This window comes from Ovis aries, chromosome 15 (genome assembly GCF_016772045.2).
Source record: "Ovis aries strain OAR_USU_Benz2616 breed Rambouillet chromosome 15, ARS-UI_Ramb_v3.0, whole genome shotgun sequence".
Taxonomy (NCBI): Eukaryota; Metazoa; Chordata; class Mammalia; order Artiodactyla; family Bovidae; genus Ovis; species Ovis aries.
In genome coordinates, this window is record NC_056068.1 from 79,200,296 (window position 1) to 79,473,922 (window position 273,627).

At 54.0% G+C, this 273,627-nt stretch overlaps 10 protein-coding genes, 2 long non-coding RNA genes and 1 other non-coding gene across 20 annotated transcripts; 4 read left to right on the forward strand and 9 right to left on the reverse strand.

The window, feature by feature from the left end:
* The first annotated feature begins 7,558 nt into the window (after positions 1-7,558).
* Positions 7,559-25,301, forward strand: LRRC55 (leucine rich repeat containing 55). Of its 2 annotated transcripts, none has more exons than XM_027979775.3 (3): positions 7,559-7,891; positions 9,068-10,567; positions 15,823-25,301. In XM_027979775.3, the coding sequence occupies exons 2-3, from the start codon at positions 9,868-9,870 to the stop codon at positions 16,056-16,058; spliced, it is 936 nt and encodes a 311-aa protein (XP_027835576.1). In that variant the 5' UTR covers positions 7,559-7,891; positions 9,068-9,867; the 3' UTR covers positions 16,059-25,301. The 2 variants fall into 2 exon arrangements, with proteins under 2 accessions (XP_027835576.1, XP_027835577.1); XM_027979776.3 differs by lacking the exon at positions 7,559-7,891 and adding an exon at positions 8,082-8,285.
* LOC132657840 (uncharacterized) lies at positions 21,667-39,657 on the reverse strand. The gene is made up of 2 exons (XR_009596557.1): positions 39,421-39,657; positions 21,667-27,453 (listed from the first exon to the last, which is right to left on the reverse strand). It is a non-coding gene; the product is annotated as an uncharacterized LOC132657840 (long non-coding RNA).
* Positions 39,658-73,281: 33,624 nt separating this feature from the next.
* APLNR (apelin receptor) lies at positions 73,282-76,906 on the reverse strand. The gene has a single exon (XM_027979777.2). The coding sequence runs from the start codon at positions 76,695-76,697 to the stop codon at positions 75,501-75,503; it is 1,197 nt and encodes a 398-aa protein (XP_027835578.1). The 5' UTR covers positions 76,698-76,906; the 3' UTR covers positions 73,282-75,500.
* A 23,938-nt stretch (positions 76,907-100,844) lies between these two features.
* On the forward strand, positions 100,845-128,325 carry LOC121816726 (uncharacterized). 3 transcript variants are annotated; one of them, XR_009596562.1, is made up of 4 exons: positions 100,845-104,486; positions 105,616-105,720; positions 106,179-106,357; positions 107,612-128,325. It is a non-coding gene; the product is annotated as an uncharacterized LOC121816726 (long non-coding RNA). The 3 variants fall into 3 exon arrangements; XR_009596561.1 differs by having other exon boundaries at positions 105,616-106,357; XR_009596560.1 differs by having other exon boundaries at positions 105,616-128,325.
* A 3,791-nt stretch (positions 128,326-132,116) lies between these two features.
* TNKS1BP1 (tankyrase 1 binding protein 1) lies at positions 132,117-156,898 on the reverse strand. Of its 4 annotated transcripts, none has more exons than XM_042233547.2 (13): positions 156,752-156,898; positions 154,754-155,101; positions 153,660-153,767; positions 152,002-152,632; positions 150,415-150,484; positions 144,662-146,293; positions 140,395-142,490; positions 134,714-135,056; positions 134,387-134,537; positions 134,160-134,287; positions 133,398-133,552; positions 133,169-133,241; positions 132,117-132,526 (listed from the first exon to the last, which is right to left on the reverse strand). In XM_042233547.2, exons 3-12 carry the CDS (start codon positions 153,751-153,753, stop codon positions 133,181-133,183), a joined length of 5,361 nt encoding a protein of 1,786 aa, XP_042089481.1. In that variant the 5' UTR covers positions 153,754-153,767; positions 154,754-155,101; positions 156,752-156,898; the 3' UTR covers positions 132,117-132,526; positions 133,169-133,180. The 4 variants fall into 4 exon arrangements, with proteins under 4 accessions (XP_042089481.1, XP_042089483.1, XP_027835579.2 ...); XM_042233549.1 differs by lacking the exons at positions 154,754-155,101; positions 156,752-156,898 and adding an exon at positions 154,114-154,208 and having other exon boundaries at positions 144,662-145,626; positions 145,798-146,293; XM_027979778.3 differs by lacking the exon at positions 154,754-155,101.
* LOC121816625 (collagen alpha-1(I) chain-like) lies at positions 155,129-157,340 on the forward strand. The gene is made up of 3 exons (XM_042232633.1): positions 155,129-155,172; positions 155,506-155,728; positions 156,105-157,340. The coding sequence occupies exons 1-3, from the start codon at positions 155,129-155,131 to the stop codon at positions 157,338-157,340; spliced, it is 1,503 nt and encodes a 500-aa protein (XP_042088567.1).
* A 715-nt stretch (positions 157,341-158,055) lies between these two features.
* Positions 158,056-167,884, reverse strand: SSRP1 (structure specific recognition protein 1). Its single transcript, XM_015101164.3, has 17 exons — positions 167,741-167,884; positions 167,187-167,309; positions 166,580-166,765; positions 165,840-165,945; positions 165,374-165,564; positions 165,058-165,288; positions 164,830-164,933; positions 164,607-164,735; positions 164,178-164,399; positions 163,130-163,202; positions 162,614-162,752; positions 162,477-162,522; positions 160,493-160,622; positions 159,912-160,082; positions 159,675-159,763; positions 158,802-158,988; positions 158,056-158,550 (listed from the first exon to the last, which is right to left on the reverse strand). Exons 2-17 carry the CDS (start codon positions 167,238-167,240, stop codon positions 158,479-158,481), a joined length of 2,130 nt encoding a protein of 709 aa, XP_014956650.2. The 5' UTR covers positions 167,241-167,309; positions 167,741-167,884; the 3' UTR covers positions 158,056-158,478.
* A 1,702-nt stretch (positions 167,885-169,586) lies between these two features.
* On the forward strand, positions 169,587-206,818 carry P2RX3 (purinergic receptor P2X 3). Its single transcript, XM_015101165.4, has 12 exons — positions 169,587-169,889; positions 178,616-178,751; positions 179,524-179,595; positions 179,753-179,816; positions 180,715-180,808; positions 181,032-181,109; positions 181,888-182,029; positions 182,743-182,879; positions 202,542-202,635; positions 202,854-202,919; positions 203,468-203,545; positions 203,892-206,818. The coding sequence occupies exons 1-12, from the start codon at positions 169,771-169,773 to the stop codon at positions 204,003-204,005; spliced, it is 1,194 nt and encodes a 397-aa protein (XP_014956651.2). The 5' UTR covers positions 169,587-169,770; the 3' UTR covers positions 204,006-206,818.
* Positions 206,819-214,098: 7,280 nt separating this feature from the next.
* On the reverse strand, positions 214,099-218,135 carry LOC101119933 (proteoglycan 3-like). Of its 2 annotated transcripts, none has more exons than XM_027979081.3 (6): positions 218,103-218,135; positions 217,603-217,736; positions 216,872-217,167; positions 216,274-216,393; positions 215,014-215,125; positions 214,099-214,260 (listed from the first exon to the last, which is right to left on the reverse strand). In XM_027979081.3, the coding sequence occupies exons 2-6, from the start codon at positions 217,661-217,663 to the stop codon at positions 214,202-214,204; spliced, it is 648 nt and encodes a 215-aa protein (XP_027834882.1). In that variant the 5' UTR covers positions 217,664-217,736; positions 218,103-218,135; the 3' UTR covers positions 214,099-214,201. The 2 variants fall into 2 exon arrangements, with proteins under 2 accessions (XP_027834882.1, XP_060256171.1); XM_060400188.1 differs by having other exon boundaries at positions 217,952-218,135.
* Positions 218,136-229,074: 10,939 nt separating this feature from the next.
* LOC114118334 (proteoglycan 3-like) lies at positions 229,075-233,100 on the reverse strand. Its single transcript, XM_027979082.2, has 6 exons — positions 233,066-233,100; positions 232,565-232,698; positions 231,839-232,128; positions 231,233-231,364; positions 229,990-230,101; positions 229,075-229,240 (listed from the first exon to the last, which is right to left on the reverse strand). The coding sequence occupies exons 2-6, from the start codon at positions 232,623-232,625 to the stop codon at positions 229,182-229,184; spliced, it is 654 nt and encodes a 217-aa protein (XP_027834883.1). The 5' UTR covers positions 232,626-232,698; positions 233,066-233,100; the 3' UTR covers positions 229,075-229,181.
* An 8,293-nt stretch (positions 233,101-241,393) lies between these two features.
* On the reverse strand, positions 241,394-247,279 carry LOC101105274 (proteoglycan 3-like). Its single transcript, XM_027979083.3, has 5 exons — positions 247,121-247,279; positions 246,386-246,684; positions 243,599-243,730; positions 242,322-242,433; positions 241,394-241,567 (listed from the first exon to the last, which is right to left on the reverse strand). Exons 1-5 carry the CDS (start codon positions 247,179-247,181, stop codon positions 241,509-241,511), a joined length of 663 nt encoding a protein of 220 aa, XP_027834884.1. The 5' UTR covers positions 247,182-247,279; the 3' UTR covers positions 241,394-241,508.
* Positions 244,421-244,492, reverse strand: TRNAR-ACG (transfer RNA arginine (anticodon ACG)). Its single transcript has one exon. It is a non-coding gene; the product is annotated as a tRNA-Arg (tRNA).
* An 8,778-nt stretch (positions 247,280-256,057) lies between the features above and the next one.
* On the reverse strand, positions 256,058-263,439 carry LOC101105022 (proteoglycan 3-like). Its single transcript, XM_027979084.3, has 5 exons — positions 263,286-263,439; positions 262,554-262,852; positions 258,250-258,381; positions 256,977-257,088; positions 256,058-256,225 (listed from the first exon to the last, which is right to left on the reverse strand). Exons 1-5 carry the CDS (start codon positions 263,344-263,346, stop codon positions 256,167-256,169), a joined length of 663 nt encoding a protein of 220 aa, XP_027834885.1. The 5' UTR covers positions 263,347-263,439; the 3' UTR covers positions 256,058-256,166.
* Positions 263,440-273,627: the final 10,188 nt, after the last annotated feature.

Consider the following 273,627-nt stretch of genomic DNA (forward strand, 5'->3'; position numbering starts at 1 on the left):
TAGTAGTTCAGTTCAGTCGTTCAGTCATTTCTGACTCTCTGCGACCCCATGGACCGCAGCACGCCAGGCCTCCCTGTCCATCACCAACTCCCAGAGTCCACCCAAACCCATGTCCATTAAGTCGGTGATGCCATCCAACCATCTCATCCTCTGTCATCCCCTTCTCCTCCTGCCCTCAATCTTTCCCAGCATCAGGATCTTTTCCAATGAATCAGCTCTTGGCATCAGGTGCCCAAAGTATTGGAGTTTCAGCTTCAACATCAGTCCTTCCAATGAACACCCGGGATTGATCTCCTTTAGGATGGACTGGTTGGATCTCCTTGCAGTCCAAGGGACTCTCAAGAGTCTTCTCCAACACCACAATTCAAAACCATCAATTCTTTGGCACTCAGCCTTCTTTAGAGTCCAACCCTCACATCCATACATGACTACTAGAAAAACCATAGCCTTGACTGGACGGACCTTTGTTGGCAAAGCAATGTCTCTGCCTTTTAGTATGCGTTCTAGGTTGGTCATAACTTTCCTTCCAAGGAGTAAGTGTCTTTTAATTTCATGGCTACAGTCACCATCTGCAGTGATTTTGGAGCCCCCCAAAATAAAGTCAGCCATTGTTTCCACGGTTTCTCCATCTATTTGCCATGAAGTGATGGGACCAGATGCCATGATCTTATTTCTCTGAGTGTTGAGGTTTAAGCCAACTTAGTAGTAATAATTCAGGTTTGTTGAAAGCTGACTGTGTGTCAGGCACTACGAACCATTTAACGTAGGTCATTTAATTCTTACAATAATTCTGGGTCCAGTTTATGGCTATTATTACTCCACAGCCCTTGATGTAACCACCATGTTACACAGCCTCCACCCGCGTGATATTAATTACATGTAAAGTAATAGTGCCTCCAGGTTGAAGCAAGAGATTTTAAAGAGTGAGGCAGAGAAGGCATTCAATCCATTTTATATAGTGTGACTAATAGTAGTGGTAAAGGCTAAAACATGGAGGTCTTAGAAAGAACCAAAAAATAAAATAATAAAATTGCCAGACCAAAGAGACCAGCAGTTTCCTAAGCCAGGTTCCACATATATCACCTCTCTCAAATCTCTTGGCAGCCTCTTTCAAAGCTTCGGGTACAAACTAAAATCAAGGCCATTTTAGAGATAAGCGAATGGAGCACCAGGAGGATGAGTAAGCAGCCTAAGGGCGCACAGCCAACGAGCTGGTGGAGTCGCTGCGAGTTAACTGTTGCTCTGCTTCATTCAATTAGCACAATTCTGCATGCTTCCCAAGCGTCAGTATTACCCATCAGGGTACCGCAATTAATCCTGTTCTCCATGGCATTTCCTTCCTATTAATATGATGTTTGCTTGGCACCTCCTGTTGCTGGGCACTCATATTTTCTCCACGTTTCATTATCATAAATATCCCTGCTATGAATTTTTTGCATGAAGTAATTTCTTCCTAATTGCTGGATCAAAGAGACCAGCAATTTCCTAAGCAGATCTGAGCCAATGCCCAGGGCCTTCAGGAAGAGTCCAAGTACCTGCCCCCCCCCCACCCCACCATACTAAACTCAGTGAATGTTGCAGATTTATTTATTGATACTCATGGAACATATTAGCACAAAAGGGGGATTGTTCTTCACGCATTGAAGTGCTAGCCAAACGATTCCTTTTTCCACACGATGTTTGTATTAGTCTTCTGTGCTGATAACAATGGATTAAAATCCTGGCACAGCACACCTGGGTCCTGTACCCTGGGTATCTCACACAGCTGAAGTCAGGATGTTGGCCAGCTACGCTGTCATCGAGACCTGTGGGTCATCTTCTAAACTCATGGGCAGAAGGCAGGTCCTTCCTGCTGCAGAAGCAAGGTCCCCATTCTCTTGCTGGCAGTTGTCCAGGAATCAGTCTCAGCAACCAGAGAGCTCTTAGGTCCTTTCCCCCATTCTTAGAGCTAGCAGCGGAGAGTATTCTTCAAATACCCATTCTGGAAGAGCCCAGGCCCTTTTAAGGGTTCCCCTGGCTAGGTAACGCCATCTTAAATAATTTTCCTTTTAATTAACACAAAATCAACTGACAATTGGGCTCATCACAGGAACTATATCTTATCATAGTCACAGATTCTGCTGAAACTCAAGGGACGGGGTGACCTGCGTACACAGGGTGGGGGGTGTGGGGGGTGGCAGGGATGTAGGAATCTCCAGGGCTATATTAGTTACCTCTGGCTGCTGAAACAAATTACCACAAACTTAGTGGCTTAAAACAACATATGTTTCTCATCTTTCTGGTCTGGAGGTCACAAGCCTGAAATGGGTCAGCAGGGCTGCAGGCCATCTGGAGGCTCTGGGAGAACGGCCGTCTCCCTGCTTTTTCTAGCTTTTGGAGTCAGCCTGCATCCCTTGACTAACTGCCCCTTCCTCCATCTGCAGAGCCAGCAGGTACCATCTTCCAGCTCTGCATCCATCATCACATCTCCTTTTCTGACCCTGCTGCTTCTGTCTTAAGTAACACTGGACCTCCCTGGGGAATCCAAGCTCATCTTCTCATCTCAAGATTATTAATTTAATTGCATCCCTAAAGTCCCTTTTGCCATTTAAGGTAGCATATTCACAGGCGTCAGAGATTAGACTAACTATGGGAGTTGTTATTCTACTTACCATAAGGATCATCCTCCAGTCTTGCCTACCACAATGCTTTAGGGGTGGTTTTGTTTTTATTTAGATATAATTAATATAAACATTTTCTTTTCTGAATTTGCGTTAGAGATCTGTGTGTGATATCAGTTTGTAAGACTTCTATTTGTAACCTTTCTTAGTATAGTTTGTGTGAAAAATATACATGTATATATTGCATGGATTATTTCCATTTTTAAAAAATTTTTGGCCACACTGCAAAGCATGTGGGATCTTAGTTCCCCAATCAGGGATCAAACCTGCGCCCCTGCGTTGGAAGTGTGGAGTCTTAACCACTGGACCAGCAGGGAAGTCCCACATGGGTTACTTCGTATCACTTATCTAAAGCCTGCTTTTCACTGAGTGTCTTTCCTTTCTCTCTGATTTTTAAGATTTTTTTTTTTTTTTTTTTTTTGCTCAGTGAAACCCTGTCATCTCTCAATATTGTATATTTGACAAAAGCCGTCTTGCCACTGACATTCTCCATTTCCTCAACACACAGAAAGATATCTTCTCTCCAGATCCGGGAGAAATGTGCTTCTCTGTTCTCATCCTGTGTGTATATTTTTACTATTTCTCAGTTGCAGTTTGGACCATTTGGAATTTTTTCAGAGTATAAAAGTGAAATATGATGCTGAAAAATCTCAATAACATTTCTTACTCTGGGACTCCTTTCAACAGTGTGGTTTTGTTTCACATTTTTATTTTCTGTATTCTAACAGTGAGAGGCACTTACTCAAAGCATAGTCATTCCCATGGTCATTTCCCGAAGCACAAGAACTGAGTGATACCACTGAGTGATTTTCAGCTCACAATATATTTTTTAACTTTTTTTTTTCAGTTAGGTAAATCCACCACCGTTACTTTTAAGCACTTCCCAGCATCATTGTCTTCATTAACATCGTCTGTGCGTTCCCGCCCCTTTTTCTCCCACATGGTTTTCACGACCAGTTCACCGGATTCTCCCAAATGTTTCATTAAATTATTATAATGCAGAAAGCAGAGTCACCTTTCTTATCGTTACGCTTTCTCAGCAACTGGAGAGATTAGCTTTCTATTTCTTCCTGTGTTGCCATTCTACTGACGTTTCACAGTTTTCCCTGAGCAGAATTCTTCTGTGGTAGATTAAATTTGTTCTCAAGCGTTTGAAGGTTTTCTATCATTATTACAACAAACTTAACATGAATGTCAAGCAATCATAATAGTAATAAAAATAATTGTTCAGTTCACTTATATCTATACCTCAGATTAATTTCTGTGTGTTTGTCCAGTAGAGTAAATCTTCCATATTCATGATGGAACCATCATGGAATCAATAAATTGCAAGAGACCCTGAACGGCCATGATATGTAATAATGTATCATTTTACTGGGGTTCAAAGTTGAGTCCCTCCCACTGCAAGGCTGCTGTGTAGAGAAACTCATTCTGCTAAGGGGAGCAGCCAGCCACCCAGCATTAGAGCAATGCTGGGTATTATACATCTTTCACTCTCCCCCTTTCCCTTGTTGAGTCACTGTGAATATTTTCGCATTAAAAGCTCTGAAAAATCTCAACAAATAAATTTGCTTCATTTTGTTTAATCCAATGTTTCTCAAACGTATCTGAGAACAAGCATTTTTCTCATAGTGTACAGTGTACCATGAAACACCAGTTTGGGAAACAGTGGTTTAATACTTAGAGAATGACTATGGTTTTAAAAAAATCATTTAAAAGATAATTATCCCCATTAAACTTCACTTTTACAGAAGACATAGGCAAGGATGTTTCTGAGTTGGGATTTTCCCAAAGGTCTGGAGGCTTATCTTGCACAAGAATACATTCAAAGCACCAGCAAACGTGATTTTTCTCCTTTCTTCACTTCCCATTTCTGCGTCACTTGTTTTCCTCGCTGCATAACTAGTTCACCAGTCTTACACTCTGCAGTTTGTTTTATTTTGCTTTATTTATTCATTACACAAACACATCTGTATGCTTACTGTATACTGCTCTAAGTGCTTTGCTAATAACCATCCATGGAACCTAAAACAACCTCGTGAAATAGGTCCCGTTCCAATTATTCCTCGTTTACAACTCAGAAAGCTATAGTTTCAAATGGTGACAAGCCTTCTTGCCTAGATCCTATCTTTTAAGGAAACTGTCACAAATATTTTCTTTCAGTCATGTTATTGGTTCTACTATAAACATAAACATACTATGTAAAGGAAGAAAACCTTTTTTGTTTTTAATATGCCTTTGCTGCTGCTGCTGCTAAGTCACTTCAGTCGTGTCCAACTCTGTGCGACCCCGTAGACAGCAGCCCACCAGGCTCCCCTGCCCCTGGGATTCTCCAGGCAAGAACACTGGAGTGTTGCCATTTCCTTCTCCAATGCATGAAAGTGGAAAGTGAAAGTGAAGTCGCTCAGTCATGTCTGACTCTTAGCGACCCCATGGACTGCAGCCTACCAGGCTCCTCCGTCCATGGGATTTTCCAGGCAAGAGTACTGGAGTGGGGTGCCATTGCCTTCTCCAATATGTCTTTAGTCAACATGAAATATTGAAAGACACTGATCACCTTTCTTAGCTTCCATTGAGACAATTATGTTTTCTACCCTTTTTCAACGTTAATAAGGTATTCTGCTCCTTTGCTTTACTTGTTTATACTGGGCCACTTGTTTCCACACGTTGTGTTTCATGCACTAAGGTAAAGATTTAATTTCTAAGTTCATAAGTGAACTGAATGAAAACTCCCTTCTTTGGGGAGGGAAGGTGATGCAAATTGTATTTTCCTCAGCCAACTTAGTGTGTAAACACCAGTGCAGTGGGGACTCTGCTGCTCTGCACTGGACACTGCAGAACGCAGAAGGTTCCAGGTGAGCATAATATGAGAAAGGGCAGTGAAAAGGGAAGGAGGCCATCTAGGGCCACATAGGAAAAGAGTCATGTCCGATACATGCAATGGAGTATTAGCCATGAAAAGGAATGGATTTGAGGCAGTTGAAGCAAGGTGGGTGAACCTAGAGCCTGTCATACAGAGCGAAGTAAGTCAGAAAGAGAAAAACAAAATACGGTATATTGATGCGTATGCTTGGAATCTAGAGAACTGATGACCTATTTACAGAGAAGAAACGGGGATGCAGACACAGAGGACGGACTTGTGGACACAGGGGCTAAGGGGTGGGCGGGACTAGTTGAGAAAGCGTCATTGACATTCATGCCGTCATGTGTAAAACTGATGCCGAGCAGGAAGCTGCTGCATAACACAGAGAGCCCAGCCTGGCCCAGCGTGATGACCGCCAAGGGTGAAGTGAGGGCGGGAGACCTCAAAGGGCGGGAGTATGTGTATAATTAGGACTGATTCGCACTGTTGTATGGCAGAGCCCAACACACGAATTGCCTTGCCGGCAATTATCCTCCAATTGGAAAAAAGGCTCATGCTAGAAAAGATGGTGATTTTGAGAACTTTGTAAATCTATCCAACTTGATACCTGTTTTCTACTATTCCATTTCAGTTTCCCCTACAGATCTAAGAAATTACTGAAATAGAAGAAGCCTCAGATCAACTGAGTGGACAGACAGGGCTGGCAATAGCTCTGTCTTTATTTATTTTTTAGTTAGCCCTTAGAAGGGCAGAACATACATTTATCTTACCAGTGGCTATCTGCCCACTGTGTAATCAAGTGCCCAGCAGACAGTGGTTGTTCTTAGTCACTCAGTCATGTCCAACTCTTTTCGACCCCATGAACTGTAGCCCACCAGGCTCCTCTGTCCATGGGATTCTCCAGGCAAGAATACTGGAGTGGGTTGCCATTCCCTTCTCCAGGGGCTCTTCCCCACCAAGGGACCAAACCCGGCTCTCCTGCATTGCAGGCGGACTCTTTACCAGCTGAGCCCCCAGGGAAGCAGCCCACAGCGAGTGCCCAATAACTAATAACTAGAAGAAGAGATGAGGCGGCTCTTTGACCAAACCAACCAGCCAAACTTTTCTTTTAAATTCAGGGCAGCTGGAGACTTGCTCCATGGGTCAACAAGAAAAGAAGTGTTGCAAAGTCTTGACCCTCTTCTGAAGTCGGTCTGGGGTGGGAGAGAGCAGGAAGCTTGGAGCGATGCAAAGGGGACAACAGAGCCTCTGGGCCTGGACAAAGAGCAAGAGCCGCAAGGCTTTCCTGGCAACTGTCAGGCCCCGAGAGACAGGTCTGTCTCTACAACCCCAGGTACACTGCACCTGGAAAGGAGAGTCAGCCCTTTGCATCCCAGAGGCTCTCGAAGCTCGTGAGGTCAGGACTGAGGGACAGTTAGGCAACCAGAAAAGTTCCCACCGCCTACAATTATCCCTGACAAGCTCTGATCCTGTCTAGTCACCTGGTACCTAGTGACCAAAATACCTTCAGACCCAGGGAAACATGCTGTATATGGACTGAATAGATACAGCCCATCAAGGGAGCAAGCTGGTCTCACGCACTTCTCTCTTTTGTCCCGTCTTCATTCCGGTCTTTATTGCCTCCCCTGGTTTGTCCCCCACCCCCCACTCTCCTTTCTCTATTCCGAGCTCTTACTCCTTTCCCATTAGGGTCTAATGCCCTTAAGCTTCCCTTCCTCTGCCTCGGATTGCAGACCACGTCTTTGCCCCTGCCCAGGCTCTCCCTGGTCCTCTCGCCCTCTCATCTCCCCGCCTGAGCGTCTGCCCCCCGGAACCCTTCGTCCCCTTCATCGCATCACTAGGAGCCGCGGGTGTGGATTCCGCGATGCCTCCTTCCCTGCTCTGTCGCCTCGGTGGGGTCCATCGCCAGCTCTCCTGTTGCTCAGAGATGTGGAGGCTGTTGCTAAGAGACCGTGAAACGTCAGTACCTGGCCCTCGAGGAAAAAAAAAAAAAGGAGCGAAAAAGGGAGCAGGGAGGGAAGAGAGAGAGGGAGGCGGGAGGGAAGGACCTGGCGGCAGCCACCAGCCCCAGCAGCCTCGGCTCCCCCGAGTTTCGGTGAGAAGCACCCGAATTCCGTGAACTTTCTTCAAGCCGCCCGCCTCTCTCGGTTGCCCTTTGAGTAAAGAAAGAGGAGCAGCAGGGGTACCCCAGCGCTGGAAACCCCGGAGGATGCCGCCCCAGGATCCTGGAGCCAGCGAGGAGGAGACGCCGGGGGAGGGGAGCAGCCCGGGAGGCAGTCTATCCTACTGAAGCCGCGCGCGGGGAGGCCAGGATGAGGCAGGGGCGCCCGGGTCCGCCGCAGGCGGATGGCTGTGTCCTCGGACCCGAGTAAGTGGGCTCCCGCGGGGTGTGGGGTGCAGGGGAGCTGGGGCTCCGAAAGAAGCGGTCTGGTTACGGGGAGCGGGGTGATCTCCCAGTGGGTGGGATGGAGGGTGCAAGCGTGAGACGAGAGCAGCGCCGGGCGGAGGCTGAGGGGAGGGCACGTGAGGACGGCGGGCGGGCAGGACGGGCCCGGGCCAGGGGCCGGGGCCGGGAGCCGGGGCAGGGCTGCCGGGCGTGTCCGCGCTCGGCCTCCCGCCTGCCCGGTGCGGGTGTGGGCGCCCGCTGGGGGCCGAGGGCGGAGCGGGGAGTCCGTGGGAAAGGGAGCTGGGTTAGGGGTGCACCGGGGTGCAAGATAGTGGCGGCTCTGCAGGAGCGCGTGCAGGAGGAGGAAACTGAGGAGGTGCGAGCGCGGCCACGGCGAAACATGCGGCAGGCCCAGGAGAAGAACGCTCGTGTGCGTGTGCGTGTGTGAGTGTGTGTGTGAGTGTGACTGTGTGTGAGCGTGTGTCTGTGTATGAGTGTGTGTGTGAGTGTCTGTGTGTGTGAGTGTGACTGTGTGTCTGTGTGAGCGTGTGTCTGTGTGTGTATGTGACTGTGTGTGTGTGTCTGTGTATGGTGTGTCTGTGTGTGAGTGTGTCTGTGTGTGTCTGTGTAGGAGTGTGTGTCTGTGTGTGTCAGTGTATGTGTGTGTGACTGTGTATGTCTGTGTGTCTGTGTGTGTCTGTTTCTGTGTGTGTGTCTGTGTGCCTGTGTGTGTTTGTGTGCCTGTGTGTGTGTCTGTGTGTGTCTGCGTGTGTCTGTGTGTGTGTGTGTGCGTGTGAGAGAGAGAGATGTGAGTGCTGAGTGTGGAAAGGGGGTGCAAACAGCCCGAGTGTGTGCATTTTTCTTAGAGAGTTGTTCAAAGGTGGGACATTTGCTGCTGATGGGGGCGGGGCCGGGAGACGCAGCAAACGCGAGGCGCGCAGCCCAGGGCCCTGGGCGGGGAGGGGGCCGCAGGCCCGGTGGGAAGGCAGCGGGCGACCCCGGTGTGACGGTGGGGCGAGGTGCCCACCGCGCAGAGGCGGGACGCGGAGAACAAGGAGACGGGGGTGGGAGGCAGCGGGAAGCCGGGACAGAGGACGGAGAACCGCGGGGGGGCGGGGGGGGCACGGCCGGCCCCCTGAGTGCTTTCCTTGTCGGCAGAGGGGCGTCTGTCCTCGCCCGCTGAACGCTGAGCCCGCCGGACCGTCTGGGACCGTCGCCTGAGCCCCGCTAGTCCTCCGCCTCCGGACGCGGGGCTCCTCCCGCCACAGCAGCCCACAGCCCAGCTCGCCTGGGTCCTCCCCTCTCCAGGGTCCTCAGGAGACACTGAGCCCGCGGACTGAGGCGGCGGAGGCCCCTGGAGACCCTCTTCGCCCCGGGATCCCTCCCCAAGACGGCCACCCCTCGACCCTCCCAGACTCGAGCCCCCTGGGCCCCCGGGAGAAACGGCCTCTGAGACCCCGAGGGCAGGAGACACAGCAGCAGCCCTGGCCGCGTCGTCGGCCCAGACCTGGGACTGGGCTTCGGCGTCCCAGGACTTGTCAGGCCCCTCGGGAGGCACCCCTGTTGTCCCCCACGCCCCTCCCAGCTCTCAGACACGGTCCACGGCGGGGGGCACCCAACAGTCATGGGCGAGAAGGACCCCAAAGGCCGCCAGGGGCCCTTCCCCGACGCGCGGGCAGCTGGTCCCTCCACATCCCTGTGTCCTCCCTTTCTCGAGCTCTGATCATCTGTTCCAACGCTGGGGGACCTCCGCTGGGTGGCGAGCCCCCCTAGTCTCCAAAGGGACCTCCAGTGGCGCTCACCCAGGGAGCCCTCCGGTGCCCAGAGGCCCCTGGGAGAGGCTTAAGCCATGACCCCCAGTGCCCCCGAGCCCCACTTCCCAGGGCTCCGGCGCCTGAGGGAGCAGCTGCCCTTCTGAGCGGCTGACTCTTGATTCCACCGCCAGAGCCCCAGTCCCGATGGGCTCCGTTCAGCACCACTGCTGCCCACAGCCGAAGATGGGCGATGCCTCGGCCCACCAGCCCTGGCCTAGGCCCCCGCGGCCCGCCCTGCTGCTGGTGCCCCTCCTTGTGGCGGCCGGGGTGATGCCCTCGGACGGCGGCGCCAGCTGCCCGGTGCTCTGCACGTGCCATAACCAGGCGGTGGACTGCAGCGGCCAGCGGCTCTTCTCCGTGCCCCCGGAGCTGCCCGTGGACACGCGCAACCTCAGCCTGGCGCACAACCGCATCGCCGCCGTGCCGCCCGGCTACCTGACGTGCTACCGGGAGCTCCGCGTGCTCAGCCTACGCAACAACTCCCTGGTGGAGCTGCCCGCGGGCCTCTTCCTCCACGCCAAGCGCCTGGCACACCTGGACCTGAGCTACAACAACCTCAGCCACGTGCCCGCCGGCATGTTCCAGGCCGCGCATGGCCTCCTGCGCATCGACCTCAGCCACAACCCGGGGCTGCGCCGGGTGCACCCGCGCGCCTTCCAGGGCCTGGCGCAGCTGCGGGACCTCGACCTCAGCTTCGGGGGCCTGGCCTTCCTCAGCCTCGAGGCCCTCGAAGGCCTGCCCGGGCTGGTGACCCTGCAGATCGGCGGCAACCCCTGGGTGTGCGGCTGCACCATGGAGCCCCTGCTCAAGTGGCTGCGGAATCGCATCCAGCGTTGCACCGCAGGTAAGGCGGCGGTGGGGGGGTGGGGGGGGGGGGGGCGGTGCAGGGGCGGGGAGCTGCCCACGGAGAGCAAAGGCTCCGCGGGAGAGGGAGGGGCTGGAGACCCCGCCTAGGGAGGATCAGGACCTGGGCTGGCCTCCTCCGCACTGTCGAGGATGCCCAAGTCTCTGCTGTGCGTGCCCGATGCCGGGGAACCTGCTTAATAAAACAGACCTCGCCCTCACCCACCCCCGTGGTACTGATGACCTACAGCGACAGACAGACAGACAGAAAGTCAGAGCAGCTCATTAGTAACTGACAGTGTTGATGGAGCATCCACCATGATCCCCACACTGGGAGGGTGTTACCTCCTGGGACCCCACTCTTGTTAGCCCCATTTTACAGGTGAAGAAACTGAGATTTAGAACAATGAAAAGACTTGGCCAGAGACGCTTTTGTGAAAAGTGGCAGAGCCGTGGAGAAAACCCAGGTTTATGTGATTGGGAAGCTCTGTGCTACTCTACCAGACTGCTCTTTAAGTATGCCGGCTACTAGAAGAAACAGAAGTGGCTCACCCTATTTATTTTAGTACTTACTATCCGCCAGGCCCTATTCTAAGTATATTATGTTTTAACTCATCCCCTGGTGGCTCAGACAGTAAAGAATCCGCCTGCAGTGCTGGAGACTCAAGTTCGATCCCTGGGTCAGGAAGAGCCCCTGGAGAAGGGAATAGTTACCCACACTCCCGTATTCTGGCCTGGAGAATCCTATAGACAGAGGGAGCCTGGTGGGCTACTATCCATGGGGCTGCAAAGAGTCAGACACGACTGAGCAACTAACACCTCATACCCAGCTCATCACATCCTCACAAGAACCCTGATGAGACACACGCACAAAGGAACCAAGGCTCAGAGAGGTTCGGAAACTTGCCCAAGGTCCCACAGCTGTTAAGGGTGGAGTCAGGATTCAAACCCTGGCCATCTGGCCGTCTATCCTGATGAGGCAGGTTCTAGGCTAACAGGAAGGGTCGGGGCTTGAGTTCCGGGCCGGCCGAAGGGCCTCTGCGAATTCTGCCAGGTCTGGGCTTGGAGTGGAGGGCTCAGGTCTGAGAAGAGACCCTGTTCCGCGGCAGTTTACGAGCCAGCCTCTATGGGGAGTGGACCGGGGCCTGCAGGAGCCTGAACCACACCGGTCGGCTGGTGGAGCCCTGATACCACCCTATCCCTGTCACTAGCAGAATGGCAGCCCCAGCCCGGGGTTGGTGGGGCGCCCCTAGGGGCTCTCCCAGAAACTGGGCGCGGAGCGTATTCAGAAAGAGCGAGGCTGAATGAGGTGGGGGCGGGGAGAAGGACCGGGTGGGGAGCCCAGGATCGAACCAGTTTGGGTGGCGGGAGGGCTGTGGTCCGGGTTCTCGTGCTCCCGCGGAGCTGCGGGAGGAAGTCCTCTGGGACCAGCTGGGGGCCGGGGCGGGGTGATGGTGGGGGGAGGCGGCCGGCGCCGGCCTGGAGCCGCCCCCTCCTAACCCAGCCTCTGCAGGCTGCGCCTCCTTCCTCTCTCGCACACGCTCTAAGGACAGAAAGGTCCTGCTGGGTTCCTCCTCACGGAGGGGCTCCCTGTTTCCTGGGGGCCCCGAGGTCTCCGCTGCCTTTCGGGGAAGCGCAGGGCCCCAGCGAGGGGCAGAGGGGTCGGGAAGCCTCGTGTCTATACAAACGGGGAACCGCGCTCCAGGGAGGCCACGTGGCTGGCCACAGGCCGCAGCCAGAAACGCCCCCTCCGTGTTCAGCGGAACACGCTTTTCCGGTATCTCTAGGATAATCTCTTGGGGGCAAAGAACTTGCTCCTGTAGGGAGGACGAGGTGGTCCTCTTCACTTGGTGTTTTTCTGCTTCCTCCTCCCCTCTTCTTGATGGGATTCCTATTACTGTCCCTCCATTTTGGACAAATCCCCACACACTGGGCTGTAGGACCCCCTTGGGATATAAATCAGGTTCAAGGCTGGTCCCTGAATTAACCAGAGGGCTTTGTCAGCCCGCAGGCTCCTGTGCTGCCCTCTTGAGGGCTCTGCCAATCGCCCTCAGGGTTCCCACACCCCCCAGCCTCACGATGGACCGCCACCACCCCACTCATGCCTGCAGGAGACTTTGGGGTTCAGCATCTTCCGGTTCCAAGACGATGATGTCTTGATGGTCAACACCAGGGACCATCTTGTCCTCCGCGGGGTCTGGGCTACTGTGCACACAGCCTACAGGGGCGCCTGAGCCCTGGGGCTGGGGGGAGGTTCATCTTCTTCTGAACCTGACTTTCCCTTTCTAAGAATCCACTTCTCAGAATCACGTTCATCCGCTTCTCAAGGGAGCCGATTTCAGTCCAGCATTTTATTCTTTTCCTTCAACAACTGCAGAATGAATTCACAGCATTTATGTACCGAATAGCTTTAAAAGCTCCTTCGCATTGACTCTCTTAGACATTAAGCTTCAGTGATCCACTTCTTACATATCACCCCTCTTCATAAGAGCCAGAAAGGCAAAAAGACTTGCCCAGGTGAGCGTTCGATTGGTATCTATCCCCTGAGCAAGGAATACCTGGCTTCAAGGCAAAACTGCTACCCACCTGCCACTCTCCCTTCCGAGGCAGAGTAATGTGGAACCACTCACAGCCACGTGCAAATGTGTGATGGATGTTGTTGCTCAGTCACTAAGTCGTGTCTGACTCTTTTACGACCCCAGGGACTATAGCCTTCCAGGCTCCTCTGTCCATGGGATTCCCCAGGCAAGAAGACTGGAGTGGGTTGCCATTTCCTTCTCCAGGGGATCTTCCTGACCCAGGGATGGAACCATCAAGGAAGCCCAAGGAGAGAGAAAGAGGGGATTTGAATCCAGGCTGGTAATTTCATACTCAACCCTACACTCTTGTGTATCTGGAAGAGTCACATGGGGTCATAAAAAGACACCCGGCTGTGGACTGCACAGTCATTCATTCTCCGATTCAATGAACAAAGGTTGTTTGCGCATTCACTTGGACAGGCCCCTGCTCTAATGCTAAGGGTACTACAGGGACTAGTCCTTACATTCAAAGGGAGCAAACGTAACAAACTGGGCGATGGTGATCAGTTCAGTTCAGTTCAGTCACTCAGTCATGTCCGACTCTTTGTGACCCCATGAATCACAGCACGCCAGGCCTCCCTGTCCATCACCATCTCCAGGAGTTCACTCAGACTCACATCTATCGAGGCAGTGATGCCATCCAGCCGTCTTATCCTCGGTCGTCCCCTTCTCCTCCTGCCCCCAATCCCTCCCAGCATCAGAGTCTTTTCCAATGAGTCAACTCTTTGCATGAGGTGGCCAAAGTATTGGAGTTTCAGCTTTAGCATCATTCCTTCCAAAAGAAATCCCAGGGCTGATCTCCTTCAGAATGGACTGGTTGGATCTCCTTGCAGTCCAAGGGACTCTCAAGAGTCTTCTCCAACACCACAGGTCAAAAGCGTCAATTCTTTGGCGCTCAGCTTTCTTCACGGTCCAACTCTCACACCCATACATGACTACTGGAAAACCATAGCCTTGACTAGACGGACCTTAGTCGGCAAAGTAATGTCTCTGCTTTTGAATATGCTATCTAGGTTGGTCATAACTTTTCTTCCAAGGAGTAAGCCTCTTTTAATTTCATGGCTGCAGTCACCATCTGCAGTGATTTTGGAGCCCAAAAAAATAAAGTCTGACACCATTTCCACTGTTTCCCCATCTATTTCCCATGAAGTGATGGGACCGGATGCCATGATCTTCGTTTTTTGAATGTTGAGCTTTAAGCCAACTTTTTCACTCTCTTCTTTCACTTTCATCAAGAGGCTTTTTAGTTCCTCTTCACTTTCTGCCATAAGGGTGGTGTCATCTGCATATCTGAGGTTATTGATATTTCTCCTGGCAATCTTGATTCCAGCTTGTGCTTCTTCCAGCCCAGTGTTTCTCATGATATACTCTGCATATAAGTTAATTAAGCAGGGTGACAATATACAGCCTTGACGCACTCCTTTTCCTATTTGGAACCAGTCCGTTGTTCCATGTCCAGTTCTAACTGTTGCTTCCTGACCCACATACAGGCTTCGTACATTGGAAAAAATAAAAATAATAAGCAGAGCAGCTAAGATAGAGGATGCTCAGAGGAAGGTGAAGCGGGGTTGCTACTTTATATAGAATCATCAAGGAAGCCCTCACAGAAAAGCTGATATTTGAGCAAAGTCCCAGAGGAAGTGAGGGACAGAGCTATGCAGAGATCGGGACAGGAAGAACCCCCTCCCGAGGGGACGAGGGGACGAATGCAAAGCCTCCTCATGCTGTAAGGGGCGAGCTCGGGTGAAGGCAGAAGTGAGCTTGGATGGAGCAGAGCAAACCAGGAGGAGAGGAGAAGGGACGGGGCAGGTCCTTGTGGGGGGAAGAGGCCGGGGAGGGTTTCAAGCAGACAGTGACCTGGCAGGCTTCACTCGTGTTTTTCTTTCCTTTATATTGACGTATACTTGATGTACAATACTACGCACATTAGGAGACCCGGGTTCCATCCCTGGGCTGGGAAGATCCCCCTGGAGAAGGGAACGGTTTCTCCACGCCTCTTTTCTTGCCTGGGTGAAAATCTCATGAGCAGAGAAACCTGGTGGGCTACAGTCCATGGGGTTGCAAAGAGTCGGACACGACTGAGCGACTGACACTTTCTCAAGCTAACTACCCCTCCCCACCCCGTGCACCCCCAGGGCCACCATCAATTCATTCTCTAAGTCTGTGAGTCTGTTTCTGTTTTGTAAGTTCGTTTGTGAGTTGTTTTTTCATTTTTAAGGTTCTGCGATGTCATATAATATTTCTCTTTCTCTGTTTAACTTAGACTTCCCTCGGGTTGACAGTCTCTAGGTAGGGCTTCACGTTTAAAAGGACCATCTCAGCGTGGAGATGGTTGAAGGGCGGAAGCCTGGAGACCAGTTGGGAGGTTATTGTGAGAGGCGGATAATGTTGAAATCCCCTCAAAACCTCAGATCTGCCTCTAGCAGGGACTACTGGACTCGAGGCAAATTACTAACATCTCCAAGCAGTCATCGCCACCTCTATAGAGATATTCAGTAGGTCCAAAAATCCTTGCCCTGAGGGTTATTGAGGGCGCTAAAGAAGGTGAGTGAAACTTGAGGCAGCAGAAGTAACTCAGTAAAATCCCAGCTCCGCCTGGACAGGGTTGGGGGCTCTCCCCTCCCGCCCTCCCTTCCAGGGCCTCAACCCCCGCCCCGCCCCTGTCTCTGTGTTGCAGACTCTCAGCTGGCTGAGTGCCGAGGGCCCCCAGAAGTCGAGGGCGCCCCCCTCTTCTCGCTCACGGAGGAGAGCTTCAAGGCCTGCCACCTGACCCTGACCCTGGACGATTACCTCTTCATCGCCTTTGTGGGTTTCGTGGTTTCCATCGCATCTGTGGCCACCAACTTCCTCCTGGGCATCACTGCCAACTGCTGCCACCGCTGGAGCAAGGCCAGCGAAGAGGAGGAGATCTGATGCGGATGCCCGGCGCCCCTCCACGCCGCCCACCACCGCTCCACACCGCCCCCCGCCACGGCTGGCTGGCCGCCGGACACCTTCCCCAGCCACCCGCTGCGGCTCCTGGTCACCTCCGTCGCGGCTCAGGCAGGGTCACGAAGCCATGTTTGTGTGAACGTCTCGGGGGAGCCAGGCGCTGCGCTAGGAACAGGAGCTGCCAGCTGGATCGGCCAGGGCTCCACCCTGGCCCCCGAGGCCGTGACCTCCAACAGAGGAGCGAGAAGCCGAAACTTCCCTTCAAGGCGTTTCGGCAGCACATCGAGTGACGGAGGCCCGGAGGACAGGTCGTCTACTGTCGAGAAAATCCGAGGGCATTACGAGAACGGAGGCGATGTGTGAAGTGCCTCATCAGAAGGAACACCTGCTTTGTCCGTAGACAGAGGGCAGACACCGGCCGGCGACACGCGTGGCGTGTGGACAGTGACAGCGATCAGACAGAGCAGGACAGGACCAGAACTTTCCCCCCGACGCTCTTGGCCACCAGGTGAGACCCCCTCCCGCTGACCGCCCTTGCCCCATCCTACACGGCCAGCTGTCACCCGTGCCCAGCTGTCACCCGCAGACAGCAGGTCCAGGCAGTGACCCCCTGCAGCCCCCCTCCCCACCCCCACCTGCTGCCTGGCACTGGAGCGTGGGGTTCTGAAGGGGAGGCAGGAATCCTGGCGCCCTAGGACTCTTCACCTGTGACTCTCCCTGTGCCCACACCGAGGGGTCCCTCGGGCAGCCCTGCAGCGTGACCCCGGGGCCTGATGGAGACGGCCGCCACAGTCGTGACCGCAGGAGGGTTCGATCCTCCTTCGAAGCCACAGGCCCATTTCAGCAAGAGGATGAGAGAGCTGCTCACTGCCCAGCACCTGCCGGAGTCAGGCACAGTGAAGGGCTCTCTCTAGAGACAATTCCCATTCACGCACACAACAGTCTGCTGAGGTAAGCATCATCGTGCCCATTTTACAGATGAAGAAACCAAGGTTCAGACAGGTTAACTCATATGCTACTTAACAAGCAAAATAAAACCCTAATAAAACTCCATCACAATGTCCTCTAACCTTCTCTAAGTTCAAATTCCGATTGGATGAAGCTCCCAGAAAGGACCCAGCACTCTCCTGGGGCATTTGTAAGTCTGTTAACTCATTGATTACAATTCTCCCAGCAACACTGCCTAGTGAGTGTTATTATTCCCATTTTATAGAAGATTCAGTTGGAGCGGGTTGAGTCTCTTACCCCAGGTTACTCTAGAAGGAAGGGGCTAGGCAGCTCCACTCAGGGCGCCCTCTCTAACCGGTCAGTCAAAAATCAAGAGATCACGTGCAAAGCACAGTTAGCAACTCATCTTCCTCGTCGTCTGTCTCTTCATGGTCGGTCTCATCGTCGTGATCATGAGCTTTCCCATATTTGTTCAGCGCGGGACAGTTTGTGAAGGGCTTTGGTATCATTCTCCTTGACTTTTCACGACCCTGGGTGGGAGGCAAACCACACACATCCTTGCACCTATTTTATAGATGGAAAAATACACTCCAGAGCAGGTACGACTTGTCTGCGTGGCAGGGTGGCAACTCGACTCCATCTCGGTCCGCTTTCCAGGGCTTTCCTGGATGCTTGAGGAAGAAAGGGCCTGAGGCAGCTCGGCACTGCCAGCCGTCAAGGTCCCTGGTCGATGGGCTAAATAAAGGGCAGTGACATCCTGCCGGTTAGAGGTACTCGCATCAGGTCAAATCATAGAAGACACCTGACTTGCAAAGTGTCAACAACATGTCAGAGCTGGCGGCCGTGGTGGCGGTCGTGCAAAAGACAAGACCTCTGGGAAACGGGAGAGAAAGCTGTGTTCCCCCATCCTGCCTGCGCCTTACTGTCTGTGTTGCAAGAGATACAGAGGCAACAGGAAGCAGTCCCCTCTGCAGGATAGGGGTCCCCTCTAGGACCCAGTCCCATAAGCTGGCAAGATGGGCAGAGACGAGATTAAATCGGGGACTTTCTACCGTGCCCTCGGCTCCAGTAAACTCGCCTCACCCATCCTCCTGGCAGGGTGCAAATGGAGGAGAATGAGCTCGTCAACCAAGAGTGCCCGACACTTCGCTGGAGCTGGGGTGCCTGACCCTTGTCTCTTCTGTGTCTCACGTACGACATCTAGGCCAGAGCTCTGCTCCTTGACTATGGGAGCAAGACCGCCCCCACCCTCTTCCACTGTGTCCAGGGGCCGGCAGACCAAGGTCGCTCTCTGCGAGTCCAGCCAACAACAAAAAGAGTATTTGGGAAAGAACTGTTAGAAGTAACAGTCCTACCACAGTTAAACCTCCCACAGAGGGGCACCATATACATCTATCAAAATGTCTTAGAGACTCTGGTTTGCTGAAATATAGTTAACATATTTTAAGACAGGATTTTTTTTTTTTTTTTTTTTTTTTTTGCCTAGGACTAGACCAAACAAGCCAACCCTTGAGATCAAACGTTCTCTCTAATAATACTCTTTAGTCCCCATTGACGGCAAACCTTTCTGAGTAGGATACAGGCTTTTAAAGAATAGATGCTTCTCCAGCTACTAAAAGGTCCCCAGTTAATAAATCGCAATGTAAAATGCAGTTAACTTCCCTATGGCCGTGAAATTCCCTGCTTCTCCCTTGCCCCTCACCACCATCGTCTTGAACAGGCTCTCAAAGCCAGCCTCTAGAGGAAGCTTCTGGAAATTATCTAGCTGCCCTGGTTGGCATCGTTCCCACAGCCCTGCTGCCCAAGGACCCACGATGTGGCTCCCCCAAGGCCTCACTCGGTTTTGTCCAGGCTGGTTAACGTGTGAGCCTTGGGGTATCTCTGAGTCGGTGTGTCTGTGCGTGGGGTTCCGTGGTTGCTGGTGTCTCCTGATACGGCTCCCGTCTCTCTGGAGCCTGAGTTCAGTTCTCTGACTGGTCTACTCAGCAGCCTGTTTACTGTACAGCTTACTACATACAGTAAGATGGAATCCCTTCAGGCTAGGGGTAGGAATAGCCGCTCAGAAAACACAGGAGAGGTGAGCATGTAACTGAGGCAGCCTACTGACATCCTGCCTGCCTCCCTACCCCTCAGAGAGCTGTCCTTATCACAGAAGATAAGGGCATGCCGAGCCTGAGGATAGCAAAGCTTAGCTACCCAACAGGGCTACGACGGTCAAGGTCCGGGCCAAGAAAATTGTTCTTTAGAAAAGACACCACTTCTGTGCACACCCAATGAAAAACCCTCATCTGTATCTCCATCCCCACAGGGATTCCCAGGAAACCCTTGTCGATGAAGGTCCCCTAGGCTGCTAGGGGCTTCCCAGGGGCTCAGTGGTAAAGAATCCGCCTGCCAATGCAGGAGACACAGGTTTGATCCCTGCGTGGGGACGATCCCCTGGAGATTGAAATGGCAACCCACTCCAGTCTCCTTGCCTGAGAAATCCCATAGACAGAGGAGCCTGGTGAGCTGCAGCCCAGGGGGTCGCACACAACTGAGTGACTGAGCACAGCGCACGTTGCTATAGTTGACCGGCTCCTTTTGAGCAACTTGGTGTATGGACTGTGAACAGACCAAGACAGCTGCCTCTCCGTCGGGGAGACCTAGGGCCCTGTTTTCCCTAGAGATGTCTTTGCTTGTATCACTCTGACATCGGTTCCAGCTCTGAAAGGGTACCAGGAGACATGCTTGTCCATTCCTCCAAAGAACATCTTCCTGGAGAAGCTCATCTGCTCTCCCCAGCTCCAGAAGGAGGCAGCAGGGGATGGGAAGAGGCAGGCTGCAAGGTCCCTTGCCGAGCACCCGCGAGTTTGCCGCAGCACACCGGCTGGAGAGTTCTGGACCCAGGGAGCTCTCTCGACAGCAGAGGGCTATGGTCTGGGGGCGGGAGGGTTAGGGCGGGGCGGGGAGTGGGACGATGCCACCTTTGTATGGAGATGATTTTATAACCATGCACTTTTGTAACTGGGAAGAATTTTTCATACACATACATTAATAATAAAGAGTGTATAGTTTAACAAATTTTCTAAAGAGTCGTGGAGAGGAGGAAGGGGGAGGGAGGCAGGCAGGGAAAGAGGGAGAGAAAAAGGAGAAGGAATCAAGCGAATGTGCCAAAATATACACACCAAGGGTCCATGGGGAGGGAGTGGATGGAATAATTAGGAGAGGTGCCAGCCACGGAGGTTCCGTGTGGGAGTAGATGGAACCTCACAGAAGCATATTTCTCCCAGGCAGAGAAGCATACACTTGCGTCTGTATGCCCACACCCACTACGTGTAGGCATATTTTGGTGCCTGGAATTATACAAAGAGGAGAGCATATGTCTTATATGTGTTGGTGTTTGCAGCTTGGGTCATCTGCAAAGCATGCCAAGGCAAGTGGGTGCGCCTGTCTAGTTAGCATCACTAAGGAGGGTGTGCTTGGGAGATGGTCCATGCCAGCCACGTGGACATGATGATGCCAGCTCAGATGCACGAGTAAACCAGGCATCTACACGCACAGCATAGCGGGTGGATGAGGCCCTCACTGGTGCAGCCTCAATCCCTGTTCTCATAGGTTAATGTATTTTCTTTTTTAAGGAAGGGGTTGGGGACTTCCTTGGTGGCTCAGATGGTAAAGAATCTGCCTGCAATGGAGGAGACCTGGGTTTGATCCCTGGGTCAGGAAGATCTCCTGGAGAAGGGAATGGCAACCCACTCCAGTATTCTTGCCTGGAGAATCCCATGAACAGAGGAGCCCTATGGGCTACAGTCCATGGGGTCGCAAAGAGTCAGACATGACTGAGCGACTAACACTTCCACTTGGTCCAATGGTTAAGAATCTGCCTTGTAATGCAGGAGACACAGGTTCAATCCCTGGTCCAGGAACTAAGATCCCAGATGCCTCAGGGCCACTAAACTCACATGCCACAACAAAGACCCAGCACAGCCAAAATAAATCATTAAAAATTTAAAAAGGAGAGATTTTTAAACCTACTGTGTCTTGCAAGTCTTGCCTACACATCATTAGGAATGAGGTGGTTGGACAGTGTACCTTGGGAACAGAGACAGGAAAAGAAGGAGCAAAATCGACTTCTATAGGTACGAAGGCAGCCGTGGCTATCCCGGTGCTCTAGGGAGGAAGTGGCTCTAGGCCAGAAGTGGTTCTTTCCACCAGTGCACATCCTAATCTCCCTCTGGTCCTCCCACCCCAGTTGCCCCAGAGTACAGACAAACATTCCACGCGCAGCATGAAGCCACTGAAGGGAAGGCACTGACTCAGCACTCAGATGGAAAGAACAGACGCGGCCCCAACCAGTGTTTCCAGGAGTCTTCTCGAGAAGGGCAGTGTCTTTCTCTTAAAGTAAGGACTGAAGGACTTCCCTGGCAGTTCCGTGGTTAAGACTCTGCGCTTCCAACGCGGGGAGTGCAGGTTCGATCCCTGACTGGGGAGCTAAGATATCACAAGCCGTGTGGCATGGCCAAAAAAAAAGGACTTAAAAGACACTGTATTGAACAAGTGCAAGATCAAGACTCAGGGCCGTGAAATGAGCTGATATCTCAGAAGGCGAGACCTTGTCTGTCTCACTCAGTGCTCTCTATCCCTAGCGCCTTGCAATTTAGAATGATGGTAGTGATGAAACATTTATTGAGTTTGGTATACGGCCAGATCCTATGCTGAGCACAACACTTGCATTAATGGGCTTAATTCTCACCACAACCCGAGACAGGTCTTCATTATACCCATTTCCTGATGAGGAAACTGAGGCCCAGACAGATTACACAGCGAGTAAGTAGCAGTTCCCGGTTTAGTTTAGACCCTCAATAATGTTCATATCTGGGCACTCCCTGACTTCAGGGGACAAGAACAATACACGGCATTGAGAAAATCCACTCTCACTCAGAAGTCAGCTTTTAGTTACAAAGACCCTCTGTAAATACTCGGTGCAAAAAACAATTGGAAGGCGGTGAAACCAATGCGTATCCTGTATGTTTCATTCTGCACAAGTTAGATTACTTCATTGGTCAAGGCAGGCTCATTGTGATCACAGGTGATCCCAAAACCTTGGTATGTGTTTCCTGGGCTCTCTCACATCATAAAGGCTTATATCCTGCTCACGTCACACACCAACGCGTGTCAAAGGCTCTGCTCCACGTGGTTGTTCAAGGACCTTGAGGCCAAAGAGCCCTCCACTGACTTCTCTGCAGTGTGGAGGCCTCAAGGGTTGTGGGGGCAAAACTGTAGGCACCGTCGGTAAGTTCACGTCCTGTTTGCCGGCGGGCAGAACGCAGTGCCTTGGCTCCGTTTAACTTCGAGGGGCTACTATTCACTGTGTAAATAGTCATAAAGCCAAAGAAGCAGTTTGGTAAACAGCACCAGTCTCTAACACCACCTGCCCCACCGATCAGCAAATACCAGCTTCAGTCTTCCCTTCACACTTACCTGTCCAGCCCAAAGCTCAAGATGGCCAGTGGCGTGCGAGTTCCCTGCTGGCCCAGTGGTTAGGATTCCAGGCTTTCACTGCCTTGGCCCAGGTTCAATCCCCGGCTGGGGCCGGGGACTGAGATGCCGCAAACTCCGGGGCACAGCCAAAAAAAGAGGGAAAAAAAATACGCTTGTGATGCAGTATGCTCTGAGCGGGCTCCTTGTGGTCCAGTGATGTATGAGCTAAAAAGGAAACTCGGCACCCTCTACTCACCACACACGCCCAGTACACAGTCGTGGCCCAGGAACAGAGCAACAGCAAACAAATCCCTTGCTTGGAAAGAAGTTCCCTCAGTCGTGTCTGACGTTTTCCTATGCCATGAACTGTAGCCTGCCCGTGGGATTCTCCAGGCAAGGACGCTGGAGTGGACAGACATTCTCTTCTCTATTTCGGGGACCTTCCCGACCCAGGAAACGAACCCGGGTCTCCTGCGCTGCAGGTGGATGCTTTACCATCCGAGCCACCAGGGAAGCCTTTGACAAGAAAGGGTGAAAATTCAAACACACAGCAATCGTGGCCCACAGCAGGTCTGGACTCCCAAGGGGAGAGCGTTACGAGGGCCTCAGGTCACGCTCCTTCATGCAACCTTGATTCTACTTTCTGGTTGGAACTCCTCTCTGGGTTGCCCTCTGCAGCCTCTGACCCTTCCCTCTTGGACGGGCTCCCTTTTCCATTATCCATCCTGGCCGTGCCTAAAGTGGATTTTGGGGAGCCTGGACGATTTAGGGGTTGCCATCTTCTGCTTCCTGCTGGTGCAAGGATGCTGGCCTGAAACTTGCTTTAGGTCTCAATATTCAACAGCTTTTTAAATCCAGGTTCACGGTTTCTTAGTAATTCACCTTCCTGAAAAAGCTGACAGACTTTTGTTCTATATGCTTCTGAAAAGAGCAGGATCCTACAGTCCCAGCCATTCAATCCTAAAGGAGATCAGTCCTGGGTGTTCACTGGAAGGACTGATGCTGAAGCTGAAACTCCAGTACTTTGGCCACCTGATGCTAAGAGCTGACTCATTGGAAAAGACCCTGATGCTGGGAAAGACTGAGGGCAGGAGGAGAAGGGGATGACAGAGGAGGAGATGGCTGGATGGCATCACCGACTCGATGGACGTGGGTTTGGGTAAACTCCGGGAGTTGGTGATGGACAGGAAGGGCTGGCGTGTTGCGGTTCATGGGGTCGCAAAGAGTCAGACACAACTGAGCAACTGAACTGAACTGAACTGAACTGAACAGTCCTTCCCCGAGACACACACACCGAGCCCCTGCCATGTACTCTGCCTGCCTTTGGTCCGTGGAAATCTGTAGCCAAAGAATAGGTTTAATCAGCAAAGTGAGAAAAACGCAGAGACAAAGGGACACTGTCAAGGAGGCCAAATAAAAACCGCACAGTCGTTAAGCATAGTCAAGGCCTGCTAGCTCTTTCTCAAGGGCTATATACAACACTCTGAGCCGTGTCCTACGAACTGCCTCATAGATACGGAAACTCCCACCAGGTGGAGAAGCGAACTGCAAGATGACCAGGCTGTAGGCTTGACGTGAGCTGCCACAGTTCCAAGAACTGGCCTCAAGAAATGGAAACAAACTGACCTTGGAACTGAAGCTTAACGACCCCTAAAGGAATCCATGGCAGGAACTAACACAGTACTGTAAAGCAGAGATCCTCCAACTGAAACTAAATAAAAGTTTTTAAAATAACCAGGATGACGCTGGTCAGACCGCTGATGACCAGTTTCAAGATGACCCTCAGAGCTGACTGTGCTGTTTCGGCATGCGGCCCCTCCCTCAGCCTACAGAAGCTCCTGCCCCTCATTGTCAGTGGGGGCGATCGGCCTTTGGAGGGGAGTCCACCCTTCCCCGCAGTTTGCTGGCATCCAAAATAGAGCGAACTTTCCTTCCCACCAACCTGGCCTCTTTATCAGCTCTTGAGCAGCTGGACCCCACTTTCGATTACACTTCCCCAAAGCTTCCTGTTTCAGCACACACACAAAGTTCTTTCCTCAGAAGCGTTTTTAAGCCTAGCCTATTTCTTGCTTTCTTTTCCCAGGTGTCTCCTCTCTTAACGGCAACCTTGCAATTATCTGAAACAAGAGATGAGAAGTCACATTCGTTTTCGTATTTGTTTCCACTTGGCTAAGTTATCTTCACCGAAAACTTTTAAAGGCCCTTTCTGGTTTTATCTCTTATGATGTAGATCCAGAAACAGTCGAATGTTTTAATGCTCCAATTATTTTGATTTCTTCTCTGTTCCTTTTCATTGCTGCTTTCAAACTGCTCTGAAATTAATTAAATCATTAGAAAAACGGATTAGGATCAATAGGGGCTGAGATGGAAAGTGTGTGAAGCAGTTGAACAGTAATGCAACACGAGCTTTGTGAAGGAAATGAACCTCCTCGTGGAAAACGATCACTGTGATGAAAGGCAAAGACACGGGACACAGAGCCCCAAGCTACAGAGTTAGTGCGCGGCATTCAGGGTTCAGAATGATCTCCACTGGAAACCACCGCCGCAGGGACCGGCTCGCCAGTAGAAGGATGAGAGAGATTGATGAGAAAGAGTCACTGCTCATGGATGGTGATTAAGAAGCTATCTGGGAGCAAATGGGAATTTGCTGTATGACTCAGGGAACTCAAACCCGGCTCAGGGACAGCCTAGTGGGGTGGGAGGGGGGACATGGGTCAGCGTGTGGCTGATTCATGCTGATGCTTGGTAGAAAACAACACAGCATTGCAAAGCAATTATCCTTCTGTTAAAAAATAAACAATATTAAAAAAAGAAAAAGGAGACTATCTGAGGAGAAAATATTGGCTGTATTGTGTCACGGGTCATTCCCTCAACCCACTCACCATGGAGGGCAGAGATGATAGAGAAAGACACCCCTGTGAGAGGCTTATGAGACGAGAATATTATTGTGTTCCCCCCAGCTTCACACATGGCTCATGGAACGATTTGGAAGAACATCACCAGGAGCTCTAGAAAATCTAAGGTAGCTGATTTTTTTTTTTTATAAAATGGAAGATTCTTCTTCTGTAGCTGAGCCGGGATTCAAAAGAGATTCCTATCCCTGTAATGAAAGGCCAAAGCTATGGGAACTTTCCTGGCAGTTAGTCCCGGCGGTTAGGAGCCCACACTTCTACAGCAGGGGCCGCGGGTCTGACCTCTGGTCAGGAAGCTGAGACACCACCTGCCATGCTGCGCAGTCAAACAGAACAAGCCAAAGCTATGGAGACGGCTCATATAAGAAGTTAGAGTCCCTATGAAGGAGCAGCTTCTGCCTTCACTCATGCAAAATGCCGCATAACAGGCACGTGTCAAGGGCTGGGTACGTGACGGTGAGAAGGTAAAGTCGCTGCCCCAGTCGCTTTCTTTCTCTGTAGGAGGGGGACTTGGTGGGGACAGGAGATGGAGGTTAGACCAAACCACAAGCAGTAAATAGTTCCAGACGGTGAGGAGTGCTGCACAGAACACCCAGCCGGAAGAGGGCCAGAGGGGCAGGCTGAAGAGGGACTCACAGATCCGGTGGGTCTACACGAAGGGCAAGGGCCATGGGAGGCCACTGCAGGGTTCTGAGCAAAGGAATGGACGACATTTCTCAAGGCCAGGTCAAACGCTGCATGGAAAGTGTTCCAAAGGTGGGGAAGCGTGCACGCTGGGAACTCAGAGAGGGGGCTTCTGTGTAGTTCAGACAGAAGGTGTTTGAAAGAGGCACCAGAGTTGATGGTGAGTACGGAGACAAATTGAGGCTGTGGTCTGGAGGCACGGTCAGTGGGACCTGCTGCTGCGTTAGATGTAACGAAAGAGAACCAGAGAGGAAGGGGGGATGACCCTTTGCCTTTGCAGCCATAACCGTATTGCGTGCCTGCTGTCACTCCACTCGTGTCCGACTCTTTGAACCCTATGGGCCATAGCCTGCAGGCGCCTCTGTCCACGGGATTCTCTGGGCAAGGATACTGGAGTGGGTTGCCATGCCCTCCTCCAGCGGATCTTTCCCACCCAGGGATCGAAGCCGCATCTCTTGCGTAAATCTTCTGTATCAGCAGCGGGTTCTTTACCACTAGTGCCACCTGGGAGGCCCTGTAGCAAGGCTTAGCCAGACCCAAGGAGCAGAAAGGCTGCCTTCGTTCTGTGAGAGAAGAAAAGAGTCCCAGCAGACAGCTAACCGTTCATACGTTAGAAGAGAGAAAGGAAGCAAATATGCAAACAGATTCACAATGTCAGGAAATGGCTCACATCTGAAAACCAAGAGACAAGGGCAGAAAAATATGAACGCACATTACACACCTACAGTTTCAAATACCCCGTATCGCCCTGAGCATCCCAGTGGGCCCTAAACAGAGCCTTGGAGCTTCAGGCACCAAAGCCCAGATAATCAGCCACACCTTCAGGGGACAGATAGACTTTCATCCACAGTGACATGCTGGAGGCCGAGCGTCGACCCAGGATGGTTCCCTGGAAGGAGAGCCAGAGACGCCCCCTGCTGCAGACAAAGCGCCAAATTCAGGAAACGACTTACGAGGGAGAGGAGCCCAAATGCGTCGGAAATGGGAATGCTGCACGGGACCACATGATTTTTAATGGGAATGCTGCACGGGACCACGTGATTTTTAATGGGAACGGACAGCTTGTACTCATGTTAGCCAAGGAGTGAAAGACGATGATGACGAAGCTGGGCCTCTCAGGGTGATGCGCCTCCGCGGACGTTCCTAACCACTGCCGACTCGGTACGTTTACGCTGTACCACACGCCACACCAAGCGCTTTACCCGCCTGTGTCATCGCTGTCTCACGGAGACGGAGCCACTCTTGAGAAACGCAGAGCGTGATGAAGAGCACAGACTCGGGAGCCTGGAATCAAATCCCAGCGCCGTCCCTTACCAGCCGGGTGAACTTGGGCAAGTGACATCCTCTCCTCGTGTCTGAAGTTCCCTGTTGATCTGAAAGACAATGGGAGCCACTCCATAGGGTCCCTGAGAGGGTGAGAGGTGGGATATGTGCAGTGCTTAGCACAGGGCCTGCACAGAGTGATACTCAATCAGTGACGACGCCTGTGAACTACGTTATGGTTCCTGATCAGTCACTAAGTCGTGTCCGACTCTTTGCGACCCCATGGACCGCAGCACGCCGGGCTCCTCTGTCCTTCACTATCTCCTGGAGTTGGCTCAGATTCACGTCCACGGGGTTGGTGATGCCATCCCACCATCTCATCCTCTGCTACCCACTTCTCCTTTTGCCTTCAACCTTTCCCAGCATCAGGGTCTTCTCCAGTAAGTCAGCTCTTCACATCCGGTGGCCAAAATGTTGCAGCTTCAGCCACAGTCCTTCCAGTGAACAATCAGGGTTGACTTCCTTTAGGATGGACCAGTTTGATATTCTTGCAGTCCATGAAAGGGCTGAACTATTAGCTTGCCACTCACAGGGAAAGAACTGGACACTGAGAGATGTGTAAGTCACTTATCTAACATCACACAGAAGAAACGGGACAAAGCCAGGGTTTTAATCCGCATCTGGCCTCCAGACTCAGTGCGCTTAACCACTGTCCTATACCAGACAATTCACGCTGGCCAGCTGTGACAGCTTGTCTCCAAACAGGAGACCCAGTGAACCACACCTTGGAGCGGTCCACCCCCACAGGGAGTCTGTGCCTGTCCTGTGACATCATTTAGCCAGAGGAAGGTAGCAGAAGTGATGCCAGTTCCAGACCCTTAAGAGGGTCTGGCAGCTTCTGCCTTCACGCTCCTGGGAGCCCTGAGCTCCCGTGAACTGTCTGATCCACAACAAGACAACTGTCCAGTGAAGCCATGTTGGGGACAAGGCGCTGACCCATTAGACTGAGTCAGCTCTAATGCTTTGTAGCCACTCTCAGCAAACCAGAACTTAACCCTGAAATGCCTCAAGGTTAAGAAATCAAAACCTAAGGACCGTCAATCGCAACCAACTAGGTTTTCTCAAATATGGCAACTGCTTAAGCTTTAACCAACCAAATAATTTCCCTGCTTTCTTTCCACATCCTCTCTACAGAAGTCTTGGCTGTAGTTTCAGTGGGTGGAGTACCCCTAACCACTTCTGGTTAGGAAGTATGGCACTGCCTGATTCGAATGGATTTTTTGCTCAAATACACTCAGAAGTTTTAATATGCCTCAGTTTATCTTTTAACACAAGTAACTTTTTAAGCCTCTATGTTTGGGACTATTTGTTATACAATAAAGGGCTTCCTCAAAGGCTCAGCGGTAAAGAATCTGCCTGTGATGCAGAAAACGTAGGAGACGCGGGTTCAGTCCCTGGGTCAGGAAGATCCCCCAGAGGAGTTAATGGCAACCCACTCTAGCATTCTCGCCTGAAAAGTCCCATGGACAGAGGCACTTGGAAAGCTCAGTCCAAAGAGGCACAAAGAGTTGGGTACAGCTGAGAGAGTGAGCCAGTGAGTCACACAGTAATGTAGACCTGAAACACCAGTCCAGGAGGAAAAGCCTTACTGGGGAAAAACATGTCAGCAAAACAATGCTGAGACCCAGAGTGACCACCGCATCCGGAAGCAAGATACGGAAAGGGTAAGGGCCCACGGCGCAGGATCTAAGCAAGCAAAGCTCAAGCCCGGCCACCGCCACGACTAACTAACTACACAAGTTACTCAATAGTGCCCGGACCCATTCCCTCCTCTGTATAATACGTATATCTCACAGTGTGGTAGTAGCGACTCGATATAAGCCCTATTAATGACGCTAGAATAGTGTCTGACATAGTTAAGAAAAAGCCACCAAAAATTAGCAACTGCTATTTTTATTATTTAAAAAAAAGAGCATAATTATTCTAGATGCCAGTAAATTGACCAATGCGAGGCACAGATGGATCCCTCAGTTCTCGTCTCTAACTTTCCCAAGAATAGCACCACTTTGTATCATTGTGCTTTGGAAAATGCCAGTGCACAATATTTTAAGAGTTTGACAAGGACAACAAAAATAAATAAACAAGAGAAGCTTACGACCCATCTCAGTGGCCTCGAAGAGTGTGGACATCCAAGCTATTACTGCAAATAAGATTGTTAGAGAAACTTACAATGGCAACATGTTTGGTTTTTTTTTTCCAGCTGAAAAGTAATTTACAATTCGGACACAAGGTGGTATGTGACTGCTTCCACGCAAAGAAGTTTAAAACCTATCCCCCTTCATCAGAGCAGAATAATACTTAGCTTTCAGAAAAAACACAGCAAGCAGAGGAACCACAGAGGCAGAGTAGGGTGCATTGCACAATCACCATTTGATGAGCAAGAAAAGGGAGCTGCTGAGTCCTTCTCAGAAATGCAGGCAGCGTCTCCCTCTGCATAGCCCGGGAGCTCACCTCGGTGCTCTGTGAGGACCCAGATGGGTGGGGTTGGGGGCGGGGATGTCCTCGAGGGAAGGGATGTGTGTATACCTAAAGCCAATTCACTTCATTGTACAGCAGAAACTAACATGACCCTGTAAAGCAATTATACTCAATAAAAATACAATTTTTTAAATTAAAAATCCAATTACTGAGTCTAGCATCTCTGAAAACACGTAAAGGAAAAAAAAAAAAGAAAGAAAAGTGATTTGATGAGTCGCTTAGTCATGTCCGACTCTCTCTGACCTCGTGGACTGTAGTCCCCTGGGCTCCTCTGTGGAACTGAATTCTCCAGGCAAGAATACTGGAGTGGGTGGCCTTGCCCGCCTCCAGGGGATCTTCCCGACCCACGGATCAAACCCACTCACTGGCAGGCAAGTTTTTTACCACTAGCACCACCTGGGAAGCCTAAAAGCAAATGTTAAATCAATGGAAAAGCCTGTAAAGTGAGAATGAGACATTCCAAAAGACATCAGACTTCAGGGGACAAGAGCCACTTGGAACACTCAGAAGACATCCGTCTGGACAGAAGAGGACCCACTAAGTCCTCACCTTGAGATCTTGAATATTGGAAAGGGACAAAAAGAAATAAGCCAGAATTGTTATTTATCTTTCAACAAAAGTAATTTAATACCAGCACAGACTTGAGGACTATCACCAGACCTTTGGCGAGCTGGAGCGGGTCACTGATGCTTGAACCTGTTCGACGTCCTACATCGCTTCATCAGAGATGTTTCTGTTGTTTACACTAAGTCATGTGCGACTCCTTTTCGACCCCACAGACCGGAGCCCGCCAGGCTCCTGTGTCTGTGGGATTCTCCAGACAGGAACACTGGAGTGGGTTGCCATTTCCTGCTTTGGCAGGCAGATTCTTTACCACTGAGCCACCAGGGAAACCCTCAGAGACGTTTACCTTGCTTTGGTACAGACCCTCTCCCTCCATCATTTTTGATATGTGGATTTCTGGATCACACGAACCTTTTCTCATGACTAGAGTCTTGAGATTCTGCAGCCCAGAGTTGGTAAAACCAAGCATATAGCCCATTCTCTAAATCCCTCCTTAAGAAACATATTGATTTCTGTCTGAAAGTGCTACAGGTTCCTCAAGAAGCCTGGTAATTATAGCAGGCAGCTGTGGTGAAGTGGAAGAAACCCCGGGGCTGTAATTCAAGAGTCTTATTCACTCAACAAACACTTGCTGAGGCCCCGGGGTAAGCAAGGCCGCGTTAGGTACAAGATAGAATATACAAGTGGTGCTCAAGCGTATCCAGCTCTTTGCACCCCCACAGACTGTAGCCCACTAAGCTCCTGGCCATGGAATTTTCCAGGCGAGAATATTGGAGTTGGTTGCCATTTCCTACTCCTGGAGATCTTCTTGACTCAGGGATCGAACCCTTGTCTCTTGCACCTCCTGCACTGATAGGCAGACTCTTTACCACTAGTGCCAACTGGGAAGCCCCCACAAAAAGAAGGACTGAAGACCGAAGGCACCAGGAGCTCAGCTTTCAATGTCACCACCACGCCTAGCACAGGACTGGCGTCTAACAGCTCTCCAACAGATGTGTGTTGAACCACATTAATCTTGCCACTAATCAATTTCCCTCTTCAGGCTTCAGATACCACCTCTCTTTATTTTTTTTTTTTCAGTGACTTAGAGCCACACTTCTCAAACTTTAATGGGCAAACCCATTCCCCGGGGACCTTGCTAAGGCTCAGACTCTATCAGCAGGCGTGGCAGAACCTAGGAGCCGCCTTTCTAGCAAGCCTCCTACACCCTTGGTCCAAGGACCACACTTCGAGTAGCAAGGAGTGAGATGATCTCTCGGGGAGAGATTCTGGCTACCACTCTACCCTTTTGAAGTGTGGAAAACAGTAGAGACTCTAAGTGTGGAAGGAAGTGGAAGAGGAGCAAAGTGAGCTGGGCGTGGTGCTGGGCTGGATCCAGGTTTGTGGAAGCTTCTCCCCGAAGCCGGCAGGAAAGGCCCACTCTTTTGTTGCAGTGCACAAACAAAGCTTTCAGGGTCTGTAAAAAGCATCAGGAATCATCTTGCTGGCTCGGAAGGCTCTATCTCTTAATGATTCTTCCTGTTTTTCTCAGCCTGATCCAAGAGAATAAGAAAACAACCCCAGTGAAGGTCAGCAGAGGTCAGGGAGGTCCCTGGAGAGGCTGCTTTCAGCCCACACGTGGGGAGAGAAGGCAGCTGGAGGCCCTACCTCAGCCCTGCCGGTTTCTAGCCTGACTCCTTGCTAACCCAGCCCCATGCCAGAGTGTCAGGAGGACAGGGGACTCGGGATGGGGAGCCCTGCTCCAAGTCAGCGCCGCTCAAAGCCACACTCATTACAACTGCTGGGTATGCCAGTGGGCCAGACGCCCCAGAGGACACAGCATCAAGAGAGTCAGGGCCTGCTAGGAGCGCGTGTCTGTAAGGGCAGGAAGGTATCCGCAGAAGACAGACTGCAACGCAGAATGTCACCAAGGACACGCCAAAGAGACCCACAGGTGGTACAGAGATTTAAAGAGCTGCGACCCCAATTGCAAATATGCAGCCTCCTTTTCTCAAAAAAAAGAGAGAGAGAGAATCCCAGCATTTTGGCCCATGCACAAACATTTCCGGAATGATCACTTACATCTGGACTCAGCACAGTGTTTGATAACATCTGTCAGGCCCTGTCACAACATTCAATTTTAAACACCAAGGTCCCATTCTGCTCCGTGTTACGTGGCAGCCTGGATGGGAGGAGAGTCTGGGGGAGAATTTGCATTTCACTTGAAATTTAAAGAAATGTGAGAGGTGTTGCCTTAAAGGCATCAAGGGAAATATCATGAAGGGGGCATTTGAAACTTGAAGGTGGGTATGGGAATCCTCAAGACAGAAATGAGAATATTCCAAATCAGGGGAAAATAGGAGAGAGGGTACAAAGGGGGATTTTAACGCACGTTCAGGGTGGAATCCAGCGTGACTAGAGCTCATGGGAAAACTGGCTGGTCAAGAGAGGCTGAAAGCCAAAGGAGGGTTCTCATCACTAAGGCCTAAGTCTCTCTTTCCCCTCATAGAGTCTGATAGAAGCCCACGTACACACACAGTTACCCGGCCAACTTTTAGGACTCTGCCTGTAAAACATGATACTACATGCATACGTGCAATGGAATATTACTTAGCCATAGAAACGAACACACGAGTCATTTCTAATGAGGTGGGTGGTCCTAGAGCCTGTCGGGCAGAGTGGGGTCAGCCAGAAAGAGGAAAACAAATATTGCGCATTAACGCATATATGTGGGACCCAGAAAGGTGGTTCGGAAGACCCTGTTTGCAGGGCAAGCAACGGGGACGCAGAGGGAACAGACGTGCGGGTGCTGTGAGGGAAGGAGAAGGTGGGATGAATCGCAAGAGCAGCGTGGAAACATGCACACCGCCATGTGTAAAACACAGCCTGTGGGATTTGCTGTGAGACACAGGGAGCTCAAACCCTTGCTCCCTGACAACCTAGAGGGCTGGGATGGGCTGGGAGGGGGGAGGGAGGTTCAGGAGGGAGGGGACGTGTGTATACCTACGGCCCATTCATGCTGACGAATGCTTCTGCCATAGCAGAAGCCAGTCTGATACTGTAAAGCAATTATCCTCCCGTTAAAAAGAAACTTCTGAAAAATGGCACCACAGTGATCCCCAGCAATTCATTGGTCCAACCATTTTTAACTGAACCCTTAACATATGTGGAGCGGCCATAGCTCAGTTGGTAAAGAATCTGCCTGCAATGCAGGAGACCCCAGTTCGATTCCTGGGTCAGCGAGATTCCCTAGAGAAGGGATAGGCTACCCACTCCAGTATTCTGGCCTGGAGAATCCCGTGAACTGTATAGCCCACTGGGTCACAAACAGTCAGACAGTACTGAGCGACTTTCAGTTTCACTTAATATATGTGAAGCACCTTCCCAGGGACTAGAAATGCCACAGAGGGATAAACCAGACACATCCCGGAGAGCTGGGCAGACGACCGGTAGCACGCGGTGGGAGGAGGAACACGGGACTGAAATCAGAGTCATCTCGGCCGCAGACCCTAGCTGTGCGTTAAGCATGAACCATTTCCCATCTCTGGGCCTTGGCGTCCACCTCCCTGCTGGGGGAGATTGTACTTATCGCCCAGGATTGTTGTGGAAACGAACCTTCGGGAAGGAACGCCCCGTTGCGTTGGCACGCTGCAGGCATTCATTACCGGTTTGTTCTGTCTTGGGTCCCGCAGAGAGGCGCTGATTTCCAGGGCCTCACTCCGCCCCGGCAGTTCGGAGACTCTGCGGCTCCTGTCACTGTGCCCAGCCCCAGGGCCCTGGCATGTCCCAGCGAGGGGGACTCTTCCCCAGCCCTGGGCAAGTTCTCCGCTCCCCCCTCCACCCCCGCCGCCCACCGCGAGGGTGGCCTGAGACGAGGCCGGTGGTTCAGGCAGCCATTAATCAGGATGCCTCCGCAGCCGCTCCAGGCGCCGGCAGGCCGCCCAGCTGCCCTGTGGGCATCCTCGCTGCTCCACCGACCCGTTGCCATGGCAGTAACCCCCAGAGACAGCCAGGACTGGCCAGAGCTGAAGAAGAAGGTTCTGTTCCTCTGATTCAATCTGCCTCGATTTCAGTTGATGTCAGGGTCCCAGAGTGAGAAATCACAGCAGAATTTAAATTGATTGAACACTCCTTTTCAACCCTGAACCATCTATTAAGCGCTTTCTACCCCTGATCTCATTCCATACTCACGATGACACTGTGAAGTGGGGATTCCCAGCCCCACTTAGCAAAACCGCAACCTGGGGTTCAGAGAGGTGAACACCGATGTCACACAGGTGATCAGTGAAGCCAGGACACAGCTGTGCCCCCCTGCACCCCCAGCCCAGGGTTGCATGATTCCAGAGCCTCTCCGAGCTTCCCCAGAGCCAGGGCCATCGTCCCCCTGGCCTGAACGTTCCTGCAGCTCAAGGAGGCAGCTGCAGAGAACAGAGCCCCCGGGTCCTTCTGGGACCCCAAGGAGTTCTCAGACACAAAGTCAGATGACTCTGACCACACACTACTCAGGCAGCTGCCCGAAAACATGTTCGGGGATTTCCTAATGCAAGCCCAATTTCAAACAGCCTACTTTTCAAAAAAAAAAAAAAATTGAAAATTCCAGCATTTTGGCCTCCACACCAACACGTCTCCAGAATGGTCTCTTACATCTGGACTCAGCACAGTATTGGATAATATCTGTCAGACCCTGTCACAACATTCGATTCTAAATGCCAAGGTTCAGCCCTGCTCAGTGTCGTGGGCAGCCCGGATCGGAGGGGAGTCTGGGGAAGAGTGGATACATGCATGTGTCCGGCTGAGTCCCTTTGCTGCCCCCCTGAAACTCAGCATTATCCATCAGCTGCGCGTGCTGTGCTTGGTAAGTCAGTTCAGTCGTGTCCAACTCTTTGTGACCCTACGGACTGTAGCCCGCCAGGCTCCCCTGCCCACGGGATTCTCCAGACAAGAATTCTGGAGTGGGTTGCCATGCCCTCCTCCAGGGGATCTTCGCAACCCAGAGATGGAACCTGCATCTCTTAAGTCTCCTGCATTGGCAGGTGGGTTCTTTCCCACTAGCGCCACCTGGGAAGCCCATCAATCAGCTAGCCTCCAATACAAAATAAAAAAAGGAAAAAATAAAAAATAATTTAAAAGAACAACAAAAAAAAACACACCAAGGTCCTTATATTCAGGCACAAGGGGAACACCTATCACTTTCTGGTTTCAGCTGCCGGGCTCTGCCCCACTGGAGGCGCACATCTGGTGTACCTGGGGATTCAGGCTTCTCCCTAAGCTCAGATGCTGGAAAACTCACTGAAAGAACAGGGTGGCTCTCCCTCCCTGCCACCTGCCCTCTCCCGCATGCCTGCTGACCTACTAGTCCCAACACTGGGAACCCATGACGTGGGGAAGTCCAGCCGGTCTCGGTGGCCCTGGACATCTGGATCCTCTACCCCCAGGCCATGGCTGAGAAGGGAGCCAGCCAGGCAAGGGGGCTGGGATAGCGGCTGGAGGGACTTCTGCCAAGCGGTCGACCTCCTGAACAAACACTTGTCCCGCTCTCTAGGGGTCAGCAGAGCTGTGTTTATGTATGCCTAGACCAGTCCGTTAATTAACTAACTCCCCGGGTGGTCTCTGGCCCCTAAAGCCTTCACCCCTTGGGGCTTGGGTTTCCTTATCTATAAAATCTCAGAATTAGATGAGTTGATTTTTTTTTTTTTGCTTTTAATTATTATTGGAGCAGAGTTGCTTTACACTGTTGCATTAGTCTCTGCTGAACAGCAAAGTGAAGGTATACATACCTCCCCACTCTCTTGGATTTCCTTCCCATTTAGGGCAACACGGAACACCGAGTAGGGTTCTCGGTGCTGCACAAAAGGTTCTCACTAGTGGCCTGTTCTATACAAGCATCAGTGGTGTATGTGTGTGGATCCCAGCCTCCCAATTCATCTCACTGCCCGCTTTCCTTCTCGGTGTCCACACGCTCGCTCTCTATGCCTGTGTCTCTTTCTCTGCTTTGTAAATGGATGAGTTGATCTCCAAGGCTGCTTCTTGCTCTGGTGATTTCTGATGCCAGGATCTACCTTGAAAGAGCAGGAGAGACAATGCTGGCTCCACTCCACGGACCTGGGCAATGCCTTCCACCCCCCGCCTCTGAGCCTGGGGTTCCTCAAGCTGACATGAACTCTCCCTCATGGCCTGCGTGCATTCCAGCAAATTCCAGAGCCGACACCTGCTCACCACCACCTCCACCAACCACCACCTCCACCAGTCAGGCCTCCCTGATCTGCTGCAATAACCTCTGAGCAGAGGGGTCCAGCCACAGCAGGCGCCTCCTCCACCCGCCAGGTCTCCCCCAGGCCTCCAGGGCAATGTCACTACAGAACTCCCTGGTGCTCCAGGGCTTAGGACCCCACGCTCTCAGAGCTGAGGGCCTGGGTTCAATCCCTGCTTGGAGAACTAAGACTCCACAGGCTGCACGGTGCAGCAAGGAAAAAAGAGAGAGAGGGGGTGATGTTTCTTTTCAAAACACAAACCCTCTGCTATTAGCATCCCGCTGATAAGCCTCCCCACTGCTCTTCGGATAAAGAAGAAAACCCCGGCCAACCCTTCAGCATCCTGTCACTCAACCTCCCCTTCTCCCCCCCAGGCACCAGCCACCTGGCCTCCTTTCTGTTCCCTAATGGACAAAGCTCCCTAACCCCGGAGGCTTTGTTCCCGCCAGGCCTTTGTCTAGAATCTGATCTGCGCCCGCTCTAACTCACCCCATCCTTCAATGAGTACATTCCTCCTCTCCCTTTAGGTCTCACCTCCACGCAGCCCCACTCAGGAGTCCACCCAGGAATGTGCCAGGCTCACTCAGAGGGCCTGCTCAGACTCCCCCACGAGACCACACCCCTCCCTGCACAGCATTCGATGATGAGACTATCTGTCTTCTCCCCACCTGCCCTGCAGTCTCCCTCGATAAGGATTCTCACTGGGGCAGACAGAGCTGGGAGTTCTACCCTTAGGCAGCCCCTGGGGTGGGAGGCAGAGGGGTGCCATCCCCTCCAGCAATCCCTGGCAGAGACCAGGCTCAGCCAGCTCTGATCTAAATCTCTGGGGATCCCAGAAAGACATCCTCCTGACTGCTGGAAAACTCTCCCCAAGGCCAGCTCGCGACCTCAAGTCTGCTGTGGGCTAGGCTCAGAGTTCGTGCCAGCAGAGGGTGCAAAGGCGTTCCCACCAGAGACCTCCACTGCTGGCGGCCTTCCCAGCGGTGGGCCTGTTCTGAGCAGCAGCCAGCATCTGGGAGGGAGCCGGAGCTGGTGTTATAAAGGCAAGATGACCGGTGGATTCCTGGCTCTCTAGAAATGTCTTCAGTCCCTTCCCCGCTCCCCACCTCCTTCTACCAACTGACTCACATGAATCATTCAAATGTGAGTGATCCTCCTCCTCCTCCAGGAAGCCTTCCTCGGTTGAACTAATGACCTCGTGTCTGTACCTGTGTTCCCCCCACCCCAGCCCCAGCATCCCTCTGGCATGGTACTCAGAATACTACACAGAAAGTAAGTGTCTCCCCACCTGGCTGAAGGCTGCCTGAAAGAAGTGACCTCACCAGACCCAGTGCCCAGAACCCAGCGACTTCTTAGAAAAACGGTCATTGTATCAATGAGGAAAATGCATCTCTGAGAGGAAGAGTGACGTGCCCCCAAGGCCACATGACATGTCATTCACCAGCAGAGCCAAGCATCCAACCCAGGTCTCTAACCACAAGCTGTCACCCTCTTTCCCTGCTGCCTCCCTGTCTTCCTGCGAATGGCCAGTGTTCATGACTCTGGGGACCGAGGACACGCCAAAGACTCGGGAGGAGAGCATCCTGAAGGCAGGATCCCTGGGGTGTCCCCAGGGGAGACAGTCTCCACTCAGGACTGAAGTTCGTGGAGAATCCAGCCTCAGATCCAGCAAAGCCATGGGCACGTGGCAGCAAACCATCCCTCCTCTGCAAGCAGAAAAGCCGTCCTCCAGGACAGTCTGGGGTCCTCCCTCCAGCCCCTGTCCTGGAGCAGATGCTTTCTAAGAACCAGCCAGGATTTACCAAGCCTGCTGTCTCACTCCATCAGGCACCGCCAGATCTTAAGCTTCCTGAGGGCGGGGACACCTATGCTACCTTTGGATCGTAGAATACATTATCTGCAAGGGCCTCTCAGATTCACCTGGCTGCATCTATTTACATATACATCTGAAAAGTGGGGTCCAAAGGGGTAAAGCCACACTCCCCGGTCACTGGGCAAAGGCCTGACAAAGCTGGGGTCTGAGCCGCCCCCCAACCGTGTCCCACACGGATCCCCACTGCACAGGACTCCAGTTCCACAAGCAGCATCCTTGAATCTCCTCCAGGCCTGAGAGCAGAGCTGGTCCCTGTGAAGTGTGAAAATGAAGTGGAAAGTCGCTCACTTGTGTCTGACTCTTTGCGACCCCACGAACTTCAGCCTGCCAGGCTCCTCTGTCCATGGAATTCTCCAGGCAAGATTCCTTGAGTGGGTAACCTCTCCCTTCTTCAGGGGGTCTTCCCGACCCAGGAATCGAACTGGGGTCTCCTGCGTTGCAGGCAGATGCTTTACCAGCTGGGCCGCAGAGTTTGTTCATTGACGGGCGGGGTCCCGCCAAGACTCACACCGCAAATCCGATCGCGTCACTTTCCCTGCTTAAAAGGCTTTGGTGGTTTCCTGCTACCCTGCGGACACGTCCCTCCTTCTTGCTGTGGCCGCCCTCGAAGCCCCAGGCCCCTGCTTTCTCTCCTGCCGCAGACCACGGTTGGCAGAGCGCCCGTCCGTCCTGGCTGAGCCCTCCTCAGCGGCCCTCACAAGCTCAGGGCGACTCCCGCCTCCTTGCCAACCAACCCCTGCGGGTCCTTCAGCCCCTTCCGGTCTTCCTCCCCCCCAAAGCCTTCCCTCGGGCTCTCACAACCCCAGCCCACCCCCAGGCGCCCTGAACTCCATTGTGATCAGAACTCTACTGTGATCACTACCCATGCTCACCATCTCAACACTCCATCCGACCCCCGGGCGCCCTGAACTCCGTTTTGATCGCTACACGTGCTCGTCATCTCAACGCTCCATCAGGCGCGCCGGGACCATATCTGTGTCCATCCTCCCCGTATTTCTGTCTCCACAGGCAGGCTTTGTCCTCAGCACTCACAAGGCTGCCCTGAATATCGGTGCTTTGACTGGCAGGTGGGGACCCCTCCCCTCCGCCCAGCCGTTTCCCTGGCTAGTGGTCGCTGACCGCAGGGCTGCGGCAGCTGAGGTCGAGGCACTAGGGAGGGGTGGGGGGCGGGAAGGGCTCCCAGGGAAAGTGCTCAGAGTCTCACCCGGGGTGGTGGGGGCACCCCAGGGGAGCGCCCCTCCGGGAGCGCTGCTGTTCCCGCATCCGCCCGCTACCGGCCAGGATGCGTGGGGAAGGGGAAGTGCTCCTCTCCCTCTGACCCCCGGGGGCTGCTTCCTGAGCTTCCTTCAGGCTCGGGGAGCGACGGGCAGACGCGGGCAGTGGGGCTGCCACACGCTGCCGCCCCCAGACACACATCCTGCCGCTCCCGGCAGGATGTTATTGCAGAGTCCTGCGCCGTGATTGCCAGGAGATGGGCTTTCCTGAGCTCGTTAAGGGACGGCGCTCCTTTCTCGGGGCCAGCCCCCCTTTTCCTGTGGCCCCCGCGGAAGCAGAGAGGGAAAGGGGCCCTGGGGCAGCTCCTTGTGGACTGAGGCTGAAGACCACGATCCCTGAGGGCAGCGGGCCCCATCCCAGCGGCTCTGGGCACCAGGCAGTGCTTGGCACCGACCACCACTGTCTCGTTCAACCCTCAAAATAATCCCGGAAGATAGATGTCACCACTACCCTCGGTTTTACAGTTGGTGACCTGGGGCTCCTGAGAGGTTAACTGACGGGCTCCAGGGCACATGGCAAGAAGGAGATAGGCCAGGGATCCAGGGCTGCCTGACTCCGGCTCCCAGCCTCCCACACCACCCCCTTCGCTGCCATCCAGCCCACGACTGGGTTTTCAGCCCGTGTGAGTGAGGAGCGGCAGGGAGCGGAAGGCAGAGGCCTCCCCAGGACCAGCATTTCCCTCGAGAGAGTCCAGGGGTCCCAGCATCTCTCCTCATCTCTGAGAAAGAACTAGAGCTCACTTGGAGGTAACGAGACAGCTCCCATCTTGTTAGCCAGATTCAAGCCCCTCACCACCGAGGACGAGGTAGAAGAGGGTGAAGGCAGTCAGAAACTCAGCGGTGACAGTGGTCTCTCCTGGGTGACACTTTCTGGAAAGAGCAGCAACGTGGCAGCCGGGACAGACTGTGGCTTGGTCTGTGTCCTGCTGATTCTGCTACGAACTGAGTGATCCCAGGGTCCTGCACCTTCCGGGGCCTTCTTTTCCTGACCTGGGGAGTAGGATAACTCTCCCCACTGGCACCCACTCCAGTATTCCCGCCTGGAAAATCCCATGGACTTAGGAGCCTGCTGGGCCACAGTCCATGGGGTCGTAAAGAGTTGGACAGGACTGAGGGGCTGAACGAAAACAGCCCCCCACCACCCAGGGTGTCATAAAAATACAGGGATTCCATGGGCATAGAAGTACCTTGTAAACTGAAGCACAGAGCTCTGTTTCTGTTAAGTGGGTGTTCTTTCCTTCTTTCTGTCTCTGTAAGAACCCAGAGTAACAACTCTGGGGCTCGAAACTGGGTTCAAACCTCAGTCCTGCTGGTTTTGAGTTTTATGACCAGAGATGAGTGTTGTAAGGACTCTACGCCTCTGTCCCCAGCACACACACACACACCCCCGCACCCCCCCCCAACCTATTTTTTGATGTGGACCATTTTTAAAGTCTTTATTGAGTTTGTTACAACACTGCTTTGGGTTTTCGGCCACGGGCGTGTAGGATCTTAGCGCCCTCACCGGGGACCAAACCCACACCCCCTTCGTTGGAAGGCGACGTCTTAACCATTGGACCACAGGGAAGTCCTGAAGCCACTATTTCTAGGCAGAAAAAGAAGAGAGAGAGAACAGTAATACCTGCCTCGTAGATTTGTAGGGAAGATGCGACACGCGGACGTCCGAACACTGAGCACAGTGCCTGAGCTCGAGCTCCCGCTGAGCGGCAGCTGCTGCTTTATGGAGAATGATGATGATTATTTCTGCTCTTGCTTCTCTTATTCTGCTGAAGTCGCAGTCTAGCGACACAGTGCCCGGAGGAAAGGAGGTGGCCGGGTCCCCCGGTCAACAGCAAGGAGACCTGCTGAGTCCCCACCGCCAGCCACACAGAGCCACAGAAGATGAAGGGACAGAACCAGACGGACACAGACGGACAGAGGGAGAGCGAGAGGAGCACAGCAGATCCGCGTGGAATGGAGACGCGACGGGAAGAGCAAGCTGGCCCACATGGCCCTCCTGCTCTGAGTCTATGGGATGCTAGTCTGAAGGCGGTGGCACCATCCAGGGTGTTGTGCTGCACTGGGTCATTGGGAGATGCTGGGAGGTAGGGACTGCCACGATTCCCAGTTTGCACAGCTGGAAGTTGACTTTGAGAGGTTCAGTGACTTGTCCAAGGTCACATAGCGAATGGCATGATTCAAACCCCCAAATGACTGCCAAGCCCACTTGCTCTAACTCCCAGAGGGGAGTCTAGGAGCCACCGTTCAGCAGCTGAGCGACGTTCTTCCTATATCTTGTCCACATTGGTTTCTCCCAAACCAGCACGACCGTAAGATTCACCTGACATGCTGTGCTTTTCCACACAGACCCCTGAGACCTGTGAGTCTAGATCCCAAGGAAGTTTCCTGGATATCTGTTCTAAAAAAAAAAAAAAGTCATCCCCTGGCAGTCTAGTGGTTAGAACTCCACACTTCAACTAACGAGGGTCCAGGTTCAGTCCCTGGTCAGGGAACTAAGATCCTGCAAGTGGTGAAGTAGAGCCCCCCTCAAAAAAATATTTTTTTAAGTAAAAATAGATAAACTTTAAAAGTCAATGCCATGGTATAAAAATTGGTAAGGGGATTGTTTGAAAGAAAAACAAATTCACACGATTCTTATAACGAGGTACGTTTGGAGGTCAGAGGACCAGGGCTGTCTACCCACGAGAATCCCTTGGAGAACTTTTGAAAACGATCTCGATGTCAAGCCCGATTCTAGACGACTGACTCTCAGTCTTAGGGGGGGCCAGGCATCACGATATTTGTAAGTTCCCAGGCGATTCTAAGGGGCAGCCAGAGTGGGGAACCCTAACTCTGGGCCAGTGCCATCCCAAAGAACTTTCTGGAATGTTGGCAGTGTCTTGTCTCTGCGTTGTCCAGTCTAATAGGGCTTCACCATGTGTGACCGTTAGGAACTTGAAATATGCCTGGTGTGGCTAAAGAGCCAAAATATTAATTCTATTTCATTGTCAATGATGTCCATTTACATTTGAGTCGCCACGTGCAGATAGTGGCTGCCTGGCTGGGCGTACGGCTCTAGACCTGGGCGGGCCCACTGACCTCTGGGTGACAAGGAAAGACTGCAGAATGGGAATAAGAAGGGTCCTCTCCACTTCCGGAAAGGAGGCAGGGGTCCTCCCCGAGACATCGCTTGGGAAGTCAAAATGCTTCTCATGGGGTCCAAGACAGTGCTAGGGGTCTGTCCCGCCGGGTAACTTTCCCACCTCAGCCCCTGGCTTGGCTCCCCTGCAGGAGGAAAAGAGCCACCTCCAGGCTTCTAAGGAGAGCCCTTGAAGTTGCAGGAAGAGCCAGGGGCTGGGCCGAGGAGGTCAGCTTCTATTTTAAAGAACCTTTTCCTCTCTGGAATTGGCTTCATCCTCCAACGGCGAGGATGGGGCAAAGGCTACGACTGACATTGTGTTGCTGAACGTGAAACGGCTTCTGAGGTCACCTGGCAGCTGGTGGGCACGTCCTGACAGCCGGCTCTTAATCACAGTCCCCCCAGCCCCTGGGGGTGGAAGGAGGGGGCGGGTGGGGAGACGTCCAGCTGTCCGCGATCACCAGGTGACCTTCCAGCCCCCTGCCTCCACACCCGCTTCCCCGCGCCCTGCGCTCGTGGGTGTGTGTGAGCTCAGTGGACACCCAGACGGGCAGGCAACGTGAACCCCAGGCGACAACACAGGAAGCTCGGCGGGGCTTCTTTCTTGCCCGTGATGAGCTCACTCCTGGATGACGAGCTGTGATTTCCAAATGTTTTCGTACAGTCAACCTATCGGTTCTCTCTCCCCTGGGAGCAGTCAGCGGGTCTTGCCAGGGGTCAGCTTACTCCGGCTCCATCAGGAGGATGGGACCTCCAGACCTCAGTCTGGGGTCGAGGAGGTTAGATGTGGGACAGTGGAGGAAGAAGCTGGGTCCGGGCAGTTCACCTGTATTTTTTTTTAAGAGCTGTGCCATCTTATTTGGTTAGTTATTAGTAAGCCAGCCTAAAAATGGTGAGAAGATGCAGAATCTACATTCAAGTCTGGACTGCTTTTTTCCTGATTATTATTTTTTAATTGGGGTATGATTGCTCCAGAAGGCAGTTCACCTTTAAAATGGGGACGTTAATATCCACGTCCTGAAATGATTGGAAAAACAAAGCCAGGAGATGATTTGTAATTAAAAGTGACCAGCAGAGAGCAGGTGCCCAAGTATCGTTAGTGGGAGCTTCCCTAACCCCTAGGCTGCCCAGGTGGCTCAGCGATAAAGAACCCACCTGCCAGTGCAGGAGATGCGGGTTCAATCCCTGGTCCCAGAAGATTCCCTGGAGAAGAAAATGGCAACCTACTCCAGCATTCTTGCCTGGAAAATGCCATGTACAGAGGAGCCTGGCAGGCTACAGTCCATGGGGTCCTAAACACAAAAATCCCTAAGCCTTATTCCTTAGGATTTCTTTTACTTTTTCTTTTTTTTTTTTTTTTGGGGGGGGGGGTGGCATGCCACAAGGCTTCCAGGATCTTAGTTCCCTGACGAGGGATTGAACCTGGGCCCTGGCCATTAAAGCCCTGAGTCCTAACCACTGGACCACCAGGGAACTCCCAGGATTTCTTTATCTTCACCCTACCCTTTCCCGTTAGAGAAGGAGACCCCGGGTTCAATTCCTGGGCTGGAATGATCCAGTGGAGAAGGGATAGGCTACCCACTCCGGTATTCTTGGGCTTCCCTTGTGGCTCAGCTAGCAAAGAACCCACCCGCGTGCGGGAGACCTGGGTTCGACCCCTGGGTCAAGAAGATCCCCTGGAGAAGGGAAAAGCTACCCACTCCAGTATTCTGGCCTGGAGAACTCCAGGGACTGTGTAATCTGTGGGGTTGCAAAGAGTCAGACATGACTGAGCGACTTTCACTACACTTTCCCTAAATTTCCTCTTAATAATTGCAGTGCCCTAGGCTGTGACTTCTAAACCCTGCAGATTTTTTATCCTAAGAAAATTCCCCGAATACCCTGACAAGGCCCAAGTCCCAGTGGGCCACACATGGTAGGGTTCCCCACCAGGACTCAGCCAGCCCTCCCAGCACTAGCTCCTCTTCAGATCTTTAGCTCAGCGTAATGAACACTTGCTGGGTTCCCCCAGGATGGTGGCTGAGCATCTGTGCACAGACCAGGGTGCGACGCCAGCCCCCAAATTAGCAAGACACACATCTCCAAGGCTCCTCCAAGCCGTGTCCTGACCAGTAGTACTTATGAGCTTCGGGACAACCCTCTGGAAAAAAAAAGTGAAAACTGTTATTATAATCCCTGTTTTCCAGATGAGGAAACTGAGGTGCAGAGAGTTGAAATGTCTTACTCAAGTTCCCAGATGGTAGCTGCAGAGCCAACCCTCAAACTCAAATTGGTTTTTACTTCAAATGATATTTTGCATGCCAAGCACTAACAACAAGAACTGAAATAATGATTGGTATTGCGTGTTCAGTCAAGTCTGACTCTTTGGGCCCCACGGACTGCAGCCCACCAGACTCCTCTGTCTATGAAATTTTCCAGGCAAGAATACCGTAGGGGCTTGCCATTTCCTACTCCAGGGGATCTTCTCCACCCAGAGGTCGAACCCGTGTCTCTTGAGCCTCCTGCATTGCAGGCGAGATCTTTACCACTGAGCCACGTGGGAAGCCCATTGCTTAGTATTACTGTTATCTGAAGGCCATGCCTTTCCAGCACCAGGGAAAGAGCTGGGTTTTAAAAACAAACAGGCTGTGATTAAGCACCGATTGGGGTGTCCAGAGAAACCAGATATTAACATGCATTTGCAAGTCAAGAAATTCTACTTGAGTTTGAAGACCTTGGTAAGGATGCGGGCTGTGGAAGCTTCGTAAAGAAGGCCGGACTTGAGTTGAGCAGGAAGAAAGGGCTGGTCTTGTATGGGGAGAGGGGAGAATCAGGGCTTTCTAGGAGGGGAGCTCCATCTGCACAAAGGCTCCAGAATGTGCACACGTTTTGTCAGTGGGAAGCTCATCTCAGGGGCCAGGCCCTGGAGATGCAGAAATCAGTAAGATAAGATGGCGGCCCTGAAGGCAGATGCAGGAGCCGGGCCAGCACTTGCTCTGCAGGCCTGGGCGGGGAAATCGAGGAAATCAGACAGCTCTCGCATAGTCAGATGGGGAAGGAGCCTTGAATGGTTCAGTTCGGTTCAGTTCAGTTCAGAAGCAGCACAAAGGCTAACAGAATTCTGCCAAGAGAGCACACTGGCCATAGCAGACACTCTCTTCCAAGAACACAAGAGAAGACTACACATGGACGTCACCAGATGGCCAGGACTAAAACCAGACTGATTATATTCTTTGCAGCCAAAGATGGAGACGCTGTATACAGTCAGCAAGAACAAGACTGGGAGCTGACTGTGGCTCGGATCATGAGCTCCTTACTGCCAATTTCAGACGTGAATGGTGGCCCGGGAATTTTGTGTTGACCCCGTGGATAGCAGGGTGAGAGGTGTCCCCCCAGTCTCTGAGCTGCACTCAGGCCCTTTCCGCTTTCTCCCCAGGCCTCAGGGCTCCTGGAAGCCACAGACAAAGACAATAAATCGTCCCTCCGACAGCCTCCCCTACCCCCCTTTCTCCTTCCCCTTTGTCTGGAGGGGACACCTCCCACCCCCAGGGGCCCCCTCCCCTGACCCTCCCCCACCAAACCCCTTCGTTGCCATGGACACCAAAGCAGCCAGAGGTCCCTCCCGCAAAAGCTCGGTTTGTGCCACCATTTGGGAAGGAGGAGATGGTGTGAAAGTGAGAAAAGAGCTTGCAAACGCCTTCCCGTCTGCAGCCAGGCCAGCACTGCAGTTTGGGAGGAAGCAGGAACTTTCTGATTTCAGCTTCAAAGGCGCTGTGCTGGGTTAAGTCCAGCCCCGTCAGGCAGCTCGAAAGGAACACCCGCAGATGCGCACACATACCACAGGCACGCATATACACACGCGGTACATATGCTCACACATGCCCACACACAATACACATACACACACTACATGCACTCATATACACACGTGGTACATACGCTCACATACACATGCACACACTACATGCACGCATGTACACACACAGTACACACACACAATGCATATACTCACACACAACACACACTACATGCACTCATATATACACGCAGTGCACACACACACACAATGCATATACTCACATATACAATACATGCACTCATTCACACACAGTACATATGCTCACGCACACACACAATACACATACACACACCACATACACTCATATACACACACAGTACACACACACACACAATGCATATACTCACACACAATACACACTACATGCACTCATACACACACAGTACATATGCTCACACACACACTACATACACTCATATACACACACAAGGCACACACACGCGCAATGCATATACTCACACACAACACACACTACATGCACTCATACACACACAGCACATATACTCACACACATGCTACATACACTCATATACACACGCAGTACACACACACACACAATGCATATACTCACACACAGTACATACACACACACTACATGCACTCATATACACACACAGCACATATGCTCACATACACACGCACAACACATATTCACATACACACGCACAATACTTATATTCACATACACAGACACTCAATACACGTACTCACAGGCACATACACAATACATACACTCATATACACACAGCACACATACGCACACACACACACAATGCATATACTTACAGACGATACATACTCACATACACAATACATACACTCATACACACGCAGTACATATGCTCACACACACACTACATACACTCATATACACATGCAGTACATATGCTCACATACACACACACAACACATATACTCACATACACGCGCACAATACTTATACCTACGCACACAGACACTCAGTACACATACACACACCACATACACTCATATACACACACAGTACACACGCACACACACACACTGCATATACACACAATGCATATACTCACACACAATGCATACACTCACATACACACAATACTTATACTAACACACACATACAGCAATACATGTACTCACATACACATAACATGTTAACACCTATACAAATTCTGAACTACTCACACACACATGCTCATGAGCCCACCTTCCCAAGGCAGGTGGGCTGAGTCCACTAAGAAAATAAGCCTCCGGGAGGATGATCCTGCCCTTAGAACAACAGTCCATTCCCAGCAGGAAAAACCCTCTGGCGACCCCCAGAGCTGCCAGGCCCCCAGGAGCTCCCAGGCCCCAGTGCCTCATCCCTCGAGCGCCCGGCCCAAGGACTCAGGTTGGAAAGCTGCTTCTGAGCCTTTCTGAAGGCCTGATGATAGCAGAGCTCCAGACGCTGCAGGTTGGGAGACTGGCACTACTGTGGGCTTTCCCACGGGGCCCCAAAGAAGCCATCAATTCTGTTCCCAAGGACGAAGGACAGTGGCAAGAGATAAATGAGGGCAGAGGACAAACACGCCGCTCCCCACTTTGCTCAGCCCCTACCTTAGATTCACACCCTGGGAGCGCGCTCAGCCTGGAGAGGAGTCCTCGAGAATGGAAGAATGGAGAATGGGAGCCGCAGCCCCGCCTTCTGGGACAGATCACAACAGCCCGAAGGGGTTCTCATGGGCCCTTCCAAGGCAGTCCACAATTTGGTAGGCAGTTTGGTCGTTTCAGATTAACTTTTGGTAAATGAGGTAATCTAGCGGTCAGCTCCCACTCAGCACAGTGGGAACTCTGCTTGGGAGTCCAAATATTTCTGAGCACAAGTGGGTTGTTGATGGATAAATGCCCAAACCTCTTCCCCAGTGGCTCAGTGGTAAAGAATTCATCTGCAATGCAGGTTCGATTCAGGAGACACAGATTCGATCCCTGGGTCGGGAAGATCCCCTGGAGAAGGGAACAGCAGCCCACTCCAGTATTCTCCCCTGGAGAATCCCATGGAAGGAGGAGCCTGGTGGGCTACAGTCCCTGGGGTCACAAAGAGCCGGACGTGACTCAGCATGAGCATCAGAGTCTCTCTGAGTTCACTCCTCACCTCTAGCTTGTATTGGTTTGCCACCCTCCAGAGGGGAAAAAAACAGGGAGCCCCCTTTCCCTCTGCCTAGGTACACAGAATGGCAGGCAAATCGGGTCCTCCCTCCATCTAAATTATCTGTCCAACACGCGGAGGGTAACTTTGGCATCATGGGCCCTAGAAGAGGGTTCCAAAGCTTCCGCGTTCCTAACCTGACTCTCTGGTTCACTCTGTTGTTCTGGAAGGGTTAACTCTACACTTTATCCGAAAAATGGGCGTAATAATGCAGCACCCTCCCCCAAGACAGTGGCAATGATGACCAGAGAACAGACGGTAAAATGCCCGGCTCAAGAGGCTTCAGCACACATCACTTCTTTTCTCTGTGCTGGAGACGCATGAGAAGTAGTGACTGATCTCTCTCGCCGTCTTTCTTAACCTCCAGGAGGTGATAGATCACATGTTTTAGTTGCTAAGTCGCATCCGACTCTGCGACCCCATGGAATGTAGCCCGCCAGGCTCCTCTGTCCATGAGATTCTCCAGGCAAGTTCATTGGAGTGTGTTGCCATTTCCTCCTCCAGGGGATCTCCTTGACCCAGGGATTGACCCCCCCCACCCCCGCTCCTGCATTGGCAGATAGGTTCTTCGCCACTGAGCCGCCACAGAAGCCGATAGACCTTAAGGCACATTAATGCCTTATTCTAAGCCAGATCCTCTTTACTCGTGAAGCTTGGTTGTGAACGAATCCATTTTCAATGCCTAATGTGTGATCTCTGCCTCAAGACCCCAGCAAAGATGTAAACAGAGGGAAAAAAATTTCATCATCACTTAGGTAAAAATAATGTACTGAACAATTTGACGTCCATGTACCAAGCCTTGCAGAAGACAAGAGCGTCAGTAGAACAGTGTCTGCCAACCAGCTGCAGTGAATTGTGGTCGAGCCCCAGACTCTAGCTGCCCAGGCTGAAATCCCAGCTACGTCTTACTGGCTCTCATCTCATGCTTGGCAGGTGATTTCCTCCTTCTGAGCCCAGCTTTCTCATCTGGAGAATGGGGCTGATCACGATAGCACCTGTGTCTCCCAGGAGTCCACGTGGTAAAGCCCATGAAACGCTCTAGCTCAGGAAATGTCTTGCTTAGGAAGTGATCAGTTACCTTCAGCTGCTGAGGCTTACTGGGCTTCCTAGGGGGCTCAGTGGCAAAGAATCTGCCTGCCAATGCAGGAGACGTGGGGTCGGTCCCTGGGTTGGGAAGATCTCCTGGAGGAGGAAAGAGCACCCCACTCCAGCATTCTTGCCTGGGAAACCCCATGGACGGAGGAGCCCGGTGGGCTACAGTCCACGGGGTCACAAAGAATCAGACCTGGCAACTAAACAGCAGCAGCAGAGGCTATTGCTATTTATTATTATTACTACTATCTGTCTGTCCAATTCTGAAATAATTAAATCACAAATAGCACAGAAGATGGGTGAGGGGAGGTAGAAAGAGTCCAGCTGACCCTGGGAATTCCCTTCCCCTGGGATTTCCCTTCCCTCTGGAGTCTTTGTTATGTAAAGCCACATGGAGAGATGGGACCCATGGATGCCTTTTTACTCAATGACTTCAAGAGGTACTCAAGGTCACAAACAAAAGAGCACCAAGGAGCCCCTTAAGGCTAACAGTTTCACTGGGGTCCACCCACTCAGCTCAGTTCCCTGGCAGCCAATTCCTTTTTCTGGAAAGTTCTTTTTTTTTAATCCCCTTGCTTCTCCCGGTGCCTTCCCCTCCGCCCCACCACCTTCCTCCTCCTGGGGAAGCAGGAGTTCCTGAGGGCCACAGAGAAGGTCAGAGGTCTCCACCGGCCTGGCCAGGTGCCACGGGGCCGTTTCCTGCCAGGAGACTTCTGTGAGCGGCTGTCCACCCCAGGGAAACCCAAATAAAGTCACCTCCCCACCCGAGAGCATTTTGCCCTTTAAGGGAAGGCTGTGTTTGGAGCCCAAAACATATTTACAGCTTTCTGAAGATCTCATCCAACCTTTTACGGATACAGTAAGCATCAAAGAGGCCCACCCAGGCCCATCTGCTACTGCTTTCAAGGGCAGACCTGGCCTGGATCCTGAATAATTACCAAGTCACTCAACGCTGCCTCTGATAATCCCTCTGTCTCCTTTCTTCCCTCTTTTCAGATCCTGATCCCTCTCCCGCCCCCTCCCCCAGAGTTTTCTCTTGCATGGCCAAGCAGCCTTATGATTTAATCCCATCTGTCTTTTCAAAGATAAGACTGAGGGTAATTATTCAGAATAAGCATCTAATTTATATACATATATGTAAACATATACATATAGCTGAATCACTTTGCTATAGACCTGAAACTAACACATTATAAACCAACTGTAGTTCAAGAAACGTTTTCTTAAGTGACCATCTGCTGCTGCTGCTGCTGCTGCTCAGTTGCTTCAATCGTGTCCAACTCTTCGCGACCTCATGGGTGGTAGCCCGCCAGGCTCCTCTGTCCATGGGGACTCTCCAGGCAAGAAGACTGGAGTGGGTTGCCATGCCCTCCTCCAGGGGACCCTCCCAACCCAGGGATGGACCCCACAGCTCTTATGCCTCCTGCATTGGCTGGCAAAATGACCATGTAATGTGGCTTAATAAATTTCCACTCCAGGAAAGGAAACTTGAAGAGAACTACCGTGCCTTTGTGTGCCCAGAATTTTGTTTTATCCTCACAACGATTGTGAGTAGGTACAATAGCCATCCTGACTGGGGCTCAGGAGCCATCTGTAACTTGCCGGAGGCCCTGCTGGTAAGGACAGAGCTCGTACTGTAAGTCCCGGCTCTGTGAGTCGTCACCACGGCACAGTGGACTGAAAAGCACAGGGTTCCTGGCATTACTGAGAGACTGATGGAATCCACAGGGAGAGGCCAGCGTTTGAGGAAGCTATCACACTCTGTAACTGCTCTCAAAACTTCCTCCTCCTGGGACCAGATCCACGCCTGCCCAGGATCAAGGTGGCAGGCAGGGTGCCCTCACTCTAGGACACCCTTGATGACAAGTTAGCCACATTTCAGCTTCCCTGTCCAGAAGGGCCCGACGCACCTGAATTCCTAGAGATTGGGGAAATGAAAGTCGAGAGATTTGGAGATACTGGTAAATATCTGCCCTTCCTTTAGATAAACAGGTGGCTAGAGATGGTTGTAAACATATGCAGAGCAAGATAAAGACACACGTGCACACAGACAGAGCTTCACATCGCAAGTTTTCACGTCAGTTAAAAACAATCCAGCCGGACCCGAGAGAGGGCCCGGTGAGACCAGCTTGGATCTCACGGTTAGGCAAACCCGGCTCTGAATCCTGCGTGGCCATATCCTGACCTCGAGGTTATACGACCTCGAGGAGATTGCCTGACACTTCTGCACTTCAGCTATGTCTTCTGCAAAATGGAGAAGATAAGTATCTGTCTCTATGGAGTTATTAAAAGGATCTGGGGTTGTTGATGGAAATTCCAACATTGCGTGGAGGTTGGTAAAGGGTCAATGAACAGTATTATCCTACATAGTGTTATTTGAAACAGTAATGGTGTGAAGAATCTCTCCAAGACATCCAGCTGTAGAGATCCCCAGGCTGAATGCAGGCCAAGACACAGTCCCCTCCTTCCGTCCTTATCTCTCAAAGCAGAGATATGGAGATTCCAAAGTCCCAGGCAGTTCTAAATACAACACCGAGTGTTTTCACCAGCCTAAACAGCGGCTGTCCGGCCTTTCAGGAATAGCCCTCTGCCTCAAAGCCCTTCTTGGACCACCCACACTTACGGGAGAAGGTTCAGACTCCCAGCGTGACTCACAGAGCTCTCCACTGCCCCTGCGACCTCACCTCCAGCCCCCTCTCCCACTCACATACCTCCAACCGGGCCGTCAGCCCACCATTCCCCAGACACAGTACCCCAGGGCTCTTATCATGCTGCTCACTGAAGCTTCTCCCCTGTCCTCCTCCTGAAGAGCCCCTTCTCATCATGAGACGCCCAGCCAGAATCCATCAAGCAGAATTTTTTTGTTTAACTTTTATTGGAGTGTAGTTAAATGAATCAGTTATACATGTTCATATACCCACTTTCTGTTAGACCTTTCCCTTACAGGTCATTACAGAGGACTGAGTAGGGTTCCCTGCGCAGCACGGCAGGCTCTTCTTCATTATCTGTTTATATATGAAAATGAATGAAGTCACTCAGTCGTGTCCGACTCTTTGCAACCCCATGGACTGTAGCCTACCAGGCTTGTCTGTCCATAGGATTTTCCAGGCAATAGTACTGGAGTGGATTGCCATTTGCTTCTCCAGGGGATCTTCCCAACCCAGGGCTTGAACCCAGGTCTCCCACATTGTAGACAGACGCTTCACCGTCTGAGCCACTGCTTAGCCGTGTTTTATATGTAGTCCTGGGCATCAGTCAGTTCCAACCTCTCAGTTGATTCCTCCCCTCCCCTGTCCCCCTTGGTAGCCATAAATTTGCTTTCTACACCTGTGACTTTACTTCTGTTTTGCAAATAGGTTAATTTGCACCATTTTTTAGATTTCATATGGAAGCCGTATCACATATTTGCCTTTCTCGACCCGACTCGCTTCCCTCAGTGTGACGACCTCTAGGTTCATCTGTCACTGCAAATTATTTTGTGAATGTATGGCTGGGTGATATTCCATTGTATACATGCTCCCCAGTGTTAATTGCGGCACTAGTTACAATAGCCAGAACGTATTTCCACTGACAGAAATATGGATAAAGGAGGTAAGATACTTGCATACATCAGGCAGAACTAACCACCACCTCCTAAAAGGAGAGAAAGAGAAGCGAGGGAGGGTTGGAGGAAGCTAGGCTCGCTGAGTACTGACCGTGTTCCAGGCATCAGCTGCTGTACCTACTTTCACTGCTCACTCCTTCAGGTCACCATAGGAGCTAAGTCCTATTATCCCCACTTTGCAGATGAGAACACTAGTTCTTATAGTCCCAGGTTTGAAAGACCCCAGGGTCCTTTTCCTTGACTCCCTGCAGCCCAACACAGGAAAGCGTGGTCTGCCTCTGACACTGGACTGCAGTTCCTCTAAATAATCTGTGTCTTATTCACGTCTGAGACCTGCCAGTCCCCTCAGCTCAGGCTTAAGCCCCAGTTTCTGGCACCTAGTAAGCCCTCAGTAAACGCTTCTCATAGAAACCCTGCTCAGCAAGCACAGGGAGCTGCAGGTTATCTTTCTGTTTATTACAGACACTTGAGAGGCAAGACTCTGGGTCACTAACGAACGGTATTTCCACATAGAACATCCCAGCTCCTTCTATGGACGCTGGTCTGCCAGCAGAAGGGGTTGACCTTGGCAACCACGGTCTAGAAAAAAGTGACTTCCCACTTCTCCATTAATGACATTCTTTTTAATGGAAATTCCAGATTTTTAGCGCCAAACATCTGGCAATGCTGTGATCTCCAAGCTTGCGATCACACTCTGGGCCACTGGACCAGGAAGGACAATGGCCTGTCACCACCATACACCAAGGGGGCAGCTTTCCCAAATCCCAGCAGAGAGGTCAAAGAAACCTACAGCCTGGGAGGCAACCTGTACCACATCCACGCGCTCACCATTTTTTGGAACAAACTCCCCATGTTTGGGGATCTTCCCGCCATCTGAGTACCATCTCCTGAGTTAGAAGCTGGAACCCACTTTCCCTGAGTTCCTTTGCAGCCCTCCAGGAGCCACCCGGAGTCTGTTTTCTACCTGAGGAGGAGGAGCAGCAGAAAACCACCAAGGTCTCAGAGTCAGCGGTAGTCTAGACCCCAGCAGAGCTTCATGGTAGAAGCAGTGAGGTTCCTACCAGAATCAGATAATTCGAACATGGTTCCTTCCCGAAGCGGAATTCCCAGAGATTCTATGAAATGCCTCATGTTCTTTACTTTTTTTTTTAATTGGAGTATAATTGCTTTACAATGTCGTATTAGTTTCTGCTGTGCAATGAAGTGAGTCAGCTATATTTATACGTACATCTCCTCCCTCTTGGACCTCCCTCCCTTCCCCCTTTCCCATCCCATCTCTCTGAAAAGTGAAAATGAAAGTTGCTCAGTCGTATTCAACTCTTTGTGACCCCATAGACTATAGTCCATGAAATTCTCCAGGCCAGAATCATGGACTATAGTCCATGGAATTCTCCAGGCCAGAATACTGGAGTGAGTAGCCTTTCCCTTCTCCAGGGGATCTTCCCAACCCAGGGATCAAACCCAGGGATCAAACCCAGGTCTCCCTCCTTGCAGGCGGATTCTTTATCAGCTGAGCCACAAGGGAAGCCCAAGAATATTGGAGTGGGTAGCCTATCCCTTCTCCAGCGAATCTTCCTGACCCAGGAATCGAACGAGGGTCTCCTGCATTGCAGGCGGATTCCTTACCAACAGCTATCAGGACCCCTCTCGGTCATCGCAGAGCACCGAGTGAGCTCGCCGTGTGGCGCAGCAGCTTCCCAGCAGTTACCTGCTGCGGCCATCCTCAAGCCGTCCCACCCCCGCCTTCCCGCTCTGGGTCACGTGTCTTTTTCTACAACTGCGTCTCTATTCCTGCCCTGGAGATCGATCCGTCTGTACCATTTTTCTAGATTCCGTATATACACATTAATACTTGATACTTGTTTTTCTTTCTGACTTACTCCACTCTGTATGACTGCGTAAATAGGTGGGGAACACTCTGCGTTCCGCACCTAAGATGCTGAAGGATGCAAACCTCACACCCACCCACCGTGCAGAACAGAACCTGCTCAGACGGAACATCGACTGAGGCCGTCACCCCCACGGGGCACAGGCTTGAAACACGCAAAATAAACACGTGTTGGACCAAAACATAGAGAAGCCGTGTTTCCAGTCTGCCTCTGTCTCTCAGATCCAACACCAGAGAAGGAAAAGGACAGGTCCCACTCCGCGCATTAAACAAGATTCTCCAGCGCAGTGGGCTGTGCTTGTGACTCAGAGGCTGGCTCTGAATATCCCCGTTCTGACAGAATTTCCAGAAATGGTTGGAACAATGGCAGCATCACTAGAAAGAAGTCTGTCACCTCCCACGGAAGCGACTTTGAGGGACAACGCGTTTCTGAATTTGCAATTTTGAAGCGTTTGCTCCAGCTCTCACCTCCATCATGGGGTGTGGCAGAAAGCGCAGAGAATCAGAATCGAGTTTCTTTCCAATTCGGCCACAAACCACCTCTGTGTTTCTTCGCCTTCCCTGGGCCTCAGTTCCCCTGTCTGTGAAGCTGGACGGTTGCTCTTTGCTCCCCATTGTCCCTTTCGGGACACTGATTCTGCAAAATGCCGATTCTTTTGGTGCAAAACTTATTGAACCAAGGTAACAGAGCACGGCTGTCCAGCGTGGGCAGGTAGCACGCGTCCTGCAGTGAGACCCAGCCCCACTCCCCAAGCTGCGTGTTCCAGAGCGAGGCTGCTTTCTCCAGAAAAGGGACGTTTTCCCCTGATTTGCACATCCTATGGGCCCCACTTCTGGTTATTTCAGACTTCCTAGATGGTGCTGGTGGTCCAGAATCCTTCTGCCAAGACCCAAGAGACGGGGTTAGATGTTCGGGTCGGGAAGATCTCCCTGGAGTAGGAAGTGGCAACCCGCTCCAGCATCCTTGCCTGGAAAATTCCATGGACAGAGGAGCCTGGCGGGCTACCCTCCACGGGGCCGCAAAGAGTCAGACACGACTGAGCGGCTGAGCATGAACGTGGGGTTATTTCACCTCCGTGCCCTGCTCGCTGGGGCCATCATGCCCTCCTCTTAGTCACCACCCTGCCTCGCTGCAGACTTAGCTCCTGGTTGCAGCCCCATGCATGGCCCTCCCGCACAATAATCCCAAGAGCGTCCGCATCCACACACGTAACCCATCCAGCAGCATAGCCTCTCTGTTCTTTGATGTCCAGCAGCACAACAGTCTTTTTCTCCCCTCTCCTCAGCCACCCACTCAGCAGTCACATCGCAGACCATTCCCAGAAGTCTCTCTTCGAAATCCTGCTCTCTGACTCCCCTTCCCATCCTCCCAACGCGCTTGCTGCCATAAACCACCTCCACTTCCACATCCCTGGCTTCTGATCCTGACCACTAGCCCGCTCATCCAACCACAAGGTCACCAGCCTGCAACTACCTCCAGTCTTTGCTTCCTTCCTTACGTAAATTATCACCGCAGTCCTTCTCTGTAACGACGCTTCTGCAGACAGCCCCGACACCCTGGCATGCCTCTCGCCTGTCACAGCCACCTTGCAAAATTTCAGCACTTACCGGGCACCTTCTCGGCACCCAACAGCCACAGCAGCTAAAGGCTGCCGGCGAAAAATCACGAACCTGCAAAGTGACTTCACTTTAAATTCACCAACACAGATCGCAAAGCAGAGAATCGGCGCCTTAGGCTCCCCTAGGAAACTTGCTTTCTCCTTGTCCACGGTAGTAGTTCAGGCCTTCAAAGCTTGATATGCACCCTTTGCTCAGCTGACGCCGTCATCTTATAATTCACGTCGAAACTTAGTGTCACCAAGGAGTCCAAACCGGAGTTCTCTGACACCCTAGAGGGGTGGGGTGGGGAGGGAGGGTCGAGAGGGAGATGGGAACGCATCATTCCTATGGCTGACTCATGTTGATGTCTGGCGGAAACCAATACAACATTGTAAAACAATCATCCTTCAATTAAAAATAGATAAATTTAAAGAAAAAGAAATGAAGGGTCAGAAGACCAGGACACCCTCATCTTCCCACTGGAGTTCTCTGACAGCCTAGAGGGGTGGGGTGGGGAGGGAGGGTCGAGAGTGGGACGGGAACGCATCATTCCTATGGCTGACTCATGTTGATGTCTGGCAGAAACCAATACAATACTGTAAAACAATCATCCTTCAATTAAAAATAGATAAATTTAAAGAAAAAGAAACGAAGGGTCAGAAGACCAGGACACCCTCATCTTCGCTAAAGCCTAGCGACCTGCTGGCTCCGAATCTCCTCCCCTCCTCCTTCCTTCCCAATGTGCTGAGCCCCATTCTCTCTTCTTATCAGGCTGGTCCCTCGTGACGTGTTCCAGCTCTAATCCTCTCTCAACCTCTCGAAGACTCTTCTCCTCCAACCATCCCCTCTCTTTGGAAGCATCGTTCACTCAGTCTTAGGTTGGTTCAGGTTTGCTCAAGTTTGCTCAGACCACTTCTAACACAAAAACAAGCTCCTGAATCGCTGATTGTTGGAAGGCGTGCTCTCCATCCATCATCCTTCTCTAGCGATTGCGGATTTCTTTGCTCACTTTCCCAACACAGCTTTTGAAAAGAGTTGCTTCTGTGGGCATTCTCTCACGCCCTGCCTCCCATCTGCCCTTCAACTCTCTGTCTTCTCCCCAACACAGTCCACTCTGACTGGTCCGGGTCACCAAACCCAGGGGACGATCCCCAGCTCTCTTCCCTGATCTCTCAGGAGCCTGCTTTGCGGTGTTTTATCTGAGCGTGGCAACGATGGAAGGCGAGCGGGGTCACTCTAGTCGCACAGGCGGGCTTCTCGTCGTGATGGCCTCTCTAGTTTGGGATCACGGACACTAGGGCACTGGGGCTTCGATAGTTTCAGCACCTGGGCTCAGGAGTCGCAGTTCTCAGGTTCTCGAGCTCAGGCTCAGTAGCTGTGGCACGTGGGTTTAGTCGCTCCAAGGCATGTGGAGTCTTCCCGGACTAGGGATTGAACCTGTATCTCCTGCATTGGCAGGAAAATCCTTCACCACTGACATCTTCACTTGCATATCTTATTGACATCTCAGGCATGAAATGGGGCTTCCCTGGTGGCTCAGAGGATAAAGCGTCTGCCTGCAATGCGGGAGACCAGGGTTCAATCCCTGAGTCGGGAAGATCCCCTGGAGAAGGAAATGGCAACCCACTCCAATACTCTTGCCTAGAAAATCCCATGGATGGAGGAGCCTGGTGGGCTACAGTCCATGGGGTCGCACAGAGTCGGACACGACTGAGCGACTTCACTTTCACTTCCAGGCATGAAATAGTGAAAACAGAACTCTCTCCCTCCCTGTCTCTCTCTGTCCCTCCCTCCATCCCTTCACCCCACCTGCTTCTCCATCAAGCCTTCAGAAGTCTTACTCTACCTCCAAACCTTGCCTCGCTTCTCATTCGCTACGGACGCCACAATCAGCAACCCGCCGTCTGCTCCCATCTCGGCCTCTGGAGTCGCCTGGTAGCTGGTCTTTCTTTTTCTCCTGCTTCCCTCCAATTTATTCTCAACAAAGCAGCATGAGTGAGTGAAGCGAGAGTTGCTCAGTTGTGTCCGACTCTCTGCCACCCCATGGACTATACCGTCCGTGGAATTCTGCAGGCCAGACTACTGGAGTGGGTAGCCTTTCCCTTCTCCAGGGGATCTTCCCAACCCAGGGATCGAACCAGGGTCTCCTGCATTGCAGGCGGATTCTTTACCAGCTGAGCTATGAAGGAAGCTATGAGGGAAGCAGCCTGAGGGATGATTCCAAATGCAAATTGGATCATATCAGTTTTTTGGTGTCTTCTCATTGCATTTGGAATAGTCACACTCCTGCTGTGGCCTTCTAGGTCCTGCATGAACCTGGGCCCTGTTTGTCTCTCCGGCTTTCTCTCATGCCGCACTCTCTCTGGCTTCCTGCTCGCCAGCCTTCCAGATGCCCTGACAGTGGCTCTGAGCCCACCGAGATCTCTCCTGCTCTGAGGTCTCTGCGTTTGCTCTTCCCCTGCTCCCGGACCTCTCAGCCAGCCCTGGGCACAGTCAGCGCATTTTCAGATGTCAGTTACCAAGTGAAAGGTCATCTTCCAATAAGACCTTCCCTGACCACCTTGTCTGAAACTGTCTTCAACATTATTACGATTTTCTAGCTGAAATGTTACTTGCTTCACAGCATTTTCTGTGATCTGCCGTTCACGTGCTTGTTTATATAACTGTTGATCATCGACCTACCCCCACCGAAAGGATAACTTCCATCCAAAAGGACTGTGTCTACTTCGTCCTGCCCTACAATCCCAGTGCCTGGCAAAGTGATCGGTGTACTGTAAATGTTTAATAAGTATTTGTTGCGTGAATGAATGAGTGAGTGAATCTTCACGGTTTGTCTTCAGCCTAATCTTTCTCCCTTTATCTCATACTCCTTGCATTCATCCTCTACATGCAAGTCTTATGGGGAAGGGGCTTCCCTGGTGGCTCAGACAGTAAAGCATCTGCCTGCAGTGCAGGAGACCTGGGTTCAGTCCCCGGGTTGGGAAGACCCCCTGGAGAAGGAAATGGCAACCCACTCCAGTATCCTTGCCTGGAAGATTCCATGGACGGAGGAACCTGGTGGGCTACAGTCCCTGGGGTCGAAAAAAGTTGGACACGACTGAGCAGCTTCACATGCAAGTTGCCAGACCTGTGTCTGAAACTTCTCAACCCTTCCCCTTCTCCTGCCTTTGCTCACACTGTTCCCTCCATCTGGATACCTTCCTGCCACCCCCAGTTCACATTCAAGTTGTCAGAATCCTAGCCACCCTTCAAGGTCCACTTTCAACTCTGATGCCTGAGATTCCACAATTAGCAATTCTTAGAATCCTAGTGGGTGAGTTCTTAGACATAGTGGTTCAAAATTGCATTTGCTGGGCTTCCCTGGTGGCTTAGCGGTGAGGAATTCCCCTGCCAATGCAGGAGGTATGAATTTGATCCCTTGATGGGGAAGATTCCACACACCAGCAGGCAACTGAGCCCTTGAACCACAACTACGGAGCCTGTGCTCTCGAGCCCGGGAACGGCAGTTGAGCCCACCGGCCTCAGCTACTGAAGCCCCCAGGCCCTAGAGTCTGTGCTCCGCAACCAGAGAAGCTGCCACAGTCAGAAGCCGCGCACCACATCTAGAGGGCAGCCCCCGCTCACAACCGCTAGAGACAAGCCCTTGCAGCAACAGAGACCCAGCACAGCCAAAAGGAAACAAACAAATAAGCAGGCAAGTTTGCATTTGCTTCTCCAGCTCTGCAGGGCCCTGCACTGAGGGGGAGCCTGGGGTCCAGGCCCATAATAAAGACAAAACGTCAGCCCTGCCTGGGAATTGGATGGCTTCCCTGATGTTACAGGTGTGGAAATCGATGTTCAGGCAGGTGGGGTGGCTTTCCAGGGGACACACTTCATTGGAGGTGGTGCTGAGAACTCTGGTCTCTGGACCACCAGTGTGGAATTATACCAGACCACTTCACCTACTCCCAGACAGAGAAACGGAGGCTCACACAGACTTGAAAGACTCTTGAGACTGTGAATTTTAAACTTAAAAAATTTATATGCAGTATTATTATTTTAAACCTTTCTCTTCCAATGAACCTCTGACCAGATTTTCCATGTAAACTTCTGTCGAAAGCTTCTACTTTTATTTTGGTGTTTCCCCCAACCAAGATAAAAATATTTTAAAAACAAGATGAAGGATTACCATCAGCCACAGTCCCGGGCTTCCCAGGCTGCGCTAGTGGTATAGAACCCCCCTGCCAACGCAGGCGACATAAGAGATGAGGGTTCGATCCCTGGGTCGGGAAGATCCCCTGGAGAAGGAAATGGCAACCCACTCCAGTGTTCTGGCCTGGAGGCTCCCATGGACGGACGAGCCTGGCAGAGGAGTCCATGAGGTCACGAAAGCGCCAACCATGACTGAAGCAGCCTAGTGCACGCACAGTCCTGGAGCTGAACTCCAACTTCCTCTTTATGCTCTCTTTGAAAAGGAAAGATCTTCCAAGCTCTCTGTAGTGGAAAGTTCATCAAGTTGCTTTTCTTTGTAATAAAAGAAGTAAACAGGGAGAATGTTGCTGCTGATGCTGCTAAGTCGATCAGTCGCGTCCGACTCTGTGCGACCCCATAGACGGCAGCCCACCAGGCTCCACTGTCCCTGGGATTCTCCAGGAAAGAACAGTGGAGTGGGTTTCCATTTCCTTCTCCAATGCATGAAAATGAAGAGTGAAAGCGAAGTCGCTCAGTCGTGGCCGGCTCTTAGCGACCCCATGGACTGTAGCCTACCAGGCTCCCCCATCCATGGGATTTTCCAGGGGAGAGTACTGGAGTGGGTGCCATTGCCTTCTCTGCAGGGAGGATGGGAGAAAATTAAAACCTATTTGCCACACAATGAACCCGTGCCCCTAAAATTCATATGTTAGAATCTAATCCCCATGATGATGGTGTTTGGAGGTGGGGCCTTTGAAGTGATTAGTGCCTGAGGATGGAGCCCTCAACAGTAGGATTCAGTTCGGCTCAGTCGCTCAGTCGTGTTCGACTCTTTGCGACCCCACGGACTGCAGCACACCAGGTCTCCCTGTCCATCACCAGCTCCCGGAGTTTACCCAAACTAATTTCCATTGAGTCGGTGATGCCATCAAACCATCTCACCCTCTGTCGTCCCCTTCTCCTCCCACCTTCAATCTTTCCCAGCATCAGGATCTTTCTTTTCCAATGAGTCAGTTCTTTGCATCAGGTGGCCAAAGGACTGGAGTTTCAGCTTCGGCATCAGTCCTTCCAATGAACACCCAGGACTGATCTCCTTTAGGATGAACTGGTTGGATCTCCTTGCAGTCCGAGGGGTTCTCAGGAGTCTTCTCCAACATCATAGTTCAAAAGCATCAATTCTTCAGTGCTCAGCTTTCTTTATAGTCCAACTCTCACATCCATACACGACTACTGGAAAAACCATAGCTTTGACTAGACAGATCCTTGTTGGTGAAGTAATGTCTCTCTACGTTTGAATATGCTATCTTGGTTGGTCATAACTTTTCTTCCAAGGAGTAAGCGTCTTTTAATCTCATGGCTGCAATCACCATCTGCAGTGATTTTGGAACCCAAAAAAATAAAGCCTGACACTGTTTCCCCATCTATTTGCCATGAAGTGATGGAACCGGATGCCATGATCTTAGTTTTCTGAATGTTGAGCTTTAAGCCAACTTTTTCTCCTCTTTCACTTTCATCAAGAGACTCTAGTTCTTCTTCACTTTATGGCATAAGTGTGATATCATCTGCATATCTGAGGTTATTGATATTTCTCCCAGCAATCTTGATTCCAGCTTGTGCTTCTTCCAGCCCAGAATTTCTCATGATGTACTTACTCTGCATGTAAGTTAAATAAGCAGGGTGACAATATACAGCCTTGACAGACTCCTTTCCCTATTTGGAACCAGTCTGTTGTTCTTTGTTCTAGCTGTTCCTTCTTGACCTGCATACAGACTTCTCAGGGGGCAAGTCAGGTGGTCTGTTATTCCCAACTGTTTAAAAAATTTTTACAGTTTATTGTGATCCACACAGCCAAAGACTTTGGCATAGTCAATAAAGCAGAAGTAGATGTTTTTCTGGAACTCTCTTACTTTTTTGATGATCCAACGGATGTTGGCAATTTGATCTCTGGTTCCTCTGCCTTTTCTAAATCCAGCTTGAACATCTGGAAGTTCACAGTTCATGTACTGTTGAACCCTGGCTTGGATTCAACTAAATCTATTCATGGGATTTGTTCCCTTATAAAAGAGACCACAAAGAACTCACTTGACCTTCCACCATAGGAGGTAACAGAGAGAAGACAGCTGTTAGTGAGGAAGTGGGTCCTCACCAGACCCTGAGTCTTCCAGGGCCGTGATTTTGGACTTCCCAACCTCCAGAACTGTGAGAAATCAATGTTTGTTGTTTATAAGCCACCCAGATTATTATATTTTTGTTACGCTAGCCCTAACTCTGGGAGTTGGTGATGGACAGGGAGGCCTGGCGTGCTGCAGTTCATGGGGTCGCAAAGAGTCAGACATGACTGACCAACTGAACTGAACTGAATGGACTAAAACACTATTGATTACCTCTTACACGCCAGAGACTGTGCAAAGCTCTTGCAAACATTTCTTAATGGGACCTTTAAAGAAGTCCCATGGGGTAATTGCTTTATTATCCCATTTTACAGATGGGAAAACAGTCCATTGGTAAGTATTGCATCCCAGATCTTTGCTCCTCTGAGTGTATCCCTTGGACTAACAGCAGGCACCATTGCCAGAGGTCTTTTAGAAACAAGAGTCTCAAGTCACACCCTAGACCTGCTGAATCAGAGCCTGTATTTTAACAACATACCCCACTGCACACTACATCTTAAGAAACACTGGTCTTGATGACAGAAACAAGAGAAAAATTGGGATCCAGGCGAGACCTACCTGTGCTCCAAACAGCGTGGACAACTGGTGCCCATGTTTTTCCTCCTCGCCGCACGGAAGCCTGCGGCTCACTGTCCACCTCGGCTGGACTGAGCTGGGGGGAAGGGAGCTGCAGTTTGGGCTTGCTAATGCAGGAAAAAAAAAAAAAAAACAAGAATGGATGGCAGAGACACAAGCACCGTGGGTTTGAAGAAAGCAGATTAAGTCCTCAGCGGCACAGTCGGACATGCTGACTCAACATTCGAGCGCCTGTCTGCTTTGACACTCATCTGTTGGTGGGTCCTTAGGTTGCTTCCATATCTTGGCTATTGGAGATAATGCTGCGATCAGCACTCAGGTGCAGGTATCTTTTTGAACTAACGTTTTGGGGTTTTTTTCGAATCTATACCCAGGAGTGGAATTGCTGGGTCACGGGGTAGTTCTGCTTTTAATTTGTTGAGAAAACTCCATACTGGTTTCCACAGTCGCGGTACCAATTTACATTCCCACCAAATACTGTATGAAAGTGAAAGGCGCTTAGTCGTGTCCGAGTCTTTGTGCCCCCGTGGACTATAGAGTCCACAGGATTCTCTAGGCCAGAAGACTGGAGTGGGCAGCCTTTTCCTCCTCTGGGGAATCTCCCCAACCCAGAGATCAGACCCAAGTCTCCCACACTGCAGGCGGACTCTTTACCAGCTGAGCCAGCAGGGAAGCCCGCACTGTATGAGGTTCCCTTTTCTCCGCTCCCTCACCAGCACCGGCCATCTGTGCTCTTTCTGATGATGGCCGTTCTGACAGGTGTGAGGGGATATCTCATCGTGGCTTTGATCTTGATTTCCCTGATGATTAATGAAACTGTGCATCTTCTCATGTGCCCATAGGCCACCTGAATTTCCTCTTTGGAGAAATATCTATTGAGTTCTTCTGCCCATTTTTAAATAATGTTGTCTTTTTTTTTTTTTTTGGATGTTGAGTTGTATGAGCTGTTTACAAATGTTGGATATTAACTCCTTATCGGTCACGTCATTCGCAAGCATCTCTCATTCAGTAGATTGTCTTTTCGTTTAGTCAGTGGTTTCCTTTGTTGTGAAAAAGCTTTTAAGTTTAATTAGGTTCCATTTGTTTGTTTTTACTTTTGTTTCCTCTGCTTTAGGAGCCAGGTCCAAAAAAGTATTCCTCTGGTTTATGTCAAAGAGCGTCCTGCCTATGTTTTCCTCGGGAAGTTTTGCAGTATTTGGTCTTACATTCAGATCTTTAATCCATTCTGAGTTTATTTTTATATAAGGTGTTAGACAATATTCCGATTTCATTTTTTACATGTAGCTGTTGGTTTTCCCAGCACGACTTATCGAAAGAACTGTCTTTTCTCCGTTGTGTATTCTTGGCTCCTTTGTCATAGATGAATTGACCGTAAGTGTGGGGGTTCATTTCTGGGTGTTCTACCCTGTTTCATCAATCTACACATCTGTTTTTGTGCCAATACCACACTCCTTTGATTATTGTGTCTCTGCGATATAGCCTGAAGTCTGGGAGCAAGATTCCTCCGGCTATGTTCTTTCGCAAGATTGTTTTGGCTATTTGGGATCTTTTGTGTTTCCATATAAACTTTTAAGTTATTTGTTCTAGTTCAGTGGAAAATGCCACTGGTAATTTGATAGGGATTGCACTGAGTCTGTAGGTTGCCTTGGGCAGTGTGCTCATTTTAACAATATGAACTTTTCCAGTCCAAGAACCCGGCGCATCCTTCCACCTGTTTGCGTCATTTTCAGCTCCTTTCATCAGAGTCTTACGGTTTTCAGAGTACAGGTCTTCTTCCTCCTTCTGAAGGTTCATTCTTTTTGAGTACTTTTAAGTACTGTATTCTTTTTGATGTCATAATAAACAGGATTGCTTCCTTCGTTTCTCTTTCTGATAGTTCATTGTTAGTGTATAGAAATACAACAGATTTCTGTATATTAAGTTTATATCCTGCAGCTTTACTGAATTCTTTGATGAACACTAGCAGCTTTTTGATGCATCTTCAGGATTTTCTATGTAGGGCATCTTCAGACAGTGGCATGTGTACTTCCTCCTTTCCAATTTGCATCCCTTTTATTTCTTTGTCTTCTCTGATTGCTGTAGCTAGGGCTTCCAAAACTACATTGAATAAAAGTAGTCAGAGTGGGCATCTTTGTCTTGTTCCCTATCTTAAAGGCAATTCCTTCAGCTTGCCACCATTGAGAATGATGTTAGTAGTGGGGTTTTCATATATGCCCTTTATTATGTTGATATATATTTCCTCTAAGCCCATTTTCTGGGAAGTTTTTTTATCATAAATAGATGTTTTATTTTATCAAAAGTTTGTCCTGCATCTATTGAGATGATCATATGATTTTTATTTGTCAATGTGTTAATGATGCATCGCATTGATTGATTTGTGGATAATGAAAAATATTTGCATCCCTGGGATAAATCCTACTTGGTTATAATGTATAATTGTGTGTGTGTGTGTGTGTGTGTGTGCACGCGCGCACGCAGGATCCTTTTAATATATTGTCGGATTCAGTTTGCTAATATTCTGTTGAGGATTTTTGCATCCATGTTCCTCCATGATATTGGCTTATAACTTTCTTTTTGCATGCTATCTTTGTCTGGTTTGGGTATCAGAGTGATGCTGGCCTCATAGAATGAATTCAGAAGTACTCCTCCTCTGCAACTTTTTGGAATAGTTTGAGAAGGATAGGGGTTAATACTTCTCTAAATGTTGGGTGGCCATCCTTTGTCTGAAGGCAAGGGTTGCCTCCACGCTCTTCAGTCCTGGCACCTTGGGAAGACAACCCCCAAACCCTGGGTCACTGTGGTCCCTGCTGCCAAAGTCGTTTCGCTGCCAAAGTCGTTTCTCTGCCAAAGAGAACAGACCCAACCCATCAACAGTGAAGCCTGGGTCTCTCTGTTGTCATCAGAGGCCATTTCATCCACATCATACAGGAAGACCTCTTGAATTTATGGACATATTCCAAACACAGAAAAAGATTGCCAAATCATCTTGGATGCCCTTAAACCTGGCCCAGATTTTCTCAGGGTCTGGAAGAGAAGTTTTCCCTGATGAGTCTTTTTATAAAGGGGGAAGTCCAAGATTTCTTTTTTCTATTCAGTTGGTACAGCCCCCCACCATCAGGAGAGTGGATGTGCTCACACGGATTCCCAGCAACTGTTTGACTCAGTGCCGGCTTCAGCTGGCTCACCGATAACTTCCCCCGGAAGCCAAGCAGGCTTCCACAGCCTCACCGGCCAAGGCTACTCAAAGGCATGACTTCCACACAAACACTGATATGGGTCCCTGCAAAGCTCTAATCTCAGCAGCTTTGCTGACAAGGTTGTCAGAAGCGGCCCCCAGGACCTGGCCCACCCAGCCCTGTACTCCGGCTCTGTGGTCCCTAAGCAGCGGCTTGAAGAGGACCCAGTTGGTTTAACGGAGTTGCTAGTTAGTGATCTCTGTGCTCATCAGTCCCTGGGCATCTCCTCTGGCACCGGCCTTTGCTTCATCTTTCTGGGCTCTTTAAAAGGCAAGCAGTGCATTTGCTTTAAACAAACAAACAAAAAAAAATCTGTTTTCCTCAGTTTCATCCTGCACTTTCTTTATCCAGCTGTTTAACCATTTAAGCAAACACCCTCTGAGCACTCGCCACGTTGCAAGTCCTGGGAACACAAAGATGTGTAAACACAACCCCTGTGTTGGGGGAGGTGTCCTCCGAGCAGAGGAGACAGGTAAGTACCCAGAGCTGTCACAGTACAGCCAGAGCAGGGCCCTCCGAGAAGCAGGGCTCCAGTGCTCAACAGGCATCCCGCGGGGGAGCAGGGGGCTGGCTGAGTAAGGCGGCTCAAGCAGATTTGGGGGAGCTGCTTCTGATTATCCTCTGTCCACGAAGGAAGCAGCCTCAAGGAGGCAAGAGACACGCCACGTAGCTAAATAAGAAAGTAGAGAGCAACACGGGGTAAGATGCCCGTTGGACACAAATATGCCTTTGGCTGATGTCCCCGGGTTTCCAGCTGAATAAGAAAGTGAGTCCTGGATGAGCTTGGAGGTGGGATGGAAGGGCCGACATGGAGACCCGCCGGCGCTGGAGGGGGACTTGCTGTTTGAGCCCGAGAACAGCCCTCTCTGTGGTCACTCCGAGGTGCGCGCCAGAGGATGGGCATTTGCCCACACAGCACCCTGTGCCTCCCCTGCAATGACACTCACCACGCTTTCTTGCTCACTGCTAAGCTCCAAAAGAGCTGGGATCACTCGTATGCTTTTTATTGCTCTAGCCTTATCTTCCAGCATGTGCCTGCTACATGGAAATAAAAATAGATTTGTTTTAAAAAGCACATGGAACAAAGCACCAGCCCTGTACTCCCCAACACTGTCAGGGGCCTCGAACATAAAGCCTGAGAAACCGCCACAGCCAAGAGGAGCTTCAAGAGACACGAAGACAGAACGCAGCGAAGCATAGCGCTGCTGACAGCAACCAGGACATGGAGGACCTGGGTGCCCGCCAGCAGACGCATGGAGAAGGAATTGCGGCGGATCAACACAACGGAGTATTACTCCGCCATGAAAAAGGGGACGGAACTGAGTCCGTCCGAGTGAGGTGAATGAAGCTAGAGTCTGTCATACAGAGTGAAGTAAGTCAGGAAGAGAAGAGCCCGTATCATAGATTAATGCACACGTGCGCAATCTAGAAAAATAATGCTGATGAGCCTACTTGGAAGAGAGGCACAGACATGGAGTGGACAGGTGGGTACAGCAGGGGAAGGAGGAGGTGGGATAAACCGAGGGCAGCGCTGATACACACACCACCGTGTGCAGAGCAGAGCTGGTGGGGGGCTGCAGAGCAGAGCTGGTGGGGGGCTGCCGCGCTGCACAGGGGCTCAGCGCGAGGCTCTGTGACCACCCAGAGGGGTGCGGCGGGGGTGGGAGGGGGTCCACGAGGGAGGGGACGTGTCACTCATGCAGCTGACACGCCTTGTCACACAGCAAAAGCCAACACCACATTGCAAAGCAATTACCCTCCAAACTAAAAATTTGTAAAACGCAGTGAGGTATCCTGGATGGTATCGATGACAGTAGGTAAAAGGTAAGGAAGCCTGAATAAGGGGTGGACCTAATTAATTATTATTGTGCTAATATTGGCTCATGAATTGTGACCAGTGTGTTGCGTTAATACAAGCTGTCAATAATACAGGAAACGGGATCTGGAATATATGGGAACTGTCTGTACTAGCTGAGCAACTTTTCTGTAAATCTAAAACTCTTCTAAAATAAAAAGTTAACAAAAATATGGATAATGATCCTCAAGTACCTTTGTGCCCCAGCCTGCCCAGTAGCCCTTCTCCGTTGTTCTGACTCTCTCCACTTGCTGTCACCGTCCCCAAAAAAGACCTCTCTTTGCTAAGCCTGGAGCCATGGAACGTGCTCTTTGCCTGGAAGTGAGAAGCCTGGGTTCCTTTGCCATCATCCCACCGCATGACTTTGTGTAAACACTTTGCCTTCCATGGGCCTTAGTTTACCCATCTATTCAATGGGTGGGTAAGACTAGAAAGGCCTTTCAAGTTTCTCCATGATGACAAGGATGGCGTCTCGTTCACCTCAGTATCCCCAGCTTCTAAGACAGCCCCAGGCACACGGCAGACACTGAATAAAAGTTTGCTGAATAAATAACTCAGTAAACACTGCTTGAAATTCTACTAATGCAAACTTCTAAAGTCAGCCCAACATCTCCAATCTGTTTCCTTTTGGACTTAACTTTAAACTCCCTTTGTGTCTTTCTACAATTGCTAATTGTCACTTTATAAACATGTGAGCAGCAACTTGAAAGAGGTCAGGACCCGCAGGCTTTGAACTCCCTGGAGCTCAGACACAGCGGTCCCAGCTGAGATGGTGGGGACTTTGCTTCCAAATTGTGTCGCACCGCACCACCCAGCTTCTAGGGCTGGCCTTTCCAGGGGATCCAGCAACCCCTTCTCAGCCTCTTTCTCCGACAAGCCCAGAGTTGGAGGGCTCAGCACTCCCAGCCCCTGTGTAGGAGACCCCGGCAGACCTCTCAGAAGAAGGCAGCTCAGGCCCAGGGAGGGGAGAAGCGAGCAGTCACCAAAAGCAGAGAAATCTCTGACTCTGCAAAGTGGTCTAGAGACCTGGGTCTTAGTCCCAGGGCCCAGTCTGCTCCTCAGACACACGCAGAGATCTGGGCAAGCTTTTCTCTCTCTCTGGCTCCCCTGCCAGAGCTGGGCTGGGGGTGGGCGCTAACCAGGCTGAGAGCCCTTTCTGGTTGCTGATGGCATGGGCTGCACGCTCTCCTCCCTCTCTTATCTCTGAGTTTTCCTCTGCATAGAGAATGCTCCCTGCTCACCACCCAGCCTCTGCCCTTCAGAGAGCAGCCTCCTGGCAGGAACTCTGTCTCCAGTCCGTCACTCACTGTCCCTGCCAGCCCCGCAGAACACTTTGCACACTCCCCCCCTCAGAACTCCGCTCTAACTGCTCAACTAACGGTCTGTCTGCACCGCCAGGAGCCCCCAAGGGCCTGTTCTCCATCTGACCCCGGGCCCAGCCCGCTGCCTGGGGCATCAGCAATAAATAAGGGCTCAAGGGGTGAGCAGATGCGTGAGCCAATGGGCAAAGAAACGTTTGAACACACAAAACCACCTTATCACTCCGGAGTTCATCTCGCGCCTCCCGAGAGGGGGTGAGGCTGTGGCAGCATCTGCAAGACAATAGCAAACAAGGCCAGCGCCCTGCGGGCTCCCCTGTGGGTCTCAGGAGAGGGTGGATGGGGCGCAGACCCCTGCTCCAGCCCCCGCCCCGGCTCTGCTCCCGGCTGCCCCTCCCTCTGTCCCTGCTCTCCCCCCCCACCCCCGCCCCCGCGCACTCTCTCTCTCTCTCTCTGTCTCTCTGTATCTCTCTGTCTGTCTCTCTGTCTCTCTCCCTCTCCCTCTGTCTCTGCGTCGCTCCCTGTCTCTCCCTCTCTCTCTCCCCCATCTCTGTCTCTCTATCTCTCTCTCCCCCTCTCCCTCTCTCGCCCTCTCTCCCGGTCTCTGTCCCTCTCTGTCTCCCTCTGTCTCTCTCTCTCTCTGTCTCTCTCCCTGTCTCTCCCTGTCTCTCTCTCCCCCTACCGTCTCTCTATCTCTCTGTCTCTCCCTCTCTCTGTCTCTCTCCCTGACTTTCCCTCTCTCTCTCCCTCTCTCTGTCTCTCCCTGTCTCTCTGTCTCTCTCTCCCCCCTCTCTGTCTCTGTCTCTCTCTGTGTGTCTCTCTATGTCTCTGTCTCTGTCTCCCTCTCTCTCTGTCTCTCCCTCTCTCTGTCTCTCCCTCTCTCTGTCTCTCCCTCTCTCTGTCTCTCCCTCTCTCTGTCTCTCTCCCCCTCGTCTCTGTCTCTGTCTCCCTTTCTGTCTCTCTATCTCTCTGTGTCTCTATGTGTGTGTCTCTCTCCCCCCTCCCTCTCTCTCTGTCTCTCCCTCTCTCTGTCTCTCTCTCTCCCCCCTCTGTCTCTGTCTCTCTCTGTGTTTCTCTCCCTTTCTCTGTCTCTATCTCTCTCTCTCCCTCTCTGTCTCTCCCTCTCTCTGTCTCTCTCCCCCGTCTCTGTCTCTCTCTCTGTCTCTCCCTTTCTCTCTGCCTCTCTATCTCTCTCTGTCTCTATGTGTGTGTCTCTCTCCCCCCCTCTGTCTCTCTCTCCCCCCTCCCAGTCTCTGTCTCTGTCTCCCTCTCTCTCTGTCTCTCCCTCTCTCTGTCTCTCTCTCCCCCCTCCCAGTCTCTGTCTCTCTGTCTCTGTCTCCCTCTCTCTCTGTCTCTCTCTCTGTCTCTCCCTCTCTCTGTCTCTCCCCCGTCTCTGTCTCTCTCTCTGTCTCTCCCTTTCTCTCTGCCTCTCTATCTCTCTCTGTCTCTATGTGTGTGTCTCTCTCCCCCCCTCTGTCTCTCTCTCCCCCCTCCCAGTCTCTGTCTCTGTCTCTGTCTCCCTCTCTCTCTGTCTCTCCCTCTCTCTGTCTCTCTCTCTCTCTCTGTCTCTATGTGTGTGTCTCTCTCCCCCCTCCCTCTCTCTCTGTGTCTCTCTCCCCCCTCCCAGTCTCTGTCTCCCTTTCTGTCTCTCCCTCTCTCTGTCTCTCCCTCTCTCTGTCTCTCTATCTCTCTCTGTCTCTGTGTGTCTCTCTCTCCCCCCTCCCAGTCTCTGTCTCTCTGTCTCTGTCTCCCTCTCTCTCTGTCTCTCACGCATTTCCCTCCATTCCCCCCCCAGCCCCAGCCCCCTTCATCGAGGGCTCCCCAGGACTCTCAGGTGCCTTAGGATGGGATCTCACTTCCACCCCAGCCCCTGGCCCTGATTCATTTGACTTTGGGCATCTTCACCCTGTCGTCAGCAAAGGGAGGCGGCGAGGAGGCTGGCAGAGGGCCGGCGAGGAGGCTGGCAGAGGGCCACAGGGCCCCAGGAAAGAATGGGGGAAGCGCTCCTCTCGGGCTGCTGGGGTGAGTGCTTCGGGGTCATCGCTGACAGTATTAGCACCAGGGGTCTTTGTGCAAGATGGTGACCCCCTCTGGATGAAATACGTCCCCCGGGGATCATTTCTGCTCTTTCCTCCCAAATCAGTGGCCGCCCAGAGCCTGCTCCCCCGGCTCTCTCTAGCTTCATGCCCTCTAGTGTGGCAGAATCTGTCTGGGTGGACAATTCCCCAACTTCCTGACCACCCTCAGAAACCGTCTGAGGGGCTTTTTGTCACCGTGACCACCTGGGATGACTCCAGGAGCTTCTGACTCCGTCGGTCTGGGGTGACCCTCTGGAATGGTTATTTACGGAACTGGGTAGGTTGACTCTGCGTGGAGGCCAGGCCTTTGAACTTCTGGTCCAGACTGAACGAGCGCTCCCGTGACTAGGGATGCGTGAGGGAGTCAGTAGGGACGGTGAAGGAACGCAGGGACAGACGAATGCATGGCCTGCAGTCCACCCTGCGGGAAGGAGGGTTGGCGTGCCCCCCAGGCCTGCGCTCTGGACTCCAGCACGTGTGCCCACGTGCTCCACGCTTCCCAGGCCCGGAAGCTCAGCTGCTCCCGCCTCTCTGTTTTCTTGGTCTTCCCTGACCTCACCCCGTGACCCCAGTTTCCCATTTGACCCCTTTCTGCCCCCTTTCCTCCCACGGCTCCCCTCAGCCTACTCAGCCCCACTCCCAACCTAACATTTGCCTCCTGGGGGTCCTTTCCTCATTCCGAGGCACCCATGTGAGAAAAAGCTTCAGACACAGTAGTTACACATACATACACACACACACACACACACACACACACGGAAAGATTTATTTTTCATGAGCCGCAGTGACTAACAGGGTCAAAAAATAGCACAGACATTCCAAAGAAGGGGCGAGAAGAGCAGCGGCTGCCTCCTCCACCGTCTGTCCAAGACCACCGATGGGGCCTCAGAGGAGCCCCCTCCCCCCTTCTGGAAGCTTCCTCCAGCCTTGCCTGGATGCTCTGGGGACAGCCCTAGGCTGAGAACGTGAGTCTGTGAAGACCTTGGCTTGAGATGGAAGGAGTGAGCTGAGAGAAGCCCCTTCCGTCCATCCCGCACTCTGCCTCTGGAGCTGGCTCCATCCCAGCCAAGGTCAGCACGTCCACTGACATCAAGCTGGCTTCTTCCTGCCCCCGCGGCTCCTGTCTTGTCCTTTACGTTCCGTGTCCTCCAAGAACAAAAGCCGGAATGCACAGGCCGCGCCCTGGGTGCACAAAGCCCCCACCAGCATCTCCATCCTCCAGCGGTGCAGCGGTCATGTTTGCCCCAGTGCCCATCCCCAGCCCCCCAGCCCAGCAGGAGTAGCCACAGGGCTCCCATCCTGATGGGAAGGTCAGGAAAACCCACCCAGTGCTTTTAACCCCAGGCACCGCCCCTCACCCCCACCAGGAAGAGGGCCACTGACCCTGAAAAAACAAAGGGTGATGAAGAAAATGCTTATAAATTCAAAACAAGGTTGGCAGGCGTGGGAAAGGAGTCAAGGGAACCTCTGAAGCTCTCTCCCATCTCCCTCTTGGAACCAGGGACTGCGGCAGAGGGACCCAGGGTCCAGGACTTCTTTGAGCGTTGCACGCTAGCTGCCTTGAGGAGGGATTCCCTACAGGGAGCCTGGGTGCACACTCACACTTCTCTCTTATTAATGTGCGGACCAGCCGTCAGAGCCCCCCAAGCCAGTGGGGGTGGACTCATTCTAAACTGCCTCCTATGTCCCTTCTTCCCTCAAGGATATTGTGTGAAGAGCAGAGATGCGCAGAGCAGGGGCTGTTCATCCAAGGGACAAGGGCCCCAGGCGCCCAGCCCATCCTTGTCAACACACATGCACACACAGAAAGCAGGTGTCCCCCCATCAAAGGGACCCTTGGCACCCGCTCAGGCCAGCACCCAAGAAGAATGTCCTGGGGATGTCGGATGGGATGCAGAGACAGGCAGAGGTCGGCCGCTCGCAGGTCTGGAGGAGGTTGGAGAGATGAGGATTTGGGGAGGGGGCCCGAGCAGCCCTTAGACCAAATGCAGATGCCCCCTCTTTCTCCTTTTCCCTTCCCAAGTCCCCGCTCATATCATGAGCTTGCTGCTGCACCAACCCCACTGCCTTCCAGTCCCTGCGGAAAAGAGAGGATGAAGGAAAGGGGCTAAGGATGCTTGTGGAAAGCGTGTCTAGCTGGTGGGCTGCAAGAAGGGACGCCCCCTTCACGCATCGCTAGACCTCCAGGGCCTGAAACACTGCGAACTGATCCAAGTTGGAGTGAAGCTCTGGAGCTCACAGCTGCAGAGCCAGGAGCTGCAGCTTTGCTGACACCCAGCCCTTCTCAGCCAGGTCCATTCCCTCCCGAGGCCTCAGCGACAAAGAGCTTGAACCGGGTAGTGTCTGCGAACTTCACACGCCTTAACCCTTAGGGGCCTTTCAGAACAAGGAGGTAAAAAGGGAGAGAGACTGAGGGAGAAGGAGGATGAGCCCTGGGGGAGGTTGTGGGAGCCAAGAGGTGAGGATTCAGAGGAGAAACTGCACTCGGTGGGGGTGGGGAGGGAACAGAGGAGGAAAAGCGGGTGGAAACTAAAAGGAAATGGCGAGGGGAGCTGGAGATCCAGGAGAAGGGCTGGGGGGAAGTGAACTTTGATGGAGCCTGGACGCACATCATTTTAGCTTCAGGGGGCGGGGAGGAGGGGGAAGCGAACTTTGATGGAGCTTGGAAGCAGATCAGTTCAGTTCCTCCGTTTTATCCCCACAGAGAGACACTGAGGCTGGGAGCATTTCAGAGACGGGCAAGGTCGGTCTCACCGAGATCGGAGATCGGGGCTGGGGGCTTCCCTCTCTTACCCTCCAGAACCACAGACCTCTGAGGAAGCACTTTCCAAGGGGAAAGGAGGACAAGACTGACGTGGGGAGCAGGGAGAGGGGTCAAGTGCACCAGAGAAGGGGGGCCCCGCCCCCTCACCAGCTCCCCGCTCTTCAGAGAGCAAAGGGCCCCGGGCGGGGGGGGGGGACCCGGCCCTAGTCCACCACGAGCGTCTCCTGGCTGTAGGGGATGGACTTCTCCGGCATCGGCTCCCCGCCCTTCCCCGCGCCGCCGGGCCCGGGGCCCTGGCTCTGCCCCGACGACGCCGAGGAGGAGGAGCTGGCCGACTTGTCCCCGGCGCCGCCGCCCCGGCCGCCGCCGCTGCTGCCGCCCGCGCGCCAGGCGCCGCCGCAGCCCCGGCGGCCCCAGCAGAGCACCGAGGCGCAGGCCTGGCGGAAGCGGGGGTCGAAGAAGGCGTAGAGGAAGGGGTTGAGGCAGCTGTTGACGTAGCTGATGCAGGTGCAGTAGGGGAAGACGTTCATGAGGAAGAGGTCGAAGGCGCAGGGCCAGCGCAGCAGGCTGCCCAGCACGTAGAGGGTCTTGACCAGGTGGTAGGGCAGCCAGCAGAGCGCGAAGGTCAGCACCAGCACGGCGATGATGGCCAGCAGCCGCCGGCGCTTGCGCAGGCCCCGCGCGCGCTCCTTGCCGAAGTGGCCGGCCACCGTGCGGCCGATGCAGAAGTAGCAGGTCAGCATGACGGCGAAGGGCCCCGCGAAGCCCAGCACGGTGGACGAGACGCCCAGGCCCACATCCCAGGCCCACTCGGCGTCGGGGCTGGCCACCAGCGAGTAGTCCATGTAGCACTGCGCCTTGGTGCTGTTCTCCCCCGGCAGCGCGGCGCCGGTGGTGCGGAAGACCAGCACGGGCAGGGCGAGCAGGCCGGCCAGCGCCCACAGCCCGGCCGTGGCCACGGCGCCGCCGACCCGCGGCCGCAGCCGGGCGTTGGCCACCGGCCTCACGATGGCCAGGTAGCGGTCCAGGCTGAGGCCGGTGAGGCAGAAGACGCTGGCGTACATGTTGACGAAGATGAGATAGCTGCTGAGCTTGCAGGCGAAGGCCCCGAAGGGCCAGTCGTAGTCCCGATAGGTGTAGGTGGCCCAGAGCGGCAGGGTCACCACGAAGGTGAGGTCGGCCACCGCCAGGCTGGCGATGAAGACGTCGGCTGCCCGCCGCCGGTCCCGGCCGCTGCGGAAGACGGTCCAGAGCACCAGCCCGTTGCCCGCGGTCCCCAGGACGAAGACCACCATGTAGATGGCGGGGATGAGGGCGCCAGAGGACTGCCAATCCACGTACTCACACTCAGACTGGTTGTCCGCCCCATAGTAGCCGTCATACTCCCCACCTTCTTCCATGCTGGGGCACGCAGAGGTCAGCTGGGGGTCCCCCCCGGGGTACCGGGCTCAGCCAAGCACCCTGAGCTCTGGCTGGCAGCCTCGGGGAGGTGAGCAGGCAGGGCCAGAGGTGTCCAGCGCCTCTTGCAGCGGCGGCAGCAGCTCCCAGGACCCGGGAGGAGGAGGCCTGGCTCCTGCAGGCGTCCCTCCAGCGGCCCCAGCCTCTTCTCAGACACTTCCTCGCGCCCTCCTGAGCCTCTGTCTCCTCCTTGGCTGTTCCTCCCTCCTCCCACCTCCAGACCAGCCCCTCACTTGTGAGTCTTAGGATCCTGAAGTTACAGCCCACTTTTTTTTTCCCTTTTCTTGTCACTGGGCAAGTGGACCAAATTGACCCCTGCAGTGCTGGGCAGGATGTTATCTGTGGTTTGCAGCCTGCTCTTCGCCTGACCCAGCCTCTGTCTCTCTCTCTCACTCTCTCTCTGGATTCCTCCGGGTGTTTGCAGAACCTCTCAACAGGCCTCTGCTCCCAACCCCCCCTCCCTCGTTCTCACCCACTCCCAGCCCCTCTAAATGGGGCAAATTATGCAGGTTGAAAGCCAGCCTGAGCTGGAGCTGGGAGGGTAGGGGCCAGGAGGGTGTGAGATTTCGCAGGATGGTCTGAGCATCTGGCAAGCCCACCTGGCAAGCCAGTCTAGCCCCTCAGGTCCATCTTCCCCCCCCCTCCCCTCCTGCCTCCCAGCCCCCACCCAGACCAGACTTCCCCCTACCCTCCTCTTTAACACTTCAGCCTTGAGCCTCTCCAGGAGGGTCTTTGTGCTCCACAGACCCAGTGACTGAGATGTCTATAGGACCCATCCACCAGCTGTTAGGCGACTGCAGTTTTCAGAGAGCACAGGAAGTGTCAGAGGATGCGGGCGCAGGGTCACAGCAGAAAGAAGCCCTATGCTGAAGGATGTCTAATCCAGCCATCAGGTCTATGGAGAAACTGAGGCTGAACAAGGTAAAGGTCTTGCCCAAGGACACAGGATGAATTTTCTCTTGGTTTTGTCCCTTTACGTTTCCTCTGCTCCTAGCATGAAGCAGTGCCTGGCATGTAGTAGGTGGTCACTAATGGTGGTTGAGTGAATGAGTAAGCGGATGGATGAATTAGGATGTGAAGGAAAAGGGGAGGCCATATATGGAAGAGTGGCTCTTTGAATTACTGTGCAGTGAGTTTTCCCTGCTCTGCATGGACCAGGAAGTTTCTATAAGACCTTGTGGGGATCAGGAAGTTAAAACTGAAGGAGGAGATGGAAAAAGAGGCAGTCGATGCCGTGGGCAGCATCCCATAGAAACTGACCTTGCCCTGTCCGTTTGCCTCTCTGGGACCTCTGGGCAGGAAGGAGGGAGCGATGCACAAGATAGGGCTGAAAACTGCCATCTATGTTGGGCAAGAGTGAGAGGGAGCAAAATCAGGAGAAGAGTCTCGGCCACATTCCAAGCACAAGGCTTACAAAATTAGAATCTGTCATCTCAAGCAAGAGTTGGTCCAAAAATCTTCTCTAGAGGTCTTCAACCAGCGACCCCCAAACTCAAATACTCACAAGGGCCAGGCTAAAAATGTGTGTGGGGAAAACAATCAGTTTGAGACAATAGGGAGAGGTAGAGACTGTGGAAACTGGAGCAAGCACACTCCATCACACAAGTGGACTTATTTACAGAAAAGAAACAGACTGACAGACTTAGAGAAGGAGCCCAAGGTTTCCAGGGGGAAAGAGTAGGGGTGAGAAATAGTTAGGGAGCTGGAGACTGACATGCACATGCTGCTCTATCTTAGCTGGATAACCAGGGACTTCCCAGAGGTTAAGAATCCACCTTCCGAAGCAGGAGACTTAGGTTCAATCCCTGGCCAGGTAGCTGAGATGCCACAGGCCACAGGGCACTTAAGCCCATGTCCTAGAACCACTGAACCGCGCGCTCTGGAGCCTGCGAGCCACGGCTAGAAAGAAATCGAGTGTGGCAACTGAGAGGCAGCCAAATAAATTAATAATTATTCTTTAAACTGGATAACCGGCAAAGACCTGCCGTAGAGCCCAGGGAACTCTGCTCAACATTACGTGGCAGTCTGGGTAGGAGAGGAGTCTGGGGGAGACCGGATACATGTATGTGGGTGACTGAGTCAGTTGGCTGTGCGCCTGAAACTGTCACAGCATCGTTAATCGGCTATACCCCAAGGCCAAATAAAATGTGTCAATAAAACAAGAAAAGTGAGACAATGAAAAACGAAAATCCACTCCACCACTCCATCAAAAGGCCTCTCGAACACCCAGTGTCTGGTTACCACCCAGAAATGGGGAACCTAGCTTGACGTCTGTATTTTTCAACCTAACTCCAGGTTCTAAATGTAATGGGAAATTCTCACGTTTGTAAATTTGGGGGACTCCACTTATAAAAATGATTCGGCAGGATAACTCAAACACGTTCCCAGGCCCCGACAAGGTGCCCTTCGAGTGGGAACTTACCCAGAATAGGAGGAAGCAGAAAAACAGGAAGGACAGGCCAGGAAGAAGAAACGTAAAATGCAAAGACAGGGAAATGAGAACAGGCACGGCCAGAGCCTCAGGGTGCCGTGGGACAGGCGGGAAGGGGGAGATAAGCAAGGCCCTGGGGATCTTGGACGGCCTTTCCCTAAAGGCAACATGCCAAGGAGAGCGTGTTGGTCTCTCTCATGAAGACAGCACATTGAGCACTTACTTACAGGCATTCCTTGAAGCATTTCCTATTTTATGTCTTCCTTATCTCTTTTAATTGGCAGAACCCCTCTTGAAAGTAGATGCCTTTATTCGTCTCAGTTTACAGATAAGGACACTGAGGTACAGGGATGTGACGTGATTTGGCCAAGGTCAAGTCAGATTTTGAACCAAGTCCATGAACTAAACCACTAGGTTCCCAGAGGAAAAACTCCAACCCTTTTTTTTGTTTGTTTGTTTTTTAGTCAAATACTTTCTGGCCACGCCCGGCAGCGTGCAGGACGTTAGTTCCCCAATTAGGGATCGAACGCATGTACCACGCACTGGGAGCGCAGAGAGAGACCACTGGCCCAGCAGGGACCCACCTCCTCATATTGAGGCAGCTGTCCTCTGCTGAGCATCATAAAAAGATAGGATGGTACTAGGGTATCCAAGATTTACTTTAAAACAACCTCTCTTTGGTGAAATTAAAAATAGATTGACAAATAGCTTTGAGATCCTCCCAGCTCTTGATTGAGCTGGGCATGAGCCCCTGCCTGGCAGCAGACGGTGCATGCAAAAACTACTCTGCCACCTGCCTTCCCCACAGAGGATCCCCCTTGTCAGACGCCAGGTGGGAAGTTAGCGAGACCAGCCTCTGGAAGGGTTGCCATCTGCAGCGTGGAGGTCCGGGCATCCCAGAGGATCCATCTGGGGCTTCCTCGATCTCACAAGACACAGAGTAGGAATCGCCTGGTGTCTGCTTGTCTAACGAAGACGGTACGGGAGGACTTCCCTGGTGGCCCGGGGGTTAAGACCCCGAGCTGCCAACGCAGAGGGTAGGGGTTTGATCCCCAGTCAGGGAACTAGATCCCACATGCTGTGTGGCTCAGCCAAAAGATTAAAAAAGAAAAGGACAGGCACCCCGCATTTCACTGCGATATTTAAATAATCGGCAAGGTCTTAGCCTACAGCACAGTGAACTCTGGTCAGTGTTATGGGGCAGCCTGGACGGGAGGGGAGTCTGGGAGAGAGGGGATACATGTATATGTGTGGCTGAGTTCCTTTGCTGCCTACCAACCAGGAAAAAAAGATAACAAAAAGATAATGGAGAGTACAAAATAAAGTTACAGGGACTGAATGAGCAAAAAATAAGAAGAAGAAAGCGATTTAAAAGAAGAAGAATGTACAGGCAGCATAATGGCTATCATTATAACCTGACAGCAAGCTTGGGTGGAAATGGTTAGCTTTCAGCCACGTCATTGGAAAGGACCCTGATGCTGGGAAAGACTGAAGGCAGGAGGAGAAGGGGACGACAGAGGCTGAGGTGGCTGTACGGCATCACTGACTCGATAGACATGACTTTGAGTAAACTCCGGGAGTTGGTGATGGACAGGGAGGCCTGGCGTGCTGCAGTCCCTGGGGCCACAAAGAGAGGGACACGACTGAGCGATTGAACAAGACATCATCAATGATGACCTTGACCTGTCAAAAGGGACCTAAGGGCTCTATAGGGACCAGTTCAGGTCAGGTCACAAGAGATGGCCCTGTTATGAATAAAAATGGACCTTCCAGGATAAAGGCCAAAATCAAGACTCCCAGTGAATCCAGAGCTTCTCTGTTTCTCTCAGAAAGATGTGCTCTTTGCAGTTAGGAGCACAGAAGGAGGGGAGCAACTGAGTCAGAGTGTCCCAAATCAGCCAGCTGTTCTTGGCTGCTCCCACTTGAATCCCGAGGCAGACAGGAGCTTGAGACCCTGAGGGAGAGGATACTCATCCATCTCTTTAATCCTCTGGCTTCCAGGCTCTCTGACTCAGAGAAACAGTTAATCTCACCAGAGAAACCAGACTCACTGAAATGGGAGGCACTAGGGAGCTAGGCCTGGGACGGGGCTATTGACTGGGGCCAGAGGGGATGGAATGCTGATAAGATCTGGCCCCCGTTCCCCACCCCCACCCCGGCCAAGAACCAGCTGGAACCAGATGGTCTGAGCGCCCCCAAAATGGCCTGCACGGAGCAGCCAGCCCGACTCCTCTCCCAGGCTGACACCCAAGGCGCCTGGTCACCCAGGGCAGAGGATGAATGTTGGGTCAACGGGACCAGGCGCAGGAGGCTGACCTTACGCGCCCCGAGGGCTCAGAAATCAGCCCTCTCCGGAACGAACTTATGGTTGCCACAGGGAAAGGGATAGTCAGGGAGTGTGGGATAACAGGTATACCCTACTGTGTTTAAGATGGATAGTCAACCAGATCTGCCGCACGTCACAGGGAACTCTGCTCCATGTTATGTGGCAGCCTGGATGGGAGGAGGGTTTGGGGGAGAGTGGATATGTGTATATGCATGGACGAGCCCCTTCCCCACCCCCCTGAAACTGTCATAACAGAGTTAATCAGTTATGCCCTAACACAAAATAAAAGGGTTTTTTTTAAATATAATAAAAAGTGTTTCTTATTTTTTAAAAAAAGGAAGAAAAAGAAGTCAGCCCTCCCCAGGCAGAGGGTACCTGGGCAGAACCTGCTTTTCGTTTCTGTCCCCTTCAGCTTGGCACTGGTGTGTCTGCTGAGTTCGAGCTGAGGGAACATGTGCTCAGGGAAAGATCGGGCCGTCACCTCAGGGCGGCTCTGCTGAACTAACAAGGGGACCTTTTTGCTGAGTCGACCAGAAGCGTCCACCCTGAGCCATCTGGCAGTCCAGCAGCAAGGCTGGAGCCTTGGCCCATGTTCCCCTGGACTGGCCGGCCCTAGAGAGGCCAGGCGGGTTTCCCGGGGGCCTTCTCCCTCTCCTGGGTGATTTCTTCGGAGTATTGTGATGAGCCTGGCAGGCCGGCGCCCCGGACCTGCTGCCTGTTCCTTTGAGGAGCGCCCAGACCGCTGGGGGTGGGGAGTTTCTGAGTCAGGGAGTCCACTGCCCTCACCCACCCCACCCTCAGGGTTGTGGTCCCAGGCCCAGAAAGCAGAGACTGGCTCGGCCCAGGCTGTGTGCTGCTGTGTGTGGCCATGTATGGCTGTGTGTGGCTGTGTGTGGCCGTGTGTGGTTGTGTATGGCCATGTGTGGCTGTGTGTGGCTGTGTGTGGCTGTGTGTGGCTGTATGTGGCCATGTTTGGTTTTGTGTGGCCGTGTGTGGTTGTGTGTGGTTGTGTGTGGCCGTGTGTGGCTATGTGTGGTTATGTGTGGCCATATGTGGTTGTGTGTGGCCATGGGTGATTGTGTGTAGCCGTGTATGGTTGTGTGTGGTCGTGTGTGGTCATGTGTGGCCCTATGTGGCCGTGTGTGGTTTTGTGGCCATGTGTGGTTGTGTGTGGTCGTGTGTGATTGTGTGTAGCCATGTGTGGTCATGTGTCCATGTGTGGCTGTGTGTGTCTGTGTGTGGCTGTGTGGTTGTATGTGGCTGTGTGTGTCCGTGTGTGGCTGTGTGTGTCTGTGTGTGGCCATGTGTGGTTGTATGTGACCGTGTGTGGCCATGTGTGGCCGTGTGTGTCCGTGTGTGGCTGTGTGTGGTTGTGTGTGGCTGTGTGTGTCCGTGTGTGTCCGTGTGTGTCTGTGTGTGTCTGTGTGTGGCTGTGTGTGGTTGTGTGTGGCTATGTGTGGTTGTGTATGGCTGTGTGTCCGTGTGTGGCTGTGTGTGTCCGTGTGTGTCCATGTGTGTCCATGTGTGGTTCTGTGTGGCCATGTGTGGCCATGTGTGGCTGTGTGTGTCCGTGTGTGGCTGTGCGTGGTTGTGTGTGGCTGTGTGTGTCCGTGTGTGTCCGTGTGTGGCTGTGTGTGTCTGTGTGTGGCTGTGTGTGGTTATGTGTGGCCATGTGTGGTTGTGTGTGACTGTGTGTGGCCGTGTGTGGCCGTGTGTGTCCGTGTGTGGCTGTGTGTGGTTGTGTGTGGCTGCATATGATTGTGTGTGGCCGTGTGTGGCTATGTGTGGTTATGTGTGGCCATATGTGGTTGTGTGTGGCCATGGGTGATTGTGTGTAGCCGTGTATGGTTGTGTGTGGTCATGTGTGGTCATGTGTGGCCCTATGTGGCCGTGTGTGGTTTTGTGGCCATGTGTGGTCGTGTGTGATTGTGTGTAGCCATGTGTGGTCATGTGTCCATGTGTGGCTGTGTGTGTCTGTGTGTGGCTGTGTGTGTCCGTGTGTGGCTGTGTGTGGTTATGTGTGGCCATGTGTGGTTGTATGTGACTGTGTGTGGCCGTGTGTGGCCGTGTGTGGCTGTGTGTGTCTGTGTGTGGCTGTGTGTGGTTGTGTGTGGCTGTGTGTGGTTGTGTATGGCTGTGTGTGTCCGTGTGTCGCTGTGTGTGTCTGTGTGTGGCTGTGTGTGGTTGTGTGTGGCTGTGTGTGTCTGTGTGTGGCTGTGTGTGGTTGTGTGTGGCTGTGTGTGGTTGTGTATGGCTGTGTGTGTCCGTGTGTTGCTGTGTGTGTCCGTGTGTGTCCGTGTGTGTCCGTGTGTGTCCATGTGTGGTTCTGTGTGGCCGTGTGTGTCCATGTGTGGCCGTGTGAGTCCGTGTGTGGCCGTGTGTGTCTGTGTGTGTCTGTGTGTGTCCGTGTGTGTCTGTGTGTGGCTGTGTGTGTCTGTGTGTGGCTGTGTGTGGTTGTGTGTGGCTGTGTGTGGTTGTGTATGGCTGTGTGTGTCCGTGTGTGGCTGTGTGTGTCTGTGTGTGGCTGTGTGTGGTTGTGTGTGGCTGTGTGTGGTTGTGTATGGCTGTGTGTGTCCGTGTGTGGCTGTGTGTGTCCGTGTGTGTCCATGTGTGTCCGTGTGTGGTTCTGTGTGGCCGTGTGTGGCCATGTGTGGCCGTGTGTGTCCGTGTGTGGCTGTGTGTGGTTGTGTGTGGCTGTGTGTGTCCGTGTGTGTCCATGTGTGATTGTGTGTGGCCATGTGTGTTTGTCTATGGCTATGTGTGGTTGTGTGTGGTTGTGTGTGGCTGCATATGATTGTGTGTGGCCGTGTGTGGCTGTGTGTGATTGTGTGTGGCCATGTGTGGTTGTGTGTGACTGTGTGTGGCCGTGTGTGTCCGTGTGTGGCTGTGTGTGTCTGTGTGTGGCCTTGTGTGTCCGTGTGTGGCTGTGTGTGTCTGTGTGTGGCTGTGTGTGGTTATGTGTGGCCATGTGTGGTTGTGTGTGACTGTGTGTGGCCGTGTGTGTCCGTGTGTGGCTGTGTGTGGTTGTGTGTGGCTGTGTGTGTCCGTGTGTGTCCATGTGTGATTGTGCGTGGCCATGTGTGTTTGTCTATGGCTATGTGTGGTTGTGTGTGGTTGTGTGTGGCTGCATATGATTGTGTGTGGCCGTGTGTGGCCGTGTGTGATTGTGTGTGGCCGTGTGTGGCCGTGTGTGGCTGTGTTTGGCCGTGTGTGGTTGTGTTTGGTTGTGTGTGTCCATGTGTGGTTGTGTGAGGCCGTGTGTGGCCGTGCACGCTCGCCAGCAAGCACGCTCACGCAGGGCGGCTATGAGCAGACAGGAGCTGGGTGTGCCCAGGGTACGCATGTGTGTTGGGCTGAGGGCTCTGTGAGGATAGGAAGGGGTGCCTCTCTCTGAGAGCCGGGACAAGGGCATAGCAGAGCCTCGGTGGACACCTGCCTGCCTCCCTGCCCTGCGGGCTCTCGCCCTCCCCACCGCCCGCAGCAGCCCCCTGGTGCCACAGCTCTGCTTTGCACTCCAGCGTCGGGACCCACCCAGGGCTGTGGGGCCCTTTGCCCCCTTCCCTCGGGCAACAGCTGCTCCCCTCGCAGCTGGATGCAGCCTCTGAGCAGGGGCGGGCGGGGCGGGGGAGTGGGTGGGGTGCCCATCTTGGCTTATCTGACCACAGCAAATGGCCAGCTGCCTCTGGTCAGTGAGGCAGACCCCCATCTTCAGGGGCCCTACCTCCCCAGCCATTTGGTGCTCTTTCAAAGCCCCAAGCCGGATCACGGGACTCTTGGATGTCCTGGGATCTCGGGATAGCAAATGCGGGAAAACCCACTGGCCTGGGGGCCGACAAACATGAGCTCCTTCATATTCCAAGATGACCAATATCATCTTGATCACGGATTCATTCATTCAATAAGCAGATACTTCTTGAGCAGCGCTATAGTGTGAACAATTCAGACCGTATCCCCGATCCCCTGAACATTCCTTCTAGAGGCAGGAAACAGGCAAAATAAATGAGCCGTCAGTAAATGCAGCGAACTCAGAAACTTACGGACGATGACAGAGGAGACACAGGGAAAGGGGCCGGTTTTTCACAAGGTAGACCACTGAAGCTTGGGTCGCCAACGTTCTAGCCAAAACCTGAATGACTGGCTTGCTGTGTGACCCTAGACAAGGCTCCCCCTCTCTGAGCCTCAGTTTCCCTGTCGGTCCACGAGGATGCTGAACCAGCAGGAACTAGCTTTCTGCGACTCTAGGGATTGTGGCAGTGGCTCCCAGAGGTGATTGGAGAAGTGGATTTCCTGTTAAAAAAAAAAATAATAAGTTAAAAGAAGGAAGCAAACTGAGTCTCTGGGTGGAGAAGCCAGTGAAGGGCAGTGCCGTCTTCCCTGTCATGGAACCAAACCCCATCCAACGGGCTGCTTGTTAGACTGTGAGTAAGAGGGGTCTGAAAGCCTCTCCTTGTCTGCACACCTGCCTCTCTCGCCTCTTTACCCGTCACTACCTACTTTCCCCCATTACTAAGCACAGCACCCTGCACTTGTTCAGTCGCTAAGTCATGTATGACTCTTTGTGACCCCATGGACTACAGCACTCCAGGCTTCCCTGTCCATCACTGTCTCCCTGAGTTTGCTCAAATTCATGTCCATTGAGCAGGTGATGCCATCCAACCATCTCAGCCTCTGTCTCCCCCTCTCCTCCTGCCCTCAATCTTTCCCTAATTTCCTGAAAAGACGCGGCCTCAGGGTCTTTTCCAGTGAGTCAGCCCTTCGCATCAGGTGGCCACAGTATTGGAAGTTCAGCTTCAGCCTCAGTCCTTCCAGTGAATATTCTGGACTGATTTCCTTTAGGACGGACTGGTTCTTGCAGTCCACCCTAGACTTAATGGATCACTAATAAATATGCATTACTATGAACAAAGCTAGTGGAGGTGATGGAATTCCAGTTGAGCTGTTTCAAATCCTGAAAGATGATGCTGTGAAAGTGCTGCACTCCATAGGCCAGCAAATTTGGAAACCAGCAGTGCCCACAGGACTGGAAAAGGTCAGTTTTCATTCCAATCCCAAAGAAAGGCAATGACAAAGAATGCTCAAACTACCACACAATTGCACTCAACTCACACGCTAGTAAAGTAATGCTCAAAATTCTCCAAGCCAGGCTTCAGCAGTATGTGAACCGTGAACTTCCAGATGTTCAAGCTGGTTTTAGAAAAGGCAGAGGAACCAGAGATCAAATTTCCAACATCCGCTGGATCATGGAAAAAGCAAGAGAGTTCCAGAAAAACATCTATTTCTGCTTTATTGACTATGCCAAAGCCTTTGACTGTGTGGATCACAAGAAACTGTGGAAAATTCTGAAAAAGATGGGAATACAGACCACCTGACCTGCCTCTTGAGAAACCTCTATGCAGGTCAGGAAGCAACAGTTAGAACTGGACATGGAACAACAGACTGGTTCCAAATAGGAAAAGGAATACGTTAAGGCTGTATATTGTCACCCTGCTTATTTAACTTCTATGCAGAGTACATCATGAGAAACACTGGGCTGGAAGAAGCACAAGCTGGAATCAAGATTGCCAGGAGAAATATCAATAACCTCAGATATGCAGATGACACCACCCTTATGGCAGAAAGTGAAGAAGAACAAAAAGCCTCCTGATGAAAGTGAAAGAGGAGAGTGAAAAAGTTGGCTTAAAGCTCAACATTCAGAAACGAAGATCATGGCATCTGGTCCCATCACTTCATGGGAAATAGAGGGGGAAACAGTGGAAACAGTGTCAGACTTTATTTTTGGGGCCTCCAAAATCACTGCAGATGGTGACTGCAGCCATGAAATTAAAAGACGCTTACTCCTTGGAAGAAAAGTTATGACCAACCTAGATAGCATATTGAAAACCAGAGACGTTACTTTGCCAACAAAGATCCGTCTAGTCAAGGCTATGGTTTTTCCTGTGGTCATGTATGGATGTCAGACCTGGACTGTGAAGAAAGCTGAGCGCTGAAGAATTGATGCTTTTGAACTGTGGTGTTGGAGAAGACTCTTGAGAGTCCCTTGGACTGCAAGGAGATCCAACCAGTCCATTCTGAAGGAGATCAGCTCTGGGATTTCTTTGGAAGGAATGATGCTAAAGCTGAAACTCCAGTACTTTGGCCACCTCGTGTGAAGAGTTGACTCATTGGAAAAGACTCTGATGCTGGGAGGGATTGGGGTCAGGAGGAGAAGGGGACGACAGAGGATGAGATGGCTGGATGACGTCACTGACGCAATGGATGTGAGTCTGAGTGAACTCTGGGAGTTGGTGATGAACAGGGAGGCCTGGCGTGCTGCGATTCATGGGGTCACAAAGAGTCGGACCTGGCTGAGCAACTGAACTGAACTGAACTGAGTAAATATGCAGGGATGATTGGGCTGCAGCCGGAAGGAGCACCATCTATACCTTCAGAGGCACTCAGGGCTTTCCTTAAGACCACCTGGATGGAGGGTGAGTTTCCCATGACTTCGAAGAGAAAAGACTCCTAAAAGGCACTGAGGCCATTGATTCCCAAGCTGAGGTCAGGGGCCCTCTGAGGCCAGTAATGGGGGAGAGGAAGTCTCCGGGCCCAGCATCAGCGTTTCATAAAACCCTGTGCCCCACCGCCCGTTGAAGGAGGTCACCCTCTCTGCCTGCTGGGCTTGGATCTCACACCTCGACATGCCAGCTCTGGTGACTCCATGCCGCTCAGGATGCCCTGGTGAACAAAAGCTGGGAAGACGCATCCATCATTATTTAACAAATGGAGTGGGCTGGATAAACAGGCTCCTCCAAAGTGATAACTCGTTCCTGAGGGGAGACGAGGAAAATGGGCAGAATGGCCTTTGCTGGTGAGGAGCTTGCAGCCGCTAATCTGTTGTGCACACTTGACTTTGCCCAGGAGGAAAGTGAGGAGGCCAGAGGAGGGAAAGGGAACACCTCCAGGCGTCCCCACGGGGCACCCCCCATCCCTTGCGCCCCTCGGCCTCCCCCTCCCATCCCTGTCGGTCTTCCTCGGAGCAGACGCCCCTCTGTGAGGCTGGGAGGGGAAAGGGACTCCAGCAGGAGACAGCAAGACAGGAAACAGCAAAGCCGGGAAAGAAGGCAGGAAGGGGCGGCCGGGCGGGACTCCACTCACACCCGCGCCGTCAGCCTGCAGGAGAGCCGCCCGGTGTGGCCACAGATATTTACAGTGACTCTAAACCAGCAGAGGTGCTGGGCCGGCGCTGACGATGGGAGGATGTGTGGCCCGGCCGTCCAGGGGAGAGACCAGCGCAGAGATGGGAGCCTCGCGCCCCCAACGAGGAAGTCAAGGCTTCCCCCACCCGGGCCACAGCCCGAGCTAGCCCTGCCCGTCCAGGCTGCCTGCAGTCCGTCCCCCCGCCCCAGGCAGAGTCTCAGAACTGCTGAGAGAGCCGTCAGCCTGCCACCCTGCCTCAGTCCCACGGTCTAAGCCGAGGGTCCACATCCTCCGTCTGTTACACAGAAGCCACACGCTCCTCACGCGAGGGAGAGCAATCCTCCTCACATTGTACTTTATACCCGCAGCTCAACCTCATTCGCCCTGGCCACGTTGAAAGCGACTGCTGTGAGTAGGTAATGTGCAGAAACTTTCTCCACGGCACCCCAGTCCGAGGGCCGTCATTCAGCAGCTTCTTGAATACCTCTGCTGACCAGACACTCACTGCTGCCCTGGAAGGCCATTCCAGTCCCATCTGGAGCACCCCTGCTCCATCCACAGGGTTCCTTCAACAGAGCAGAGTGGTTCAGAGCCCAGAGCTGCCGCTCACTCGTCGTGTCGCATTGCCACTGGGTGAGCCGCCCAATCATCTCAAGCCTCAGTTTTCCCATCTGTACAATGGGAGTTGTTGTAGCACCTACCTTACAGGGTTGGTATGAGGCTCAGCAACAGAGTAGCGATCAGGTACTTGGAGACGATGCCAGGGAGGCGGAGAGCCGTGGGCAGAAGTACAGAGATAGGAAAGGAAGGGCAGCAAATGTCCTGGGCTAAAGACAGATAAGGCTGGGAAAGCCAGCCACCACGTGCTGCCATCACGGAGACAGCGAGGAGTCCCCTGGCAGCCCAGTGGATAGGACACTCAGTGCACTCACTGCCTGGGGCCTGTGTTTAGTCCCTGCTCAGGGAACTAAGATCCCAAAAGTCAAGGCGCATGGCCAAATAAAGTAAAATAAGAAAGAGACGCTGAAGAGCTGGACCTGCCGTGTCCGGTGCGATACCCACTCGCCGCAGTCACGGTCAAGCACTCGAAGGGTGGCCAGGGTGAGTGGGGGTAAGTTGCAGGATAAAATACAATGCGAGAGGGACTTCCCTGTGGTCCAGAGGCTAAGGCTCTGCCCATCCACTGCAGGGGACACGGGTTCAGTCCCCAGCCAGGGAACAAAGGTCCCAAACGCCAAGTAGTGCTGCCGATGAATAAATAAAATGCAATGCGAGATATCACACTAGTAAGCTTTCGTATTGGTTGCACATCAACTGATGTCTCGGACACACTGAGGCAAATAAAGCACGCGTTAAAATGCATTTCTCTTGTTTCTCCACTTTTTTAGTGTGACTGCTGGGAAAAGGAAAACTACACGTGCGGTTCCTATTCTATTCCTGGGGGGAGAGCGCTGAGCTGAAAGGATCAGATCCAAGCTTCAGAATGTTTGCTCTGGAAACTTTCCGGGCGGTCCAGTGGTTAAGTCTTCACCCCAGTGCAGGGGTCCTGGGTTCGATCCCTGCTCGGGGAACTAAGATCCCATAAGCCACACAGCACAGCCAAAAATAATAACAAATGAATAAAAATACATAATTTTTAAAAGATGAAGGCATCTTTGAGGGGTGTCGGAATAGAGATGCTTGTTAGGAAACAGAGGCAGTTGTCTGAACCCAGGCTTGGCCTACAGAGAGGACTCAGGGATTTTTTGGCCACAGGTGAATTTGAGAGGGAAGTGACTTCTCTTCTCCTTAAGCTCCACATAAATACAACCACTAGTAGTAAGTAAAATTTATCACACCGAAGCTATTAGGTAAAGTGTGTCAGGCACTGTAAACACGTGTGTAAATGCTCTTCCCCATGTAATTTCACAAAATTTTTAAAAATTCATTAAAAAAGAATGTGTGCTGAAGAGTTGATGCTTTTGAACTGTGGTGCTGGAAAAGACTCTTGAGAATCCCTTGGACAGCAGGAAGATCAAACCAGTCAATCCAAAAGGAAATCAACCCTGAATATTCATTGCCAGGACTGATGCTGAAGCTGAAACTCCAATACTTTGGCCACTTGATGCAAAGAGCTGACTCTTGGGAGACCCTGATGCTGGGAAAGATTGAAGGCAGGAGGAGAAGGGGATGACAGAGGGTGAGATGGTTGGACGGCATCACTGACTCAATGGACAGGAGTTTGAGTAAGCTCTGGGAGTTGGTGATGGACAGGGAGGCCTGGCGTGCTGCAGGCCACGGGGTGGCAAAGAGCCAGACACGACTGGGCGACTGAACTGAACTGAACTGATAGAGTCTGTGAAGCTCTGCTTTTTGGAACAATCTATAAAGTCATATTGTTTTCCCTTGTTCTTTTTTAATGACACTTTCTTAGTTTCTCGAGCCAGGAGAGGTAGCTGATCTGCCTGCCCACGGCTTCGGGAGCCGCCAGTGGAATAGTCAGCTGCTGGGTGTGAGCACAGACGGGTCCTGGATGACTTTCCCATCAGCTCCAGGGGCACCACGGGTATCCAAGGGCTGCGATCTTTGCCAGGAAGGCACGAGGCGGGTGCTCGATCTTTGCCAGGAAGGCACGAGGCGGGTGCTCCAGCGCCTCCCACCTTTGTGACGGCTGGGGCCCAGGGGAGGGTGGGAGATGGAAGTGAGCACCGGAGACCTTGCAGAGCCGCACAGAAGTGCAGAGCAACCTCCTGGGGAATTGACTGCCTGGGCCTGGCGGGCAGCGGCAATGCCCCGACGGTTGTGCCATGCTGCCCTCTAGTGGACACGAGCTGGAGCTCAGTCTCCTCCTTCTCTCAGCCCCACTGCCTTCTGGCCCTGCTGCTCCACAAAGACTCCACCAGCTGAACCCCTAAGAGGGCTCAGGCAAGGCAGACCTGTCCTTCCTCTAGGTTCCCAAGGCATCTTGGAATTGCCAACGCCAGAATCTTCCAGCTCTGGGGCTGTACTAAGAATCCTTATGCGTGCAGGCTCAGTGGCTAAGTCCTGTCGGATTCTTTGCAACCCCACCGACTGTAGCCCACCAGGCTCCTCTGTCCACGGGATTCTCCAGGCAAGAACACTGGAGTGGCTTGCCAATTCCTCCTCCAGGGGGATCTTTCTGACCCAGGGATCGAACGCACGCCTCCTTTGTCTCCTGCATTGGCAGGCGGGTCCTTTACCCCTGTGCCACCTGGAAAGCCCAGCAAAGAGAACTCACAGTCAAACCAGCTGATGATTCTGGGGATGACCATGTCTTAGAGCTCAGCTCAGGCCTCCAGTCTCCTGGAGAGTCAAGTGCTAGGCCCCGACACGCAGCTCAGAGTTTTGAGCTATGCATTCTCTCCTGAAATGTGGTTATATTGCACTGCAATTATCCAATATCATTTTCTGACCCTCATATAGGAAAGGAAATGTTCTTATCATTTTCTCTCTGGAAGATGCCTGCATAAAACCCAGACACATTGAATCATCCTCGGTATTTTTCATGACTCTTCAACAAGCATGTCTTTCTCTAAAGATACACATGAAAAGGAAAAGCATAACTCTGTCTCGTTAAAGAAAATTATGGACTAGAAAGAGACTAAGGAATCTTAGTTTAAATAAACTGACACTTGAAAGGTTGAAGGGTTGGTCCTGAGGCGAGTCTCATGGCTGGGCACCTAGCACCACCTTGTGGCTGCTCACAGAACAGCAAGCCCAGCCTCCACTCTGCCTACATGACCCATCATCCACCCTTTAGGGGAACATAACTGAGAACTGATCAGGATCTTTGATTTTCGTCAAATTTGTACTGAAACCTCTCCTATCACACCCACTAATTTGTAGCATGAAAAAACAGGCAGAAACACAATCGATTGCCCAAGCAAGAAGTGTGAATCTAGAAACATTCTTTACCCATAACCCGTCTAGCTTACCTGGTAAAGAATCTGCCTGCAATGCAGGAGACCCCAGTTCGATTTCTGGGTTGGGAGGATCCTCTGGAGAAGGGATAGGCTACCCACTCCAGCATTCTTGGGCTTCCCTTGTGGCTCAGCTGGTAAAGAATCTGCCTGAAATGCAGGAGACCCCGGTTTGATCCCTGGGTTGGGGAGATCCCCTGGAAAAGGGAAAGGTTACCCACTCCAGTATTCTGGCCTGGAGAATTCCATGGACTGTATAGTCCGTGGGTTCACAAAGAGTCGGACACAACTGAGCGACTTTCACTTCACTTTTCATAACCTCTCTTAGCTATTCGAGTCTTAGCCACATAGAGATTTAATTAATGACATCTCAACAGGTATGCATGCCTTTTCTCTTTTCCTCTTTCTCTCTCTAGAAATACCTTTCGCTGTTTCTCAGGCCCCAGCCACTCAGATAAGAAGTGATCTCCAGCACAGACAGGTATGGGACAAAGCTACTTGGTGGCTGAGCCAGGCTGCAGTGCTGGGCTCTCATGACTCACTCGGCAAAGGCTTCCTGGGTTTCTCCTCCGTGGGAGACGCTACGCTAAGTTCACTTGTGAGTCAGAACACTGTCGAGGCCTCTACCTTCAGGAGACTGGGAGCCTGGGGACGCATAGTCTTTGGAAGCGGGAGTCTGGTGTCTCCCTTTTCCTGGCAAAGCTATAAAGCTATCCCTCTGCATTTCACCCAAAGCTCTGTCCCTAGGATTTGATATGGCATCAATGCACAGAGAGGCCGAGCTTTCAGAAAAGACAGAAAGAAAGAAAGAAATGAAGGAAGGAAAATGGAGGGATGAAAAGAGAGAAAGAGAGAAAGGAAGGAAGGAAGAAAAAAGACCAAGAGCCTTGCGGGGGAGACAGACTGCTACTAACCAATGATATAAAAAAGCAAACCTCCAAATGTGGAAGCCAATCTGGCTATTATTTCCATAGCCAGTTTTAGATCCTGATTCCTAGAGGCTTTAAGTACTGAAAAGATTATGACCTCCTCCACAATCATTTTTTAAAGATTTTTTGACACGGACCATTTTTAAAGTCTTTATTGAATTTGTTACCTGGGCTTCCCGGCTGTCACAGTGGTAAAGAATCCACCTGCTCATGCAGGAGACGCAAGAGATGTGGGCGCAATCCTTGGGTCAGGAACGTGCCCTGGAGTAGGAAGTGGCAACCCAGTCCAGTACTCTTGCCTGCAACATTCCATGGAGGAGCCTGGTGGGCTACAGTCCGTGGGGCTGCAAAGAGTCGGACATGACTGAAGTGACTTAGCACCCAAACAACAGCTCTTAAACATGGCCTGGACCTGCTGCCTTGCTTTTCTAGTCCTGGGGCTGCAAAGAGTTGGACGTGGCTGAGCACGCACACAGTATTGCTTCTGTCGTATGTTCGGTTTTATGGCCGAGAGGCGTGTGAGATCTTAGCTCCTCAACCAGGGATCGAACCCGCACCCCTTGCACTGGAAGATGAAGTCCTCGCCACTGGAGCACCAGGGACATCCCCATAAACAGCACAGAATGAAAGCAAACAGAAGCGAAAGATAAGTGCAGGGGGAATTCCCTGGTGGTCCAGGGGCTGAGTCCGTGCTTTCACTGCTGAGGGTACACGTTTAGCCTCTGGTTGAGGAACTAAGATCCTGCAAGTCTGTAGCACAGTCAGAACAAAGCAAACAAACAAAAGCCAGATAAGGACAGTGAGATTTCAGAAAGGCTTGTCTCTCCCATGATGACGTCTCTGAAATCACCATCTTTCGAAAAATCAGGAGTGACCGTGTTTCACTAACACCCGAAATACAAAATCGATACTCAGTCTGCCTCTGGGGAATCCAGGACCGGAGATACATACATACACACACATATATATATATATGTATATATAACAGGAATTAAGAAAGGCTTCCCTGAGCAAAGAGTAACGTTTCTGGGAGCATCAAGGTGAGAAGGCAGATAGGAGAGAAGGCTGGCCGGCACGGGGCAGAGCACGTGCAAAGGTCCTGTGGCAGCCTGGAGCTTCAGCGAGTTGAAGCCAGAAGTCAGCGGGTTAGACTGGAACAGAAGACACTGGGGTGCGTGTCCCACGAGACGGCCGGGAGCCAGGCCACACGCGGTTTTGTGGGCCACCTGGAGGCGTTTCATCTTTGTCCTCCAAGCCGTGGAAAGCTGTCAAAGGGCTGAAGTTAGCAGGGCGCATGACAAGATCCAGCGGGTGTTACAGAAAAGCGGCTTGGGTTGTATGCGGGAAATGGATACGAAGGAGTTCAATTAAGAGAAGCCTGTCCCCAGAGAAGATGAGAGGAGCCTTGATTAAGGGGGTCCAAGTGGAGAGAGAGAAGCGAGTAGATTGCGGAGATATTTGGGGTCAGAAGCAGGTCTAAGGACAAGGGAGCTGTCAGGGCGCCTCCTAGGTTTCTCGCTTGCTGAAACTAAATGAATAGGAGCGTCATTCGCGGAGATGGGGTGTGGCTGGAAGTGGCAAGTGAACCCCGGGGTCTCTTTTCTCCAGTGATTGCGTCGAGGCCCCGTATGCGCCACTTCAGACCCCCTCGGGCTCCTCTCCCTTCGGCTGCTGCTCTGCGAGGGCTCTGAAGGGGCTGCAGGCACCGCCGGCTGGACGGACGGACGGACTGACCGCCGGCGCAGACCACGCCTCTCCCCGCCCTCGCTGCGGCTGCCCGTGGATATGGCCGCTGCCTGGCGTCCTCGAATTCAGAGCCAAAAAACAAAAGGGTGAGCACCCCTGGGGACCGACTGTTGACCGCTGGGAGACGGAAGCCCGTGGAAAAATTCTTCCGGCATTCTCTCCCAAAGGGCTGGTCCGCGCAGGAAGTTTATATAACTCAGAGTAGTCTTCCTACACGTGGGCCGATTCATACTATGCATCGTCTTCTCAACAGTCCCTTCTTCCTGCCTCACGGTTCTTATCACTTACTTCTACCCCTTATTAGAATGCACTAGAATAAGTGATACTTCTTCTTACTTCTGTCTTATTACGTGTTTCTATCTTCTATCTGGGATTTTATTCCCTAATAAAATAAGAGCGCAGAATTCGCCTGCCTCAGATCTTTCTCCTAAGGGACCCCGCTCGAGGCGGTAATATAACCCCACAAATTGTAACTGGGGACACGGCTGCAAGACTAAAGGTGCAGCGCCCAGCCTCCACCACAGTCCACTGCCTAGCTGCGGCCTCTGACGGGCCCGCAGGACAGTAGACGTGATGTGCTTTTTCTGGGTCACATCTTTCTTTCTTTCTTTTTTATTTTTATTGGAGTATAGTTGCTTTACAAAGTAGTTTTATTTTCTGTGGTACAGGAAAGTCAGTGAGCCGGTCGTAAGCACATATCCCTGGTTCTTGGCTGCCCTCCCTTTTAGGGCCCCGCATAGCGCTGAGTAGGGGGGCGGGGCGTGCTATAGGGCAGGCTCTCATCAGTCATCTGTTTTATTTATAGTAGTATACATGTGGACTTCCCTGGTGCTCAGAGGGTAAAGACTCTGCTTGCAATGCGGGAGACCCAGGTTCAATCCCTGGGTCGGGAGGATCCCCTGGAGAAGGAAACGGCAACCCACGCCAGTATTCTTGCCTGGAGAATCCTGGGGACAGAGGAGCCTGGTGGGCTACAGTCCATAGGGTCACAAAGACATGACTGAAGTGACTTAGCAAGCAAACAATCTCTCTTAAACGTGGGCTGGACCTACTGACTTGCTTCTAAAAAACGGAGGATAGTAAAAGTGATGGGTTGTCATCGCCAAGATTAGATTACAAAGACTGGCTTCCACCTTGGCTGTCCTTTCCGCAAGTCACTTGCTCTGAGGGATGCCCGCCATGGTGCAAGCTGCCCTATAGATAGACGCACGTGGCAAGGGCCCAAGGAGACCTCTGACCAACAGTCGATGGGAGCCTGCCACCCTCCGTCCAGCATCCTGAGAAAAAACGGCTCCTGCCAATAACCACATGGAGGAGACTGAAAGCAGCCTCTACGGTCTTGCTGGCGCTTTCGGGTGATGACTCAGCTCCGGGCACGGTCTTCACGGCAGCTTTGTGAGACTCCTACCAGGACACACCTAGCTGTGCAAGAGGCAGGCTCCTGACCCAGAGAAACGGATAATAAAAGCTTGCTTTCTAAGCTGCTGAGTTTGAGGTTCCTTTGCTTCTCAGCAACTGAAAATTAAGGCAGAGTCCAGGCCAGGGTCTTGAGGACCCCTCTCTTTCAGTGGCTGGCAGAGAGGAGCGAACCTGCAGAGGAGGGAAAGGAGGTCCAGTCACCGCATCCAGGAGCAGAGGACAGTTCAAGGAGGAGGGAGCAGTAGTGATGGTGGGATGCTGCCGACAGCTGAAGTAAGCTGAGAGAAAAGTGCTTGAAGGACATCGAGACGTGGAAATCACTGCCGACCTTAGAAATAAGCTCTTCTTTCAGGACGAATGGGCGTGGAAAACCTGTTTGAGGTCACTGAGGAGAAAGTTGGAAAGGTCCAGGACTTTTACTAGAACGCTGGCAGCGAAAGCAAAGAGAAACAGAGCAGCAATTGGAGCTGGATAGAATTTTTTTTTTCTTTAGTGGCAAAAACTTGAGTTTAAAAGCCAGTGGGGCCTTCCCAGATTACAGGATGAGGGGTTCCGCCTGCTCCCCCAGGAAACAAGCTTATCCAATGACAGTTACTAAACTCAGCCACTTCAAGTCACTGGGAGTTGTCCTATGGGAGGACAGCAAATGAAGAAACAGTTATTCAAGAACTAAACCTCATGGAGAACAGGAAGCATCTGTGAAACTTGAACTATAACACACTCCCTCTCTCCACGTCTCAACAAAACAACGGCAGCTCCAATCTGAACAGCTGTGCTTAAAAAATCAGCCTTCCTACCCTCTAAGTTCCCAGTCAAGGGGCAAACTGTTTCACTGTGAAAGGCAAACCACTGCCCTTTCTCATTTCCCCAAACTCCAGGTTGCAGAAGCTAAACTCCTGGCCTATGCGATCATGCTAAATCACTGCAGTCGTGTCCAACTCTGCAACCCCATGGACTGTAGCCCACCAGGCTCCTCTGTCCATGGGATTCTCCAGGCAAGAATCTGGAGTGGGGTGCCAGTTCCTTCTCCAGGAGATGCATGACCCAGGGATGACCCAGGCATTTCCTGTGACTCCTGCATTTCAGGCAGATTCTTTCCCACTGAGCCACTCTTGGCAAAGGCAACCAAAATATCAGGGTGCACTTACCCCTACCAAGTCTTCATCATGATCAGAGAGAGGCTCCACGCCAGGCACTGCCAGCCAAGAAGATGGGGACTCTGACTGCCTTCACCCACGTTCATGTCAAGAGAGGCAAGCTGAGCACCTCCCTGGTGGTGGAGTGGATAAGAATCCGCCTGCCAGTGCAGGGGACGTAGGTTTAATCTTTGGTCCGGGAACATTCCGTGTTCCACGGAGACCCTAAACCTGTGCACCATAGCTACCGAGCCTGCGCACTAGAGTCCCCCAGCCACATCCGCGGAGCCCATGCACCGAAATGCCGGAACCCCGAGGGCCTAGATCCCCTGCTCTGCAACAAGAGAGGCCGCCACAGTGGGAAGCCTGTGCCCTGGAGCTGGAGAGTGGTCCCCGCTCCCCACAACTGCAGAAGAAGCGGCAGCAGCGTCAAAGACCCAGCACAGCCGAAAAATTACATGAGGAGAGAAAGGCGAGCTGAGAAGACACAAGACCACCCTCTTCGCTCAGCACCCTGCTCAAAAGTCAGGAGTGTCCGCTGCAAGAGTGGACCACAGTCCCCGCCCCCAGCTCTGGAGAAAGGCTTCCAAGATTTCACCCCAGAGGCGAGGCAGTAAGAAATGGAGAGCTCCACAAAGACAGACAGCACTGACATGTATTTCAGTGGATAGAATACAGCCTCCACAAATAAACCCTCACATTTACAGTCAATTGATTTCTGGCAAGCATGCCAGGACAATTCAATGGAGAAAGAAAAGTCTTTTCGACAAATAGTGCTAGAGAATGGTGCAAGGGAATGATGTTGAAGCCTCATCTTACACCGTGTGGAAAAATCGACTCACATCGGTGTGTGCGTGCATGCAGCCTCAGTGCTTCCGTCGTGTCCAGCTCTTTGCGACCCCAGGGACTGTAGCCCACCAGGCTCCTCGGTCCATGGGATTTTCCAGGCAAGAATACTGGAATGGATTTCCTCCTCCAGGGGATCTTCCCAACCCAGGGATCAAACTCCCACCTCCTGCATCTGCTACATTGGCACGACGAGTCTTTACCACTCAGCCACCTGGAAAGCCAACTCACAGTGGGCCAATATCTAAATCTAAGAGCTAAATAACTTGTTTAGAAAACATAGGAGTAAATCTCATGACCTTGGATTAGGCAACAGCTTCTTAATATGACACCAAAGCGCAAACTGCAACATCAGCAAAGCCCAAAAATGGATAAATTGGGCTTCATGCAAAATTAAAAGCTTCCTTGCATGCTTTTATCCATGCCAAAGGAAAAAAAAAAAAAAAACACCATCAAGAAAGCGAAAAGACAGCCCCTAGAACAGGATAAAATGTTTACAGTCATATTTCTGATCAGGGGCTTGTATCTAGAATATAATAAAGAACTATTACAACTCAGTAATGGAAAAACAAATGACCCAATTAAAAACTGGCAAAAGATCTTCACAGGCATTTTTCCAAAGAAGATATAGAAATGGCCAATACGCACGGGAAAAGATAATCAACCTCATTATCCATCAAGAAAATGCAAAGCAAAACCACAATGAGATACCATTTCACACTCACAAGGAGGGCTGTAATCAAAAAGGGAGATGATAACAAGTGCTGGCAAGGATGTGGAGAAATTGAAAACCTCATGCGCTGCTGGTGGGAATGTAAAATAATGTAGCCACTTTGGAAGGCTGTCTGGCAGTCCCTCACAATGTTAACCATAGAGTTACCATGTGCACGCATGCTAGGTCGCTTCAGTTGTGTCTGACTTTGCGACTCTGTGGACTGTGGCCCACCAGACTCCTCTGGGATTCTCCAGGCAAGAATACCAGAGTGGGTTACCATTCCCTTCTCCAGGGGATCTTCCCAACCCAGGGATCGAACCTGCGTCTCCTGCATTGCAGGTGGGTTCCTTACGGCTGAGTGACTGGAGAAGGCCAAGAGTTACCATATGACCCAGCAGTCCCACTCCTCAGCATGGACCCAGCAGAAATGAAACTCCATTTCCACACAAAAACACGGACACAAGTGCTCATACAGGCATTATTCATAATGACGAAAACGTGGCAGCAGCTCACATACCCATCAAGTGAAATGTGGTATCGCCATACAGTGGCATATTACTTGGCAATTTTTTCATAATAAAGTATTAACACAGGGCTTCCCTGGTAGCTCAACTGGTAGAGAATCTGCCTGCAGTGCAGGAGACCCCAGTTTGATTCCTGGGTCAGGAAGATCCTTGGAGAAGCGATAGGCTACCCACTCCAGTATTCTTGGGCTTCCCTTGTGGCTCAGATGGTAAAGAATCCATCTGCAATGCAGCAGACCTGCGTCGATCCCTGGGTTGGGAAGACCCTAGAGGAGGGCATGGCAACCCACTCCAGTATTCTTGCCTGGAGAATCTTCATGGACAGAGGAGCCTGACAGGCTACAGGCCATGCACTTGGCAAAAAGTCAAGACTCGACTGAGCAACCAAGCACAATACATGGGACAACATGCTGACTGTTGAGAGCATTAAGAATGAAATCTTCTTTTTATTACTTGAAAGAAGTCAGTAACAAAGAATCACAAGGTGTATGAGTCCATTTACTTAAATGTCCAGAACAGGCAAATCTACAGAAACAAAGTATATTAGTGGTTGCCTAGGGCTATGGGCAGGAGAGGTAAGATGGGGAAAAATTGCTAATGGGTATGAGAGCTTTTCAGGGTGATGAAATGTTCTAAAACTGGTTGCAGTCTTACTTTTCTGGATTTCGTGAGTTTGTAATATCTGCCATCTTTTTAAATTTCGTAATCTGTTGTGATTTGTTCTCATTCTAAATAGTCTCTTCTGTAATATAAATTTCATCTGCAAAATCAGAAAAAATAAAAAGTAAAGTAAAACTGATCACTATCTTGTATAACAGTAAGTAATATACTGCTGTAGGTTGATCATACTTCAAAGCAATCAATGAGCCAAATAAACAAACAAAACAACTCATAGAAAAAGAGATCAGACTTGCATTTTTTTTTCTACTTCTTTAATGTTGTACCAATACCTATATAAGATGGTGGATATTCACTAAGCTTTTATGCCATATCTGCTGTGCTTAGTCCATCAAGAAGAAGGCCGCTCTCGTCTGTCGTGAGCCTTCGGGAAGTCAGAGCTTTGAGAAGGTGGCCGCTCTCGTCCGTCGAGAGCCGTCGGGCGGTCAGAGTTTCAAGAAGAAGGCCGCGCTCGTCTGTCGTGAGCTGTCGGGAGTTCAGAGGTTCAAGAGGATGGCCGCTCTCGTCTGTCATGAGCCGTTGGGCGGTCAGAGTTTCAAGAAGAAGGCCGCTCTCGTCTGTCGTGAGCTGTCGGGACTTCAGAGGTTCAAGAGGATGGCCGCTCTCGTCTGCGGGTGAACGGGAAGACAGAGGCCTGAGGAGAACGGTGCGGGTCAGAAGCACCGTCGTGGACCTGACACAAGGGCTGCTGGGAAGGCTGACTCCCCTCCCCTGTGGCTTGTGGCGGTCCTCACACAATTCAAGGGCTTCCCGAGCACAGGAGCTTCTTAGGGGCGGAGGGAAGTGGTGATTCAGCCAAGGAGCAATGGACAAGCTTACTCAGACCTGGCTCGCCGCGAGTGGGCAGGTGCCCAACGGGAGGGGGAGTTCAGAGTGGAAAGCAGAGGCGGGACACCCTGATGGTCCATCCCCCAGGACGCTGCACTTCTTAGGGGAGAGCAGGTACATGTACGTAGGTGTGGCTGAACCCCTTCACTGGGCTCCTGAAACCAGCACAACATTGTTAATCGGCTACACCCCAGTACAAAATAAACAGTTCAAAAATGAAAGACTCTGCACTTCCAGGGCAAGGGGTGAGGGTTCGATCCCTGACCAGGAAACTAAGCTCCCACATGCCGGGTGCTGAAGCCAAAAAGTAAATTAATGAAGCATTTTTTAAAAAGGAGAGGAAGAGGAGAGGAAAGTGCTAGCCACCTGGAATGTGCTGGACCAGTGGGCACCCACACACAGGACAGCATCCGGGCCAGCTGCCCTGAAGGTAGCTCCATGCTTGGCCAGCAGCTTCACTGCCCTGTCTTGAAATTCTTAATAACTTTTGAACACGGGGCTCCACATCTTCATTTTGCAATCAGTTCCGTTCAGTCACTCAGTTATTTGCAACTCCCATGGACTGCAGCACGTCAGGCCTCCCTGTCCATCACCAACTCCCAGAGTCCACCCAAACTCATGTCCATCAAGTAGGTGATGCCATCCAACCATCTCATCCTGTTTACCCCTTCTCCCCCCACCTTCAATCTTGCCCAGCATCAGGGTCTTTTCTGATGAATCAGTTCTTCACATCAGGTGGCCAAAGTATTGGAGTTTCAGCTTCAGCATCAGTCCTTCCAGTGAATATTCAGGACTGATTTCTTTTAGGATGGACTGGTTGGATCTCCATGCAGTCCAAGGGACTCTCAAGAGTCTTCTCCAACACCACAGTTCAAAGGCATCAATTCTTCGGAGCTCAGCTTTCTTCATAGTCCAACTCTCACATCCAGACATGACTACTGGAAAAACCATAGTCTTGACTAGACAGACCTTTGTTGGCAAAGTAATGTCGCTGCTTTTAATATGCTGTCTAGGTTGGTCATTTTGCAATGGGCCCCCAAATTATCCTACCCCCTAAAGAAAACTCACCCATCCAGATCTGGGCCCAGAACAGCTTCCCTAGCCTAAAAAATGACTTCTGTATAGCTAGAGGGAAAGATTATAAAGCTTAGACTTAGGTTAACTCAAGAAAGAATCCTCGGATCAGACCATCTATCTCCCTACTATCTATGCATCTCCTTATCTCCCTAGCCTACCTACCCTTATTTCACACAAAATTTCAGGGAGGACCTGGGCTAATGTTGCTGTTCAGAAACATCTACTGCTGGCTTTCTGGGAGGGGAGAATTGTGCCCTCCCACCCCACTGACATCTGGCTGGGTCACAGGGTTTGCTTTGGTCAAGGAAATGTGTCACTTCTAGGCAGAAACTGTTAGATCCAGAATGTGGTTTACCATGCATTACTTTTCTTCTATTATAAGAGTAGTAATGTCCGTAACATAGGGCTGCCCCATCAGCTGATTTGGGAGTGAAGACCCATAAGGTAATGCTCCAGCGGGCTTCCCAGGTGGCATTAGCGGTAAAGAACCTGCCTGACAATGCAGGAGACGAGGCGTGAGTTCTGTCCCTGTGTCAGGAAGATCCCCTGGAGCAGGGCACAGCAACCCACTCCAGTATTCTTGCCTGGAGAATCCCATGAACAGAAGAGTCTGCCGGGCTGCAGTCTGTGGGGTTGCAAAGAATCCGACACGACAGTGCGCGTGTGCGCACACACACACACAATGCTATGGTGACTGAAACCGTGAAATTACCAAGAGATGAATCTCTGTTGCTCGAAGCCACTGGAATTCTAAGCGTATTTGTTACTGTAACATAATCAATTTACCCAGACTAACACAGAACAGCCTATTTTCCAGGACCACATCAACTTAAAATCAGCAAATCTTGAGATCCTAGATAGCTTTTCTCTGACCTCTAGAACCTGACCAAACACATATGTATTTGCTGAATTCACAGTTGGAGAATCCTGTTTCCTCAGCATAATACCCAGACTCCTCTGTCTGGGTTCAGAACCCTCCACGATCAGTCTACACAGCGTCATCTCCCACTACCCCCAGAACAGCTAAACTTGCTCACTCATCTCCACATGCTTTTCATTCTTGTGTGCCTTCATTCTTTGACCCAATACACAGCGGTCCCCACTCCTTCCTGGGGATTGTGCAAGTGCAGAGATGTTCATCAGTCCTGGTCTCCCCGTCCTGGAGATTCTCAGAGTCCCAGACTTCGGTCACACCACTTCTCTCTGCTCAGAGCATCATTTCCACCCCCTACTGCTTATTTCAGTGACTAACCATCCTTCCAGATACAACTCAGACCCTACTTCCTTCTGCTAACCTGCCCCTTAACCCACCTGCTCCAGAGCACCCTGCCCCTCCTCTCAATTCCTGCACCAGTCACGTTCTCATAAATAACTTGGCAGTTAGCTATATCCTGCCCGGTGGTCTGTCTCTGCTGTGTTTTGCAGAGCTAGCTAAGTCTCATTATTAAAAGATTTGTGTATTTTGTCTTGTCCTTAAATAGGCACACAGAAACATCACATTGCTTGCTAAAGACTCATTGTCAAGACTTAGTTATCTTACAAGACCTAAGTTCAACCAACTTTTGACCTAGAAACATGGCAGTCTCCTGTGGTTCGACCTGATCTAGTCTGAAACATGATCCGTTGGCTCTGGAGGGCTGGCTCTGGAGCAGAGCATACACGACCTGTCCACACCAGGGTGCCACTCACTGCCTCTTCTGCTCTGGTCTGAAACCTGCAAGTCCCAGCTTGCCGTGACATCCATCTGCCTCAGAGGGTGTCAGTGGGTGTTAGGGGAGAGCACACTACTGGAACATCAGCTTCTTTCAAGCTCCTGACCAAGCCCTGCCGTCTTATCTTGCGCTAGGAATATTTCCCAAGTTGCAGCAGAAAGAAAGGGAAAACCGAAAAGGAGGGCAGATGAGGTTTTGCTGACCATCTGCAGCGCGCAGGCGTTGTGCGGATGCATGCACACTTACTCCTCCAGGACCGCCTTTAAAAGTGAGTGTCCCGGGATTTCCAGAAAAGAAAACAGGCTCAGAGACAGAAAGAGCCAAGCTCACGGTCACTCAGCAGCGAGCACTAGTGTGCCCTTGTCCGTGACGCCCATGTAGCCCGTCTAATGGGTGTTCTCCGAGATGGTTGCCACCATCTCGCCTACCCCTTAGTGCTGCCTTGCTTGGGTGTGGTCTCCATCTCGCTGGCGCAGAGCCAGGCCCCCCCACAAGACTTTGAGCCTCGCCTCTGGCATCAGGGCAGGGCAGGCAGAGAAGTGCTTCCATGGGGCACCCCGGTCATCCTGCGCAGCCTAGCGGACTTGGGACAACTGAGCCGGCAACGTGATGCTCCCGCGGGGCCGCTGAATAATCAGAAGCAGTGTGGCCTGAGCGTTAACCACTCTCATTTTAAAGATGATTATTCACAGTTATTTCAGCTAATTAAGCCTTGAGAGCCAGCCAGCTCAGCTTCCAACTCAGAGAGGGAGTGCAGGAGCTTGTCTCCAGCTCTTCTCTTGGGGGGTAGGGGGTGGGGGTGGAGATGGAGGGTTGGGGGGGTTGGGAAGCAGCCATAGCTGGTGGTTTGTAAGGATCAGGGGTGCGGGGGACTAGACAAGGGCACCCAGCCTCCCCCCAGCACCTCCCATCAGGGAGAAACAGGAGGTCTAGTCCCTCCCATGGAAGATGGACCTTTGTCCTCTCTGGGGAGCGGACAGCCTGCCCCTGTGGGTCCAGCAAGGAAGAGTCGGTGGCTTGAAACTTGGGGTGAAAGCCAGGAGCAGTGAGTCGCAGCCTCAGCAACCAGGCTCAGCAGCCGTGAGAATCGGCAGCATCTCCTTTCTCTCGGCGGCAAGCTGTCTGAAACTCAGCTTCAGCGCATCAGTTAGGAGGCACTGCAGCCTAGTTGCTGGGCCCACATGGCACAGTACCCATGTGCCCACACGGGTAATAAGAGCTGGTTTCATTTTAATTAACTAAAATTCAATTAGGGACTTCTCTGGTGGGCCAGTGGGTAAGAGTCCTTGCTTCCACCGCACCAGGTGTGGGTTCCGTCCCTGGTTGGGGAACTAAGATCCCAAAAGCCTAAAAAAAAAAAAAATTAGATTCAAATTTCAGTTTCTCCGTCACACTAGCTACATGTCAGCGTTCTGGAGGACTGCTGTAGTGAACAGGGCAGCTCTGAGACATCTCCATCCTCACAGAATGTTCGACAGGACAGCTCTGCCCTCTGATGAAAGGTATGAGCACCCACGTTTGACTCGTGAATGCAAGCTGTGGCACCACCCCTTAGTGATAATCTTTCTCGCCTACAAAATAGGGGATCATAGCGCCCAGCTCATAGAGTTCTTGTGAAGACTAAATGAGAAATAGATGGAATACACTTAGAAGAATGCCAGATAATGGTGAGCATTTAAATGTTAGCTTTTATTATGTCTGTGGGGGCGTATATTCCCACTGACGTGAGTCTTTAATTTTACAAAGCGATTTCACAATCGCTCCCTCATTTGCGTCTCACAACAGCTCTGTGAGGCAGGCACGGGGCAAGAAGAGCCAGCTGAGCCGTTCTACAGACAGGCACACCGAGACCCAGAGGTTACCCAACCTTTCAAATGGCTGGCAGAACTGGGACCTGCGCCGGGTTGATAACTCAGCTGCTAACATCTGTGATTCTTTCCTGCCTGATGGCCTGAAACAGCCTGAAATGTCAGATTTCAGCCTCAGCCTAATCCCGTGAAACAGGAACATTCCTGCCACTTTAAGAGTGAGGCTGTAAGAGGGAAGCCGTCCTAACGCTCACTGGCAGGCACACAGCACTGACTCTGGGGCAGACACCGTCATAAATGCGAATCTCATCTCCACAACAACCCCGTGCAGGTAGGGACACTGAGGAGTAACAAGGCAGGTGAAGCTCAGAGAGGGTAAGTAACTTTCGCAAAGTCACACAGCCAGGAGTCAGGCCGTGGAAGCGGAAGCAGCCTGCCCGCGGCCTGGTTAGAGATCTTGGGCTTTGCTCACCCGCCCCCCAGTACAGGTGGGGGACAAAGCCCCCGTCCCCGGGGCCTCTGCCTTTCTCTGTCCTCCATGTCCAAGGAGAGGAGAGTGCAGGCGGCTCTCCCAGCCTCGAGGGGCAGGGCAATGACCCGCAGCCCCGGCGCTCTCCGTCTGTTCACCGTGCCCCCAGGTCTACCGACTGCGCGGCTTGAACTACGCGGATGTATTTTCCCAGCCTGGGAGCCTCAAAATCCAAGATCGAGCTGTCCACGGGGTCAGCGCCTCCTCAGCGCTGGGAGAGAAGGGCTTACTTCAGGCAGGCCTCTCTCCTCGGCTCACAGACGCCAATCCGTGTCTTCACAGGGCCTTCCCTCTGCAGGTTTCAAAATCCTCATTTCCTCTTCTCATGAGGACCCCAGACATATTGGGTTAGTGTCCACTCTATTGGGCTTCCCAGGGGGCGCTCGTGGTAAAGAACTCTGCCCGCCAAGGCAGGAGACATAGGAGAAAAGGTTCGATCCCTGGGTTGGGAAGATCCCCTGGAGGAGGGCCTGGCAACCCACTCCAGTATCCTTGCCCAGAGAATCCCATGGACAGAGGAGCCTGGCGGGCTACAGTCCATGGGGTCACCCAGACTCAGACACGACTAAAGTGACTCAGCATTCTTGCACACACATCCACCCGACCTCATTTTCACTTTAATGACCCCCTTAAAGACCCCGATCTCAAAACACCATCACATTCTGAGGCCCAGGGGTTAGGACTCTAACACAGGAATTTAGGAGCGAGAGAACCCAGTTCCACCAGAACTTGCGTGTCTCTGTGCTCACTGCGTGACCTGGAGGAGCCGAGGGGAGCAGGGCTGCAGGGAGCAGGTGAACAAGGGGCGGGGCCCAGAAGGAAAGCGAACATTCTTAGAACCAAGGGACAGCTCCAGTCACAGCTCACCAAGGATGAGGGGACGGGACCCACAGGGAGGAGACGGTAATTGCTGCCCACCTTCTCTGTGCCAGGCCCTTTAACGCGTCATCTCAGCCCCCCGAGCGAGCCTGCAGGGTGGGGTTTTTTGGGTGGTTTTGTTTTGGCCGCGCTAGGCCTTAGCTGTACCATGCAGGATCTTTTTTTTTTTTTTTCCAGTTGCGGCATGTAAGATCTAGTTCTCTGACCAGGGATCGAACCCAGATCCCCTGCGTTGGGGACGCAGAGTCTTAGCCATCGGACCACCAGGGAAGTCTAGGCAAGTGAGTGTTGTTATCCCAACAACATCATTTTATAGATGAAGAAAACAATACTCACGGTGACTAGGAAGAAAAAAAAAATGTGAGTGAGAAAGCCATGGAGTTAAGAATCATGGGTCCTAACTTGTCAGTAAAACAGCCAAATCCTTTGTTCTGTTTGTTTGGTTATTTCGCTCCTTCCCACCGCAGACGCTGCGAGGATGTCTCCCCTTCCACCAAGGATCCATTCCACTGGATCTTAGTTCACTCCTGCTGCTCCTTCAACTACACGCTCGTGTTTCCTCTTTGGAGGAGCCTCCCCTAAATCCCAAAGTTCTTTGGTTATTTGTTCTCAGGCACCATGACCCTCCTACCCTTAGACCTTATTCTGGGAAGTCGAGTCGCCCTGTTTCCACTACACAGTCAGCTCCTCGAGGTCAAGGACCGTGTCTGTTTATAAATATCTGCGTGTGTATTCCCAGCGTGAGCACATGTATTTATAACACACACATATATAACATGTAGCAGATACTCATCGATACCTGTTCAGGGACTTCCCTGGCGAGTCAGTGCCTAAGATGCCGTGTTCCCAACGCAGGTCACGGAACTAGACCCACATGGCACAGCTAAGACTTGGTGCAGCTGAATAAATAAATAAGCCATTGAAATGAATGAGTATTACATCCTCTCCACAGCCTTAATTAACACCATCGCCCCTCTGAGATCCAAGCTTCCTTTCTCCAGTTAGTCCCTATGACAGTTAATTTTTATCTCAGCGCAACTTACAATGAGCTATGCTAGTTATCTTTGTCCCTCTTTCTAGATCATGTCTCTTTGAAGATAAAACCCAGGTCATATTCCTTTTTTTATGCCAGGAGCCCAGCCCATAAGCTGCTGCAGAGTAGGCAACCCATTGTGAATGGAGAGGAAGTTAGGAGAGTGAAAATGCATTCTGGTGGAGAGATATCCCCCATCACTAGTGTTCAGAGAGCCATGTATGTATTTTAGAGAACCAGTGTATCAATCAAGACTCTTAAATCACTGAAAAATTCATTCAGCCTTCAGGTACGGTTTGATCCAGGAGCTCACACACAATAGCATCAGGATGTGGCCTCTGTCCTTCTCTCAACACTACATTTTGCTGGGTTAGCCTTGGGGAGAGTTTCTCCCTGTACTTAAAAGCTTCCAGAAGTTCCAGGCTCATATTCTCCCAGCCATGAGCCCAGTGAAAAGAGAGATTCTATTGCCCCACAATTCAAACAAAAGTTCAGAAACCAAATCCCATCTGACCAATTGGGTCACCCCTGAACCAAGCACAATGGTCCAAAAGAAGTAATGCTGGAATCAGTCAGGTTCAGGTCACTTGCCCAGCTCTGGAGCTGGAGCCAGCTCTGCTGAGCCTGTGGGTTTAGAGCGGCTCGGTAACCAGGAGACAGGGCAAAAAAGACCCACTATGTTCATTCTGACTAATGTTTACAACTCAGCTCTATGCACACCAATTGTTTTCACTCTTCCCTTGGGGGAGTCACAGCTCCTGACCCTCCTATGAGGCTGTGAGCTGTGTGGCTGCAGATGGTGGTACTTCCCCTTCTCCTTGCCTCTGAGATGTAACTTCAGTGAAGCACCTCCCAGCTTCGTACCATCCTGCTCTCCTTACACCAGCCCAGAAACTGGTGGACTGCAAGCCAGAGGCCCTCAGCTGTGGAGCCCCGAGGTGGACAGTCTCCCACCCCTCCCCATGCAGCTCTTTGCACAGGGGAGAACTCACCCCCAGGAGAGGCGCTTAGCCTTGATGCTGGCTTCCTGTTGCTGCCCTTTCCACCAAGACGTCACTGGCTTTGGCTCCCTTCCAGATATTTCTGTTTTTCTAGCTCCTACTAAGGAGGCAGCAGAATCATAAGAGAGTTTCTCCAATAATCCCCAGTAATTTCAGGCTTTAACTCCCTGTTGGTTAGAGACACCCTTGCAAAATCCAGAGAGTGATTTTTTAAAATTTTGTTGAGATCACTGCACAGATGGATGGATGGACGGATGTGTGGAAATATGGATGGAACGCAGGCTGGATGACTCAGTTCTAGGTGCCTTCAGGACACTCTATCTCCACGTCTTTTCCTACTTACCACCTTAGGCTCCAGATTCCTGTAAGACTAAGCACTAAGCACCCTTATCTTTGTCCTGCGATCGGTTCACATTCCTCCCTTGTAACAATGACTGATATTTACCATGGCTAATTATTACCAGGCACTGAGTTAGGCGCTCTCAGAATCTTCATCCATCTCCAGGGGCTGATTGGGGAGCTGTTACTGTCTCTGCTTTTGTCTTAAATTTATGGTTTTAAGGAAACCAAGATTTAGCAGTAACTTGTCCAAGACACAAAGCCAGGACTCCACACACATGACTTTAACTAAGTTGTACGGCCTTGTGTGTGAGGAAATCTCAGCTCCATCCACACCATTGTTTTCATTCTTCCTTTAACAAGGCGTATCTTACTCACTCGGCCTTGCCTGGAGTAGTATTTTCCCTCCCCCCCGCCCCAGGCACACTGATAGCAGAAAATACATTTGTCGGGGCCATGCCAGGCTACGTTGCTTACCAAATGAGTCCAGCCTCAGTGGTTCATCACAACAAAATGTATTTATTAGAGGTGGCTTCCAGCAGAGGGAAAAAGAGATGGAAGGGGAACACAGGAACTTAACTGCCTCAGTCTGGAAGGAATACGTGTCCTTTCTGCTTACATTTCATTGTCCCAGACCAATTAGCGTGTGGACATTTGATAAACATATTCTATCTCTGCCCCGAAGAACCACACAGCTCCTGCCAAGTGGCGAGAAAAAAAAGCCAAGACAACCAGCTCAGCCCACCAGTGCAGATGGAGTGAGGGCATGAGGACCAAGATTCGAGAAGGAGGTTGGGCAGTAGGCAGCGGTGGGTCCGAGTTAAGGCTTGACCAAGTACAGCAAGCCCCAAACTCCAGTGTTTGGGCGGGGCCCCGTTGCTATTGTCTTCAATATTGCTCTGAAATGAGTGAGCCAATGCTGAACTTCTTGGCTAAGACTCGGAACTCTTGTTATCTAGATTTGGGGCTGCTAATTACAGGATTTGACCTGAATTAAGGGAACAATGTAATAAGGATAACAATTCCTGACTTCTCAGACTTTAGCGATTACAAAGCGTTCTCACAGCCATAATCTCATCTGACCCTCACAATAACCCTATGACGTAGGTGTGTTATCTCCATTGTAGGGTAAGGAAATTTGTAGGGAGATGATGTCATGGACCAAAATCACACAAAACCTGAGCGTGCGAGGGTAGTTCTCAGGGCCAGTTTCCTGAACCCGTGCTCAGGGAGCTTCTACAGCTCAACCGCCTCCCAGGCAAACTTCTATGGAAACTGACAATGTGAAAATGATCAGCAGGGTTTGGTTTCAGGAGCCTGGTGGCTCTTGAATTTGAGAAGGAAGAGTTTCGGCGTGCAAGAGTTGAAGGCAGACAGCCTGCGTTTGAATCCTGCCGCCTGCGGTCTGAAGGAGGGTTGGCGAGTCCATCCATCCAGGCTCACTTCCCTCATTTGGAAAACAATGATGAAACTGTGCCTAACCTGTAAGGCCATGGTGGGGACTTAAGGACATAAACAGAAAATGCTTAGTACAATGTCCGTCTAGTCAAGGCCATGGTTTTTCCAGTGGTCATGTATGGATGTGAGTTGGACTATAAAGAAAGCTGAGCACCGAAGAACTGATGCTTTTGAACTGTGGTGTTGGAGAAGACTCTTGAGGGTCCCTTGGACTGCAAGGAGACCCAACCAGTCCATCCTAATGGAGATCAGTCCTGAATATTCATTGGAAGGACTGATGCTGAAGCTGAAGCTCCAATACTTTGGCCACCTGACACAAAGAACTGCCTCATGGGAAAAGACCCTGATGCTGCGGAAGATTGAAGGTGGGAGGAGAAGGGGATGACAGAGCATGAGATGGTTGGATGGCATCACTGACAGGATGGACATGAGTTGGAGCAAGCTCTGGGAGTTGGTGACGGGCAGGGAAGCCTGGCGTGCTGCAGTCCATGAGGTCGCAAACAGCTGGACACGACTGAGCTGAACTGAGTACAATGCCTGGCTCAATGTGCAGCTGCTGCCGCTGCTGCTAAGTCTCTTCAGTCATGTCCGACTCTGTGTGACCCATAGACGGCAGCCCACCAGGCTCCCCTGTCCCTGGGACTCTCCAGGCAAGGGCACTGGAGCGGGTTGCCATTTCCTTCTCCAACGCAGGAAAGTGAAAAGTGAAAGGGAAGTCGCTCAGTCGTGCAGCCCACCAAGCTCCTGCATCCATGGGGTTTTCCAGGCAAGAGTACTGGAGTGGGGTGCCATTGCTCAATGTGAGAGCCTAATAAATATTGGGTGCTACTGCTGAGATCCTTCTTGGAGACAAAATGAGGGCCCTAAGCCCCTTCCTTGCTCCCCAGGGCATGATGGTGCCTACCAGGCTACATTCCTGGCTTCAATCACAGAAAAATCTGAGCCCTAAGCAGCTGTCTGCAAAAAAAGGAATGTTCTTTCCTTTTCTGTTGTTGTTGTTTTTGTTTACACCACTTTATTGAGGTATACTTGGCACATAAAATGCTGTACGTATTTAGTTTATACAGCTTGCTGAGTTTGGAGGTAAGTGTATACCCATGATCTAAGGGACTAGATCTGATAGACAGATTGCCTGATGAACTACACACGGAGGTTCGTGACATTGTACAGGAGACAGAGATCAAGACCATCCCCGTGGAAAAGAAATGCAAAAAAGCAAAATGGCTGTCTGCGGAGGCCTTACAAATAGCTGTGAAAAGAGGAGAAGAGAAAAGCAAAGGAGAAAAGGAAAGATATAAGCATCTGAATGCAGAGTTCCAAAGAATAGCAAGGAGAGATAAGAAAGCCTTCCTCAGCGATCAATGCAAAGGCATAGAGGAAAACAACAGAATGGGAAAGACTAGAGATCTCTTCAAGAAAATTAGAGATACCCAGGGAACATTTCATGCAAAGATGGGCTCGAGAAAGGACAGAAATGGTATGGACCTAACAGAAGCAGAAGATATTAAGAAGAGGTGGCAAGAATACACAGAAGAACTGTACAAAAAAGATCTTCACGACCAAGATAATCATGATGGTGTGATCACTCACTGCCAGGGGCCAGCGTGAGGAACTCCGCCCATGGCAAAGGTCATGAGGAAGGAGGCTTGGCATACGCAAAGGCGTGATCAAGCCTCAGGAAACCCCCTGTTCCCGAGCATCTAACCCCAAAACCAGAGTCTGTTTTATGCTCTCACCTACACCTCTGACTTTACGGGGGGCTCTCCCCCATTACCGTTTCTCTCGGAGAAGGAGTAAACGTGCAGCTCCAAGGCAATAAAAATTCCTGGGCGTGACAAGAGTGTTTCAGCTTAGGGACTCCTCTGAAGGTTATCTAGCCCGTCTGTATAGGTTTGTCCAGCCACATGTGATTGTTTACAGCCTCCAAATCTGAGAGGCATGAGATGTTTTAGACTTACTAAAGGCAAATTCTTTTGGGGAGTTAGAAATTATTAGTATAATGGGTTCGTTAGGAATTATATTGGTGAAGGGTTTTTCATTTGTTGTGTCAATAATTGCTGCTAATTCCCTGCTCTGGGTGGGACAACTCACCTGGAGCCAGACATCCTGGAATGTGAAGTCAAGTGGGCCTTAGGAAGCATCACTACGAACAAAGCTAGTGGAGGTGATGTGCCAGGGTCCAGCCCCGGTGGATCCAGGGTGATTCGAAGGTGGGGACGGAGTCGGCGTCTTTGGAAAAGTACATATTTAATCACAGATAGAGAGAGATTAGAAATGGATAGTGTAGTAGGAAGATTAGTGGAGAAAAGAGGCTGAATAACTTGGATTACGTGGAATAGCATCCATGCTCCAGATGGGAATTCAGCCAGAAAAACGGGAGCAAGAAAGAAGCGACATGGGGGAATCAGTCTTTCCGGAAACTGATCCGATTTCTTTATTTTTGGGTTTGCTTATATACCTTTTGTTACACATAGGGATGAATACAGAGTCACGTGGGGGTCAGCAGTCCTGACCTTTATCAAAATCAGGTGCTTCACATAAATGTATTAAAAAAAAGGTCTTAGGAATATTACATCATCTTCTGGCCATGAGTGAGACCTGCTTACATGATCCTTTCTTTCTGATAACCAAAAAACTTATTTCTTCCAAGGGTGTTTTTTCTTAAACCAGCACCACCCTCCAAATAAAGTTACATTCCTATAGAGTGAGGTGGTGAGTTACAATCAAGAAAGGAATTTATTCAACCCAAGGTTAACATGATTAGTCTTAAAGGTTAATTCTTATTTCTCCTATATGCTTAAAGGTTAATACTTATTTCTTCCTATATGCTAGTTATATTCATTATAAGGGTAGGGAACATGGAGATTTAGCAGCAAACATCAACCCAACAAATGAAAATCCTTTCAATGCTCCTTAAGATCTATTTAGTCTTAAGATATGATAAAGTTACATTCTTACACAGCAAGGACACAGTGATATATAACAAAGTACAGTGATCTATTACAAAGAGAAAATCCATTAACTCAAAAAGTCTAGTATTGCTATATTCCAAATACATTGATTAATATATTCCCAGGTGCCTAAGGATTTGAGGCCTGGCGGCAATCATTGACTCAACAAGAAGAGAAAGTCCTACGCTAATTAAGACTCTCAAAATACTCCAAAACTCTCTGTGCTGTTTATGGTTGAGAGGTAGTAAACAGTCATGTGCCTAGTGGCGGCAGTAAGGATAATCCTGTCACACAAGCTAGTCTGTCAGCAGAGAGGTTTGACCTGAGACATCCTTGTGCAATTATTGACACAACAAATGAAGAGACCTTCACCAATATAATTCCTAACCAACTATACTAATAATTTTAACTCCCCAAAATAATTTGCCTTTAGTAAGTCTAAAACATCTTGTGCCTCTCAGGTTGGGAGGCTGCAAGCAATCACATGTGGCTGGACAAACCTATACAGGTGGGCTAGATAACCTTCAGAGGAGTCCGTAAGCTGAAACACTCTTGTCACGCCCAAGAATTTTTATTGCCACTCCTTCTCCGAGAGAAACGGTTATGGGGAGAGCCCCCGTAAAGTCAGAGGTGTAGGTGAGCATAAAACAGACTCTGGTTTTGGGGATGCTGAACCTTCCTCATGACCTTTGCCATGGGCGGAATTCCTCACGCTGGCCCCCGGCAGTGATGGAATTCCAGTGGAGCTATTTCAAATCCTGAAAGATGATGCTGTGAAAGTGCTGCCCTCAATATGCTAGCAAATTTGGAAAACTCAGCAGTGGCCACAGGACTGGAAAAAGTCCGTTTTCATTCCAATCCCAAAGAAAGGTAATGCCAAAGAATGCTCAAACTACTGCACAATTGCACTCATCTCACATGCTAGTAAAGTAATGCTCAAAATTCTCCAAGCCAGGCTTCAGCAATACGTGAACCATGAACTTCCTGATGTTCTAGCTGGTTTTCGAAAAGGCAGAGGAACCAGAGATCAAATTGCCAACATCCACTGGATCATGGAAAAAGCAAGAGAGTTCCAGTAAAACATCTATTTCTGCTTGATTGACTATGCCAAAGCCTTTGACTGTGTGGATCACAGTAAACTGTGGAAAATTCTGAAAGAGATGGGAATACCAGATCACCTGACCTGCCTCTTGAGAAATGTGTATGCAAGTCAGGAAGCAACATGGAACAACAGACTGGTTCCAAATAGGAAAAGGAATATGTCAAGGCTGTATATTGTCACTCTGATTATTTAACTTATATGCAGAGTACATCATGAGAAACACTGGGCTGGAAGAAGCACAAGCTGGATCAAGATTGCCAGGAGAAATATCAGTAACCCCAGATATGCAGATGACACTACCTTTATGGCAGAAAGTAAAGAGGAGCTAAAAAGCCTCAGGATGAAAGTGAAAGAGGAGCGTGAAGAAGTTGGCTTAAAGCTCAACATTCAGAAAACTAACATCATGGCATCCGGTCCCATCACTTCATGGGAAATAGATGGGAAACAGTGGAAACAGTGTCAGACTTTATTTTGGGGGCTCCAAAATCACTGCAGATGGTGATTGCAGCCATGAGATTAAAAGACGCCTACTCCTTGAAAGGAAAGTTATGACCAACCTAAACAGCATATTCAAAAGCAGAGACATTACTTTGCCGACTAAGGTCCGTCTAGTCAAGGCTATGGTTTTTCCTGTGGTCATGTATGGATGTGAGAGTTGGGCTGTGAAGAAGGCTGAGGGCCGAAGAATGGATGCTTTTGAACTGTGGTGTTGGAGAAGACTCTTGAGAGTTCCGTGGACTGCAAGGAGATCCAATCAGTCCATTCTGAAGGAGATCAGTCCTGGGTGTTCATTGGAAGGACTGATGCTGTAGCTGAAACTCCAGTACTTTGGCCACCTCATGTGAAGAGTTGACTCATTGGAAAAGACCATGATGCTGGGAGGGATTGGGGGCAGGAGGAGAAGGGAACGACAGAGGATGAGATGGCTGGATGGCATCACCAACTCGATGGTCAGGAGTTTGGATAAACTCCAGAAGTTGATGATGGACAGGGAGGCCTGGTGTGCTGCAATTCATGGGGTCGCAAAGAGTTGGACACGACTGAGTGACTGAACTGAACTGAACTGAACTGTGTGCCCATGAGACCATTACCATCACCTATACTGTGCCATCAGCATATCCATCCATTGCCTCCAAAGGTTTGCTCCTGCCCTCACCGTTGTGTGTGTGATAAGAACACTTAATGACAGATCTACCCTCCTAGCAAGCTTTTAAGTCCACGACACAGAATTATTAACTATAGACACACCGCCATCCAGCAGTCATTACTAATCTTGTATAGCCTGAACTCTGTACCTCTTGATTAACATCTGCTCGTTTCCCCACCAGCTCCGTCAACCACCAGTCCACTCTCTGCTGCTCTGAGTCGACTATTTTAGATTATTTATGTAAGTGATGTCATGTAGTATGTTTCTCCTGTGACTGGCTTATTTCACTGAGCATAAATGTCTATGTTGTTGCCAGTGGCAAGAGTTCCTTCTTTTTCACAGCCGAATAATATTCCATTGGTGAAGGATGGGGAAGTCTGGCATCTGCAGTCCCATGGGGTCGCCAACTGTCACACGTGGCTGAGAGGCTGAACAATAGCAAATGAGTGTTTCACGTCTTGGCTATTGTGAACAAGGCTGCAGTGAACAGGGGGTGCAGTCATCTCTTCTACACCCTGATTTCAGTTCCTTTGTCTGTATACCCACAAGTGGGACTGCTGAAAAATCGAGTAGCTCTATTTTTAATTTTTGGAGGAAACTCCATACTCTTCTCTTTGTCTCAGGATCAGCACTGGCCATAGCTGCCAATCCCTGGGTCTTCATCTCAGTTTTGCTGCCGCTCAGACATACCCGGAGTAAAAGGCAAGTTTGGCCTTGGAGTATAGAATGAAGCAGCACAAAGGCTAACCCAACAACACAAGAGAAGGCTCTACACATGGACACCACCAGATGGTCAACACCGAAATCAGATTGATTACATTCTTTGCAGCCAAAGATGGAGAAGCTCTATACAGTCAGCAAAAACAAGACTGGGAGCTGACTGTGGCTCAGATCATGAACTCCTTATTGCCAAATTCAGACTTAAATTGAAGAAAGTAAGGAAAACCACTAGACCACTCAGGTATGACCTCAATCAAACCCCTTACGACTGTACAGTGGAAGTGAGAACTAGATTCATAGTTTCAAGGGATTAGATCTGATAGACAGAGTGTCTGAAGAATTATGGACAGAGGTTCATGACATCATACAGGAGGCAGTGACCAAAAGCATCCCCAGGAAAAAGAAATGCAAGAAGACAAAGTGGTTGTCTGAGGAAGCCTCACAAATAGCTGAGAAAGGAAGAGAAGCAAAAAGGAAAGACATCCCAACTGAATGCAGAGTTCCAGAGAACAGCAAGGAGAGATAAGAAGGCCTTCATAAGTGAGCAAGGCAAAGAAATAAAGGAAAACAATAGAATGGGAAAGACTAGAGATCTCTTCAAGAAAATCAGAAATACCAAGGGAACATTTCATGCAAAGATGGGCTCAATAAAGGACAGAAACAGCAAGGAACTAACAGAAGCAGAAGAGATTAAGAAGTGGTGACAGGAATACATGGACGGACTAGACAAAAAGGTCTTAATGACCCAGATATTCACGATGGTGTGCTCACTCACCTAGAGCCAGACATCCTGGAGTATGAAGTCAAGTGGGCCTTAGGAAGCATCACTATGAACAAAGCAACTGGAGGTGATGGAATTCTAGGTGAGCTATTTCAGATCCTAAAAGACGATGCTGTTAAGGTGTTGCGGTCAATATGCCAGCAAATTTGGAAAACTCAGCAGTGGCCACAGGACTGGAAAAGTCGGTTTTCATTCCAATCCCCAGGAAAGGCAGAGAATGTTCAAACAGTTGTGCTGATTTTGTTCACATGTTAGCAAGATAAGCTGAAAATCCTCAAGCTAGACTTCGGCAGTAGGTGAACTGTGAATTTGTAGTGTACAAGCTGGATTTTAAAAAGGCAGAGGAACCAGAGCCAACATCTGTTGGATCATCGAAAAAGCAAGGGAATTTCAGAAAAAAAAAAAAATCTACTTCTGCCTCATTGACTACGCTAAAGTCTTTATCTGTGTGGACCACAACAAACTGTGCGGAAAATTCTTAAAGAGATGGGAATACCAGCCACCTTAACTGTCTCCTAAGAAACCTGTATGCAGGACAAGAAGCAAAGGTTAGAACTGGATATGGGACAATAGACCAGTTCAAAAGTGGGAAAGGAGTACATCAAGGCTGTATATTGTCACCCTGCTTATTTAACTTCTATGCAGAGTACATCATGCGAAATGCTGGGCTGGATGAATCACAAGATGGAATCAAGATTGCTGGGATAAATATCAACAACCTCAGATATGCAGATGATACACTGTAATGGCAGAAAGTGAAGAGGAACTAAAGCGCCTCTTCATGAGGGTGATGGAAGAGAGTGAAAAGATTGGCTTAAAACTCAACATTCAGGACTTCCAAGGGGTCCGGGGGTTAAGATTCTGCCTCGTAATGCAGGGGACACTGGTTTGATCCCTGGTTGGGGACCTAAGATCCCACATGCCTTGGAGCAAAGAGAGCCCATACATCTCAATGAAAGATTTCACGTAATGCAATGAAGATACCAAGCGCCACAACTAAGACTTGACAGAGACGAATAAATGCACACTTCTGTTTTTTAAACTCAACACTCAAAAGACTAAGATTATGGCATCCAGTCCCATCGCTTATGGCAAGGAAATGGGGGAAATGTGGAGACAGTGACAGATTTAACCTGGGGGGCTCCAAAATCACTGTGGACAGTGCCTGCAGCCATGAAAGCAAAAGGCGCTGGCTCCTCGGAAGGAAAGCTATGACCAACTTAGACAGAGTATTAAGATTTGCCGACAAAGATCCATAGAGTCAGAGTTATGGTTTTTTTCCAGTGGTCACGTATGGATGTGAGAGTTGGACCATAAAGAAAGCTGAGTGCCGAAGAATTGATGCTTTTGAACTGTGGTGTTGGAGAAGACTCTTGAGAGTCCCTTGGACTTCAAGGAGATCCAACCAGTCAATCCTAAAGGAGGTCAATCCTGAGTATTCATTGAAAGGACTGATGCTGAAGGTGAAATTCCAATACTTTGGCCACCTGATGCAAAGAGCCGACTCATTGGAAAAGACCCTGATGCTCGGAAAGATTGAAGGCAGGAGAAGAAGGAGGTGACAGAGGATGAGATGGTTGAATGGAGTCACGGATTCAATGGATAAGAGTTTGAGTAAACTCTGGGAGATAGTGAAGGACGGGGAATCCTGGCATGCTGCCGTTCATGGAGTCACAAAGGTGCACACAACTTCGAGAGTGAACAGCAGCAAACATAGGGGCCATTTCACGCCATGCCAGTGTTAATCTCAAAGCATTCCTTTCAGGACAGTGGTTCTCGAAAAGATAATGGGGACCGCAGGAGAGAGGAAAGCATATCTAACTTTCGGAGGCTTTTGAGGATTGAAAGAGTCCCACAAAGACTTCCCTGGTGGCCCAGTGCTTAGGACTCTGCGCTCTCAATCCAGGGGCCTGTGTCGGATCCTTGGTCAAGGAAGGAGATCCCGCATGCTGCAGCTGAGAGCTGGCACAATCAAATGAATAGAGCAGGTTTTTTAATTCCTTTAAAAAAAAAAAAGAAGAGTCCTACAGGTGCTTCTGACATGTACTTCCCCTCTATACCATATGAGACCCACTGATTTAAGCAAAGCTCAAGAAAAGAGAAATGAGAAGCAGGACGATCTCATCTGTTTTCACCAGCACCAGGAACGTATATTGTTTCCAAGAGGTATCAGCTCTGCCCCAGCAATGAAGCAATGTTTGGTTTCTGACGCAATTCTCCAGCCTGCAGACACAGGATTGGGGAAGTTATGAAACGGCCTTTCCTAAAGACTCTTCCAAATCAGCCGAGATAAGGGCTCATATAGAGAATATGTAAAGCACATACCCAGTACCAAAAAGACGGATCGGAAAAGGGTCTGAAGAGACATTGCTCCAAAGAAAATATACCAAAGGTCAATATGCAAATGGAAGGCGACCATCATCGTTACCCGTCAAGGAAATGCAAAGCCAAACTACAGACATACACCACTTCACACCCATGAGGACAGTTGGAATCAAAAAAAGTGTTGGTGAGGAGGCGGAGAAATCAGAACCTTCCTGCACGGCTGGTGGGGATGTAAAATGGTACAACTGCTTGGGAACCAGCCTGGCACTCCCCCTAAAGGTTAAACATCGAGTTACCGTGTAACCAGGCATTCCACTCCTGGGTATGTACCCAACAGAAATGAAAATATACGTCCACACAGAAATAAGTGCACAAATGAAACGGAAACTCAGCTTGAGTCTTGAACACACAGTCTTTTAACTGAGGTCACACACACACCTGGTCTCAGGACTCAGTGGAGCTCAGGTTCTGGATGTCTCATCGCAGAAAGGGTTCAGTGGGAAACAAACTGATAGGTAAGAAGTGGATTTATTTAAAGAAAAACACACTCCACAAAGCCTGGATCTCAGAAGCTGAGAGAGGCGCCCGGGGATGAGGCTGTCAGCTTTATAGGAGTGGGTAATTTCATAGACTAATGAGTGGGAGGAGTATTCCAGCTATTTGGGGGAAAGGGTAGGGATTTCCAGGAACTGGGCTACTGCGCACTTTTTGGCCTTTACTGTCAGACTGGCGGCTGACATGGTAGCCGTGGGTGTGTCATTTCGCTTGCTGCTGTGTCACAGTGAGCGCATACTGAGGCGCGAGGTCTCGGGGCCCTCAGTTCGTCCACCGTCGTGGCCCTGTTTGGTTCTAATCAGTTCGTGTTGTGGCCTCAGGCTCTGTCACCCTGTCAGAGGTTGTGCCCTGGCCCCTTTCCCTCCTGTTTCACAAATATGTATAAAACCACCGTTCAGAACCACCGAAGAGTGAAAACAACCCAAGCTTATCAAAGAGAATGGAGTCTAGTCCTACAAGGAATATTACTCAGCAATAAAAAAGGAGAGGCACCTGCCGCAACCTGGATAAAACTTGAAAACATGCAAGGTAAAAGAAGCAGACACAAAAGAACACGTATGATTCCATTTATATGAAATGCCTACAAGAGACATGTCGATAGAGGCAGAAAGGAGACCCATGGTTGCCTGGGGCTCGGGGGGTCAGGGGATGGCAGACAGTTGTGCCCAAGGGGTGCAATGTGTCTTTATGAGGTTACACAAATGTTCTAACCTGATGGAGTGTGCGTCACTCTGTGAACATCCTAAATGCCATTGAATTGTACGCTTTAAGTGGGTGATTTGTATATGTAAATTGTATCTCAGTAAAGCTGTTAGAAATAATAATATCAGTCAGACTTCCTGGTACACCTGCTTGAAGCAAGCACAACTTCTAAGCACCTGCATTCAGTCTAGGTCATGAAAAAAAAAAAATTCAGGGCCTTCTGGAAGGCAGGACAGTTGTATTGCAGTGCAACCTTCTAGACCCAGAGGGCTCCTCAGTGGCTGCAGCCCGGCAGGGCCTGGCTGCCTGGGGCTGGAGGACGCACTGCAGTGGGCTGCCCACCACACCGCAAAGACAGCAACCCGGCTCTACTGACCTTGGACATGGCTGTGAGCCTGGGCGGGTCAGGAAGCCCTGCAAGTTCACGCGTGGGCTCCAGACCTGCGGGCACCTGCTCTGACGACGGAATTACAGAGTGGAAGGAGCGTGGGCACCCGCAACGGTCAGATCTGACTTGGCACCACACCGCTTCCCTTTATTAGTTCCGCGACCTTAGGGCTTTTCTTCGTCTGAAAAAATTCAATAATGATTCCTATCATATATCCTCCGCTCCTCCCCACTCCATTTCCTTTTGTTTGGCTGGGTTGGCATTTATGGAAGGCTTACTCTGCACCAAGCCGATGCTGTCCATGCACTGTTCTCTCGTTTAGTCTTCCCTGCAGTCCTGGACAAAACCAGGGCTATTTATTACTATGCCCTTTTTACAAAATTGGGGACTGGAGGCTCAGCAAGGTCAGACAGCTTCTCAATTGTCACACAGCCAATAGGAGGGAGAGCCATTGTGCCACCTCTGCCTGTCTCTTTAAGTGCCAGCCTATGTTCCTTCCCACAACAAGGATGACATTCACAGTGTAGGTAATGAGCGTGACCCAGAGCTGCACTCTCAGAAAAGAGCTCCAAGAGCCGGGATACCGAAGTCCCGTTCCTGGAGCAGGGTCTCCACCCAGTGGCCACTAAGAGGACCCCTGGAGGTGGTGGAGTGGGGATGATGGCGCTCAAGAGACTCCCTGGAGACGGAAATCGGAACCCACTCCAATATCCTTGCCTGGAGAATCCCATGGACAGAGGAGCCTGGCGGGCTACCGTCCATGGAGTCAAAGAGTCAAACACGACTGAGCGATGAACACTCTCCTCTCGTGAGCATTCTGCCTGGAGCTGTGTTCTGTGCTCTCTGTACACCTCAGAGATGGTCTGTACTCCCCCATATTCCACACATACCCCTCTTCAGGAGTTTCTGATAGGGAGGAATCACATCCTTCCTAGGAGAAGCCTTTGTCTTCTGGGGTGGGGAAAGCAGAGGATGAGTGGACAACTGGCCTAAAACCAGTAAGACTAGGTCTGAAGAGTGGGCCACAAGATGAGACCACAGCAGGGCTCTGAAGCAGCTGGCAGGCTCCGGAAAGCAGATTTTCTTGCCATTTCCCACCCAGGGAGAAGGCTAAACTCCACCTTCCCAAATCCAGCCACTTCTCACCTCGTATTCCAGTTATTATCAGGGTAACCAACAACTCCCAAACCTGGCAACTTAAGTTAATTATGCATTCCATGAGTCAGGGATCTGGGAAACAGGTCAGTCAGGGCGGTGACTTGTCTTTGTTCCATGACGACCAGGAGCTCAACGGGGCAGAAAAGGCAGAGGATGACGGACACCTGGGGGCTGCAACCCTCAGACACCCGCTGACCCACCTGTTGGACGCCGGGCTGCACAGACTCCGAGCCAGACAGAGCACCCACGTGGTCTCCCCTGCGGCTTGCTTCCTCACCACATGGAGGGCTCGGATGGTGAGACTTCTTCCCTGGGGAGCCAGCACACCAACCAGCAGCGTTCCAGCAAATCGGGCAGAAGCTGCCTCGTCTCTTATGCCTCACCTAGGAAATCCAGCGTTGCTCTCCACACTCTTTGGTCAAATCGGTCACAAGTCACCCAGATTCAAGGGCAGGGACATGTTGCCAGGAGAAATGCCAAGGAATTTGGGGGCCAAGTTCAGGGGCATATAAGGAAGAGACTGAGGAGGGTTTGCCCTGCTTCCTGCAGAATCCAGTGGGAGAATCTCTCAGATGTAATAACAAGTGTCAAAAGAAGCCAGAGGTGAAAGTGTACGTCCCCTATGATTCCCTTTATGTGATGTGTGTGCATGCTCAGGGGTCAGTCGTGGCTGACTCTTTGGAACTCCGTGTCTACTAGGCTCCTCTGCCCAGGGAATTCTCAGGCAAGAACGCTGGAGTGGGTCGTCATGCCCTTTTCCAGGGGATCTCCCTGACCCAGAGTTCAAACCTGCATCTCCTGCATTGGCAGGCGAATTTTTTACCACTGAGCCACCCAGAAAGCCCACTGATGGGCCTTCAAGGAGGAAACTAATCTACAGTCAGAATAGTGGTGACCTGCGGGTAGGCTGCAAAGGCTACCAGGGAGGGTGTCTTCTGGGCTCTGTAGGTTCTGTATCTTGATCTGAGTGGTGATTACACAAACTTATTCGTACTCATTCATCAAGACTCTGTGCTTAAAATTCATTAATCGAACACACTAGGTCAACAAACTTTTTTTTTTTTCCTTTAATCACCCAGTGGAAGTATTCACCTCACCCTCCATCCCTGGCCAGCCAGCTTCCGGTGCCTCCCCAGTCCTGGGTGGGCGGTGGCGTAGAAAGGCCATCAGTAGAGGCGGGTACCTGCTCCACGCCCTCCACCGGCCCTTCTGCCCTCATTTCCTTCTCGTTTAGGAATCCGAAAGCTAGTGGCGGAAGGGAAGGGCGGGCCCTCTTGTTAAGGAGGAGGAAGCGGGAAACGGTGGTGGAGGGATCTGAACGTGGGACCTCACACCTCCTGGGGGGGCCCACGCCCCAGGATGGCCTACGCCCTCCAGGCAGAGATCCGCCCAGCTTCCCGTGGTTGGAGAGCAGGCCTGAGCGCTCATTGTCCACCGGGCTCTGCTTGGAGAGGTCCTCGTCCAACCCTGCCCTTCCAGATGGGACTTCCTGGACAGCAGGAAGGTTTCCTACAAGACAGGCATTTGGGGCTCCCGCAGCGGGCGGGGCGGGGCTCCCGCACGCCCAGGACCGGGGTGGGGTGGGGGGCTGGCCCCTCCTTGGGGCGGGGCCCCGATGACCAGTCCTGCGGGGGAGCGGTAGGCCTGTGAGATCACACCCCGCCCAGAATTTCCAGGGCGCTGGGAACAGGAACAGATGAGCTACTTTCACTTTGCAGTTTAAGACCAGGTGCAGGCACCGCCGTCCTGTAAGGCAGAGCTTAACGCTGACAGCCAAGGCCTCTGCTGACACAGGTCTGTCCACGCCCACCCCCAGCGGTCCTCCGTGCTCCACAGGCAGCTCCTGTTCCCACGGCCTGAACCGTGCCCTCCGCCCCGAAGTCACAGGTAGAAACACCGGGGACTGAGACCGCGTTTGCAGACACCATCCTTAGAGACGGTGTCTGTGAAAACGAGGGCGTGTGGGCGGGGCCCCAAGCCGATACATTAGTGTCTTAACCTCCCTGGTGGTCCCCTGGCTAAGACTCCGCGCTCCCCACACAGGAGGCCCAGGATCAGCCCCCGGTCAGGGAACTAGATCCCGAACGCCTCAAGCCTTGGTGCCGCCAAATAAATAAATACATCTTTATAAGAAGAAGAAGATTTTAGGGCAGAGACACATGCAGAAGGGAGATCACGTGGAAGACACGGGCCGGTGGCCATCTAAGAGCCGTGGGCGGAGGCCTGCTGCTCAAGCTGCCTGGCGGGGTGCTTTGCTATAGCGGCCAGGGCAGACTAGGCTCCCTTCGTCAGCGCCACACGCTTTCACCCTGACTTTGCTCAGGCTGACCACCCCCGATCCACCCGCCTGGGGTGCTGTTCCTTCGCTCTTCCTGCCCCCTACCTGCCCCCCACCTGCCCCCGACAAGCTCCACCTTGGGCGCTTTGCTGAGTGGTCGACATTTCCCTTCAAGCTCCCCCAGGTCCGCACAGCACTCTGCCCTGCCTTGCGCTGCACCTAGCCGCCACTACAGTCTCTGTGACACCAGATTTCGGTGTATCTCCCATAGCCATCTCTCTTGACTCTGAGAGGCGGGCTATTCCTGACTCATGTCCACATCCCCAGCATGAGTAACAGATGGCCCGATAAACATCTGTCGGACTGCACTGCGTGGAGATGTCTGTGGAGTGCCTCAGCATAGCCCTGGCTGGGTCCCGGGCCCTTGGAGCTCATGACTTCCCATCCTGTGCCTCTGTCCTGCCCCCTGCACACACACTCACGGAAGACTTTAAAGTCAGAGGGATTACAGCGCCTGAGGGGCTTGCCGGGAGACACTAGTGGTAAAGAAGCCAACTGGCAGTGCAGGAGATGTAAAAGACATGGGTTCGACCCCTGGGTCGGGAAGATTCCCTGGAGGACGGCGTGACAACCCACTCCAGTATCCTTGCCTGGAGAAAACTGTGGACAGAGGAGCCTGGCAGGCGACAGCCCCTGAGGTCGCATAGAGTCAGACACAGCTGGATGCACGCACGATCACGCAGGGTGCATATTCTAAACCAAGAGCCCCTGGGAGGGCAGTGCTTGACTCAAAGATACGGGTTGCTAATGATGACGATCCTGGCTGCCAGCGGCTGGAAACCAGCAGACTTGGGGGCGGAGGCTGCTTTCTCATCTTCCTAGAACCCCAGAGCTCGAGTCAATGACTCTTCCCCTGCTGGGTGCAATCATTCCCAAACTGGCTGTGAACCCAAGGAAGCGTGTGTGTCTGTGTGTCTGGAGAGAGACAAGAAGGGGTGGCTATGTGTGTATCTTGAAGTTATGAAGACCCCAGACTCACCCGCGTGGCGAAGCAAGGCTAAAAGCTTCTGGAACCCCAGAGAGAGCACAGCATTTGAAGTTCGGGCACCCCCGGGGTCTGAAGTCTCGCTCCTGCCCTGCCAGGAGATGAAAGGAGCCGACCCTTGGCTGAGAGGGCCCCTATCTTCCCCTTCTCCTGACCTCTCTTGCCCTGGTGCCGAGCCCGGAGCACAGAAGGCAACCTGTTCGGAGCCAGGCCGGCAGGGGTTAACAGGAGAAAGGCAGGTTGCTTCTCGAAAACAAAGGGCCCGGTCAATAGACGGGCTGCAGCAGCCATTCATCAGTGAGGGCAAAGTCTTTGCAGGGAGCTGCCAGCCGGCTTCTCTGAAACCTCTGAGGCTCCCAAGGCCCCTGTGGTGCGCCTGGGCTGGGGTCGATACCTGCTCGGAACACAGGGCTCCTCCTCTCTCTCCACCCCCTCCACCCCTTGGGGACAGACGCCAATCGCACGCTGGAAGAGCTGGATCTCCCCGGCATCCACCAGCTCCTTCTTAAGCTAGGGTCCTTGTTAGGAACTCAGCCATCTGTGAACTTGGAGTGAGGGGAAAAAATGTTCACTAAGCATTTAGTAACGCCAACCGAAGCGCAGCGTTTCTTTCTACAGTGAACACAGACATCAAACCACATAGAAGCAGGAGGACCCAGGGCTCTCTAGGACATAGCAATTATCAAAAGACTGAAAACCAGATTTGCGCCACGGTAATATACGTGTTTATTTGTTAATGCGGTAAACGAGATCTGGAGATGGGTCCAGGAACTACCGCAGTTTTGAGGTTGTGTATGAACAGTGGTTTGACGATTCTGCCACGACTGTAATGAGGCATGAAGACCCTTCACACCAGAGAAGTCTTCCCCGGTGGCTCAGACAGTAAAGAATCCGCCTGCAACGCAGGAGACCTGGGTGCAGTCCCTGGGTCGGGAAGATCCCCTGGAGGAGGGCATGGCAACCCACTCCAGTCTTCTTGCCTGGAGAATCCCATGGACAGGGGAGCCTGGCAGGCTACAGTCCCTGGGGTCACAGAGTCGGACACTGTTGAGTGACTCACTTTCACTTTCACACTGTAGAAGTCTGATAAACACTGCCTCAGCAAGATGACCGGGTGAATACAGAGTGATACCTCGTATGCATAGCAGGCACCTTCTTGTTTTTAATTTTCATTATTTGTTTTTGACTGTGCTGGGTAGCATGTTTCTTTGATATGATATCATAGGCATGGTGCTTTACTTCTTTTTTCTTTTTTAATGTTTATTTATTCGGCTGCACCAGGCCTTGGGTGCAGCATGCAGGGGCTCTAGTTCTCTGACCAGGGATCGAACTCGGGCCCCCTGTGTTGGGAGCTCATTGGACCACCAGGGAAATCCCCTGGCACCCTCTACCTCCTAAAAACCTGTAACTGCTGTCTAATCAGGAGAAAAACATCACACTAACTCAAGTTTAAAGGACATTCTGCAAGCACTCCTCAAAACTGCCAGGTCATCCAAAATCAGGCAACTCTCAGAACCGTCACCGCCAAACAAAGCCTCAAGAAACAGGACAACAGAACGCAATGTGGGCTCCTGAGTCCTTGGAGCAGAAAAGGAGTCTCAGCCAAAGACTAAGATTCATTTGCTGTAATCCAAGTACCACACTAATACCCGATATTAACACTAAGGAAAGCTGGGTGTGGCTTGAGAGGAGCTCTGTGCTCCTTGCGCAGTTTTAATCTGCTCTAAAATAAAAACGGGTCTTTTTAAAAAATGGTATAGCTGGGTGGTAAAGGGACCGGCACTTTCTTCTTAATTGTATTGATACTTCTCTTGTATTTTCTAAGTGGTCTACCATAAATCTGTTTTGCTTTTCTCATCAGAAAAATCAAAAAACTTAAGTCTTTAAAAAAAAAAAAAAGGAAATGAATGAATGGGTGTTTGGCCCTTTGGAGACAGAGTGCCATAAAAAGGAAAGCAAAATTAGAGTCAGTCTTTGGGCAGCGATTAAAACCCATTTAATCATTTTGCACGCGGGAGGCTGTAGCCGCGAGGACCCGGCCCTCTCCCCGGGGTGGAGTGCTGCACCTTTCCCGTATGCAACAGGCTCCCTCTGGCAGGGGAGGGGCGGGGAGGCAGGGCAGCTGCTCAGGGGCCAAAGGCTTGTCACAGATGACCCCACACGTCTGGCTCAAGGAGGCCCCAGAGGCAAACCAGCCCTTGGGAAAAACCCTGTCCCCCACCAGCTTCCAGGCCCGGGGCCAGCCTGCTCCAGGCATCTGAATCAAGATGGACCCAAAAGAGCGCCTCTGTTCCCCTTGCCTAAATAAGCAAAAGGAAGAAGACAAAAGCAGCCAGGACCATGTTCTCTGTCTCAGGTACATTCATTTGCCACCATTTAGACCTCGAACAGCTCTGTAGAGCAGATCCTCTATTTTACAAAGCTGAGGCTTGGAGTTACCTTAAATACATTTAATTTGAAAGTGAAAGTGAAGTCACTCTTTGTGACCCCATGGACTGTAGCCCACCAGGCTCCTCCATCCATGGAATTTTCCAGGCAAGAATACTGGAGTGGGTTGCCATTTCCTTCTCCAGGGGATCTTCCTGACCCAGGGATCGAACCCGGGTCTCCTGCATTGCAGGCAGACGCTTTACCGTCTGAGCTACAAATAGTAAAACTGAGGCTCAGGAAGGGTCCCTGAGGGTCAAAAGAAGATAAAGTCTGACCTGCTTCACTCCAGTGGGACTGCCCATCTCTAAGCGTCTCGGGGATGGGCTGTGTCCACGGCAGATGGCTGGACCACTTTTGGGGGTGGTGGGCAGGATGCAGGTGGAAGGACAGCAGGCATCACTAGTGGATAGACGTCCCACAACACCCACCACCACCACCCAAGTACCAAGGGCACCACGGGCAGCCGTCAACTTGTTCTCAGACTCAGCCCAACACAAATCCCAACCTCGGGCTGCAGGGAACGTAGGACAGTCCCCTACGCACCACAGTTCCCCAAGGCTTCCTCCTCCACCCTCTAGGATCCAGTTCACACATGGCCCAGGGTCTCAGTGAGGGCCACGGAAGCAAGGAATCAGGGGAGAGAGCACTGAGACATTTCTAATCATAACGAGACTGGGACCTGATTCTCTGGGCGTTATCAACAAAAATCCGAGGACGGGACAGCTCCACTTTCGAACGTGTAGGAAAGGGTTTGATTCCTTTAGAAACACATTAACTTGTTGCTTTTAAAGGGGAGCCTTCTGGATCTTCCCTGGCGGTCGGGTGGCTAAGACTCAGCGCTCCCAGCACAGGGGCCCTGGGTCTGATCCCTGGTAGAGGAACCAGAGCTTGCCTGCCCCAAGTAAAAGGCCTCGCATGCTCCAAGGACGATCTAAGATCCCATGTGCCCGGTGGTGGTGGTGGTTTAGTCGCTCAGTCGTGTCCCACTCTTCCAACATGATGGACTGTAGCCTGCCAGGCTCCTCCGTCCATGGATTCTCCAGGCAAGAGTACTGGAGTGGGGTGCCATTTTCTTCTCCAGGGGACCTTTCCGACTCAGGGATCGAATGGGCGTCTCTTATGGCTCCTGCAGGCAGGTTCTTTACCGACTGAGCTACAAGGGAAACCCCGCATGCCCGGAGCAGCCAGATAGAGAAATACTAATATTTTAAGATGTCAGAGGACTAGCGATTAAAAAAAAAAAGTGATGCCCTCAAAGTCTGTATCTTTATTCTAATGACTCTTCTAAAGCTCACTCAACTCTTCAGAAATTGCCTTCAGGGTCATCTTTAACCAAAATTGATCAGCCTGCATGACTGCCCAGGTAATTCCCCAATCCAGGCATCCAAGTGACTCTCAGTTTCCAAAACTCAAAGCCAGGTTCCACAGACCTGCCCCTCCGAGGCCCCTCCCAGGAACCCCTGCACGGCTGCGTGGTAGCAAGTTTTCTGACTGTCCTCAGACACCTGCCGTTCTGCTCAGAACTTGGGTACGCTGCTCTCCAGAACCGGCGGTCCTCGGACGGAGGGAGGCTGGGCCACCAGGGCCCCCAGCCCTGGCTCCGCCTTCTCTGGAAGCAGGGCCGCGCGCCGGGACACCAGCTCCATGCTCCCCACTAATGAGTCTTAAGTGTTTGCCTTGGGCTCCTGCCAGTTCTACTCCAGCGAGGAGGAGGGACGAGCGGTGGGAGACAGAGCTCCTGCCAACCCTGCTCCGCTGGCTCCCAAGAGGGCTGGCATGGGGCCGCGCGGCACAGACGCACCCCGGGCGCGGCCAGGCACCCGCGGGAGGGCCCGTCTCTCCCCTCCGCTTCAGGGGGCTTCCCCAAACGCAGATTCCCGGGCACACCTACTAGGCCGCAACCCTGGGATGCGCATGTTTAGTAAGCACGCTAGGAGGCTAAGGGTCAGGGCTCTAGGACGCCAGGGATGGGAATTCCGGGCTGGTTTGTCTCTAGAGTTCAAGTGTTGGTAAGACACACACACCCCCACACCCCCCCTTCCCCGCCTAAAAATAAAAACCAAAAGGCTAAGAAGCTCCGGTGGATGGGAGGATTTCTAAGTTCAGCTTTAGCTACAGTTCAAGTGATTCTGTTTGGCCTGTCTTCCCTGGTGGCTCAGCTGGTAAAGAATCTGCCTGCAACGCAGGAGACCTGGGTTCAATCCCTGGGTCGGGAAGACCCCTGGAGGAGGGCATGGCAGCCCACTCCAGTATTCTTGCCTGGAGAATCCCGGGGAGAGAGGAGCCTGGTGGGCTACGGTCTGTGGGGCCACAAAGAGCCAGACACGACTGAGTGCCTTCACGTGCACTTTCGAGGTGAGTCCACACAAGTCTCTCCTTTCCCCAAAGCTCCGGGAGAGACGACCCCAGGCCTGCAACAGGCTGGCACCTCTCAGATGAGAAAAGGCAGAGAAACAGGCTGAGGGACAGCTGGTTGCTGATGGTCAGAGGTTAAAGTGGGAAAGACCAGGGCAGGGGGACATTCTCGAATATATGAGTTCAAAGGACCCTTCGGGATCACAGGAGCCAACAACCTACTCCCGTGAGAATGATGAATTTTTACCAATATCTGGTTCACTCTCTCTCTCCCTACAAACATCTAACTACATTTCCCGGTCTCCCTCGCAGTTAGCAGGGGGCATAACTTGAATTTTGGCCAGTGGACCACAGGTCTCCCAAAGTATCAACCCTTGTCTCCACTGGATGCTACAGAACCTCTGGGGCTCCTGACCATGGCTGAGCCACAACAGGGAAGGGGCCTGGGTTCTGCGTGACTGTGAGGTTCACAGCGCTCCTCCAGGGGGTCTTCTCGACCCAGGGATCGAACCCAGGCCTCCTGCGTTGCAGGCGGATTCTTTACCATCTGAGCCTCCAGGGAAGACGGAGGCCAAACAGAATCACTTGAACTACAGCTGAACTTGGAAATCATCCCATCCACCAGAGCTTCTTAAGCCTTTTGGTTTTTTTAATTTTTAGGGAGCGTGGGGGCTATTAATGTAATTTGACAGTTAACCCATCCCAGATGGGACTATGATTGGAAAAGAAACCTTTGTATGTTAAGCTATGTAGATTTGGGGGTTGTCCGAATTGGGAATCAGCCCAAGGAGTGCTGGGGAAGACAGGCTGGGCGTCAGCACAGGCTCCAGGCTGGGCCGGGGCGAGAGCGGCACCTCCCAGGTTCAGCCTCCAACGGGGGACACGCCACAACCACACACCACAACCGGGGCAGCACCAATTCCCAAAAAATTTTATTGTTTCAAGTGGCAAAACGTTATCGGTTTCTGTGGGGGCCCTGGCAGGGCGGAGGGAGATGTGGGGTGGGGCTGGGCTCTGCCCATTACAAAAATCAAACACTTTTATAAAAAAGGCTATAAACTGGTATCAAAAGAAAACCCAAGGGGGGCTGCAGGATGAAGCAGAGAGGGACGCGGGGAGACAGCGAGGGACCAACACCGTGGAAGACCGGCGGGGAGGGGCGGTGCAGGGGAGCTGGGACGCTGATACAAAGTGCATGTCAGGGCCTCCCCCAACGCCCCCAGAGGCGGACGGGCAGGGGCTGTGGCCTGGGGAGGCTCAGCTGTCTCCCCACTGGGGACCCCACAGGGACGGGCACTGCCTGAGACTGCCAGATGGGAAGGACCTGCAACAGAGGGAAGAGAAGCGGTCGGATGGGGACAGGGAGGCAGAAGGGGCATTTCGACTCCCTGCCCAGGCGCCCCTCTGCGAGGCCCAGCGTGAGGAAGGTCCTGCTGGGGACCTCCAGCCTAGTGAGTGCTCCCCAGGGGTGCCAGACCAGAGGGGCAGGCGGACCACACTCAGGCCACCATCCTTGAGCCTCAGGAGGAAGGCGGGGTGGACGCCCCCAAGCCGAGAGACCCAGGACTCTGGAGCTTGGCCTTAGCCATCTGCTTCCAGCCTCGGAATGTTAGTGGCTCAGTTGTATCCGACTCTTTGCAACCCTATGGACTGCAACCCGCCAGGCTCCTCTGTCCATGGGGTTCTCCAGGCAAGAATACTGGAGTGGGTAACCATTTCCTTCTCCAGGGGGGTCTTCCCAACCCAGGAATGGAACCCAAGTCTCCCAATTGCAGGCAACTCTTTACCAGCTGAGCCACCAGGGAAGCCCAAGAATACTGCAGTGGGTAGCCTATCCCTCCTCCAGCCTTGCAGAGGAGGGCCATAAAAGCAGGTCTGGGGCCTCCGGAGGCCTCGGGGCAGGGCCCCCAGCAGCCCTGAACCAGCCCCCAGCCCCAGACAGGTCAAGCCCAGCTCCTGCCCGCACCTCAACGACTTCTTAGACCTTCTTCTTTTTCAACTTCAGGGCTTGCAGCCAGTTGGGCGATGATCCTTCGGACCTAGAAGGCAGGGGGCAGAAGTCAGACCAGCACCCTGGCACCAAGCGAAGAGTGCCGACCTGTGGCACGACACCCCCCCCCCCCCAAGTCTCCCTGTAAAGCAGGGTTTTCCTCTTAAGACTGAGATGGGTAGTTCCCGGCACGCAGATCACCTACCCTGAGGACTTGTCTGGCTTGGGTGGGAGCGCGTGGGGCTTGCCCAGCCCGGGGCCCTTGCAGGACTTGGAGCGCTGCATCAGCTCCTTCTGGCCCGCCTTGCCCTCTGAGGGCTCCCCCTCGTCAGCCGAGCGGTTCCGCGAGCGCAGCTTGGCCTGAGAGGAAGCCGGGAGCGGATGGACGTCAGCGGGGCCGGTGACGGCAGAGAGGGCCAGGCCTTCTCCCCAGAGCGCAGGGTCCCCGGCCCAGACCCCAACGCCCTCCACAGCCCTCTTACCCTGGGGAGGGGAAGTCGCTTAGCGATGACCTCCCCCGAGGGCGGGCTGTGCCTGGCACCCCGCAGGCCCTCGGGGAGACACTGCTGACCTGAATCCAGCCCAAGCGGCCTGGACGGAGCCAGCGGGGACGCCCCCGGGGTCTGCACGCCCTGTGCCCTCTGCCTGCAACATCTCCCCACCACACACACTACGGTCACCGGAGGTCTCCCCGAGTCCCGCACCCCGCTTCCCACCTCCCTCTGAGCAGCCTGCCCCAGCCCCGCACCCCCAGGACGCCTAAACCTCCACCCCGCTGTACCGCGGTCGCCCTGCCAGCCCGTGGGGTTCTGGGACCCAGACCCTTCGTGTTCTTCTCTCCATCCCGCCTCGCGCCCACCACGGGCACAGCAGGCGCAGAGAACGGACAGGGTTTCGGAGCTTAGACGAACAGACAGACAGACAGAGGGCAGGCTGGACACCAGAGGGCGGCACAGCCAGAGGGTACCTTCAGGGCCGATGGGCTCAGGCCAGGAAACAGGCTGACTTTCAGGCCCTTGGTCACCCGTGTCCTGCGGTTCTGAGGCTCCTCGACCACCTCCTCGTCCGAGGACGGCGCCTGCGAAGCCCGTGGCTCTGCAAGGACCCAGGCAGGGTCTCAGTACGGGGCGGCGACCCCAGACCCCCCGCCCACGGGACAGCGACATGAAGGTCGTCAGGACAGCCTGGCCCTACCTGTGGAGTCTTGGAACAGCCTCGCGTCCGACGCTGCAGCCTCCGACAGGCCCAGCGTGCCCCCGGGCCGGATGGCCGGGGCACGGTGCCCACGCTTGCGCCCCAGGTTGGCACGGCTCCGGTACATGGCGCTGTCGAGGATCTCGGTGTCCTGCAGGGGTTGGGGGTACACACCACTGCCATCACCTTCGCGCAGCCGCCCTGTCCCAGCTTCCCACCCCCCAGGCTGAGACCACCCCACCAAGAGGGAGGTCCCGAGGTGAGACCCAAGCTGCAGCACCTATACACCCCTTCCACCTGCATCCTGACAACAGCCCACCCACTGACCTCGATGAAGGAGAAATCCTGGCTGGGGGTACTGGCCGGCAGGCCCTGGGGGGTCTGCTCGCCCTGCCTGGCCCCTGCGGCATCCTGGGTGCTGTCGACCGCGTCTGTCCAGCTGGCCTCCCCATCCGGCTGCAGCCTCCAGGAAGGCAGGGGGTCCCGGCCGGGCTCCCAGGGCTCCACTCGGTCCGCACCTGCTGCGGCCCCTTCCTCCTCCGACAGGGTCCTGGGCCCCGGGGATGCCAACTCCTGCAGGGCCAGGGCCTCGGGGCTGTGGGCAGCCAGCCTCTCCCCTGGCTGGCCTTGGGAGCCCCTGGGTGGGGAGCGGGCCAGGTAATCACCAGGGCTGCGGGGACAGAGCAGAGGCCGAGGTCATGCGAGGCTGCGGGCTCGCCCAAAGCCCCCCGCGCAGAGAGCCTTTCTCAGCCTGTTTCCCTGCAGGCCATCCATGCCTCCCTCCGGACTGTACACAGGGAGCAAGCTGGGCCAGCCCGGCGTGTTCAAACGCCAGGCTCCCCGCTTCCTGAGACGATGGGGGAGTCCCTTCACCCCCAAGGGGTCTGCTAACTACAGGGTCACCGGGGGCACAGAGTGAGGCTCTGAACACCTCGCACAGAGCTGCGCACAGGGGACCCCAAGAGCCTTAGAGTCTTCTAAGGAGAGTCTCTGCAAGCGTGGATTGAGACTAACACCTCGCACAGAGCCGCGCGGGGGGGCATGCCCACCAAAGGGATCCGACCGCTGCCAACGCTGTGGACGCTGGCCCTCCCGGGCTGCGGACCGCCTGCCGAGCCCCACCCCCGCCCTCCAGCTCACCGTCCCTGCACGCCTCTACACACACGGCCCTCGCGGACCGCCGCGTACCCGATGGCGCTTGACAAGCTGCTTCTGCCCGGCAGGTGCCCCCGCGCCCTCAGTCAGCCTGGATCCCCCCTGGGGAGCCCCCGGGCCCGCCCCTCGCCCAGCACACCCTGGGCACGAGCTGCCAGCCCCGCCTCAAGTCCAGGTGCTCTATCCCCACGGCCCGTCGGCCAGCAACTCGAGGACGCAGCCGCCTGCGTCCCCGCGTGGCCCAGGGCCTGGGACAGAGCTGAGGTCTGCCTGGAGGCAGGGACGCCACCTTTGGGCCCAAGCTGCGTCTCCTGCCCGCTGCACCCTCGAGACACGACCCATACCATCCGGCATGCACAGCGCGCTCTGCGGCTCACGCTCTGCACCCGGGAGCCTGTGTGTGGCCCAGCTGCCTGCTTGCCCCCAAGACAGACACACATGCACACACTCACGGCCCGTCTCCTGTGGGGAAGTGGGCACAGATCACCGGTCACTCCTTCCACACACTGACACAAGCGCCACAGAGCCACACCCAACACAGAGACACGCACACACACTGTACACACACATGCACAGCACCGCAGAGCCACACCCGAGACACACACACACACACACGGGACACACACATGCACAAGCACCGCAGAGCCACACCCAAGACACACACACACACACGCACAGCACCACAGAGCCACACCCGAGACACACACACACACACACACGCACAGCACCACAGAGCCACACCCGAGACACACACACAGACACACACTGTACACACACACACAAGCACCGCAGAGCCACACCCGAGACACACACACACACACACACGCACAGCACCACAGAGCCACACCCGAGACACACACACACACACTGCACACACACACACAGAAGCACCGCAGAGGCACACCCGAGACACACACAGACACACACATGCACAGCACCGCAGAGCCACACCCGAGACACACACTGTACACACACACACACCGCAGAGCCACACCCAAGACACACACACACACAGGACACACACATGCACAGCACCGCAGAGCCACACCCGAGACACACACACAGACACACACTGTACACACACATGCACAAGCACCGCAGAGCCACACCCGAGACACACATACACTGTACACACACACACACCGCAGAGCCACACCCAACAGAGACACACACACACCCTGTACACACACACTCGCAAGCACTGCTGAGCCACACCCGACACACCCTGTACACACACATGCGCACAAGCACCGCAGAGCCACACCCGAGACACACACACTGTACACACACACACAGCACCGCAGTGCCACACCCAAGACACACACACAGATACACACTGTACATACACACACGCACCGCAGAGCCACACCCGAGACACACACAGACACTGTATACACACATGCGCACAGCACCAGAGTCACACATGAGACACACACAGGCACACTGTACACACACACAAGTGCTGCAGAGCCACACCTGAGACACACACACACAGACACACAAACACACGCCCCATGCACACAGGCATGGGAAAGGCAGGCAGTGCCTGGAAGCGAGGCCATGAGCCCCAGACCCTGGGCTGGAGAGGAGAGCGTGAGGCAGGGGAGTCAGCGCCAGGCCGGAAGTGGGGAGAGCAGGGGAGCGCCTGTCAGTCTGTCCTTCCCAAGGCTGCTGACAAACAGAATCAGCAGTGCCCTGGAGGGAGGGAGGGGCAGCCTCGCTGGGCAGCAGAGCCCACCAGCCTCTCCGGAGTGAGGCAGAGGGGAAGCGGGGGGCAGAGGGGACGCCTGGGGCAGGCCGAGGCCAAGGGGCTGCAGACCGCAGATGGGTGGGCTGAGACATCCACACCAGGGGAGACCCGGAACACCCGCAGCCCCATGGGCCTTGGGCGAGGCCCTGCGGAGGGGTCGGGGGGAGCACGCATCCCACCCACTGTCTGCACCAGGTGCCCAGCCTAAGGGCCCATCTCAACTGACACCAGCTCTGCCCCTTGCCCGTCAGGACTCTGAGGATCCCGAGGGCCAGGACTTGATCCAACCCCACCCCCAGGACCATTCCCGGGACAAACACGGGGGTCCACGTGTAACAGACTCGTTTCCTCGTGCTCAAGGCTCCAAGACCCAAAACAAGAGCCATCGGGACGGAAGGTGGAACAATGTCTATACACAAGCAGCAGCTGACCTTGACTCCAGAGAGACAGGAAGAAAATGCCAGCCACGTGCAGGGGCCCAGAGAACACCAAGGGGCAGCGGTCACAAACCGTGGGCCCTTGAGAAAATCGCGCTGCCACTCTGGGGCTGATTCCCCCGCTCACAGAACGAGGGGGCCAGCCCTCAGAAGCCAAGGGTCCTCTCCCAGCCCACGAAGACCCCCCCCAGATGGTTGGGAGGATGCTGTATCCCTGGGGCTGGGGGCTGGGGCAGGAGAGGGGGCGTGCAGCAGCTCTCGGGGGGCCCAGGAGCGCCTCTCCCCCCAGGACAAGGAGCCCGAGACACGGGAGGGACATGCCAAGCGCCCATGCCGCTCTCATCCCAACTGTTCAGACAGCAGTCCAGCCGATGGCCACCAGCCGGGGGGCCTCCGTCCCATGCAGGACGATGGCCAGAAACGTCCCCCAGGGCCCCACATCCATCCACGTCTGTTAAGCGGGCGTGAACTCTGGCGGTGAGCACCTGGCTGGGGCTGACCACGCATCCACAGCTCTGACACTCACGGACACTCACGGACACTCCCCACACACGGACCCCCAGCCCAACAGCCTCCAGCAGCGTCGGGAGTTGACGACGCCCACTCGTCAGAGGTGGGAAGCCGGAGCAGAGACGGGCCCTGCTCAGGCTCACGGAGGCCGTGGCAGAACCCGGCCCCAAACCTGGCAGACGGGCCCAAAGCTAGGGGCTCTGAGCTGTCCTCAAGGACTTCTCGTTACCAGGAGAACCTGCAAAGCTTCCTCCAGAGAGCAACTTTCCAGAGGGTAGAATTTCCCCTGGTCAGAAGCTCAGAACACCAGCCCAGTGGATGTTAATCAAATAAGCTCAAGAAACATCACATTGGAGAAAGGTAACCAGGTTTCCATTACTGATGTACTTTCGGTGCCAAGAGCCCTACTTCCTAAGTCTCCCTACGTCCACTGAGCACACAGTGTTAGCCAAATGTACAATACGACCCGAAAAAGCCGGGCGTTTTGAAGGTGTGACGGAGGCTGGAGCTCCGACAGCTGAGCTTCTCTGCCAGAACCCTGCCCCTTCCCCAGCCCAGTCCCCCAGCCAGCCTCTCTCTCCATCCTTAACAACGGGGGAGACTCTCCCCCGTCCCCCCCACTCGCCTTCAGAAACACGTGGAGGGCGGTGGGTCCCACTGTGTGCAAGTCCAAAAGCCTTGAAGGCATTTAAGGCCCACAAGTCGGAAAGTGGCATTTCTGACTCGGTGACCTTAAGTGGGTCATACCACTCGACCTGGAAATTGGAGGTGATAAAAAAAAAAACCCTTTTCTGCTTCACAGGGCAGGTGTGAAGATCACGGAGGGGAGGTGTTGGGGATGGCGGAGTTCTGAGCATCCTGGGAAGAAGACTCAAGGGCAACTTCGGGTGGTGGCCTATGCTCTCCCCACACCCGGAAAGTCACAGCTCACAGAGATCCGGTCACTCATGCCCTTCCCTGCAGGCTTCGCCCCAGCCAGTGCCCCCCCCAGCTCCATGCAGCAGCAGAGCCCAAAATGCCCCCCAGGGCCTCGCCCTGGCCCCAGGCTCTGCCCACCTCCCCTTCCCCTCCCCCGCCCCATCCTCAGCCCCCAATGCCTCTGACACCCCAGTCCCCTCTAGAGCCTTCCTGGTGCCTCCAGCCCCTCAGCTACCAGCACCCCCAACTCCACTGCAAACACAGCTTCCACCCAGCACCCCCTCCTGTCTCCCCTTCACAACAGGTGAGAAGCACTCCCCTCCACCCCTGGCAAAGTTCAGACCTGCGACTCAAGTCAAGAGAATTAAACCCGATCTCAACAGACGGAAGTGATGGCGAAATAAACGTGATGCCTTTTAAGCACCCTTAAGTGGGGTGCGACATCGCCCCAGTTGGTTTTAGAACAGAAGAATTTCAGAGTCAGACTACGGTTGACTCATAAAACTGTTTTTTTTGGACGGGGGAGTTCTTTTTCAGCCACCCTGGGTGTGGAGGCCAAAAGGTCACCAGGCCAGATACCAGGTCCCAATGTTCTTCGGGTTCCCTTTTGAACCAGGGTTTAATTCTCAGCTGGTGCGGCTGTTTTTTACTTATTTATTGGCTGCGCTGCACGGTCCGTGTGCAGAATCTCAGTCCCCCGACTGACCAGGGACTGAACTCCGGCCCACAAGCAGTCAAAGCGCAGAGTCCTAAGCACAGGACCCCCAGGGAAGCCTTGCCCTTGGGGACCTTAAGACAGGGCAGGAAAAAAAGAAAAAGAAAAAAAAAAGACAGGGCAGGCACGAAGCATGTAGGTCCTCCCCACTGGCAGAGATGAGCGCTACTGCCCGCTCCACGCTGGACCTGCCCAGGCGAGGATCACGCCAGGCCTCGACCCCCCAGGCCAGGAGCATCCGGGGCCCGCCAGAAACCATCCCGAACAGGACGCTTCCTCCAGCACCCAAACAATCATGCTGCAAAAATCACACCTCAACCACCAGTCATCGCTTCAAAAACCAAACTCACCTGTGTGTCTGTGCTCGATTTAAGAAATAAATGAATGGAAGGAAAATTCACACTCCGAACCGTCCCAGTTCTCCGAATACTAGACGTTTTGGGGGAAGAGCAGCTTCCACCCCAGGTAGAAAGGAGGCCGTTTCCAGGGGGCTGTCACGCCCTCCCACCTGGGGTTCCCTTACCTGGGTCCGAAGGCCGGGGACTCCTGAAGCCCGTATCCGTCCTCCTCCGGGCAGATGACCACGGGTGGCAGGAATGGGTCTCCGTCCTCGGCGTCTGGCCGGCTCATCTCACCGACCCCAAGCTCTCTGGCCTCTGAGGGGCCTCGGGCCTCCAGGCCGGAGGCTGAGAGATCATCATTCCCCACACTTGGTTCCGGGGACTGGCTGAGGTCCCCCAAGCCACATTCCGGGGCTTCAGCCGGGAGCTCCACATTCCGGAGCTCCGAGTCCTGGGCCCAGTCCACCTGGTCCAGCCCGCGTCCCCGTGGCCCCTGAGAACTCTCCGAGTCTAGCTCACAGGGCACCTCCAGATGCCTCAGGCCCAGACTGTTACCCCAGTCCACCCCGCCCGGCCTGAGCTCTCGGTCTCTCTGCTCGGGAGTCCAGTCTGCCTGACCCACTCCACGCTCCCTTGATTTAAGGAACTCTCCCGCCTCCGTGCCCGACCAGTCAGTCTGCCCCACGCCACCCTCTCTAGCCTGGCTGGGGCCTCCGTCCTCCGAAGTCCAGTCCTGGTCCCCCACTCCGAGCCTCCCGGGGGCCTCCGCCCCTCCGCTCTGCGGTCGGTGGACTAGCACTGCGTCCGTCACGCCCACGTGCTCTGCCCAGCCCGTCTGTCCCACGCCATCCTCCCTGACTTCGCCAGAGCCGCCGGCACGCACACAGCTGGACACCTCCAGGTTCCGGAGGCCCAGCTGGTCAGTCCAGTCCACGGCCCCCTCGGGGGGCAGGAAGGGGCCGCCTCCCAGCTGGCCGCAAGGGCTCAGGCCAGCCCCGCCCGCCCTGTCGTCGCCGATTATCCCAAACTGGGGGCTCCGCTCCGCAGCCTCCCCGCAGAAGCTACCGCCCCAGCCCCGCCGCCCCGGGCCGAAGGCCGCCTCTGGCTGGGCGCCCACGCCGAGGCCGAAGTCTCCAGCCCAGCCCCGCTCCGCCCCCTCCCTGTCAGCTTCCCCCGGGCTCCGGGTGCCCCCAGCCTGCAGGCCCCCAACCTCCCGGGAAGTAGCGCCGCCTTGCCAGCCGCCTGGGTCCCTCTGCCCCGGAGCCCCGTCCTGCGGCTGGGGGCCGCTGGTGGGGAACACGCCCCCCGCCTCGGCAGTCTCGGGCCAGCCTGCGTCCCTGCCAGCCGCCCCGGGGCTCACTCGGCCCGGGGTCTTCTTCTCAAACTCCGTGTCCTGCCGCTGGGCCTCCTCGAGGCTGAACCCGGCGCTCAGGGCTCTGGCTCCAAAGTCCCTGGGGAGGCCGCCGCTGTAGTCCGGCACCCAGGCGCTCCTGCCAAAATCGCTCCTCCCAAACCCCGGGCCCTGCTGCCCTGAGTCCTGGCTGCCGCCGTACCTGCCGAGCAGGTCCTTCTGCCCTGATTCCGGACCCTGCCTCTCTTCCTCCCGGCTCGTGTAGGCGCCCAGGGCATCTCTCTTCCCAAAATCCCAGTCCTGAAGGCTTGCATCCCGACCGCTGTAGGTCCCTAGAGAATCCCTCTTCCCGAACTCCTGGTCCTGGAGCTCCGCGTCCCGACCGCTGTAGGTCCCTAGAGAATCCCTCTTCCGGAACTCCTGGTCCTGGAGCTCCGCGTCCCGGCTGGAGTAGGTGCCCCGGGAATCCCTCTTCCCAAACTCCTGGTCCTGGAGCTCCGCGTCCCGGCTGGAGTAGGTGCCCCGGGAATCCCTCTTCCCGAACTCCCAATGCTGAAGTTCCACCTCGTGGCTTTGCGGAGCGCTAGGCTTCCCGATCACCCGGTCCTGGGCGCCGAGGACCGCGGGAGCCCCGGCTCCACCCGCATCTTGGCCGCCGACCTCACCCTCCTCGCGGTCACCCTCCTCGCGGTCGAGGGCACACCTGCCGGGCCATTCCCCAGGGCCCCCGTCCCCGACTCCGTGGCCACACTCGCCAGCCCAGTCCCTCTCTCCGAGGCCTGGGTCCCCTCGAGGGCTTGCAACTCCCAGGCCGTAGTCCCGAGAAGCGTCCTGGGACCAGGTGGAAGGCCGGAGACCGCCGGGATGTGGGCCTCCTGCAATCCCAAATTCACTCCGCAGGTCCTTCTGGGCCCAGCCGAGGAGTCCCTGGGAATGAGAGAGAAAGAGAGACACAGAGAAACGGGGCTTGCAATTACTCAGGGTGGCGATCGGTCCAGAGCGAGGGTCAGCGCTGCCTAGTGCCCAACTCTGGCTTCGGAGCGCCTGGATTTGGATGCCGGCTGTGTAACCTTGGGCAGATCACTTAAGCACTCTGGGTCCCCGGGGTCCCCATCGTTCAGTGAGGTCAGTTCCTACGGCACGGGGTAGGACGAGAGGGTTAAATGGAATTACTGAAGCCGAGGGCTCAGCAGAGGTCCCGGCACCCCGTGGGGCTTCCGAGGCAGATCCCGTGGTCCTGTTTACCGCCCTTGGGCAACACCTGGCCAAACGCCAGGAGCAGGGCTGCCTGGCAGAGGGGTCTTCCCGGGGCTGTGGGGGCGGGCATGGCCTCAGTGAGGACCGTTCAAGACCCTGCGCCCCTCCAGAGCCACCCCTTTCCAAGGCAAACTCCCCAAGGCACTCTTCACCCTTCCAGCCCGCGTGAACCCCCAGCCCCAACCTCCCCAAAGGAAGCTCCCTCCTGCCAGCAGCCGCCCTGCGAAGCCCTCTGGGTCCTCACCGCCCGCCCCAAAGGGACGGCCTCCTCCGGTTCAGGGAGAAGACCCAGCCAGGGCTCCGGGCTCCCCACCCCGTCCGGAACTCCCTGACTCACTCCTGCGGCCGGGGGAGCCGTGGGCTCGGGGCTGCGGAGCCGGCCGGCCTCGTCCCGCAGCGCGGCGTTGGCCAGCAGCCTCTCCAGGACCGACACGCTGGGCTCCCGGTCCCCGGGCCCGGCCATGGTCCCGGCCTCCGGTCCCCGCCCGCCCCGAGGCCCACTGGGCGCGGCGAGTGCTGGGACGGGGCGGGCCGCTCCCCTCGCCCGCCCGGACCTGTCCAACGGCCCTGGCCCCGCTCCCTGCAGAGCAGCTGCAGCTCTCAGCGCCCCGCCCGGGGGCCAGTTGAGTCACCGCATCCCGGGGCGGACAGACACACCTACCGCGGACGGACACACCTACCGCGGGAGCCCAGAGGGCTTAACTCCTTCCTGCTCGTTCCCCAGGCCCCGCCCAGAGGCCCCGGCTCCTCCCTCCCCCCAGCCCCGCCCCTGCCAGCCGCGGGCTGGGCGTGAAAAGTTCGTTTCAAACGCCACCTGGACCCCATCCCTGAAACCGCTGGGCAGCCCGGTAGTTTTAGAAAGGGCACTGGCCCTGGAATCGGTGCTCTGGCCCTAGCCCAGCTGCCAGCTTACTGGGTAACCTTTGCACAAGGCTCTGCCTCCTCTGGGCCTCTACGAAAGCAAGTCTGAACTTCACAGTAAGAACATTCCAAGATGCAACACTCCCAAGCACTCGCGATGGGCGCTAGTCTGAGTACTTCACAAGCACTGCAGCCATCACCCTGCGAGGTAGAGCCCAGCACCATTCTCCCCATTTTACAGACGCAGAAACTGAGGTGCCGGCAGGAAAGTCATGTGTTCAAGCTCACACGTGGGCCAGGAACAGGGCCAAGACAGCAACTCGGCAGTCTGGGTCCAGGACCCACGTCTATCTGACTCTGCTGGCGCCCTTCATGAAACCACCCATCCTCACAGACTGAACGCTCAGGGGTGCCAAGCCCTGCACCCAGCGTTTTCCACGTCTGTCTTGCCCACAACACAACCTAAGTGTCCTCGGTCGCTCAGTCGTGTCCGACTCTTTGCGGCCACACGGACTGCAGCCTGCCAGGCTCCTCCATCCATGGAATTTTCCAGGCAAGAGTACTGGAGTCAGTTGCTATGCCCTCCTCCAGGGGATCTTCCCATCGCAGGGACTGAACCTGTGTCTCCTACACTGGCACGCAGATTTTTAACCAGCAGTGCCACTCGGGAAGCCCCCAAGTCTATGAGGCAAATGTCATCATTGTGAAAGGGCTCTGAAGCTTGGAGGTCGGCGTATGTGCCCGAGACCACTCAGCTGACGGAAGCTGGGGTCAGATGCGGACTCAGACTAGACTCTAAGCAGCAGTCCATACCCTCTGCTCTGCCAGCTGAGCCGACGGTACGGACCTCCAGGGCAGGGGCAGAGGTGCCTGCTCACGGCTGGATCCCAAACTCCCGACACAGGGCATCCGTGTTGAAACAACGAGGCCCCCCGAAGCCCCTGACTTCCATCCTGAACCCTGCCCAGGGACCCCCTTACCTCAGAGCAGGCGCTGGGGGTCGGGGCGCCCTTCAGCTCAGACGGGGCACCCCGCCGTGCAGTGGGCGGGGGCGAGGCCAGCAGGTCGTCCAGCCACTGGGAGCTGCTCTCGGGCCCTGTGGGCTCGGGGGATGCCCGGCGGGGGTCTTGAACCGCTGTCCTGGGTCGGGTGGTCTCGGCCAGGGCCAGGGCCAGGGGGTCCTCCTCGACAGACAGCGCCTGCCCGGGCTTGGGGGCGTCGACGAACAGGACGCAGGGCTGGTCCGGGGGCACTGGCTGCTCCTGCCCCAGGACAGGCTCCAGGACGCGCAGGGCGGCCTCCTGGGCGGGTGGAGGGGGCTCCCGTTCCCCATGTATCTCTACCTGCAGCAAGGCTGGTCCAGGTGGGTCCCCTGCTGTTGGTGAGGACTCCAGAGAATGGTCCTCCCCACCGCCCACTGGGCTCTGGGAGGAGCCCGGGTCCTCCCCCGGCCCCCGGGAAGCAGATCTTCCTGGTCCCTCTGCAGCCAGCGGGGACCCCGGCCCTGGCTGGGACACGCCTTCCTCCCGGGTGGACGCAGGCCAGTCCCTGGCCTCCTCGCAGATGGACGTGGCCCCGCCTCCAGCCTCCTCCTGGGTGGACACGGCCCCATCTCTGGCCTCCACAGCCTCCGCGGCCCCACCTCCGGCCTCCTCGCAGGTGGACACAGCCCAGTCTCCGGGGTCCTCGCGGGTGAACGCAGCCCCTCCTCCGGCCTCCTCCCGGGTGGACGCGGCCCCGCCTCCAGGCTCCTCCTGGGTGGACGTGGCCCCATCTCTGGCCTCTGCGGCCCCTCCTCCGGCCTCCTCCCGGGTGGACGCAGCCCAGTTTTCAGCCTCCTCACAGGCAGACACGGCCCCGTCTCCAGCCTCCGCGGCCTCTGCAGCCTCCGCAGCCTCGGTGATGGGGGAGGGCGGTGGGGAGTCCAGCCGCCACACCCCGAGGCCTGTAGGCCGTGTGGGGAAGGTCCATTCAAAGGAGTGAGACAAGCTCCAGCTGGACTCTGTCCCACTCCCCAAGGGGTGGTCCAGGGCGGACGGGCTCCCCTGGGCCTGGGGCAGGGTGACCAGCGAGCCCCCCAGCTGCTCCCGGCCTGGGCCGGGAGGCCGCAGCACACCTTCAGAAAACCGCCGCTGGGCCAGGCCGCCAGCAGGGCGGTCCTCACTCCCTGGGGCCGCGCCATCCCCAGATGCAAACGTCCGAGGCAGGTCCGGCAGTTCACCTGCTTCCGTCAGGGGCTGGGGTGCTGTGGCTGGGGACTGCTCGGGGCTGGAGTGCCCCGTGAGCTCCCGCACCATGGGGCTGCCGGGTCTGGGGGCCTCCGGGGCGGCCACGGCTGGGACCCCTGGGCTCGCAGGCAGGTGGTGGGAGCCTTCCTTGGGGAGGCCCGCAGCTGGGGAGCCCAGAGTCTCAGGGGGCAGGGAGGGAGGCCTAGGAGCAGCAGGGCTCTGGGCCTCTGGACGGTGGGGGTGAAGGGGAGAGCCCCCCTCGAGGGAGTCAAGGTGAGGAGACTTGGGGCCCGAGCCCAAGGCTTCAGTGGGGAGACCCAGGCCGGGGGTGCCTCCATTCTCCAAGGTGAGGCCTGGACCAGGGGGCACCCAGGGCTTGAGAACCTGCAAGAGAAAGTCAGGAGCCGTCACTGCTACGCAAGCTCAGGGAGGCCCCTGCCCACCCCTGAGAGACCCCAGGTCAGCGCTAGCTGCCTGACACTCTCACTCCATGGGGGAAACCGGGGCGCAGGGACAGCCCCAGGACAACCAATAGAAGCTCCAGAATGACCTCAGGCGTCCGAGACTGCCAGGGCCCCCAGACCCTCCCGTGTGGCCCTCCCCCCACAAAATGCACAGCGCTCCATTCCCAGGGGATCACTCAGACCACGCCCACCCGCATCCCCCAAGCCCAAAGCTCATGTGAGTTCCTAAGGGTCCAAGGTTCATGGGTCAGGAACACTGGCTTTGTGCGCTTTCCTGGTGGTCCAGGGGCTAAGATTCCACACTCCCAATGAGGGGGGTCCCGGGTTCGATCCCTGGCCAGGGAACTATATCCCAAGTGTGGAAACTAAAAGTCTGCATGTCATCACTGTAGATCGCGCGAGCTAGAGTGAAGATCAAAGATCCCGTGGGACCCAGTGCCGCTGAGTATGTAAACAAATAAAATATGTGTTTTTACAACTGGCTTTGTAAAGGAAAGGCAAAAGGAAGCTAGAGAGTCTGGCTGGCTGGGTGCGTGGCCTCAGGGTGGGACTCCACCAGGCCCAGGGCAGCTTCAGACCAGCTCCTGGGAGCAGCTCGCACCCTTGCTCTGAGCATCCACGTTCCCAGCGCTGCCCGGGGGACAGCGGGACCCGGGATTCAGGCCAGAAGCCCCAGGGACCGTGAAAGCGCTGGGAGACACCAGCACCTCCCCTGTCGGCGGGATGCCTTCCCACGCGGGGTCTCTCCGAGCCCCAGCGTCCCCACCTGCAACCCAGGGCCAGGGCAACAATGTCCACCTCGTGGTCAGGAGAGGATTCAGCAAGATCTGCGCACCAGGCCGCTGTGAACAGCACCGGGGAAGAACGGACACCCTGGGGCCCTGGGACCCCCAGCATTTGACCCCCCTTCACCCCTGCATGCCGCGACCTGAGTCTCGTTCTATCTGACCTCTGCTCTCCCCAGAGGTCAGGCCCCCCACCTTCTCCCATGGAGGGCTGTCTGCCCACCACCACCTGACCCCTGGGCCTGGGCAGGGGGGCATCCTGTTTCCGCGTCAAGGCCACCCTCCGATCCTTCCAGCCCGCGCAGACGAGTCCCAGGTTAACTTAGAGCCTGTGCCCTTAAACCACGCCCCCCAGGAACCCTCCTCCAAGAGCCCAGGACAGACCCCTCCGCCCTCAGAGCAGAGCTCCTGGACCACAGCCGCTCTCCCAAGCGCTGCCCCTGGTAAAGAGCTCACAGCGGTTCCTGAAGCCCCACAACTGACCCATCCAGCATCCTGGCTCCGCTCCCTGACCTCCTCTTCCCGACTTCCCCAGAGCCCACCTCTCTGAGGGTCCACCCTAGACCTCGTCCTCAGCCAGAGCCCCTCCGGAGCGTCAGGTCTAGGGGACCTGCTGGCCTGTGTCCACCCCCGTCCATCCAGCACCCTCTCTCCCTCCCCTCCGCCTGTCTCCTCCCTTCTCCCCGTCCCACTCCCCTCTCTCCTCCACCATTGTGTGAACTCCCTGTATTCCCCTCCCCAACTCCAGTTTAACCTAATGCAATACAGCTCTGCCCCAGCTCCAGACTGCACCAGAGCAGCTGGAGATAGCCGCCGCTGGGATGGTGGGTTCCCTGCAGCCGCAGCCGCAGCCGCCCCGGGCTCAGCCAGAACGCCCAGCAATCTCACGACATCCCCCTTCCATGCACCCCCACCTCCCAGCGACGCTTTCCCATCCAGTCTGTCCTCAAACCTCTGCACCTCTGCCCAGGCTTTCCGGGCTGAGGGCCTTGCTCTCCCTCCCCGAGGACTCAGAGACCCCCACCCGGGCGCCCCACTCCTGAGCCGTCCCTGCTCAGAGCTCAGGCCAAGCCCTCCTCTCTGTGTCCAGCATCACAGATTTTTTTCCTTCTCTACTGGACCGTTTCCATCCGCACACAAACTGCCCTCATTTCTTCTGGCTTAAAGAACACACACATGCTGCTGTCCAGCCCTCCCATCTCTCCAGCTGCACCCCTTTCCTTAAACCCGGCCTCTGCATTCAGCACCTCTAACCTCAGCGCCTTGGGCCCGGCCTCCGCTGAGCCCCCTCCAAATGGGCTCCCTTCTTCACTTCCACCACCCTGCCGCTCCAGCCAAGTTCAGCCACGACCCCCCATGCAACCCCCCATTCTCAGGGCGCCCCTTCCTTGCCCCGCAGGCACCACCTGATCGCTGACCGCCCGCCCTAGTCCCTCCTCCAGCCTGGGCAGCTCCTGTGCTCCACGCCAGCAGGGTTCCCTCCTAACCTCTGCTCCTTCCTGCATCTCCTGGGCTCCTCTGCCAGGCCTCGTCTCCCTCCCACGCCTCACCCATGCCCTCGGGGACCCCAGCCGACTCCAGGGCCATCTGCACACCGACAAGTCCCTGCAGCTCCGGACTCAAAACGCCCCACTGACCCCCTCGGACCCCGTGGGATGAGGCGTCTCCAGCTCAACAGATCCAGAAGCAAGCTCCTCCGGTCTTCCCAACATTACGAAGGCCCCCTTCTCCGTGAAGGGTAACCTCCCGACCACTTGGGCCATAGACCCCCAGCGGCACGCTTCACTCTCCGTTCACTCCCCCAGATCAGCCTTGCCTGCAAGTCCCGTCCACTCCACCTTCACATCAGAGGCCCCACCCACCCACCGTCTCCCCCAGGGACTGCCTCCAGGATCCACAGCACTGTCGTCTCTCACCAGGGTGACCCCCAGAACCCCCCGACTGGCCCCTGCTGCTGCCCCTGGCCAAGATCTTGGGCAGGGAGACTCCTTGCAACGGCAGCAAGGTCACGCCTCTCCTCCCGCCCCTCAGTGGCCTCCTTCCCTCCTGCAAGCCAGCACTCCCCGCCCCGAGTGGCCCATCACCACCCAGTCTGTGACCCAGACACCCCAGCTTCCTCGCTGGGTGGAGCCCACGTCCTTTGTAGCTGCAGCTCCCTCTGCCAAAAAGGCTGTTCCCCAAACATCCAAGAGCTCACCCCATGCCCCACTTCCTGGCAAGGACTTCCCGTCACCCTCGCCCCGGGACCCATGCAGGCGGGGTCCCAGGTGCCTGTCTGATGCTCTGCACGTCTGCCGGGTCACAGGGCGCCCAGTGTTGGAGTCTGCCTCCCCGCGTTAGAAGGCGCGTTCCTCGGGGAGCAAGGGCTTCCCTCGTGGCTCAGACAGTAAAGAATCTGCCTACAAGGCAGAAGACCTGGGTTCGATCCTTGGGTCAGGAAGCCCCCTGAGAGAAGGGAACGGCTACCCGCTCCGATATGCCTGCCCAGAGAACTCTGTGGACGGAACAGCCTGGTGGGCTACAGTCCACGGGGTCACAAAGAGTCGGACAAGAGTGAGGGATGGACACACGCTTTCCTGGAAGCAGGGGGACTGTGGACGCTTTGCTTGTGGCTGTCTCCCCGGCACCAGGATCACAGTGGATGCTCGATAAATACGTTTGGACAAATGCACACTCTCAGGTCTCTCCCCCTGCTGGACGGGACAGCCTCCAGCTAGCAAGGGCTCTGGGAGCAAAACAGACCACCCTTCGCATCATCTACTCGGGAACGCAGACTGTCCACCCCCGAGCACACCATGGGCAGAGGGGCTGTAACAGAAGACCCCCGTGAAACATCACTTCCCCTCTTCTGCGAGAGGGCAGGCCTGGCCAGGGACCGTGCTGGACTCGGATCCTGCCTTCAGCCCCTGGGCAAGCTATTTGGCACCTCAAGCCCCGGCGTCCGCACCTCTCGCATGGGACCTGAGGGGCCTATTCAGTCAGAGTTATGACCGGGTTACGTCAGTCAACATCCCCGAGGTTGCCCAGCAGACAGTAGGCTGTCCAGGGCAGTCATCCTGGACACTGTAGGAGCCTCAGGGCCTCAGCCACACTTAGCCAGGGTGGCCTGGAAGTTGAGAAATCTGAGTCCTGACGCAAGTCACGTAAACATCCTCCACAGCCTCTGTTTCCCCAGCTAAACTGAGGGAGGCGGGAGAGAGGCACAAACGAGGCCCTTCCAGCTCAGAGACTGCGTCATAGCAGGTAGGGAACTCACGTCAGTCACGGGCTCAGAGATCGCCGGCTGGGCCAGGTCCCCGTTGAAGGCCAGGTCCGAGGGGCACTTCCTGTGAGGGAGAAAGAGGAGAGACGGAGGCACGGATCACGCAGGTGGAGAAGGAAGGGGTGATCAGGGGTCTGCCTGATGACCGGGACAGAACCTGACGTGCACCCCGCCAGGGGCACGTCCTCCCAGGGGACAAAAACTCTGGCGGCTCCGAGAGAGAGCACCCCAGGGCCAGCGCATGTGCCCCACCTGCATGTCAGGAGGTAAGCCCCCCCAACCCCTCTGGGAAAAGCCCGCGCAGGCCCAGAGCCCTTGGGGCTCCTGGTAAGACCACCAAACCCCAGAGCCCTTGAGGGGTTAGGGTTCTCCGGGCCAGGGCAGCTGGCCCCTCCCCAGCCAACGCTTCCGGAGAACTGCAGGGGGAGGGAGACCACCAGAGGAATTTTGCAAGGTCGAGGTTGCTCCTTTCAAGCCAGGCTGGGAGCAAAGGAGGGGAAAGAGGGCGGAACCCAGCCTGAACAGAGCAGGCCTCCAGGGAGCCCAGGGGGACAGGAGGCCTCGGGTGTCCATATTCCCAGGAGAGGCTGGCGGGCACCACAGGCGAGACTCTGGGCCTCCAGCTCGGCTCAGACCACGGCAGGGCCTTCTCCGCAGCAGGAGCGGGGTCAGCGGGGCCAGAGAGCTGCGGGGCCTGGGGGGCAACGAGCCCAAGCTGGTGCTCCCTGCCCTGAGGATGCTCCAGGCAGCTGGGACCCTCAGCCTCCTCCCCGGGGCCCAGGGACACATCCAGGTCAGGAGCCCCCAGGACACGCTGGCACGGGCTCTGGGAAAGGGGATGCTGCCCGCAATGGTCTCCAACCCAGCTGTGTGGCCCGCATGCTCACATCCACTGGCCTGGCGTCAAGGGGTGTTCACGGCTTTCCTCTCCTGTCAGACTCCTCTTCACGGCCAGGCTGTGCCACACACACACACACACACACACACACACACACACACACACACTCCAGCAGACACACACACAGATACATACCCCAGCACAGATACACACAGACACAAAGACACACACACACACCCAGCACCTGGCACACCGTTGCACCCACAGGGCGGGCCAGCAGTTAAGAGCACACACTGGAATCAGAGAGGCCCTAATTCTAACCCCAGCTCTGTCTGTCACTTGCTAAGGGACCAGGGGAAGTCACTTTTGAGCCTCAGTTTCCTCATCTCTAAAATGGGCCTAATACTGCCTTTACTACACAGGATAGCTGTGGATTAAGTGAGGCAGAGTTTGGCTCCCCATATTAAAAAAGCACTGAAAATAAACTTCCAAGCTATACATCTGAATTCTCCTACGGACTCTGTGCAGAGGACGACTGCAGAATGAAGCACACACTCACTCAGTCTGCGGAAGGGGGCGGGGCGGGGAGGGCGGTGGGTGGTCCGTGACTGTCACGGGTTGACCCGCACGCACGCGCCGTGCAGCACAGCTAACCTCCAAGGGAAGATCACCATCTCACAGGAGACTACCCACCCTGTCCTCCAGGCTGGCCGCAACCAGACACACAGCCCCCCACCCCTCACCTCTGCTCGGGGGTCTCGCTGGGCTCCTCGGGGCAGTCGGCAGGAGACCCCGCGGGCCCCTCCTGGGACCATTCCTTGGAGAGGGTCCCAGCATCATCCCTGGGGCCTGGGGCCATGCCGTAGCTCCTGGGACCGTATCTGGAGCTGCCGTCGTGATTGAAGGTGAGGCGGGAGCCCCAGAGGCGGTCGGGGCTGGCCGGGCCCTCTTTCCTGGGCTGGTCCATCTTGGCCAGGATCTCCTCCACCGTGGGCGCGGCGAAGCGCTCCGGGGCTGGGCGGAAGGGGAGGGGCGCCTTGCGCACACCCCCAGGGGCGGCGCATCGGGCCGGAGGGGTCAAGGGGGGCGTCTCTTCTTTCCCAGGCTCCTCTTTCCCAGGCTCCCGGGTGCCTTCTCCCCCAGCCAGGGCTTCCGCCGCAGGCCTTGGCGCAAACGGAAGGGGCCGCTTATTGCCGCCGTAGGGCTGGGGTCCCGCCAGCATGTTCATCTTCCGGGCAGAAGGCAATTCGGCCAGAGGACCCCGGGGAGGCCGAGGCCCAATGGGCACCAGCAGGCTGGGCTTCGCAGGCAGGGCTGGCTTGCCAGGCAGGGCTCGGGGTTTGGGCTTGACAGGGGGTTTGGCCCGATGGTCACCTACCAAAAGGAAAAGGCTGGTTGAGCCGATGTCAGAAGAACAGGAAGCAGAACTTCACCTCCCACCCTATGTACTCAGAATGTTCCCACACCCTTCCATGTACAAATCAAATGTCACCGCTTCCATGAAGGCTTCCTGGATTTTCCAGACACATCCCAGAAACATCTTCCCTCATCTCCAAATTCCTGAAATGTCTAGCCAGTCACCCTTAAAAGTGAAAAGCCATTTAAGGCCCCAGCTGGCAGCTATTTCTCACTGTACCCACTCTTACCAAGTGAATGGCCAGACGACCAAATGGGTTAATAAATGAATGCCTGCCTGCCCACGCCAGGCAGTCGGCCCTCCATCTCCCCCAGTCTGGTCCTTCCCTAGAGCATGCCATTCTGCTAAACTACATCCACAGCAAACTCGTTCTCCCAGCTCAGCTTCCCTACCCTGCCACCCTGCTGGCCCCCTCCTCAGGGGCACACCCAGGCCACCTCCCCGCCACCATCCACTGTGAGACCAGGAAGGCAATCTCACTATTGACCTAAGCCAAACAAAAAGAAATCTGCTACAGAAGGAAAAAAAAGACCAGAAACATACCTTCTATATAAGGCATTTCAATGCCAAATAAAAGACCTTGAATTACTCATGGCCACAGCCCTGCTAATAGGATCCTTTATCACCCACTCATTCCACTCGGCGCAAGAAAGGTGTCTAGACAGGGAGCCAGGAGGCCTGGGTCCAAGCCCAAAGATGCATGCCCTCCCCGCCCCCACACCCAGGCCTCAGTTTCCTCCTCTGTCAAACAGGTGGTTTGATCCACACCCTCTCCAAGGTTAGCGTGCTCTCTGCTGGAGAGCTGTGATCCGCAGTTCCGAAGGGTCTCCACCGGAGCAGAGGGCTCCTCCCGCTGGTCCTCAGGACTCCTCCCTCCCTCCCCAACAGAGTCAGCCTTCACCCACCAGCCCCCAAGACCGAATGGGGGTTCGGGCCTCTGGCCCCCTTCCCAGCCAGCCCGCTCCACCCCGCACCTACAGGTACCTGGCTCAGAGCCAGCGGACACCAGCTCCTCGTCCGGCTGGCGGGGCGCGGGGGAGGCCATGGCTGCGCCTTCCCTGGGAGCAGACTCTTGCATCACATGCGGCAGACCTGGGAGTCGGGGGCAGAGCGGTGTGGGCTGGGGGCGGCGGAAGACCCAGGAAGAAAGGAGGGAGAGCGGAGAGAGGGCCAGAGAGCTGTGCGCTGGCAGCGCGCCGTCTCTGACTTCTGGCGGAGGCCAGTGCGGGACAGGAAGCGGGCGCTTCAGGAGGGGCGCTGGGGGAGGTCACGGGAGGTCCCCGGCGGCCACGTCCTCCTCTCTGGCCGCTCCCCCCCCCCCCCCCCCCCGACCCTGCGACAGCTCTCCAAGTCCGTCTCCTAACCCTAAAGTCCTGCAGGTCCGACGAGCCGCCCCCTGCTCCCTCCTCCAGCCAGCTGTCCAGGGCACTCCACTTACCATTCCCAAGGCACCCCCCACACACACACTCCTTGGGTCCGGGAACCCCGCTCGAAGGATCAACTCAGGGCCGGGGCAAGAGGGCTGCCAAGTCTGAAGTCTCCGGGTGAATCACCTCGCGGGAGACGGGAAAAACCCGCTCCTCCCCAACCTGGGCCCCGCCCCGACACCCGCCTGCCCCGCGGGCCTCCCCTTCCCGCTCCCTGGCCTGCCGCTGGGAGTGGTTCCCTCCCTGCCCCCCGAGTCCCCCTCCTCCCTCCACGTCCCTGCCCCGACTCCCGCCTCCTCCAGAGCCGTCTCATCCAAACACGGAAAAATAAGGAATAAAAAGTAAACATCTGGAATACATTTTTTTTCCCTTTAATTTCTCAATCGCTTTGGCTTCGGCTTGGAATTTGATGAGGTAAAGTCAGGGCCTAGTCCTGTTGCCATAGCAATGGCCTCCCACTGGATTTCCAGAGCCTCGCCAAGAGGAAGGAGGAGCCGGCCCAGGCCCGGGGCTGGGAGAATGAGACCTGGCTCGAGAACATCCGGGGGGCGGGGTGGCTTGGGGGAAAAACTCCCTAGGGCTCCCCTCCTGGGCTCGTCACCGTGGGAGGGTCCACAGCTGACCAGAAGGAGCTACCTGGGCATCACTCACCAGCCTGGGCCTGACCCGAGGGGTTTCGAGGGAGACTGCGGAAGATATTTTAACCCACATGACAGAAGCCTATGGCCGAGAGCAAACGGGTGCCCCTCCTCTCGGCCTGTAACTGGAGCTCCGGGTCTGCTCCACCAGGATTCAAATGCTGGGTGGGTCTCCTGCCTTCCAGCTCTGTGACCTCAGGCACCTTCCTCACTGCTCTAAACCTGTTTCCCTGTATGAAGAACACGCTGAGACTTAACACACTCGTTAAGACTCCAAACTTCCACCGCACACTGCAGGCGGCACCAGTTCGATCCCTGGTTGGGGTACTGAGGTCCCACATGCTGGGAGGTGTGGCCAAAACTAAAAAAAAAAAAAAAAAAGGCTCACATGAGACGATCCGTGCAGCTGCCGACCTCAGTGGCCAGCACCCAGTAAGTGGCCATTAAACGGTGGCTCCTATTAGGAGGCTTCCCTTGGAAACCATCTCGTCCTCTCCCCCAACCACAGGCTGCCAGCACTGCGGACCACGCCTGGTCTCCCGAAGAACCCAGTCTTGTCACCTGTTCTCAGACACTCCACCACTTCCTCAGGTCCCATCCTGGGTCCTGAAGCGCCATCCCACCCACAAGAGGCCCCTGGACTGACCACTGCCCCTGCCTCCTTGATAGAGCCCCCGGCCCTCTGTTCCAAAGGAAAAGCGATGTTTCCTATCACCTGGCATGCATGGGGTCCCTGAGGACAACCCAACCCTCTCCAACCTGCAGGGGCCCTGCCTTGCCCAAAGTCACCCACTCCAGCTGGTCTGGCAAGATAGCAACAGATCCAAAGAAGGGACCTCAGGTGCCCAACTTCCGGGAAAACCTCTCACTTCTGACCCTGCCCCAGCTTGTTCCCCAGATAGGAGGGACTAGACAGGAGGAAAAGAGACATCCAGGCCCGTGCAAGTCCGGTCAGCCAAGTCCGGTGCAGCAGGCGCGCTGTGGGTGGGTGAGTAACATTCACAGCCGGCCCGAGTGTGCGTGGAGGAGGGGCACGCGGCAGAAAACATAAAATTCAAAAAAAAAACGCAAGGCTGTTTCCTTGTCCTTGAACGTTATTACCAGGGATACATGGTGTGGGTGGTTAGGAATGGAGACCAGCTGGTCCAGAACCGAAAACCCTTTCACCTGGAGGCTCAGCCGGGCAGGGAGCTGTAGCACCCAAGAGGGAGGGCTCACTCCCCCAACTGAGGACGGGGTCTCAGCAGCTCAGACGCCCAGCGGGAAACCCGGGTGACCAGGGCCGGAGGGCAGAGCTGTGAAAATCTCAGCGGCTCTGAGCATCCCCCACGCGTTAAGAGTCCAGAGACCGGCTGGACCCTTAGGGCACAGGGGAGACACCAGGCGGCTCCTGCCCCGAGGCGGAGGCCCAAAGAAGCCTCGCCGCAGGCAGGGCCGCCTCCGCCGACCCTGAGATCTCCCTCCGGCCGGAGCCGGAGAGAACACTGCCGCAGGAGGGAGGGCCAACCGCGAGACGGGAGAGCCCGGGGCGAGGGGCCGTCTGGAAGGGCCCGGCGGGGAGCTCCAGGCACAGGGGGCAGCGGCCGCCGGGGGGAGGGGACGGCGGGCTGGAGGAGGGGGCGGCGAAGGCCCCGCGCGCGGGATGGGGCGCCGCCGGCGGACGGACGGACCGGGGCCCAGGGACGCGCGCCAGGCGGGGGCGGGCTGGGGAGGCCGGGGGCGTGCCGGGGGCGGGGGGCCAGCCGGGGAGAAGGGGGCGAGGGTCCCTCCGCCGGCTCCGCCCGCCGCGGGCTCCGCCTGCAGCCTCGGCCCCCTCCCGGGCTCGGCCGGCACGCGCTTCAGGCCCTGCTCCCTGCGCCCCCGCGCGTACGCCCGGGCCCCCGGACCCCCGGGCCGTGCAAACTTTCCTTGTGACCGCCCCCCGCCCCCAATCTCGGCCGCGGTCTCGACGCAAGAGCGCCCACCGCCCCCGTGCCTCGCCCCCGCCCTGGGCCCGCCCCCGCGCACTCACGCTCTCCCCGGAGGTCCGGCTCCACCAGGCCCGCGCTCCACACCTCGTCGTGAGTCTCAGCCACCGCCGCCGCCGCCGCCGCGGGACCGAGCCTGGAGGAGCCCGGGCGGGGCCGCCCTGGGCCCGCCACGGCCCCGCCCACGGCCCGCCGGGCCCTGCCCTCAGCCCCGCCCCTAGCCCGCCTCTATCCCCGCCCCAGGGGTGCATGGCCGGCTCCCGGCCCCGCCCCTGCCCCGCCTCCGGGGCGCCTTGCCCCGCCCTTGCCCCGCCCACAGCCCGCCGGGCCCCGCCCCCGGGGCGCCTAGCGAGTGTTGGGGCGCCTCGCCAGTGTCCCCGCGCCGCCGAGTTCGCCGGGGAGCATGCAAACGAAGCCGGCCCCGGCCCCCGAGGGCCCGCCCCGGCTCGGATCCCCGCGAAGCTGACGCAACTCCGCGCTGGGGCGGAAGGCCACCGAGACGGCGGCCTAGAGAGGAGGTGGCCCGGACTCGGGCGGTGGGCGGGCTGCGGCCCTGCGGGGCCAGCGCCTGGGGCCGGCCCCGGGGCCCTCCGCTCGCGCCGGCTGTCTGCAGCGCGCGGGGATGACCGCTGACCCTCGCGCGTCTCCTGTGGCGCCTGCCCCCGCGCTTCCCAGGTGGCACATCCCTGGTCAGGGAGGGCCCCTGGAGCGGGGCACGGCAGCCCCCTCCAGCATCCCTGCCTGGAGAGTCCCATGGACAGAGGAGCCTGGCGGGCTGCAGTCCACACAGGGTCGCAGAGGGTCGGACACGACTGCAGCGGCTTAGCAGGCATGCCTGCTCCGCCCAACATAAATTCCTCCTAGCCTAACAATGCCGCATACCCCTTTTCTCCACAAGAAAAGGCTTCACACATACTCCACCTCTTTCCTGAACCCCTATCAGGCTACACCCCACCCCCCACCCCAACACAGCACTCTTCCCCCCCAATTCTGCGGGCTCAGGTTTCCATTCCCCCCCATTTGCGGGGAAGCTTGGTCAATCCTGATTCCATTATCGAAAGATTTCCAAGACCCTGGACTCGCAGGTGATTAAGGCTGGAGCCGGAGCTGTCCTCTCAGCTTCACTAATGGAGTGCGGCTGTGAGGGAGACTGCCTAATCAGATCAGCTCTCATTTCTAGACTCTCAGGTGGCCCATCCCACCAGAAGAGACTGGAAACCAAGGCTTGTCCAGCCGGGAACAGCACAGGCTGTACCTGGAGACTGGCTTCCCAGCTGAAGGGTCAGAGTGCAGTTGACACCAAGAGTGAGAGCCATACAGCAGGGGGAGAGAGAAGGCCTAAGGCCGATTTCCAAAGTCAGTTCCCTTTATTAAATGTTCATTTTCCACAGACCAGAAATACAAAATAAAAGTAGAAATAGGCCCCAGTCAGGAGCTACAGACCTGCCCTCACAGGACCCCTGCCTGCGGCAACTTGTACAGGACAAGCAGCAGCTATACCCCAAAGGGCGGGAAGGCAGGGGGCGCGGTGGGATCCAGCCCTGCCCTGGCCCCCACCGGATGTCTCCCCAGATTATAAACAGCCACTTTCTGAAGCCGCAGGGTGAGACGCCTCCCGTGCGGCCCCAGGGAAGTGCAGGCTAGCGGGAAAGCTTGTTCAGATGGCACAGAACCCGAGGATTGCATTTCATAGGAGAAAACAGGTACCAAAACACGGGTGGGGAGACTGGGGCTGGGATGGGGCAAGCCCCAGGAGACACAGTCTTCCTCTCTATTCATCAGATCCTGATGCTGAGTCTTCTGAGCTGGGGGGAGTACTGGCTAGTTCCTCTTCTTCAGAGTCCTGAAAGCCAAAGGTCTCTTACAGGGGAGAAGTACAGAGTCCAGGCCACCCTCCCCCGCAGCCACTTTTCAGGGAAGGACCCCCACTTGGCTACCCGCTCCCTGCACCCCAGTGTTAAGCCTTCAGAAGCACAGATTCCACCCACCCACTCCCCTTCATTACCCCTCCGTCTAGGATTGTCTGTCTGTCCCGCCACCAGCCCAGGGGCCCCCACCCTTCCAGGCCCCACGGCCCCCCAAGCCCAGCCGCACCTCACTCCGCCTTCTCTTCTTTTTGCTCTTGTTTTCTCCGGAAGAGCTCTCATCACTGGACACAAACTCTTTGCTCTTGAAGCTCTCGCTCAGCTGCCTTGATGAAGACTTCGACGATGAGCCCCGGGAGGGTGTGGATTTCTTCTCCGTCTTCACTTTGACTTTCTTCTTCTTCTTGGACTTATCCCTAGGTGAGCAAGAGGGAAGTGGGTGCTGGGCCCTTGGGTTCCCCACATCATCAGGGCCGAACCTCTCCTGGCTTTCCCAGGGCCTTTCCCAATCCCAGCCACACTGCCCAGCTCACGTACACAGCCAGGCGCGTCCGCCCCAAGCGCCCCAGGGGAGCTCATCATAACTGAATCACCGGAAGGATCAGGGGCTACAGCCTGAAGCAGCCCCATATGCAAAACTTGCTTAACGTCTGCTGTTGTTGAGTCACCAAGTCGTGTCCCACTCTTCTGAGAGCCCGCTGACTGTAGCCCACCAGGCTCCTCTGTCCATGGCATTTCCCAGGCAAAAGTACTGGGGCACGTCACCATTTCTGTCTCTAAGGGGTCTTCTAACGCTTGTTACTTTACCTTTAAAACTGCATGTGAGTTATGCTCCATAACAACTAGTGTTAATCTCCCCCACACCTTGAAATAAAATTGAAGGAAAATGTGGCTCTTAGGAAAATGAGCCGTATTTATCCAAGTTACTTTCAGAAATCCTCTAGGCCATTCCCCATACCTGGGCAACTGCCTACCCCAATCTGAGCAGCACTGCCCTACTGCAGTCAGAAGCATGCCTGTTAATACCCCAATTCTCAACCTGGAACTGCAGAAGTACCTGCCAGAAAAGCAGCTCCTGGGTCATTCTGTCCCCAGCTCTCACCTCTTGGAGGGCTCTCCACGGCCGCCTTCGTATTCCTTCATGGCTTTTTCATACTCCCGCCTGGCCTCCTCAGCCTTGCGATCCCACTCCTGTGTCACACAGGGAATGAAAAAAACAGAAAAAAAAAAATTAGACCCCTGGCCCGACACAGGCAAAACCTGCACAGAACCGTAGCCCTGGGCCCGCCCGCCTCCGTCAGGTCCCAGGGTCCAACGCTGTGTGTCCGCGGCTCCTTGCCTCCTTCTTCTCCTTGGACATTCCCTTCCAGATCTCGCCTGCCTTCTTGGAGAGGTCCGTGACGCTGATGCCCGGATGGTCCGACTTGATCTTCTCCCGGCTGGCGTTTAGCCACAGCATGTAGGCGGACATGGGCCTCTTGGGGGCGTTGGGGTCCTTGCCCTTCTTTACCTGGGTAGGAACCCAGAGGCCATCAGCCACCTACTGCCCACAAAGCTCCACGTTCTCCCCAAGAGATGACCTGGACCTCCTTCTTAGAGGGACACAATAGAGAAAACACTGCGCAGTCAGGCTGGACGGAGAGCCGCCAAGGATGGAGACCATGACCTCAGCACCTGAGCCTGAGCTCACAAGGAACCCTCTCCTTGAGCTCCAAGGACAGAAGCCTGCTCCTAATTTGGATCTTCCAGAAGCTAATTGTCTCAAGGGCCATACTGAAAATTCTCCAGGCTCCTCCTCAAGGCCAGCGCCAGTGGTTACAAAACTAGGCCCAGCAGCACCAGTCCGCAGGCCCTACCGGGGGGTGCTACAGAAAGACTGAAAGAGGACGGCCGCCCCCCACCGCCCGGCAGAGTCTGCACCTCCAGGGGCTTCTTGCGGCTCTTGCGGTCCTTGGCCATCTTGGCCTTCTTAAGCTGCTTCCGTTTCTTCTCTTCCCGGTCACTGTCACCCTCGTTACTGGAGGAGCTGGCGGAGGCGTTGCTGTCAAACCTGTCAAGGACAGCGGGGCTCAGAGAGAGAGGAGAGCCCCCAACCAGCTTAGGACAGGACAGCGAGCCCAAAGACCCCCGCCCAGAGAGCAGAGGCAGAGCAGGGCTGTGGCGCGCGGCCTCCTCTTGCTGACGTGCCTTCAACCACCTGGTCCACCCCCGGGCCTTGGCAGCAGTTTCCTCCTTGAGTCCATCAACACGGGGGGGCCTCTGCGGCTTTCTTGGGTCACGGCCTAACCCAGACCCCACACCCCTGAAGGCAAAGCCGCGGTCTCATCTTGCCCAGAAAATGCCCCAGGTCCACTTCACCGCTTCTTCTGAGCTAACTGTTTTAACCCTGCAGTCTTCTCTGATGAAGAGATAATGAGCTACCATGTAAAAAGTGGGGGGGGCCACCTTCAGTCCAACCCAGTACCCCTAAGCGGTCCCCTCCACCACACGTGCTCAGCTCTTCAGAAGATGGAGCCCCCTTACACCTGCATCACGGTGCGGAGCCGTTTCCAAGACATGTTCACAAGCATTTGCTCACTGACTTTCCCAAGTACGTAGCAAGCAGAACTAGTGTGCTCCAGCAGAGTTTTCTCTTTTTCTTTTTTCTGCTCAACCTTTGCTAATTCTTTTGGAACAAGAGAACTCCAATTCCCTGTTGGGAACCACCCAGCCCCATTCAGGGGGAGCCCACCCCAGCCACAGGCTCTAAGTGGGGTGGGGGGGGGGGTGGTGCATGGCTTAACTCTTAGTTCATCAGAGCACAGCTCAGAACTCAGACTCAGGAAGGGGAGGCAAGCACACCATCCACCACTGCTCTGAAAACAGCAGCACTTCTGAGAGTTAACTCGGAGGACTTAGCCTGCCCCGTGCTGCTCAGGGTCATTTAGCGATGCATGCACCCATCTAAAAATAAGGAAATCAGAAGTAAAAACTAATATTCCCCTCAACTTCCGAGCACCTGGACTCAGTCGTGGTGGTGGTGGTGGTGTAGTCGCTAAGTTGTGTCTCCTCTGTCCATGGGATTTTTCCAGGCAAGAATACTGGAGTGGGTTGCCATCCCCTTCTCCAGGAAATCGTCCCCACCCAGGGATGGAACCCGTAACTCCCGAATTGCAGGTGGATTCTTCAGACAGGCTCAGGTCCGTCTGAACCACCAGGGAAGCCTTTGGATTCAGGTGCCTGAGCCCAATTCTATCACCAGACTCTCTGGTTACATGACCTAATAAAACTCACTCTTACACGAAAATCAGTTTGAGTCATATTTCTGACATCGGCAATCGAGAGTCTCGATAGAGGAACTTCCCAGTGGGACACAGGTTTGATCCCTGCTCTGGGAAGATTCCAACACGCTGCAGAGCAGCTAAGCCCCGCGAGTCACAATTCCTGAAGCCCCTTGCACCCTAGAGCCCCTGCTCCAAAACAAGACAGACCACTGCAGTGAAAAGCCCACACCCCGAGAGCAGAGAGCAGCCCCTGCTCGCCGCCACCAGAGAAAGCCTGCACCCAGTGACGAACACCCAGCCCGGCCAAAAATAAAAATAAAGTTTTTTTAAAGTAGTGATGGACACTACCATCTCACAGAGGAGACACAGAGATGCACCGCCTGACCCGAGGACCGCAGCTGGGAAGCGGGCAAGCTCTGCCCCTACCCCCATTCTCCACTGTCGTTTTCTGGTTTCAGGAGATGCTTTGCACTCACAAAGCATCCTGACAACTTTAAAACGTGGCCCTGTATCACTTCAACAGCGGTCGCTTTTCTACCCTCGGTCGGTAGGTAGCTCCGGGACTTGGGAACGCTCAGAGGTATTCCAGTCCCTGAAGCTTATGGGCCACCCTCACCCCGCCGAGTAGACCCACGACTCACTCCTCTGCGACGTCCTCCTCCTCTTCACCCGGGTTGAAGGACTCATCTGAAAAAGAGCACAGGCCGCGTGAGCTCTGCGCCCCACCCCCGCCCCTGGGGACCCTGCCCCGCCCCCCGCCAGGCCGCCCACCGCCCACCGGTCTCCTCTCCCGAGTCGTCGCTGCTGTCGTTGGCGTTCTCCTCGCGGATCTTGCCCTCCTCCTTCATCCGCTCCAGGTAGGCGTCGTGCTGGTCTTCGTCCGAGTCGGCGTATTCATCATAGTTGGGGTTCATGCCCTGCAGGGCGGGCGTGGGGCTCAGGGCCAGCCCCCCGACCCGCGCCCGCGGAAGCCATCCCCATGCCTGTGAGTAGCTCGGAGCAACCGCGCCTGGAGGTGTCCACACACAGCTCAGCGCAGAGCGTCTGCCCGACTCCCTGCCAACCCAGTTAGTCCAAGCCCCTCCCGCGCCCGGCCCGCGGGGGGCCCCTGGGGGACTGCGGAGCCTGCTCTAAGGTCATGCCAGGAAACCTGTACCCGGAGGGGGAGGGTCTCACGCACCTCTTTTTTCTACAAAGGCGAGAAGAGAAGAGAGAGTGAAAAAGAAGCCGCGCCAACCCCAGCCCCTTCCCCGACAGAGAACAGGCAAGGCTCCTCCCAAGCACGCCCAGGTACCTCTTTCAGCCCTCGGTTTTTGATGTTGAGCTTCTTGGCGTTGACAAAGTCGAACAGCTTGCCATACTCCTCCCTGAGACGAGAGGGCCCCGTTACCCAGTGGGCAGGTCCGACACGGGGTGGGCTGTGGGCTATCTCAACACCCCCCAGGGGCCGCACGGACCAAGGGGCCCAAACCCTCGACAGCTCAATCACACCCGGGATCTCAGAGACCCCCGGCAGACAACAGGCAGAGAAGAGTCAGACGCTAGTCTTGAAAACTTACAGGATCTTAAGATTTCAGGGGAAGAAAACACAGGAAGCAGTGTGTGCCTGTCCACCAACACCCACAAGCAGCGGGGAGGCAGGCTGGGCGTTTTGCTGGTCTGTAACCCAGCCTTCTGGAGAAGGCGATGGCACCCCACTCCAGTACTCCTGCCTGGAGAATCCCATGGGCAGAGGAGGCTGGTGGGCTACCGTCCATCGGATCACTAGGAGTCGGACACGACTGAACGACTTCACTTTCACTTTTCACTTTCATGCATTGGAGAAGGAAATGGCAACCCACTCCAACGTTCTTGCCTGGAGAATCCCAGGGACAGGGGAGCCTGGTGGGCTGCTGTCTATGGGATTGCACAGAGTCGGACACGACTGAAGCGACTTAGCAGCAGCAGCAACCCAGCCTTCTCAGGCTGTTATGAAGGTTGACTGTAAACATGTCTGTGAAACATGTAGCCCCCAGCCAGCATTCAGTGAACAGCTGCTGTGTTCTCGGGCACAGAGATCATTCAAGGAAAGGAGGAGACAGCATTTCCATTGTGCGGGGAGAGGAAGAGGACTAGTACCAAATACATACGGCACTCAGATTTTTTTAAGTACAGAAAGCAAGCAATACAGCAGCTGCCGAAGGCTAAGCACCCCAAGAGAGAAGGCCAAATTCCAGGCAGCAAAAGAGAAACTGCTCAAGGCTCGACACATCAGAGGAGTCGCCTGCCTGGAGAGGCCGGGCCGCCCAGTGGAGGCTGGGTCGGGGCCAGGGTGCCCGGGAGGGCTGGGCAGAGGCGCTCACCTCTCAATGCTGCTGAAGGTGTACTGGGTGCCCTGCTTGGTCTCAATTTCAAAGTCAAAGGAACGCGTGGTGGTGGTCCCGCGGGCGAAGTTGACAAAGGAGATCTCGTCGAAGCGGATGTGCACGGGCGGCTTGTGGACGTAGATGAAGCCCCGCTCCAGGGGGTACAGCAGCCCTGAGCTGGCCTTGTAGGAGCAGGTGATGCACTGGGCCCCCGAGTGCCTGGGGAGGGGGCGCGGTCAGTGCCGCCTGGGCAGCCCGCCTGGGCAACATGCCCCAAGCCCCCCGGTGTGTAGGCCTCAGGGGGGCTGCCCCCTCCAGCGACAGCCCACCCAGGGCCCCGCGGGGCGGCGTTCCCAGCAGGGGCTCACCTGAGAGCGCACCTCCCCACCCCCCATGGCAGGCAGCAGCCCAGGCTGGCGCGCTCACCCTTGGAAGTTGCCCGGGACCGTGATCTTGCGGTTCACCAGCGCTTTCATGACCCGGCTGACCATCTCGTAGAGGGATCCTGACATGTTCTTGGTGAGCCGCCCCTCGAAGCGCTTCTCCACCTCCTCCCTGAGGACAGCAAGAGGCGGGCGGGGTCGCTGCGGGCTTCCGCCTGCCCGCCCCCCCGCCCGCCCCTGCCCAGGCAGGGAACAGCCTCACTCACTCGTTCATGTTGAGCGTCAGGGAGATGTCCTCGTCCTTGGAGAAAAGCAGGATGAGGAAGTGGTAGCGAGTCTGACCCTGCTTGATGGGAGGGTCCAGGCTGATCTGCGGGGGGAAGGACCGAGCAGGCTCAGCGCCAGCCGGGGCTCGGAGGCCCAGCAGATGGCTAGACGGCCGTGGGTGGCAGCTGCCTCCCGAGGCCCCAGCGGGCCGCGGGGCCCCAGCTCACCACGAAGAACATCTGCCGCTGGTCCTTATGGGGCAGCAGGAAGAGCCGCAGCACCGTGGTGTAGGGGATCTTGTAGTCGAAGGTCTTGCCGTGCAGGTGCAGGAAGGTGGGGTAGATGCGGATGTCGTAGCGGCCTCGGGGCGTCAGGCACTGCAGCTCCCGGAAGATGCAGATGGCATCTCCCGTGGCCTGGATCACGTCCGCCTTCGACAGCACGTTCTGGGCGAAGGCCTGCCGAAGCACACGCGGGTCATGGAGCCGCTGGGAGCTGGCTGCGGGTCTATCGGGGCCCGCTCAGCACCGCGGAAAGCCTCACCTCGACGGGGTCCACGCCGTCCTCCTGGGTGGGCGGCACGTAGAAGCGCACCTCCATGAGGGAGACCTCCGCGTCATCGTTCTGGTGGAACTCCAGCGTCACCTCATTCTTGCCGGTGGTGCACTGAGACACGTTGCTGAGAGGGATCTCGAAGACTGGCTGGTCGCCAATGTCGAAGGAAAGCAGCTGCCCTGTGGGGAAAAGGCGGACGACCCATCCACAGGCTCTTCCCCTGGCTCAGCGTAAACTGCGCTCCCACCAGACTGCAGCTTCCCTACGGAGAGGGCCCGGGGGCTGTCTGTTTCTCCCAGACCCTCTAATACACCGTTGATCCTCGATAAACACACAATTATTTACAAACGGACAGGCGATCAGAGGCAGTGGCAGAGAGAGAGCAAGACAAGTTAAAGGGAGAAATCTTTCATCTTTCCTCCGACCCGAAAACTCAACCTCCCGCAGGACTCACCGCCAAACTTCACAGTTCCCCAGTTCCAGCCCTTCACACACAGGTCCTTCTCCATTAGCTCCAGGCGATAGTGAGTTTTGAAGAAATCAGAGAGTTTCTCAAACTCCTGTAGGGAGGGGAAAGAGAACCAGCCCAGTAAACTCCTGATGTCCTGAACACAAACTTGAACGTTCTGGGATTATCTGTTTCTGAGAAGCTGTCCCAGTATACCTTGTATCAGAAATCCTTGCTGACTTAATCACAGCTATAAAACCGTGTAAAAGACTGTTGGAAGAGGTTATTTCTGGGTTATTTCTCAGCCTGGGGGAGGAATACAGTAAGGGGCTGACATTCCCAGTTAGGGGTCTCGCAATGTCTCTTCTGAGTCTGTATGGGTACTGCTTTAGTGAAAATGGAAACGAAAATGAAGTAAAGTTTTGAATGCACGCAGGTCACAATGGAAAAACAAAACCCAAACTAAAGCATCAGGCAAGACCCAGAACCTGGATAAAGACAACAGGCAGGAGCCACCAAAAAGAAAATCAAAACAGTAGAAAAACTTCTGGAGTTAGGCCACAAAGAAAAGTCCTGAGACTGGCGCAAAACTGAACGCTGACTGCTTAATGGCTTCACTGGTCCTGCTGTGAGGAGCCCAAACCAGCGACCGCAGTTACCAGAAGAAGGGGTAACTGTCGGTCTAGAGCATTAAAACTAAAGGAGATGCACAGTCAAGAGGGGGCGATGGCAACAGGGCGTCTCACCGATTCCCGGAAGCCATCGTACTTATAGACGTGGCCATTCTTCGTGAGCAGTTTAAGCCCGTGGCCCAGAGCCACCCGGCGCCAGATGCCTTCGGTCAGCTCCCCGGCCTGGATGTTGTCCACTTTGCCCGTCTTACTGTTCTTAAAGATGATGCCCTGGCGGCTCAGCCTCAGCCGACCATCATTCTGTGGGGGAAACAGGCCCAAATGTATGGGGAAGCCACAGCGCAGCAGCCCAGGGTCAGTCCCACCCGGCGCCCTGTCTGGGCCCGCCTGACATCCACAGACCGGAGCAGCAGCAGCCGGGGGGAGCGCTGAGGGCGCCCAGCCCACTAGGACCCTAGGGCTCTAATCCTGGCTCAGGCATCCACAACCCTTGCAGGGTCTCAGAGTTTCCAGGCTCCCGGACTGGGTATAGCAGCTGTGGGGCCCTTCAAGCGGACCTGATTCTGGTCCTTTCCCTGGGTACCGCTTCTCAGCTGGGGGGAACCCAAGGCACACACGGGTACTCTGACCCCCTTTTCCAAACCAGCATGCCCATTCAGAGCATGGGCATGATCAGTGGCTGTGCAGGTCCACTCCCCTCCCTCCGCGGGGCCCTTCTCACCATGGAGCCCTTCACCTCCTGATACACGTCGTTGAACTCCAGAGTTTCTGCCATGCTGACCTAGCCCTGTTGGTACCACCGAAACTCCTGGGTGGGCGCGCAGATGGAGGGCGCGCTGGGGATCTGGAATCGAGAGGGAGAGAGGTGGTAGGAAGGACAGCCGCTCACGGTGCCCCCGGATGGGCCCGCTTCGCCGGGCATGCGTCCTATCTCCTCCGCCCGGGGGCCCGGGCCCAGTCCTGGGGTGCCGGGCCCAGTCCTGGGGTGTCGGGCCTGCCCCAAGAAGTGCTGAAACACCCCCCACACACACACCCGACACCCTCCCTGGGCGCTGCACCGGGCGCCGCGGCACCGAGCAGCGCAGCCCCCTGGGGCCGGCCGACTCAGCGCGCGAGGCGCCCCCGCAGGTCCCCCCAGCGCCCCCAGACCCGCAGCTCCCCGCCCCCCAAAATGGACTCGCTCGCGGCCGGCCGCCTCCAACGCGGGCCGGCCCACCGCGCGCACCCCGCGGGGGAGCCGGGCCCGCGCCCTGCACGCGGCCGGCGACCACCCACCTCCTCGGGCCGGAGCCTCGCGGCCGCCGGCGCCCGGGCGGTAGGCGCGCCGGGGCGGGGGGACGGCGCGGGCCGGGGACGGGCAGGGGCGCTGGGCAGGCTCTTCCCGCGTGCGCGGCCCCGCGTCCCGCCACCGGAAGCGCTGGCCACAGAGACGGCGGCCGGCTAGAGAGGCGCCGCCCGAGAGGCGGCCGGCTAGAGCGCCCGCGGCGCCGGAGGACCCGCGGGGCGCGCCGGGCCCCGCCCTCCCGCGCCACCGCTGACCCCGGACCCGCCCGCCCGCCCCCCGCGCTGCCCCCGATCCTCGGGCCCGGAAATTCGGGGCCCCTTAAACGCTAAAGACGTCTGGGCTTTTCAAAAGAGAATTTGCGTAGTGTTTTTATCAGACTGTGCCCCGAAGCTCGTGGCCCTCTCAATCAGCGCGTGTGTCTCCTATACAATAGTTGTTTCTGCGAAGCAGAAAGGAGTCTGACCCAAGAAGGAAAAGATTGGAGGAGTTGTGAAGAGAAGTGCCCCCTCCCACTGGCTTCTAGGAGAATGCAGGCGTTGATGTCACTGTGACTGCACCGCCCTCCCCTGTCCAGAGAGGACCCGGTCCTTTTGCAAATGAGCTCGCTGCACCCCCGAAACTTCCAGCAGCCCCTGCAAGTTGTGAATTGCCTGGAAGGGGCTGGCCAGCGGCCATGCCAAGTTCAAGCGCTGGTGTCAAGTTAATCACGGAGCCACAGCTGCTTTGAAAGCCTATCACCCTGGCACTGCGGAAGCCAGCCACCCCCACACCCCCGCCTTCTAGAGTCCTAGGGTGCATCTTGCAGAATCAGAGGCGGCCGGACTTGGGAGAGATGTCTGGGTTTCTCCGCTCCAACCTCTTTTTGCAGATGGGGAAAACAGGCCCTTAAGGGAGTAGCCCTGGGGTCTCAGTTGGCAACAGAGCTGAAGACAGATTTACGTACCACGGTCTAGCTCTCCTCTGTCATCCTCACCGTGACTCTACATTCAGAATGACTGACGATATGTGTCGTGCATGGAGACATAAGGGCAGAATGTTGAAACTTGAACATTTCTCTGACAGTCTGACCTGCAGTTACACCAGTAGCCTTGATTCTGGGACAAGAGACAATGTAAGCGCACCATTGTCCCCTGAACTCATGGCTTTACCCTCTGGGTGATGGCTGTTCCCACACTCTCTAGCAACATGAATTCAGCTAGATTCAATAAACATGCATTGAGCTCCGACACGGTGGTAGGATTTGAGGAAACTAGCAAGCAAGATGGAAACCGCTCCAAGCTTCCAGGAGCGTGTAATTAAACAGATGATTCGGATAAATACACTGACGGACAGTAAAAACAACCCCCCAAAAACACCCAGCGTTACAATGCAATGCTGGAGGTAGAAGTCCAGCCGCCGCCGCTGCCGGGTGAACAGGAAATAGAAACCAAGCCACTCTTTAGTTACCCTCTCCCGTGAGACCAGGAGAGAGGTTCAGGAGACCACCCCTCCCCCAACCCATGCTGTTGATGGCAGCTCTTGGAAAGAGGGGAATTGAGCACTGTAGGCAGACAGGAATGAACTCAGCTCAAGCAGGCTGCTAGGTGGGTGGGGTGGGGTACTGCCAGGGGCTTTCAGGAGAGCGTGGACCAGCTGGTGAGCTGGGATGGAGACGCGGCACAAGAGAACAGAACCGAAGCGGTAGACAGAGTGCAGATAAAGCCTAAGTCCCAGAGGGCCCCAGCCAGCTGCATCCCAAGCAATCAGGAGCCTGGGATTGGAGACCCCACCCCTGCCGTGACATCACAGGGGAGTGGGGTGGAGACCAACAAAAAGGGGGTCCCCCACCCTGGCCTTGGACTCTTGGCAGCCCAGAGGGTGGAGAGCAGAGAGAGGCTGAGCCCCGAGCTAGGGTTGCCTGACTTAAAGGAACAGGCTCCTCAAGCCCCCTCTAAGCCGCTCCCCCTCCCAGCCTCCATCCGGATGACCCCTCCGTCCTGAGACCACCATCAGGTCTCTCCTTAGGGGTCATTCCCTCAGCATGAACTGCATCTCAGATTTCTTCACCTACGAGACCACCAAGTCGGTGGTCGTGAAGAGCTGGACCATTGGGATCATCAACAGAGCGGTTCAGCTTCTCATCATCTCCTACTTCGTGGGGTGAGTCTCTGGCCCCCCAGGATCTAGAAACCTGAAGTCCTAGCAACCCCGAGGGCTGCCCTGAGTCCCGTTCTCCCCCGCCTGCCCTCAGTGTTGCTGCCCAGCTGCCTAAGTGTCTCCCGTTTTGGGGGGCAGCAGCCTCATCTGTGGGGACCTGTCCCAGGCACTGGCCTCCGCTGCCGTCACTGGGGAATTCTTTTTCCCACTAAACCCTCCAGAGCTGGACCGTGGCCATCACCCTGAGGAGGGGGGCTCTTGCCCTTCCACCATCTCCCCTTCCCTCTCTCGTCTCCCCCAGCCCCAGCCCCAGCCCCAGCCAGAGAACAGACCCATTGCCTTCAGTCAACTCTTCAGGGGTCTCGGAAAGATGAGGGAGCCAGGGGAAGGCGATGAGACAAGGGAGTCGGCGACAGGTTGACCAGGTGGATGGTGGAGAGGGCTCAGAGAAGGGGCGGGCTGGGCAAGATGCTGCAAGAACGTGGAAGAGGAGCCCTCGATCTCTGACCGCAGGACCGGGGGGTGGCGTTGGAGTGGGGGACCCTGCTCCTGTGGGGGGGCGGGCGGTGGGCAGAAACGAGTGCAAATACCCCTCAAGGAAAGATTTACTGCAGAGCAAGGAGGCTTTCCTGAGCATGACATGGGGACCGCCCCCCTCAAGGACCAGAAATACTCCCCTTTGTCAGAGAGCATCAGTGCCCTACGTCCACCTGACTTCATGTCCTAGAATCCACCCTGGGAGTTGCTTAAGAGCCAGGAAGGTCCGAACACCCCTTCTTGGCCCCCACCTCTTGCAGGTACACAATGCACACACGTACACACACGTATTCACAAAGGTTCATGAAACAGACAATGGCCGGGGGGGAAGCACAGGTTCTGTCCTTCTCGTGGTCATTCGAATCAGGAAAGCGGGACAGAAACCTCGGAGGTCTGTTCTTTTTTCCTGGCATTCGGTCTCTAGCCTCATGCTGTTCCTTGATACAACGAGTCTGCATGTGGGAGACAGAAAGCCACCGATGACCGTCAGGAGTTCATGCAGGGAGGTCAAAGGAGGCCCATGTGCGTGAGGGCTGGGGCCGTGGGAGTGGACCTGCTGGCCCGCCAGGCCGGAGTAGCGCGTGGAAAGATGGGTGGACGTGGATGAAGGAAATTTTTAGCAGCTCCACAACACGTGCTGAGAGCCAGTGGGTTTCATTTGTGCGGTGTGTAGACGAGGCTGCACACGCAGTCTCCTCGCAGAGATGTGAGAGGAGGGATTCAAGCTTTGGAATGGGCTTAAAGGGCTCTAAATGAAGTTCTGTCCTGACACTGAGGTTTCACGAGACACGGTGTTTGCACACGCTCTCCATCGGCATCTCCGGTGCCTGGCTCAAGGTTGGTTCTTAAGGCTCCACGTTTGCCTGCGTGCGAGGCTGTGTGGTTGTTCGTCGCAGCAGAATGGTCTGTTGGTCCAGGTGAGCACAGAGCTACTTCAGCACCTTCCAGCCTGGCCTGGCTCTGTGGGCTCCAGGCCGGAGGCTGATGGAGGCGAGACCCAGTGGGCTCCATCGCCCCCGCCCCCCACTGCCCTTCTCTCTCCCTCTCCCTGATCCAGGCTGGCGCCCCATCCTCAGTGCTGCAGGCCGGCCTGCTGGGCGGGTGGGAGAGGCTCTTTGGCGTCTTGACATCCAGCCCCATCCGTCTCCCAGCCTGACAGCTCCCCACGGAGCAGCGCCTGGCAGTTCCATCAGCGCTCTCTTCAGCCCAGCCCCTGGTCTCAGCCGCATCTCTGTGCACCTGAGCCCGGACGCACGTCCATGGTCAGGAAGGTAGCAGAAGTGTATTAAGCATGTCTTCCTGACACGGAGGCAGGAACAGTGGGCCCAAGCGGGACGGGTCCTCACCCCGATGGAGCTGACCCGGCCAGAGATGGAGGCTAATCAGACCGTCTCCACAAGCAAATATAAAATGGCAGCCGTGGCTTGGGGTTGAAGAGGGGGCGCCCAGTGCCCCGAGGCTCCCGGGTACCGAGGGGGTTGCCTTTGACCCAGCCAGGGAAGTAAGGGAAGGCTTTCTGGAGATGAGACTTTGAAGCCAAGAGCTGAAGGATGAGTCAGAGCCGCCAGGTACAGGAAGGGAAGGAAGGGGGTTCAAGGCAGAGAAGGCCCGCTCTGCCAAGTGGAAGAGCCTGGTGAATGCGGGATGAGAAGGGGTCTTGGTGGCTGGAGCGGAGGGAGCCAAGGAGAGGACGGTGGAGGATGGGGCCACAGCCGCAGGCGGAGGCTGGACCTCCGATCCTTCACTACTGCAGGGGAGTGATGGACGTGACAGAAGCTCCTGATGCGTTTTACCCTGTGTGTGCGCGCGCGTGTGTGTGTCTGTGTGTGTGTGTGTGTGTAGGGGGAGACATGGGAGGCCCTGGCTGACACCCCGGGGATTGGTGTGTGTGCGTGCGTGTGTGTGTGTGTATGTGCGTGTGCGTGTGTGCGCGTGTGTGTGGGCATGTGTGTGCGCGCGTGTGTGGGCATGTGTGTGCGCGCGTGTGTGTGCATGTGTGTGCGTGTGTGTGTGTGCAGGGGGAAACGTGGGAGGCCCTGGCTGACACCCCGGGGATTGGTGTGTGTGCCTGTGTGTGTGCATGTGTGTGCGTGTGTATCTGTGTGTGTGTGTGTAGGGGGAGACGTGGGAGGCCCTGGCTGACACCCCGGGGATTGGTGTGTGTGCATGTGTGTGCGTGTGTATCTGTGTGTGTGTGTGTAGGGGGAGACGTGGGAGGCCCTGGCTGACACCCCGGGGATTGGTGTGTGTGCATGTGTGTGCGTGTGTATCTGTGTGTGTGTGTGTAGGGGGAGACGTGGGAGGCCCTGGCTGACACCCTGGGGATTGGTGTGTGTGCGTGTGTGTGCATGTGTGTGTGCATGCGTGTGCGTGCGTGTGTGTATGTGCGTGTGTGTGCGTGTTTGTGCCGGTGTGTGCGCGTGTGTGTGGGGGGAGAGCTGGGAGGCCCTGGCTGACACCCCGGGGATTGGTGTGTGTGTGTGCATGTGTGTGTGTATGTGTGTGCATGTGTGTGTGCATGTGTGTGTGTGTGTGTAGGGGGAGACATGGGAGGCCCTGGCTGACACCCTGGGGATTGGTGTGTGTGTGTGGGTGTGTGTGCATGTGTGTGCATGTGTGTGCGTGTGTGTGCGTGTGTGTGCGTGTGTGTGTGTGTGTAGGGGGAGACGTGGGAGGCCCTGGCTGACACCCCGGGGATTGGTGTGTGTGCGTGTGTATGTGTGTGTGCGTGTGTGTATGTTTGTGCCTATGTGTGTGTATGTGTGTGCGTGTGTGTGCGTGTGTGTGTGTGTAGGGGGAGACGTGGGAGGCCCTGGCTGACACCCCGGGGATTGGGGTGTGTGTGTGTGTGTGCGTGTGTGCGTGTGTGTGTATAGGGGGAGAGGTAGGAGGCCCTGGCTGACACCCCGGGGATTGGTGTGTGTGCATGTGTGTGTGTGCCTGTGTATGTGTGTGTGTGTGCGTGTGTGTGTGTGTGTATAGGGGGAGAGGTAGGAGGCCCTGGCTGACACCGCGGGGATTGGCGTGGGCAGAAGTGGACGCAGGAGAACCCGTTAAGAGGCCAGGCAGTCATGTGAAGAAAGGTGACCGTGGCTCCGACTCAGGAGGATTTGAAAGGATTTTTAGTGCTTTGAGGTTAATGCTTGACTTGAATCGCTTCCATATCAGCCCTGCCAGGTAGGCCAGATGCGCAGCTTTACCTAGGGCGTGAGTGACAGGGGCCAACTATTTCTCTCATGTGCGCACAGCAACGCACCGCCTGATCGACTCCACACACGCCCACGCACGCACACACACACACACACACACACACACACACACGGGCCTGAGCCTCAGCTGCTTGCCTGAGGCTCCCGCCCCTCCATCCCTGGCTTCCTGACCCACCCCAGGTGCACAGAGCTGTCTCTGTGAGGACTACTGGGTCTTTCTCAGGCCTTTTCTGGGCCCAGCTGGTAATGCGCATTCTCCTCTGCGTTGTTGGGTGGGGGAGGACTTCCTAAGAGCCGACCCCTTGTCTGGATCCTGCGACCACCTAAGAAGGAAGGAGACATCCCTGAGGCTTGAGTGCCCAGGTGCGCCAGCCAGTGCCTGGCCAGGGGTTGGTTCCTGGGGCCTTCCTGTAGGAAGCCCACAGCCCAGAAAGCAGCGGTGAGGGCCTCCCACCTCTGGGTGCCCCTTCCGCCCTGGGAAGGGCCTGTCAGGGTTGCAGGTGCCCCCAGCCCATCGCAGCCCTGCCCTGGCTCTCCCACTCCAAGACCCCCATCTGCATGGCCACCCACTTTGGTTCACAACATTCAGCCTCAGGTCAAAGCTTCCAAAGACGTCCATCGTGTAAAGCCGTTAAAAGGGTGCGGGGGGGTCGGGGGGAGATTGATCCAGTTTACAGAGAGCGGTGTGGGATCCCATGGCTTTCTTTCTGCCCACCCCGTGCCCGTCTCCCCAGATGGGGAGACCTGGTCAGAAGCCTGGCTCTGACCCCAACAGGAGTGGGGCTCGGACAGGTCAGTTTCCGTCTCCGCGTCTCAGCCCCGGAATCCAGACGACACCACCTCTGAGGGTTCTGGCGGGAGGAGGTGACACGCAGCAGTGCCTGGGTGACTTGGGAAGCTGGTGACTGTTGCCATTTCTCAGGCTCCCAGCGAGCCCCCCTTTCCCTTGGCTCAGCTCACACCTTCCTGAGAGACCCATCTGATGCCCACAGGCGTGCGCGCGCGCACACACACACCCACCCTCATACCCTCCTGATCTCCTCTCTGACTCCTGGGAGGTGGATAGGACAGGACACTGCTCTGACTTCCATCCTGCACATCCCACCTGCCTGGGAGCTGCCGCCCGCCTCCCGCTCTATAAATAATGAACCAGGAAGGCGAGGGAAGAAGTCAGAGCAGCCGAGTCAGTGCCAAGAACTGGAGGCTCAGTGCCACCCCATCTCCTCAGCCCTGGCCTCTGGAGACAGACTCAGCCCCTCTGTACCGGAAATGAACACCCCCCCTTCTCCAGCTGCCCGCATGCCCCAAGGGGGCACTGGAAGGCTTCCGTTTGTTATTCAACTCGGAGGGGGAACCCTGCCTGGGCACAGAATGGAGCCGTGAGGCAGGAGGAAGACAAGGAGAGAGGCCAGTTAGTCGTCCTTTGGGCCCTGAGCTCTTCCTCCTGAGACATCCCTGAGCCGGGGGCCACTCTCCCGGGTCATGGGGTGAGGCCGGCAGGACAAGGACCCCCTGCGGGAGTGACCCAGGGCCAGAGCATGTGCGCAGCTCGGCGAGTCGGTGCCCCACCCCGGGCCTGGGTTCCTCCGTGCGCAGCGTGAGGCCAGCACCACAGCGGCCCCCCTGGGCCGTGAGTAAGGATCCTTGCATCCTCGGCGTGCTGGGCTGCTCCTGCAGTGATGGTGACCATCTGAACTCCGCTTCTCTCCCGAAGGTTCCCAGACTTTAAGGACAGGAGAAGCCAGTCATTTCACTGCTGGACACACAGAGGCGTGTCCGTTCCACAGCCAGGCACACGGAGGGTCCAGGGGCCGTGTGGCCACCGTGGCCCCGACCTGGGCGAGGGCACCACAGCCGCAGAGGTGCTCTGTCGGACCTCCCTCCCTCCCTTGGCTCCAACGGCCGCAGCCCGCTGATAAAGCTCTTCTTTCTGGAGACGACGTCCCCGTTTTCCATAATCGCTCCCTTCCCTTCTGCTGGGATACGAGACAGCAGGTGGGATGTCTCCGTGTCTCTCCCGAGACCTCGATGAGACCCCTCCCAGTTCAAAACACGGAAGGCAGGGCAAGGGAGGTAAAGCTCACCCCCTGCAGACTTCCGCAGAGGCGCGGTGTTCAGGGGAGCGGCTCGCAAGCACACAGAGAGCTGTTAATGGCGCATTACTCAGGGCGCTGCCTCGAGCAGGCAGGAGCAGCGAGGCGGGTGAGGCACCCTTGGCCAGTGCTGGTGGTGACCACCCTTTCCCTCCCCCTCAAGACAGCGTTCAGAACTCAGGCGCCAGCAATGTCCCTGGCGGTCCAGTGGTTAAGAACCTGCCTTCGAATGCAGAGGAGCCTGGTTCACTGGTTCAGTCCCTGGTGAGGGAACTAAAATCCCAGGTGTCTTGAGGCAGCTAAGGTGGAACACACAGCTAGAACCCCACGTGCTGCAACCGAGGGCCTGCGTGCGTGCATGCTCAGTCCTGTCTGACTCTGTGCAACCCTGTAGACTGCAGCCCGCCAGGTTCCTCTGTCCATGGGAGTCTCCAGGCAAGAACAGTGGAGTGGGTTGCCATGCCCTCCTCCAGGGGATCTTCCCGACTCAGGGATTGAACCTACGTCTCCTGCATCGCAGGCGGATTATTTACCCCCTGAGCCACCCAGGAAACCCAGCTGAGACCCTACGGAGCCAAATAATATCTTTTTTAAAAAAGAATTCGGGGGCCATAAGGAAGCCCCACTAGGGGATGACTGCAGACCCTCTCACTGAAAACCGAACAAGGAGCCGCTTGTAAAGTTCAGCCCCATAGGTAGGACCCCACGAGTCACTGCAACCCCAGCCCGACCCAAGAGCTGCTCCCCTCTGCGTCTCCCAACATCAGGGGACCCCAGAGGTTAGAAAGCTCCCAGGCTTGCAGTCCCAGCCCCTGCTTCTAAGCCCTTTGGCTCAGCCTGCAGCCGCCTCCCAGCCCTCAGCCACCCCCGCCCAGCCTTGTCTTCTCTGCTCCACGGCCTCCATTCCTCCTGCGCATCTTCATCTCATAGGGTTCCTCGCCGGACATCGCCCTGGTGAGCATCAGAAGACAACCCTAACCCCATGTTCCCCACATGCGCCCCTAGATTCCCTGAGAGGTCACGCTGTGTCTCCAGAGCTGGGCATACGCAGCGTTTTCCAAACATGTTGGAGGAGGCTCTGTCATCTGCACAGAGGACAGTGAAGACGCCTCCCGCGTGGAGTCAGGAGCAGATGGAACTCTCACGAGTGGTCTTGAGGCTGAGAGTGGCCTGAGCCCCGACGGCAGGGCATTGACTTCCCATGAAAAGGCGGGTGCCTCCCCAAAACCCAGGGGAAAGCAAGGGACCAGGGGCAGCCCCTCCTTGCTGCTGGAGAAGACTGGGAGGGCCTGCAAGGGAGGCAGGAAGGGAAGAAGCCCAGGACATCCTCTCGGACCCACGTGGTCCCTCTCTGCCCTGACACTGTGTGTGGGGGGGCGGGGGGAGCTGCGTGACTGAGAGCAGGCTCAGCTGCTTGCCTCTCAGAAGCCGGTAAAGAGGCCAGGTCAGTGGAAGGGAAAGTTTGCTCTGTTTGGGGATGCCAGATGCTCTCCAAAGGTAGACTCCCCACACCACCAACCCCCCACCCCACCCCGACAATCAGGGAGCTTCAGCTTTTATCAGCTGAAGGGGGCAAAGCTGCACGCAGAAACAGCACCTCAGCTCTGACTGTCGTCTTGAAGTTGGTCGTCAGTGGTCTGACTGGCGGCGTCTCGATTGCTTTCGGCTCATCTTCAGTTCCAGGGTTGGTTTGGTTCGTTGTGTTTTGTTTTTGAGGCTATAGTCTGCTCACCACCTAATCAAATTCTTCCACCTGGTGGGGGGCGGTTTCTATATCTACAAGGCAGCTCAAAGATTAGGGCTCAGAGGGTTATCTCTAGCCCCTGCGCAGGAACTGAAGCTCCTGGACTTTGTTAAATTATTACTTGGTCTCCTTTGAGTATTTCCCCTTCGTGTCTGCGTTTTCTCACTTCCGTATTAAACTTATTCTTTGGCTCAAGTGTTTGGGGGACAAGGACCATAGTTTCTTACTCCGTGTCGACAGTACCGGTAAATGCCCACTGGGTGGCAGCACAACCCAGGAAATAAGCGGCCCCGCCGCCCTCCCCAGCCACCCGCGTCACCTGCCAGGCGCGAGCTGGCAGGCCCTGCCGTCCTCCCCGGGGCTTCTCATCCAGCGCCCAGGGCCTGCGTTGGCTTGTCCGCTGAACCCCCGCCGTGTGCCAGCTCTTAGGATACAGCCGTTAGCAAAGCCTGGGAGGCACCGGGGTCAGAGGCCCGTGACCCTCTGCGTCCTCTCCCTGGGATGCCGCCAGAGAGAGCAAGACAGCACAGCTGACAACTGGTTCTTGGCAAACTTAAAAAAAAAAAAATTACTCTTTAAAAAAAAATTTTTTTTTAATTAATTACTTGTTGTCCGTCTCGGTCTTGGCTGCTGCACGTGGGCTTTCTCTAGTTACGGAGAGCAGGGGCCCCTCTCGAGCTGCAAGGACTTCTCGTCGCTGGGTCTTCTTGGGCAGCAACAGGCCCCAGAGCACCCAGGCTGCAGTAGCTGTGCTTGGGCTCAGTTGCCCCAGGGCCCGTGGCATCTTCCCGGACCAGGGATTGAGCCCGTGTCCCGGCATTGGCAGGCAGACACTTAACCACTGGACCTCCAGGGAAGTCCAAACATCTAACTCTTTCTTTGTAAAAGGCAGAAAACCACAAACAGTACATAAATGGCATCTATAGTATTAACATTTCGAGGGGAAAAAACGGAAGTCTAAAAGGGCTCTTCAGGAGGGAAGTGCAGAAAGGGGGAGAAACGTGACTCTAGGCCAACCCTGGGCTGGCGCAGGCCTGCAGCCCAGGCGCCCTGTGCCCTCTGGAGGCGGACAGAAAGCAGCTCTCCCAGTCTCTGTCTGAGGGCCTCGCCCTCCTCTGTTGCTCTCCACCCCCGCGCCCCGGCCAGGTGGGTTTTCCTGCACGAGAAGGCGTACCAGGTGCGGGACACAGCCATCGAGTCCTCGGTGGTGACCAAGGTCAAGGGCTTCGGACGCTATGCCAACCGAGTCATGGACGTGTCTGATTACGTGACCCCACCCCAGGTACCTCCCTCTGCCCAGCCGGGACCCTGTGGGCGCCCCGATGCTGGGTAGGTTGGTGGGGAGGGGCCGAGGCAAGGAGCACTGGTGGGAGTCCCAGAGCAGGTGCCATGGCGTCAGGGATCCGGGGGACCCCTTCCCCAGCAGCTGGGAGGTGCTGGGGGCGTGGGCCTGCCTTCCCGCTTTGCTGGGCAGCACTGGTGTCCGGGAGCCGGATTTGTCCCTTGCTCTGCTACCACCTGTCCTGAAATCAAGGACAACACCCTGCGGGGAGCAAGAAGGGCCGGGAGGATATCTGGAAAGAGCTTGGCTTGGACCCCATCTCTGCCTTTTGTTAGCTCCATGATCTCGGCCAGATCTCTGGATCCAACCCTCCGTCTCCTCATCTGTACAGTGAGGATAACAGCTTCAGTTTCCCCATCTGTACAGTGGGGATCAGAGTAAGCCTCAGTTTCCCCATCTGTACAGTAGGGATAGGAGTAAACCTCAGTTTCCTCATCTGTACAGTGGGGATAAGGGTAAGCCTCCATTTCCCCATCTGTACAGTGGGGATCAGAGTAAGCCTCAGTTTCCTCGTCTGTACAGTGGGGATAAGAGTAAGCCTCCGTTTCCCCGTCTGTACAGTGGGGATGAGAGTAAGCCTCAGTCTCTCCATCTGTACAGTGGGGATGAGAGTAAGCCCCCGTTTCCCCATCTGTACAGTGGGGATGACAGTCGTGCCCACCTCTCAGATTGGCACTGCTGCATTTTCCCTCTCCCTCCTCCTCCTCCCAAGGGCACCTCTGTCTTTGTCATCATCACCAAGATGATCGTCACAGAAAACCAGATGCAAGGCTTCTGCCCAGAGGTGAGGGCAGGGCAGCGTGGTTGGGGGAGGTGTGGGGTTGAGGGTGCAAGCAGAGGCCCAGGGTCCAGTCCCTGGAGCTGCGTGGGAGCCCCCACCCTCCAGCGCCCCCCACTCCCCCCCAGGGTGACAGATCCTCCCCGCCCCTGTCTCCCCGCAGAGCGAGGAGAAGTTCCGCTGTGTGTCGGACAGCCAGTGCGGGCCTGAGCGCTTCCCAGGAGGAGGTGAGTGCGGCCCCCTCCCTGTCCGCTCCCAACCCCGCTGTGTCAGCGGACCCGAGGGCAGCACATCCCTGCCAGGGGAGAGGGTGAGAATCAGGGGTCCCGGGTGGCGCTGCCCGCTCTGACGGAAGCCCGCCGTGTGCCAGCCCAGCGGGGGCTGCCCCCAAGCAGCCAGTCCAGGGATGAGGGGCGCACAGATGTGCCCTAGGTGACCAGGGCTGTCACAGACGCACGGTGGGATGCGGGGCTGGGGGGAGACAGACTGGCTCCTGGCGTGTGTGTGCTAAGTCGCTTCAGTTGTGCCCAGCTCTGCGACCCCACAAACTGTAGCCCACCAGGCTCCTCTGTCCTTGGGATTCTCCAGGCAAGAACACTGGGATGGGCTGCCGTGCCCTCTTCCAGGGGGTCTTCCCACCCCAGGGATCGGACCCAGCTGTGTGGCTCCTGCATCGCAGGCAGATGCTTCTCCACTGAGCCACCAGGGGAGCCCCTGGTTCCTGATGGGCACCCCGAGCGGCTTCCTAGAGGCAGGGGCATTTGAGATGGGCCCTGAAGAATGGGCAGGATTTGGCAGGCGAGGCTTCGGGAAGGGCATCCTAGGCACGAGGAGCAGAGGCAGCAAGGCTCGGAGGCAGGAAAGTGCCTGCGGTGAAGGGGCCTCTGCCGTGAAGGGGCTTGGAACACGGGAGGGATAGGTCGTCCCCTCCGTTTGGCCGGGTCCAGGGCTGGGGAAGCGAGGCGGGAGGAGCTCTGAGGAACACGGGGGCCCCAGTCCACCTCCCTGGCCCGGCCTGTCCTCTCCCTCTGCCTGCGGGGTCCCTATGTGTGTTGGGGGGTGTCCCTGATGGGGAGGGGTGAAGGGCCGAGCGTGCACCCAGCGATCGCGGCTCCACCCGCGCAGGGATCCTCACCGGCCGCTGCGTCAACTACAGCTCTGCGCTGCGGACCTGCGAGATCCAGGGCTGGTGCCCAGCGGAGGTGGACACGGTGGAGACGTAAGGGCCTGGGCACGCTCCGCGCCTCTGGCGCCCTGGTCCCGTCTACCCCTGGGGCGGGGAAGGGGCCCTTGGGAGCGTCTCCCCCAGCCCCGCTGTCCCTCAGACCCCGAGACACCACGGCCACGTGGCCATCAGGAGGTGCTCCCAGGGAGGTAGGTGGCCCCTCCTCCCGGTTCCGCCTCCTTCCTCCCAAGCTCTGGGCCCCTGCTCTCGCCCGCAGGCCTGTCATGATGGAAGCCGAGAATTTCACTATTTTCATCAAGAACAGCATCCGTTTCCCCCTCTTCAACTTCGAGAAGTGAGTCCTCAGTCCCGCTCGGTTCAGTCGCTCAGTCGTGTCTGACTCTTTGCGACCCCTTGAACCACTGCACGCCAGGCCTCCCTGTCCATCACCAACTCCCAGAGTTCACCCAAACTCATGCCCATTGAGTCGGTGATGCCGTCCAGCCATCTCATCCTCTGTGGTCCCCTTCTCCTTCTGCCCTCAATCTTTCCCAGCATCAGGGTCTTTTCCAATGAGTCAGCGCTTCGCATCAGGGGGCCAAAGGATTGAGTCCTAGCTCCTTCGCGAAGCCAAGAAGCATCGCAGCCACCCCCCACCCCCACCCCCAGGGGGGACACCCCTTCTTCCCCGCTCCCCGGGGGGAGGCCTCCCCGGGGTGGACTCCGGGACAAGTTTCTCCGCCATCCTCACGTGCTGGGGCTGAGGGCCCACACGGGGGCTTTGCTGAGCAGTGGGGGGTGGGGGCAGGGACAGTGGACTCTAGGCCTGGAACGGGGGGATGCCTCTGAAGAAGGCGGGGTCGTCTCCTCCCCACCTCAAGCCCACAGGTGGGTGGGGTGTCCCTTTTCCCTTCGGGCAGCCCTTCTCCAGTGGTGCCCCAGTTCACCCTCTCCTGGGTGAGCGTCCACGTGCAGAGCACAGCAGAGGAGCCAAGGATAAGGCCGCCCATCCTCATGTAGGAGGGTGGCGGTGCGGGCCATCGGGAAGGCGCGAGGTGGAGGTGAGGGGGGCGAGCATCCCGAGGGCTGACGCTGGAGGGAAACCCACGCGTCAACCCCCCTCCACTCCCCAGGGGGAACCTCCTCCCCGACCTAACAGCTGCCGACGTGAAGACCTGCCGCTTCCACCCCGACAGAGCCCCCTTCTGCCCCATTCTGCGGGTGGGCGACGTGGTCAAGTTTGCAGGGCAGGATTTTGCCAAGCTGGCCCAAACGGTGAGGAGCCAGCCGCTCTTGCCTTGGGGGCCCAGGGGGCCCTTTGGCCGGTGGAGGGGGTCCTGGGGGCCAGGGAGGAGCTGCAATGTGGCCACACCCTGGGTGGGGGCACCCCAGACCTGTGCCCACCATGTTCCTGCCTCCCTAACTCCTGCCTACCCCCAGCCCCCTTCCCTTGCTCCTGGCTTCATGCTCCGCGTGCAGGCAGAGGCCTCCGATCTCCCAGGAGCACCCACACCACGGGAAGATGGATCAGTGGTCACTTCCCTGCATGGGAGCTAAGGAACTAAAGATAACAACAACAAAAAAAAACACCCCAGGGACATCCCTGGTAGTCCGGCAGTTCAGAGGCCACCTCACAATGCCAGGACAGCAGGTCAATCCCTGCTCTGGAAACTTAGACCCCACCTGCTGTGGGGCAGCTAGGCCCACATGCCGCAACTAAAGGGCAGGCCTCGACAAGAGCCAGCGCCACGGGGAGGAAAAGGACGCCGAAAACAGGAATCAGAGAGGCTCAGGGGCTGTGACCCTCAGCTACAGCCCTTCTTTACTAAGCAACGCGTGACAAAGCCCTCTTCTTTCTCCCGACCTCTGCCCTCCACCTGGAGAATGGCAGGAAATCCCCGGTCCATTTGTCACGGGCCCCCCACCGCACCCCGCTGGGACCCACCCCATTCCATCAGAAGGCTCAGTCCACCCCCTTGTCCATCCAGGGCGGAGTCCTGGGCATTAAGATCGGCTGGGTGTGCGACCTGGACAAGGCCTGGGACCAGTGCATCCCCAGATACTCCTTCACCCGGCTGGACGGCGTTTCCGAGAAGAGCAGTGTCTCCCCGGGGTACAATTTCAGGTAAGCGCCACCCCCACCCCGTCCCCCGGGACTTTGCAAGAATGAGGCAGGCACCCTGACACATCAGGCCGCAGTGCATCCCAGGAAGAGAAGGTGCCACGTTCCCCCCTTGAGTTTCAGCTCAAAATCAGGGAGGACTTTCCAGGCGTCGGGCCCTCGGAGACCCTGTGCCGTCCTCCAAGCTCACCACCACAGGCAGGGACCCTGCGGAGAGGTCACGCTCCCAGCTGGCGGTTAGGCCCCGAGATCAGGGCCTCCTGATACGTTCAGTTCCATGATTCTGAACCCATTCTGAGCTCCTCTGGCTCTGAAGCTGTGGGTCATCCCATTTGTCTCCTGCACCAGAATATTCTGAGGTTTCTTGTTTCACCAAGCAAGGGTAATAGCTGGTATCCTCTTCTCAAAAGGTGGAAATTTTGTATCTCTGTCCGTAACCAAGAGATTTCATCTGAGTGACAAGCAATGATTACACTGTTACTGTTAGCTCTTCAGTGACTTTCCAAACAAGAACTCAGTCTTTAAATACCATCTCATTTACATTCCCAGTGGCTTTGAAACATAAGGGATCCCTCTCCCCATTTTGAAGAAAGGGAAAGAAAAGAACCTGGGGCGAACTACTGGGAACTAGCTGAAAGCCCTTGGAAAGCCCTTGACCTTCCATCCCCATTTCCTTATCTATGAACCTTATTATCTTGAGGAGCTGATCAGAAAATGTGTGGAAGACTTCAGCTCTCTGGGGGAGTTTTCTCTTAATTTTGTAAGGTCCTGAAGTTTCTGGCAGGGCCCTGGTTAAGTACACAGTGTTATATACTGTAAATAGGCTAAATTAGGTAAATAGGCAGGAATCAGGGGGCAAATATGATTAAGAATGTATTTCAACTATATTATATATATATTCAAGTTTTCTCTGTTATAATGGTATTATCCAACATAATGGCATCCATAAGCAAAAAAAAAAATTCATTTTACCTTTTTAAATTTTTGTTTGTAGTTAAAAAAAAAAAAAGTTATCCACGCCATTATGGACAGAGGAGCCTGGCAGGCTACAGTCCATGGGGTCGCAAAAAGTTGGACACGACTTAGAGGCTAAACAACAACAATAAGCTCTACAACTAATAGTTTAAAATATGTGTGTATTCTCTGGAAAGAAGAATTTTTTAAAATTGAAAGTGCCTTTATAATCAACTCTAAACTTAAAAAAAAAAACCATAGGAAACAACACATAATTTAAAGTAGGTTAAAAATACTGTTTGGCTCCCTGGCAGAAATTGTCATATTTATTCAGTCAGTACATCACACTGAAATCAATACAAAGGATATTTGTATGGCAGCTTAAAATAGTAACATATTAATAAAAATTCTTTTCATCTAAAATGCAAGTCTTCATAACTTCCCTCTGGCCACTGGGAATTCTTCAGCCCTCCAGCTAACTCATCTGGCAGGAGAGCTTATGAAGAATAGAGCTAGGAAGAAGACCCCTAACTGTCGGGCTCATACAGCTTTAGAAGAAAGTCTTTCATTCAGAGAAGAGCTGGTTTGGAGCTCTCATCTTCAGCTGGTCGTTGTGGGCTCACCCACACATATACTGCACCCACACCCTCTGCCACCCTAGGCGCAGCAGGCCGTGAGTTAGACCTGGTTCTAAATAAGTGAAGGGAAAGTCGCTCAGTCGTGTCTGACTCTTTGTGACCCCGTGGACTACACTGGAGTAGGTAGCCTTTCCCTTCTCCAGGGGATCTTCCCAACCCAGGGGTTGCACCCAGGTCTCCCGATTTCAGGCAGATTCTCTACCAGCTGAGCCACAAGGGAAGACCGGTCCTAAATAAGCTTGGGTTATATGTGGGGAGACAGGTCAGAGGGTCTTTAAGGACCCTGCGAGCATAATCCCTGGGAGCCTAAGGGAAACTAAGATGTGGGGGTCCCAGATAGCTAACCCTCCCACCAAAGACCTCCAGGCTAGAGTGCTGTTTTTGTTTACTAGCTCAGCCGTGTCCCACTCTTTGCGACCCCATGGACTGCAGCACGCCAGGCCCCCCTGTCTATCACCAGCTCCTAGAGCTTACTCAAACTCATGTCCATTGAGTCGCTGATGTCATCCAACCATCTCATCCTCTGTCGTCCCCTTCTCTTCCCACCTTCCATCTTTCCCAGCATCAGGGTCTTTTCCAAGGAGTCAGTTCTTTGTATCAGGTGGCCAAAGTATTGGAGTTTCAGCTTCAGCATCAGTCCTTCCAAAGAATATTCAGGACTGATTTCCTTTAGGATGGACTGGTTGGATCTCCTTGCAGTCCAAGGGACTCTCAAGAGTCTTCTCCAACACCACAGTTCGAAAGCATCAGTTCTTCAGTGCTCAGCCTTCTTTATGGTCCAACTCTCACATCTGTACATGACTACTGGAAAAACCATAGCTTTGATGATATGGACCTTTGTCAGCCAATTAATGTCTCTGCCTTTTAACACACTGTCTAGGCTTGTCATAGCTTTTCTACCAAGGAGTAAGTGCCTTTTAATTTCACAGTTGCAGTCACCGTCGTGGTGATTTTGGCTCGAGTGTGAAGAGGCAAAGATGCTCTATTTGACCCTTATGGTTTAAGAGTTTCTAGAGGGCCCAAAAGGGTAAGGGCACAGGGGGCATTTCTGTGGCCCTGGCTCTGCCCGCTCAGAGCACCCCCCAACCTTACTCCCCACCCCAGGGGAGCCAGCCACTACCCTCATGTTGCCACAAACTACGGGCTCCACACGAACACCCAATCCTATGCTGAGGTCACCTGTCGGGGAGGCTCCTGGCCACCGACCCAAAACCTCAGAGAAGAGAGCAGGGTTACGGCCAGGCTCATTCAGCTCAGCCGCGGTGCAGATCCAGTGTGTCTGCTCTGAAGAGTCTCACGAGGCTTCTTGCCAGTGTGTGAAGTGTCTGTCCCATGTGCGTTTGCTCAAAGCTCCTCACCCCCTGCCCAAAGGAGCTTCCCTCCCCCGACTTCACAGATGAGAAAGCAGAGGCTTGCGAGTGAAATACTTCTCTCGAGGTCACAGAGCCAGTAAGCGTGAGTGCCTGGATGCAAACCTGTTTTCTTGGCTGCTTTCCACTCCAGTCAGGAAGGTTGGGCGCATTCACCTTTCGCGCGGCCAGTGTAGTTAATACATTCATCCCCCCTTTAAAGACGAGGAGTCTGAGGTCCAGGGAGGCTGAAAGACTAGCTGCTGCTGCTGGAGGCACCATTCCTGGCCCAGTCTTTTGTCTCCCAAACAAATTCATCTGCTTCCTCGTCTCCAAAAGAGGCTAGATTTTTTTTTTTTTTCCCAACGTCCTGCTGTTGCCGTTTGCTCTGGAGGGAATGAAATCATTCAGCCAAGCTTCAGCCTTCTTTTAATCTGCAAACTCAGACGTTCAGAGGCAGCTAGAGACTCGAGTTTCCATCCCTAATTACTTCTGCAGCTCGCTTCCAAATGCCAGCCCCCACCCCAAGGATCTTGAAGATCTTTGCTTGCAGAAGTCAGAGACTTAGAGGATTTATAGCTGTCGAAGGCACCTCGACTAACTCGGCCATTTAACGGATAAGGAAGTAGACCCTCCGAAGGGGCAGGTGATGAGGCCAAGGTCACAGGTGCCCGTTGGAGGAGCCTTGGAGGTCATTTGCCCCCAGTCCCTATGGCAGTCTCTGCGATGCAGCCCCAGACGGGGTCTGTCTGTCACTGATGGCTCCAGTCATTGGAAAGGTGACCTGGTATTGAGCCAACATGCGTCTCCCTTCCACTCCCACCCAAAGCACCTGGTGCCGTCCATCTAAATTAATCTTTCTTTGTGTGATCTCCTGAAGGTTCCCATCTGTCCCTACCTGAAATTGAGTGGAAAGATTTTATTTTTACTCCCAGGTCTCTTCTATGTGGTGTAAGGTTCCAAAGGCCATTTTAACTTAGTGTTTTCATGAGGCTTCTTTCCAAATACCTTGAGCATGTGCAGTGGGTGGGTTCGTCCACATCAGTCCCAGACAGAGTGCAGCATTTCTGAAAATAGGGACTGTCACAACTTCCCTGGAGGCCCAGAGGCCAAGACTCCCCACTGCCGATGCAGCAGACTGGCTGGGAAACCAAGGGCCCACAGACCGCGCAGCATGGCCAAAGGATTCTTTTTAAATTATTAATTTAAAAATTTTAAGAAATAAGAACTGGCGAGAGTCACCAATTCCAGGGTGCACAAGGTGACAGCCACCCCAGCAGACGGGCTTCTGCGTGTTGGGTGCCCCCACGGCTTAGCGGGGCAGGATTTTAACCAGAGAGCTGACTGCATCCCCCAGAGGGCCGGGCAGGCAGTGCTGTGGGGCCACTGAGTGTCCTTCTGCCGGTGAACGGGTGTGTACGTGCGTTTGGGGATGAATGTGTGTGAGTGAGCACGTGTATCAGTGGTGTGAGTCGGTGAGGCTGAGTGAGAGTACGTCAGGGAACACGTGTGAGTCTGTGTGAGTGGCTAGGCAGAGACAGTGCAAAGACGAACTGGAAATCCTCTATCAGTCAGGGTCTCAGCAGGAAATGGATGGCACATGCCAGCTGAGCAACTGGAGGAGAGCTGGGTAAAGGGACTGTCTTGAAGCGGAGAGGAGAGCCTCAAAGGACAGTGCAGCGTCCACAGAGGGGGCAGCAGCAGGACGCTGGTGACGGGCCAGGTCTGAAGGGATGAGGGCAGGAAGCCGTTCCCGGCCCCGGCCCCGGGACACAGAGCAGCAGGCAAGAGAAGCAAAGGCCGGGGCAGCCCAGGGTGAGGAGGGGCAAGGAGGAGGGGCGGGGTCAGGCAGGGAGGAGCAGGGTCCATTAGGGAGGAGCAGGGTCCATTAGGGAGGAGCAGGGTCCGTTAGGGAGGAGCAGGGTTGGGTAAGGAGGAGCAGGGTCAGGTAGGGAGGAGCCGGGTCAGGCAGGGAGGAGCAAGTCAGGCAGGAAGGAGCAGGTCAGTTAGGGAGGAGCAGGGTCGGGTAAGGAGGAGCAGGGTCAGGCAGGGAGGAGCGGGGTCAGGCAGGGAGGAGCGGGGTCAGGCAGGGAGGAGCAGGGTCCGGCAGGGAGCAGCGGGGTCAGTAGAGACACCCAGCACAACCCTGACAGCTTTCCACTGTGAAGTCCCAGCTCTGCCCTACCTCCTGGAGGCCTCTGAGCCTTCCACGCCCCTTTGAAAACCTTGATTGCCCCAGAAAAATGCACGTATTGACACGTGTGAGCAATTTGGCAGGCGATTTCTTTCTGTACAGGATCCTCGATTTCTACGAATAAGGTGAAGTCCACTCTCGGAACAGCAAATCCAAGCCAGAGGACTGGCAGGGCAGCACCCTCCCCTCCCCCGGTTCTGTTCCTTTTATGGAAAGTTAACCTCTTGGGCTGTTTGGCCATCTTTTTTTTTTTTTTTTTTTTTTCTCTCTCTGCATTTATATTCATACAGCATAGAATTCCAGGGCTTTGAAGACCTTGAAAAGCTTATCCCTGGACCTCAGATTGGGAGCCCCTAGAGTTAAGTAGGAAGAGCCCTCTCAGACTGCTCTTTGATAGGATTTACAGCTCATCCTCTGCCTCTCACCCCCAAGGAAGGCTCAGGAAGATTCTTGAGACTTGCCCAAGGTTACACAGCCCAGTGAAGAGGACGTGAGTCCTCAAATCCAGGGACCTGATCTGTGGCCACTCAGCAGCTGTCAGGGATATAGCCCCCCACCCCCACCCTGCTTGCTGGAACGACAGAATCAGAACCGTGCGTTTTGCACAATCGAATTTCTCGTTCCTCCCCTGAGAGCTCCCAAGACAGCTCTGCTATACTGAAAGGCAACGCAGTCTTGGATTTCCTCTCTCAGAGTCTGGGACAGAAAACACTTGTTCAGCTGCGAGATGTTCCCCGTGCCGTAGGTGTTTCTAGCGATCGTTTGGTGTTGGAAACGTCCCCACCGCAGCTTTCATGAAACTCTGAAATCTGGCGTGTGTTCCACTTCCATGTTGCAACGTGCAACTCGGCGAGCTCTCGGGCCAATTGACAGAGACAGAATCGAACGGCACCCTTGGCTTTGATCGCACTTTCTGCAATCTGGATTTTTTCTCCTTCCAAAAGCCGTAGAAAGTGTGATAAAATCAGTCATTTCCATCATTTCTGCAGAAACACGTGCAGGTCCCCTCGGCTCAGGGGTATGGGTTGGAATTCTCTCTCCTCCGATTTCGTCTCTGCTTCCTTTAGCTTATGGTGAGAGGCGAGGCAATTAGAGCGATCGAGTTCATTCCGCCCTTTCCCACTCTCGTGTCTACCCACCCGCACAACAGCCAGCAGGATGGGTAGAGGCTACTGCCTGACACTCCTGGGCACTTACTCATGAGCCTGGGACTTGGCAAGTGCCCTTTGTGGATTACCCCATCGACTCTGAAGAGGGAGGATTTTATAACTGGAAATCTGAGGCTCAGAGGTTGCGTCTGTCTGCCCCCAGACTACGCAGCAAACAGTACTGGAGCTGGAATCCGAGCTCTGGCAGGCTGACCCCCGAGCTCGTGTTCGCAGCCCCAAGCATGCTGGCAGGACTGGTATGGTCACCCCCATTTTACAGATGAGGAAACTGAGGCAAAAAAAAAAATCACTCCCAGGATCAGACAGCTAGTAACTTGGCTCTCTGGTATATCTTCCAGCTCTGTGTCCATTGACCTTTCCCTGCCTTGTTGAAGATAAATTAATAGTAATATTTTTTTTAAAAAAAAAGATCCAACACACCGTATTTTAAATGTCTGCCTTTGCAGTCGATTAGGTTCCTAGAACGTGAGTCAATCAATGTAACCTGGGACTCTTCTCACAGGGGAGGAATCCCTGCCTGCTGGAAGGATGTTGCCTCAGCCCCATGCAGGGAGTCTGCCAGGAGATATTTTCCCGTCAGTATAAAAAAATCAACTGTAAAAGTATATTTCAGCTGGCAAAATTACTTCCCACCAGGCAGAAGCTTTGCTGAGAATGCCGCCTCCCTCACTCAGATACCCGAATTCCAGGCCCAGGTTTTCCCTCGCAGGTTCAGCTGGATCCACACGTTGGTTGCTGTTTTTCCTGCTGTTGTAACAGTTACGAGTCCCTGCTTTGGGAAGGAGTTTCCACCACTCCTTGGGAGATGGATCATTTCTAAACAGATGTCTGAGAGCTTCCAAGGGATTTGTACGTGGTGATTAAAAAACCCTTCTCCATTCAGTTTAGTGACTACAAATATCAGCTCCGTGTGGGAAAGCGCCACTCAGGGTTGAAGTGGAGGAAAGTGAATGAAAGTCGCTCAGTCATGTCCGACTCTGCATGGACTATATTCTGTACAGTCCATGGAATTCTCCAGGCCAGAACACTGGAGTGAGGAGCCTTTCCCTTCTCCAGGGGATCTTCCCAACACAGGCATCGAACCCAGGTCTCCCGCATTGTGGGTGGAGTCTTTACCCGCTGAGCCACAAGGGAAGCCACTCAGGCCTGGAGCTGCCCCACGGTGAGCTGGGCAGCTCCCACCCGTGGGACCTCCCCTCACTGGAGATGTCCAGGCTGACGTGGGGAGGGCTTTGCGGCCTTCTTTTCACCTCCAGTTACAGCATGTGCTGGGTTGTGGCTGACCTGGAGAGAGCAGGACCAGTTCCTGCTGCTGCTGCTGCTAAGTCGCTTCAGTCGTGTCCGACTCTGTGCGACCCCATAGAAGGCAGTCCACCAGGCTCCCCCGTCCCTGGGATTCTCCAGGCGGGAACACTGGAGTGGGCTGCCATTTCCTTCTCCAATGCATGAAAGTGAAAAGGCAAAGTGAAGTCACTCAATCGTGTCTGACTCCTAGCGACCCCATGGACTGCAGCCCACCAGGCTCCTCCGTCCATGGGATTCTCCGGGCAAGAGTACGGGAGCGGGGTGCCACTGAGACCCTGCTCATCTAGTGCATCATTGAAGCCGTGTTTCCTTGGTAACTTTCTGTTTTGATGACCAGCCCTTTGGTGTGAGTGGGGTATTGAAGCCGTGTTTCCTGGGTAACTTTCTGTCTTGATGACCAGCCCTTTGGTGTGAGTGGGGTGCTGGAGCCGTGTTTCCTTGGTAACTTTCTGTTTTGATGACCAGCCCTTTGGTGTGAGTGGGGTATTGAAGCCGTGTTTCCTGGGTAACTTTCTGTCTTGATGACCAGCCCTTTGGTGTGAGTGGCTGCTGGAGCCTCCTGCGATCACTGTGTTACTGCCAGTTTCTCCTTCTCTGTCTGTGTTTGTCTTACGTATCGAGGTGCTCCTGTGTTTGGTGCATAGACATTTGCAATTGTTACGTCTTCCTCTTGGATTGATCCCGTGAGGACTATGTATATCCTCCTTATCTCTTGTGATATTCTTTAAGGTCTATTTTGTCTGATATGAGGACTGCTGGTCCAGCATTTGCTTCCCATTTGCGTGGAATATGTTTTCCCATCCTCTCACTTTCAGTCTATATGTGTCTTTAGGTCTGAAGTGGGTTTCTTGTAGACAGCATATACGTGGGTCTTGTTTTTGTACCCATTCAGCCAGCCTGTGTTTTTTGGTTGGAGCATTTAATCCATGTACATTCAAAGTAACTATTGGTATTTGTGTTCCTATTGCCATTTTCTTAATGGTTTGGGGGTGATTTTTTAGATCTTCTTTCTTCTTTGTATTTCTTGATTACACAAGTCTGTTTAATATTTGTTGTAACGCTTAACATTTGCTTGTCTGAAAAGCTTTTTATTTCTCCATCAATTTTGAATGAGATCCTTGCAGGGTACGGTAATCTTGGTTGTGGTTTTTTTCCCTTTCAATACTTTAAATCTGTCTTGCCATTCCCTTCTGGCCTGCAGTTTCTGCTGGAAGATCCGCTGTTAAGTGTATGGAGTTTCACTTGTATGTTACTTGTTGCTTCTCCCTTGCTGCTTTAATGTTATTTCTTTGTGTTTTTAGTCTTTGTTAGCTTGGTTAACATGTGTCTTGGCATGTTTCTTCCTGGGTTTATCCTGTGTGACACTCTGTGCCTCTTGGACTTGATTGACTGTTTCCTTTTCCATGTTGGGGAAATTTTCAACCATAATCTCTTCAAATTTTTCCTCATACCCTTTCTTTTTCTTTTGTTCTGCTGCTGCCGCTACTGCAGCTAAGTCGCTTCACTCGTGTCCAATTCTGTGCAACCCCACAGACAGCAGCCCACCAGGCTCTCCTGTCCCTGAGATCGACCAGTTCCTAGGATCAAGGAATTTTTTTTTAACTTTTTAAGAAATTTATTTATTTTTAATTGAAGGATAATTGCTTTACAGTATTAGGTTGGTTTCTGCCAAACATCAGCGTGGATCAGCCATAGGTGTACGTACGTCCCCTTCTCTTGAACCCCCCTCCCGCCTCCCTCCTCATCCAGCCCCTCTAGGTTGTCACAGAGCCCCGGTTTGAGATAACTTTATCTGTTTATTATTCTTGGCCGCACTGGTTCTTTGCTGCGGTGAGTGGGCTGCTCGCTGCGGTGGTCTCATGGGCTCCAGGGCAGGTGGGCTCAGTGGTCGTACTGCCCTGTGGCTTGTGTGATCCTCCCAGACCAGGGATCAAATCCACGTCCCCTGTGTGGGCAGGACGACTCCCAGCCATGGGACCCCCAGGGAAGACCCAACCAAGGAGTCTTTAATCTAGTAGAGATGATAAGCCTGCACTCAAATAATGAGAATGTTTACACGCACACAGATCTGTTGCTGGGGGAGCCAAGAATAGGAAAGACCAAACAGAGGGGAAGCAGAGGGAGGTCCAGGCGGTAGTTCGGGCTTTGCCGCAAAAACTCGGTGTGATTTCTCGGCAAGGCCTCGTTCCCTCTGCGGGCCTCAGTGTCCGCCTCTGTGGAATGGGCTGGCTACAGGTGACTGTCTCTAAGCCCAATTCAGCGCGTGTGGGCGTCTGGGGAAGGGCTTCTGGGGAATGGCTTTGGAGACTCAGGCTGCTGAAGCATGCGCTCTTTATTTGTAGACCTGTGGTGTGTACCCCCTCTACCCCGAGAATGAAGCTTCCACACTGCCCCGAGGCAGCACCTCTGACAAGTGATTTATTATGGTAATTGACGCTTGTAACTTACTCATTCTTTGTTGCTGCTGGAGGCAGGAGGAAGCCCGTGCGCGCGCGCGCGCGCGCGCACACACACACACACACACACACACACACACACACACACACGCGCGCGCGCGCGCGCGCAAGCTTCTCAGTACTTCCCAGTGCTGTCAGGCCTCAGAACTGTCTGATTCAGTCCTGTGCTGAGGGCATCCTGTGTGGGCACAGAACAGGTGTCTCTGCGAGGGGCGTGGCAGGAAAGCCGGCTCAGCTGGGGTTTGTGAAGAAGTGCACGCAGGGCTCCCACCCCTGGCCCCCCAGTCAGTGCAGAGGATGGAGCCCGGAACGGGCCACAGCCTCACAGCGACCCAGCTCCAGGCGGGACCCCAGCAAAGCGGCAGCAGCGGGTAGAAGCGATACCCCACCTTCTGCTTCCCACCCGCCAGCCCCCCACTAGAAACCAGGGAGGAGTCGGGGGCAGGAAGGCAGCCTGTGGAGGTCGGAGAGCAGAGACTGGGTGCCGGGGGGCTCCCCTAAGTCCAGTGATTAAGACCCAGAGCTCCCTATGCAGTGGGCGGGGTTCAATCTCTGGTCGGGGAACTAAGATCCCTCCTGCCTCAGGGTGCAGTCGTAACAGGAGAGAGAGAGAGGCTGGGTGTTGGGACAGGTGACCGTTCAGCACGAAGCTTCCACACGAGTTCCAGTGTGGACTCGGGGGCCCCCTGGACCCCGAGGGCCAGCACTGCCGATTGGTGCCCCTCGCAGGCTTCCCCCCGCTCCCCAGTTCAGCACGGGCAGGTGTCCAGGGTCTCTCCTCCCCCTGATCGTCCTGGCATCATCGCGTCAGAGCGCACCGCCGTGTTTTCGCAGGCACCAGCTGAACCGGCTGCAGCCAACGCTCCCTTCAAAGCCTCTTCTCGCAGGGAAGCGGCAGCGGATGGGCAGGGAGCTGTGGGTTCCAGAGGCACCGTGTGGATCCCAGCTGTGCCCCCTTGCTGTATTTCCATGGCGCATCTGGGGAAACTGAGCCCCAGGTTTTGTAGCTCATCCAAGTGGCAAAGCCGGAGCCCCAGCCCAGGATGGTATCGTTCCAGGGCCCCGAAGCCACCAGCTGCTCTGGAGCTGCTGTTGTGAGGGGCCTCGATGAAACGACGGATGTGGAAGCCGCCGGCTTCCTCAGCGGAAGGAAGCGCCATGCTTATGTTACTTCCCTGCTCTGCTCCCACCCATAGCATGTACTTCCCCACCCAGCCAGCTGTCAGATCTGAATGTTTCTGCTGCGGAGAGAGACAGCCTTTGTTCCTGCCTTGTCCTAGCTCCACCTGACAAATGGGGAGAAATGGATAGGAGGAAACTCGGAGGCCAACCTTGCGAAGCTCTACTGTGAGATGTCAGGAATCTCAGAAATCCATTTACCCCTCCAGCAAGCATTTACCCGACTCCTTGCTGAACTGGGCAGGCCCTTGGGCAAAGAGAGACAGGCAGATCCGACTTGTAGTTAATAGTCCCCGGTTATTGTTTTAGAAACTATTTCTGTGTTATCTGGCCGCAGCGGGTCTTTGTCACGGCACACGGGCTCTTCGTTGCGGCCTGTGGGCTCTCTAGGTGTGACGTTCTGGCCCAGGAGCTGCAATGTGGGGCCAGTTGCTCTGACCAGAGATCAGACCCACGCCCCCTGCATTGCAGAGCGGCTTCTTACCCACTGGACCACCAGGCAAGTCCCGATAGTCCTAATTGTTAGCTACAGTCTGGGGTGGCAGGTACTGGAGCAGAGGCCTGGATCCCAGCAGAGACAGGAAAGGCAGCCCGAAGGGGCGTTTCAGCCTCAGTGCTGCGCTTGTAAGCCAGCCTGTGTGCGCGCTAAGTTGCTTCTGTCGTGTTGGACTCTGTGACCTTATGGACCGTAGCCCGCCAGGTGCCTCTGCCCCTGGGATTCTCCAGGCAAGAATACTAGAGTGGGTTGCCAGGCCCTCCTCCAGGGGATCGTCCCAACCCAGGGAGCGAACCCGCATCTCTTACGTCTCCTGCATTGGCAGGCGGGTTCTCTACCACTAGAGCCACCTGTGGAAGCCAGCACGCTGGGGGAAAAATAAACAGAGCACTGATTTGCAGTGCTTGCCGATTTCCGCGGGCAATTTCGAGCCAAACCACGTAGCACCTGGCCTCGGCGGTGGGGAGAGAGACACAGGCGGGCTCCCGGGCAGTGCACCAGCCAGGGCCGCTTCCCCTCTGTCCTCCACCTACCAGGTCGCTGAGCTTTTCAGGGCGCAGCATCCTTGCCCTCAAGAGGGCCTGCAGACCCCTCAGCCAGGAAAGCTGCCCAGCTCCGGCCGTTCTTACCTCTCGGCCCCCGGCGCGTCAAGTCTCAGCGTCCACGTCGCTTTCACACGGCGCCTTCCTTGACCCGCCAGCCTCCATGCCCTGTGCTCTGGCATCCACTTTTCCCTGCGTGTGGGTCTGCGCGGCTTGTTCCTGTTTCCCTTCCTCATCCGAGAGCAGAGCTTGCCAGTGCGTCAGCGGTGCCTGGCACCACGCCTGGCATGGAGCAGGGAGCTCTGAAAACTGTGGGGAGTAGCAGAAGTGACACGCCCTGGAGCTGGGCCCCGCGGGATGAATAGGAGTCTGTGCAGTGGGGAAAGGGAGGAGAAGGGGCATCGGGGCAGAGGCACAGAAATCAGCGCGCACGGAGAGTGTTCAGGGGGTCCAGAAAGCGGGCAGCGTGCTGTGCGGGCGGTGAGGGGCCTCTGAGGGTGAGGCTGGGACCGCAGACCTGGGGCTTGGCATTCCAGGCCGAGGAGCTGAATGCAGATGCCGTCCTCACTGGCCCCATTTCCTAGCCAAGAGGACCAGAGCCAGAGAGGCAGGAATCAGAGGACTTGGGGAAAGTCAGGGCTCAGCCACAGGGTGGGGCTTCCTGGGTGGCGCCAGTGGTAGAGAATCTGCCTGCCGTGCAGGAGACATGAGAGACGCAGGTTTGATCCCAGGGTTGGGAAGATTCCCCTGGAGGAGGGCACGGCAACCCACTCCAGTTTCCTTGCCTGGAGGATCCCACAGACAGAGGAGCCTGGTGGGCTACAGTCCGTGAGGTCACAGAGAGTCGGACACGACTGGTGACTTGGCCTGCACACAGGTTCGGGGTAGCTCAGCCCTTCCGTTTATTTCTCTGCTTATTTATTTATCTGTTGGCCGCATCACACGGCTTGTGGGGTCTTGGTTCCCAACCAGGGGCCAAACCCCAGGCCCGCGGCAGTGAAAGCGCCTAGTCTGAACCACTGGGCCCCCAGGGAACCTCACGCCCTTCTCCTTTTGCGGTGAGGTGGCTGGGGTCCTCCTTTGGACGCCTCGTGGCTCACCTATGCTCTTTGTAAATGTTTATTTTACTCGTTATTTACTCATCCAGCCGCTCTAGGTCTCAGCTGTGGCATGTGGGATCCTAAGGTGCGGCATGTGGCCTCTTCGTTCGGCATGTGGGACCTAGAGTTCTCCCTGACCAGGGGTTGAGTCCTGGCCCCCCCGCACTGGGGGCACAAAATCTTAGCCACTGGAGCACCAGGGAAGCCCTCTCGAGTCTGCGCTTTCACTTTGCCCCGTTCTCAGGATGAGGAACCAGACATGCCTTGAGCACTCACAATACGGATCTGGGCACCATCCCGTCGCCTTCCTTCCTCAGCTCTTTTTACTCTCACTTATTGACCGAAGTAAAAAAGCTCAGAGAGGTTGAGAAACTCACCCAGGGTCAAAAAGCTGGTCAACGACAGCCGTGGGACCACACGTCAGTCTCCCGGGCTCCCTAAGAAGGTGTGTTCTCGGCAGTGTGGTGTCCTTGAGATCCGCCCTCTCTGAAACCTTGAATGACTCCCCAGTGTCAGCTCATTCTTTCTACAAATACTTCTTCCCTCTGAGCCTCAGTCTTCTGAGCTGTGCCGTAATGGTGGCGGCTTAGTCGCTAAGTCATGACCTACGCCTGCGACCCCATGAACTGTAGCCCACCAGGCTCCTCGGTCCATGGGGTTCTCCAGGCAAGAATTCTGGAGTGGGCTGCCATTTCCTTCTCCAGGGCACCTTTCCTGACTCAGGAACTGAACCTGGGTCTCCTGCACTGCAGGCAGATTCTTTCCCAGTGGCTGAGCTATGAGGGAGGGGTTTGTAGTAGTCAGGGTAAGTGCTGCCAGCTGCCGTAACAAGTAGCCCCTGCAGCTCAGTGGCTCAGCAGAGGCTTACGCCTTGCTCAAGGCACCATGCCCTGTGGGTCAGGGTGGGTGGAGAGCTGTGTGAAGTCCCCTGGGGGTCCTGCCACCCATGGGTCAGCCTCCTCTGGGGCCTGAGCTCTCCCCTGGCTCCTGAGCACCCAGCCATGAGGCTGGGAAGGATGAGGAAGGCACAGAGCTCTCACACACCCCAGCCCAGTGGTAACAGCCCTCACTTCCCTTCACTTTCTGTTGACAAGAAGTGGTCCCGGGGGCCCAGGTAAAGGCGACGGGGCTGGGAAACCCGGTCCAGTTGGGTGCCAAGGCAGAAGATAGCCCCGAGCCTGGTGCGCATGGAACCTGTCTCTGCCGCAGGGTGGGGCCAGATTCTGTGATCCCCCGCCCCACCCCCACTGCAGCCACACCGCGTGCAGAAGTCAGGCCGCGTTTGCAGTCGGGGCCTCCCCCTCACCCCCAGGCCGAAAGCCGTTCCTCCTCCCGGGAACCGTCCCTGCCAAGCCTCCTCTGAGGGCGTGTGGGCGGCGAGATAATGATCTGAGCGTGCTTATTGCCTCTTGGAAGGCAGGTGCTGGAGGGGAACCAAGTCCGCTTTGGTTCTTCTCTCTGTTGTCTTCACATTCCTTCCCAAGATAAATTTAGCCAGCCCCGCTCCGGGCGGCGGTACCCAGGATACCGACTTCTTGTTCTCCGAGCCCATGTCAGAGCGTTCCCCCACGGCTGCGGCCGGGAGCCAGGGACGCAGACCTCAGGAGTGCGGCCCGGTCTCGGCCCTGCGCGTCTGTGACCCCTCCGCCCGCCCGCCCCATCCCCAGCCCTCAGCTGCCCTGTATTCCAGACAAGGGCCGTGAGCGCTCCAGTGACCTGAGACAGAAGCGGAGCACAGAAGGGCTTCCCGATCCGGTGCTGTGTGCTTCCCAGAGAAGGAAAGGAAAGAACACAAGAGTAATTGCGGCCACTTAGCACCCAGAGGCAGGAGAGCTCTGGCTGAAGGCACAGACTGGGGGGTTGTGAGTGTGCCTCGGAATTCCAGTTCAGGAGAGCGACCTTGTCGGCTGTCTCTCCATCTGCAAAATGGGCCAACGCTGCGTTCTTGAGATTTCCCGAGAAGCTCTAGAGATGTGCGTATTTTTCTGCTGAATCCTGTGAATGTGGGTGTGGAGATGGAGATGGTTCATACGTTGCCTTGGGCCAGCCTGAGAAAGCCACAGCGAGGACTTTCTGGAGCCTTCTGCCCACACCAGACCCTTCTTCTGCAAACTTCCTGAACTCTCCCGCGAGGCCTGCCGGCAGAATTAGGTTCTGGGGCCTCTTCATTTTTACAGAAATGATTTCCTTTCTGGTGTTCGTCCTGTTCTCTTACGGCTGGTGCGGTTCCAGTCTGGGGCTCTTTGCCTCGCTCTGTAAAGCTCTCTGCCGCCTCCCCCCAGACCACACTGACCCTGATTTTCTTTTACATGTCTCTATCCTACTGCACCAGGTCTAGGGGCGGCGTGCAGGATATAGTTCCCTGCCCGAGGATGGAGCCCCAGGCCCCTGCACTGGGAGCGCAGACTCACCGCCTCCCAGTGAGGTTCCACCAGGGAGGGCGACCAGGGAGGTTCCCCTGCTCACCATACTTGTGAGGATGAGGTAGCTGCTGCCGTATTTCCTTGTCCTCCAAATCTTTTTTTTTTTTTCCTTTTCGGCCACACTGCACATTTTGCAGGATCTTAGTTCCCTGACCAGGGATTGAACCTGGGTCCCAGCAGTGAACACACCAAGTCCTAACCACTGGCCAGCCAGGGAACTCCCCCACCAAGGCTTTGCCCTTGGGGTTAAGTGGCTGCCCTTCTCGCAGCCTCCTTCCCAGGCCTGGGTTTGTTCTACCTCTGGTCTCACTGTCAGGAGGACCCTTCTGTCTCCCCTGCCTCTCCCTCTAGCTGCAGAGCCCCTGCAGGAAACACATGCCCGGGTCAGCCTCCCCAGAGACTGTTTTCTCCCCAAACCATTTCCAGCCTTTCCAAGGCCTCTGTCTGCAAACAGGTGCTTCCCTTGGGCACAGGCAGAAACCGAAGATGGGTCCCCTCCTGCAACACGCCCTCCTGACCCAGACAAAGCTCTCCAGGCCCAAGCTTCCAGCTTGTAAAGTGGGGAAGGGGAGGGCCGGAGTCCCAGGAGGTAACAGTCAGGGGTCTCAAAAGGGGCGACTGCACGGAGTCACTCTTTGCAGAGGTGGGCAGGCTGCCCTGCGGGCTCTGGGCCTCAGGTGGGAGGCCAGCCCGGTTAGAGGCCCCGCAGAGGAGCCAGGAGACAAAAAGCACCCTGCCTGTCTTCCCTTCACCCTCTGGCCACCCGCGGGCGCCTCCCACTGGCTGGACCAGCCCGACCCAAGGGCAGGGGGTTGGGTGGGAGTGGTCTCTGCAGAAGACAGAGAGGACGTCCAACATGGAGGTCAGGAGCGCGCCCGCCTCGGAGGGTGGGCTCGGGGTCACCCCTCTCACTGACCTGCGGAGGAGGCCTCAGCACGCCCTGGGTTATAGACGCCAGAAGTGAAACCCCAGGGGCTGAGTCCTAGGAAAGAGCCCACACCTGCAGCCTGTGGTGGTGGAACCAGGATTTAAGCGCGTTTCTGCCTGACCCCGGAGTTCCCAGAGCTGACGGGCATGCTGGCTGCGTCCCTCAGTGGTGTCTGACTCTTCGCGATCACACGGACTGCACCCCACCAGGCTCCTCGGTCCATGGAATTTCCCAGGCAAGAACACTGGAGCAGGTTGCTAGCTCTTCCTCCAGGGGATCTTCCCGGCCCAGGGACTGAAGTCGAGTCTCCTGCCCTGGCAGGTGTGTTCTTGACTGATGAGCCACGTGGGAAGCCGCCCGGCCAGCCGTGACAGGAGCTGACATTTACGATTTAAGGTGGCTCTCCCCCACACGCCGACAGGTGACCTCCTCCCCGCCGCGATCCGTCCGTTATCTGTCCCCTCGGGCTCAGCACTTCCATTTTCCCCGCTGGACAGTTTGGAAAGCAAACATCCCTGGGAGGGGTACTGTGTCGGTCGCTGGACACTTCCAGGGAGTGAGTTTCTCAGCTGTCCTCTGTTCTGGGAGAGGCCCAGGATGGGCCTGGGAGCCCCTGGGGACTGGAAATGCTGAAAGGGAGGTGCCCGATAAAAAGACTGGTGTGGACCCCAGACAGTTGCAAAGCTCTCCGTGTCCCCTTCTCGGTGGGGACTCACCGAATCCAACTCCTCTTCCTGGGATGCTAACAGTGGGAGGCTGTGTTACCGCTTTGAGGAAGTAGCCGAAAAAGATTACCCTGCACCCCACTCCAGTGCCCTTGCCTGGAGAATCCCATGGACGGAGGAGCCTGGTGGGCTGCAGTCCATGGGGTCACTAAGAGTCGCACACGACTGAGCGACTTCTCTTTGACTTTTCACTTTCATGCGTTGGAGAAGGAAATGGCAACCCACACCAGCATTCTTGCCTAAAGAATCCCAGGGATGGGGAGCCTGGTGGGCTGCCGACTATGGGGTCGCACAGAGTCGGACACGATTGAAGCGACTTAGCAGCAGCAGCAGCAGCAGCAGGGTTAGTTTCCCAGGCGGTGCTAGTGGTAAAGAATCCACTTGTCAACGCAGGAGCCAGTGCGGGTTCGAGCCCTGGGTCAGGAAGACCCCCTGGAGAAGGGAATGGCAACCCACTCCAGTATTCTTGCCTGGAAAATCCCATGGACGGAGGAGCCTGGCGGGCTACAGTCCACGGGGTCACAAAGAGTCGCACACGACTGGGCACATACATACACGCACACGCACACGACTGGGCACATACATACACGCACACACACATACACGCACACACACATGCACGCACACATACATACACGCACACATACATACACGCACACACACATACACGCACACACACATGCACGCACACATACATACACGCACACATACATACACGCACACATACATACACGCACACACACATACACGCACACGCACACGACTGGGCACATACATACACGCACACATACATACACGCACACACACATACACGCACACATACATACACGCACACATACACACACACACATACACGCACACACATACACGCACACACACACGCACACACACATACACGCACACATACATACACACATACACGCACACACACATACACGCACACACACATACACGCACACACACATACACGCACACACACGCACACACATATACGCACACACACGTACACGCACACGCACACACAGAGTTAGTTTCACCCGTAATGTGCACAGCCACGTAGAGGAAACGCGCTGGCTTTAGAAGCCGAAGGACAAGTGCAATCCAAGTCCTTGCTGACTGTGAGCCGGCAGGTAGACCCCGTCACCACCACAGGCATCCCCGAATGGCACGACACCCACCTCACTGTGTTCAGTGAGAATGAAACGTGATCACTCTGATCGGTCTTCCGCGTGGTTCCGGGCACACGGCAGAGAAAGCTCAGAGAGCGAGTTCTTGAACGGCGGGGTGGGGGTTTGCAGATCCAGCACTAGGTCTTGGCCAGGTGAGTCACCCTGGACCAGCCATTAGCCCCTAGAGCCAGTCACGCCCTTATCCCACTGGCTTGTGAGATGCAGTGTCTGAAAGCATTTATCATCATCATCATCATCGTCTCAGCCACGCCTTCTGTCATGAGGGACCTTAGTTCCCTGACCAGGGTTCAAACCTGCGTCCCCTGTATTGGAAGCACAAAGTCCCAACCAGCGGACTCTGAGAGAAGTTCCTAAAAGCACTTTTTAAAGCCGCTCTACAAAGCCCTTTCGGAATCAGTGTGTTCCTCCACAGTGTCGGCACCAGGGAGCCTCTCTCGGGGCCTGCTTTGTTCCAGACCTTGTTCTCAGCCCCTGACGCGTGTGACTTCACCGTTTTCGTAGCAGGACTTCGTATTATGCTCACTCACAGGTGAAGGAGTCGACTCTCAGAGAGGTTAAGTGGCTGTCCCAAGTTGGGCGGCTGGCAAGTGGCCGAAGCAGGCTTTGAATCCAAGCGGGCCGAGACGCCCATGGCAAGGCGCACACCCGTCTGGGAGAGGACTCCCAGAGAAAGAGAGCGGTGGAAGCCTGGAGTCCAGCGTGGCTCACACTGTCCCCCGCGTCAGACTCACTTAGAGGAGTAATTTAGAAGGCAGCCTCCCGGGACCTAGTCCTGAGCTGCTGATTCTCTGCGTTCAGGGCCAGGCCTGGAAATCTGCCTCCTTAACAAACCCTCCAGGTTTTGGCTGTGCAGGCGGCCAGCTGAACACACGGGGAGGACCGCGGCGGGAGTCCCGCCCCACCGTCAGGCAGGGCTGGGCGGTGAACGAGGGCTGCAGGGCTCTGGGGGACCCTGAGGGTTTAAGCAGGAGAGACAGGAGCCCGCAGCGGGTCTGCGCCTTCCCCTCTGGCCTCCAGGTTCGCCAAGTACTACAAGATGGACAACGGCAGTGAGTACCGCACCCTGCTGAAGGCTTTCGGCATCCGCTTCGACGTGCTGGTGTACGGGGACGTGAGTTCTGGGCCGGGGGCGAGGGGCCTGCTGCTGACCCGCCCAGAGACCCTCGCTGGTCACATTTCCGCAGCGCGGTGGGGGTGGGGGGCGCCCACTGGTCCCCCGAGAAGCCTTCTGGCTCCACGGCCGCCCTGGCTGGGAGTCCAGGTTAAGCCTCAGGCTTCACCCGGCCCTGCTGGGCGCCCTGCGCGCTCACGTTGGTCTTCGTGCACCAGGCTGGCAAGTTCAACATCATCCCCACCATCATCAGCTCCGTGGCGGCCTTCACCTCGGTGGGAGTGGTGAGTGGGAGCCCTCCAGGCTCGGTCACGCCCGGGGCGCAGGGTGGGCGGTGGGTGGGGAGCAGGCCAGCCTGGAGAAGGAGGGGGGGCCCTTTTCTGCCTGGAGCCATCCCCTCCGTGCTGGGCCAGCATCTCCTGTCCTGACACCCACGTGGCCAGCGCCCCCACCCCTGTTACCAAGTCGGAGTTCCCCATCACCGTGAAGGTGGCGGAGTTTGGGGTGGTTGCTGGAGACCCCAGGGTTCCCAGACCTGAGAGCAGAGCAGGCGCAGAGCCCTGCTCCCCGGGGTCGGGCGCACGCCCCCCGCCCCGCCCATCCCCCCCCTCCCCCGCATTCCCTCGGCTTCTCCCCGCGCATTTCAGGGTGGGCCCACCCCCCGGAGCTGCGGAGGTGGGTCCCAGAGACAGAGCAAAGCCCTCGGGCGTTTTCCTAAAGGAAGGTCAGCCGGGCTGCTCTGGAGGGCACGCCGCACCCCTAGGGCCGTCCCGCTTCCCGCAACGCTGTCCCGGCCTGCCGCAGCGCTCAGGGCCGCCCGCTGTCCCTCCAGGGCACCGTCCTCTGCGACATCATCCTGCTGAACTTCCTCAAGGGGGCCGACCAGTACAAGGCTAGGAAGTTCGAGGAGGTGAGTGGTGGGGGGCGGGGGAGCTGGACCCTGGACTCTCCTGGGTCCACGAAGGGGCGTTCACTGGGCCTCAGCGCATGTCGGGTGTCCCACGGGCAGACCTTGGCCGAGCGCGGGGTGTGGTCATTGCTCTCAGCATCCCCACCCGCTCGTCGCCCCTCGGGGGTGGGCAGACCCTGCCGCGGCTTGCCTCGGGGTTCGCTTTGCTCTTTGGGGGCACACCCATCTGCCCTCGCTCCCCCCGGCCCCGGCCATGAGCCGCGACAGCTGAGTCGGCCGCACGGGGGCCCACGGGAGGACCCCACCCGTGGTCGGAGCCCGCTCACGCCAGCCCTTCTGCCTGCAGGTGAGTGAGACGACGCTGAGGGTCCCAGCCTCTGCCCACCCCCGGGACACCGGCGACCAGACCACGGAGGAGAAGCAGTCCACGGACTCGGGCGCCTACTCTATCGGCCACTAAGGCCTCTCCCGCCGGCCGCACGCTCAGCCTGGGGCGCCCAGCCTCCCAACGGGAGACCCCGAGGGGCGCCGGGGGGCGGGAGGGGGAGCGGCTCTCATTTCTGCTGCTCACTCACAGCGGCCACAGCCAAGGCCTGGGCCTGACCGCCCCGCCACCCTGCAGATGGGTCCAGCTCCCACGAAGACCCCCATCTCACCTGCACCCCCTGCCTCACCCCCTTCTGCTTCCCCAGACCCCAGGGCGGTGGCACCTGGCCGTCCCCCTTCCAAAGAGTAAGAGATAAAAATAGGAATAAGCGTGAGCCACAGGAGCCCAGCAAGTGCCAGGCACCTTCGCACGTGTTAGCTCATTTACTCCTTAGAATAGTCCTGTGAGGTAGTTATTAGGTTCCCTTTTCTGAAGATAAATGGAGACTCAGAGAGGCTGAGTCGTTTGCCCCGGGACACACAGCCAGGAATCGAGAGGGCTGGGATTTGGACCCGGATCTGACTCACTCCATCACCCCCAGCCCACCAGGAGACAGGGCACACCCGGAGGCGTCTGCCCTTCCCCTTCAGCCTCCCGGACCTTGGCCACAGTCCGTTTCTGCTTCCTTAGGAGCGCGGCCCTTGCAGTCCCCAGGAACTCAGGCAGGCCCCATGTCAGACGGGGCTGTAGGGTCCCTTTCTCTGACTTGGGTGGATCCCAGATGCAGAAGGAAACAGGAGACGTAACTGTCAGTGAATTTTTCCTTCCCCCACCTCAAGCCGGAGAAGGGAAACTTCTCGTTTTCTCTGGGACACCCCCAGGGTCATACACATCCAGGCCCCTCACTCAGGAGCCCAGCTAGGCACCCACTCCCCTGCCTGGGGCGGGGTGGGCTTCCCCACCCGGCGCCCTGTTCCAGGAGGTCAGCGGGTCTTCCCCATCACATGGACGAAAAGGTCGGGTGAGACCCGGCGCCCCGTGAGCAGCCAATCAGCGGGCCTACCCCCTGGGGCCCGAACGAGGTGGTCGGCCTTCTGACATCAGAAACTAAAGGGGCTGTAGGGACCCTCTTGTCTGATTCTCTTCCTTACAGATGAACAAACTGAGGCTCGTTTGTGGAAATGGCTCGTCTGTGGTCCTGCAGTTAGCGAACCAGAGGCGTCCTGCCCCTCGGGGGTGGGGGGTGGGGAGCCAGGAGCGGACGCAGGCAGCCCGGGTGCCTCCCTGTGCCCAGTCGCCCCCTCCCCTCTGCGGTAGGGGCCCAGAAAGGTCACCAGCAGCAAGGGCCAGCTAAGCATCATGAAGCGTGTGCTAAGTCGCTCAGCCTTGCCCAACTCTGAGACCCTGTGGGCTGTATGTAGGCCCCCAGGCTCCTCTGTCCACAGGATTCTCCAGGCAAGAATCCTGGAGTGTGCTGCCATGCCCTCGTCCAGGGCATCTTCCCGACCCAGGGGTCGAACCACAGTCCCTTACATGTCCCCCTTTGGTGGGTGGGTTCTTTACCACTGGCGCCCCCTGGGAAGCCCTTATGAAGCCTGAGGTCTACGCTCTGTGTCATCTTTTGGAAAAAACTACAACATGAGACATGGGAGAGGGCTGGTGCCGCTGATCGGCTCAGGAGTGGGAGTCCCACCAGTTTCATGGGAGACGCCGCAGAAAAGTGGGCGCCCAGGCCAGACCATGAGGTCTTAGCAGAGCTTGATTGTACAGGGAGGGCTGGTCCCTCCAGAGAAGGTGCAGGGAAATGGGGGTCAGGGCAGCTGAGGGGGTCGCTTGGGAAGGCCTGACCCCCGTGACCCCCACCCCACGGGGAGAAGGGGTGAGATTTCCCCGCAGGGGGCCCATCAGCCCTTTCCCTGCTCTGCCTTCAGTCCAGCCCCTGTCCTCAGGATGCTGGGGTGACACCTCCCCAGGTACCAGCCAGAGGATGAGGCAGCGTCCGGAGACCTGAACAGTAGAGATGTCAGTGAAGGCAGAGCTGACCTCTCCAGCCAGGAGCCCCGCCAGCGTTCCCGGTGAACCCAGCTCTCAGGAGACTGGGCCGAGGCTGGGGTCACAGCGATGCTTGTTCTCTGATGAGGGGATGGAGGCGGCTCCGTCCCGGGGGCACCCTCTCCTGCTGCCCCTCCCTTCCCTCCAGACTGCGAGGGTCCTCCTACGGGTGCCTCAGCTCATCCCAGGCCTGAACTCATGGATGTGTGACCCTGCGTGACCCTAATGTCTTCCCCGCGGCCGAACTAGGTCACGGTTCCCTGCGCAAGACTTGGGGCTGGTATCAAGAGCAGCCCCAGCACCGGCCCACCCCTGCCGCGTCACATGCACTCAGCACACGCGCCAGCGACTCCTCGCCAACCTGGATAAGCTTGCTGCCCCCTCCACCCCTGTGCTGTGCTCAGCTGTGTCCAACTCTCTGCGACCTCATGGACTGCAGCCCACCAACTTCCTCTGTCCACTGGAGCAGGTTGCCATTTCCTTCTCCAGGGGATCTTCCCGACCCAGGGATCAAACCCCTGTCTCCTGCATCTCCGACACTGGCAGGCAGATTCTTTACCACGGGTGCCACCTGGGAAGCCCAAGCTTGCTGTGAACCAGTGAAGTGGCTCAGTCGTGTCCAACTCTTTGCAACTCCATGGACTGTAGCCTACCAGGCTCCTCCTTGCCATAGAATTTTCCAGGCAAGCGTACTGGAGTGGGTTATTTCCTTCTCCAGGGGATCTTCCCGACCCTGGGATCGAACCCAGGTCTCCCACATTGCAGGCAGACACTTTACCATCTGAGCTACCAGGGAAGAGCTTGCTGTGGTTTGTCATTAGTCCTGATAGAAAAATAAATTTGCAATACGTGGACATTTGAACCAGAACCCACACTCATTCCTAACAGCTCAGCAGCAAAGCTTACATTCCGTGATAACCCGCCATCACCAAGCAGTGGGTTAAATGCGCAGTAAGTAGCCTTTGTCTAATTCAACTTTCATTTTGTTGAAGAAATTAAGGCTAAGGTTTTAGACTAAAATGGTAGATCTGGGACTCGAACCCAGACCTTTATGACCCTGGAGTCTAGGATCCTGACTTGCGTGCCACGTCCAGCTGGGAAAAAATGAAGAAATTTGTTGGCCCCTTCTTTTCTATATGTTAGGCAAAAACAGTTCTTATTGCTGCAGGAAAAAAGTGTGAAATCTCAGAATGTTGTGCAATTAAGTAGGTCAGACAGCCCTTCCACTTGGTAGCTATGCCTTCTGAGACACGTGAACCCCCAGATCACTATGGCAAGGGAAGCGAGAACTGGAAGGTCACGGGTGACCATAGAGGGTCATTTAAAGGCCAGGCCTGGGACGTCCCTGGTGGTCCAGTGGCTACGACTCCACGTCACCCAATGCAGGGGGCCTGGGTTCGATCCCCAGTCAGGGAACTCTTACAACTAAGAGTTCGCATGAGCAATGAAGACCAAACATCCAGCGTGCCGCAACTGAGACCCAGTGCAGCCAAATAAATAAATGAATATTTAATAAGTAAACAAATAAATGCCATGCGCGGCCTTCATATCACTTCCAACCGCCTCTCACTGGTCAGACTCAGTGCTCTGCTGCAGGACCCAGCTTTATTGCAAAGAATACCGGGGAGATACAGCCTTCCCGGGCCCCCAGGGAGAAGAGAAAATGATGTACCGGGGAGATGCAGCCTTCCTGGGCCTCCAGGAAGAGAAAATGGTGAACACAGCACTCCGGGCTGCGCTGGCTCCTTTTCTTTTTTTTTCTTTTTTTTTTTTTGAGAACTCTATTCATTTATATTCAATTTAAATTTATTTATTTTAATTGGAGGCTAGTTACTTGACAATGTGATGCAGGATGCTTGGGGCTGGTGCGCTGGGATGACGCAGAGGGTGGCACAGGGAGGGAGGCGGGAGGGGGCTCAGGATGGGGGCACGCTGACTCCTCCCCAGCAGTTCTTCTCCACAGCCCCTCCCCCCCACGTGTGTGCAAACGGTCACACGCATTCTTCCCTCTGTGTTCCTTCTCACAAAACCTTTTTCTTGGCAAGTTATCAATCAGTCTTCCAGAGGTATTAATAGACAACACACTCAGGAGTTTCTTCTAAGAATATTTGCTTTTCAGTCAAGGATTTCAAAGGTGAACGGCCTTAAACAGCCAAAGGAATGAATATATAATGGTTGAACTTGAGAATGACTAACAGACAGGACTGGATTCTTGAAGCACATCTTATCTACTGCCCTGGCCTACCTCAAGCAAGCTTCAGTCGGGAAGGGTCTGAGCCCTCCTGCCACCCCTTTCTCCTCCCTCCCTCTCTGATCTTGGCTGGCAGTATATTGGGACACTGGGATTAGCTAGAGTCCATTCCCTGTCAAGGAGATAAGTGAAGGCTGAGAGGAGGGAATCTGGCTCCCCTGGTGGTTCAGACAGTAACGCATCTCCCTGTAACGTGGGAGATCTGGGTTCAGTCCCTGGGTCGGGAAGATTCCCTGGAGAAGGGAATGGGAACCCACCCCCGTATTCTTGCCTGAGAATTCCCATGGAGAGAGCGGCCTGGTGGGCTACAGTCCATGGGGTCACACAGAGTCGGACACAACTGGGCGAGTAACACTTTCACTGCCATTGAGCAAGACCCAGAAACACCGTTCCCAGAGCCACCTGTGCAGAGCTCAGCCTTCCCTCCCCGCCACCCCACCCCAGCGCTCCTGCTTCTTTTAGAAGGGCAGTCTCAAGAACCAGCTTGTTGGACTTCCCTGACAAAGACTCAGGACTTCGCTGATAAAGATTCCCTGGTGGCACAGCAGATAGAGAGCCTGCCTGCCAGGGCAGGGACACAGGTTCGGTCCCTGGGCCAGGAAGATGTCACACGCGGCGGAGCGAGTCCAGCCCGTGCGCCTGGAGCCTGCGTCGGCAAGAGGAGGCGCCCCCGCAGTGAGCAGCCCGAGCACCACAGTGCGGACTGGCCCCCGTTCTCTGCAGCCAGAGGAAGCCTGGCCCGGCAACAAAGGCCCAGCGCAGCCAAAACAGGCAAATCAATCCTAAAAACAAAAAGAACTAGGCTGTAGCAGTTTGCAAAGCAGGGACATGGGTGTGGCCTGACCCCAAGGCAGCTCCCCTGCCCTGCCCTTGGAGAGATGGAGACGCTGTGATTAGGAGCCTCCTGACCCAATCTCCATGCAAGGCAGATGGACAGACCCCTCCACTGAGGACAGGCCTCTTCACCCAGAGGCAGTCCCCGGGACCCAGCCCTGGTGTGGTTAAGACAACGCCTAGGCCCGTTCTCCTCTTTCCAGAGGCCTGCTCACATCCGAGGGCCTCGACCCTGCGGCTTCCACACCAGCCGCGTCCCCGGCGGTCTCCCGTCCCGTCTGCTCCATCAACGCCAGCACCTTCAGAAGCCAAGCGCAGCCTGCAAACCTGCTTCTCTTCCCTATCTCTCTCCCACGCCTCGTTTGCTGCCCGGCTCTCGGGCACGGCTCGTGCAGTCCTCATCGCAGCACACACGCGAGCTCAGAGTTCCAGCAGGCGTGTGGGGTCGAGTTCCCCATCCAAGGATCAAACCCAGGCTTCCCGAATTAGCATAGTCTTATCCTCCGGACCACCAGGGAAGTCCCCAGACCGTGCAGTCCTAAGACTCCACGTCTCATCCGAGGCCTGTACAGACAGATAAACACACACACATACGCACAAAAGCAGAATGGTAGGCAGATCTGTTCAGACACGTGGACACGCACACACACTCCCAACCATGCTGGCCACAAGGAGGCGTGCGACACAGATCGGGTGTCTAAGGCACCAAGTGATGCAGACACACGCCCAGGGGTGTGCACGGGCATCCAAGCATCTCCACAGAGATGTAGGAAATGGGCACACAAGCAACGCACAAATGCGTGCTGACTCACACAGATTCACGCACATTTACAGGCACAGACTCACACGTACGCAGACATACCCAGGAATCCAAAGACCGACTCATGCACACACCCAGACACCCACACACCCGTGTACGCGCGAGCCCCAGACATCCTTGAACATGCTCCCCGGGCCCCACGTGGAGCGACACCCCCAGGCAGTCTCTCTCACTCTCCCTCTCACCACCCAGGGCTCTCTGCCCTCTGAACACCAGCTGGCAGTCTCAGCTTCCTGCCTCATCAACCTCCAATCCTTTCTTCAACAAAGCTAAGCCCAGAACACTGTTCTGTCTCAGTGACCCCAGGACCTGAGAAGATGGAAGAAGCTGGGGAGACCCGGGGCTGGAGAGCCAGCCCTGGAGCCACCTGGCTGCACACGGCCTGACTTGGGCCCCGAGCCCCTCGGGGAGTGAGGCAGCTCCCTGCTGAGACGGTGGCCCCTCCAGGGAGGGGAGGGAGCCTGGGGACAAGAGAGGGGACGCAGGATGGAGGGAAGCGAGGAGGACAGCCTCCCATGAGGATACGGTCGGGGAGCTGTCTCGGAGAAAGCTGGGCCTTGGACTCACCCACAGGCGGCTGAATTAAATTCTGAATCAAAGCCACCCATTGCTGTCCATCTTAGTTCAGGGATTCCTGAAATGTCAGTGTTCACTCTTAGCATCTCCTGCTTGACCACATCCAATTTACCTTGCTTCATGGACCTAACATCCCAGGTTCCTATGCAATACTGTTCTTTACAGCGTCGGACTTCACCTTCACCGCCAGGCACATCCACAGCTGAGCTGTGTTTCCATGTTGGCCCAGCCTCTTCATTCTTTCTGAGGCTATTCGCCAGTAGCATACTGGGCACATTCCAACCTGGGGGGCTCTTCTTCCGGTGTCCTATCCTTTAGCCTTTTCATACTGTTCACGGGGTTCTCAAGGCAGTAATACTGGAATGGCTTGCCATCCCTTCTCCAGTGGACCTCGTCTTGTCAGAACTCTCTGCCATGACCCGTCCGTCTTGGGTGGCCCTACACGGCATGGCTCAGAGTTTCACTGAGTTAGACAAGGCTGTGGTCCTTGTGATCATTTTGCTTAGCATTCTGTGATTGGAGTTTTCTTTCTGGAGTCTTTGGGTTTGTGGTTCTTCCTTCTTCTGTCTGCCTTTTGTCAGATAAGGATAAGAGGCTTGTGCAACCATCCTGGTGGGAGAGACCAGCTGTGGGAACAACTTGGTGTTGCTCTGGAGGGCAGGGCCATGCTCAGCATATTTTTAATCCAATTGTTTTCTATGAAGTCCTGCAAGAATTTCTAGGACTAACACACCAAAAAAGACATCCTTTTTGTCATAAGGGATTAGAACGCAAAAGTAGGAGGTCAAGAGATACCTGGAATAACAGGCAAATTTGGCCTTGGTGTACAGAGTGAAGCAGGGCAAAATGGAAACTCCAATCACAGAATCCTAAGCAGAATGATCACACGGACCACAGCCTTGTCTAGAGTTTGCCAAGAGAATGTACTGGTCATAGCAAACACCGTCTTCCAACAACACCAGAGAAGACTCTACACATGGACATCACCAGATGGTCAATACCAAAATCAGATTGGTTGTATTCTCTGCAGCTGAAGATGGAGAAGCTCTGTACAGTCAGCAAAAAGCAAGACTTGGAACTGACTGTGGCTCAGATCATGAACTCCTTATTGCTTAATTCAGACTTAAATTGAGGAAAGTAGGGAAAGCGACTAGGCCATTCAGGTTTGACCGAAACCAAATCCCTTATGATTATACAGTGGAGGTGACAAATAGATTCAAAGGGTTCTATCCGGCAGAGAGAGTGCCTGAAGAACTACGGACAGGGGTCCATAACATTGGACAGGAGGCAGCAGCCAGAACCATTACAAAGAAACAGACATTCACGACAGCAAAGCGGCTGCCTGAAGAGGCTTTACAAACAGCTGTGAAAAGAAGAGAAGCAAGAGGGAAAGGAGAAAGGGAAAGATATCCCCAACTGAATGCAGAGTTCCAGAGAACAGCAAGGAGAGAGAAGGCTCTCTTGAATGAACAATACAAAGAAACAGAGGAAATCAACAGAATGGGAAAGACTAGAGTTCTCCTCAAGAAAATTGGAGATACCAAGGGATCGATTCATGTAAAGACGGGCACAATAAAAGACAGAAACAGCAAGGACCTAGCAGAAGCAAATTAAAAAGAGGTGGCAAGAATACATAGAACTATACAAAAAGATCTTAATGGCCCGAATAATCACAAATCTCGAGCCACTCACCTAGAGCCAGACATCCTGGAACGTGAAGTCAAATGGGCCTTAGAAAGTCTCACTACGAATAAAGTTAGTGACGGTGATAGAATTCCAGCTGAGCTGCATAAAATCCTGAAAGATGATGCTGTCAAAGTGCTTCACTCAATACACCAGCAAATTTGGAAAACTCAGCAGTGGCCACGGGACTGGAAATTGTCGGTCTTCATTCCAGTCCCAAAGGAAGGCAATGCCAAAGAATGCTCAAACCATACAATTACGCTCATTTCATATACTGGCAAGGTAATGCACAAAATCCTTCGAGCTAGGCTTCAGCAGTATGTGAACTGAGAACTTCCAGATGTATAAGCTGGACTCAGAAGAGGCAGAGGAACCAGAGATCAAATTGCCAACATCCTTGGATCACAGAGAAAGCAAGGGAATTCCAGGAAATTCTGCATAAGTCACAATAAACTGAGAAATTCTGAAAGAGATGGGAATACCGGACCACCTGACCTGCCTCCTAAGAAATCTGTATGCAGATCAGGAAGCAACAGTTAGAACTGGACATGGAACAATGGATTGGTTCAAAACAGGAAAAGCCTTATGTCAAGGCTATATATTGTCACCTGCTTATTTAACTTATATGCAGAGTACATCGTGAGAAATGCCAGGCTGGATGAATCACAAGCTGGAATCAAGATTGCTGGGAAAAATATCAATAACCTCAGATGTGCAGATGACACCACCCTTATGGCAGAAATTGAAGAAGAACTAAAAAGCCTCTTGATGAAAGTGAAGGAGGAGAGAGAAAGGAGAGAGAGAAAAGCTGGCTTAAAGCTCAACATTCAGAAAACTAAGATCATGGCATCCAGTCCCATCACTTTCTGCAAAATAGAAGGGGAGACGTGGAAACAGTGACAGATTTTCTTTTCTTGGAAAATCACTGCAGACGGTGACTGCCGCCTCAAAATTAAAACACGCTTATTCCTTGGAAGAAAAGCTATGGCCAACCTAGACAGCATAATAAAAAACAATTTGTCATTTTGCTGACAAAGATCGGTATACTCAAAGCTATGGTTTTCCCTGTAGCCATGTACAAATGTGAGAGTTGGACTATAAAGAAAGCTGAGTGCTGAAGAAGTGATGCTTTTGACTGTGGTGTTGGAGAAAACTCTTGAGAGTCCATTGGACTGAAAACACATCCAACGAGTCCATTCTAAAGGAGATCAGTCCTGAATATTGATTGGAAGGACTGATGCTGAAGCTGAAACTCCAATACTTTGTGAAGAGCTGACTCATTTGAAAAGACCCTGATGCTGGGAAAGATGGAAGGTGGGAGGAGAAGGGGACGACAGAGGGTGAGATGGTTGGATGGCATCACTGACTCAATGGACATGGGTTGGGGTGGACTCCGGGAGTTGGTAAAGGACAGAAAGTCTGGCGTGCTGCGGTCCATGGGGTCACAAAGAGCTGGACACGACTGAGCGCATGAGCAGCAGCAGGCGGGTGGGAGAATGGAAAACAGGGGCCAGTCTCTGAGGTGAAAACAGCCCAGGCTGGAAGAGCCAGGTGCCCTGAGAGACACTTTCTCCTCGCCCATCATGTGAGGGCCTCAGGCAGGACCTCATGGCTCCTCCAAATTCTCAAATCTGACACACCCCTGCATTTTGGAAAGCCGCCACTCTGCCCCTAAAGTGCAGGCATTATTGAATCCAAACGAAGAGGGCTCCTCAACAGAGGCATCCTCCTCCAGACCCTGGGGGGCCCTTTGGGAGCAGGACCCCCGCCCAGTCCCCGCTGCCCCCAGGGGCCACTGCAGTGAAACCCCCTGGTGCCACCTGCTCCCGCCCTGCCAGCAGGAGGCCCTCTCCAGCTGTTGCTTCTCAAAGTCCCCCCGCCCTGCCCGCAAAGCCAGAACGAGGCTTCCAGGATTCTCCAACCCAGAGGACTCCTCCACAGCGCGCAGCAAGGAGACAACAGTCAGGAGATGCTGTGAGAACGTGGCTTTATGACCCAGAGAGGCTGGGGGGCAAGGGGGCCGAGGCTGGGACCCGGCAGGCGAGGCGGGGTGCAGGGTCTCCCACCTCCGGCTTAGCGGGAGCAGATGAAGGGCAGACGCCTTTTGCACGGAGCTCGTCGCCAGCGACCCCCTGCAGGCAGAGAGCACAGTGATGTCAGTTCACCTGAGCGTGGCCTGTGTCCCCCAGTGCCCGGGCAGGCACCTCTCAGCTGACCTTTGCCTGCCAGCCTGAGGGCCGTGTGTCTCCCCATGTCCCAGCTAGCCACGATCACTGATCTCCTCCCTTGCAGAGGCAGTGTGCTACAGGCTTCCCATGGACTGTCCTTTCATCCTCACAGTGAAACCAAGAGGTCAGGGCTGTCAGCACTCCCATTTCACAGATGGGAAAACTGAGGCTTAGTGGGATTGGTAACCTGCCCTGATCTCAGCAGACAAGTAGCGAATGGAGCCAAATGTGGACCTCAGCCACCTGACTGCAGCCCGTGTGGTCTTTGCCCCTCTTCTAAACTCCCACACGTCAGGCAGCCGTGCTGTTGGGAGCTGGGGAATCATCTGTCAGCTGGCCCTGGTTCCCACATCTTTCCCGTGTCCCTCGGCCACACCTCCCATTCCCGAGTATCCCTCCCGTCTGTCCCACACTCACTCCTTGTCACCGTCCCCTCAGAGGAAGGGAAGGAGCCTCGCTGAGTCTGGAGGACACAGAGCCCCCAGCCCCATCCAGGACCCCTCTCTGTGGCTCTGAGGATCCCTGCCCCTCAGCCCTGCTCACACACAGGGTGGGGTTCTCTAGTGGGGCAGGGTGTGAGGGGAGGCGTGTCTGTGCAGCTCAAAGGGGTGTGTGTGCGAGTTCACCCACTCTTGTCCTGGTGCCTGGCCCCCTCACCTCTGGTGCACAGGGCTACACAGCGGCCTCTCCCACACGTAGGTTGTCCTGCAGCCCAGTAGGTAAAATTCCAACAACTCCCATCAGTCCAGATAAATCTTCCGCACCGTAACTAGAGAAGAGAGAGCCTTGGTGAGAGGGCACAGGTCCAGGAAGACAGGCGCTGGGGCTCCTGAAAGTCCCCTCAGCATCCCTTCTGGACACTGTGTCTATAATCTCCTCTCGCTGTGTCACCTGGCTAGGACCCCCCGTACAGACACATGCCTGAGCGTTTTCAGGCAGTGACATGGAAGAGCAAACATCGCTTCCAGCTCTCAGGCACAGCAGGCTTCTCAGCCTTCACTGAGCAGACAGTCTCCTAGCGATCTGGTGGAAATGCGGATCCTGATTCGGGAGGTCTGGGGTGCGGCCCAGGGTCCTGTATTTCTCCAACTACCAGGTGATGTTGAGACTCTGGTCCCGGGACCACACGTGAGCAGCAAATGTGACGGCGCTTATTCAGGCACAGCCCCCGGGTCACTCTGAGAGAAGGACCCCCTCAGAGATGAGGACACTGAAATATGGAGGCAGGCATTCAGCCACTGAGGGACCAAGCTGGGTGTGAACTCTCGTCTCCTGATCCAGTGATCTGCTAATTAACATTTCACAGCCAGCTTTGGTGGAAAGTGTGAGGCAGAGGAAAGAAAGAACCCCGATTTATAATAATTGTCCATTTCTCTGGTGTAAGTGCATCCACCATGGCAGATTTCAAGCTGCAAGAGAGAAGCCCCTGAACATGGGTGAGGAAGAGAAGCGCTCAGTCATCACAGCTCCTAAGTCAGCACGTCTCCTAAGTCAGCACAAGCCAGCTTCCAGGCCAGGATGAGGCTCGATGGGTCAGGTGGTGCCTTGAGGCTCTCAGAAGCGCCTTCCCTGGTGGCCCAGTGTTGAAGAAGCTGCCCGCCCTTGCCGGCGCTGTGGGTTCGTCCCTGGTCCTGGAAGGCCCCGCGTGCCACAGAGCACCAACTTGCGCTCCAGCTTCTGGGCAGGGAGTCTCGATTCTGTGCGCCCCAGCAAGCAAAGCCACCTCAGTAAGAAAGCCATGCCCCACAGCCAGAGGGTGCCCCAGCCACAACTAGAGAAAGCCCGGGTGCAGCTAAATATGAATGCAGGAAAAAGGCTTTTAAAGGCCAGGGGATTGACTTCCCAGTGTTAAACCAACCTTTTTAAAAGGACAGAAAGAATGAGCTTCCTCTCCCTGGACATTGGCCCCTCACTGACCTGACCTCCGATCCAGACCTGTGCCTGGTTGATCGTTACGCACAAGCGATGGATGAGACAGTTGACACTCGAGCTGTGGATGGAGGCGAGGTTGCCTCGGTAGCACCTCCTGCAGACTCTCTGCAGAGAGAACGGGCGGGAGAGAAGACTTGTTTTCACCTTAAGTTCCTGAGTCTCCAGGACAGACCCCACATCACTTTGCAAATCAGGAATCCGGAATCTGCTGCTTCCCCTTAATCCCATCTCTGTGCCTTTATTTTAGATTTCATGGGGGCTCAGCTGGTAATAAAATCCGCGTGCAACACGGGAGACCTGGGTTTCATCACTGGGTTGGGAAGATCTCTTGCAGAAGGAAATGGCAACCCACCCAGTACTCTTGCCTGGAAAATTCCATGCACAGAGGACCCTGGTTGGCTACAGTCCATGGGGTCGCAAAGTGTAGGACAGGACTGAGCAACTTCACTTTCTTTCTTTCACTTTCTTTTCTGAAGCATATTAGGCTAAGAGAACCACTAGTCTAAATAATAAGAAACTGAACGTTGAATCCAATCCTGTCTCTCCATCCCTGGTCCCCCATAGCAGCCTTGATGCCATATACCTGAGCATTCTTAAACCTTCTTGGAGTCCGCACCATCGTGTAGCGGCAGCTCTTGCACTCAGGACTGCCTGGAAGTTGCACTGTCTCCTCTTCCTTGGGGCACTGCACGTCCTCATCTAAGTCATCTGGGTCTGAATCCCCCTCATAATCGTCATGGGCGTCCTCGGCCTGCTCTCCCCCTGAATCAAGCACCTCACCACTCAGGGCCAGCTCTCCTTCCTGCCCCCCTGAACCTTCCAGATCCTGGCTCAGGTCTGCCGGTGTCTGTGGACTGCCCATATGGGAGGCATCCTTCTCTGGAAAAAGAAATAACCCGCCATCAGACCAGGTACCACCTTCCTCCAGGACCACGGACAGCTCTGATGGCTCCACTCAGTCTTCCTAGGGACCCCATCTGGAACCAAAGACTGGAAGGATCCCTTGGGGGTTGGATGAGCCAGAATTCTTGCATCACACACAAAAATGCATGAGAACCTGATGCCAGCTGACACCACGTGCGGGTAATTTGGGAGTGAGAGATGTGAGAAGCCCTCCTCTTCACAGGTGGGTGTTTTTCCTTGCAAAGGAACCCTGGGGGAAAGTTCAGGCCACAGCTCTGGGTCCTGGAGAAATCTAACAAGAGAGGGGCTGGGGCAACTGCAGAGGGGCCTATGGCCCTGGACCTGCAAGAGCCAAAAACGACGCAGGAAAGAAGAGACGAAGATGTTTGAGAAGGGAAGGGGAGCACTCACCCAGGTAGAGAGCAGAAACTGTCCCCAGCAGGAGAAGGGGCAGCAGCAGGCAGCCTTTCATGTCCCTGCAGTCTTGTGACAGACACACAGCTCCACGTTCCCTCCTGGGGACTTGCCTAGTGTCTGCAGGGCCCCTGGAACACAGTGGAGAGGCAGGGTCTGCTCAACTGGTAGATTGAAGGGCAAAGTGGAGAGCTTCCTTGTCCCCCAGCGAACAGACCCCGAGCTGGAGGATCAGGGGAAGAACAGGGGCTCGTCAGCTCAAGTCCCTTTCCCTGAGAGCGCCTCACTGCTCCCTGGGACAGCACGCAGCTCAGGCCGGCGCTCCTGCAGGAACAGGCGTGCTCACCTTCAGGGCCAGAGTCAGACCCACTGGGGAAGAAGGGGCAGGACAGTGGTCATTATGGGCAAGGGACCAGAGTCCCCGGCGTGTCCCATACAGAGCCCGGGTTCTTCCCAGCCCCGGACCCGTCCTCCCGGGGAAGCCGAGGGACACTTGCCTCCTGAGTCTGAAGCCTCCACTCTCAGCCTCTGGCTGTTGGCACACAGAAGCTGCCCTTATACCGGGCTTTGGGGAAGTGGGAAGAGGTCAGGGGGATTGCCCCAGACTCGGGGGTTGGACAGCGGGGCTGATAAGAGGTTGGCTCAGGACTCCCACCGTTGGGCCCTGCTCTCTGCTGGGACGGGAGGGCCCTGCCTCCTGTTTGGACATAGGTGCCCTAACACCCTAGTATGCTCCTGAAGCCCCTGTGACTACTGTCCAGACTGAATTTTCATCAGTGCCCTAAAGGGTCCAGGTCTGAACAATCCTCTTCAGTCCCAGAAGCAGCCTTCCCTGGGTCAGTTTCCCAGCAAATGCCGTGGAGGATCCAGGGAGCAGGGGGAGCAGGGGGAGGAGGGGGAGGCTCAGGGGCTCGGCCTCCTGAGCTCTGGTGGGGGCCACGTGTGCGTGCTTCCTGTGGGGCACATCCCGAATCCTCACCTTCCTAAGCTCGGTCCCAGGAGAACGTGCGATCAGCCCGACTTCACTGATGTGAAGAATGAGATTAGAGAGGGCCGGTGCCTTGCCAAGTTCCTGTGGGAATGAGGGAGCTGGGATACTAAGCCTCTGAGGCTGAAACCCTTCTCTCCCTGTCTCTGTCTGTCCCCCTCTTTCCCCTCTCCACTCTCTTCCTGTCTCTCCCTCTCCTGTCTCTCCATCTCTTTCTCATCTTTAAGATGAAGAATGAATGCTCTTTCCATTATACTGTGACTCTCCATCAAGGTTCTCAGCCTTTGCACAGTTATTGCTGGGACTCAAATCATTCTTTCAGGGGGGTTGGCGGAGGGGCTTCCTATGTTTTGTACTAAGTTTAGCACCGTTGAGTCACTCGGATACGTCTTCACACCTTTCCAAATGTCCGCTCGAGAGCAAAACTGCCTCCCTGAGGTTCACGGACCTAGTGGAGGCCTTGTTGTGCAGCCTCGAGGCAGATCTTCTCATCAGGAAGCAGCAGCCGGAGTGGAGACCTTCGCACGGAGCCTTCCGGTTCTTGAGGGCCACGCTTCCCTTGCAATCCACCAGCCCCCACAGTCGGCGCAAGGGGCAGCAAACGAGGCACTCAGCTCAGCTGAAGAGTTCAGCAGTCACGGTAAAGAAACATTTCATGCAATCTTTCTTAAAAATCAGAATCGATGCAAAAGCACCGTGATGAGCAGAATGTCAAGATTTCATCAGCCAAGTTCCAGCCACACTCACGGCAACCAAGGAGAGGCCAGCAAGGGCTGAGGCTTGATTTTGCCAGACGTCATGGCCCAGAGCCCATGGACCCGTCAGGGTGTTGCCTCCACTCTGGGGTAGCCTAGCTGGGCAGTGTAGTTCTGTACCTTGGGTTCCAGCCCAGTGCTCAGGGCACCAGGGACGGGTCACCCAGTCTTTCTTGCCTGGCCTCTGCTCTCCCCGGGGCCCTGCAGATGGAGAAGTGTCTGAGGCCACTTCTGGGCTGATTGCAGGGTAACGGTCCCAGCCGTTATCTCCCGGGGCCAACGGACCCGACCCTCAGCTTCTCTACCTGACTTGGGGTTGGGGGGATTGGTCAATTCCAGAGAGGGAAAACCTGGTCTTCACATTTCAAGCTGGAGACGTCCCTTGGATGAGGAGTGGAGAGCTAGGTGTCCCTCCATTCTCCCAGTCAAGGCCCCAGGCCAAGGACACGATTTCACGCAGCAGGTGGGATGACGAATAACATCAGCTACTGTTGCAAACCAGCGCATGATATGTTTTTCAAGTGCTGCTTCATTTTAACGGGTCTGTTTCCCAAGAAACGGCCTCTCAGAGAGCTGAAATAAGTTGCCCAAAACCACTGGACAAGTCAGAGACAGGCCTTCCGGCTCCTTATCCTCCTGCCTACCCTTGGCCTCATGTCCCTGGATGCCCATCCATCTGGCCGGCCCCACCCCAGGTTCACCCTCAGCAGAGACATCCCAGTAACTTCAGGGACCCCCTCGACATCCCGGTGCTGCCTGCCCGATGTGAAACTGGAAACAGCTTTCCTGCCTTGCCACGAGGCAGGCGGATTCTGAGTTCCCCCATCAAGTGCCGAACCTGCACTCCCTGCAGGGGAAGCTCAGTCTTAAGCAAGGGGCTGGAAGTCTGGACATCACATTGCTGAAGCTCCACCACCGTCCCAACGCTGTGCTTCATGAAGGCTTTTGCATCCTTATCCCGCTTACTTAATCCTTCCATTCACCTGAGGGCCTTAGGCACTGCCGTTCTAGTCAACAGCTCGCTCAGACAGGGTCAGCGACTAGCCCAAGGCCACACAGCGAGTCCAAAGACGCACATCTGAGCCTAGTGTCTGACCCCCACGTCCTTGCTGTCTTTGATTCGCTCAGTCATCACCCATTAGCTAATGGCGCCTACCTTTTCAGCATCCGTGAGACCCCACCTCTCTAGCTTACTGCTTGCGTCTCTGTTCATAGGGGTTTCAGCTCTGCCCCTTGTGTGAGGTCCATCCAGCCCCACGTCACGCAGAGGGCAGTGTGCTGTGATGTTGAATGCAATCGCCACTCCAGAGTCAGCCACTCGGCGCTCAGTATTCCCATCCACAAACCAAGGCTAATGACAGGACGTACCTCTAACGAGATCCGCTCCAGTAACGCTCTGAGGACGGTATAAGGCATGCGGGCTTGGGGGTAGCCTTTGTCAGGAAGCCAGGACTCAACTGTCCCCTTGGGCAACCAGTAAGCCCGAGAGTTGCTTGAGGGCCCACTCTGTGTATTTCAGAATGATGTAAGGAACTCCAGGGATTCTGCTGAAAAGACGCCAGCTGAGCTGCCCAGAGCTTAGTTAGCATCATTTTGGAGGGGAAAGAGGACAGGCAAGCCCGTATTTGGGGATATCAGGCCAGTGCTCTAATTTTATTTAACATGTGTCTTAAGGGTGGTTAACATGCATCCTCTCACCTGCACTGTATCGTAGACTGCTCAGGGAATTGTCACACAGGAAATTTACCATGTGATGGAGCCCACATCAAGATACAGAACCTTTCCATGAGCCCAAATGTCTCCTGGTTCACTTTAACCCACCAATGGGTAGAAGTCACATTTCTGCCACAAACACCCCGCCAACAAAGGAGATTTGTGAGGAACAAACTGAAGTCTCCCTTTGAACAAAGTCTCAGAGCCCAGCACACGTTTAATGCTTAACAAGCGAGGGACTTTGTTAATCCTTATTATTAATTCTGGAACAAAGAGAAGCAACGTCTCCCCAAACCAGAACACAACGTCCCGAGGACAGAAGCAAAGGCTTTGCTCCAGCTCGGGGCTGAACCCGTAAGCTGTGTCGGAAAACCGCCGTCACGGTAATCTAGACAGCAGCAGTTACAGCGGACCTCAGCTTGATTTCTTAATTTTTCACCCCACCCTGCAAACTTGAGTAAGTAGCCTCTCCTATCGGGGCCACACTCAAAACATTCAGGTTCTTAAGTTGCTTCTTAAGACCAGGAGGTGGGACTTCCCTGGTGATCCATTGGCTAAGACTCCAAGCTTCCAAATCAGGGACTGGGGTTGCATCCCTGGTGAGGGAGTTAGATCCCACTTGCTGCCTCGAACAGAGCCTGCGAGACACAGCTGCTGAGCACCTGAGCTCCAGAGACCAGGGCCAAAGCTAGAGGAGACCGTGAGCTCCAAGGAAGACCCAGCACAGCCAAATCAAATGAAGAAATAATAAAACAATGCTTACAGGAGGTTTTCATTTGCCTCTAAGACCCTGGGACCTTCTGTTCTATGTGTTTGAGGAGTTCTGGAGAAAAGGGCTTCACAGCATTGTCGTACTTTCTGCTCACTGCACCCTCCCCAGCTAACTGGGTTCAGGACACCCTCCTTCCTCACCTCGGACTGGGACTCCCTCGGCCCCAGCGAGGTTGGAATCCTGTTCCCCAAGGTGAGCACAAGGGTCGAGGACTCGGGGCTTCCCTGATGGTCCAATGGTTAAGAATCTGCCTTGCAAAGCAAGGGACGCTGGTTCATTCCCTGGCCTGGGAAGATCCCAGGTGTTGTGGGGCAATTGAGCCCCTGAGCTGCAGCTGGAGATCAGCCCTCACTTGTTGCAACTAGAGAAAGCCTGCGCAGCAACAAGGACCAGCACAGCCATGAAGAAAAGATTTTTTATTTTAATAAAATAAAAAAAAAAGAGTCAGGGACCATCTCCTTCCTCCCCTCGGTGTTGTATCCCATGTGCTCAAGCCAAGGAAGCAGCCAACACTTCCAGCCACGAAACCCTGCTGACTGAAAGGACACGCTCTGGAGATGCTTGCATCCCTCTGTGGGTCACATTCAGATACTCAGCCTGATGGAAGTGAGGTCCATGCTGTAAAGAGCAATATTGCACAGGGACCTGGAGTGTCAGCTCCATGAATCAAGGCAAACTGGAAGCGGGCAAACAGGAGACGGCGAGAGCGAACGTCGACATGCTAGGAATCAGCAGACTAAAATGGGCTGGAATGGGTGAACTTAACTCAGATAAACATTATATCTACTACTGAGGGCAGGAATCCATTAGAAGAAATGGAGTACCTATCATGGTCAACAAAAGAGTCCCAAATGCAGTACTTGGATGCAATCTCAAAAACGACAGAATGATCTCTCTTTGTTTCCAAGGCAAACCATTCAATATCACGGTAATCCAAGTCTATGTCCTGATCACTAATGCCGAAGAAGCTGAAGTTGAATGGGTCTATGAAGACCTACAAGACCTTCAAGAACTAACACCCAAAAAAAGATGTCCTTTTCATTATAGGGGACTGGAAAGCAAAAGTAGGGAGTCAAGAAACACCTGGAGTAACAGGCAAATTTGGCCTTGTTTTACAGAATGAAACAGGGCAAAGACTAACAGAGTTCTGCCAAGAGAACACCCTGCTCATAGCAAACACCCTCTTCCAACAACACAGGAGAAGACTCTACATAAGGACATCACCAGATGGCCAACACTGAAATCAGATTGATTATATTCTTTGCAGCCAAAGATGGAGAAGTTCTATACAGTCAGCAAAAACAAGACCAGGAACTGACTGTGGCTCAGATCATGAACTCCTTATTGCCAAATTCAGACTGAAATTGAAGAAAGTAGGGAAAACCACTAGCCCATTCAGGTATGACCTAAATCAAATCCCTTATGATTATACAGTGGAAATGAGAAATAGAATCAAGGGATTGGATCTGATAAACAGAGTTCCTGAAGAACTATGGAAGGAGGCTCGTGATGTTGTACAGGAGGCAAGGATCAAGACCATCCCCAAGAAAAAGAAATGCAAAAAGGCAAAGTGGTTTTCTGGGGAGGCCTTATGAATAGATGTGGAAAGAAGAGACACGAAAGGCAAAGGAGAAAAGGAAAGATATATCCGTTTGAATGCAGAGTTCCAGAGAATGTCAAGGAGAGATAAGACGGCCTTCCTCAGTGATCAGCGCAAAGAAATAGAGGAAAACAATAGAATGGGAAAGACTAGAGATCTCGTCAAGAAAATTGGAGATACCAAGGGAACATTTCATGCAGAGATGGGCTCGATAAAGGAGAAAAGCTATATGGACCTAACAGAAGCAGAAGAGATTAAGCAGAGGTGGCAAGAATACACAGAAGAACTGTACAAAGAAGATCTTCATTACCCAGACAATCATAATGGTATGATCACTCACCTAGAGCCGGACGTCCTGGAGTGCGAAGTCAAGTGGGTCTTAGGAAGCATCAGTATGAACAAAGCTAGTGGAGGTGTGGAATTCCAGTTGAGCTCTTTCTAATCCAAAAGATGATACTGTGAAAGTGCTGCCCTCAATATGCTAGCAAATTTGGAAAACTCAGCAGTGGCCACAGGACTGGAAATGGTCAGTTTTCATCCCAATCCCAAAGAAAGGCAATGCCAAAGAATGCTCAAACTACCGCACAATTGTACTCATCTCACACGCTAGTAAAGTAATACTCAAAATTCTCCAAGCCAGGCTTCAGCAATACGTGAACCATGAACTTCCAAATGTTCAAGCTGGTTTTAGAAAAAGCAAAGGAACCAGAGATCAAATTGCCAACATCTGTTGGATCATTGAAAAGGCAAGAGAGTTGCAGAAAAACATCAATTTCTGCTTTACTGACGATGCCAAAGCCTTGGTGTAGATCACAATAAACTGTGGAAAATTCTTAAAAAGATGGGAATACCAGACCACCTGACCTGCCTCTTGAGAAATCTGTATGCAGGTCAGGAAGCAACAGTTAGAACTGGACATGGAACAACAGAAGGGTTCCAAATACGGAAAGAGTAAGTCAAAGCTGTATATTGTCACCCTGCTTAATTAACTTCTGTGACCCAGAGCACTAAGTGTGGGCGGCTGTGATCGGTGCACTAAGCACGGCCTAGAGGAGCCACCCCACGTTCGAGGCCAGGGGCGGCGGCCGGGAGAAGCAACCCCACGTCCAAGGAGTGGTGGCTGCGTGGGCGCAGGAGGGCCTAGAGGAGCCATCCACGTTGAAGGTCAGGAACGGCGGCGGTGAGGAGATACCCCTCATCCAAGGTAAGGAGCAGCAGCTGCACTTTGCTGGAGCAGCCGCGAAGAGATACCCCACGCCCAAGGTAAGAGAAACCCAAGTAAGATGGTAGGTGTTGCAAGAGGGCATCAGAGGGCAGACACAGTGAAACCATACAGAAAACTAGTCAATCTAATCACACTAGGACCACAACCTTGTCTAACTCAATGAAACCAAGTCATGCCCACGGGGCAACCCAAGATGGGTGGGTCATGGTGGAGAGGTCTGACAGAATGTGGCCCACTGGAGAAGCAAATGACAAACCACTTCAGTATTCTTGCCTTGAGAACCCCATGAACAGTATGAAAAGGCAAAATGATAGGATACTGAAACAGGAACTCCCCAGGTCAGTAGGTGCCCAATATGCTACTGGAGATCAGTGGAGAAATGACTCCAGAAAGAATGAAGGGATGGAGCCAAAGCAAAAACAATACCCAGCTGTGGATGTGACTGGTGATAGAAGCAAGGTCTGATGCTGTAAAGAGCAATATTGCATAGGAACCTGGAATGTCAGGTCCATGAATCAAGGCAAATTGGAAGTGGTCAAACAAGAGATGGCAAGAGTGAACATTGACATTTTAGGAATCAACGAACTAAAATGGACTGGAATGGGTGAATTTAACTCAGATAAACATTATATCTACTACTGCGGGCAGGAATCCCTCAGAAGAAATGGAGTAGCCATCATGGTCAACAAAAGAGTTCGAAATGCAGTACTTGGATGCAATCTCAAAAATGACAGAATGATCTCTGTTCATCTCCAAGGCAAACCATTCAATATCACAGTTATCCAAGTCTATGCCCCAACCAGTAATGATGAAGAAGCTGAAGTTGAACGGTTCTGTGAAGAACTACAAGACCTTTTAGAACTAACACCCAAAAAAGATGTCCTTTTCATTACTGGGGACTGGAATGCAAAAGTACGAAGTCAGGAAATACCTGGAGTAACAGGCAAATTTGGCCTTGGACGGCGGAATGAAGCAGGGCAAAGACTAATAGAGTTTTGCCAAGAACATGCACTGGTCATAGCAAACACCCTCTTCCAACAACACAAGAGAAGACTCTACACATGGACATCACCAGATGGTCAGCACCGAAATCAGATTGATTATATTCTTTGCAGCCAAAGATGGAGAAGCTCTATATAGTCAACAAAAACAAGACCGGGAGCTGACTGTGGCTCAGATCATGAACTCCTTATTACCAAATTCAGACTGAAATTGAAGAAAGTAGGGAAAATCGCTAGACCATTCAGGTATGACCTAAATCAAATCTTTTATGATTATACAGTGGAAGTGAGAAATAGATTTCAGGGCCTAGATCTGATAGAGTGCCCGATGAACTATGGAATGAGGTTCGTGACATTGTACAGGAGACAGGGATCAAGAACATCCCCAAGGAAAAGAATTGTAAAAAAGCAAAGTGGCTGTCTGGGGAGGCCTTACAAATAGCTGTGAAAAGAAGAGACGTGAAAAGCAAAGGAGAAAAGGAAAGATATAAGCATCTGAATGCAGAGTTCCAAAGAATAGCAAGGAGAGTTAAGAAAGCCTTCTTTAGTGATCAGTGCAAAGAAATAGAGGAAAAGAACAGAATGGGAAAGACTAGAGATCTCTTCAAGAAAATTAGAGATACCAAGGGAACATTTTATGCAAAGATGGGCTCGAAAAAGGACAGAAATGGTATGGCCTTAACAGAAGCAGAAGATATTAAGAAGAGGTGGCAAGAATACACAGAACTGTACAAAAAAGATCTTCACGACCCAGATAATCATGATGGTGTGATCACTAATCTAGAGCCAGACATCCTGGAATGTGAAGTCAAGTGGGCCTTAGAAAGCATCACTATGAACAAAGCTAGTGGAGGTGATGGCATTCCAGTGGAGCTATTTCAAATCCTGAAAGATGATGCTGTGAAAGTGCTGCACACAATAAGCCAGCAAATTTGGAAAACTCAGCAGTGGCCACAGGACTGGAAAAGGTCAGTTTTCATTCCGATCCCAAAGAAAGGCAATGCCAAAGAATGCTCAAACTACCACACAATTGCACTCATCTCACATGCTAGCAAAGTAATGCTCAAAATTCTCCAAGCCAGGCTTCAGCAATATGTGAACCGTGAACTCCCTAATGTTCAAGCTGGTTTTAGAAAAGGCAGAGGAACCAGAGATCAAATTGCCAACATCTGTTGGATCATTGAAAAAGCACGAGAGTTCCAGAAAACATCTATTTCTGCTTGATTGACTATGCCAAAGCCTTTGACTGTGTGGATCACAATAAACTGTGGAAAATTCTTAAAAAGATGGGAATACAGACCACCTGACCTGCCTCTTGAGAAATCTGTATGCAGGTCAGGAAGCAACAGTTAGAACTGGACATGGAACAACAGAAGGGTTCCAAATAGGGAAAGAAGTGAGTCAAAGCTGTATATTGTTACTCTGCTTATTTAACTTCTATGCAGAGTACATCATGAGAAACGCTGGGCTGGAAGAAACACAAGCTGGAATCAAGATTGCCAGGAGAAATATCATTGACCTCAGATATGCAGATGACACCACCCTTATGGCAGAAAGCAAAGAAGAACTAAAGAGCCTCTTGATGAAAGTGAAAGAGGAGAGTGAAAAAGTTGGCTTAAAACTCAACATTCAGAAAACTAAGATCATGGCATCCAGTCCCATCACTTCATGGCAAATAGATGGGGAAACAGTGACAGACTTTATTTTGGGGATCTTTAAAATCACTGCAGATGGTGACTGCAGCCATGAAATTAAAAGATGCTTGCTCCCTGGAAGAAAAGTTATGAGCAACCTAGACAGCTTATGAAAACTCGGAGACATTACTTTACCAACAAAGGTCCATCTAGTCACAGCTATGGTTTTTCCTGTAGTCATTTATGGATGTGAGTGTTGGACTATAAAGAAAGCTGAGTGCTGAAGAATTTATGGTTTTGAACTGTAGTGTCGGAGAAGACTCTTGAGAGTCCCTTGGACAGCAAGGAGATCCAACCAGTCCATCCTAAAGGAGATCAGTCCTGAGTGTTCACTCGGAGGACTGATGCTGAAGCTGAAACTCCAATACTTTGGCGACCTGATGTGAAGCTGACTCATTGGCAAAGACCCTGATGCTGGGAAAGATTGAGGACAGGAGGAGAAGGGGACGATGGAGGATGAGATGGTCCATGATGGACATGAGTCTGAGTAAACTGCGTGATTGGTGATGGACAGGGAGGCCTGGCATGCTGCAGTCCAGGGGGTTGCAAAAAGTTGGGCACGACTGAGTGACTGAACTGACTGAATGGATGTCACCACCCCTACCGCACACACTCACCCCTAGGAGAACCTAGGCTCCCACATGAGGCCCTGGTGCTTGAGGGCATGAACTTAGGGTCAGACAGTGGAGGGGTGGTACTGGTTCCATCGTCTACTAACTTTCTTCGTTTGAGATCTGGATGCACCGCACACATACCTCATGGGGGTATTGTGAGGATTAAAGGACGTAATGCACAGGAAATGCTTAGCCCAGAACAGTCAGTGAGCTCACAGCAAAAGCTGCGGCCATCATTTGCATCTTGCAGAAAGGACAGCATTGAGAATGTCACAGTAGAACAAGACTGCAGGCTCGCAGGTGTCCTGAGGAGTCCCTGCAAGGCCTGCTGCCCAGTCCCTGCTCCTTTACGTGGAGAGATCCTGAAACGGGCGGGTGGCCAGAGAGGAAAGTGGCTCTGACCCCAGAAAATGTAGAAAGGAGTCACGTGGAGAAAGCAAAGCGGAAGGCTGAGATTTCCTGAGATGAAACACTGAATCTGCCCCAAGCTGAAGAGCCGGAAGGAGGGGACCAAGGACCGAGGATTGGGCGTAAGGATGACAGCGACTCTCCAGAGAAAGGAGAGAGGGGGCAGCAGTCTTAGAAGCTGGGGCCTTTAAGCACAGACGGCTAGGAGAGCGTTAAAGAGGGCCCGATCCCCGAGGCCAGACCGCACAGGGGCTGGAGGAGCGGGCGACCCCGGGAGAGACCCCTTTCTCCTCCAGCACGTGGTGACCCCAGGGGGCACTCACGGCTCCAACCAGCCCTCCAGTCCCCCTCGCCGCCTCCACTTGGAATGCCACCTCTTACGGCCACACCCCGCATGCCTTCCTGAATCCGAAGACAGAGGGCCAATCCCCCCCAACCCTGTGAACAAGGGCCTTCTGCCACCAGACCCTGGGGGGCCCTTTGGGAGCGGGACCCCCGCCCGGTCCCCGCTGCCCCCAGGGGCCACTGCAGTGAAACCCCCCGGTGCCACCCGCTCCCGCCCCGCCAGCAGGAGGCCCTCTCCAGCTTTGCTTCTCAAAGTCCCCCCGCCCTGCCCGCAAAGCCAGAACAAGGCTTCCAGGATTCTCCAACCCAGAGGACTCCTCCGCAGCACGCAGCAAGGAGACAACAGTCAGGAGATGCTGTGAGAACGTGGCTTTATGACCCAGGGAGGCTGGGGGGCAAGGGGGCCGAGGCTGGGACCTGGCAGGCAGAGGGGTGGGGGGGCAGGGTCTCCCTCCTCTGGCTTAGTAGGAGCAGATGAAGGGCAGTCGCCTTTTGCACGGAGCTCGTCGCCAGCGACCCCCTGCAGGCAGAGAGCACAGTGATGTCAGTTCACCTGAGCGTGGCCTGTGTCCCCCAGTGCCCGGGCAGGCACCTCTCAGCTGACTTTTGCCTGCCAGCCTGAGGGCCGTGTGTCTCCCCATGTCCCAGCTAGCCACGATCGCTGATCTCTTCCCTAGCAGAGGCAGTGTGCTGAGGGCTTTCCATGGCCTGTCCTTTCATCCTCACAGTGACGCCAAGAGGTCAGGGCTGTCAGCACTCCCATTTCACAGATGGGAGAACTGAGGCTTAGTGGGATTGGTAACCTGCCCTGATCTCAGCAGACAAGTAGTGAATGGAGCCAGATGTGGACTTCCGCCATCTGCCTGTAGCCCGTGTGGTCTTCTCCCCTGTTCTAAACTCCCACACGTCAGGCAGCCGTGCTGTTGGGAGCCAGGGAAGCATCTGTCAGCTGGCCCTAGTTCCCACATCTTTCCCGTGTCCCTCGGCCACACCTCCCATTCCCGACTGTCCCTCCCGTCTCCCACACTCAATCCTTGTCACCGTCCCCTCAGAGGAAGGGAAGGAGCCTCGCTGAGTCTGGAGGACACAGAGTCCCCAGCGCCATCCAGGACCCCTCTCTCTGGCTCTGAGGATCCCTGCCCCTCAGCCCTCCTCACACACAGGGCGGGGTTCTCTAGAGGGGGAGGGTGTGAGGGGAGGCATCTCTTCGCCGCTCACAGGGACCGGTGTGGGAGTTCCCCTCCTTGTCGGGGCTCCTGGCCCCCTCACCTCTGGTGCTCAGTGCTACACAGCGGCCTCTCCCAAACTTAGGTTGCCATAGTGCCCAGTATGTAAAATTCCAAGAACTCCCATCAGTCCAGCGATATTTTCTCCACAGGCACTAGAGGAGAGAGAGGCTTGGTTAGAGGGCACAGGCCCAGGAAGACAGGTGCTGGGGCTCCTGAAAGTCCCCTCAGCATCCCTTCTGGACACTGTGTCTATAATCTCCTCTCGCTGTGTCACCTGGCTAGGACCCCCCGTACAGACACACGCCTGAGCGTTTTCAGGCAGTGACATGGAAGAGCAAACATCGCTTCCAGCTCTCAGGCACAGCAGGCTTCTCAGACTTCACTGAGCAGACAGTCTCCTAGCGATCTGGTGGAAATGGGGATCCTGATTCGGGAGGTCTGGGGTGCGGCCCAGGGTCCTGTATTTCTCCAACTACCAGGTGATGTTGAGACTCTGGTCCCGGGACCACACGTGAGCAGCAAATGTGACAGCGCTTATTCAGGTACAGCCCCCGGGTCACTCTGAGAGAAGGACCCCCTCAGAGATGAGGACACTGAAATATGGAGGCAGGCATTCAGCCACTGAGGGACCAAGCTGGGTGTGAACTCTCGTCTCCTGATCCAGTGATCTGCTAATTAACATTTCACAGCCAGCTTTGGTGGAAAGTGTGAGGCAGAGGAAAGAAAGAACCCCGATTTATAATAATTGTCCATTTCTCTGGTGTAAATGCATCCACCATGGCAGATTTAAGGCTGCAAGCGAGAAGCCCCTGAACACGGGTGAGGAAGAGACGCGCTCAGTCATCACGTCTCCTAAGTCAGCACAAGCCAGCTTCCGGGCCAGGATGAGGCCCGATGGGGGCAGGTGGTGCCTTGAGGCTCCCAGAAGCGCCTTCCCCCGTGGCCCAGTGGTGAAGAAGCTGCCTGCCCTTGCCAGCGCCGTGGGTGCGTCCCTGGTCCTGGAAGGCCCCACGTGCCGCAGAGCACCGACTTGTGTTCCAGCTGCTGAGCAGGGAGTCTCGATTCTGTGCGCCCCAGCAAGCAAAGCCACCTCAATAAGAAAGCCATGCCCCACAGCCAGAGGGTGCCCCAGCCACAACTAGAGAAAGCCAGGGTGCAGCTAAATAGGAATGCAGGGAAAAGGCTTTTAAAGGACAGGGATTGACTTCCCAGTGACAAACCAACCTTTTTAAAAGGACAGAAAGAAAGAACTTCCTCTCCCTGGACATTGGCCCCTTACTTACCCAACCTCTGATGAAGCCTCCGATCCAGACCTGTGCTTGGTTAATACCCGTGGCCAAGCGCTGGATATAACAGTTGAATTTCACGTTGTGGATGGAGGCAAGGTTGCCTCGGTAGCACTTCCTGCAGACTCTCTGCAGAGAGAACGGGCGGGAGAGAAACTCACTGTTTTCACATTAAGTTCCTGAGTCTCCAGGACAGACCCCACATCACTTTGCAAATGAGAAATCCGGTATCTGCTGCTCCCCCTGAATCCCATCTCTTGTTTTTGTTTTAGCTTCCATGGGGACTCAGCTGGTAAGGAATCCGCCTGGAATGCAGGAGACCGAGGTTTCATCCTCGGGTCAAGGAGATGCCTTCAGGAAGGAAATGGCAACCCACCCAGTGCTCTTGCCTGGAAAATTCCATGCACAGAGGACCCTGGTTGGCTACAGTCATGGGTTGCCAAGAATCAGATACGACTGAGCAACTTCACTTTCTTTCTTTCACTCTCCTACTGAAGCATATTAGGCTAAGAGAACCACTAGTCTAAATAATAAGAAACTGAACATTGAACCCAATCCTGTCTCTCCATCCCTGGTCCCCCGTAGCAGCCTGATGCCATATACCTGAGCTTTCTTAAACCTCTTTGGAGTCCGCACCATCATGTAGCGGCAGCTCTTGCACTCAGGACTGCCTGGAAGTTGCACTGTCTCCTCTTCCTTGGGACAGTGCACGTCCTCATCTAAGTCATCTGGGTCTGAATCCCCCTCATCATCGTGGGCGTTTTCGGCCTCCTCTCCCTCCGACTCAAGCACCTCACCACTCAGGGCCAGCTCTCCTTCCTGTCCCCCTGAGCCTTCCAGATCCTGGCTCAGGTCTGCCTGTGTCTCCGCATCACCCAGATGGAGGGCATCCTCTGGAGAAAAGAAATAACCCGCCATCAGACCAGGTACCACCTTCCTCCAGGACCACGGACAGCTCTGATGGCTCCACTCAGTCTTCCTAGGGACCCCTTCTGGAAACAAAGATGGGAAGGATCCCTTGGGGGTTGGATGAGCCAGAATTCTTACATCACACAGACAATTGAATGAGAACCTGATGCCAACTGACACCACGTGTGGGTAATTTGGGAGTGAGAGATGTGAGAAGCCCTCCTCTTCACAGGTGGGTGTTTTTCCCTGCAAAGGAGCCCTGGGGGAAAGTTCAGGCCACAGCTCTGGGTCCAGCAGAAATCTAACTAGAGAGGGGCTGGGGCAACTGAAGAGGGGCCTATGGCCCTGGACCCGCAAGAGCCAAAAACGATGCAGGAAAGAAGAGACGAAAATGTTTGAGAAGGGAAGGGGAGCACTCACCCAGGTAGAGAGCAGAAACTGTCCCCAGCAGGAGAAGGGGCAGCAGCAGGCAGCCTTTCATGTCCCTGCAGTCTTGTGACAGACACACAGCTCCACGTTCCCTCCTGGGGACTTGCCTTGTGTCTGCAGGGTCCCTGGAACACAGTGGAGAGGCAGGGTCTGCTCAACTGGTAGATTGAAGGGCAAAGCAGAGAGCTTCCTTGTCCCCCAGCGAACAGACCCCGAGCTGGAGGATCAGGGGAAGAACAGGGGCTCGTCAGCTCAAGTCCCTTTCCCTGAGAGCGCCTCATTGCTCCCTGGGACAGCACGCAGCTCAGACCAGTGCTCCTGCAGGAACAGGCGTGCTCACCTTCAGGGCCAGAGTCAGGCCCACTGGGGAAGAAGGGGCAGGACAGTGGTCATTATGGGGGAAAGGACCAGAGTCCCCGGCGTGTCCCATACAGAGCCCAGGTTCTTCCCAGCCCCGGACCCGTCCTCCCGGGGAAGCCGAGGGACACTTGCCTCCTGAGAGTCTGAAGCCTCCGCTCTCAGCCTCTGGCTGTTGGCACACAGAAGCTGCCCTTATACCGGGCTTTGGGGAAGTGGGAAGAGGCCAGGGGGATTGCCCCAGGCTCAGGGGTTGGACAGCGGGGCTGATAAGAGGTTGGCTCAGTCCTCCCACCGTTGGGCCCTGCTCTCTGCTGGGACGGGAGGGCCCTGCCTCCTGTTTGGACATAGGTGCCCTAACACCCTAGTATGCTCCTGAAGCCCCTGTGACTACTGTCCAGACTGAATTTTCATCAGTGCCCTAAAGGGTCCAGGTCTGAACAATCCTCTTCAGTCCCAGAAGCAGCCTTCCCTGGGTCAGTTTCCCAGCAAATGCCGTGGAGGATCCAGGGAGCAGGGAGAGCAGGGGGAGGAGGGGGAGGCTCGGGGGGCTCGGCCTCCTGAGCTCTGGTCTGGGCCCTGTGTGCATGCTTCCTGTGGGGCACATCCCGAATCCTCACCTTCCTAAGCTCGGTCCCAGCAGAACATGCAATCAGCCCGACTTCACTGATGTGAAGAATGAGATTAGAGAGGGCCGGTGCCTTGCCAAGTTCCTGTGGGAATGAGGGAGCTGGGATACTAAGCCTCTGAGGCTGAACCCTTCTCTCCCTGTCTCTGTCTGTCTGTCCCCCTCTTTCCCCTCTCCACTCTCTTCCTGTCTCTCCCTCTCCTGTCTCTCCAGCTCTTTCTCATCTTTAAGATGAAAAATGAATGCTCTTTCCTCTATACTGTGGCTCTCGATCAAGGTTCTCAGCCTTTGCACAGTTATTGCTGGGACTCAAATCATTCTTTCAGGGGGGTTGGCGGAGGGGCTTCCTATGTTTTGTACAAAGTTTAGCACCGTTGAGTCACTCGGATATGTCTTCACACCTTTCCAAATGTCCGCTCGAGAGCAAAACTGCCTCCCTGAGGTTCACGGACCTAGTGGAGGCCTTGTTGTGCAGCCTCGAGGCAGATCTTCTCATCAGGAAGCAGCAGCCGGAGTGGAGACCTTCGCACGGAGCCTTCCGGTTCTTGAGGGCCACGCTTCCCTTGCAATCCACCAGCCCCCACGGTCGGCCCAAGGGGCAGCAAATGAGGCACTCAGCTCAGCTGCAGAGTTCAGTAGTCAAGGTAAAGAAACATTTCATGCAATCTTTCTTAAAATTAGAATCAATGCAAAAGTACCGTGATGAGCAGAATGTCAAGATTTCATCAGCCAAGTTCCAGCCACATTCACGGCAACCAAGGAGAGGCCAGCAAGAGCTGAGGCTTGATTTTGCCAGACGTCATGGCCCAGAGCCCATGGACCCGTCAGGGTGTTGCCTCCACTCTGGGGTAGCCGAGCTGGGCAGTGTAGTTTTGTACCTTGGGTTCCAGCCCAGTGCTCAGGGCACCAGGGACGGGTCACCCAGTCTTTCTTGCCTGGCCTCTGCTCTCCCCGGGGCCCTGCAGATGGAGAAGTGTCTGAGAGGCCACTTCTGGGCTGATTGCAGAGTAATGGTCTCAGCCGTTATCTCCCGGGGCCAACGGACCCGACCCTCAGCTTCTCTACCTGACTTGGGGTTGGGGGGATTGGTCAATTCCAGAGAGGGAAAACCTGGTCTTCACATTTCAAGCTGGAGACTTCCCTTGGAAGAGGAGTGGAGCACTAGGCATCCCTCTATTATTCTCCCAGTCCAGGCCCAGGCCAAGGACACGATTTCACGCAGCAGGTGGGATGACCAGTAACATCGGCTGGTGTTGCAAACCAGCGCCGTGAATGCGTTTCAATCGCCGCTTCATTTTAACGGGTCTGTTTCCCACATTAGGAAACGGCCTCTCAGAGAGCGGAAACAAGTCGCCCAAGACCACAGGACAAGTCGGAGACAGGCCTTCCGGCTCCTTATCCACCTGCCTACCCTTGGCCTCGTGTCCCTGGATGCCCATCCATCTGGCCGGCCCCACCCCTAGGCTTACCCTCGGCAGAGACATCCCAGTAACTTCAGGGACCCCCTCGACATCCCGGTGCTGCCTGCCCGATGTGAAACTGGAAACAGCTTTCCTGCCTTGCCATGAGGCAGGCGGATTCTGAGTTCCCCCATCAAGTGCCGAACCCACACTCCCTGCAGGGGAAGCTCAGTCTTAAGCAAGGGGCTGGAAGTCTGAACATCACATTGCTGAAGCTCCACCACCGTCCCAACGCTGTGCTTCATGAAGGCTTTTGCATCCTTATCCCGCTTACTTAATCCTTCCATTCACCTGAGGGCCTTAGGCACTGCCGTTCCAGTCGACAGCTCCCTCAGAGAGGGTCAGTGACTAGCCCAAGGCCACACGGCGAGTCCAAAGACGCACGTCTGAGCCTAGTGTCTGACCCCCATGTCCTTGCTGTCTTTTCGCTCAGTCATCACCCATTAGCTAATGGCGCCTACCTTTTCAGCATCCGTGAGACCCCACCTCTCTAGCTTACTGCTTGCGTCTCTGTTCATAGGGGTTTCAGCTCTGCCCCCTGTGTGAGGTCGTCCAGCCCCACGTCACGCAGAGGGCAGTGTGCTGTGATGTTGAATGCAATTGCCACTCCAGAGTCAGCCACTCGGCGCTCAGTATTCCCATCCACAAACCAAGGCTAATGACAGGACCTACCTCTAACGAGATCTGCTCCAGTAACGCTCTGAGGACGGTACCAGGCATGCGGGCTTGGGGGTAGCCTTTGTCAGGAAGCCAGGACTCAACTGTCCCCTTGGGCAACCAGTAAGCCCGGGAATTGCTTGAGTGCCCACTCTGTGGATTTCATGATGATGTAAGGAACTCCAGGGATTCTGCAGAAAAGACGCCAGCTGAGCTGCCCAGAGCTTAGTTAGCATCATTTTGCAGGGGAAAGAGGACAGGCAAGCCCGTATTTGGGGATATCAGGCCAGTGCTCTAATTTTATTTAACATGTGTCTTAAGGGTGGTTAACATGCATCCTCTCACCTGCACTGTATCATAGACTGCTCGGGGAATTGTCACACAGGAAATTTACCGTGTGATGGAGCCCACATCAAGATACAGAATCTTTCCATGAGCCCAAGTGTCTCCTGGTTCACTTTAACCCCCCAAAGGTAGAAATCACACTTCTGCCGCAAACACCCGCCAACAGAAGAGATTTGTGAGGGACGAGCTGAAGTCTCCCTTGGCACAAAGTCTCAGAGCCCAGCACTTGTTTAATGCTTAACAAGCGAGGGACTTTGTTAATCTTTATTAATTCTGGAACAAAGAGAAGCAACGTCTCCCCAAACCAGAACACAACGTCCCGAGGACAGAAGCAAAGGCTTTGCTCTAGCTCGGGGCTGAACCCGTAAGCTGTGTCGGAAAACCGCCGTCACGGTAATCTAGACAGCAGCAGTTACAGCGGACCTCAGCTTGATTTCTTAATTTTTCACCCACCCTGCAAACTTGAGTAAGCAGCCTCTCTTATCGGGGCCACACTCAAAATATTCAGGTTCTTAATTTGCTTCTTAAGACCGGGAGGTGGGACTTCCCTGGTGATCGATTGGCTAAGACTCCAAGCTCCCAAATCAGGGGCCGGGGTTGTATCCCTGGTGAGGGAGTTAGATCCCACTTGCTGCCTCGAACAGAGCCTGCGAGACACAGCTGCTGAGCACCTGAGCTCCAGAGACCAGGGCCAAAGCTAGAGGAGACTGTGAGCTCCAAGGAAGACCCAGCACAACCAAATCAAATGAAGAAATAATAAAATAATGCTTACAGGAGGTTTTTATTTGCCTCTAAGACCCTGGGACCTTCTGTTCTTCTATGTGTTTGAGGAGTTCTGGAAAAAAGGGCTTCACAGCATTGTCGTCGTACTTTCTGCTCACTGCACCCTCCCCAGCTAATGGGGTTCAGGACACCCTCCTTCCTCACCTCGGACTGGGACTCCCTCGGCCCCAGCGAGGTTGGAATCCTGTGCCCCAAGCTGAGCACAAGGGTCGAGGACTCGGGGCTTCCCTGATGGTCCAATGGTTAAGAATCTGCCTTGCAAAGCAAGGGACGCTGGTTCAGTCCCTGGCCTGGGAAGATCCCAGGTGTTGTGGGGCAATTGAGCCCCTGAGCTGCAACTGGAGATTAGCCCTCACTTGTTGCAACTAGAGAAAGCCTGCACAGCAACAAGGACCAGCACAGCCATAAAGAAATGATTTTTTATTTTAATAAAATAAAAAAAAAAGAGTCAGGGACCATCTCCTTCCTCCCCTCGGTGTTGTATCCCATGTGCTCAAGCCCAGGAAGCAGCCAACACTTCCAGCCACAAAACCCTGCTGACTGAAAGGACACGCTCTGGAGATGCTTGCATCCCTCTGTGGGTCACATTCAGATACTCAGCCTGATGGAAGCGAGGTCCATGCTGTAAAGAGCAATATTGCACAGGAACCTGGAGTGTCAGCTCCATGAATCAAGGCAAACTGGAAGCGGGCAAACAGGAGACGGCGAGAGCGAACGTCGACATGCTAGGAATCAGCAGACTAAAATGGGCTGGAATGGGTGAACTTAACTCAGATAAACATTATATCTACTACTCAGGGCAGGAATCCCTCAGAAGAAACGGAGTAGCCATCACGGTCAGCAAAAGATTCCCAAATGCAGTCAGTACTTGGATGCAGTCTCAAAAACGACAGAATGATCTCTGTTTCCAAGGCAAACCATTCAATATCACGGTAATCCAAGTCTATATCCCGATCACTAATGCTGAAGAAGCTGAAGTTGAATGGTTCTATGAAGACCTACAAGACTTTCAAGAACTAACACCCAAAAAAAAGATGTCCTTTTCATTACAGGAGACTAAGAGATTAAGAAAGCAGAAGTAGGAAGTCAAGAAACACCTGGAGTAACAGGCAAATTTGGCCTTGTTTTACAGAATGAAACAGGGAAAAGACTAACAGAGTTGTGCCAAGAGAACACCCTGGTCATAGCAAACACCCTCTTCCAACAACACAGGAGAAGACTCTACATAAGGACATCACCAGATGGCCAACACTGAAATCAGATTGATTATATTCTTTGCAGCCAAAGACAGAGAAGTTCTATACAGTCAGCAAAAACAAGACCAGGAACTGACTGTGGCTCAGATCATGAACTCCTTATTGCCAAATTCAGACTGAAATTGAAGAAAGTAGGGAAAACCACTAGCCCATTCAGGTATGGCCTAAATCAAATCCCTTATGATTATGCAGTGGAAGTGAAAATAGAATCAAGGGATTGGATCTGATAAACAGAGTGCCTGAAGAACTATGGAAGGAGGCTCGTGATGTTGTACAGGAGGCAAGGATCAAGACCATCCCCAAGAAAAAGAAATGCAAAAAGGCAAAGTGGTTTTCTGGGGAGGCCTTATGAATAGATGTGGAAAGAAGAGACGTGAAAGGCAAAGGAGAAAAGCAAAGATATATCCGTTTGAATGCAGAGTTCCAGAGAATGTCAAGGAGAGATAAGACGGCCTTCCTCAGTGATCAGTGCAGAGAAATAGAGGAAAACAACAGAATGGGAAAGACTAGAGATCTCTTCAAGAAAATTGGAGATACCAAGGGAACATTTCATGCAGAGATGGGCTCGATAAAGGAGAAAAGCCATATGGACCTAACAGAAGCAGAAGAGATTAAGCAGAGGTGGCAAGAATACACAGAAGAACTGTACAAAGAAGATCTTCATTACCCAATCACAATGGTATGATCACTCACCTAGAGCTGGATGTCCTGGAATGCGAAGTCAAGTGGGCCTTAGGAAGCATCAGTATGAACAAAGCTAGTGGAGGTGTGGAATTCCAGTTGAGCTCTTTCTAATCCTAAAGATGATACTGTGAAAGTGCTGCCCTCAATATCCCAGCAAATTTGGAAAACTCAGCAGTGGCCACAGGACTGGAAATGGTCAGTTTTCATTCCAATCCCAAAGAAAGGCAATGCCAAAGAATGCTCAAACTACCCCACAATTGCACTCATCTCACACGCTAGTAAAGTAACATTCAAAAGTCTCCAAGCCAGGCTTCAACAGTATGTTAACCGTGAACTTCCAGATGTACAAGCTGGATTTAGAAAAGGCAGAGGAACCAGAGATCAAATTGCCAACATCTGTTGGATCATTGAAAAAGCACGAGTGTTCCAGAAAAACGTCTACTTCTGCTTTACTGACTATGCCAAAGCCTTGGTGTAGATCACAATAAACTGTGGAAGATTCTTAAAAAGATGGGAATACCAGACCACCTGACCTGCCTCTTGAGAAATCTGTATGCAGGTCAGGAAGCAACAGTTAGAACTGGACATGGAACAACAGAAGGATTCCAAATAGGGAAAGAAGTGAGTCAAATCTGTATATTGTTGCTCTGCTTATTTAACTTATATGCAGAGTACATCATGAGAAACGTTGGGCTGGATGAAGCACAAGCTGGAATCAAGATTGCCAGGAGAAATATCATTGACCTCAGATATGCAGATGACACCACCCTTATGGCAGAAAGCAAAGAAGAACTAAAGAGCCTCTTGATGAAAGTGAAAGAGGAGAGTGAAAAAGTTGGCTTAAAGCTCAACATACAGCAAACTAAGATCATGGCATCCGGTCCCATCACTTCATGGCAAATAGATGGGGAAACAGTGACAGACTTTATTTTGGGGATCTTTAAAATCACTGCAGATGGTGACTGCAGCCATGAAATTAAAAGATGCTTGCTCCCTGGAAGAAAAGTTATGAGCAACCTAGACAGCTTATGAAAACTCGGAGACATTACTTTGCCAACAAAGGTCCATCTAGTCAAAGCTATGGTTTTTCCAGTGGTCATCAATGGATGTGAGAGTTAGACTATAAAGAAAGCTGAGTGCTGAAGAATTTATGGTTTTGAACTGTAGTGTCGGAGAAGACTCTTGAGAGTCCCTTGGACAGCAAGGAGATCCAACCAGTCCGTCCTAAAGGAGATCAGTCCTGAGTGTTCACTCGGAGGACTGATGCTGAAGCTGAAACTCCAATACTTTGGCGACCTGATGTGAAGAGCTGACTCATTGGCAAAGACCCTGATTCTGGGAAAGACTGAGGACAGGAGGAGAAGGGGACGATGGAGGATGAGATGGTCCATGATGGACATGAGTCTGAGTAAACTGCGTGATTGGTGATGGACAGGGAGGCCTGGCATGCTGCAGTCCAGGGGGTTGCAAAAAGTTGGGCACGACTGAGTGACTGAACTGACTGAATGGACATCACCACCCCTACCGCACACACTCACCCCTAGGAGAACCTAGGCTCCCACATGAGGCCCTGGTGCTTGAGGGCATGAACTTAGGGTCAGACAGTGGAGGGGTGGTACTGGTTCCATCGTCTACTAACTTTCTTCGTTTGAGATCTGGATGCACCGCACACATACCTCATGGGGGTATTGTGAGGATTAAAGGACGTAATGCACAGGAAATGCTTAGCCCAGAACAGTCAGTGAGCTCACAGCAAAAGCTGCAGCCATCATTTGCATCTTGCAGAAAGGACAGCATTGAGAATGTCACAGTAGAACAAGACTGCAGGCTCGCAGGTGTCCTGAGGAGTCCCTGCAAGGCCTGCTGCCCAGTCCCTGCTCCTTTACGTGCAGAGATCCTGAAACGGGCGGGTGGCCAGAGAGGAAGGTGGCTCTGTGACTCTGACCCCAGAAAATGTAGAAAGGAGTCACGTGGAGAAAGCAAAGCGGAAGGCTGAGATTTCCTGAGATGAAACACTGAATCTGCCCCAAGCTGAAGAGCCAGAAGGAGGGGACCAAGGACCGAGGATTGGGCGTAAGGATGACAGCGACTCTCCAGAGAAAGGAGAGAGGGGGCAGCAGTCTTAGAAGCTGGGGCCTTTGAGCACAGACGGCTAGGAGAGCATTAAAGAGGGCCCGATCCCCGAGGCCAGACCGCACAGGGGCTGGAGGAGCGGGCGACCCCGGGAGAGACCCCTTTCTCCTCCAGCACGTGGTGACCCCAGGGGGCACTCACGGCTCCAACCAGCCCTCCAGTCCCCCTCGCCGCCTCCACTTGGAATGCCACCTCTTACGGCCACACCCCACATGCCTTCCTGAATCCTAAGACAGAGGACCAATCCCCCCCAACCCTGTGAACAAGGACCTTCTGCCACCAGACCCTGGGGGGCCCTTTGGGAGCGGGACCCCCGCCCAGTCCCCGCTGCCCCCAGGGGCCACTGCAGTGAAACCCCCCGGTGCCACCCGCTCCCGCCCTGCCAGCAGGAGGCCCTCTCCAGCTTTGCTTCTCAAAGTTCCCCCGCCCTGCCCGCAAAGCCAGAACAAGGCTTCCAGGATTCTCCAACCCAGAGGACTCCTCCGCAGCACGCAGCAAGGAGACAACAGTCAGGAGATGCTGTGAGAACGTGGCTTTATGACCCAGGGAGGCTGGGGGGCCAGGGGGCCGAGGCTGGGACCCGGCAGGCGAGGCGGGGGGCAGGGAGGGGGGTAGGGTCTCCCGCCTCCAGCTTAGTAGGAGCAGACGAAAGGCAGCCGCCACTTGCATGAAGCACGTCGCCAGTGACCCCCTGCAGGCAGAGAGCACAGTGATGTCAGTTCACCTGAGCATGGCCTGTGTCCCCCAGTGCCCGGGCAGGCACCTCTCAGCTGACCTTTGCCTGCCAGCCTGAGGGCCGTGTGTCTCCCCATGTCCCAGCTAGCCACGATCACTGATCTCCTCCCTTGCAGAGGCAGTGTGCTATGGGCTTCCCATGGACTGTCCTTTCATCCTCACAGTGACGCCAAGAGGTCAGGGCTGTCAGCACTCCCATTTCACAGATGGGAAAACTGAGGCTTAGTGGGATTGGTAACCTGCCCTGATCTCAGCAGACAAGTAGCGAATGGAGCCAGATGTGGACCTCAGCCACCTGCCTGCAGCCCATGTGGTCTTTGCCCCTCTTCTAAACTCCCACACGTCAGGCAGCCGTGCTGTTGGGAGCTGGGGAAGCATCTGTCAGCTGGCCCTAGTTCCCACACCTTTCCTGGGTCCCTCGGCCACACCTCCCATTCCCGACTGTCCCTCCCGTCTCCCACACTCGCTCCTTGTCACCGTCCCCTCAGAGGAAGGGAAGGAGCCTCGCTGAGTCTGGAGGACACAGAGCCCCAAGCCCCGTCCAGGACCCCTCTCTCTGGCTCTGAGGATCCCTGCCCCTCAGCCCTCCTCACACACAGGGCGGGGTTCTCTAGTGGGGGAGGGTGTGAGGGGAGGCGTGTCTGTGCAGCTCACAGAGACGTGTGTGCGAGTCCACCCCTCCACCTTGTCCAGGCGCCAGGCCCCCTCACCTCTGGTGCTCAGGGCCACGCAGTTGCCTCTCCCATTCCCAGGCTGCCCTCGGGCCCAGTATCCAAAATTCCAGCGACTCCCATCGGTCCAACGAAATGTGTTGTATATGGACTAGAGAAGAGAGAGGCTGGGTCAGAGGGCGGAGGTCCAGGAAGACAGGTGCTGGGGCTCTTGAAAGTCCCTTGAGCATCCCTTCCGGATGTCTATAACCTCCTCTCACTGAATCACCTGGCTAGGACCCCACCATACAGACCCATCCCTGAGCATTTTCAGGCAGTGACACGTAACAGCAAACATCGCTTCCAGCTCTCACACAGAGCAGGCTTCTCAGACTTCACTGAGCAGACAGTCTCCTAGCGATCTGGTGGAAACAGGGATCCTGATTCGGGAGGTCTGGGGTGCGGCCCAGGGTCCTGTATTTCAACAAGTACCAGGTGATGTTGATACTCTGGTCCCGGGACCACATCTGACAGTGCTTACTTGGGCACAGTCCCCAGGTCACTCTGAGAGAAGGACCCCCTCAGAGATGAGGACACTGAAATATGGAGGCAGGCATTCAGCCAGTAACGCACAGAGCTGGGTATGAACTCTACTTCCTGACTCCAGTGATTTGCTGATAAATGTTTAACAGTCAGCTTTGGTGGAAGGTATGAGGCAGAGGGAAGAAAGAAACGTGATTTGTAATAATTGTCCATTTCTCTGGTGTAAGTGCATCCACCATGGCAGATTTAAGGCTGCAAGCGAGAAGCCCCTGAACACGGGTGAGGAAGAGACGCGCTCAGTCATCACGTCTCCTAAGTCAGCACAAGCCAGCTTCCGGGCCAGGATGAGGCTCTATGGGGGCAGATGGTCCCTTGAGGCACTCAGACACGACTTCCCTGATGGTCCAGTGGTGAAGAAGCTGCCTGCCCATGCAGGGGCCATGGGTTCGATTCCTGGTCCTGGAAGGCCCCACGTGCAGCAGAGCAACAAAGCCTGAGAGCCAAAACTACTGACCCAGGGCTCTAGAGCCTCTGACAGCGACTGCGAAGCCCCTGCACCCTAGAGCCCATGATGTGCAAGGAGAGAAGCTGCCCGGTGAGAAGCCCGAGCTTCACGACTGTAGATCAGCCCCGGCTCGCTGCAACCAGAGAAAGCCTGCCGCACAGTAACAGAGTCCTGGCGCAGCCATAAATAAATAAGAATCTTTTTTAAGATAGTGAATTGATTTTACAGTATTAGACCAACAACAGCAACAAAAGATCTTCTGATACCAGGAAATTGGCCCTTCATTTACCCAGAGCTTGATGATGACGCCGATCCAGACCTTTGCTTGTTTGATCCTTCTGGCCCAGCGCGAGATGCGATTATCGAAGAGGAGGTTGTGGATGGAGACGAGGTTGCCTCGGTAGCACTTCCTGCAGATGCTCTGCACAGAGAATAGCGGGGTAGAAAATTCACTGTTTCTTGCAAGTCCCTGAGTCTTAAGGAGCAATGCAAAGAAATCAAGGAAAACGATACAATGGAAAAGACTAGAGAACTCTTCAAGATAATTGCAGATACCAAGAGAATATTTCCTGCAAGGATGGTCAGCATAAAGGACAGAAATGGTAAGGACCTAAGAGAAGCAGAAGAGATTGAGAAGAGGTGGCAAGAATACACGAAAGAGCTACACACAAAAAAAAACGTCCTAATGACCCAGACAACCATGATGGTGTGGTCACTCACCTCCAGCCAGACATCCTAAGGGTGACGTCAAGGGGGCCTTGGGAAGCATTACTACAAAGAAAGCTAGTGGAGGTGATGGAACTCCAGCTGAGCTATTTCAAACCCTAAAAGGAGATGCTGTGAAAGTGCCGCACAGAATGCTGCTGCTGCTAAGCCTCTTCAGTCGTGCACAGAATATTTGGCAGCATATTTGAAAAAACTTCAGCAGTGACCTCAGGACTGGGAAAGGTCAGTTTTCATTTCAGTTCAAAAGAATAGTGAATAGTGAAGTCACTCAGTCGTGTCCGACTCTTTGCGACCCCATGGACGGTAGCCTACCAGGCTCCTCTGTCCATGGGATTTGCCAGGCAATAGTCCTAGAGTGGATTGCCATTTCCTTCTCCAGGGGATCTTCCCAACCCAGGGATTGAACCCGGGTCTTCTGCATCGTAGACAGACGCTTTACCATCTGAGCCACCAGGGAAAGAATAGCAGTCCCAAAGAATGTCCAAACTGCCATACAATTGCCCTCATTTCACACGCCAGCAAGGTGAAACTCAAAATCCTTCGAGCTGGGCTTCAAGAGCACATGACTGGAGAACATCCAGAGGTACAAGCCAGGCTTAGAAAAGGCAGAGAAACCACAGATCAAACCATCAATATCTGCTGGATCCAGAAAACATCCATTTCTGCTTCATTAACTAAGCTAACGACCTCGACTATGTGGATCACAACAAAGGACTGTGGAAAATTCTTCAAGAGACAGGAGTCCCAGACCACCTGACCTGCCTCCTGAGAAGCCTGTGTGCAGGTCGAACAGAACATGGAACAACTGACTGGTTCCAAATTGGGAAAGAAGTATGACAAAGCTGTTTATAGTCACCCTGCTTATTTAACTTGTATGCAGAATACATCATGTGAAATGCTGGTCTGGATGAATCACAGCCTGAAATAAAGAATACCAGGAGGAATATCAACAACCTCAGATATGCAGATGACATCATTCTAATGGCTGAGAGTGGAGAGGAACTAAACAGCCTCTTGATGAGGTGAAAGAGGAGAGTGGAAAAGCTGGCTTAAAACTCAACATTCAAAAAACTAAGATCATGGCATCAGGTCCCATCGCTTCATGGGAAGCAGAAGAGGATGAAGTATAAACAGTGACATTTTCTTTTCTTGGGCTCCAAAATCACTGTGGAGGTGACTGCAGCTGTGAAATTAAAAGACGTTTGTTTCTTGGAAGGAAAGCTATGGCAAACCCAGAGGATATTAAAAATCAGAAACATCACTTTGCCAACAAAGGTCCCTTTAGTCACAGGTACGGTGTTTCCAGTAGTCATGTGCGGATGTGAGAGTTAGAACATAAGAAGGCCGAGCACCAAGGAACGGATGCTTTCAGATTGTGCTGGAGAAGAGTCTTGAGAGTCCTTTGGACTGCAAGGAGACCCAACCAGTCCATCCTAAAGGAATTCAAACTTGAATATTCATTGGAAGAACTGATGCTGAAGCTGAAGCTCCAATACTTTGGCCACCTGATACAAAGAGCTGACTCACTGGGAAAGACCCTGATGCTGGGAGGGATTGGAGGCAAAGGAGAAGGAGTCGGCAGAGGATGAGGTGGTTAGATAGACTCAATGACTCAGTGGACGTGAATCTGAGCAAACTCCGGGAGATAGAGAAGGACAGGGGAGCCTAGTGTGCTGAAGTTCGTGGGGACACAAGGAGTTCTCCTGTGTTAGCTAAGCGTCTCTGCAGCTCCTGTGTGGGACCATGCATTGCCATCTTACACGTGAAGACACAGGAGCCCGGAAAGGTGAAGCAACTTGTCCAAATGAAACAGCTGATGAAGGCAGCTCCAGGATTTAGCACACGTGCACCTCACCCCAAAGCTTTTTATCTAACCCAGTGGGTCTCAAAGTGCAGTCCCCAGACCAACAATAACATCAACTGGGAATGAGTTATAAGCATAAACCCTTACACCCCAGATCTACTAAACCTGAAATTGAGGGGATGTGCTCCAGAGACCTGTGTTTTAATCAGACTTCTGATGCGTCCTGGGACTTCCCTGGTGGCTCAGATGGTAAAGAGTCTGTTTGCAATCTGGGAGACCCAGGTCTGATCCCTGGGTCATGCAAGAACCCCTGGAGAAGGAAATGGCAACGCACTCCAGTATTCTTGCCTGCAGAATTCCATGGACAGAGGAGTCCGGTGGGCTATACTCCATGCGGTTGCAAAGAGCCAGACACGGTTGAGTAGCTAACACATTCTGATGCACATTATGCTTGGAAACCACTCGTCTAAATAATAGGGACAGAAGGTTAGATCCACTCTGTCTCCCCCACACCCAGACCAACACAGCAGCCTCCGTGCCACTCACCTGAGCTTTCCTAAATATGTTCGGCGTTTGTACCATCAGGTAGTGGCAGCTCTTGCATGCAGGGGTCCCCAGAAGTCGCACTGTCTCCTCTTCCTTGGGGCACTGCACGTCCTCATCTAAGTCATCTGGGTCTAACTCTGAGTCCCCCTCACCGTCGTGGGCGTCCTCGGCCTGCTCTCCCTCCGACTCAAGCACCTCACCACTCAGGGCCAGCTCTCCTTCCTGCCCCCCTGAGCCTTCAGGATCCTGGCTCAGGTCTGCCTGTGTCTGCGGACTGCCCATATGGGAGGCATCCTTCTCTGCAAAAAGAAATAACCCGCCATCAGACCAGGTACCACCTTCCTCCAGGACCACAGACAGCTCTGATGGCTCCACTCGCTCTTCCTAGAGACCCCTTCTGGAACCAAAGACTGGGAAGGGTCCCTTGGGGGTTGGATGAGCCAGAATTCTTGCATCACACACACAACTGCATGAGAACCTGATGCCAGCTGACACCACGTGCGGGTAACTTGGGAGTGAGAGATGTGAGAAGCCCTCCTCTTCACAGGTGGGTGTTTTTCCTTGAAAAGGAGCCCTGGGGGAAAGTTCAGGCCACAGCTCTGGGTCCAGCAGAAATCTAACTAGAGAGGGGCTGGGGCAACTGAAGGGGGGCCTATGGCCCTGGACCCGCAAGAGCCAAAAACGATGCAGGAAAGAAGAGACGAAGATGTTTGAGAAGGGAAGGGGAGCACTCACCCAGGTAGAGAGCAGAAACTGTCCCCAGCAGGAGAAGGGGCAGCAGCAGGCAGCCTTTCATGTCCCTGCAGTCTTGTGACAGACACACAGCTCCACGTTCCCTCCTGGGGACTTGCCTTGTGTCTGCAGGGCCCCTGGAACACAGTGAAGAGGCAGGGTCTGCTCAACTGGTAGATTGAAGGGCAAAGCAGAGAGCTTCCTTGTCCCCCAGCGAACAGACCCCGAGCTGGAGGATCAGGGGAAGAACAGGGGCTCGCCAGCTCAAGTCCCTTTCCCTGAGAGCGCCTCACTGCTCCCTGGGACAGCACGCAGCTCACACCGGTGCTCCTGCAGGAACAGGCGTGCTCACCTTCAGGGCCAGAGTCAGGCCCACTGGGGAAGAAGGGGCAGGACAGTGGTCATTATGGGCAAGGGACCAGAGTCCCCGGCGTGTACCATACAGAGCCCGGGTTCTTCCCAGCCCTGGACCTGTCCTCCCGGGGAAGCCGAGGGACACTTGCCTCCTGAGAGTCTGAAGCCTCCACTCTCAGCCTCTGGTTGCTGGCACACAGAAGCTGCCCTTATACCGGGCTTTGGGGAAGTGGGAAGACGCCAGGGGCATTGCCCCAGGCTCGGGGGTTGGACAGCGGGGCTGATAAGAGGTTGGCTCAGTCCTCCCACCGTTGGGCCCTGCTCTTTGCTGGGACGTGAGGGCCCTGCCTCCTGTTTGGACGTAGGTGCCCTAACACCCTAGTATGCTCCTGAAGCCCCCATGACTACTGTCCAGACTGAATTTTCATCAGTGCCCTAAAGGGTCCAGGTCTGAACAATCCTCTTCAGTCCCAGAAGCAGCCTTCCCTGGGTCAGTTTCCCAGCAAATGCCGTGGAGGATCCAGGGAGCAGGGAGAGCAGGGGGAGGAGGGGGAGGCTCGGGGGCTTGGCCTCCTGAGCTCTGGTGGGGGCCCTGTGTGCGTGCTTCCTGTGCGGCACATCCCGAATCCTCACCTTCCTAAGCTCGGTCCCAGCAGAACGTGCGATCAGCCCGACTTCACTGATGTGAAGAATGAGATTAGAGAGGGCCGGTGCCTTGCCAAGTTCCTGTGGGAATGAGGGAGCTGGGATACTAAGCCTCTGAGGCTGAAACCCTTCTCTCCCTGTCTCTGTCTGTCCCCCTCTTTCCCCTCTTCACTCTCTTCCTGTCTCTCCCTCTCCTTCTCTTGCTCCGTCTCTTTCTCTTAATGTGTGAAAATTTTATGCTCTTTCCTTCATGCCATGGCTCTAGATCAAGGTCCTCAGCCTTCGTATCTTTCCTACCGGGAGTCAAATCATTCTGTTTTGGAGGCTGGGGGCATGATCTGTCCTGTGTCTCATAGGAAGCTCCACAGCGTCTCTGGCTCTCTGCCCACTGGAAGTCAATCGTGCCTCCCCCAGTCACGCACTAGGATATGCCCCACACATTTACAAACAACAGTGGAAAGTAAAATTGCCCCTTTCAGGACCACTGATCTAGAACAGGCCATTTCGCCCAGCCTTGAGCCCTATCTGCTGGCAAGGAGACAGCGGGTGAGATGGAGACCTTCCTACAAGGTCGTTCGGATGCTCCGTGGGCCGCCCTCCTGCTCACCCGAACTCCCCGTCTCCCTCCAGCTCTGTGTCACCACCACGGCGAGCAGTGACGGGCGGCGAGGGAGACACCGGCCTCAGCTGCAAAAGTTCAGGGGACACAGAAGTATGCAGTAGTCGAGATAAATAAATATTTCCTGAAATTTTTCTTAAATAGCAGCATAAAGGCCAAAGTACCGTGATGAACAAAATGTCTATATACTGATCAAGTTCCAGCCACGTTCACTGCAATCCGAGGAGAGGCCAGCAAGACTGAGGCTCGATCCTGCAGACGTCCCAGGCCTGAGCCCGTGGCCCCGTCGGGGTGGGGCCTCACTCTGGGGTACCCTCGCGGGACAGTGCACCTTTGTTCCTGCCCTCCTGCCCAGCCGTCCAGTGCTCAGGGCACCAGGGACAGGGTGCCCCGAGGCTGCCCTGCTCTGCTCTCCCCGGGGCCCTGCAGACGGAGAAGTGTCTGAGAGGCCACTTCTGGGCTGATTGCAGAGTAACGGTCTCAGCCGTTATCTCCTGGGACCAACGGACCCGACCCCCAGCTTATCTACCTGACTTGGGGGTCTGGGTATTGGGCAACTCCAGGACCCAGAAACCTGATCTCTGGATTTTACACTGAAGAATTCACTTGGTGGGGAGCGTGGAAGGCCAGCCCTGCTTCGCGTATTCCCCCAAGTCCGTGGGGTCCAGGCCAGGAGGATTGTTTCAGTCAGCGGTCACAATGCCCAATAAGGTCAGCTGGTGTCATTAGCCAGCAACATGATAAACTTCTGGGAAGAGTTGTTTCCCAGAGCTGCTTGGCCAAGGGGAAAAAAAAAAATCGCCCACGAGCTCATAGTAAGGAATGTGAGACCAGCTCTCTGATTTCATTTGAAGTTCTACTTACGGGTGTTTAAGATGCAGCCTGTTGCTTGCACTGTGTCATAGACTGCTCGGGGGATTGTCACAGAGGAAACGCACCATGTGACAGAGGCACTCTCACCAGGAGCCCAAATGCCTCCATCGGGCCCCCTTCCTGACTTTAATCCCCCAAAGGGGACCTTCACAGACTGGAAGTCACACTTCTGCCACAAACACCCGCCAACAGAAGAGATTTGTGAGGAACGAGATGAAGTCTCCCTTGGCACAAAGTCTCAGAGCCCAGCACACGTTTAATGCTTAACAAGCGAGGGACTTGCTACTCCTTATTATTAATTCTGGAACAAAGAGAAGCAACGTCTCCCCAAACCAGAACACAACGTCCCAAGGACAGGAGTGAAGGCTCTGCTCCAGCGTGGGGCTGAACCCGTAAGCTGTGTCTGAAAACCACCATCACGGAAATCTAGACAGCAGCAGTTACAGCGGACCTCAGCTTGATTTCTTAATTTTTCACCCACCCTGCAAACTTGAGTAAGTAGCCTCTCCTATCGGGGCCACACTCAAAACATTCAGGTTCTTAATTTGCTTCTTAAGACCAGGAGGTGGGACTTCCCTGGTGAGCGATTGGCTAAGACTCCAAGCTCCCAAATCAGGGGCCGGGGTTGCATCCCTGGTGAGGGAGTTAGATCCCGCTTGCTGCCTCGAACAGAGCCTGCGAGACACAGCTGCTGAGCGCCTGAGCTCCAGAGACCAGGGCCACAGCTAGAGGAGACTGTGAGCTCCAAGGAAGACCCAGCACAGCCAAATCAAATGCATAAAAAATGAAATGATTTTTAAGTGAGGCTTTTCCTTTGCCTCCAAGACCATTGGACCTTCTATACTTCTATGAATTTCAGCAGTTCTGGAGAAAAGGGCTTCATGGCACTGACACCTTACTTTCTCCCCACATCCCCAGCAGACGGTTCAGGATGTCTTCCTTCCTCACCTCGGACTGGGACTCCCTCGGCCCCAGCGAGGTTGGAATCCTGTGCCCCAAGTGGAACACAAGGGTAGAGGACTCGGGGCTTCCCTGATGGTCCAATGGTTAAGAATCTGCCTTGCAAAGCAAGGGACACTGGTTCAGTCCCTGGTCTGGGAAGATCCCAGGTGTTGTGGGGCAATTGAGCCCCTGAGCTGCAAGTAGAGAGTAGCCCTCACTTGTTGCAACTAGAAAAAGCCTGCGCAGCAACAAGGACCAGCACAGCCATAAGCAAATGATTTTTTAAAAGTAGAGGATGGTCTCCTTCCTCCCCTCCATGTTGTATCCCATGTGATCATGTCCAGGAAGCAGCCAACACTTCCAGCCATGAAATCCTGCTGACTGAAAGGACACGCTCTGGGGATCCTTGCATCCCTCCGTGGGTCACATTCTGATGCTCAGCCCTGGACAAAAACCAGGTCACCACTTCTATAAGCCTGGTTCTGTCAAAGGGACAATGGTTACTGATCACACGAGGCTGTCTTGGTGAGCTGCCTGCCGTAGCAGGGAGTGCTTTGCAGAGGCACAATTAGGAGTACCCATCACTAGATTCTGGTGTGCTTATATTACAAACATCCTCCTCTCCTGAAGCTGTCTTGTCATAATTCCCAGGCCTTGCACAGAGTTGTACATGTATTAACAGCAATTTTTCTACCACTGAGAGTCCCCGGAAACGCAGCCTGAGACGAGGACTCGAGCAAGTAGTTTATCTGGGAGGCGCTGGGACACACGTGGGGAAGAAGAGGGTTCATACGGGGAAGAGAAGGCGGCAAATACTCTTTGATAAAGCCAGCCACCTCAGTGGATAACTGCAAGTTGATCCTGCTGGGAAAGCCTGGAAAGCGGTGCCCAATACATGCCCCAAAATTACTCCTCTTGAGGAGCAAAGGACTGGCGTTCTCACACTCCCGCTTCTGGGACTGTTCCCAGGAGTTGCTATCCTCCGATGCTGAGGCCAGAGCAGCAAGCGCAGTGCACTCAGAGCCCACGAGAAAGACTGGAGGGCTGGGCGTGGTCCTGGCAGCAGCTGCCATGCTCGTGCCAGTGACTGGGCATCTTGTGAAAAGAGCGCCTAAGCCCCTTCCCCTGTCCTGAGAAGGCCCCACCGACCCCATTCCCCGGCCGCCTTACGAATGATATCCTCTGACCCTATTGAGGTCGGAGGATGAGATGGCTGGATGGCATCACCGACTCAATGGGCATGAGTCTGAGCAAGCTCTGGGAGCTCAGATGGACAGGGAGGCCTGGCGTGCTGCAGTCCATGGGGTCGCAGAGAGTCAGCGACTGCACTGAACCGAACTGACCCTATTGATGAAACACAGCAGGGTGGAAAGCGCGGTCCTTAAGGGCAGAAAGCTCGTGGGTGGGGCTCAGAAGAGGACATCAACGACAGGAAGAAGCAAGAAATCAGTTTCAGGAAAGCAGTTTTATTGCTGGGGGTGGGAGGGGCCAGGTGGAGGCTGCCCGGAGGATCCAGCTCAGCAGGAAGAGTGGAACAGGAGGCTTGAGCCTCACTGAGCAAGTCCAGGGCCTTCTGTGAAGACACAGCGGGAAGGGCTCTCAGCCTCTTGTTCCCCCCCCCCCGACTCAGCTCCAGGGGGGGTCTTTCCCTGGAGACCGCAGTGGAGATGACGGACCCAGGAGGCCCGTCTCCGGAGGTCTGGCTCTTCCTAGCGCTCCCCCCAAGACTTGCTGTCAGTCACCCCCTCTCCCACCTCCCCTCGGGTGCCCAGGGGCACACATCCAGCCGCTGCCCCAGGGATGGCCGGCCGCCCGGGACGCAAATTCCAGGCACTGATGGCAAGCTAGTGAAGGGTATCCAGCGACTCCAGAGGAGGCGGGAGGGAAAGAGGGGGGCTGCGGCCTGGGGCGAAGGGAAGCCGGTGGGCAGCGCGGGCCTGTCCCCGCCTGCTGCTGCCTGCCCGGCATCCCCCTTAAAGCGGGGCTGGACCATGCTGGACACCTGCTGGCCAGCTGAAGTGGACACCCACAGCAATGGTCACCCTCACATTCTCTGTGTCCCAGGGACTCGTGCATCCTTCTGGCTCTAACAGGAGGAGGGCAGGCCTGGCCACCCCATCCTGCAGATGAGGAGCCAGGCTCGCCTCCCTGCCCAGGTCGTACAGACAGTCGGAGACCGAGCGGGCCTTCCACACACGTATCCTGATCCTAAATGTTTGGCGGGACTTCACTGGTGGTCCAGTGGTTAAAACTCCAAGTTTCCAGTGCCAGGTGTGTGGCTGGGTTAAATCCCCGGCCAGGAAACTAAGGTCCCCCATGCACATGTGCTGGGAAGATATTTAACCAAAGAAAAAATGCTTGGCTTTTCCCAGTCCCCCTTCATGTCTTTTCCAGACATCCATCTGTCCCTGGGTCTCCAGTGGATTGTAGAGAGAAACAGAGACGAGCCTGCAACAAGTTGAGCACATGCTGGGGTCAGGAGGAGTTCCCACTGAGAGCCGGGACCCGTCTTGCCCACTGTGATCGGGGCCCCCATCCCAGCTGGGCCCTGGTTGACCTGCTGCTGAACACCAGATTTGGTCACTGAGGTCGAAGTCATGGATGAGTCCTTCCCAGTGGCACATTTGCCAAGGAACCTCCAAGGCAGGATGAGAGAGCAAGAATTGAGCACCCCTCACAGAGACTCAACCACCTGAGCGCTGGGTGTTCCCAAAGCTCAGCCCCCGCCTTCCACCCCACGGACATCTGCAGGCAGGGGATTACGATGCAGCTTGTGTTTCCACAAGACTCTTGCTTTCTACCCCAACACGTCTTCCAGCCTCAGCCTCTGCTGACCCCCCCAGGGTCCCCAAGGCGGAAAGTGACGGGCAACACAGACTGTCCCCATCTTCACGCTGGGCCTCGCCTCAGCCGCTGGCCGCTCACCCGAGCAGGACTAAAGCTCACGGGGCTCCTCCCCAGCAGGAAGTAGCAGGTCCGGCCTGCAGGGACGCCCTCCAGTCCTACTGCTTCCCCTTCCTGAGGATGCTAAAGGTCCTCGGCCACCTCACCCAAGCCGGAGATGGACTCAGCAGGCCCCTCTTCCCTGGGGTCACCTTCGCTTCCAGAGCCCCCCTCTTCCTCATTGTCTGGCAGCATCAGCTCTTCCATAGGGACTGCCCCGACTCACATGCTGGCATCTCCCCAGACTGAGGCAGGGTGTCATCTCCCAAGGGCTTCAACACTGCACACTTCAGTCCCTGGTGGGAAAAGGCCAAGCGCCTCTCCTTCACATCCTGCCCACTTCCTTCCCAGCACCATGGACGGCTCCCGCCTGACCCTGGATATTTGCCCACTGAGCCCTGCAAATAGAGAACGTGATGGAGGTCACCACCCCGCCCCTACACACCCCGCTGCACACACTCACTCCAGGAGGGCCCAGCTTCTCCCATGAGGCCCTGGTGGTTAGGGGCGTGAACTTAGGGTCAGGCAGTTGAGGGGCTGGTACTGGTTCCATCGTCTACTAACTTTCTTCGTTTGAGATCTGGATGCACCGCACACATACCTCATGGGGGTGTTATGAGAATTAAAGGACGTAATGCACAGGAAATGCTTAGCCCAGAACACGCAGTGAGCTCACAGAAAAAGAAGCAATCCTTCGATCATCATTTGCATCTTGCAGAAAGGACAGCATTGAGAATGTCACAGTAGAACAAGACTGCAGGCTCGCAGGTGTCCTGAGGAGTCCCTGCAAGGCCCGCTCCCGAGGCCCCGCTCCTTTACATGCAGAGATCCTGAAATGGGCGGGTGGCCAGGGAGGAAGGTGGCTCTGTGACTCTGATCCCAGAAAATGTAGAAAGGAGTCAAGACAGAAAGGCTAAAGGCCAAGGAGATTGACTCAGATGAGAAGTTGAAATTGTCCCAAGTAGAAGACCCAGAAGTAGAGAGAATTTCACCTTGGATTTGTCCTGCAATGGAGAATGCAGCTGAACACAGGCACACATGGCCCGCACCATCAGGTGACCTTGAGAGTGAGGTGGAGAAAGAGAAAGCATGGGTAGACACACACGCCCAGGGGTGTGCACGGGCATGCAAGCATCTCCACAGAGATGTAGGAAACGGGCACACAAGCAACGCACAAATGCACGCTGACTCACACAGATTCACGCACATTTACAGGCGCAGACTCACACGTACGCAGACATACCCAGGAATCCAAAGACCGACTCCTGCACACACCCAGAGACCCACACACCCGTGTACGTGGGCGCCCCAGACATCCTTGAACATGCTCCCCGGGCCCCACGTAGAGCCACACCCCCAGGCAGTCTCTCTCACTCTCCCTCTCACCACCCAGGGCTCTCTGCCCTCTGAACACCAGCTGGCAGTCTCAGCTTCCTGCCTCATCAACCTCCAATCCTTTCTTCAACGAAGCTAAGCGCAGGAACACTGTTCTGTCTCAGTGACCCCAGGACCCAAGAAGATGGAAGAAGCCGGGGAGACCCGGGGCTGGAGAGCCAGCCCTGGAGCCACCTGGCTGCACACGGCCTGACTTGGGCCCCGAGCCCCTCGGGGAGTGAGGCAGCTCCCTGCTGAGACGGTGGCCCCTCCAGGGAGGGGAGGGAGGCTGGGGACAAGTGAGGGGACGCAGGATGGAGGGCAGCGAGGAGGACAGCCTCCCGTGAGGATACGGTCGGGGAGCCGTCTCGGAGAAAGCTGTGGCCTTTGAACTAACCCACGGAGAAAAGGGGCCACTACCTGAGGTGAAGGACCGATGCTGAAGCTGAAGCTCCAATCCCTTGGCCGCCTGATGCGAAGAGCTGACTGTCTAGAAAAGACCCTGATGCTGGGAGAGACTGGGGGCAGGAGGAGAAGGGGACGACAGAGGGTGAGATGGCTGGATGGCATCACCGACTCAGTGGACATGGGTTTGAGTAAACTCCGGGAGTTGGTGATGGACAGGGAGGCCTGGTGTGCTGCGGTCCACGGGGTCGCAAAGAGTCAGACACGACTGAGCGACTGAACTGAACTGAGCTGAACTGAACATGAGGTGAAGACGACACGGAGCTGGAGGTGGCATCCATCCCTTGAGGAGGTTTCTCCGCGCACCATGTGGAGACCCCTGGTGGGACCTCCCGTCTCCACCCACTTCTTAAATCCACCATGTGGCCTCCATTCTGGAAAGTCACCACTTCCGACACCGCCCCACATGCCTCAGTCAATCCAGACCAAGAGGGCCAGTTGCCCAACTGCTCACCAACGGCTTTCTTCCACGGGACCCTGGGAAAGGGTCTTCTGGAGCCAGACACCCTCTCCTCAGCCTGGCCCACCTCCACCCCCAGCCAGCACTGCAGCCAAACACTCCAGCACCCCAACCCCCCGACCCTCACCACTCAGCCATCCTGCTCCAGCTTTTAAATCCTCAAAGACCCAGTCTGGGCCCCACAAAGCCGAACTGAGAGCTTCCTAGATTTCCCAACCCCGAAGAGTCCTCCAATATGTGCAATGAAGAAAACAGAGTCAGGAGATGCTGTGAGAAGTGTAGTTTTTATGACGTGGACAAGCGAGGGGCAAGGGGGCCAGGGGTGGGGCGGGGTGGCCAGGATGGTGGAGAGGCAGGGTCTCCACACCTCTGATTTAGAAGGCGCAGACGAAGGGCAGCCGCCTCTGGCATGAAGCTCGTCGCCAGTGACCCCCTGGTGGCAGAGAGCACAGTGATGTCAGTTGCCCATCTGAGTGTGTCCCCCCAACCCCCACCGTCAGGCACCTCACAGGTCACCTTTCCCCAGCAATCTGAGGGCCGTATGTCTCCCCATGTCCAAGCTAGCCACGATCACTGATCTCTTCCCTTGCATAGACAGGGTGCTAAGGGCTTCCTATGGACTGTCCTTCCATCCTCACAGTGATGCCAAGAGGTCAGGGCAGTCAGCACTCCCATTTCACACATGGGGAAAACTGAGGTTCAGGGGAGTGATAACCTGCTCTGATCTCAGCAGACAAGTGGTAGAGCCAGTTGAGGACCTCGGCCACCTGACTCCAGCCTGTGTGGTCTTCGGCCCTGTTCTAAACTCCCTTACATCGGGCAGCCGAGCTGTTGGGAGCTGGGGAATCATCTGTCAGCTGGCCCTAGTTCCCACATCTTTCCCGTGTCCCTCGGCCACACCTCCCGTTCCCGAGTATCCCTCCCGTCTGTCCCACACTCACTCCTTGTCTCCATCCCATCAGAGGAAGGGAAGGAGCCTCTCTGAGTCTGGAGGACACAGAGCCCCCAGCCCCGTCCAGGACCCCTCACTGTGGCTCTGAGGATCCCTGCCCCTCAGCCCTGCTCACACACAGGGCGGGGTTCTCTAGTGGGGGAGGGTATGAGGGGAGGCGTGTCTGTGCAGCTCACAGAGACGTGTGTGCGAGTCCACCCCTCCACCTTGTCTGGGCGCCTGGCCCCCTCACCTCTGGTGCACAGGGTTATGCAGTGGCCTCTCCCATTCCCAGGCTGCCCTCGGGCCCAGTATCCAAAATTCCAGCGACTCCCATCGGTCCAGCGAAATCTCCTGCAACGGGACTAGAGAAGAGAGAGGCTGGGTCAGAGGGTGGAGGTCCAGGAAGACAGGTGCTGGGGCTCCTGAAAGTCCCCTCAGCATCCCTCCTGGACACTGTGTCTATAATCTCCTCTCGCTGTGTCACCTGGCTAGGACCCCCCGTACAGACACACGCCTGAGCGTTTTCAGGCAGTGACATGGAAGAGCAAACATCGCTTCCAGCTCTCAGGCACAGCAGGCTTCTCAGACTTCACTGAGCAGACAGTCTCCTAGCGATCTGGTGGAAATGCGGATCCTGATTCGGGAGGTCTGGGGTGCGGCCCAGGATCCTGTATTTCTCCAACTACCAGGTGATGTTGAGACTCTGGTCCCGGGACCACACGTGAGCAGCAAATGTGACAGCGCTTATTCAGGCACAGCCCCCGGGTCACTCTGAGAGAAGGACCCCCTCAGAGATGAGGACACTGAAATACGGAGGCAGGCATTCAGCCACTAAGGGACCAAGCTGGGTGTGAACTCTCGTCTCCTGATCCAGTGATCTGCTAATTAACATTTCACAGCCAGCTTTGGTGGAAAGTGTGAGGCAGAGGAAAGAAAGAACCCCAATTTATAATAATTGTCCACTTCTCTGGTGTAAATGCATCCACCATGGCCGATTTCAAGCTGCAAGAGAGAAGCCCCTGAACATGGGTGAGGAAGAGAAGCGCTCAGTCATCACATCTCCTAAGTCAGCACAAGCCAGCTTCCGGGCCAGGATGAGGCTCGATGGGGGCAGGTGGTGCCTTGAGGCTCTCAGAAACGACTTCCCTTGTGGCCCAGTGGTGAAGAAGCTGCCTGCCCTTGCAGGCGCCATGGGTTCGATTCCTGGTCCTGGAAGGCCCCACGTGCTGCAAAGGAGCTAAGCCCTGGCATCAAAGCTACTGAGCGAGGTCTCTCGAGCATTCGCAGCAGCTGTGAAGGCCGACACCCTAGAGCCCACGCTGTGCGTCATGAGAAGCCGGTGAGAAGCCAGCGGTGAGAAGCCTGAGGCAGCAACCCCCACTGGCGGCAACTAGAGAAAGCGGAGGTGCAGCGACAGAGACCCAACATCGTCCTAAATAATGAAAAATGTAAAACAATAGTGGATTCACTTTGCAGTATTAAACCACCTTTAAAACAAGACCTGAGAACTGACCCTCACTTACCCTGCCCCTGATGACGCCTCCGATCCAGACCTGTGACTGGTTGGTCCTTCTTGCCCAGCGTCTCACCCGATAGTCAAAGCGGTAGCTGTGGATGGAGACGAGGTTGCCTCGGTAGCAACGCCTGCAGATTCTCTGCAGAGAGACGAAGTGGGGTAGAAACTCACTGTTTCCTTGCAAGGCGAGACCCGCCCACATCCTTTTCCAGCTCAGAAATCAGGGGTCTATAGCCCCTCTGAATCCCATCTCTTGCTTCTTTATTCGATGTCAGGAACTTCTGGCAGTAAAGAGTAATAATACTCAGAATAACTAAAAGCGCCATTTAAAAAATGTTTTTACATTATTTTTATATGGAATTATTCAATTGTATACAAAATAACATTATATTTGAAAGATGTTTAAAGCGGTTATTCACTTGTTCCGGCCTTTACTTTTCATCTTGATCTCCAAGGTCAAATGCTTTGTTATTTTCTTTTAATTTGCAGTTGGAGGATAATTGCTTAACAGTGTTATTTTGGTTTCTGCTGAACAGCAATGTGAATCAGTCACAAGGACACATAAATCTCCCCCCTTCTGAGCCTCCCCCCCACCCCCAGGGCCAGCGCTTATGGAGAACCTACAATGACCCAAGGACCACTCTCCCTTCATGGATCACAGCACTGTCCTGGCAAAGGAGTTTGTGTAACTCAATGAAGCTCTCAGCCATGCCATGTGGGGCCATCCAAGACGGAGGGGTCACGTGGAGAGTCCTGACGAAACCTGGTCCACTGGAGGAGGGAATGGCCAACCGCTCCAGTACTCTTGCTATGAAAACTTCATGCACAGTATGAGAAGGCAAAAAAATAGGACACTAGAAGGTGAGACCCTGGGTTGGAAGGTGCCCTGTATGCAGCTGAGGAGGAGTGGGGGGCAATTACAATAGTTCCAGAAAGAACAAAGCACCTGGGCCAAAGCAAAGACGTTGCTCAGTTATGGGTTCATCTGGTGGTGAAAGTCTGATGCTGTAAAGAACAGCATTGCATAGGAGCCTGGAACGTTAGGGCTGTGAATCAGGGTAAGTTAGGCTTGGTCAAGCAGGAGATGACAGGAGGGAACCTCAACATGTCAGGAATCGGTGAACTGGAATGACGGGAATGGGCACATACAAGTCACATGACCACCGCGGCAGCTGCGAAGGCACGGAGCCCTGGAGGAAACGGAGTAGCCCGTAGCCGTGGTCTCGGGCGGGACTGGAAAATGACAGAAAGATCTCTGTCTCCAAGGCAAGCCACTCAAAACGATACTAGTACAAGGCTGTGCCCCAAGCACCAATGCTGAAGAACCTGAAGTTGACCAGTTCTACGAAGACGTATAGGACCTCCTAGAACTAATACACAGAAAGTGACGTCCTCTTCATCAGAGGGTACTGAAATGCAAAAGAGAGAAGTCAAGAGACCCTGGAGCAACAGGCAAGTTTGGCCTTGGAGTACAGAATGAGCACGGCAAAGGCTGACAGAGTCTCGTCATGCAAATGCACTGGTCACAGCATCTCCCTCTTCCAACTAAAGAAACGATGGCTCTACCCGTAGGCACCACCACGTGGCCAGCACTGAAATCAAATTATATTCTTTGCAGCCAAAGATGGAGAAGCTCTATACAGTCAGCAAAAACAAGACCAGGAGCTGACTGTGGCTCAGATCATGAACTCCTGATTGCCAAATTCAGGCTTAAAATGAAGAAAGCCGGGAAAACCTCTTAGGCGATTCAGGTAAGACCTAAATCAAACCCCTTATGATTATACAGTGGAGATGAAGAATAGATTCAAGGGATTAGATCTGAGAGACAGGGTGCCTGAAGAACTATGGATGAGGCTCATAACACTGTACAGGAAGCGGTGACCAAAACCATCCCCAAGAAAAAGAAATGCAGTAAGGCAAAGTGGTTGTCTCAGGAGGCTTTACAAATAGCTGAGGGAAGAAGTGAAGCAGAAGGCAAAGGAGGAAAGGAAAGATATACCCACCTAACTGTGGCGCTCCAGAGAATAGCAGGAGAGATAAGGTCTTCTTAAACGAACAATGCAAATAAGCAAAGGGAAAGAGTAGACAGGAAAAGAGTAAAGATTTCTTCAAAAAAATTAGAGATATCAGGGAACATTTCATGCAAAGATGGGCAAACTAATGGACATAAATAATAAAGATCTAACGGAAGTAGCAGAGATTAAGAACAGGAGGCAAGACTACACAGAAGAACTGTGCAGAAAGTCTTAGTGACTCGGGTGGCCACTCAACTAGAGCCACACACCCCGGAGTGTGAAATCAAGTGGGACTTAGGAAGCATCACCACGAAAAGCTAGGTGAGGTTGTGGAAAACCCTGAACGATGATGCTGCTAGAGTGCGGCACTCGATCAGTTCAGTTCAGTTAAGTCGCTCAGTCGTGTCCGACTCTTTGTGACCCCATGGGCGGCAGCATGCCAGGCTTCCCTACCCATCACCGACTGCACTCAGGATGTCAGCAAATTTAGAAAACTCAGCAGTGGCCACAGGACTGGAAAAGGTCAGTTTTCATGCTTATCCCAAAGAACAGCAATGCCAAAGAATGTTTAAGCTACCATACAATTGCGCTCATTTCACATGCTAGCAGGGTCATGCTCAAAATCCTTCAAGCTAGGCTTCAGCAGTGTGAACCAAGAACTTCCAGATGTACAAGCTGGATTGACAAAACGCAGAGGAATCAGAGGTCAAATAGCCAACATTCATTGGATCATAGAGAAAAAAAAGTGCGTTCCAAAAAACATCTACGCCTACTTCATTGACTACACAAAAGCCTTTGACTGTGTAGATCACGACAAGCTGTGGGAAATTCTTAAAGAGGTGGAAATAACAGACCACCTTACCTGTCTCCTAAAACACCTGTATGTGGATCAAGAAGCCACAGTTAGAACTGGACTTGGGACAACAGACTGGTTCAAAATTGGGAAAGGAGTACGTCAAGGCTGTATATTGTCACCCTGTTTATTTAACTCATATGCAGAGTACCTCATACAAGATGCAGGCTGGATGAATCACAAGCTGGAATCAAGAATACCAGGAGAAATATCAACAACCTCAGATATGCAGACAATATAATTCTAATGGCAGAAAGTGAAGAGGAAATGAAGAACCTCTTGACGAGAGTGAAAGAGGAGAATGGGGAAAGCTGGCTTAAAATTCAATATTCAAAAAGCGAAGATTATGGCATCTGGTCCCATCATTTTTTCGATAGAAGGGGGAAAAGTGGAAACAGTGATAGATTTATTTTCTTGCGCTCCAAAATCTCTGCAGACGGTGACTGCAGCCAAGAAATTAAAACATGTTTGCTCCTTGGAAGAAAAGCTACGACAAACCAAGGCAGCAAATTAAAGAGCAGAGACATCACTTTACCACCAAAGGCCCATAGAGTCAAACCTATGGTTTTCACAGTAGGCATGTACGGGGGTAAGAGTTGGATCACAAAGAACACTGAGTGCCAAAGACGGATGCTTTCATCTTGCAGTGTTGGAGACGACTCTTGACAGTCCCTTGGACTACAAAGAGATCTAATCAGTCAATCCTAAAGAAAATCAACCCGAATAATGATTTGAAGGACTGAAGCTGAAGCTGAAGCCGAAGCTCCGATACTTTGGTTATCTGATGCAAAGAGCTAGCTCACTGGAAAAGACTGACCCTGGGAAAGATTGAAGACCAAAGAAGAAGGGGGCTGCAGAGGATGATGCTTGGATGGCATCACTGACTTAATGGATATGAGTTTGAGCAAACTCCAGGAGATGGTGAAGGACAGGGAAGCCTGAAGTGCTACACTCTATGGGATCAAAAAGAGTTGGACACAATTTAGTGACCGAACAACATCAGATATTCTAAATACTTTCCGTGTGTTAGTTAATCCTCACCGTAACACTCTAAGAGGTGGCATCATGCATCTCCATTTTACAGATGAGGATACTGGAGACCTGAAAGGTGAAGTGACTTGCCCAAATAAAACAGCTGATGAGGCAGAGCCGGGACACAACACAGGTGTCTCCCACACCAAAGCTTTTCATCTAAACCAGTGGCTATCCTATCAGCGTGTAATTTCTAGACGGACAATCTCATCACCTAGGAATTTGTTATAAACCTTTACACCTCGGATTTACTAATATAGAAACTGAAGTGATGGGGCCCAGAAATCTGTGCTTTAACAAGACTTCTGCTGGATACTAGGCTTAGAGAACCCCTAGTCTAAATAATAGAGAGAGAAGGCTGAATCCACTCTGGTCTCCGAATTCCTTGGGTGTGGCCTCACTGCCGCTTACCTGAGCGTGGCAGAACCTTCTTGGAGTCCGCACCATCCTGTAGTGGCAGCTCTTGCACTCAGGACCACCAGGAAGTTGCACTGTCTCCTCTTCCTTGGGGCACTGCACGTCCTCATCTAAGTCATCTGGGTCTAACTCACAGTCGCCCTCATCGTCGTGGGCGTCCTCGGCCTCCTCTCCCCCCGAATCAAGCACCTCACCACTCAGGGCCAGCTCTCCTTCCTGTCCCCCTGAGCCTTCCAGATCCTGGCTCAGGTCTGCCTGTGTCTGCGGACTGCCCATATGGGAGGCATCCTTCTCTGCAAAAAGAAATAACCCACCATCAGACCAGGTACCACCTTCCTCCAGGACCACGGACAGCTCTGATGGCTCCACTCAGTCTTCCTAGGGACCCCTTCTGGACCAAAGACTGGAAGGATCCCTTGGGGGTTGGACGGGCCAGAATTCTTGCATCACACACACACAAATGCATGAGAACCTGATGCCAGCTGACACCACGTACGGGTAATTTGGGAGTGAGAGATGTGAGAAGCCCTCCTCTTCACAGGTGGGTGTTTTTCCTTGCAAAGGAGCCCTGGGGAAAAGTTCAGGTCACAGCTCTGGGTCCAGCAGAAATCTAACTAGAGAGGGGCTGGGGCAACTGAGGGGCCTATGGCCCTGGACCCGCAAGAGCCAAAAACGATGCAGGAAAGAAGAGACGAAAATGTTTGAGAAGGGAAGGGGAGCACTCACCCAGGTAGAGAGCAGAAACTGTCCCCAGCAGGAGAAGGGGCAGCAGCAGGCAGCCTTTCATGTCCCTGCAGTCTTGTGACAGACACTCAACTCCACGTTCCCTCCTGGGGACTTGCCTTGTGTCTGCAGGGTCCCTGGAACACAGTGGAGAGGCAGGGTCTGCTCAACTGGTAGATTGAAGGGCAAAGCAGAGAGCTTCCTTGTCCCCCAGCGAACAGACCCCGAGCTGGAGGATCAGGGGAAGAACAGGGGCTCGCCAGCTCAAGTCCCTTTCCCTGAGAGCGCCTCACTGCTCCCTGGGACAGCACGCAGCTCAGACCGGCACTCCTGCAGGAACAGGCGTGCTCACCTTCAGGGTCAGAGTCAGGCCCACTGGGGAAGAAGGGGCAGGACAGTGGTCATTATGGGGGAAAGGACCAGAGTCCCCGGCGTGTCCCATACAGAGCCCGGGTTCTTCCCAGCCCCAGACCTGTCCTCCCGGGGAAGCCGAGGGACACTTGCCTCCTGAGAATCTGAAGCCTCCGCTCTCAGCCTCTGGCTGTTGGCACACAGAAGCTGCCCTTATACCGGGCTTTGGGGAAGTGGGAAGAGGTCAGGGGGATTGCCCCAGGCTCGGGGGTTGGACAGCGGGGCTGATAAGAGGTTGGCTCAGGCCTCCCACCGTTGGGCCCTGCTCTCTGCTGGGACGGGAGGGCCCTGCCTCCTGTTTGGACATAGGTGCCCTAACACCCTAGTATGCTCCTGAAGCCCCCGTGACTACTGTCCAGACTGAATTTTCATCAGTGCCCTAAAGGGTCCAGGTCTGAACAATCCTCTTCAGTCCCAGAAGCAGCCTTCCCTGGGTCAGTTTCCCAGCAAATGCCGTGGAGGATCCAGGGAGCAGGGAGAGCAGGGGGAGGAGGGGGAGGCTCGGGGGGCTCGGCCTCCTGAGCTCTGGTGGGGGCCCTGTGTGTGTGCTTCCTGTGCGGCACATCCCGAATCCTCACCTTCCTAAGCTCGGTCCCAGGAGAACGTGCGATCAGCCCGACTTCACTGATGTGAAGAATGAGATTAGAGAGGGCCGGTGCCTTGCCAAGGTTGTGCGGGAGGTGGGGAGCTGGGATACTAAGCCTCTGAGGCTGAACCCTTCTCTCCCTGTCTCTGTCTATCCCCTCTTTCCCTTCTTCACTCTCTTCCTGTTTCTCCCTCTCCTTCTCTTGCTCCGTCTCTTTCTCATTTTTAAAATGAAAAATTGATGCTTTCTCCTTTACGCTGCCACTCTAGTTGAAGGTTCTCAGCCTTTGCATCTTAACGCTTGCAGGTCACACGGTTCTATGTTGGAGGCTGGGGGCATGATCTGTCCTGTGTCTCATAGGAAGCTTCACAGCATCTTTGGCTCTCTGCCCACTGGAAGTCAATCATGCCTCCCCCAGTCACGCACTAGGATATGCCCCACACATTTACAAATAACAGTGGAAAGTAATATCGCCCCTCTCAGGACCACTGATCTAGAACAGGCCATTTCGCCCAGCCTTGAGCCCTATCTGCTGGCAAGGAGACAGCAGGTGGGATGGAAACCTTCCTACAAGGTCGTTCGGACGCTCTGTGGGCCGCCCTCCTGCTCACCCGGACTCCCCGTCTCCCTCCAGCTCTGTGTCACCACCGCGGCGAGCAGTGACGGGCGGCGAGGGAGACACCGGCCTCAGCTGCAAAAGTTCAGGGGACTCAGAAGTATGCAGTAGTCGAGAAAAATAAATATTTCGTGAAATTTTTCTTAAATAGCAGCATAAATGCCAAAGTACCGTGATGAACAAAATGTCTATATACTGATCAAGTTCCAGCCACGTTCCGGGCCTGAGCCCGTGGCCCCGTCAGGCTCTGGGGTACCCTCGCGGAACAGTGCACCTTTGTTCCTGCCCTCCTGCCCAGCCATCCAGTGCTCAGGGCACCAGGGACAGGGCGCCCCGAGGCTGACCGGCCTGGATGCCTACCTCTGCTCTGCTCTCCCCGGGGCCCTGCAGATGGAGAAGTGTCTGAGAGGCCACTTCGTGGCTGATTGCAGAGTAACGGTCTCAGCCGTTATCTCCTGGGGCCAACAGACCCGACCCCCAGCTTATCTACCTGACTTGGGGTTGGGGGGGATTGGTCAGTTGCAGAGAGGGAAAACCTGGTCCCCGGATTTCAAACTGGAGACTTCTCTTGGAGGAGGAGTGGAGGCATCCCTCCATTTTTCTCCCAGTCCTGGGCCCAGGCCAAGGACACCATTTCACGCAGCAGTCGGGATGACCAATAGCATCAGCTGGTATTGCAAACCAGCGCCGTGATATGGTTTTCAATAGCTGTTTCACGTACACGCCCCTGTTTCACACGTTAGGAAACGGCCTCCCAGAGAGCTGAAGTAATCGCCAAAGACCACAGGACAAGTCAGACAGGCCTCCTGGCTCCTTATCCGCCTGCCTACCCTTGGCCTCCTGTCCCTGGAATCCCATCCCTCTGGCGGGCCCCTCCCCTAATCTGACCCTGGGCAAAGACATCCCAGTGATTTCAGAGACATCCTCAGTCATCACGGTGATGCCTGCCCGATGTGCAACTGGAAACAGCTTTCTAGGCCTTGCCAGGAGGCAGGCAGAGTCTTAACTCCCCAACCAAGTACAGAACCCACACGCCCTGCAGGGGAAGCTCAAAGTCTTAACCAAGGGGCTGGAAGTCTGGGCATAACACTTCTGAAGCTCCACCACCGTCCCAACGCTGTGCTTCATGAAGGCTTTTGCATCCTTATCCTGCTCTCTTAATCCTTTCGTTCATCTGAGGGCCTTAGGCACTGCCGTTCTAGTCGGAGAGCTAAGTACCTGGCCCAAGGCCACACAGCTAGTTAGAATCTTAGCTCCTTGACCAGGGATTTAATCTGCACCCTTGCACAGGAAGGCAGAGTCCTAACCGCTGGACCACAAGGGAACCCCCAATATGACTCTTAAAGGAAGGTTTGGACCTTTATCTGTGAACCTGAAGAGACGTGTATGCTGTATTGTGAAGCGAAAAGAGAGCAGCTAACTGCAGAGAAAGGAGTGCAGCATGAGAGCACTGTTGCCGAAAGGCCAGCGTGGGCTCCGGCTCCTGACAAGCGGGGCGCGAGAGCCTTTAAAGACACGGGACGGGGAGGGGGCCACACGCAGAAGCAGCGCAGTTGGCTCCGACAGCCATCTTCAGACTGGTCATCGGCGGTCTGACCAGCGTCGTGTTGGTTGTATTAGCTACAGTTAATCTTCAGTTCCGGGGTGCACTTGTTCCCATTTCTTTGAGGTTGATTATCGGAACTGTGGCCGCTCACGTCCTGGGTACAGTCCGGTCACGGGGTAGGTAACTTCCCCACCTGCTGTTTCAGTATCGATAAGGCAGCTCACGGGATATGGCTCAGAATGTGATCTGCAGCCCTTAAGAAAGAACGAAAACTCCTTGACTTTGCTTAACGACCACATTATTGTTGTTTGTGCTCCTTACACTCTATTCCTTTGTCTCAGCATTTCTCACTTTTCTGATTGAACTGTTATTTTTGGACTAAAAGTTTCCACATGCAAAAGGCAGGCAGATGACATGGTGCGATGGGGGTGGGGTGGGGGCAAGGGCCATACGGTCCTGCTCCGTTTCAACGCTTTTACAAAGGAAAACCCGTATGCAAGTGTCTGTCTGTGAGCTTCCTTTATATAGCCGCAGAGCGTGGAGCTGCCGTGCTAAACAGATCCACACTGGCCTGTTCGCCTCGGTGGCCTCCGGGAGTAGAGGGAAGAGAGGGAAGCTGGCTGGCTGCCTCCCTTCCTGTCGTGGCTGTGCGTGCCTCAGTGGCTGCGATCTGCGTGTGCCTCCTCTGAAATTTTGCAAGAGGCCTTAGTAATGACTGTGAAATACACAAACCCCACCCTGGGACGTTTCGACTGCCTGGTATATCTAGAGTGGAGGGCATGTGTGCCCTTGCAAAAAGCTTCCCAGCTGACTCTTCTGATGGGAAATGTATCTGAGAATCACAGTCATGGGGATGTCTGAGCACAGGAAGTGTTCGCCTCTGCCTGACCCCACTTCCTTGAGAATGTAACCACTCAATTAGGACGTCCCTGGTGGTACAGTGGATAAGGATCCAATTGCCAGGAGACATGGGGTCGATCCGTAGTCCAGGAAGATTCCGCATGCCTCGGAGCAACTAAGCCGTGCCACCAGTACTGAGGCCCACGTGCCTAGAGCCGACACTCTGCAGTGAGAGAAGCTGCCACATTGAGAAGTCCACACACCGCAAGGAGGAACAGTCCCCGCTCCCCTCAACCGGAGGAAGCCCGCACTCAGCAACCAAGACCCAGGGCAACCAAAAGCAAACAACAATACACAACAATTAATTTAAAAATAATAAAACTTTAAAAAAAAAAAAAGAGCATAATGACTCGGTTGGCAACCTACCAGCCTTCATTATGGTAACATACACTGCTCATTTTAAACCACTGTGCATTGCCTATATTACCTCATTTACAACAACCTAGAGAGCTAGGTGGCTGATCTCTCCATTGTCCAGGTGAGGAAACCAAGGCTCCGCATGGCTCCTGACCCACTCTGCACTCCCCCTCCCCACACTAGGTCCTTTACAAACGCTCCTGTAACTCCATGTGCTTGAACTTCAGAGTGCCTGTTGGCGTTAGTCGTTTTCTCTTTTTTGAGAGATTGTCTGGTTAGTGGGTTAACATCTATCTCCCTTCTAGGCTATAAGCTCCAGAATAGCAGAAACCACATCTGTTTACTCACGCTTGTATCTTTGGTGCCTCATACAGTGCCTGCACATAGTAGGTCCTCAATAAAGAATGTTCAGTGGATGGATGGTTAAATACATTGTTCAGGCAAATAGCAGGGTTGGAATTCAAATTCAGTTCACCAAATTTCTGTCCCCTTTCACGTGCTTTATCATGCCATCCATCCAGGTGCAAACAAAATCACAGCAAAGTATAATCCTTGCCCTCAATTTGTTTACAGTCTGGCCGGTGAGAGGAAACACATCCAGGTTAAACAAGAGGAGAAAGATTAAGACCCAAGCTAAGAAGCACTCTCCGCTGATGCTGAAGAAATTCCACGGTGGAAGAGGAAGGGGAAGGCTCCAGGCAGATTAGGAGTTGATGCTCATCTGGAAGCATTAAGAGTGAACAGAAGGGAGGGGAACACGTGATCCGGGCAGAAAGGACACGAGCAAGAGGTGCAGGTGGGGCGACCTTGGCACATGTGAGGACAGGGCCCTTTCCTTCACTGCTGCTGTTCACTGGCTCTGTCGTGTCCGACTCTTTATGACCCCATGGACTGCAGGACACTAGGCCTCCCTGTCCATCACCAACTCCTGGAGCTTGCTCAAACTTATGTCCACTGAGTCGGTGATGCCATCCAACCATCTCATCCTCAGTCGTCCCCTTCTCCTCCTGCCCCCAATCCCTCCCAGCATCAGGGTCATTTCTAATGAGTCGGCTCTTTGCATCAGGTGGCCAAAGTATTGGAGCTTCAGTTTCAGCATCATTCATTCTAGCGAATATTCAGGAATGATTTCCTTTAGGATTGATTGGTTTGATCTCCTTGCAGTCCAAGGGACTTCTCCAATACCACAATTCCAACGAAAGTCAATAGTGCACACACTGGAAAGGGTGGGAAACTCAGAGAGCCATACCTCCCATCTTGAGCCAAGGATGGAGGCATCCTTTCTCTGCTTCCACTGACTAAGGAGACAGATGCAGGAATCAGAGGACGACTCAGCAAGAGCCAAAACAGAGGACTTTCCTGGTGGTCCAGTGGATAAGGCTCTGAGCTCCCAATGCAGGGGGCCTGGGTTCGATCCCTGATTGGGGAACTAAGATCCCACATACCACACCTAAGCCTACGAGCTGCACCTACAGAGTCCATGTGCCCCAGAGAGCCTACATGCTCCAACTAGAGGGAAGCCCCACACCACACCTCAAGATGCCGACAGAGACCCAGTGCAGCCCTCCCCTCAGCCCAGTGCAGCCCTCCCCTCAGCCCAGTGCAGCCCTCCCCTCAGCCCAGTGCAGCCGCTCAGTCCTGTCCAACTCTTTGCAGCCCCACGGACTGCAGCACACCAGCTCTCCTCATCCTTCACCATCTCCTGGAGCTTGCTCAAACTCATCTCCATTGAGTCAGCGATACATCCAACCATCTCACCCTCTGTCGTCCCCTTCTCCTCCCACCTTCAGTCTTTCCCAGCATCAGGGGCTTTTCCAATGAGTCAACTCTTCGCATGAGGTGGCCAAAGTACTGGAGTTTCAGCTTCAGCATCAGTCCTTCCAATGAATATTCAGGACTGATCTCCTTTAAGATGGACTGGTTGGATCTCCTTGCAGTCCAAGGAACTCTCAAGAGTCTTCTCCAACACCACAGTTCAGAAGCATCAATTCTTCGGCACTCAGCTTTCTTTATAGTCCAACTCTCACGTCTATACATGACCACTGGAAAAACCATAGATTTGACTACACAGACCTTTGTTAGCAAAGTAATGTCTCTGCTTTTGAATATGCTGTCTATGTTGGTCATAACCTTTCTTCCAAGGAGCAAGCGTCTTTTAATATCATGGCTGCAGTGATTTTGGAGCCCAAGAAAATAAAGTCTCTCACTGTTTCCACTGTTTTCCCATCTATTTCCCATGAAGTGATGGGACCGGATGACATGATCTTGGTTTTCTGAATGTTGAGCTTTAAGCCAACTTTTTCGCTCTCCTCTTTCACTTTCATCAAGAGGGTCTTTAGTTCTTCAGTTTCTGCCATAACGGTGTACCGGGAGCCAGCATGAGGAATCCCACCCGTGACAAGGTCATGTGGCAGAGATCTGATGGGCAAGGAGAGTCAGATCTCAGGGTGTCCCCCTGGTATTTCCTGAGCATGTGCCCAAAAACCAAGAATCTGCCGGCCTTTGTACTCTACTTTTCCACTCTTCTGACACACTCTGGAAAAAGTCATCTCAAGGCTTTAGTCTTTTGCATTTAAAAGAGATGTTTCAGTTAAACCCCCTCTGATAACTCTCTAACTTGCCTAACAGGTTTCCCCAGACTTCTTACAGCTTGTGAATTGCTTGCAGCCCCCAACTGCGAGAGGCACAAAGCTTAAAGCATCTTAAGATACAGAGCCTTTTCTAAGAGCAAAAATCATATTGGTGACGGGTTTTCACTGTTGACTCGATCATTGCTGCCAGGCCTCCATATTCTTTATCTTTTAGGCACCTGGGAGGATGTTAATCCATGCAATCAGGATATGGAAAAAGACATATAGTAGTTGTGATGTTAGCAACACTAGACTTTAGAGTTAATTACTTTTGTTATAAATCACTGTACTCTTTTTACTTGTTATAAATTGCTGTATCTTAGCTATGTAAAAATGTAACTTTATTTAGTGCTTTCTGAGAGTGGCACCAGACTTTGGAAAAAACAACACAAATAAGTCTTCTGGTTGACAAATCCTTCTCAGAAAAAAGGCTGTAAAATGTTAGTTGGCCCTTTTGGCCGGAAGATGATGTAAATCACCTAAGACTTGTATGCAGAGAGAAAAGCCTGGTTTTGATAAGAGTCTGGGCTGCTAACACTGCATAACTTTGTGTTACCCATTGATCTCTATGTATAATCAAAAGTATGCTGCTGCTGCTGCTGCTAAGTCGCTTCAGTCAGTCCTACTGTTGTGCAAAAGTATAAAAAGCCTTAAAGGACAACAGAGGGGGGGCCAGTAGCTGGACTGGTTTTCCCCATGTCTCCTCTTTACTCTAATTTCAGGTTGAATTCCCATCTGGGGCGTGGAGGCTAGCCATGTCTACTTACTTGTCCCGGCTTCTAAGATCCATAAGAAAGAGAGCCCAAGGCGGGGCACTCTCCGATATTCAAACGGACGCCAGCGGCCTGACGTAGATGGTGCAAGCTCCTTGTCTGGAACTTTATTGGCTTTCCACGTAAACCAAGTTATTCAGCCTCTTTTCTCCACTAAATTTTCCTACTACACTATTTCTTCCTCATCTAATCTTATATTAATAAATAAATAAATTTTTTCCTTGCCTACTCCATCTCCCCTTCAAATCACCCTGGATCCACCAGGGCTGGACCCTGGCAAGGGTGGTGTCATCTGCTTATCTGAGGTTACTGATATTTCTCCTAGTGATCTTTATCCAGCCTGTGCTTCTTCCAGCCCAGCATTTCACATGATGTCAGTCCAGTTCAGTCGCGCAGTCGTGTCCGACTCTTTGCGACCCCATGAATCGCAGCACGCCAGGCCTCCCTGTTCATCACCATCCCCCAGAGTTCACTCAGACTCACGCCCATCGAGTCAGCGATGCCATCCAGCCACCTCATCCTCTGCCGTCCCCTTCTCCTCCTGCCCCCAATCCCTCCCAGCTTCAGAGTCTTTTCCAGTGAGTCAACTCTTCGCATGAGGTGGCCAAAGTACTGAAGCTTCAGCTTTAGCATCATTCCTTCCAAAGAAATCCCAGGGCTGATCTCCTTCAGAATGGACTGGTTGGATCTCCTTGCAGTCCAAGGGACTCTCAAGAGTCTTCTCCAACACCACAGTTCAAAGGCATCAATTCTTCGGCCCTCAGCCCTCTTCACAGTCCAACTCTCACATCCATACATGACCACAGGAAAAACCATAGCCTTGACTAGACGGACCTTAGTCGGCAAAGTAATGTCTCTGCTTTTGAATATGCTATCTAGGTTGGTCATAACTTTTCTTCCAAGGAGTAAGCGTCTTTTAATTTCATGGCTGCAGTCACCATCTGCAGTGATTCTGGAGCCCCAAAAAATAAAGTCTGACACTGTTTCCACTGTTTCCCCGTCTATTTCCCATGGAGTGATGGGACCAGATGCCATGATCTTAGTTTTCTGAATGTTGAGCTATAAGCCAACTTTTTCACTCTGCTCTTTCACTTTCATCAAGAGGCTTTTTAGCTCCTCTTCACTTTCTGCCATAAGGGTGGTGTCATCTGCGTATCAGAGGTTATTGATATTTCTCCTAGCAGTCTTGATTCCACCTTGTGTTTCTTCCAGTCCAGCATTTCTCATGATGTACTCTGCATATAAGTTAAATAAGCAGGGTGACAATATACAGCCTTGACATACTTCTTTTCCTATTTGAAACAAGTCTGTTGTTCCATATCCAGTTCTAACTGTTGCTTCCTGACCTGAATACAGATTTCTCAAGAGGCAGGTCAGGTGGTCTGGTATTCCCATCTCTCTCAGAATTTTCCACAGTTTATTGTGATCCACACAGTCAAAGGCTTTGGCATAGTCAATAAAGCAGAAATAGATGTTTTTCTGGAACTCTCTTGCTTTTTCCATGATCCAGTGAATGTTGGCAATTTGATCTCTGGTTCCTCTGCCTTTTCGAAAACCAGCTCGAACATCAGGGAGTTCACAGTTCACATATTGCTGAAGCCTGGCTTGGAGAATTTTGAGCATTACTTTACTAGCATGTGAGATGAGTGCAATTGTGTGGTAGTTGACCTTTTCCAGTCCTGTGGCCACTGCTGAGTTTTCCAAACTTGCTGGCATATTGAGTGCAGCACTTTCACAGCATCATCTTTCAGGATTTGAAACAGCTCAACTGGAATTCCATCACCTCCACTAGCTTTGTTCATAGTGATGCTTTCTAAGGCCCACTTGACTTCACATTCCAAGATGTCTGGCTCTAGATTAGCGATCACATCATCATGATTATCTGGGTCGTGAAGATCTTTTTTGTACAGTTCTTCTGTGTATTCTTGCCACCTCTTCTTAATATTTTCTGCTTCTTTTAGTTCCATACCATTTCTGTCCTTTATCGAGCCCATCTTTGCATGAAATGTTCCCTTGGTATCTCTAATTTTCTTGAAGAGATCTCTAGTCTTTCCCATTCTGTTGTTTTCCTCTATTTCTTTGCATTGATCGCTGAAGAAGGCTTTCTTATCTCTCCTTGCTATTCTCTGGAACTCTGCATTCAGATGTTTATATCTTTCTTTTTCTCCTTTGCTTTTTGCCTCTCTTCTTTTCACAGCTATTTGTAAGGCCTCCCCAGACACCCTACTCTGCATATAAGTTAAATAAGCAGAGTGACAACATACGTACTCTTTTTCCTATTTGGAACCAGTCTGTTGTTTCATATCCAATTCTAACTGCTGCTTCCTGACCTGCATACAGATTTCTCAAGAGGCAGGTCAGGTAGTCTGATATTCCCATCTCTTTAAGAATTTTCCACAGTTTACTGTGATCCACACAGTCAAAGGCTTTGGTATATTCAATAAAGCAGATTTTTTTCTGGAACTGTCTTGCTTTTTCAGTGTTCCAGTGGATGCTGGCAGTTTGACCTCTGGTTTCTCTGCCTTT

Excerpts from the sequence above, each read along its gene's own strand:
- LRRC55 (XM_027979775.3), top strand. The coding sequence starts at position 9,868 with ATGGGCTCCGTTCAGCACCACTGCTGCCCACAGCCGAAGATGGGCGAT. Across the intron at positions 10,568-15,822 it reads CATCCAGCGTTGCACCGCAG|ACTCTCAGCTGGCTGAGTGC; the intron begins GTAAGGCGGCGG and ends TCTGTGTTGCAG.
- APLNR (XM_027979777.2), bottom strand. The coding sequence starts at position 76,697 with ATGGAAGAAGGTGGGGAGTATGACGGCTACTATGGGGCGGACAACCAG.
- TNKS1BP1 (XM_027979778.3), bottom strand. The coding sequence starts at position 153,753 with ATGCAAGAGTCTGCTCCCAGGGAAGGCGCAGCCATGGCCTCCCCCGCG. Across the intron at positions 146,294-150,414 it reads TCTCTGAGCCCGTGACTGAC|GTTCTCAAGCCCTGGGTGCC; the intron begins GTGAGTTCCCTA and ends TTTCTCTTGCAG. Across the intron at positions 133,553-134,159 it reads TGAGCCCATCGGCCCTGAAG|GCCAAGCTGCGCTCGCGGAA; the intron begins GTACCCTCTGGC and ends GCTTCCTCTCAG.
- LOC121816625 (XM_042232633.1), top strand. The coding sequence starts at position 155,129 with ATGAGACGATCCGTGCAGCTGCCGACCTCAGTGGCCAGCACCCA. Across the intron at positions 155,173-155,505 it reads ACCTCAGTGGCCAGCACCCA|GGGCCCTGCCTTGCCCAAAG; the intron begins GTAAGTGGCCAT and ends TCCAACCTGCAG. Across the intron at positions 155,729-156,104 it reads AGCAGGCGCGCTGTGGGTGG|GGCACAGGGGAGACACCAGG; the intron begins GTGAGTAACATT and ends CTGGACCCTTAG.
- SSRP1 (XM_015101164.3), bottom strand. The coding sequence starts at position 167,240 with ATGGCAGAAACTCTGGAGTTCAACGACGTGTATCAGGAGGTGAAGGGC. Across the intron at positions 164,934-165,057 it reads AGCGGCAGATGTTCTTCGTG|ATCAGCCTGGACCCTCCCAT; the intron begins GTGAGCTGGGGC and ends TTCCCCCCGCAG. Across the intron at positions 162,523-162,613 it reads CGACTCGGGAGAGGAGACCG|ATGAGTCCTTCAACCCGGGT; the intron begins GTGGGCGGTGGG and ends GCTCTTTTTCAG.
- P2RX3 (XM_015101165.4), top strand. The coding sequence starts at position 169,771 with ATGAACTGCATCTCAGATTTCTTCACCTACGAGACCACCAAGTCGGTG. Across the intron at positions 169,890-178,615 it reads ATCATCTCCTACTTCGTGGG|GTGGGTTTTCCTGCACGAGA; the intron begins GTGAGTCTCTGG and ends CGCCCCGGCCAG. Across the intron at positions 178,752-179,523 it reads ATTACGTGACCCCACCCCAG|GGCACCTCTGTCTTTGTCAT; the intron begins GTACCTCCCTCT and ends CCTCCTCCCAAG.
- LOC101119933 (XM_027979081.3), bottom strand. The coding sequence starts at position 217,663 with ATGAAAGGCTGCCTGCTGCTGCCCCTTCTCCTGCTGGGGACAGTTTCT. Across the intron at positions 215,126-216,273 it reads AGGTCTGGATCGGAGGTCAG|TTACGGTGCGGAAGATTTAT; the intron begins GTCAGTGAGGGG and ends TCTCTTCTCTAG. Across the intron at positions 214,261-215,013 it reads TGTAGCCCTGTGCACCAGAG|GGGGTCGCTGGCGACGAGCT; the intron begins GTGAGGGGGCCA and ends CTCTGCCTGCAG.
- LOC114118334 (XM_027979082.2), bottom strand. The coding sequence starts at position 232,625 with ATGAAAGGCTGCCTGCTGCTGCCCCTTCTCCTGCTGGGGACAGTTTCT. Across the intron at positions 232,129-232,564 it reads AGTTTCTGCTCTCTACCTGG|AGGATGCCCTCCATCTGGGT; the intron begins GTGAGTGCTCCC and ends TCTTTTCTCCAG. Across the intron at positions 230,102-231,232 it reads GAGGCTTCATCAGAGGTTGG|TGCCTGTGGAGAAAATATCG; the intron begins GTAAGTAAGGGG and ends TCTCTCCTCTAG.
- LOC101105274 (XM_027979083.3), bottom strand. The coding sequence starts at position 247,181 with ATGAAAGGCTGCCTGCTGCTGCCCCTTCTCCTGCTGGGGACAGTTTCT. Across the intron at positions 246,685-247,120 it reads AGTTTCTGCTCTCTACCTGG|AGAAGGATGCCTCCCATATG; the intron begins GTGAGTGCTCCC and ends TTCTTTTTGCAG. Across the intron at positions 241,568-242,321 it reads CGTGGCCCTGAGCACCAGAG|GGGGTCACTGGCGACGTGCT; the intron begins GTGAGGGGGCCT and ends CTCTGCCTGCAG.
- LOC101105022 (XM_027979084.3), bottom strand. The coding sequence starts at position 263,346 with ATGAAAGGCTGCCTGCTGCTGCCCCTTCTCCTGCTGGGGACAGTTTCT. Across the intron at positions 257,089-258,249 it reads GAGGCGTCATCAGGGGCAGG|TCCCGTTGCAGGAGATTTCG; the intron begins GTAAGTGAGGGT and ends TCTCTTCTCTAG. Across the intron at positions 256,226-256,976 it reads CATAACCCTGTGCACCAGAG|GGGGTCACTGGCGACGAGCT; the intron begins GTGAGGGGGCCA and ends CTCTGCCACCAG.